The sequence below is a fragment of the Helicoverpa zea genome, chromosome 4 (assembly GCF_022581195.2).
Source record: "Helicoverpa zea isolate HzStark_Cry1AcR chromosome 4, ilHelZeax1.1, whole genome shotgun sequence".
Classification (NCBI taxonomy): domain Eukaryota; kingdom Metazoa; phylum Arthropoda; class Insecta; order Lepidoptera; family Noctuidae; genus Helicoverpa; species Helicoverpa zea.
Genome location: NC_061455.1, coordinates 7,500,182 through 7,730,590, shown reverse-complemented (window position 1 = coordinate 7,730,590; position 230,409 = coordinate 7,500,182). Strand labels below are relative to the sequence as shown.

Here is a 230,409-nt window from a genome sequence, read left to right as displayed (position 1 = left end):
ATTATGTACTGGATTTATTAAGCTTGCTGTATCACTAAATATTTTGGAAATTTATATATATTATACCCAAAATCAACGTTTTGTGGTCCCCTGATTTCTTCTCCAAAACGAACAAATATCCTTCAATAATTTTACAGTTCCATAGGCTAATTACAGATCTTTTTCGAAAATCTATCCTCACACATAAAGAAACTTAATAATAACTATGATAACAAAAAATAAAAACATTTCCAGTTTGCCTTCGGATTTAGAATTGAAGAAAAAATGGTTTGAGGTGATACCTGGGAACTAATAATAAATGTACTATTTCTATACTTATAATAATCTGTAGAGAGGTAAATAATGTACATTGAATATATATTCAAAAAAACTATGAGGGGGTGATTAGTGATCGATACTAATGCTAAAAATGCAATCAGTAAAATTTTTGTCTGTCGGTCTGTCTGTCTGCATGTTCGTTATGAAAACAAAAACTAATTGACGGATTTTAACGAAACTTGGTACAATTATTCTTCATACTCCTGGGCAGGTTATAGAATACTTTGCATCATGATACGATCAATAGGAGCGGGGCAGTGAAGGGAAATGTTGGGAAAACTGGCGAAGTTACTCCATTTTTTAAGCTTCAGTCGCGTGTGCAGCCTTAATGGTTAAAGCTACACAGAAACCATGTATGACGGAAATGTTTTCCTTAAAATTATGTAAAAAACATCTCATGACAGCATATGTCTATCTTTTATGGTTGACTCACAATAACACGTGTATCTCTCGATAGCTTAGCAGTTCTTAGTTTTCTGATTGTATATGTCTACTATTACCTACGTTTGTAACACTCACAATCACACTAAATAAAAAACGTTAACATTCTTACTTATTCAATAAAAAAGACTCATATAAATCGGTAAAGAAACACCAAAGTTGTTCATAAGAGACGGTAATAAGACATCGCGCGTGAATACTAAATCATGCTATAAGGTCGCCGCGCTCGACGCGGCTCGCGGCGCGGTGGCTTCGCGAGCTTCATACAATATTTGGCTGTTGATGCGATTGATGCGAATAGACGTTCAGAGTGTTCAACCTTATTGACCGACAATAATTGATAGTAACAAACCTTGCAGCTAGACTTTAAACAATTTATTTTTAACTTTCTTTTGTTCTTATTTTATAAAATAGGCAAGTATTAGTTATTTTGGTAGTGTTTAAATAGTAGTTCAATTACAAATTATTATTAGTTTACATTTTATTTCTTTTTTAGGTGAAGTAGTAATTAAAAAAGGTACGCATAGATTAAGATAATTGGATAGGCTGGTGTTTATTATTTCTTCCTCTCTTTACACAAAGTCCGAATCTAATGCGGACGAAGTCGCTGGCAGAAGCTAGTACTATAATAATTGTGTTTTATTTAAATCTATATTTAGCTATGAAATTGCCGTTTTCCATAGATTTTTTTTATTGTTGTAGAGGTGAGGTTCAATTTAAATTATATTTATCTGTTTCATGTTAAAATATGATTTAATTTCAATGATCTATAACTGGCTAATTTGCCTTACCTATCTATGCCATTTATTATTATTAAATTTATTCATAGGCATTGGCTATATTCTTTGTCCAATGTAAACAGATTAGAATGGTTACACTAGTCAGAAAGAGACGAACCAAGATTTATGACCTTTCGCTCGGCTCGTGCTGAGTCGCACAGTAAGCCTTCCAGTTGTACGTAATACTTACTAATTCCATGGTTGTGAATTTGAATGAATGAAAAACATTTGAATGAGTGATGGGAACCCATAGATGTAATATACTAAACAAGATTGCGCACGCTCAAAATATATATTTACGAAAGTGAACTCTATTCCAACGCAATAAGGTACTAAATTGGTTGCATAATACACAGAGGCAAATCCGAGCCGAGGGGGACAGTTAGAACGGAGGACTTTGTCTCTTTCTAACACCTTGCCACCATAAAAAAATGTTATGATCGACAGTTTTTTTTGTCTACCCAAAAAAACAATTGAATCACTTATATTTTTATCTTATTTTAACAATTGTAAGTCAACAAATTAATAACAATCGCATTAATTTATTCGCATTTATTCTTAAAACATAGAAAACATAAATTTGTATTTTGTTTTTTTTTTTTTTTTTAATTTTCTAGTGTCAATAATGTTCAGGGTTACTGAACATTTTGTATTAAATCAATTTAAACTATTAAAATGGTGAAAAAGTGTTGCGTTTATACTTGTAAAAGTGAATCCTATGGTGGTTGCAATTTATCGTTCCACAGATTAGCTAATAATAACATTTTCGTAAATCAAACAACTAGGGTGCCCATGAATTCTTGTAATGAGTCAAAATATGTGTGATGGATTCTAAAACTGTTGTACTATTGTTATAGCTTCCCAAAAATACAGAGAGGCGACATAAATGGCTCAGCAGTCTATATGTGAAGCAAAAATACAAGAACATCAGTCTTCACTTCGAATCTTAATGCTTTTATACTGCTTATTCCCGCTAATTATTAAAAGCCTACATTGGTATCTTAAGGTAACAAGCTGCGTAAGTTAAAACTTCAATACCAATCTGTGTTTAATAATCTTAGCAAATTCGGATTTATCTCACATAGCATAATCTCATAGTCACCCTATTAGAAAGGGACAGACGGCCTCCGTACTGACTGTTTCACTCGGCTCGTTTTTTGGGTATAGGTGCGCAGTCCTGTTTACTATATTATGTCTGTGGATCTCACAAAACTGGAGACCAAGGTAGGTTTTGCCACAGATGTAATATACAACCAAGATTAAGCATTATCAATATATATATTTACGAAAATGAACTCTATTCCAACGCAATGAGGTACTAAATTGGCTGCATAATACACCGAGGCAAATCCGAGCCGAGAGGGATGGAAATGTGTTACGGGGTATTGGTGTATGTTGGCGGACAAATGTCAATGTTGGCGTGCATTCGGCGAGTTGTCGGTATTTTGGGCACACATGAAAGGAATTGTGGCCCAGCGTGGCCTGTGGTGTTTACACAATGGGCCAATGTTTAGTTCGTCACCGGCCGATGAGGATAGTACACTTTTGCTTCGCTTTTTTTTATTTTCTTGTGGTAACCCTGAATATGCTTGGCGCGTAGGTATTCAGCATTTAAAATTGTGTTTATAATTTTTTGTATTAAATCAATTTAAACTAATAAAATGGTGAAAAAGTGTTGCGTTTATACTTGTAAAAGTGAATCCTATAGTGGTTGCAACATATCGTTCCACAGGTTAGCTAATAATAACATTTTCGTAAATCAAACAACTCAAACACAAAATATGAGTAATGGATTCTAAAACTGTTGTACTATTGTTATAGCTTCCCAAACAATGAAGAAAGGCTACATAAATGGCTCAGCAGTCTATATGTGAAGCAAAAAATTACATAAAAATCAGTCGTATGCAGTCTTCACTTCGAATCTTCCTGCTTTTATAGTACAAATTCCCGCCAATTATTGAAAGACGACGCTATACCAATGATTTCTCCTCCTGTATGATGATGTTATTATTATAAACACTCGTATATAGTTACAGATTTTTTTATATATATATTTGTGTTTACACACATACATGTTTTTAACCGACTTCAGAAATGGAGGTTCTCAATTCGGCCGTATATTTTTTTGTAAGTTTGATATGTGATTTCTCCGCCATTTATTAATCGATGTTGATGATTCTTGTTCTGTTTGATAGGGTCCGAGATGGAGCCATAGTCATCAGGTCAGGATTTGATGATGGAAACCCTGAGAAATCAAGGGCAACTTTCGAAAGTTGTAGGCATATATGGGGTAATAACTTGACACGCTGGTGTAGGTAGGCCTGATATCACTTTTCAACAGTGAAAGGTTTGGAGCTGACCTGATGATGGAGACCGAACAAGGTCGAGGGAATTCGACAACTGCAGTTTCATTTACACACTTTAAGTTGGTGTCCCGTGTTATCATAAGACAGACTTTGCAGATAATCACAAACACTTTTTCTGCATTAAAAGTAGTTTAGGTTATAAATACTTAGTTCACTATTTAGTTTATTGAACAGAAATGAGCCCAGAAATCTAAAGAATCTATTCGTATACACATATTTTGAGGTGGAGTTTATCTTTTACTGCAAACTATATCACTACGCCAGGCGTGCGAAACTACCTCGTGTTTGGGCTTACATAATTCGTATTGACGAGACATACAACAGTGAAGGTTTGGAGCTGACCTGATGATAGAGACCAGAAAAGGTCGAGGGAACTCGACAACTGAATGTGTAAACTACCTCATGTTTGGGCTTATACAATTCGTTTCGTCGAGGCATTTACAACAGTTCGCCTTCCGAATCACGGAGAAACTTAAGATATTTTTTTGTTACCTTAGGATACCCAGGGTGGATATGGGATAGATACCCAGGATGCGTATCTTAACGTAACAAACTGCGTAAGTTAAAACTTCAATACCAATCTGTGTTTAATAATCTTAAAGGCGCGTACGCACGTACGAACACGAACATAGCGAACACAAACACCAGACCCGAACATTTGGTTCGTACGTATGGACGGCATATTCGAGCACGAACGCAAACCTAGTTCGAGTCGAGTTCGCGAACAACAGTCGTGAACTCTATCTTAGTAGCCATGACGGCGCCGTTGGAAGTGGTCGATTGTGAAGTTATTAAAGCGCTTCGAACACCGTCCATACAGAACACACTACAAGGATCGCCGCGAACATGTTTGACGAACAGAGTGTTCGATGTTCGATAGTGGTACGCACGTGCGAACCAAGTTGTTGCATATCATGTAACGCAACAAATTTGTTCGTACGTGCGAACGCGGCTTTAGCAAATTCGGATTTGTCTCACATAGCTTGATCTTATAGTTAGCCTATTCGAAAGGGACAGACGGCCTCCGTGCTATCTGCTTCACTCGGCTCGTTTTTTGGCTGTAATTGCTCAGTCCTGTTTGTCAATTTTGTCAAAGCTTCAGGTTGGATGTGTACATAGTGACATAATTAATTTGATAACTCGAATCACAATGTAAATCTAGACAATTCAGTAGTAATCTAATTTGTTTATGAAATATTAAATGTAGTTCAAGCGATTGAATAGCAAGTAATGTCACTATAAATAAATATTAAGAATAGTAATTTATTTGTAGATACGACTCGCCATCTTTTTTTTTGGGACACGTGTTCACACACGGTCGGTTAGCCCCATGCTAAGTTATTAATTGACTTGTGTTATGGGTGCTAACACAACTGATAAACGACATGTAGCTACATATACATATTTATAAATATAAATACATACTATAACACCAAGACCACGGCCAACAAACATGCTCACCACACACATGACAACCGAACCGGGAATCGAACCCGGGACCTCAGGTTCGGCAGTCCGGCATGGTGACCATTGCGCCATCGAGGTCGTTATCTTAAAATCATAGACCAAAAAAAACATGCAGTGCAGATGTGCCAATAGGTAAAATGTTACTGAACTTAAGTACTACTGAACAGCTAGGAAAAGAATGAACGGCGACCTTTTTACGGCAGTAACACATAGCAAAATCAAGAGAGAGTTCCAAATATAATAGAAGTTCGATAATTTATGTTGCATTGTTGTATTTATGTTGTACCTAAGACTCTAGCAGTAGTTTGGACCTGACCGTCTACGAAGTGCTGCCTGGCAGTAAGTTTCGAATTCGTGCCCAATGTGTTTGATAATCTATTATGTTTACTTGTTTGTTTGTATAAAGGCTCCGAAATAACTGAACATTTGAAAAATTCTTTGGGTGAAACCGCAAGAAAACTTCTAGGTAGAAATAAAAAAACCGGCCAAGTGCGAGTCGGACCCCCGCATGAAGGGTTCCGTACCATCCAAAGTAATATTCTATATATACAAGGTGTTGATTTGCATTTGTGCCATACTTCAGGAGGAGGACATAAAATACGTAAATAATCGATTGGAATTACAGAAGACGGGAAATAGCTAATACGCACTGTTTTTTTTGTCATTGTAATGTCGTAGTATTTCAGAAGTAATCCAATTTTATGAATGAAATTAATGAATAATCGTTGCGTATGCTTTGTGTTCGCGTTTGTGTGAGGGAGCAGCACGGTTTTGAGGCCAGTAACATACGCGCCGAGTTTGAAAACGGGTAAGTGACATTGACGAATTTCCGAAAAAAAATTAAAATCAAAAATTTTCGTACCAATTTTTTTGTTGATTTGGGTTGAGAATCATTAGTATAATCACGTCCTTGACTATGGCACGCATGCAAATCAACAGCTTGTATTTATGGATATCGAGCAAAAATGAGCAAAAAATCACGTTTGTTGTATGGGAGCCCCCAACTATTTATTTTTTTCTAGTTTTCAGTATTTGTTGTTATAGCGGCAACAGAAATACATCATCTGTGAAAATTTCAACTCTCTAGCTATCACGATTCATGAGATACAGCCTGGTGACAGACGGACCGACGGACGGACGGACGGACAGAGGAGCGAAAACAATAGGGTTCCGTTTTACCCTTTGGGTACGGAACGGTAAGTTTTAAATGGTAGGTAAGTTTCCTTGATCGCATTCCTGGTACTTATTTTAGGTGAACGGGAAAGTAACATTAAAAACGACTCTAATGTGGTTTTGATGTTATCGAAAGAGCTGTAAAAGCTCCAGTGTATTTTCTATAGAAATTAATGGTGGTGTGACCGCGTGACGAATCGCCTGGGTCGACTTTGCCATCTAGAGGGTGGTCGCAGGCAAGCTGTCGTTGATATTGATTAGCAAGCTGTTTTTTACGAAACTGGTTGAACACGTCTTACTAAAATACTTGGTTGGTCCATAATAAATTCTTGAATCCCACGCAAAAATATTGCAAATGAAGAAAACTCAAAACAAAATAAAATATTAAGCCTGGACGCACACATTCGGTTTCCGAATTCGGATTTCGGCAATGCTACCAGCCTTTTGGGGTACATTACCGAGTGACAGCGATAAGGAGCAATATTAATGTATATATTTGTTAATTGTTAAATAAACCGGATTTCTTATCTTAAAAAAAATATTACATACAAAAATAAAAACAAATATAAAAAAGCAAGTGACTAACGGACTCTGAAACACGCCCATTCGGAACCGGGCTACCTTGATTCTATTCTCTATTCTAAAATTTCCGTTTGTGTTCGGGCGGCGGCCGAACCAAATTGTTCGCGAGCGCTGCGTTCGGACTACCCGAACTTACGGAGAAAATTGCGAAACGAATGTCAGGTCCGAAGGTCAGGAAGAACGTGTGCGCTTTTGTGAAACCAAAATGCTTTTTTTTACATTTTGTACGAAAAAAAGGCATTTCGGTTTCCGAATCTGAATTCCTGATCCGGAAACCGAATGTGTGCGGCCAGGCTAAGATGCAGAATCTTATTTATGTGAAGGTAAAACAAAGGATCGATATTGCCAAGATAAGAAAGTGAAGAGAGCTTTCAAGTGTTGTTTGCTTACGTCTAATGGGAGGGGGCCGATATTGCACTAAAGTCAGAGACCGGCTATTTTAGCAGTTTATTAAGAATCTACTTTAAATATAGTAGTCATTATTAGGTGGGGATTTATTTATGTCTTTAATTTGGTTGCGAAAGTTATATCTTCCTAATTTAAATTGCGGCGATGTATTTTATAATATATCTTTTTATAGTAATACATGTACCTATGTACCTACGTATCTATTGATTATCCACCTCACACATCTCTGATGGAAGCAATAGGTACAAACTGGAATTATTCGTAGTTAATAAGTACCTACCTAAGTATTTTCATTAGGTTGCCTACCGTGCAAAGGTCCATAAAGTTTATCGATTTGCAGATTATCTAGCCAGCTTCTGACTACAGAAATGAAAATAACGGATCTTGTTTATTTGTCACTGCTTTGATATTGTAGGTAGATACGTTTTTTCCGGCACTTTTATTAGCACTCGTTTTCCTTTTTGTAACGAGAGCTGGCTCTTTCCCTCTTTACTGGAAATTTATTTAAATTCCTAAAAGAATATTCTATTTTATTTATCTGCCTTCTTCCCATTCCTTCAGTTTAAAATGTATTTTGAAACTCGTATAGTTTGTTTGCAACTTACTGGGGCCCGATTCTGCTAAGTTAATCATGTCAAAATTTAATAGATTTTTTTATTATTTTATAATATAATAAATTGAATCGATAATCAATCAATATCAATAGCAGCTTTTAATTTTCTCTACGATCATATTGCAATCGTAAATAATTTGTAGACAATATGATCCAGTATTGAATTTATTTAAAAGAAAAAATAGCGGAATGCTACATACGCTTCAATCGTAGGTAGGAATTGAGTCGTGATTGGATCTCGGTCGGATGTGAATCGTATGTCGCTTAAGTCAAAATTAGTAGAATCGCGCCCCTGGTTATCTAATAGGTAAAATGTTGAGCGGGAATTTGAACGTACGTGTAAACAGTTTGACTTTTTAAAGAAAACCTACTGAATTTGGTCACTTTTTCGATTATTATCGTTTAATCTTTTCGTTATAAGTTTTCAGAAACCACCCACAGGTTCTTTAAACATTAGCAAATTTATTTGTAACAAAATCTATTTATTATAACCATGCATCAATAGAACTTTTCAATCTGGACTAAACAATAAGGACGTGAAGCGAATCGCCGCGTAATATTAATTAAAGTCCATTCCCTACGAAGCTACCCCTTAATTAAGTGCTAGTAGAGTTTTGTACGTACCCTTCCCCCGGGAGCCGGGTGACACCGAGCCGCATAAAACATTCATACCCTAAAACCAGTTAATAGCCGCAGTTTAGAACGATGTACTTGCGATGCTCTCACTAGCGGATGTTAATGTTGCGAGGTTATTATGCGAAGTTACTACACAATACTACACAAAAAATCTTTTAAATATTCAATTTTGGAAACTCATAATTTAAAGAGAAGAATTGTTTTTAAACATTACAATAGAAGGGATGATGGACGAAACTTTAGCTTACCTATTTGACATCTTTTCACTATTTTAGTTAGTACATTGGATTTCGGAAGCTATAAAAAATGTTACTTATTTGTCAACTTAATCCACCGAAACAACCCAACCTACATGTCTAGGTACTTTTGCAACACTGTTACTTTAATTATTATGCAAAAAAGTTAAGGGTAGAAATATTACGAGTAATACTTTGAAACTCGACGACATCATTGTAAACAATATATCTGCAAATTAATCAAAGTTTGAAATTATTTAAATATTGATTTAACTCCGTAAGTAGCGGGGCGGGAGGCCGGTCGTCCAAATATTTGTCGACGGCAAACAGCAATATCGCTGCGCCTCCCGGCTATGCCCGTCTCTCGCTTCCGCAGTTCGAATGTTCGTTCAATATGATAATGATGGATACGCGTTACGAATGCCGATGTGTGTGAACTTCGGCTTAGTGGGGGATTTTATTCAAATTGCAGATAAACTGTTTCAATACCAACCAACATTGCTAAGCAGGTCCCTGCCCACCCCAGCAGAATAGCTTTAGCTACATTATAATAAGAACCAATTAGATGTCCTATTCCTATATCACTTAACTAGTCTTCACATAATGAGATTTTGTACTTGCGATAATTATTTTGTATTTTTTATATGTAATTAGGGTAATTTAAGCTGTAGTTAGGCACACTGTTACATAGGTACTATATGTCTGTACATGATTTTTTTGAGAAAGTCACTAACTAATTTAATGTTAGGTATCATAATTTCCTAGTTATCCTGCAACAATACAGCACTGTTCGTATTGAACCAGTAATTATACCGGGTAACATTATCCTATTGTCACGGCGTCCCTAATGATTCGTCACTTTTAATGAGACTTCCCGGAATTTGTTATGATGTATTAAGTTTTAACTTTGCTTTTAGAACAAACAAGTGTCATTATGATAACGATCTTTGTATAATCATCGCAATTTTTCTACTTAAGGAAATTGAATACTTCGTTGTTCCTTCAAAAGAAGAGTGGACATTTTTAGGAAACTAGTTAGGGTCCAAATATTATTTTTGGTTAGATCACATCTCAACTTAGTAGGTACTTAGTGTCTACTACTTTTAATTGGATACTTTTTATTATAAGATTTTCACTGATTATATTAGGCAAAAACAAAAAAGCTTTTCTTACAAAAGTAAACTTAAATGCAATCAGTACAATGAGCTGCAGATTTTAATGTATCATAAGCGTAAAGTATAAACTGTTAAGGGGAGGGTGGACATTGTTAGAGGATCATCTTTAAGCTCAGTGGCGATGCGTCAAAGTTTCGTTGAGCCAGCAACTCCGTCTCGGGGTAAGTAATGAAGACTTATGAGTCTGCTGTCGGCTGATGTCTTGACACTTCGTCTCCAACTCCATAATTGTCAGTCTCTGCTATTATGGAACACCCCTCATTATCAATTAGTGAGCTAGTAACTTGAGTGATATTGGAACATTTAACTTTTTTTCTCCTAAGCTTTATTATCAATCCATCTATCGTGTTTTATAGCAAAACTGCCCTTAATTTTATCAGCAACCTTTGATACTTTAATCTACCTTTCAGGAAAATATCAGTCACTTTTTACGAAACCATTGCAAGGAAAAAAGTTCTTTTTTGCAGGTTTTAGTCCCCTCTGTAGTGGTTTGTGTAATATCGGGGCTCTAATGTGCGATACGTCGTTCCGTGTGAACGGGCATGATTCATCAGAGCCCTTTCACTACGATTTCATGATTCAGCTGCGGTTTAGCTAGAGATGAGGACATCAAGGGAAATGGAAGACAACTTTATTTTAAAACGATAGGCAAGACTGAAAAAAGTGAGGGAGTGTAGCTAATTATGTTACGTGTGACCAAGTGCCTATATTCTTGGATGCATTTACAAGGCCCCTCTTTTCTATAAATATATAAAATTGTAGTTCTGAAAAATGATTTTTCAAAACCAGTTACATGAATAAATTGCTTTGAAATAAAAGCAGATTAATCTATATTTTATCATAAAACTGCTTGGGCAAACAACTGGTTTATTTATTAACGCTACGGCATAAGGAAATGAAAAATAATCGATCCGAGAATCAATTTTAATAATTTCAATTGTAAGTTGTCTCAACATCGTCACATCACTATGTTCGACAGAGATTTAGCCGCCGTTGGCATCGCGGATTACCGTGATTTCCCGGGGGGCTTGGACCGAAAAGACACCTCGGTTGCATCCACATTATTACTTTCCTATACCGTGGACAGCTGGTGACGCGTTGAGCACTCGTAATTATTTTGTGATGTAATCATTATTTGGTGCTTCGGGATAAACGTCGAGACGTTAGCCTTAATTACTGCTGGGACTTTGTAAGAGTACAGGTTATAGGTATGTTGCTTTGCTTCAGGGTTTTTTTGACAATTCATATTATATTAATTAGAATATTTCTAAAAAGGTGATTATTAATTTTATGAAAAAAAAAAGCTTAGGTAGGTATAGTGCGCTTACTGCTCAACGATTAATTTTGACGCTATCAATACAACAATGCAGAAAATAAATAAATCATATGTCATCAAGCAATTTGTTGTGCTCAACGTATTGTAATAAATAAAGTATAGCCGAACGAACGTATTAATGTTTGTGATGAAAATAAAAACATCGCTGTCCACCCTCCAAGGCGTCGACAATGCATCACGAGTCGACATCCGGCGGAACTGACGTAACGAGCCTGTTGTTCCGTACCCCGCGAGCCTTGCCACCCCGCAAGTATTTTCTCGAACCCCAGCGAGATTATTCGGGATAGCATTCAGCAGATATCAATGGCACCATGGTGATGAATACCGGTTCATATTAATGATTTGTCCGCGGGCTGTCTGCCGACGGTCTCAATAAGCATCCATTCACCGCTCGTTATGAACGTAATAGCTCTTAATAAGCTCGGTTTCACTTATCATTATTTTAATCAGTTTATTGTGTTTAGTAACAAAGCTGTTATGTTATAAAAGTATACTTAACTATGTATTTTTTAGATTCTGAGTGTTTAGTAAACAAATATTAAAGAAAACGTATTGCAAAATATTCACTGGTTGAAGGCTAGTTATAGGTATATTTAGGAAAATAGGTAGGGATACAACAGAAGAAATCTACCGTGAAACACAAAAGCATGTTCCAGAAACATATTTTCCAAACCTAATATTAAACATATTTAATAACATATCCGTTTCATATAACAAGCATTTCCTTCAAAGCAAGTTCTCAGAACTGTTGATATAGATAATAATATGAAGTAACAAGGCAACGCTACATAACATCAGTGAGCACCAATTAGACCAGCTTACGTTATAAGAGGCTTTGCAGAAACTGTCGGTAAGCAGCGTGGGTCGGCATTACCAGCTCGTTATACCTCTCAAAAGCTGAAGTTTGCCCATTTCTGGGCCCCCGCAAACCAGGTACCTAATTACAGAGGAATCAATACAAGGTATTTACCTTCGTTAACGATACTCGATAATTTTCTTTCTGTAATTTATTCCGATAAGTATAAAAGTCCGGGATACATTTTTTTGTTACGTATTTGTAAGGTTTGATGTTCATGGTAATATTGCCTTTTTTAGATTTTTAAGTGATTCACAAAATAAGAATGGTTTTGTTTCTACCTAATTAGAATTCGTCACAAAATGAGTATATATTTGAGGATCAATCGGAAATCAGCAGAAATATAATAAGTACTTATTTGAAACTAGCTGTTTTTCCGCGGTCAATAGTGCAATATTTTTTCAGATCGGTTCAGTAATTTCGGAGCGGGTACAAACAAAAATGTTTCCTGTTTATTATATTAGAATAGATTAAATATTAATGAGAGTAAGCCCTTCATTTGTTTTGCTTAAAAAAATACTAAAACGAAACAAAACATGATATCTACCAGATTATAATATTTTACAGCGCAGCGTGATGCAAAAAAGGGTTGCGGATGGGGTTTTGAATTTAATCAAATAGATCGAAGTAACCTACTGCGATTCCATGGCAGAAATAATTACGGACTTTCTGTTGATCTTACTGTCACTAGGCTGTTAGGATAACTACTAGTTTATCATTGACTTTTCGGGGACCTAAATGTCATGCCTAATGCCTATGTTAATTTTTGATTATGCTTTAATACAGTAGGTTCGATAATGATTAAATCGATGGCGTGACAGACACACCGACAGTGTCGCTGTTCGCTAATGGAGGAAAGCCATTAGTCACATAATTGTACTGCAGCTATCGCTTATTACTGATCTTTCCTTTTTAAAACATCATAAACACAGTTACATCCACAAACAATAGTTACCTGATTGTAGACTTTGATACTTGTATGTATACACAGACATGAAACATCCATATGAAACCTTCTTTTGTTCCTAAAGCTGCAGTACCTATTGACTGTGATATTTGTATTAGAGGTTAATAGGTTAGGTTAATTAAATTAATTTGTTTCAGCATGTTGCATCAATTGGTTCAGATGGTTTACATAGTATTCCATAGAATAAATTCTCTGTTCAATTCTCATAGTGCCCCTTGGGTGTGAATAGAAAAGAAATGTTACCTATGTGATTTTACTCAGGTCCCGAGACAATTCTAATAACATTCAAATAAAATTTTCACAAATAACCATCTCAACGGTACACCTTATTTTAATTTATTTCAATAAGAAATAAGTTTATTGTGATAATGTAGCAAACAAACATACCTACATAATATGTTCATGTCTCCAGTAGCTTAACTGTCATCTTTAGAATAAAGCGCGGAAAAGAAAAACAAACATTAATTTATGTACTTACCTACCTTTAGTTTTACAGATCCTTTAGTTTATCCTTGGCAGTAGTTACGGGTAGTCGGAAGCCAGTAAGTCTGACACCAGTCTAAACCAAGGGGTATCGGGTTGCCCGGGTAACTGGGTTGAGGAGGTCAGATCGTCAGCAGTCGCTTCTTATAAAGCACTGGTACCTACTCAGCTGAGTCCGGTTAGACTGGAAGCCGACCCCAACATAGTGGGAAAAGGCTCGGAGGATGATGATGACCTTTAGTTTTACAAAAGTTTCTCGACTAGTATTTATCGATTACTATCTGATGTTGTGTCTAAGATTGTGATATTTATTAATTTATACACACAATTTTGGCGCGTATTCATAAGCTAAAAATGCCTTTGTTTTTCATTTACTGCACCATACACCACTGCAAGAAATGTGTATGTGTACACATAAATTACAATCATTATTTTGCTTCTCGATACTACTTTTTTTTTGTAATTTAAGCTGATCTGTTTTTTTTATTCTTCTCATCCCATGTTTTAAAAAAATAATGCACAGACCAATAGTTTTACTAATTTCTTATGAGTGCCATAGTACCAAGATACTTATCGTATGGCAATACATTTCCCCCAAACTATAATTGACACGTTACCACGTGAAATAACTGCTACAATAAATAATTTTCCTCTCGCAGTCTACTCGGCGTGAAGGTAATTCTGTTTTTATGGCGTCAATCCCCTTATCTCAGTTTCCAGTCGAGAAAATATCCCGTCGCCTCATTTTCACTTACCTTCGGACCATTATTTCACTGGTGTTTGAGTAGATAGTTTCATAAAATTGATAACAGTTTTTAAAATATATATTTACGTTGAATAAAAGCATATAATAAAGTCGTTATTTACCACCGAAGAAAAAGGAATATTTAATGAAGAGTTGTTTCATTTGGTTTTCAGTATCCTGTTGGTAATATCTTTTTCGTAAATTATTTTTTTACAATTTTATTTTATTTTTTGTTAAAATAATTAAAAATATTGTTTAATTTCATCGAGGGGCACGATATTATGAATAGTTTCATCTGTGGAAAATTTTCCTGAACAGATTTCCTGTTTAACGGTTAAATTGCGAACAATATGACGAGTGGGGATGGGTTGGTGGCGGGGGTGGGTGGCGTGGGAGGGGAAGGGGATGTAAACACAAAGCTTCAGCAACGCCGGCAGTCACGTGGCGCGCCCGCCGGGGGCGCATCACTCTTAAGGGTGGAATCGGTAAAAACACTGTCTTACAACAACAACTCGAAACTACTCTGACTAAACAAACTGGAGTTTATTACAAAAGTGTTTTTTTTTTTTTTTCAAATAAGTAATCTGGAACCCCGTAAGAGTGATGGCCCCCGGTGTGACAGATAGCTTACAGCTGTATATATTTAAATAATAAAAACATATCTAATATTACATTTCAATCAATGTTTACGTATTGAATTAGAGTAAATTGTATATAATACAACAACCACTCTAAAGAATATCAATACAAAACATATCAAAACTAATTTTAACATATCTTTAAAATTCATATTTCAAATAGTTAAAATCTAAATTAATTAGAATAGGCAACTTTAGTAAAGTATAGCAATATGTAGCTTAATTGTAGATTGTGTAAACTAAGGTGTTCTGGAGGATAATATTTGCAGGTAAGAAAACTAAACATTTGTATACTTATCTCTTCGTAAAGTGTGGCTAAAAGACCAATGAAAATATCGTTATTATTACATGTTAATTTAACGAGAGTGTACGGATGAACTTCATATGTCTTATATTCGGTGTATAACTTAATTAAACTGAGTTTTGCAACTAACACAATAGTTTACAACTCTAGCAAATAAAGCTAAGATTTATAGGAAAACAAAGTTCTACTAACTAAACTAATTCATATTTATGAAAGTTGTGTTTATTAAGTACAATTTTTTTTTTTGGATATAGGTTTATGACATATTCAAAACTTATCAGCTGTAGGTAAAAACTTTTCCAAAAGTTTAAACGATTTATACTATAAAAACGATTTTCCAAGTGATGAAAAATTCAGTATAATATTTTATTTTTTATGCATGTAAGTTAAATGAAAGCGTAGAGAGAAAGAAAATGTTGTTTAAGTTAAATTCGGTTCCCGAATTCTTTTGACTTCGGAACCCTTAATCCTAAAGACGTAAAAACACTTACTGGCAACTGGTTATATGGTTGGAGACGTACTCAGTGGCGTAGAGTGGTTGTCTGCTGCCCGGGACAGAAAATAATTTAGTCGCCCTTGAATTTAGGTGTTATGTTAATAGTTTTCAGTTTCCTTCCCTTCTCCTTGAAGATTGACAAAGTAAACGCAAAAAGAAAAGAATATATATATTGTAAAAAATGAATAATAAACGTAGATTTAATATTGTCAAAAGTGGCACGATTTACCACATGGGAATCTTGAATTTTCGCGGAACTCCTGAGGGCTTGTCACGGAACCTCAGGGTTCCGCGGAACACCTTTGGGAACCGCTGATCTAATGAATAGCTATGTGTATTGTCGTTGTTAATAGTTTTAAAAGGTATGCTCAGCATAGCAATCTTTTCAGATTAAATGACAGATAAACATTTAAAAGTAACTTTATAGGCACACTAGCTGTTAGTATTTTATAAGTAATGGTGTTTCGTGTTCGGTACCAAGCTTTAGACAATCTTAACCAATACTTATGAGTAGTATTTATATACATTTTCCGGTTCATTGTAAAATCTTGAAAGAAAAACAAAACAAGGCTCACTAAACAGCTCATAGGCTCTAAGTTGGTTAATACTTCCTTTTTTAGAAATGGAAAAAAGAATTAAATATTATTAAAATTAAGTGACGAGCAGTGCGAAAGACTATTTTATGTTCTCTTTTAAAATGGCAGAAACCATTTACTCTTTTGTATAATGTATAATAATAATGTTCAATAATTTTGTTCAAACAATGTCAATTTGAATTTTATATCAGCTTTCGCAAAACATAGCAAATGACAACAAAAGGGGACAGTAGGCCTTTAGATCAGATAAAAATAATGTTGTTTTGTATACCATTTTATATGGATCATGTTATTAATCAGTATGGAAAGCTCTACCGTCCCCCTCAACAGTGAACGTATCTAATCTAATAACGAACCCGCCCCTGAAAACGTTTCAACTATTATACGTCAGGAGTTGTTTGCGTCGACAAAACGTTAATAGAGTTATTAAATTTAACGTTAATTTATTCAATTTCGGGTGGGTTTGAGGAAGACAATGGCTGGCAGGGGCGGGGCCACGGCGGGCGCCGCCCGTTCGTCCTCACCTGAAATCTCATTAACATATAGCTATTTATTACAATGGTTGCTATGTATCATCGGTCGATATTATTCGTATTGGAAAAGAGGAAATGAGATGCAAAACCGATTGGTCTCCTTCCTTTGCGTAGATGGGACAATGGTCGCTTTCAGGTTATTACTTTTCTGTATACATGTATCGATTTTGCTACTGTGCGGACTTAATATAAATTCATGTAGGTATTATTAAAAACTCATTGTACACTTTTTAATATTTGCTATTTTGAAGCTAATCACAACCATAGTTCATTGAATACATTAACCAGTAGCATTCATTTGGCAACTGAGATTATCATTTTGAAAACAGTCTCCCATGTAAACTCTCCCTCTACTAAAGTGCATTCGGTCATACAGTAAGTCAACCCTAATGGGACAAGTCTAGGCAGGTGATGACAAATGAATTAATTTGACTAACAGCTCGTCCACAATAGCGCAGTCACTTATATGTAACAGAAACATATTGACTGTTGGTTTTCGAAATATTCAAAGTGATCACGGGCACAAATCCACGACCCGGACTGATTTTGAAAATGAGACAAACTTGCAACTCTCCTATAATAATAAAACCTACAACAATTTGCTGATTCGTCAGATTTTCAATGACGGAGTGCTAACTATAGCACCTAATTTTCATTAAAAGAACTATCAATGCATTGTTTTCCTTCAGATTTTGAAAAGTATGTCGTATGTTTAAATAACTAAATTACCAAAAATAATAAAATTTATTCTTTTAATATGATTCGATGTTCAAACAACTAAAAATATTTATAGGTACTATGGAAAACTAAAAATAACCATTAATATGTTATGTTATACTAACAAGTTTATTGAGAATTTATTACTTTTGTAAATCGGGGTAATGAGCAGCTTGAAAGCGCTTTCAATTTTATTTCACCTTTATTTTTTCAATAAAATATAATTAAAACTGGAATAAAAGTTCCTAGAAACATTTTTTTTTCATCAAAAACCAGATTGCACTAATACGACATTCCCACACAAAAGTTTAATAATTCAGCAACTTGATATTTTCTATCAGCGAGTGCCCAATAAATATTGGAGGGTTTAGGGGTATTTTATTGCTTCGTGAGCGAAAACTGGTTGAGTCGCGTCCCCAAGGAGCGATCGGTTGGCAAACATCGCAATCTGGCACTGGAGGATACGGATTGTAGTCCCGTGTCGCTTTTCACTGTTCAAATTCAATACCAAAATAAAATTAACATAAACGGTTTCTTTTTTCCTTTGTGATACAGTTTCTACAGGTTTCAATAGGTAAATGTTTATTTTATGTGCTTATTTGTGTTCTGTGGCTATAGAAAATTTGGAATGTGTCTATCTTTATTGTTTTTTATATGCCTGATAAATAACATCAAACGTATTTCTTCTTGGGTCTTGTCTCTTGTCGTTCGTAGTTTGTGTTAAAATATTTTTTTTTTATAAAGGACAATGCTAATCTTTGTATGGAAGTTGGGCTCAAGTGTTGCCCACAGTAACTGCATAGTGTATTATGTTCCATAGGCTTATATTAGGTCCCAGACCAAAGCATTTCGAAATCTATCCCGGGAGTCCTGAGAAAAACTGGTTTGACTCTTATTCAATATTACATAAAAATAAGCTTACGAACTCTTAACTATTCCACTTTTATTACCTTAATTGAAATGAATTATATTCATTGACAAATACGAGGTATTGTACACGACTACTTTTTGTTAACCGACTTCCAAAAATGGAGGAGGTTCTTAATTCATTTGTATTCTTTTTACGTTTGTACGTGCATAACTCCGTCGTTTACCAATCGATTTCAACAATTATTTTATTGTTTGTAAGGGCTTACTTCCTCAATGGTTCATTTGTCATCCGGCCCAGGGTCTGGTGATGGAACCTCTAAAAAAATCGGGAGCGACTCTCGAAAAATTGTAGACACATATCGAGTAAAACCTTGTCATTCGGGTATATGTGTCAGACACCACAAAACTGTAAAGGTTAAGATCTGACCTGACAATGGAGACGACAGAGAGACGAGGGAACTCCTCAACGGTATCTACTAACTACCTCATGTTCGAGCTTATTTTATTCCTCTTGATAAGATTTTTCTAGAAGATAGCTTATTGCGCAGGCACCTTGTAGATTTAAACCGTAAATTCAAAAATATTGCGGTAATTGCCTTTTTTTTCAGAAAATCATTGTCAGTTCTTATTAGAATCCAACGCTTTTAGAATTTATTTGAAAATCACAGTAAAAAAAACCCATTCCAACATTTTCCAGCACTGGATCCTGACAGCGAGATCCTAAGACTTATTTGGCAGAAAAGTCTTATCAGATTAATCTCTCGGGACCCCTGGGACCGATTTCAAAAATATTTTGATTTCATGTTTAGAGTGAAGTAAAGAATCTATTTCAATCACTCCCACTACTGGGCAAATGGCACAGGCTTTGTGAAGCGATTGTTCATGTGGAATATAAGAACCGGTTTTTCACCCGGACCCCAGGGACCGATTTCAAAAATATTTTAATTTCATGTTAAAAGTGAAGTAAAGAATTTACTTTAACCACTCCCACTACTGGGCAAATGCCAAAGACTTTGTTAAGTGACTATCTAAGGAGAACATTTGAACCGGTTTTTCTCGGGACCCCTGGGACCGATTATAAAAATATTTTAATTTCATGTTAAGAGTGAAGTAAGGAACCTATTTCAATCACTCCCACTACTGGGCAAATGCCAAAGACTTTGTTAAGTGACTATCTAAGGAGAACATTTGAACCGGTTTTTCTCGGGACCCCTGGGACCGATTATAAAAATATTTTAATTTCATGTTAAGAGTGAAGTAAGGAACCTATTTCAATCACTCCCACTACTGGGCAAATGCCAAAGACTTTGTTAAGTGACTATCTAAGGAGAACATTTGAACCGGTTTTTCTCAGGACCCCTGGGACCGATTTTAAAAATATTTTAATTTCATGTTAAGAGTGAAGTAAGGAACCTATTTCAATCACTCCCACTACTGGGCAAATGACATAGGCGTTGTAAAGCGACAGTTCATGTGGAATATTAGAACCGGTTTTTCTCCGGACCCCAGGGACCGATTTCAAAAATATTTGGATTTCATGTTAAGAGTGTAGTAAAGAACCTATTTTGACCACTCCCACTACTGGGCAAATGCCAAAGACTTTGTTAAGTGAATATCTAAGGAGAACATTTGAACCGGTTTTTCTCGGGACCCCTGGGACCGATTTCAAAAATATTTTAATTTCGTGTTAAGAGTGAAGTAAAGAACCAATTCCAAACACTCCTACTACTGGGCAAATGGCTCAGGCCTTGTCAAGTGACTCTTCATGGAGAATATTTGAACTGGTTTTCCTCGGGACCCCAGGGAGCGATTTCAAAAATATTTGCATTACGTGTTCAGAGTGCACTAAGGAACCCTCTGGAACTACTCCCACTGCTGGGCAAACTATGAGCCCAGACCCTGGCATTGTCCTTTGTTAGAATAAACAAATACATAGATGCAATTGAAATGCAGTTAGAAGTCACAGGCGGCTTGGCTTATTTTTTTTATGTTCTCAGCACTCTACCGTTTGTAACGTAGTGTTTTTGAGTATGATGATGTCCTCCTAGCCGATTATCGGCTACGGCGGCTGTTCTCATGTAAGGAGATCAGCCAACTACGCAGGACATATTATAGTGCACGAGCATTTTGCGCAGACACAGGTGCACTCCCTATTCCTTAACTCTCATAGCCCGATGGGACGGCAATCCGACACGACCGGAGAGAGATCAGGCGCAGGACCGACATTTACGTGCTCTCCGATGCACGGGTGTATCAATCACCAGCTTCCAGGCTCCGGGCTGCTTTGTGAAAGTCTTCTAAAACCCACAAAGCGATTTCGGCCCGACTCGGGAATCGAACCCGAGACCTCGTGCTCAGCAGCCGCACTTACGACAGCTAGACCAACGAGGCAGTTTTTGAGTATACCGCGCTCACAAATCAGAATAGATCATGCTCTATATAGAGATGTGATTAAATTACCGTTGCACTCCTATAGTTAATCAAATTAATTAACTCGCATGATAAACTTCTAGAAATTAAATCAGCACGAGTCCAAAGAATTTAATAAACTGTGTCCTGAGTTATTCTCAGTTGACTTCACAATTTTCTATATTAAATCGTGGGCGGCGTGGGAGCGTTGCCATGATACCTTAGAGAAGTTAATAAGTCATAAATAGCGAGCCTGAGGGGGACAGAACGATACAATACGCGTAGGCGAGAAAGAGAGGGGAGCTCCACCCCAGGTAGTGGTGGTGACATGTAATCGTGTGGAAAAAGGTACGTTTGGAGGAGCTATGAGGTGTCACAAAATTGCGATTTTCGACAATATACTTAGTTATCAGTTATCAAATGAGTTTTGCATTATGTTACATACTGATGTTAAATAACTACTTATTAACCAATTTTGATAATACATGTAGTCTAGTCTCATAGCATTTGTAGCAACAGAGACTACCTGTCAGTTAATTTTAGGAGAGTCAACATCGTTTTGTGAAAAAGTGATCACTCATTAGCGGCAGTCAGCGTTAACCACTTATAAATAAACATTTGGGTTATTCATCACCTCGCCACACTAGACTCATCACGAATGTGTCCAGTTGGTGAAACTCAAATTTTGTACATTTATCATTTCGCCAACTGGACTAATTTTAGCATTTTACCCAAATTCAAGATAAAACTACAGTCGAGCACATTCATTTTTTGTGTCACAAACCTATTGGCCACTGAACGTCTTTTAGTCGTACTTTGAATTTCATTCTGCTACTAACTACAAGTACTAGGGCATTATAAGTGCATTGAAACCAGATAAATGCAATAAGCGACTTACTTATCTTAGCTAAATTATGTTCTGCAATAAAAATAATGGTATTGAAATTGAATCATTGTCATCACTTAGTTTCAATGCACTTATGATTCCCTAGTTTTTATTTGTTCAGCTACCAATATGCCCATTAGAAACCGAATCTCTCCATATGTAGGACAGGTTGAAAGTCGCATTGTTTCCATGAAGGGTCATCCAAATGCAGCGCTGTAAAGTGGTAAGCGACGGAGCCGATAAGAGCTGAGTGCGCTATATCGCCGAGTGGTCGATCACTGGCAAGTGGCTGCCACTTGCCACTCTTAATACTTGCCGATAAAATCACGTACGACTTTTTTAAGGACTAGCTGTATTCAAAGTAGTCTTACTTTATGATTTATTCTTATTTTCTTATTCATTTATATATTTAAAGAAATTCACGTTGCGCACGGTAATGAAATGAGTTGTCCTCGGCGGCACTTGACAGAAATATTTATTCGTAACAATGACATTATTGAAATTACTTCGAACTTTATGCATGGTAGCCGACCCCAACATAGGTAGTTAGGAAAAGGCTCGGGAGATGACTGACTTCGAACTTTGTGCCATAATATTTTGTAAGATTCAGAGTAAAAAAGATCTATAGCTCATTCAGACTAAGTACCTATTACTTAACCTTTACGCTAAAGATTTCCTTCAAGTTTTTTGCTACCCGTAACGTTTAGAAGATTTTATTTAATTTGCCTTGTTAGTTAGTGAAGTAGAAAGTTTGTAAGATTTATTTTAACCACTCCCTAAGACTAATACTTCCTATACTGCATTGATTTGCGTTCATTTCTGCCAGTAAAATAAAATAAAGCTTATCTTCATGCAGACTTTTAACAACAACCTTCTCACTGAAAGCTTTTCATTTAAATAATTTTCAATCACCGCAGTAATTAGTTATATTAGTTAAGTTTCAGTTAATTCAAAATTGAAAACATTCCTTGATCATTTCAATTATTTTATTCACAAATTCCATTTTAGCTGACGTCACATAGACTCGTTATGATCAAGTTGCACGCTTGACGGTTTTATAACTATTTAAATGGATTGTGTTCACCCCAATCTGACGTTTCACGGTATAAAAATATACATTAATCGTCTGCTAAGAGGGTGGTCTCGCCTCGTAAGCTAAATTTACAACATCGCTAAACTAAGTACACAGATTTTTTAATTTCTGTCGTCTTTTGTTTAACGAGTTTCTTTGTGAAACTCGATACTAAGCTCATAAATAAAAATGTCTTAAGTCCTTTACATGGACTGAGACAAAAATGATTTTCAAATGAAAATGTTTATTAAAATTTTCTGTTAAAACGTTAATGAGGAACAGATAGCCGATGGTAGCTCCCAAAAAATATTTCCTATTTCAAAAGGCTTACAGGAGCTCGTAATAAAAAAAGTTAAAACGCTCTGATGGGCAAATTTTGATTCAAACGCGTTATTCAGCGAGCGTAGCAATATGAATCATGGACCGGAGTTACGAACTGTTTAATGGATGGCTAGTTTTACTCCGACGGAATTTATAACAGTATGAATATATTACATGAATAATGGCTATGTCGTGCTCTTATTCCAATAGTGATCATAAAAGCTGGAGACACTATATTTACAGCTTTGATTGTTATGGATAACACTCACAAATCTCAAAAGCTTGGCAACCAGGTCACAAGTCAGAAAGGCAGTAATACTAGGTAATACTGGAATTTATCTGCATCGTTTTAATAATGCTTTCTTATTCTTTTAGTTCTTATTCCAAGATTTACACACATTTTTACACAAATGAAAAAAAATAATTTTGAAGTGTGGTTCTTAATTTTAACAGTATAATTTCTTACCGAGCAGACATCAATCCATAATATTTTACCGCATCCATTCGTGTATGAGTTCTGGTGGCTGAGACCCACGGCTTTGGGTTCGGTGGACCGGGGAAACTTCATTTGCGAGCTCCTCTGTCCGTGAAATGAAGTCGGCTCGATATAGCGATCATGTTATATTGGTATCGAATGCAGCAGCGTTTAATAACTGAAACGATTATTGAACTTGCTTTTATTATCTGTATGGAAAATAATATCATAGGTGAAGAAGGCAAATCGCGTTTGATACAATGCCTGGTAGGGCTTTTAGATTGAAAAGTGGTTTGGCCATAGGAGTCATTTTCGTTTTCATAATTTACAATATTATGTGTAAAGTATGGAGTATCGAATGTTTTGACCAGTTGACAGCAGTCACATTTCAAGGGAGTATTTCCATTGTTTGTACTGACTGACTCTTAAACGGTGTTCTAATTCTCGTACATTTTATTTTTTATCTTAATGTATTTTTTTGTGTTAATCGACATATTATATGAACCAGTACATTAACGCATTTAATTTAATGTGATTAGATATGATACAATTTGGGTTTTTTGTATAATCGGATTTAACTTGATTTTTATTTCATAAATAAATACATAGGAGATTACCTACTGTTGAAATAATTTAAGATTTGCCTTGAGAGATTCAAGCTTGAAGTGTAGTCAATACACAGGCGATAGTGAGAACAACTGATTGAGATAAACCAAATACGGTTGTCGTTAATCGTTTTGAAGTTGTTTTTGCCTTTTTATTAATAATTTCGATTTAATAAAGAGTGATAAGTGAGTGGAGATCAAAGGGGGAGGACTATGTTCAGCAGTGGACGTCCTATGGCTGAAATGATGATGACGATGATGAAAGAGTGATAAATAATTTACTTATCTACTGCATTTCACAAGCAGTAATGGTTAGTTGAAAAATACAGTTTTATTAACAAAATATTAGTTTATTTTTTAGTTCCATGTATACTGTAGGCGTAAAATTAATGGAAAGGGAATGAATATTATATTTTTATAACTAGGATTGTGTCTGGCAAGTCCTTTTTCTAAACGACTTCAAAACAATTTTCACAATTGAACTGGTTTTTCTCAATTTATTAAGGAAGCCTAGCCTTTTTTTAATCGTCCCACTGCTGGGTACAGGCCTCCTCTCACACGGAGAAGAATTGAGCGATAATCACCACGCTTGCTCAATGCCGGTTGGTGATTTCAGACTATATAGTCCAGGTTTCCTCAAGATGTTTTCCTTCACCTTTTTATCAGCCATTGGTATCCAAGTTATACTTAGAAACATAAGACACATAGAAGCCTAGACAGACTGGAACATCATTTGTGATTTGAAATAGTCACATACTTAGTCTCATGTCATCAGGTCAGGATCTGATGACGGAAACTATAAGGTATCTAGAGCAGCTCTGGATATTCGTGTGTTTATTCTACATAACAGCGTTTTCACACTGGTGGATCATTTTCATACTTGGAAAATTTCGCCATGGTAAAAATGCTGTTACTGTGAAAGATTTGACCTGATGATGGAGGTGATAGAATTTTAGAAGTGTTTAGGCTTATTTTGTTCGTTTTGAAGGGATCTTTTACTGAAATATAGATATAATGACTGCCTATTAGGCTTTACGATTCAGCTGTCTCGTGTTTTGGCATATTTTATTCATATAATTAAAGATTTAACGCCATTATTATATTATTAAAAAGATTTATGTTTTTAGACCCAGGCACTAAAAACATAAAATAAAAAGTATTTTTCCTTAAAAAAAGCTCTAGAAGGCGGTGACAAAATAAACACATCCAACAGACCTGCGGACACCGACTCTAGGAGTCATATCAGTCGGTTTATTTTCTTTTATTAGTCAATTTGTTATTACAATTATATAATGTAGCGCCTGAAATTTAAAAGGATTATAATCAGATTTTCTACAATAGAAGCAAAGAAAGAGAATACATTTATTTGTACAGCTCAGGCTAGGTACCATACATACATACAGTAAAACGAGAAACATACAATATGAAACGAAAACATTTACAATGTCCTTCTGTATAGAGAATTCTCTTTCTTTTTAATAAGCTCTTAAAAATAAGGACAGCAAAAGAATACTATTTTCATGTATATTCAAACATATGGAAACGCCTTTGGCCATTTTATTTTTTGGGAATTAGTTAAAACCAGTTTAATTTGGAAGCCGACCCCAACATGATTGGGAAAAAGGCTCGGAGGATGATGATAGTTAAAACCAGTTTAATTTTGTTAGATTCCAAAATATTATAAGAGTAATCTCTAACTGTAATAGAAGACATCTTGTATTTATTTAGGAGACCTTTGAACCTGAATATTCAAATTATTCGTAGACGCCTAGAATAGCATGTTCTAGTCTCTTAGTTCGTGGGTTCGTGTCTTAGTTTTTTGATAAAACATGTATTTAAAACAAGTTTCCTACATGTGGCAGTAAGAAAGAAAACATATAGTTTAAATTGTTGTCTGCGAAAGTAGTTATTCAAAATAGAAGTTCCCTGTATCGAATTTCATTAAACTTCTTGAAAATATTGTTTATAAATGTTAGTAAATATTGTGTTAATTTATTGCAAAATGATAGGTGCATAGGTATAATGTTGAAGCCTGTTAAATATGTTTTTGCGATGTCATAATAACGATATTTAATCAAAGCAAATGTATGAAAGGCATAGCTATAAAATGAGGCGCATATATATTCATACATGGATGTTTCTAGCATACAATTCGTATCGATTACCCGAGGCATCAATGTTGCAGCTAGTTCACTTGAATTCCTCATGTCTGTGGGCGTCGGGCTATATGCTAGGCACGGCTGCATGCACCAGTATAACATTGCTAGGGTTAACATCAATATGTACATATTTTGGGACTTACTGAAAATTTTCAGAAATCTAACAAACCCCGCCCCATTTACAGCACCGACTGTGATTCGTCGGAGTTCAGCTACGTCGGTACACGTAGCGGCCAATGGCGGTCGGGGCTACGCGCAGCCGTAGCGCTACAGCATAGAGGCGCGCGGGGAGCTACACGATCGACAGACGCTACGCCGGAGCTGCTACGCCAGGGAACTGAAAAATGTAAGTACTAATTATTATATTTGTAAAGAATCTTTTCAATGCAATACTCTGTGATATATTTCTGCATATACTTTGTTTTTAACGTGGTGTGCAAAGAACATGTATGTATATAGATACAGCTAGTATGTATATATGTACTCGCCTATGTATAGGTGTGTGCCCGGTCCACACTGGGCGATTATGTAATACGAAGGCGGTAGTCATGCTGAAACAATTTGTTGTTTCATTTATTTATTAACGAGAGTGCAACTGAGATGTGTAGCCCCAGTGATATTTAACAATTATCTCGAAGTACGTACGAGTAGATAAAAAAAACCCCAGTTATTGTAAAAAATGTTTAGGATCGAATGTGCGATCAGTGTCAGTAATAATTCTTGTGTAGCATTAAAAAGTTAAAGTCGGGGCGAACAAAGAAAGGTCATCATTGCACTCTGACGGGTCAAAGAAAATAAAGATATTCAAACGGGTACATGCCAGCTGTTCCTTCACAAAGACGATTTAAGTGTATCTGTGTATGCAATGATTATATTCTACATAATTTTTACGTTTTAGTACAGTCTAATGGCTCGAGAATGTGAGCCGAAGAACCATTTTGACTCAAAATTAATTCTCCATAGCAGCTCAAAAGAAACCTGTATAGTCTTTATCTGTCAAATACTTTTTTCACTAATCCGAGGACTGTCATTTCACTAATCCGCGCATTTTGTGTTGAAAGCACTTAGATCCGTGAGTGAGACGCTTTATTTATAGCATGAGGTAGCAGTCCTCAGGCTTGCATAAAATAGCATCATCACTATAATATTTACGATATAACTTCTAAACGCCATATAATATTTTGTAACACATTCTTGTCAAATATAAAAAAAAAAAAAACTATCAGATCTATGTAGCTGGGTACTGTTGCGGACACTCATACAAGACCAGTGAAGAACTTTTGGCTTTGCTCAGCTATTATTAGACAGCAATAATATAGGTCATGTTTAAGAGGGATTTCCATTAAGCTACAAAATTTGCGAGTATTCAGGCGAAAATATCCGAGATAGTATAGTAGTACATACATACATCAGCGGGGCCCAGCAGGGCCAAGGTCTGCCGGGGCTGCGGGATTGTTCGAAAGAGTTAACGCGGCCCTGGTACATAAAAGGCCCACGATGGAACACGACGGTTTTTAGTCAGTAAGAGTCTGACACTCTCTGACCGCTGCTACCTAAGCGGGAGGGGTCATTTGATGATTTTTGACATCGTTAAAAAAATACACACATAAATCTTTATCCAGACAAGAGTATGTTAATATAATTGTGAGACTTATGGTATAATTTGTTGTCAGGTGTTAGTGCAGAGTGTCATTTGATGTGGGACGTGCGACCGGCGTCATGCAGGGGCTCAATGCCGCGAAGGAGAAGGCCTCGGGGCTCTTCGCCAACAAACCCCTTCTGTTCAAGTAAGTCATTGTATTTATATGATATTTCTAGGCTTTTCGTATAAGGATTCTGCTGATTTGAATAGGAGGTCTAAACAGAACTGATAATCGACTATTAAGAAGACTGTTATAAATACTCACATTATATCTTTGTACAACCGTTGGTGGGAACACTCGAAGGATCGATAGGTGTGGAGACCAGGTGGGACAGTACTTTTCCCAGCAGTAGGACAGTTCAGGCCAGGATAAAAGGGTCCAGGCCTTAAACAAATTCATGCCAGTTCTCGCTGGGAAACTGGATGCAGCATCTTATTATCTACTAATACATCGTCCAATCAAATTGAAGACAATGTAATCTTTTAAGATTAGATACATAGACAAGACATATTTCTCAGATACAGTACCAGAAAGTAGCTTCAAAAGTGATTACAATAGATAGTTTTTTGGACGTACCTTACCACATAATGTTTACCATGGAATTATTGTATTAACTGCTCTTATGGAAGAATATTATTGAAATGATGGTGTAAGCATTCTGAGTAGGTTCTCAGTGACAAAGGCTGAAGATGAATAGAAACGAGAAAGTAAGATATTGTTAACAATTGCAGCATTGGATAGCTGGTTTAGTATGCTTTTTTGGAATGGGTAAATGTTCCTTTAAAACAACGAAACTTTGACCTAACCTTACAGCATATTGGGGTAATGCCAATTATGTCAACTAAGTCATAAGTGTATACTGCCAACTGGGTTTCGACCCACTTTATAATAAAACCTACACTACTCAAACTGAAATTTAGACTGTTTTCTACAAATGCTCGAGTTTAAAGAAGTTTAGGAGTATAGGTAATTACAATAATCTAATGCAATAACTGGTAGCAATTAAACATAACTTTTTGAGCTACGTAAAGATATAAGACAACTTGTCTTTACATCAGCAGTTAGCGGTAATGAGATCTTAGTAATACATTACAGATACTCGTTATATAATTAATAAGCATATGCAAAATCACGGACGCTTCTTTTACATATCAATTCTTCTTCGCATCGCGTGTTTGATGACCTTATCTAATATATGAATAATAAAATAAAAAATCTTCTTGACTTAAACAAAATATCTCCACTATTTGGAGAAAACGTACATTCAACAGTTCATATTGTTCTCTTACCGTCCCGTTTAGAAAATTATCATTGTCAGTAAGAACAAAATGTATGTTACAAATAGTACCTAACAGGCAAGTACTACCTTCAGCAATTGAAAGCAACCTGGACCTAATCCGAACTTAGGTATTATATGTATCATATTAACTTATTATATGTATATGTATTATTTTCACGATATTCACAAATTACTTTGAACGGAGTAAAAGTAACGAAAAATTGTGTATGAATGCGTCATACTCAAGTTTTCATTTCTTTTTGTCTATAAAACTACAATAGAATCTGAAGATATTTTAACTGCAACCGTGAGTTCAAATCAAGTTTGAGAAAACGTAGACGTTGCTAAAAATATGGAAGCAGGAGATAAACAAAAAGAAACAATTGACGGTTGGGCAAGGCGTGGGGAATCGAAGCAATTTAGTTGGAAGCCGCGATACGATCGCTGATAATATTGACAGGAGGATAATACTTGTTGCAATCCAAATAAAATATAAGGGCGGAGAAATCGGACGCTTCTCTAACAAGCATTTTGTACGTAGGGTCGCACTTGTAGAAATATTATTTCAAATGCATCAGTCTTCCTTTTTGGCACCGCCTTGTTCTTGTGTCCTTTAAAAAACACTGTGGATGTAACTTGTCCGAAAAAGGGGTTTTTTTTTTTTTTTTTAATATCCTTGACTTAAACACTTTATCATTTGATGCGCGTATTCATTTGAAATATTTTCTAAATATACATGTATTGTTTTCAATATTGGTAATCATAAAAAAGTTTGTCAGACAGTCAATAAACTATAAAGGAAATCACTGTAAAAAAAATCCTCCATTTTTTGTTTTTGTAAATATAGTAGGTAACTGAAAATATCATTGTAAAATACTAATAAAAATAATATTACTAGCAAGTGTAAATTTTATATCAATTTCCTCATGTATGTACGGGAAAAAAACTGGCCTGCTTCTCAAACTCTCAACCTGGCCTAATTTTGATTTATACGCACTTTTCCTTCTCTGTCTTCATTAGGTCTTCCCAACTAGCACACTAGTGGAAATAGCAGCCTATTTTGCAACTGTTAGCTGTACAGTAGTGCTTTAGGGGTTCCGAAAGTAACTCTAAGTTCTACTATTGCTTCCGTAGCTACTCATAGCTGTAAATATCACTTAAGGCAGCAGAAACTGAACCAAATGGCACTCTAGGTTTTACAAGAGATCATTCTACAACCCATTTGCAGCCTACATCTCTAAAAGAGAGTTCAAACAATTATGTTAAAGGTTAAAGCTGCTAAAGAGTTTCTATTGCCACTGATGTACGCGTTAGAACTGCATAAAGACTCTAATTGTAGACTTTTTAACGGAACTGTATAAAAGATATATTTAACACTTTTCTGCCACTAAAGGTTCCATTGCAGAAGTGATTTGTTCTTTTGTGCAGACTTAAGTAGGAATTTGATCCTCTGTTCTACTTATAACCACATTAAGGTTCCACAATAGAAGCAGGAGGTTAATAGACATTGCCTGCTCATTTGGATACATTCTGTTATTTTATTCATAAACACAAGCAAAGGTCCCGTAGATTTCGTTTTCTCAATTACTGATAACGAATCAGTTACAGAGGAAAAATAATGTTTGTCTTGAAGTAATAAAAAACTTATAACAAAAAATATGTATTTATTCAAGAATATAAAAAAAATCAGTAGCTCCATTTATTTACTCTTAAGTATAGTGAAACACTCCGTTTTTTCCATTTAAATGGACAGATGCAAAGTTCTTGTTTATTTTGTTGTGCATTAAAAGTTTGAATTATTTTGAACGGTATTTTGAAAACAAGGTAACACATGGTACTTAAGTGTTAAACAATTAACAATAATATATCATCGTATTATAGAGTTTCCAACGACTTCTACGGATCTCTAAACAAGTAGCCATTAATAGTGTGGTTTGATATCTGCAGTATCACAGTGCAGACTTGAACTGCAATAGAGGTACAGATATTACTTGGACCTTCAGAAGAGTGAAGCTTAGCGCTATGACGCGCAGAGAGGAGTTTTCAAGGTGGAAGTTGCAACTTAAAGCTGCTTTCAATGGACGCCATGTTTACAAGATAATTATTTATTAGTAGTCGAGAAATTTATAGGTTTTTATCGCATTTGTAGTAAAATATATCTAAATATCGAACAAGCAACTTACTAAAAACGAATGTAGTCCAGTATGTAATTTCAATATCGTGTAGGTATGTGATACAAAAATATTTATGTAATAATAATTTATATATTTTACGATATACTGAGGTAATTATTGAGGCGCGTTAAAAATACATCAACAATATCAACTATATTCACGATAAACTGATCTGCGTTTGTAGCTACTTACCATATAATACAAAATATAGCTCAAAAACACTTACCTTCACTTAATATTTATTTGTATTCAGTAATGTCTGACTCAGGAACAACAAATATATTTTATAAATGAGAGACAAGGTGAACGATCAGTGAAGTTTTCTTCATTCAGCTAAATTTGTCATTCATTCAATCATCGTCATAAGATCTTTAGTATGGTGTTAATTATTAGTTGCCACTCCTATATCGCTTTTATGCCTCTACTATGAAGTTCTAATGGAACTATAGACTGCAAAAAGTTGTGCCCCTTTGGCTGCAAAGCTGCTGCATCAGGTCTGTAGAGCACGCTCTGGCGCTTGATCTTGGCACCTTTGGTAATAATCGGATTGGCTCTAAAGCTCTTAAGCAACAGTTTTGTGCTACTTGGGTTTAGTGGTGATGTTTCTGTATTTATTTTTTTATGTATGAAAGTATTATAAAGTACCTAATTAAAATAACGTATCGTAAATGGTGAGTGTTAGGTTTACCAACTAGATTCGTATGGATTTTATTAATTTAATAGGGTAAAAATATTACGATTTCTTGAACCGTCGAAATAGAAGAACAAAGTTCCCTTCACGCGGATCATAATACCAAATGGTCCGGATTCGATAAATAATGCGATTACTGCGTTAGCTCGGGCAGCCCTAGAGGTACAGTCGAGTGCTCAGCGCTGATAACAAACAGACATCATCCGGATTTGTGTCGTCATGCGAACGCTCCGAATGCAAGGAACCAAGTACCTACGAGCACATAAGTACTTTGTAGCGGTGATTTGTGCACAAATCTCTACTTGTTACGATAGGACTTGGAATTATTATGATAAATGGTTACAGTTTTTGAGGATTACTTGATAACGTTTATAAGAACTTTTAACACCATTTTTTTTTAACATAGGGTTAGTGTCAGTACTTGATTCCTATATATGAATGAGTATATCAAAATGACTACCAAAAAAAACTTTTTACAAAAAAATAAAACTGACGCCCAAAACACTGAAAAGCAAAAAAAAAAACGCTATTCTTAAGTGCATCGGCCTAGAAGTCAGTGTCTAATGGATGTACCAAAGTTTATTTCGCCACCGACTTCTAGACCTCCTCCTTTTTGGGAAGTTGGTTAAAGATAGCTTTTTAACTTATTGCAAAAAGACACCAGATTAAAAATGACCATTCGCTTTAGATGCAACAAATCACCATACATCTGTATCCTGTGAGGTATCCCTAAGGTTTTAAGCTCATAAATTGCATAGCGAGAACGGAGAGGAAGGGTAGACGGTTCATTATTTAGTCCGTTTAAATCACTAAGTCCTTAAAAGACATTAGCAGGCTTTGTAGCGTTATCGCGAAACACAAAAGAGATTTAGAGTGAGCTGACAAGGGGAGGAACCCGTCAGTTTTTATTCAATAATATTCAACTATACAGTACTCTGTACGGCTTGATAGTACAGGATCTTTTAATAGCAGGATTAATATTTTAATTGGACGCTTTATGTCTTCGAGAAGCTTATACTGTAGGCACCCATTATCAATGGCTTTTGTTTTGATGAAGAATTTTAGGCACGGAATATTTATTTTACTGAAGCAAATTAATTTAGATTCAAACAATTTACTTCAATTGGCCAATTAATTGATTACAATTGATAGTACGTTATATTACTATTAATTAATAATATCAACATAGAGGTGTTATTAATCAAAAGGTACGCTCGCCGTTATTAAGAGTTATTTTTCAACTATTTTATATTTTTTGTTTAAACTGACTTTTCGGCTTCAAATTGTAGATACTTTTCCAATGTTTTTGCAATAAATGATTGTTTTGCAATCAGTACGAGACAATAAAAGGTTTAGACAACTAAATACGTGTAGAGCACTCACGCTAATTGTTTCCGCCATTTGAATATTGCTCGCGACAATTACTCGATTGGTCCGTCGCCGGAGGCCGCTGCTGCACAACGGACCCCTAAATTAATTGCTCTCTGCTCACTTTGTTTTATTTTGATAAAGACAAAACTGACTGCTGAAATACAATAAAAAGTTAGAAGGCTTTTAAAAAGCAACGATGAGTGTAGAATTAATTTAGATGTACTTTGGCTTGATGACTTTATTTATTTCACTACGCAAACGATAATATAATAGATATTAAAACATAGCTGTAGGTGACATTGAAAGAAATGGGTAATTTCCTTCTTTTTTAACATTGTGGTGTAAGAAAAATAATTCAACTCAATAGCTGCAGAATAATAAATGCAAATGTCTATTAGAAGCTACGATCATACATTCATATCGATATGACTTATGGGAAGGCTACGTAAATAAGGAAACTCAAACTAACAAACTATATTTCCTCAATTTGTGCCTTCTCTCGGATAATTTCGCTATCCGGGAAAGGCGCACCCTGAACTTCCTGCATCAAGATTTCACGATGTTATGAAATATTTCCTATATCAAATATATTGCCAATATGGACTAGCACAGTGACATCAAAGTTATAAAACGGCAAATGTTAAATAAAAAATGCAAATCTGACGCTTTTTATGTCAATTAATTTATTTCGTTCCTAAGTTCCCGTTTCTTAGAAAAAAACATTTCTTTCGAAAGTTCGTCCTTGAATTTGCAGAAAAAAATGTTTTTAAGACGTATGTTTTTAACCAATAGGCTTATTAAAAAGCCACGTTAAGCGTTGTGTATAAATTGTAAAAAATGAGCTCTTTCATCCTTCGACATCCTTCCTTCTTTATTGAAACGAGATACCTAATTTGAATAGCGCTTAACTGTTATTACCTATGTCTGCCTTTTAACAAATACCAGTCTTGTATGAGTAAATCGTCTTCGTATCCAAGGTCAAGGATGAGTTGAAAAGCAGTCACATGGGATCGTCCCTACTCACAAGTTTGCAAACCATCATGAACTTTATTTTGTGCAATACTTACATTTCATCGGCAATATCACATCATGTTAGTCTGATATTATAAACGTGAACCGTGTAAGTAGATGTTTCTGTCGTTACACAAAAAAAATATGTAAAGGCTACTCTTTATGTCGGCGTAGAAAGTAGTTACATCTAGGGAATATTCTTACCTATGTGAAATAAATGGTAGGTGACTATAAAAATCTATTCACAACTGTTTGGTTGATTTGCCATTGTCTATGCATAAAATATTTGATTAGACTGTTAGCGCTTCAATAATGATGTGATAATAATGATGTCTTAGATAAACAGCTTAGTACCTATTTTCCGTTTCACTAGTCCAAAAACCCACAGTGAAGTTAGAAGGTCTATTGTAGTCAAAGTCAAAAACGTTTATTAAAAATAGACTAGTTTTTAGCACTTTTTCACATCAAATAATACAAAAGGACAGCACCCCCAAAACATGACAACCCTTTCACCACTTCCTAGTGTTATGGCTGGGAAGAAGAAGTGGTGAAGAACAAACTTCCCAGCAACACAGCTGTCTATTACAATTTAATTATAAATTCAATTACAATTATACAATTCAATATAGTTTCAAATGATAGTCACAAAAAAAAAAATATATAAAAAACACTTGTTGTCCACTTCAGAGCTGCCATCTGCGTGTATCTGTGAAATAATCATTAATGTTATAATAAGGATATAGTGGAAGAGGAAGACCAAAAAAACGAGGGATGGATTGTGTGAAAGTAGATATGGTAAGAAAGAATGTTACTTGTGAGATGACGGCAGATAGAAGAGTATGGAAGAAGAAAACATGCTGCGCCGACCCCAAATGAAATTGGGATAAGGGCAGGAAGATGATGATGATGATGATGTTATAATAAGCCTTTTTAATCAGAATATCCTTAATTTTGATTTTAAAAGAACTGTCCTGTGTATTGGAGTATCTCGACAAACGTTTTCATTTCATTGACAGTTTATATAGTTTTTGACAATCGTTACTGGCCCTAAAAACATCGAATACTTAATAAATGAAACTTTTGCAGCTTTACCCGTTGAAGTTGTAGTTTCTAACATAAGTTACTTCCCAATATAGGTACAGTTTCACTGGAAAGTGATATCTGATAGCATAATTTATAGACAACACAATTTTTCATGTATTTCTACACAATAGACAAGTAATATAACGCGAATAATAATCTGCACACACCGAAGTTACTCGGAGTTAGACGTCAAAGTGTTATGTTACTTAACTAATTGGCGAATAGTCGTCAAACCATTTGCCTGAGGGCTTGTGGGTGAAATTTTAATGAGGATTTGCCTTTCTGGGCTTGATGCGGGTGGACATGGCCAATTAATGATAAATATTTTGTGTGTAGAGCACATGAATAGATTTATTTTGGGATTTTATTGATGGGAATAAGGAGATGTGCTATAGTGTTAAAGTACATGAAATATCGATGGTTCTTATGGTCAGTCTTCATTATATTTTAACATTGATATAGTGTCAGGTTAAACATAATCTAACATTCAAAGTTTTTTCAGTATTTTCATAGAATTACTTGAAACCAAAAATCTGGCTTCTTGTTTTCTAGTATTATTCCCGTAGCTCGAATAACAAACAAGAGAATAGAATGAGTTCCTTCCCGGTGATAAAGTAAACTATGGCTAATCGTGTCGTCATCTCGCGAGATCGATAGATTGGGTGCCGCCGCTATGTCTGTCCGTCGGGACGGCGCGGCGCCTCGGCCGCCGGCTCGGCGCGGCGCCAGGGGGACGAGAGATCCGCAAATAAATCTTATAAGCCGCCACTTCCGTAAATTATTTATATTTGTTATGATTTCTATCTGTCTCATATCGATTAGCTTATTTGGGTTAATTTTCCGGCTTCAATCAGAGGTATTTTCACCAAATAACATGTGAAGGTTTATGAAATTATATTTATAAATTATATAGATATCGGTTATTAAACTTTATACGGACAAATGCTGATCTTTTACGAATTTTTCGAACAAATTATTCTTTATTAAATTATTAGAATCTAGTTCATAACTTAAATTCTTAATATTTTGAAATCATACAAATAAGCCTTTTCCAGCAGTCGACGTCCTACAGCTGTAACGACTACTATAACAAATTACAATAAATAAGTAATATACCAACTTCGATACTATTTCACGCATCAATATCAAACATCCCTTTTCATAAAATAAATTAGAAAACTCCAATCAACCAGCTCCCATAACGAGAGGCGGATTAAAAAAGTATTTTATCATCCCTCTGACTTACACTCATTACGGGAACTATATTGTCATAATGAGAATCCGCTGTGAAAGGACACAGATTTAATTTGCTGCGTGGACGCGACCACACAGGCGGTGGGGCGGTACCTACCTCCGGTATTAATCCCACTTCAAAGGACACACTGGAATTACAGACTCCTATTATAGGTATAGCGGTATTATATTTAAATGAACGTAGTTTGACTTGCACGGAGTTAATTATTTCGGTCTCTTTCTGGCTTCATGCTGGAATAGGAAAAAGTTGATTATGGTTGCTAAAGGACTCGGTCTCGTTTTCTTTATTCAGTATTTTTGACGTCATGGACAGCTTGTACGATGGTAGTTATTATAACTTTAATAGGTATTATTAAGATAGTATTGATACAACTTATCTTTTCATCATAATAATTAAAGTTCAAATTACTTAGCCAATAAGTACCAAAGAAGCGCAGATTTCAGCACTTTATCTATGTGGTTGCAGTGACATATAAACCGCTTTTCTACCATAGAGATTGAGTGTAAAATCTGGCGTGTATTTAAAACAAAGCCGGATGTCTGGCGCCAACCGAGGGTAGACGTAGAGGCGCCCACTCATTCCACTCTCACGCGTCTTCACAAACTACTATGTTCCAAATCGCACAGAGCTTTCAAACCGGAGTTTATATGTCATCTAGGTATGCGTGAGTTTTCCCTACGTGTTTTTCACCACGTACTTTTCAACAACATATTTTTTGTTAAACTTAGGTAAGTTTAACAAAAAATATGTGTATACTTGGAGAAATTTTGGCAAAGATACAAGAGTTTCAGCTTACGTGTGCGCTTAACCTTGTTTTTTATTATCCATTGGTTAACTTTTAAAGTTTTTAAATGAGACCAAAAATCTTGCACGAAATGGTAACAAAAACACTGTCGCCTCTACTCGTCGCCTACTCTGTGATCGGGCGATCGACATTCGTCGTTTTGTCTGCGCCTCCACGTCACTAATGTACGCGGTGTGCAAATATTTGAGTTCGCCAAGACTTATTGATCAGCAGTGAGATCATGACGGCTTGCACTCCAAGCTTCCGTCACGTTTGGAGTGCTTGTAAGCTGGTGTGCGTGCAATTTTGCGCTTTGTCCGACCCTCGCACACTGGAGAACAATGTTTGACATCAATCGATGCGCTTATTTTCCTAAGCTTGTGGTCGATTTGGATAAACGGTTTGTGTTTCCAATGTGTAAGAAGTAAGAAACAAGTTTGGGGATTGAGTCATAGTTTTCCCGGTTTACAACTTTGTGTTCAATATTTTTGGAGTTTATGGCTTCCCCGCTGAGTAACACATTTTTGGCAACGTTCGCTATAACTTACAACTTTAGAAGAATAACTGTTTGTATTTCAAGGTAAACAAGTTAATGATTAAGAAACCCATTAAAACTTGTGAAGTATATTTCTAAATCCATAATGTTTGTAGCAAGTTAATATAAGCTGAACGTTTCAGCACTCGATTGAATTTCCGGGTGGTAACGACGTTGCGGCCCAACGCCAGCGGAAATACCGTTAATGCATGTCAATTGTTGTACCCCTAACTTTGTTGAGCACCACTCTACGGGGTACAATACTTGCCTCATTTTAAAATATTTAAGTAAACGATTTACTAGCACATTGTACAAAACAAAAATAAGAGTAAAACCATAGGTATGCCTCCAGCTTCAAGAAAATGATAACTGTTTACCGGCGACGACGATCGATACGACTATGAACCTATGAACATAGTCTTACATCGGTTTATGACATTATGTCCCAGAACGAGATGAACATGTTTAAAGCAAGCAATAATATATTATGATGCAATTGGCTATTAATATACCATCAAAAATTAAGATACTTAGGTATCTTTAAAAACCATAATTATTATTCTTTGAAGATGAAGTTTGAACGTGATCTTTTAAGTCCAAAATCAGCCTGCTCCGTCCACATTCACTCACGCAGATTGTGAGTCAAAACATGCGATGCACACCGCAGTCACCGCGCATTGTACCGCGCTAGTGTAGTGAGAGACAGCTTCCCCGTATGTACACAACAAAGGGTTGCACTCGATATTGCTTAATGGACAGTGAAGGCTGAGATAGCGACGTGATAAATCACCGACGTGATTACCGAGCCATTATCTAAAATACAATCTCGGGGGCGACAACTCGGAGAAAGTAAAGTTGTTGATGTAATTGACGGTGACGCCGTGCCGTTGTCTTTATTAGATCAAAATTACTGAGAGATTTTTCGTTGCGGAAAAATATTTATATTTAGCTTTGCTAAGTTATTAAAGCTTTCATAATCTTTGTTAGGGATAAGAAGATATATTTCTGCCAGTAATGTATAAAGGTTATAGAAAAACACTAGTCTGATAGAAACCGCGAAATTACATTTCTACATGTCGCTCCCTCGGTAGTCGATCAACAGCAAACAAATAAGCGTATTGGTACAATCGAGTCTATTTCATGCAAGCCCCTCAAGTGACGCGCTCAAAGAGAAGCCAGAGCGATCCGTCCGCCGGCTTGCGCCACTCCTTTGAACAACGCTCACAAAGTTACAAAGGCAGAGCTTTCTACGTGTGGATATTACCAACTCGATTTAATGAACCAATTAAAAATGTCGATTGAAAAATCTTTCTCTAAATGCAAATTAAAAAGAAAACCAATATGTTTTTTAATCCTAGCATAATCTCAAAATTTATTTTTAAAAAAATTATTGTTATTTTATCTATAAAAGTCCTAAGTATAAATACAGAAAAAAAGAAATGACTTGTTCCACATTAGTTCCTAAAATATGCGCATAATAATGTCTAAACGACAAAGACAAATTAATAAAGACGTCGTCCGGGCAATATTCATCAATCTTACAATAAACACTTACATCGCGTTGTATTGAAATGTAGGCTTAGTATTTAAATGGGTTCCCATTTGTAGTCCCGAAACATGAAAATAGCGTGGCTCTCAAACAGAGAGGGGTTGCGTAGACTTAATAAAATGCGCAAAGCGTCTGCTGACAAGGATGTATGCAAATCAGACGGTACGCTTGTACGCAGATACTTACCGTTGATACGTACTAGTAGCAAACATAGCATTATTAATGTAGTCTAGTTGGGGGTATATTCATGTAGGTATTTGAAGTCTTGAAATTATTCATTAACCTAACCAGATTTAATTATTAATTATTTTAAAAAAATATTTAGTCAACTTCCACTATTGACGTTGTGAAATGAGATATATTTCGGTTCTTAAAAAAATAATTTACGTTAGTAATATTGTATAAGAGGCAGAGTGCCGTCTCTGTAGCTTCGTAAGTCTGTGGTGGGCGTACTTTTAAAGTATATTGCGTATCCTCATACATACGTATGGTGAGGGTTATTGTTGTTTTTCAAAGCTAGCGTTTCGCCCATCTGAAAGGGGTTTTACCGCGGTTTCACTTCGCCTTTAACAGATTTGTAGCTACGCATTGCACATTTAATACACGGTGGATGCTTTTATATCCCGCGGTCGGATTTATTGAGTGTTTAGGATTCATAAAAACGTTATGACGAATTCATTAAATAATTTTATGGGTTCTTTCGTGAATCACAATGCAAAATTTGTCTTTGGGTGGTTGTTTATTAAAGATTTATGTTCATAATTTATCGATGAGTTAAGTCTACAATAGTTCGTTCCATAATACTTTAGCATGAACTTTAGAATAATTTGATCGCCAATGGATTATCCACTTCCAGTGTCTAGACAACAGAGTTTAGGAGTGTTAAGGAGCTCCCAAGAACGATTGCGAAACTTTATAATTTAATGCGGCTATAAAATTTAAACTATCTGCTAGTCTCTTAGCTGGCTATCAACGCTGAGATAAATCCAGGAGAAAAGGGTCTCAATTCAGCTTACCGTCTCAGAAAAGCGATACGATCAAATGGATGCAACTTAAATAAGCATTAAGAAACATTTTTGCGACCTCCTCAGAGATAAGTTTCTCTTGATCCCCGGCCATTGTGATAGTCATCTGTAGAAAACTCCGTGAAAAGCCCCGGACTCATTCGCCATTCATGGGGCGATTTGATTTACTTAAGATCTTTGCCCTGATACTGTCTATTAAGCGAGTGCTTCACGAAAGAGGACGGTCGTTTTTATAAAAGTATAATGTGATACGTTGACCAAAATATCTCCTGTATTCAGTAACGTATTTTTAAGTAATGGTCTTAGAAAAAATTTGCCGAATAGAGATTTGGGAAGTATTGTTGTAACTTACGAAGATTTCATTGTAGTTTATGATGAACTGAAAGTGATATCGATATATTAAGTATATCCATAGATATTTACAAGATCACTTAACTCTATTGATGACTACGTTGGACGTACATTTGTATGTTAGACTCCAGATCTACAAATTCAACTCGATCAGATTCACAAAATAAAAAAGTAATTTCGATGGTGTTTTTTATATGGTTGGTTTACAAAAGAGGTGCATTAGAAGGGTGGGTTAACGCGTGGTTCCGGGCGAACGGACGGACGATTTATAAAATGAGTTTGCGGTGCAACCAAGCCGTCATACCCCATTGGTTACGTCTCACTTCTTTATTAGTGATGCTCCGGTTAGGGAGTTGCGTGTTATCGATAAAAATATACTTATAGAACTATTACAGTTTCTGATATTGTTTAAATTAAAGCCGGAAAAATATTTATCGTAATTTATTATGTAACATAGAATCGGATACATACTTACTTTATTTCTTGTAGGTACTTGTCGAGATTTTTAAGGTCAATTTTTATTCTAATACTATAACATTTTTATCGAACAAGCAGTGATAATATGCTAGCATTTTGTTGTTAGATCTATTATTTTGTTAATTACAATATAGGAACAAATGCCAGAAGAACAATCACCAAATTACTAACAAGAAAAAGATAAAGTAGTATTTACCAAAAAGAAACACTGTTGTTGAATGAGTACAAACTCCTTTTACTTATAATAGTAATAAGTAAAATTAATAGGTTGGCTACCAACTATAATAAGCAATTCACCAAATGAGCCTATAACACAAATTACAAAAAAAAAAAACACTATTTGGTTAATAAAAACATAAATAAAAAGCAGTTTCACATCCCTATTTCACGGACATTTGTCGCGCACGTCACCATTTTTCCCTCGGTGCGCCGCCATCAGTGGAAAGTTAAAAGCATTGAAAGACATATCGCGGGTTCCTTCCAGGCTCCATTGTTCTCTCGCCCTTTGTCCCGCGCCGAATGTTTTAATGTAATTGGCTTTGTGAGACGATTTTTTTACCCCACTTTCCCCGTCGTGTGTTCGTAACATACGAAAAGTTTCGGTTTTATCCACTCGGCTGGGCGTATTGTAAGTTGGCCTTAATTATTAGTAGTAGCTATGACAAGTTCAATAATGTACATTGGTAGATATGTGGCATGACGTATGATAAAATAAAAGTGTTGTGCGTGGTATATGATTATTTCAAACAATTCCATTTTTAATAAAATCCAATGATTTTGACTTTAAAGCTTTAAATTAAAAATGGCTTAACATAAAGTAAAGTAGGCCGATTGCAGTAACACAGTTTGATCACAGAAAGACTACTGTGTCATGCATATTACTACAACATCCTTCCTATTTTAACCACCCCATCTCCTCTGACTCCAGTAAGTGAGTTGGATATAAATTGGGGCATTGTCTGTGAATCTGGAGCATTCGCGAGACTTTTAGGACCATTCTGCAATACGAAGAAAAATACTAAACTCCAATACTGTGCCCCTCTCCTTCACGTTTAATGAATTTCCTTAAGGACAGACAAGGAGAGATAAGGATTGATTATTATTATCGGCATAGAATATTTGCAGAATAAGATAGCTGATCTTGAATGAATTCCCTTTTGTTTTCTCGCTCTGATGCTGTTTCGTTTCGCTCTGGCGCACAGGACTTAGCACTATATACACTCCTGTCACCAGAATACAGGATCAATCCGCAGTGTGATTCGGTACTTTTTTACAAAATTGTATTAGTACTTATTTATTACAGAAAGTTTTATGATATATGTAGATGCTACACGATGTTTGAATGAATTGATTAAAGTTTTCAGTAATTGGATGTAATTGATTTCCGGAAATATACATTAGTTTTCTGTTTTGATGCTAACTGATGAATTTACATTAGTAGTTCCGCACAAGAGAGGACAGATTGATAACCTAAGTGTTTTGCATTTATCTCAAACTAACTTGTTGCTATCGGATATGAACTGTTGCACTTAGGCACCTATATACTTCAACAAGGCCAAAATCTAGTTGTCACTGCCGATCGTCTTACAATGTAATTGTTTATTTACTTTATGAAGCATCGTTGTAAAACAACATAGTTTACATACAAAAAAAAAAATCACAAATAAACGCGGTGTTTCATGTAATCATCATTAACAGTAAAACAGAAAAATGGCGCCTCAAATAGTAATTAATAAAATAAATGAGCAACAGGTCAAACATCTTTGCAGAATATCTCTGTGAGTGAGGACAGAGGGAGCGTGGCACGCATTTCTGGCTAGTTTGATATCAGCTCCCGTCACATCACAACCGTTCCTTCGTTCCGTTAAAATATACGATAAATTACTCTTGATCAATCGTTCTCTTATACACGAGCGAAGTTTGAACACAATGACCGCGTTTTACTGTGAAATATAAAAGTGCTATTCAGCTTTCCTCTAAAACTGAACTTCAGTGCCGTATTTCACCGTTTCTAGGCAGTGTTTAGAAAAAACCTTCTCACGTTCTCCTAAGTTTATTTATGTGTTAAAAGAAATCCACAGGTTGTTGTTTCATAGTGTTGCATATCCTGAGGGAATACTGTTGAAATTCGGACTTTATCTCTCAAGTATAAGGTAGTAAGTTGTTTAAGAGACAAGGGGGTGTGATTCTGATTCTGATATCACCTGTTGATTTCACCAAGTAAATCCTCCGAGACCATGTTTTGGAGGATACTGTGAGTATTAACTTAAGTTACGAAATCTTGTGGTTGCAGAGAAAATGTAATTTTTAGAACGGGGCTTTATTCTATTATTTTTTTTTTCAGTGTATTCAGAAAACTTGATTCTGTACTTTGATGTATTTGGATGAAATAAGCATGTTAAATGTTGATTTAAAAAATAGTCCCATTAATTGCAAAACTGTAGAAGGATTACTTTCGTTATCCTTAATTTGGCCTTCAAATCAATTGAAAACTCTCATCAAATTACACTTGTGATAAATTGAAATCTTATCACAGAATGCTATGAAAAAGTGGGGAACAATGAAGAAATACTGAGCTACATTTTTATGATCTTCGTTACTACATTTTTATATGACAGGTTAAATCCGAAAGGCATTTTTTCGGAATCACTAGTCCCTCGTCAGGGCACAATAAGCCACTGTTATATTTATGTGTCCATACGTCATCGTTCCCCTCTGAAACGGTCTCAGGAGACAGCATTATGATGTCACAGGTAGACCAATTTATTTTTATTATTGAACTTTATCGACTGATGTATCAATACTTACGTACTCGTATTTTGTCTTTTTTGTTGTACCTAGATGGTATTTTCTTACATTAACGAGCCTATATATCTTCACTACTAGAAGGTATTAATCCATTAACCATACCTCAATATGTTTGTGATTGAAGCGAGTAATTCTAGGAAACCAACTAAGCTTGTAGTAGTTACTCGTTTTTAAATCAGTTTTGTTATGTAACTCCGTTTATGTGTAAGGTTCATTTAACTTCAAACAGCATTTAAAGAGCGTGAGTATAGACTCTAAGCAGAAATGATTCTACTTATTACCTGTGTATGTGTATGTTTTGTTAAGGGATTTAACTAAATGTGTATTACCTAGCCAAACTATTCAAATTGAATCGCCCACATAAATATACCTAACCTACACCACGTAACGCTTATTTATAAAAGAACCATAAAAATGATTACCTTCGAAATCGCCCTATCAGACGGTAAAAATATTATAATGTTATCAATCATAGTAGGACAGAACATAAAAATACATAATTATCCAAAAAAACTTGTCTGTGGTTGAAGTTAGAAATATAATAGCTACGACACTTTTATTCTAGGTACCTTTTTTATTTCTCAAAAGTAGGACACATATTTTTCTACACATTATGCTAAAATCTTTCCCAAACAACTACCACTTTTGTCACCTTAAATCGTGGTTCAAAAGAGTTAGCTTCTAAATAGAACAATAAGACATATTGCGACCTAATAACAAGGCTATCAGGTTGACGTGAGATCGATACAAGACTCCCGGGGCCTGCGACACGAATATTAAAATTATCTACAAGTCTTCAACGACTGTCCCCGGCCTCCGCTCTATTAGATTTGAGGGAAAAAATCGCCCTCGGGACTCTCATTCAATTGCCTGATACAGTACGTTTTATTAGTCAGTTACGTTACTGCGTTATACTGCTCATTATTACCTTGGTAATTTATTGAATGCAGATAAATGTGTTATTGGGAATCGATAAAATATTAATTGATTTATTTCAACATTGTAATATAAATCTGTTGTTTATATTTATCAATCTTCTATAAATAAACGATTCCATTTAATTATCTATGTCATCATCATCTCAGAAGTAAGACTTTCACTGATGGACAGTTTCACTATCTCAGTACTTCATAAACTGTAAAAACGCGTGAAGTGCAAATTCACCCCTTTGCATTGGAACACGATACCCGCGCGAACCATTATACTTCCTAATCCGGGGTATTTGCGTAATTGATATTTACAACTAACCTGGATTTGGGAACGCTTTACCCAGGATTAGACGGGGATTTGTTTGGATTTTCCTTCTTCGCGAATTCACTTCAATTTATTTACAGCCTTGTATCTCGTGAGCGCGAATAACGTTTACTGTTGATACCATTGTGAGCGTTACAGCTAGACCTTTTCTTGTTTTGCATATTTTATTTGAAAAGGTTGTGCTGCTATTGTTTTGATTGGAAGTGATATTTAAGGCGTTAAAAGAGTGAAAATCGTTCTTGTTTCACCCAATTGTCTGTTTGTTTATTTTGAGACAAAATAAATACAGCAAGGTACGACTGCATTAGGAAAATGAAAAAATGTACAAATGGACGAGAAAATCAAGAAACAACAGAGGCGTATCCCGGACGTGAGGTACGCGCCGCCCGACAGATTAGGGCCCAGCAAAGAGAGTAAGAATCTACCAGCCAAATACGAATATCACAGCAAATACAACGAGCAGTCTTGTTTGCCTTCCATTTTTATGATATTTGTTGTGTGCTGCGAGCTGCGACAAAATAAAATTTGTGTTTGAAATAGAAAATATCATCGACAGCACGTTCATCAGACTGGCTTATGTCGACGCGATTTTATTACTCTCATGTCAGCTGGTTTTATGGCATCAAACATTGCAACGAATTATGACTGCATGAAGTCTTCCTACTAAGCTCTATTGGTGACAGAATAACTTCATTTACAGAGTTTCAGAAGCTATACAAATAAGTACTCGTAGGCAGTACACTAAGTAAAAACTTGAGATCAAAGAAATACCAGTGGTTGAACTTCTCAACAAAGTTAGTCTCCTTTACATTGCGCTTGGCGTAGCAAATCGATGAAATTATTGTTTTATTTGCTGCTATCTCTTTTCATTCGATTTCCCCGACATCCATGAACGGCCATAAAATAAATCTGGCCATAAATAAAAGCAAGGAGACGCTAACAAGCGTCTCGGGTTCACCAAGTGATATTTCTTAGCGCGCGTCGCCATTTTTGTCATAACTCTATTATGTTCGCGAGTGTCGAAATGCGAGATCATTCAGTTGATTTATTTATAGACTTGAGCGGTAGAAATATGCTGAGATGAACTCGTTCACTTATTGTAAACACGTGCATCATTTACAAAGTGCAACTGCATTATTAGATGCGTTCTTAATGCGTACATTATATTAAAATAAGTTTCGAGTTACCGGATACCTAAAAAGCAAACAACGTTCATTTAGCTTAAAGTCAATCTCAGAATAAAGTGGACTTTCTAAGAATATGAAGCATAAGAACCACTGTTTGGTAAAGCCCACTCAATAAATGCGTAGAGGCTAGCGTAGTGCGCGTAGCTGTAATAGGTCGTTACGTTACATTGGTTACATTTATTTATTACATGTTTTATTCACCACCCGCCGGTTTCGGATCGTTGACAGACCTACTTACAAACTAGTCTCCCGATGTACTCAAATATTACATTATTTTTACTTCTAACATGGCACTCATATTATTTTATAATACTGTCAATCGCCGTAGCACTGCTACGAGACAGCGTAGCACGACTTTTTCTGAAAACACATGAATTGATCGTACAGTGGAAGCGTCAAAGTGACGTAGTTATAATATTCATTAGGAGTAAATATTTTATGATGGAAAATACATATTTTTTACAATTTTATTTATATAGTTATGTTTAAAAACTGTGTCACGTTTAAAACGTTTTGCATATCTTACTGTTTATCAATAGTATCCCAAAATGCATTTGCGATCGGTGATCTCAGAGGGTGGTCGGGAAACAAATTTAACCGACAATTGTAAATCAATTAGAGAGGGTGGCTTTACGGGGTGTAATAGCTACCCCCTCCAGCGCACGCCAGCAGGGCCGGAATCAAACCTGTTATACTTATTTTGTTGTATTTAGTATCACGAAAATATTGCGGTGATAATCTATGGAGGACGCTAAGCTTTCATTTTAAAAGTTCTCATTTTGTAATTCTTGAAGAGGTTTGGTTTAATATGAAGTCAGTTTAATTGTTAAGCAGTTTATGGCAAATTACCGAAAATAACTTGAAAGGCATCGTAATAGGGAACGATATTTTGCGTTAATTAAACAGGCACTCGTATCTCGAGTCTTAATTAATTAAGAAGTCTCCGCGTCCCGCCCTGGCCTCTGTAGGTATTCATAGTGGGGAACGTTGAAGTACATATTGTGATCTACGCAAAAACCTCCCTCTCACCCTGTAGTCTTGTGCCTCCCTACTCTTCACGTCTGATCCAGGAGTTCTGTCTTCGAGAACTCGAGAAACCTATACGCATCGCTAATGTTAAGAGTGCAATTTATTATCACCTACATTTCAAACGCGAGATTTTGAAGAGCTTTCGCCAGTTTTCAATACATATATTGTTGTCAGCAAAAATATAGATCAATAAATTTTCCTGCGCACCAAAAAGCTTTTCATTGGACAGGACACAAAAGGTTAACCCTTTCTAGTAATAATTCAGGATTTCCAACAGCAAGAACATAGCGACGGAGTGCCAAATGACAAAGTTGGCTTAGAAGTTTAAGTGTGAAGTGAATCGCTGACCGAGTTCCATGCTCGGTCAGCGATTCAATTTGCACTCCGAAATTGTATGTCACTTATGTGTCGGGAATGTCTGCTAACTGAACTCATTTTCTCAACCAAGATGTTTACTCAAATATGTTTAAGTATGGATGAATCCTATGTAAAATATATCAACTGTAGCAATCTGTATTTGCTCTTTGAACTTGAGTGCTTTTATTGAAATCCATATTTAAATCTGAAAATGACTGTATCCATTAAGTTGGTAGACAAACGGGGACAAAACAGTAATTACAGCATTTAGCGTTGCGTCACATAATTATAGACATAGTGTATGGGGTGCATTAGCGGTACAATGAAGCCACCGACGCGCCGCGCTAGAGGGGCTGATGTAAAGGGGGCTACCGTAACAAAAATGATAATAATATGTTTTTACGACTGTAAAGTATACATATCATAACTTAAAAGTAATGTTAATATAACTTGACATTACTAATTTATAAAAATAATTCATTAACTCAATATAGGTTCTCTCTATAGTCACTGAATTATTATAACTTATATTCTATACAAGAAGACTTTATTTTTAAAAGAACATTATTGTTTCTCTCCCACTCAAAGTTTTTTTATCTCGTATTTTACATATTCTCATTGTTTCCAAAACAACGGTGTCAAAAATCCAATTGTCGAAAAAGCTTTTAAAAACTTGCACTAAAACCATTATTCACCCTTCGTTTAATCGCGTAATTGTGTAATTAGCACAACATCCCTGCAGATGTGTCGGCGTAACGTAACTGTTGACGTCGGTATCGTCCAGTCACAGCTAAACGCATTAGTGCGGGAGCCGGTGCGTCGGTGCTGGGGCGTCGGCCGGCGGCGTCGGGTGCGCGGCATCGCGCCTCGTTTCCACTTGGTTATGCCTTTTATGCGACGATTCATTACCAACAACGTTAAGCGAGGGACGGGGACAGATAGCCACATTTATTACTTTTGTCAGCGGAAAAATGAATTTACACGCCGATGACTTCCCTACGTACAGTCGTTACCCATAAGTCGTTATATTCATCGCTAGATTTAATGGCTTTTGAATTTTGTTGGTTTGTGCTCGGTTTTACTTCTGTGTTTTTAATTCCGTGTTTATATAACATGGAAATGCAATTCACTGATAACAATGAACAATATTTTCAAGCGCAGAAGTAATCTTTTACGAATATCAAAGTTTATTTAAACGATAACAAAATATCAAATGAAGTTACAGATTTTTCGATAAAATCCGTGTAGCCGAGCCGTCAGAAGTAGAGCCTATCAGTTTGCAAACAATGAGCCGCGACACGACGTCAATGGCGCGTAATTCGATTTGCCCACTAATGGGCAAGCCGAGCTCGCTTGAGGGCCCGCAGCTCAACGTGCACTCATAACATGCTTGCAAAAAAAATGGTTCATACTTAAAATTCATAAAATATTTTGGTATTGTATTGAAATAAAACCTGTAAACATTTCACAAGTTTTTCGTAATAGTTCGAATCTTGGCACTTTGCTTTTGAATCGTGGCCAGCAAAAGTATTTAAAACAATTTCAATAGAGGTATAAAAGTTGAGCTCTCTTCCGATTCACTATGAACTCCACTCATTGCTAAGGTGCTATAGTGCACTGTCAATGGATAACTGAAGAATTTTCAACAAGAAACGAAGTCGGATAAGTTTCGCAGAAGTTGCATACTTTCCTATTGTGAATGATTTCAATAAAATCTCATGGGCGTTTAAAATCTTGTTCTTAATTAAAATGTAAATGACTGTCCTACTGATTCGTTTGAATTTATATGAAGATTTGTTTATATGAAGAATATCAAAAGTAAGACAGAGAGCAGAACTTACCTATACAACTGTTAAGCTGAAATTCATTATTATAAAGATAGGTGACCCAGATTGTCAGCATCGAAGTGTAACAAAAAGTAACAATTTATTTTCACTTTCCACTATCAGAGCGGAGCAGGTGCTCTCTCGTATGTTGGCAGCCCTATTAGCAGGCAGACGTTTTTAATTTTATTTCCACGGCGAGGTGTGTCGCGCTTCATCCGTTTCAATTACAAGGAAAATAGCGCGAAATAACGCGGAATAAACTAATTGAAAGTCTATAAGTCTGTGTTTGATGTTCGGATATTGTTCCAGAGTAAGTAGGGAGTTTGCGTTTGATTAAGCAGACTTGTAGGCTGTACAGTGTTAGTGATTTGTTTTTGTCTCATACAATTTGTTCTGGTTCTCATGTACTAAATCAACAACAGGGCTTGAAAAAATGTTCTCTGTAGTAATGTAATTTGATTTGTGCTTCTCTAAATACGTTTCTGCTAAAGTAGCGATTATGATGGATGAGGAGTAATTAGGTATTCGTATCCCTTAATCATTCTAGTAACTACGATATTAGGTATTCCCTTCTTATATCTCGCAGGAAAAGGTTCTAAATCATGCTTATTTTGTTGCAGAAATACTCAATATGAGAACTTCCACGTTGATCAGAAGGGTTACGATCAGATGTACGATGGCGAAGACTTGGAAACACCACCATCACCTGACCGACCCCCACCACGGCCAATAGGTATGACTTAAATAATAATAAAATACTTTTTTTAGCCAAGTAAGAAGCTTAAGGAAAAAATTGTTAATATTTATATATTTTTTATTTAAGTATTTTTCATTATAATTAAAATATAATACTTAAATTGGGCATGTAGTTACATATCCAATTATGGTACTGTACCTGTGCTTCAGTTAGTTTCCATTACATTTTCCAGATTTTTAATTGCTCATGTTTGTTCAACACTGTTGACCCAGATATCCGTATCTAATTGTACTAACCCCCGCACTCAGAGATTCATGATTACTTAAGTCACTCCTTAGTGACGGATTATCAAAGACATCCTTGTATTAAATGTCTATGAATGCCGGGGTTAGTTTTTAAAGATCGGTTAGTAAATAATATTTCCCTGTACCAGACAAGTACGTGCGCGCAGAATGCCCGTGCCTGAGCGCGCGCTACACGGTGGCGCTGCTGGCCTGCTTCGGCTTCAGCATCATGTTCGGCATGCGATGCAACATGAGCATGGCCAAGCTCAAGATGACGGAGAAACAATCTGTAAGATATCTGTGTCCTATACGTTATGTGTCACCCTAAACCATCATTAATATTTAAAGAAATAGTCCATGTAGAGATAAAAAGTCAAATTTCGTTAAGGTTCATATGAAAATTTTTAGTGTCTTCTTGCAAGACTGTTTCTATCTTAGACGAAGATCACCTGTGAGCAGAGCTATAGATGATAAACGAGTTCACCTTTCCATATTGTTTGCTACAAACACCGTCATGATGGCCACAAATCTACAACATTTGCACCTTTCTGTTTTGTTACACAGCAAAACTCAACAGACAAAGCTCCATTCGAATGGACTGTCAGCGTCGAGTCGTCAATAGACTCGTCATACTTCGCCGGGTACCTCATCACCCAAGTCCCGGGCGGTTTCCTGGCCTCCATGTACCCGGCCAACAAGATCTTTGGCGTGGCTATTGCGATGTCAGCTATATTCAACATGGCGATACCCGGAGCTATGTCTGTGGGGCCGGCTGCCGTCGTCATCTTGAAAGTTGCGCAGGGATTTGTTGAGGTGAGTGTTACTGGTATGTACACATGATTGGAATAAAACAGGTTTAGTATGAAAGTCTAGATTTATTGGAGGTATTGCAGATGTTGCTACTACATGACTTCCTTCACAGTAAATCGTAATATGTCTAAAAAATTCTTCACCAAAAATACACTATGTTACAACTCAGTCCAAAAACATTTTAAACAGCACGAAACACAAGTAATGAAGCGTTAGGGAAACATGTAACGAGTGAAATGTCACACGTTAAAATTTTAGGACATTTGACATTCGGAACGTGCCGGTGCATGATCAAGCTTATTACTAATGCTCAAATTTACAAGCCTCGGGATCGTTTTCAATGTCCCACTTGTCACGTTTGGATTTTAACACTCCCCTCATTTTGTACTTTTGGCAAAGTTCGATGCATGTTTGTGTGTTACCCTTCTTGTTTGAAATTATTATGTTGTTTTATATATGATGCACGTGTTCTAGACTTTAGTTTTTAATATTCTTTAAATCAGGTAATCAAAAAGATTTATTTGATGTGTTTGACAAGTCGGACTTCCATTGACCATGGTAAAAATAAAGTAAAAAGTAAACATTCCCCCGTAGAATTAGGCAGCTGTTGTTAAATACTGATAAGCATGGTGAAAAAGGAAGCAAGGAAAGCCGACACTGAAAAAAATAAATTTAATTTAAAATTCTCCAAGTTGAAATGAATCTAAAATTACTTTGATGCTTGCACCTCCTATTTCGGTTTCAAAGGAGCGATTTCAATGATTGCCTACAGAACGATCATCGGTATCTATCGTGAATCGCACTTGAGTATAGTCGACATCGCTTACCCAAGTACAAAGCCTCTTCAGGATTACCGGGCCCTCCGTTGCCATAGCGACGTATTTGCTCGTCTCCGCACATCCCGGATTAGCTGATTCTTCAATGCTAATGCTATCCTATTAAATCTTTAAGATTGGGACCATTGATATAATATAATATAGAACTCTTTAATACACTTTACTATTTCATTCGATTATTATGTATCTTTATAATATGGGGCAGAGTTCTTTGAAATATGTATTTTGTCGTTATGATTTCGTTGTTGAATAGTTTTGTTTGGATGCAGGGTGTGACGTACCCCTCGTGCCACGGTATCTGGCGCATGTGGGCACCTCCCCTGGAGCGCTCGCGGCTGGCAACACTAGCATTCTGCGGCACGTACGCTGGCATCGTCGTTGGCATGCCACTGTCCGGTTTGCTCACGGATTACATCAGTTGGCAGGCGCCATTCTACTTCTACGGAGTGTCTGGCGTCATCTGGTAAACAAAAACATTTTATCATAACTAATATTTACTTCGAAACCAAATATGTCAATCTAGAGCTTTTTTTTGCTTGACTGAATAATGTATTGTTTTCTTGGAAGAAGGATACTCAAGTTTATCTTTTATTCAGGTACGTACTGTGGCTGTGGTTGGTGTTTGAGAGGCCCAGCAAGCACCCCACTATCGCCTCCAAGGAATTGACATACATTGAGCAATCCCTCGGCACAGCTACTCAGGCTGCCATGCCTGGATTCTGGGCGACGCCCTGGAAAGCATTCGCTACTTCACCACCAGTAAGTGGACATACCAAACGAATCTCTAAGACAATTGAGAATTTAAAAACTCTTTATTAAATGACTGAATCATTTTTAGGTGTACGCTATCATCGTAGCGAATTTCTGCAGAACATGGAACTTCTGTCTGCTAGTCATATTCCAGTCGTCCTACTTTAACACAAGATTTAACATGCAAATCACAGAGGTAACAGATCTATTTAGTCAATCTGTATTCGTCGTGTTCGTTGTTCCAAAACTAGTGTAAGTTTGAGTGGCTCTTCCTTTATTGTATTTTGTCGTTTCAGTCTGGGTTTGTTGGCGCCATTCCACATTTAATAATGACGTCACTGGTGCCTATTGGCGGCATGATGGCAGATTACTTGCGTAAAAACAACATCATGACAACTACGACTGTAAGGAAACTGTTCAATTGCGGAGGATTTGGACTGGAGGCGTTCTTCTTTGTACTCGTCGCTTATGCTAATAACAAGGTAAGAACATTATTACATATGTTGAGGGAAATTATTATGGAGGAAGGAAATGAGTCATGTGGAGATCACTTAGTAAGATTAATAACGCCTTAAAAGTTTTCTGATAAAAGACTTTCAAGTTACAATACACAAAGTTTTCAAGATGTAAGTTACACATAAGGTTACATTGAGCTCACTAATGTTCCTTTTTATCAGTACGTGGCGACAATAGAGCTGACGTTAGGAGTGGCGTGCAGCGGCTTCGCCATCTCGGGCTACAATGTGAACCACCTGGACATAGCGCCGCGGTACGCTTCCATCCTCATGGGGCTCTCTAACGGCATCGGCACCATCGCTGGCTTCGTAGTACCCATCGTTATTGACTATATGACGCAGGAGAAGGTAACAATCTTTCTTGTACTAAAAAATATTCTTCCGCAGCCTCAAATAATTGTTATTATTCTGTTGAACTCTTTTGTTGAATAAGTTTTCTTTTTCTGAAAACAATATTCAATTCAAAGGACTGTTTTATTAACTCCAATCAGTTTTCAAAGGGAAAATGTTTTTCAATAAATATGTACTTGAATTTTTATTAGACTGCATCCCCTAATGCAGTGGAGCGGTATCGCTTTCAGGAGCGAACTAGCGAAACAAAAAGGACATTCGCCCGTGGCTAATTTAAAAAAGGAAATCGAGCTCCATGGAATTCGCGCGCTGAATACGCAATGAGCATTGTGGGTGCGCGACGATGCGTCACGCGGACTCTCGAGCACTTTATTATCGGCCGTCACCGCGCAACATCGCGCACGGCTGCCCGCATTGTACACAACTTACTAGATATTTGTTACAGATATGCTTATCTCAAACTTTGAATATCTCGTCAGCTTTTCGGCTGTGAATAATGTTGTTATTGTGTTGCGCTTTTGGAAGTTTTAACACGATTTAGACAGCCAGATGTAAGCTTTTCTTTCAAGTGTAGATGGTTTTCCGACTTGAAAGTTTTTACATATATTGTTGGCAAAATATTTTTTATTTCATGAACATCTTTCTTATCAAATATCGTTGAGATATCAACAGAAATTAAATAAATCTAGACAAAGCTTTCTTGACGCTTCATTATTGTTAAAAGAATCAACTGGAGAAAGCCATAACGGAGTGGCGCGCTGTGTTCCTGATGGGGGCCACAGTGCACTTCGTGGGCATCACCATATACGCGATCTTCGCGTCAGGAGAGTTGCAGCCGTGGGCCGAGACGGCGGTCGAAGAACCTCATGTCATGAAATCTTTAGACCATGAAACTACTTTTGTAAGTACCTTCAAGATAAACACGCTACTTTCTATCATTTGTTTTTTTTAGGGAGGTTATAGGTCTAACCATTACTGTTTCATAATGAATTTGCATTTTGTCAGTTTTCATAAAAAAATCATTACCTTTCTTTTCGTACCCAAGACGGAGAAGCCATCAGCGCCACTAAAGGGCAGTGAGCAGGCCGGGTACGGTGCCATAGCGCCCCCGCGGCCGCCGGCGCCCGGCGCGCACGTGCCCAATAATCCCTTCGTGTCGGGCGCGCTGTACCAGGCCGAACCCGTGCAGCCACCCGCGCACGACTACTACGAGGGACCCGACGCGCAACAACACTACGACTAGATACGTCACTGAGACGTCAAGACTTGCTTCCTGCGTTCACATTACGACATAACGTCTCATAGCGCCAACTTCAGTCTTCGGGCTTGTCGAACTATTTGTTTTGTATAGATAGACCATCAATCAGCTACTGTTTGCGTATCAACCTTAGCATATGAAGAGTTAACAGCATATTCCAGTTCATAAAATAATGTCGAAGGCTGTATGAAACAAAAGCTCTCGATGTTTTGTGGTAATGTAAATGTCACTTGAAACAGGCGTGAGAAGTATTGTCAACATTATCTCTATCTTTAATGGTAATAGATGAATATTAAAACTTTTACAAATAACTCTGACACCAGTTCCCGGAACAGCGGTTCGCCGTGTGGCTCATATTTTTATAGGAAAAGTATATTGTTCTCATGGTTAGCTTGTATGTTAAATCGTTTAGCGTTTAGGCGTAAATTGATTTATTTATCAAAAACTAATTTCTCGTCGTTTCTGTTACTCATAACATTAAGATTACCAAATCTGAGCTTTATACTTACATGTCACGCTTGAGTTAATCTAATCGGCATCAACTTACGTACCTGTTTTATTAACATTTGTACATGTACAGGTGTATATAAATTATATTGGCATATCACAGTAGAACATATTTAAATTGGTCCCTGGATGGTTTAGCTTAGTAATCAAATTTATAGATGGTTTTGCGTCATAATATCGTACTTAATAAAATTAATGGTTACTGTAACATTTCTAGTCCTTGTTACTAAGTTTCATAAAACTGTTGTAAAATGTTTATAAATATTTACGAAATAATTGAATTGTTCAAATTTAGAATTGTATTTAATTGGATGCGTAAATGTATATGTATCATAGGAGTAGACATTGAAATAAAATGTTATTACTATAAAGGGAAGTAATGTAATCATTCTTGTTGATATTTTTATTGTTGTTTTTTTTGCATTATTTCTGTTGAATTTGCAAAGTAGATGTTGAAATATTGTTATATAATTTTACTATTATATTTTAGTCACGTGTAAATATTAAATAGTGATAAAATAGAATGGAAAATATTTTGATTAAGATTTAATTTGTGATTGTACCTAATGGATATATGAGTGTTTGGCTGGTTGTAAAGAACACATTTCTCTTCCTTTAGCAACTCTTTCTACACTTTGATAATTTGAACTTCTTGTAATCTTCAGCTTAGTCTTGACAATGAATTTCTACGTGAAAATAATGAAAGCTACTTTAAATGGCTATATTCAATATTTAAATAAAAAAATAACAATTACAGTTTGCGTAATTATTTGGCTTATAAATCGAAATTAAATAAAAAACATATAAAAAAAAAACAAAAAGAAAATTTCGGTGTAGTAATTTTCAGAAAGATTTCCTTTTAAATTTTTTTGCAATGAAATAAGTATAGTTTATAAGAGTGTACCCACATAATAATAATGTGATAATATAGTAGATTGGATATTATAACTTGCATCATAGTAGCAGTGCATGCAGCTAACCCTTTATAAATTAATTTATTGAGTAGGATAACTTCTTACACCTATACCAACATTATTTTTATTGCACTTTACGACGTAGTATGCACCGACTTGTAGATAGCTAGTGCTAAATATTTGAATGTTAAAGAAAAAGTTCAAATACTTAAATGTACATAAATAAAAAATACCTTAATAATTGCACATTAATATTCCATTGCTTCGTAGGATTCAATACTTATATATACTTAAATTAGTTACAATAATTATGAATGAATAACCTGCTATAGATATAATGACATAGCTTCCCATTCTTCATTCCCGATTAATAATTTCAAATAGCAGGAAGCTCATAATAAAAAATAAATTAGTGATAAAGTAGCTAGTATTATTATTATATCGTGCAAGTAAATAAAACGCAAATACATCGCGTTATAGGGTTAAGGCGTATTGACAATAAAATGACCGACTGACAGACCGACGATACATAGTTCTAGTCATTTTAGGGTTAATCACTCATGCTGCTCACTGCACAATCCCTTTTAGTTTCATAGTTTTAATTTTAGTGATCGTAAGACAATAATTTACGATTTTATATGAAAATAATGAGCTCAAAAGCGAAGGTAAATAAAGGACAATAATATCTGACTGGTGGTGTTTGAGACCAACGATCACTCGTTACAATGCGCACTTAGGTAATGGTTAAGGAATGGAAGAGGCGTAGATACTCTTACCTTATTGCCTTGCTTATTTACTTATTTCCTCAAAAATATTCCCAAACACCTGTAACAAGTAAAGTAATTGAACAAATGGACGTGCAAATAATTTCTTTTAAATATTCCATGAGACGCAAGAATTTATTAACTAAAACCAAAATAGATAGCCGAGAGTTTTTGAAACGCATGAAATTAAAACTCAACAGAAAAATGTAAATAATATCGGTGATTCAATTGAACATTTGAAAAAAAGAAACAAATGAAACAAACAAAATCTTGTAATAGATTTGCTTGTTCTAAAGTCAGAAGTAAAAAACCAGCAATCATGAGTAGGAACGTTTGACCTAATAATAAACCTTGTACATAAAATATATATTATATTTAAATATAAAATAAACAGTACTTATAGTATCTGCGACAGTGACGAAGGACATAATAATGTAGCTACTTAGATATATTCGTGTAGGAGTAACAGTTTGTTGGACATGGGTGAGAATTATCATCTCGGATCCGTTTTCATTTCAGTTATATATTACTAAGTGAACACAAATAGTCACAGATTAAGATAATTATTTAGTTTTGACAAAATAAAACCGCTTTTCCTCGGGAATAATCACTGCTTCTTATTTGCCAAACATCATCTTAATTGTAGAATCTTTAATCATTCACTCTTATGTAAATCGCCGTGTGAAAACGGTTCATTTTATTTTTAGACTCACATAAAATACATTGCTTAACAAAAAATAACGACGTAACATATAACATCTTTTATATATTTTCATATCAAATAACCGAATTTAATTTTAAAATATTTTTTATATAACATTAAATTATAGACTTAATTAATTATATAGTATAAAGCAAAGTCGTTGTTTTAAATAATCTCTACGCCGTCAATTCTGTGATGTAAAAATACTTTGACTAACTTTGAAAGGAATTAATTGAGTGTGTAGTGATTTGTATCTATTTATATCTAAATAAAATCTCCTATTCTTATGTTAGCGATATTAAATCAGTTAAAATGGTTAATAGCCGAAGAGAAAGTAAAAATCAGGGAAGACATAATCGCTAGAAGGTTGACTTTCAAAAATTTTAGTCTTTGGTTTAAGTACGTCGAACTTAGATATTGATTGATAAATAAGTGTAATCGCATATCACTGAAACTTACATTTAATATCTTACCTCATAATTAGAAACATGATCTTAACAGTTTTAATAAACTAGTAGTATCAATTTTAAAGCTGACAGGCAAACTGGTATTTTCGTGTTAATTTAAAGTATGTTGGCCGGGGAATGTGCATAGAATAATATAAGGACTGTTTGAAGACAAGTTGTATAATATAATTAAATATAATATGTATAATATTTCTAATGATAATTTTCACAATGTCCAAAGCTATGGCGGAAAGGGTACGGATCCCCCACGCACTTGTTGACGCGCGCACATTATACTCTGTGAACGAGTTATATATGTAAAATTAATTATAATAAGTAACATTGTATACAGTTTTTTTATGCTACGTTTTTAACGTCTTGCAGTGATTAGCAAAAGTAAAAAAATAATTTATTAATACAATACTAAATACACGATTTTAGTAAAAAACGTAATTTAGTAAAAAGTTACTTACAATTTTGTTTCGTGAATACTTTTCTTGTATTAAATACTCAAAAATCGCTGCGAAGAAGTACAATAATATAAAATTAAGATATACAATAGGCTTATGATAAGACAATAATATTAAACGGGGTGATCTCACTCCATAAGGCTGTGGTGACAATAAAGCTTGATAAAGCGACCCTTAGCTGTAAATATAACAATAAATAAGACAATACTTTATAATTAGGTATACTCGTATTAATACAAATAAATAATTTTAAGTTTAATTAATATACATATTCATAAAAATAATTTACATTTGCAATATTTTTATTACATTAATTTGTGGCGTAGAAATAGACAGTTCATTGTTTATTTTTTTTTTTCTACTTTTATAGTATGTTTTTAAATTAAAAAATATATTTTTTTATTAAAAAAAAATATATATTAATATATTTGTGTCAGAACTGCTAATTTCAACAACTTCATATTCATTTTTTTCATTAGTATTAGAAAAGAAAAAGGCGGTGTAGAAAAATAAATAAATATAAACTAGTTTAAATTAGGTTAGGTATTACTTGCACGGAAGCACTGTCACAAGTCAATTATTGATTAGGCTCATGTTTAAGGATTTGCTTTCAAAGTCCTGATAGTATCGACGCTAAATGATTTTGTAAATATTTTGTGTCGCTTCTTTCACAGTTTGTAGAAATGCTACGCGTAAACTTTTAGTTGACAGCTGATTTTTGTTAAGCTAGATATGGAAATATTATTTGATAGAGTTTACTACATGGTTTTAGAATCCATAAAATATGGTTCAAAATATAGATCGCAAGAAGCGTATAAAAATAACTTAGACCACCTGCACTTATGAACTTTATCAATCACAATCTCATTCACATATGGATTTTAAAACCGTAGTTTACCATAGATTTGCTATTAGATATCGCAATATTCATTTCAGCTGAAACCTCATAATTTTGATCTATGTTAGGTTAAATAAGTATACGGAAGTAGTGCCGGTTACGGACGCATTAAAACGGTAAACTCACTGAATTTCATCAAATAATAAATCTTTCAAATACAAGCAGAACAAAAAAATATCAAATGTCGTATGGTTGTTTAAGTAATGTGTCAATGCTTTTGGAATACCTATTGAATAATAGTCTGTCAGAATTCCCAGTGTAGAACACTTCATTGTTTAACCGGCACTGCGGATTAGACTTCGCTTTTTGACAATAATATTTTATGCTAGAATAAAGTTGCAAGCAAAAGTTCAGTTTCAATCTGGCCTATTAAGATTTAGTGTGTACATAATGGCGTAGAATAACAACATTTATTACATAATAACACAGTATATAATAACGGTAAATCTTAAAGCACTCCTCTTAGGGGAAAAGTACTAGTGCCACGAAAATTTTAAGAAAATTTCGTCTCATACCAGCCAAGGGAATAACCGTTTAATTAGGACTTATAGATTCTTAATTAGACTAGAGCTGAGAAAAAATAAAGATAATGAGATTATGTAGCAGATTGGCAGGAGATTGTATGATAAGATAAAAATTGCTATATTAAACTTAGGTAAGTAATTCTAAGTAAGATAGAGTGAGATCCTTTGATAGCTTAGGATATTAAAAAACAAGTTAGTAGTAGTAAGACAGAAGCATAACTGGCGCATGTAGAGTACTTTCAAATTACCTTCAAATTGTATATCGTCATTAAAGTATACATATATTTTCACGTAAGTAAACGTACGTAAGTCTCTTTCAACATTCATTTTTTAGTATAAATTATTAATTTTACAAAGTTTAGTATGCATGTTTGTCCCTCAGAATACAAGTTTTAATTTGTACCAAGAGTAAGTACTTTGCGTAAATATTTAATTTAAAGGAAGGGTAATGTGTGCTTGGACAACTCCTACGATACAACGATTCTTACTTACTCTAATCTGACGTCATTAATTAAGATTTATTTATAGTTGTAATACTTTGTAGTTGATGATTTTAAGTGTTTTCGAAAATTTTGCTCCTTTTCCGTTCTATGTTCGATTTTTAGCACATGTTCCAAATTGAAAATTGCGGTTATTTGCTTAATATGAACGATTTGATCGTTTGTGTATCCCAGCACAATAAAGTTAAATAAAGATGTATATTTTTTATTTCTCTAGGTCGCTGATGATTTAAAATTTGATGGAGCTTTTTCATGTTTCGTTTTTAAATAGATATGTAAGATTATAATATTATAATAGGAAAATATAAATGTAAATACTTATTTATCCGCCTGTCATTCTTCATAAATGTTAATTAGAAAAATATTATTTAAAAAGAAAATCTAAAAATTGTCTAAAAGGAATTAATTCCTAGATAAATGCATTGATTTGAAACTTTCTAGAAGATTGGAACTATTCTGATAGTCCAATAAGTGGATTTTTACGTTTTTGATTAACGTATCTATAATTACTTAATAAATTAGGCTAAGATTTATCTCTTAACGGTTGTTCCTTTTTTACTTGTAATTGATCTCATCTGATCTCATAAATGCACCGTATGTAGTGTGTAAAATATTTGTTAATGATTAATTATAATTATCACTGTTCCGTAGAACATAATCCGTGTATTTCTATTAAATGTGCTTGCTGTTACAATTGTACCCTTTTGTCGTTTCAAAATGGTAACATTATCTTCCCTAATATATGTTTTAAATTTATTTACTGTTGTTTTAATGATTTATCGGACTAATTTCTTTTAGGTAAACAAAATAATCAGATGTTTTTGATAGGGTACATATTATGATATAATCAAGAAAGGGTTGGTCAAAAAAAAATGCTTCATTCCCGTTGAAATCCTCTTTAATCCTAAGTAAAAGTATTATCACAAATTTCTTAAATAAAGCAATAAATTAACACTCATTTTGAGTAACTACACAATCATATCCAAAGATATAATAACGGCGGTGATTTATTAGAAACATTTCTTTCCGAAAAATAAGTTGATTAATCACCATCATCCTCCGAGCCTTTTTCCCAATCATGTCGGGGTCGGCTTCCAGTCTAACCGGATTCAGCTGAGTACCAGTGCTTTACAAGAAGCGACTGCCTATCTGACCTCCTCAACCCAGTTACCCAGGCAACCCGATACCCCTTGGTTAGACTGGTGTCAGACTTACTGGCTTCTGACTACCCGTAACGACTGCCAAGGATGTTCAATGACAGCCGGGACCTACAGTTTAACGTGCCATCCGAAACACAGTCATTGGTGTCTAAGAAATACTTAGAAAGTACATACAAACTTAGAAAAGTTGCATCGGTACTTGCTTGACCTCAAGCGCGGATCCAGCCTTCAAAAAAGGTTGTGGTCACAGCTACTAGAAAATCGGAACTAGAAGCGGCTACTAGAAAAGTAAAAGTCGGAGCATGAACATGCTCATTAAAAATTATGCAAGTCGTTTATGAACTTTTGAATGAAATTATTTCCTTTTTTCTGAGCATCAGGACTTTGGCATTAGGAATGAAAATAAACTTAGGAGGAAGTTGGACCCGATAAAAAAAAATAGTTTCGATCCAAACCTATTTCAATCAATAATTTATAGTAGCCAGTAAGCCAATATAGGGAGGGTTTGACGCATTTGGTGCACTTCTCAACTACCAGTGGCGGCATAGCATCGGGCGGCACCCCGGGCTGCTACCTATTGAGCACCCCAAAAAAAAACCACAAAATAAAATTACGAACCAATCTAATAATGCTAAAAAAAACGTTTTTTTTTTAAATATATCTAAACTCATATTATGCCCACTATCAGTTCCGTCTCTAGCTTATGTACCGGGTGCAATCATTACTAAAGCACCCCTATGTATGGAAATATTGTGAGTAGTTTTGTTTTTTGCGCGAGCGTAGCAAGCCGGAACATTTTTTAGATTTCGTCGTAGTGACCAAGTTATAAAACCAAAAGCAAAGACGTGGTATAAAACCGTATAAATTTGCGCGAGCGTAGCGAGCGCAAAATTTTGGAGTCTTGGGACACGAAATCACAGAAACAAGTAAAAAAAAGCCACTGCTAAGTGAAAAAACCGCGAGCGTAGCGAGCGCGAGATTTTTTGAGTTTTGGTACTGTTTTGTACAAAAAAATGTAAAATAGTGACTATTGTAAATAATAATAATTTTATTGTAATAGACAGCTGTGTTGCTGGGAAGTTTGTTTTGTTCTTCACCGCTTCTTGTTAACCAGAAAGTCCTGAAAGAGGGCGTTATGGGGGTGCTATCCTTTTCTACTTTCAATTTTTACTTAAACTAATCTAACGTTTTCGACATTGGACTTAAACCACAGCAAAGTGAAAAAGCCGCGAGCGTAGCGAGCGCGAATTTTTTTGAGTTTTGGGACACAAAAGTACCTCAAAAACTAAAGCTGTAAGAAAAAAAATATGGTGATCTCGAATTAGTAAACAGCAGTCATAAAATTAAATGCAACAAAAAAAAGTATTATTTTGTTCCCTAGTGTTATCATCAGCCTATCGATTTAAAAAAAAACCGTAAAAGTGTGATGTCACAAGTCTAGGTAATAAGGTTGTGGGCATGCCCATCGTGCCCACAACGGTGGATCCGCCCTTGCTTGACCTGGGATCGAACCCGCGCCCTCATACTTGAGGTTGGTCCTTTACCCACTAGGCCACCACGACTTGATTAATCACCAATGGGTATTTTTTTTTACAATAATTTACGCACTCATTTCCAAACTTAGTTCAATAGTTTCAATGTCTATCTATGGATATTTATTCCTGTTTTCATTAGAAACATTTTTATTTCAAAGTAGTAGTCGCTAGGAACTGAAATTTAAGTATTCCTGCTATGGGTATGTATTATTCACCGCAAATAATTCAGCTATATTATTTGATTTAGACAATCTATTTCTTACTACGACCTACCAACACTCACAATAATTTTAATTACTCTTAATAAGTTAATCTACTTATATTTAAAACCCCGACAAAAATGGCTAGCTACTTAATTGAACACCTAAGTTTTGGTAAGTTTTATTTAACTAAGTTAAAGTAACGTTATCAACTGTAGGGGGTGATTGAACGGAGTCTTCGAGATTTGCCCGGGAAACCTCTCGCGTATGGCGGCTTAGCGTTTGTCGTCACGTAGTAGACACCTCTGGCACTGAAACAAAAGGTATTATTATAGACCAATAAGTCAATTCGGCTCAACAAGTAATGCAGGCAAAAAAATAGGCACTTTATTTGATAACTTATTAAAAGCATGAAAGGCCTCGTCTTAGTAAAAAACATCAATATCGAAAATAACGTATTGGTGGGTAAAAGATACTAATTTAATTCTGAACAAAGTCTAACATAAGTCTTCCTGATTTATTACTAAGACACCATTAATACGTAGTCAAAGCCCGGACTTGAATTGCTGAAACATCTACACAGTGACGTAATTGCCGAGCGATTTACCCCAATCTCGCAAAGCACTTACTTGTGACTGACGTGTTCGCCCATCAGCACATACTCCGTATCCTTAGGCTCACACCACCCGATGAGGTACGAGAACAAGCTTGAACAAGGCCCCGCCCAGAAACCAGCTCGGCTGTTGATCGACTCTATAAAGTACGGGGTCACCTTGGTGTGGTCGCATGAAAGGGTTTCTGGAAATTAAGAGTTTTTACTTAATTAATACAGGATAAAGTTATTGATGAGGTATATAGCGCCCTCTATGTAGAAAACTTTCAAGTAGTTTGCTAAAGTAGCGATAGGCGGCGTGACTGTCGATGTAATGCGACCTCTGTTGTGAATTAGGTGAACAATATTGAAAGAGATAACTTTGTGTAACTGTGGCCCTCAAGTGCTGAGGGCGGAGGGAGTATGGTTAGTTCCACAACTCAATAAGAGAGGGCCAGACCCCTATGCCAGACTATAAGTTCCCTTGTTAAGGAGGGCCAATTCATACTCCCCAATATATTTGTATACTTACATACTTTTGTGATATAACTTAGGAAAAAAGAAATATATTTAAATTCTTACGGAATATCGTGTCATGTGCACATCCAGGTTGGCTGGAACCACCGTTGACGTAGAAATCAGCGTGTCCATTGGGCCCCCACTGGCCGAGGATTCCGGCCCCCGTGTGTAGGATATCCACAAAATGCGCGTCTGTGTAGTCCAGGTCACGAGACCGGTTGGTGCCCATGTAAAACAATATGGTTGGGTCCAGACCTGGAAGATAATTATAAGAAATAGTTGATAAGCAAATGCGTAAAAATGTGTAAACAAGAATCAATAAGTTGAAGCTATGCTATCATATAGGTAAGGTATCTTTACACCCAACAGTTAAATGCACAATGAGTCAACACTGTGTGTTCTACCTACACTATTTTTCAATTTCAATGTCACCCAATCCCTTATGTGTTTACATAAACGAATGTTGCATAAAATCTTGTTTTCGCTCAAGTCAGGAAGTTATTGGAAACGAGTTTTGGTGATCACATTTGGTTTAAAGTGCAATGAGAATAACTTTGCTGAATAACATTCTCCGTCTGGTAAGTTAATAATAATTAAAAGAACTCCAACGATTCCAATACTTACTCGTTGGAAAACTTTTAAAAGCTACAACTGAAATCCTTTGTTACCCGTGTTTAACTTCGTATGTACGTTTCAATTGTACACTCTCAATTTTAAGTATTGTAAAATGCTACATAATAAAGGTTTTATGTTTATTGCCTAAATACAGCTAAAAGTACCAAATGCACCATGCGTGAGGATAATATTACATGTAGCCATGACTCCTAACAATTTAATGTAGCCTCAATGTAATATAAAATCTTCGGTTATTATTATAATCTCACATAGCCTCTAATTTACTAAGGACACTTGTGATTGACATTGTAGAGGTTAAAGTTCTTTGCCCATTATTTATTTGAGCACTGAGTGTTTTCTGAAGACTCATGCGTGACCTAGAGAAGTAATTTCAAGTAGATTGCTGAAAGCTCCTATCCTATAGTCTTGTCTGCCCTATGAATTTTTACATTAGCCGGATTACGACAAAAGAGTGGCAAAAAATCTGACATTTGTATTTATAATATTAATTAAGGTATAGATCTACATTAACTTATTCTTACCGGTGATTCTGCCAAGCTTTCCATTGCCCAAATAGTTCGCGACCAGGCCAAGTATATGGGCGCCCACGCTGTACCCGATGGTGTGTAGGTTGTCGGGTGCCACTGACTTCACAGGATGGTACTGTAGGTATTCCACCAGCTGAGCAATGCAGAGGCCAGCGAAGCGAGGCGCCCACTCAATCTGAAAAGTTGGGAACAGACAGTCAAAAATCTATGCTCTATCTATGTTGTGTATCTTTGTTTTTTTTTTGCGTTGCTTTACCAACAGCTACTAAACATTTGCGACATTTTTTCACTCTTCGTCAATGCTTTACCGAAAATAATGGAGTAAGGTATTTCAGTGTAAGTTTTGTACATTCTATACACTTAAACCTAACGACTTTTTGGAATTTGGACTTATTGCACAATACGGTGTACAAGTATTTGTATGAGAATCAGGCCTGCTAAAATAAATTAAGTGTAGACTTTTCCGGTTGTGATAATGAAAAAATTAAAAAGATATGTAGGTGACTTTGCAAAAAACGACGCAAAGAAGATCGCATTGGGGTCACAAAAAATGGCTAGTTACATAACATTACGGTAATATCTACAATATGTTATTGTATCTCTTGCTAACGGTTCAATGAGGATGACTGCGCGAGTTACTACTGAATACAGTTCAACTTCAAATGTTACGAAACTATATTTTGTAAGCTCACGGGGAAGTGTTAAATGGCAATGAAAAAGTCACATGTATCAACCTATTTGCCTACTTTTTAGTTGTCTACATAGGAGAAATAAAATAAAAAAGAAAGTTATCTTTTCATACAAAGTTATGAGGAATATGTATAGTTATATAGTCGGTATTGTATCATTGGCATACACGTAACCTCTTTTACGACCTATTTTCAAGATTCATATATTAACCTTCTTTTTAAAGCTTTAGAAATGTCAATGGCCGTATTTGTGCAAAAAATTCTGAGATGCCATTAGATAAACTTTTTTTTTACTTCTTTTTATTTTTATATAGCATCGCTATTTTTGTATACGTTTACCAGCTTGACATAATAAAGAAAAAGAAACTCCTTGTTTATAATTAATCTGTATGTACCATTTCATTTTATTTCGTTTTGATTTGGCGATAGCTACATAGTTTAAAAAGGAAATAACCTTGACGGAAAGATGAACGTGAAAATGTAAACTAGATGTGACTTAAAATTAATTTAATTCATTGCAAGTGTCTGTTTGACCATGACTCGTGCTTAAAAATTGTGTACTTTAGCCTCAATGAGTTTGTACGCACTTTTGTTTACTTGACTTTACACTTAACGGTTTAAGTAATCATTATGCTTACATAACGAACTCGGGCTAAGCTACAGCTGCATATTCATTTTACTTCATTCCTTCATGTATTATTATTTGAAGGTGGCACACAGTTCGCACTATTCTTCTCTATTAGATTTTATTATAATATTCACTCTGCTTCCCACGCATGAAACATCACCTATTATTAACCACAAATAAAATAATGTAAATATATATACCTGACTTAGGCACGGTTCCTTCACAAGAGATCCATAGTCCACTATAATGATATTATAGTTCCCTTTTGTAAAGTAGGCTTTTCTCATGTCAGTACTTGGTGAGAGGTTCCGACCTCCTCCGAAGCCGTGCACGACGATCTTCGTCGGATGTTTGGTGTTAAATCTCGAGTATGTCAAGGAATCATTGTCCAGCGTGTTTATTAGTTCACCCTTTTCTTGAGTAGTTCTGAAAATACAAGGAATTCCTGAGCATTTTCTTGAGGGTTTATTGATCTGCAGTAAAAAAATATTATGTAATCATATTATGAGTATAACATAATATAAGACCTCTTTTAATGATTAATGTATAAAACTCCTTAGTAACATTGTGACGTGTCACTGGCCATTTTAGTAGAAAAAATTGATAAGATGCCATTAGATAAAACATTTTTATTTTACTTTTTTGTTGGCTTATGGTGTTCTTATTTTCTTTTATAAAATATGAACCAGTTTTACTAAAATAATAAGAAACTCCTTGGAAAAAAATACGGTAGTTTTATTATGGTGGAGTCCACGGAGTCTATTAATATTTTTCTTAGTCATCAATTCATCATGGATCTTTGCTGTAAAGTTATCAAAATAGACATAGACTATTGTTAACGATGCCATTATTTTTTTAGTCGTCATCATCGTAGTAGTTATCATTGTTTATTATGATACATAACGTCGCTCTCTGGATTTCACCCGTGGGAATATTTATGTTAGTAAGTTAATAAGGAAATTGTTTCAACATACTTTTTCATAGTAGATAAACGAGATCGAATCATAAATAATGGTTGTGATTTTATCTTGTGAAGTTTTCATACTTTTATTATAATATTACTATTGTTCTGAACATTTTGTATACAATTTGTGCAGGTACCTGGTATATAGATAAAACTGCATTTTCGGGTGTGGACATCGATACGGCGGCGGTATACATGACGTAGTGTTGAGGAGATCTCTTACTGACTGCGGTTTCTTCTGCGGAGCTTCTTCTTGACCCTTTGTTCCTGTAATAAGAATTTTGTAAGATTTATTTTTGGGCTTGACAAGAGGTAGGAATAACGTTCGGTATAAAAACTCTTTTGTTACAACCTCCTTGCGTTTGTCTATTGATGGTTTAACTCGAAAAAAAGAACACAGATCTTTCACTACACTTGACCGATATTTTGTTATAATGACTAGCATGGGTAAATTGGTGAATAGATTTATAAAGACGATAGGTTCATGCTATTTACATTACAAAGAAAAATAAGAAGCTTTACATTTTACATCTATAGTCAAGTAAGTACTAAAACTATGATGTATCTTTGATTACCCGTTCCTCATAGTTAACTCTCAATAAAAAACGGATAACAATCAAACTTATTTATATACAATCACAATATTTTTACTTTAAATACAGTTCTGGAACATTACTTATTAAACTGAAGGTCGTTAGGAGGATATTTGCGAGCGAAGACGCGGCAAGTTTCATGCTCTGATTACGCCCTACAATTCTAATTCGAGAACGTTTTACATCTCTTATGATTGTTACGCGAATTCGTCATTATGTCAAAGAATATTTGTTGTCAATTTTCGCCTTTTATAAAGACAAAAGGTTTATGTAATACGTGAATGCTTTTTCATTGTTATTTCTGTAGGAACAAAGCTTTGTTGTCTGCGACGTTCGTTTACTAGCTATTTGTTTTGTGTGTTTTATATTGTAGTTGAGTGATGCAAGAACGTTTACGGATTTAAGTAGAGGTCAATATACTCAGAAATATTTTAAATTCATAATGTAACGTTTGTTTCAGTGCACGCATAAAAGACGTTAAAAATGTACTTATGATGGAAGCGGTAGTATTTTTTTCATTAAGAAGCCTTCTTTTCTACTTGTTAAATTAGGTTTGTGTACGAGTACTAATAATTATGATATTTGTAAATACGTTTAATACACATTTTACTAAGTCGGTAAAGTCGAATTAAAAAATAACTCCTACTGACAGATAAATCAACAAATAATAAAATCAATCTATTGTTGAAATAAATAGAACCTAGTAAGTACCTGTTATTCAATAAATATTTATGATCAGTTTGCAGTTCATGTTTATAAGTTTTGAATTATAATACCTCATAATTATTTTATGTACCTAGTCTGTTATCTAGTATTCAATATTATTTTATGAAAAACTAGCCGTTTTCCCGCGGTTTCACCCGCATCCCGTGGTAACTACTGCCCGTACCGGGATAAAATATAGCCTATGTTACTCGTGGATTATGTAGCTTTCGAATGGTGAAAGAATTTTTAAAAACGGTCCAGTAGTTTTTGAGCCTATTCATTACAACCATACAAACAAACAAAGTTTTCCTCTTTATAATATTAGTATAGACAAAAGACGCGAGTGGTCGTCATTGATACCGCAATAGTATCGAGTCGGTTCTTTCGTAAGTACCAATAAACGTTAAGTTTAGCATTCGTGTGACCTCCTTTTTAAGGCAAATTATTTAATTTTAATATTCGTTTCAACTTGTACATGATAGAGATTGATTTGTACTAGTAAGTTCCGTGGCTATTGAAAGGGAATGAATATTAATTTTGATGGCGTTATCAAGTATTGGGTCAGGTACCTACTTAGTTACCATTTACTGGCTTACCCAATTAATTGTAATTTTTTACATATAAATGTGTTACTAGTCTACACTACTATTGAAATATTTTATTGTTTGACATGAATGGGCTCCGAAACCACTGAACCGATTTCAATAAGTTTAAAGTTTTAATATGTTTGTCTCAATATAAGAGTATTATAACAGACGTGATTGTTCTATACTATTCTATCCTTTTAGTTTATTATGAAAAAAACACGCAATATAGCCAAATTAAGGGCGGTTTCATCATATATTTTGTCATTCATTGTGCTTGTATTGCATGCATGCCTACCCAACGCACAATTTCAAAATTCTATTATAATATTAGTTTAGCAAAGAGCGGCTATAATATCATACAGCTTAAAGTAGAACGATATTTCAGTGTTTACGGAAAGAATTTGCAACCCACACCAGTTTGATGCGTCGCATACGAAATTTTCCTCTCCTGCGCAATAATATATTGTGTAGTAAAATTACAAAATGGTGTACCTAACCAGTAAGTGTTGCGTTTCCAAGTTAATTACGTTCCGCCGACGAACGACACTGGAATGCAACTAAAATTACGTTAAAAGACATTTCGTAGTCAAATAGTGGTGTATGGGTAATGTAAAACGATACATAAATGTATATAATTCTGCTGGAAAGTCTCCCATGGCCTTGCTAGTAAATTATATGTATTTTCAAAATTGTTTATATTATATTAATAGATTTAAATTGAGGTAAGTAATAGTGAGGTTAGTGGACGAGGTTGGTAATACAGTGATGTTACATGCACCTATTTTCAAATCCCTGAAGTGATGTAGACATGGTTTTCAAATGACCAATATAAATAGTGCCAATTAAATTAAATGCTAATGAGGTTGTCACCTCAATGAAATGAAGCACAAACCATATATATACATGGAAAATTATAAATGTTGCAACAGATTTCAATATAGGTACTATTAATTTATTCATACGACGATCACGTGATATACAAGGCCAGAAATGCTCTCGATTATTTTAATTTTATTAATTACAACTGGAAAAAATCATAAGCACTCACAGTATACAGTTTCCCAAATATAAACACTTATTTCAATGTCACGTTCTCCGTCGAATTATTGATTACATTTAAATATTCTAAGTGCAATCTCTTGATTACGTGTCATCAAATAAATTCAATATTATACTATGTAAATGCATGCAATGCATCCACTCTATAATTACTTTTTACGCAATAAGCATGATGTGGTCTTTATGTTTTGTCAATCTCAAGTCTGTAGGACAATCCCATTTACTTGTTTTAAACCTTCTTATACTTCCTTTGCTGCCTTTTCCTTAAAATCGAGACCTAGTGGTCTTGTTTTCCGCATTTCTACGCGGCAATATTGATTATCAGTGGATATTAAGTTTCCTACGGAACTTGAATGGTAGGAAACGTGACAATCGTCGAAAGGCACACAGGTTGCATAATCATAATGAACTAGATTATGAGTTCACATCGAAGGCTCGGTGGAAAGTACAAGTGAAGCGATTGAACAGTGAAAGCGTTGCCATGCTTGTAACCTATCGCTCTGTGACTCACTCCTAACCAATTAAACTCTACCCTTAATTTCCTGCAATTAGTACGCGCCTGTAGATTATTTTACACTGGTCATACCTATGTGCGATGTTTTGTAAGGAATCGCGACAACAATGTTGATTTCTTGAACCCATTATGTGCGAATCTAAGTTATTTTTGCGACTTGTGATGTGTTTCTCAGATTGATAGATGAGATTTATCACTCATGAAATTCATACAATATTATTACCAACACTTAACACGGTTGGGTCTGTAATTAAACATTCCTATTGTTCTACTGTGAATAGCTTTTGTGAGCGTTTATTTCGAATTATATGTTTCATACGTCTTTATTACGTCCTTTATTAAATATTGATCCTTACACTCTGCGTCCTCATTGATACGCCTGGTCATGCACGAGCGCTGGTTACCTATGCATTCGACCATTTTGAAGGAGACAAGCAATGAAATCGAAATAATGTCCTTCTTTATTTCTAAACTTCTCAATGCTTAATTTATAATTTGCCTGAAATTAAGACTATTAAATTGCCCGAAATTATATTAATTGTGTTCGAGAATTTTCCTAAGCAGATTCTTAGACATTACTCGTAGTAACAGTTGATGAATAAGTTGCGTAAATGGAATGCACGCATGGTCGACCTGCGGGCTGCGGCTAATGTAATAAGACTGCTCATAACATCCACGATTTCTTTCGCAATATCCATCAGAGGTATTTGTCGTACGGCTATATCGGATATTGCGGAATCCCATACATATTTAATCTTAAGGTCATCACTTAATGAACGACCTCTAATATTTAACACACAGTTCTTAGTTTTAACCTAATTTATCTTTGTGGCATTTTGGTCGAGCCGATTAGATATTCCGAAGGTATTTCGCATTAATTAATGCGTTTTGAAAGGCGTATAACTTTATATTCTGATTGCGTTTTTGGTAAGCCTGCTAGCTTGGTACTTGGAATAAACACCTATCTGTAATTTCTTTAATAGCAGTGATTTAACAGACAAGACACATCAATTTTTATTATTCATTGGTAGAGGGTATTTTACAATGTTTATTTCTGACTAGAACATTTTTCTACACCTACAGCTATGGAATATCTAATTTGTGATCGACCTAAGTCTGGTACTTCACTAAAATGTGGTTAAAATGAACTCGAGTACTGACATTACCCGTGTGCTAGTTTTCAAACTACCACTTAGATAATTATATCAACGATCACTCCATTCAACTCCACTTTGTTGCTGCATTTGTAACCAGCTAAGATTTCGTACAATATACCATATATCACGATATCATATAGGTCATCTCTTGTTACGTGAAATACTAGTAGACTAGTCAATTGTAAAACAAATTTACCTTAAATTTACTCGAGGAAAACAAGCGTAAGTAATTACCGCGCAACGAAATGTTGTTTTAATCAATTAAGTCATTACAAGTCCACCCTTCTTCGTAATAGGTGCCCGAAGCGGGTTTAGCTAGTACCGAATAATGTTGCAACAAACTTGTAAGGTCATTTAATGTAAACATTGAAATTGTTTAGTTAACTACCATCAACAAATATTGCGAAATAACTAACAGTAGCTTTTCACGGTCAGATTGTCGATTATGCAATTTAAGGTCATCAAGTGTTTTAAAAAATAGGAATGCCAATTATATAATAACCATTTTAGACAGTAATTAATGGATTATAATCTAGTAGGAATATTTTTGTGATTGACCTTTTACAAATTGTAACTTCAATGTTCTTTCACGTACACATTGAAGTAGGTAAATGGAAAGATTGACCCCTTTACCAGGTACCTAAATAGGTAACGTAAATAGGCTATTAAGTTATATAACTCCTGTCTATAATTCTCAATCAGCTTTTGTGCAATGTTATCTACTCTAATCACAAGGTTGTTAAAGGAAATGTAGAGATTATGTTTAGATAGCAATTTTACACATTTCGTTATTTTTTCTCGTCGCGAACCTGTCCGAAAATTGCATTGTTCGTGTCTGTAATTTCCACCGTTGTAATCATATGTTATTTACGGCGGCCTTGACCCAAAGACTTCTGTGACCCAATGGAGGATAAGATTGTCATTACGTCTACAATTTATAGGTACAAGTTTAAAAGCTTCAGCTTGTAAAGGTGGGTCTGGGCAGAGAATTATGAAAGTAAAATGCTAACCTTTAGTTACATAATAATGTAGCAATTAATCAACTGTCCTTTTGAGATCCACTCAGATGTAATTGAGTATAATCAGTGAGTCATATATTGCATAGAATTACGTACATTAGTAAAAATTTAATAGATATTTTATTAATCGCTAATTACTCAGAAAACCAGAAGCTGTAACTTATTAGTGACTATAACAGGCTCTGCATTACAATTGACCAAAGTAAAATGAATTACCATTTAATTGCTTTACATTAACTGTTCAGCTCAAAATTTCCAACCACATAATTTAAAACACTTATTATACGTCTTATATCATCAGTTTTTATTTTAAATTAATAAATGGTTCATTAATTTTCATCTGAATTTTCTTGGGGAGAGAGGTAAAGATTGCATTCGCTAGCTTTTCATTTGATATTTACACTACATATTTAATTAACTTACAAATTCCAATTAAAAATAAATAATTCGAAATAAATAAAAAAGGGAGAAATTACAACAATCATCAGTTATTATATTTGGCGACAGTTCTCGAAACAATACGAGGTAAAAAGTAAAGTGGCACGTTTATCAGCCTAATGTGACAGAGACCGGATTGGGCAACTCGAGAGTGGGTGAACGATCTTATGCAACGAGAATGTCGGTCGAGCCACATTTCGGAAGTAGCCATTGTGCGAAGACACACCTGCGATTCAAGCGTGCTCCGCGGTTCACGATATGCGGAACTTGCAGATCATCTTTGTTTACTTTAGATGCTCTCACAGGATTTCTTCCAAACTAAACTTTTTTTTGTACAGAATGCATCTGTCTGATCTAAATTCGTCTATGACCTTGAGTAACCTTGAGTATTTTAAAGCAGCATATAAGTTCTATACCTACATGATTTTTCAGCTAAGCATCCTGGAACTTTTCAGTTTTGAGACACTTTGCGATAATATTTATGTGTAAATTCAGATGTAGAATTTTCTATATCAATGTTAAACAATAAAAGTGAATCCAAATATTTCCTTAAAGATAAAAATGTAGGTATCATCAATTTGCGTACCACGCAGCATCTCTACGCGATGAGGAAGGCGATCGAGCGGTTACAGCAAAACAAACTTAACGTTATTATGCAATGAGTACACTATCAGTTGTAGGTTACGTCGGTGCATAGCTGCGGTAACGTGGTGCAGTTCGCGAAACTTCTCAATAACTGGCATTTCAGAAATATATATAAAATATTTTACAACTTTATCCTTAAAGTATGTAAATTGAGCCCAAAATATATCGAAGGCAATTAAGTATCGTTCTATAATTCCTTAAGCCCTTTGAGATATTTTGGGCTGCCCAAAGGATTTTTATGACTTGCTAATGATAAGGAAAATGGAAGGATTCAAGGAAGGCCTTTGAACTGCACTAAAAATGCAACATACCTAATTATGGCAATATGCTCCTTTATTTATATCTAAGTAACAATAATGTCGGGACATTGGACCCGTTTACGATATTGGAAATGGAAATGAATATGAGCATGAATATGTATATGAGGGACCAAGAATATGCAAAGGACGTCTCCAGGACTTTGCGATCGAGGAGAGAGTGATCATTTTAGTGTTACTTTGTAAAAAACTGATATTTTTTTCTGTTATCTTATTTTCCTCTCAAAAGATGAAGATGAGAGATCACCTTGCCCGACAAAAGTGTGTATTATTAATAACAATTGATGATACTATGAACAAAGGACCTCTTGTAATTCTTAATTAAGCGATACTTAACGAATGTTATTTTAAGCTTTATTATTTTTTTTATTGGTAGTAAAATAATATCTTTACGCCTTTGGTGACGATGACTGACAGCCATGACCGCTTTATGCAGCAAAACGTAAACAAAGATTTGATTTGTGCAGAAAATTTAATATCCGTCCAATGTACATTAATATTCAAAGATTTGTTTTATTATTAAATAATTAAATGACCTTTATATTTTAATTTAGTACGCCAAAGATAATTACAATTAACTTACCGGATATTTGCAAGGCAGTTATTCCAACTAAAACCAACCACTGTGCACATGCTATCATTTTTGTTTACAAATTGATTTTATCAAAATATATATTTTTTTATAAATAACGTAGCTACTTTTTCAATTTTAATTTTCAAATCACAGAAAAAATATCACAACATGAATTTAAATTTTAATATTTTTTTCCGATGCACTGTTTACGTTATTTAAAATTAATTTATTTTGTGTTTGAATGCGTGTACCACGTGCGTACTCCGTGCGGGTACTGAACAAGCGAAAGTGTTTGCGTGATGTTGACCCTCGCCATGCGACTTCCCCCCTTTTGCATAACAACACTGCGAATTTGACTAGAATTCGGTACAAATTCGTGCTCATCTTTGATAATATAATTAATTTGTTAATTTAAATGTAAATATAAAATATTAAAATACCAGAAAAATATTTATTACTGTTCGCATATTTCTTGGATTACTAAAGTTATTTCGTTTAAGCCCGACATAAAATTATCCTAAGATAATGTTGGTGACAAACGTTAAAAAAAAGTTCCATTATTGCCATTCATGCAAACAGATAGAGGGAAAAAGGTCTACCAAATGCAAACATGAATAATTTATTGGTTCTCCACGTTAAAAGTAAATCAGTTACATAAACCGGAACGGCTTCTTAGAATTCCGAAAAAACGCTATTTTATTACATAAGATACGATATTAAAGTTTATTATAATTGGACTCCATTTTATAAGTACGTGCTGTGTAGTTGACTTCTCTTTATAATGAACATTTTATTACAAAGAAATGCCCCAGATTTTTCGCTAGTGTAGGATTATTTAGAATGACCAAACAATTTGATTGGGTTTTGATCCAAAATATCCGCGTCATGCATCCTTTGGGAATCCGGATAAAAATCTTATAGCCTTCCTTGATAGATGGGCTATCTCACACTGATTTTTTTTTTCAAATTGGCCCAGCAGTTCCTGAGAATAGGGCGTCCAAGCATACCAACAAACTCTTTAGCTCTATAATATAAATAAGTAAAGATTCGGCGAGCTTATACATTTTATAATTTAAGTTAAGTTCATTGTTTTCTAGTGTGTATTAGTTGTATAACTCTACATTGTCAAGTGTTGTTATTATTCATTGAACAATTAGGAAACGTTTATGCATATAAAGATGAGACGTATTAACCAACGTGCAGGCTTACAATAGGCATTATTCCAAGGCATGAACCGACATGGTAACCTGTGCACCTATTGCACGTTGCATCACTATGATATTACCGTGGGTTAGCGACATACTCGTCTATGAATATCGAGTATCGGATGTCAGCAAAGAGATTGAAATGTTGCATATCTATGGATGTCGGCAATCTGAGCGATACCTATTTTGTTTCATATCGATAATTGCAATCGAGTGCAATCGTGTCTTAAGATGCAGGTGTTTCGTGTTGATTTATTTCGTTTTACATTTGTATTAATTAAGTGCGGTTTTATTCATTAATTGTTGTAATGACTTGATACTAAGGTTCCATTCAGTGTAGCATAATGTAATTATTTCTCGGTCCTTAGAAGCACCTATGATTAAAATGTTTTGGATTTAAAGAAAAATATCATCTGAACCAAAACAGATACTATTCAGATCTTTTGTTATTAAATACTTAAAAGCGTGAGAACTTCTATTCATGTTTTCGATCCCTTTATCCGCAAATAATACAAACATTATGAGGAGCCACTTTGGAGACTTACCGTTAAATGCCATCCACCTCAACTATATCGTATCTTCGAAGTGGAGAGCTTTCGACATATCAAGTTTATACTTAAGGCAATAACTATAAGGCCCCGAGCACAGTCGCGCAACGTAACCCGGGCGTTGCCTAATTTGCGGATGGCGGACAAATAAGGCCATGGATGCAACATGAATGCTGCGCGGTTTCGCAACAGCCAACAATCGAGGATAGCCACGAGGATGTGGGGAAAGCCCGCATGAATGTCCGCCAGTGTGCTCCGTCATTATCAGTAACTGGCTTGTCCGGTACATCGGTTTGGAAATATTTAAATGCAGGTTGAAGTTTGACAGCATCCTGGTATCAAGTGTTTAGATACTCGATTCTACATAAATGCTTTGATAGTAACTTTGTTGCTTGATTATAGAGCTTGGTCATTGACGAGGTCGATTTCGAAAATATTTAAATGCTGTATTGCACCGTAATCGTAAATGTCACCAAAAATAACTTTTTTGCAATCCACAGTAAAACAAGTTTAACTGATAAATAATTCTATAAATACATTTCCAGTGAAGATCTTTCTAGAATACCTATTGAGTGAAAAAAAGATTACGACATAGATGCAAAGTAGGTACGGTCAATAATTTGGATATTCATAATTTGGTTCAAACTACTTTATATGCAATTCAAGGTAAGTTTGTACTGTATGGCATCTGTTATGCATCCGTTTTTATGTGGAGCACTACGGGTAGTACCGGTTGAGAGCTCATATTAGGCAATGCACAGACCGGCTTGTAATTACATACAGTTTAAATGAATTTTGATGTAAACTTACGTAAACAATGGATTGGATAAGTATAAGGTTATCAAGATCCATGAAATACGGAAGTCGGAACTGACGGCGCTCGTTACCTCGCTGTGAACAACCTAAGAAGTTTGCATTACACTTTCAAGTGCACGTTCTTGAATACTTGAAATTAGGCTGAATAAATTGTGCTTGACTTTTGGATAAATTAGAGAGTATTTCGGCTACAAGAAACTACATAAGTAACTTCATATTTAACTATTATTGTAAAAAAATATACCAATTTTATATAATTTAAGTAAAAACCTAATCGTATTATGTAGTATTAGCTAATATGAAACGAAAACACAGTGTTTATTTCTACAACCGTTTAATTCCTCGCTGGAAGTAATTCGAACTTCTTCGTCTTCTGCTCTTCTGGTTGGTACCTCGTGCATACGGCGGCTCCGAGTTTGTACTGAAGAAATATAACCCGTTTGCACTGAAACAGAGGTAAACATTACTTTGAAATGTGGTAAAAAATATTGAAATCAGTACCCATCATATGATAAATAACTACATATAATTTTCAAATGCACCTTCCAATAGAATCTAGGCTGATAAATAATTTTGATGATATTAAAATAGGTATGTTGAAAATACATTTATTTTCCAAGTCAAAATCAAAGACAAAAAGAGAGTGAAAAAGTTTTCAATGACTCTATGCAATAGGTAATTACTATGAGATCGGCACAAGAAGGAAGTTAGTCTGAAGCAAAGGTAAACTGTTCTCTAGTGAAAGTATGGAAGTGTTTCGGTGCCTGCACTAAACGTAGCAAATTGCTGGCAATACTATTGAATTGTGGACAAAAAGGAATTAGTGGGTTTTTTATTATTTTGTATCTAAAATGAATAACAGGAAGAATTTTATTGTATGAACAGACTTGGTTTATCTTTGCTCAAAAAATATATTGCTTCAATCGCTTTGAGTAAGCAGCTATGTACAGATATTGTGTGACTATCGTGTTTGTCATCCTCCTACCATTATTACAATTCTATTTGAGGTCGGCTCAACATGTTTTCTTTTGCTATATTCTTCTAATAATACTTACTTTTGAGGAACATATTCACCGAAAATGACTTCGTCCTTAGAGTTGAACATCTCGCACCAGCCGATCATGTAGATGATCCAGGAGTAGCACTTGGTTCCATAAAACCCTACGTCAGTGATTATGGACTCTGCGTAGTATTGCGGCGCCCTGGCGTGGTTACAGCCAGATTTTGCTGAGGAATAACAAATAAATTGCAACAATATATATTAAGTAGACAACTGAACTGAAAGTATAAATTCCAATAACATTTCCTATTATGTGATGTTACACACTGGCGGATTGCCCGTAACGTATACACATTGACAACAAACAATTGACAACTGCCGGTAAGAATATTATGTTAACCGAGCGCCCGTGTTTTCACATAGCAAAGAGTATCTTAAACAAAGTTGAATAGCAAAGAAGAACTTTTGATTACTGACACTTACGCGAGTTTAGACATTTAAATACAACTACTTTTACGGATTTTCGTCATCCTGTACTGCACTGTAAAGGATCCAAAACGTCGGGATTAAATAATAATAATATTATCGCGCTTAAATTCGTAAAAGTAGTTTAATCCAAAAAAAAAAATAACTTACTTTGATTTTTTGTAGCTTTGCAGCCAGGCTGTGTGATTCCCCCGTTAGCATAAAAGTCAATATGTCCGCTGGCTTCCAATTTTCCCTTCTCCAGAGCATTTGTATGAAGAACGTCTACAAATTTAGCGTCTCCTTTGTCTAATTTCTTGTTGTTGTCGGTGGTGACAAACAATGGCATTGCAGGATCTAATCCTGCAAAATTTTGTTCATAAACTTGTTAACCTTAACTCATTTAAAATGTTAACAAGCTGTAAATATTTAAAACGGTAAGCATAATCAAGCTCTGGCTACAACGCCTACCGAAAGAATCGGCAAACTGTCGCTTGATATTGGTTACTTGTAAATATTTTATCAGGGGTTAATAGGGCTTGCGATATTTCGCGAAATATGATTTATTAATAGTTAACAAACCAGTAATTCTATCCAACTTCCCAGTTTTGACATAATCGCCTATAAAGCCAGCCGTTTGTCCGCCAAGACTGAATCCTATGATATGGAACTGCGACAGGTTGAAGCCATGTTGCTGGACTAGTTGGTCGATCAGTTGGGCTGTGCACATGCCTACCAACTCAGTGTTACGAGCCGCTTCTATGTAGCAAGGTTCTCGAGCTATCGGGTTGTAGTCCACTGTTATTATGTTGTAGTCGCAGCATTTCATGTAAACTGAAAGAATGTGTAGCTATAAAAAATATATCCTACCAAGGGAAAAATTTACCAGGCTTACCATGAAATGTAGGGCTGACCAGGTAACTAGGTTAAGGAGGACAGATAGGCAGTCACACCATATAAAGTATTAGGTATATTCTGCGCCATCCATTTATACTCGAAAGTTTTTTTTCAAAAATTAGGTTTCACTACACTATGTACTGTGTTTTACACTTATCAAGCTACTATATAGCCATCATTTACATTGTCCAAATTTAAGTTGGTATAGAAATCTATGGTTGGTGTGTATCTAGCTTTTGTTAAAGTTAACCAGTTTCGCAAACAATTAATCAGGAACTAACTTTTAATTGACGACACTGCCGAGCTATCGTCCCTATTGCTCGTTCAGGCTCATCCCTAATTACGTGTCACTTACCATAGTTAGCGTTGCATGGGTTAATTATGTAATATCTCTTACGCTATGGTGTCTTACATACCTGGTCTTATTTCTGTGTTCGGTGAAAAATCCTTATGTCCTGTATATCCATGGATCAGAACCTTGATCGGGGCGTCAGGAACCCAGGGCGCTGACTTTATGGAATCCGTGTCCATAGCGAACATTTGGTGTGGTTTATCTTCATTTTCTCTACACAAAAATATGACACGATATTTATTATTTTACTGTTACTGTTACTGTTACAGCCTTTTTATCGTCCCACTGCTGGGCACAGGCCTCCTCTCACATGGAGAAGGATTTATTATTTTACACTGTTGTATTTCTGGATTTCTGAAGCGTTAGAATTATTTACTTATAAACTGTTTACTTAACGTTAACTTTAAAATACTCGAATATCACAAAATATTTTGTAATGAAAATCCTGTAAGTACTAAAAAAAAGAAAACTAATGACTAACCTTGTATACAGCCAGAACGTTATATTTTCATTTGGACATTCCATTGGTGGTGCTATACAGTCGAATAATGCTGTACTTGATCTTATTAAACCTATGTGAGAATAAGAATAATATTAATATTAATGTCTCTTTTCTAACCTCTCAGTTTTTAATGACTGTGTCCTTTTGATACATTCCTTTGTAGAAATATCAATACGTCCTATAATATTTAACTATAGCATTATTCGCGATTGGCAGTTCTGACTTTGCATATAATTTGAGCACTTTACAGTTATTTACAGTTGTATGCTTAATAGTTGGATATAATTCATTTTCAGGTAGGCGATGAATTTATTTAATTAAATATGTTTGTTAGTAGTACCTATATAACTAAAAATATGTTTTTGTAAAATGACTACTCCACTGATTTGAGAAATTGTTACACTATTGGGAGGCGACACTATCCTCGAGTGACGTAGGCTATATTTTGTCCATGTTTTGAGAGTAAACTAGTACTGAATTTATGTTCCCACTTTTAGCTTCCAAAATGTTTATTAATAACACTCATATTGTACGTAATATTTTTCGAACAATTAATTGAAGTACATATTATAAAATATAAAACTGAGTTTAAATTTCGCTTGATGGCCACTGAATAAGAGGTTTAAATCAATTCAATTTGAAAAGAGCTAAGAAGACTTTTCCCAAATGATTACATTACAACATTATTATGTACTTACATATGGAAATTAGGTAAAAAAGCCAAACTATGAAAACCATTTTAACGATAACAAGTCTCGAACTATGTTTAAGGGCTCACTGACACATATATATAGACCTTGTGCAGTAAACTGTACTGAAGCGCCAAACTTTACGCATAACCGACCAAACAGCTGATTAGGATAAAGAAAACTGTGGATAATTCCCATTGAAAATTAAGCTAATTTTGTACGCAAATGAAACTAGACTGTATACTTATAAACTAGCATAGGCTTATCACTTAATTGCTAGCACCCAAACCCAGCAATTTGATTGATAAATAATAATTTATAATGACTTAACCAGGTTATGCACTGTTACCAAGTATAAGAAGAAATGTTGAATTAATTCGTTTTCTACATAGACACGTCTTGAAATAAAATTTATTGTATGATAAGAATTTAAATTAAGTTTATCATAATATATTATGACAAGTTTCAGGTTTTCAGATACATATTCAATTGAGGTGAATGATCTCTACTAATATGTATGTCACGCTAAATGTTTTATGTGACATTACTCTTATTAGAGGTAACTTAGTCCTGTCTTTGAATATAGGTTTTTGTTTAGTTGTCTCATAAGGCTGGCTAATTTTAAATCAAGCTTCAAAAAACACCATATGACAAGAAAACGAAGTATGCCGCAGTCATCTGAATTATGAAAAAAATTATAACTGAAAAACAGCTCTACCGCTCTATTGTTCCAAATTATTATGTAAATGACATTGAAATTGTCGTAAGGGAACAAGCGTGCATTATCATGTTATCTGCGTTTGGTGTATTTTGCTGTGTTTTCTTTATACCTAATTACTGTGGAAAACTGCGCTGATAATAAATTAAGGGCATTCTTGTTTTGGGTTTAAGTGTTGTTTGTGTTCGCATCTACCTACATTAGTAAACATCCTCATTACTATTTATTTGAACATTTCCTACAACGGCGAAAATACAAGGTGTTGATTTGCATTTGTGCCATAGTTCAGGAGGAGGACATACAATACGTAAATAATCGATTGGAATTACACTAGATGGGAAATAACTAATATGCACTGCTTTTTTTGTCATTGTAATGTCGTGGTATTTCCGAAGTAATCCAATTTTATGAATGAAATTTATGAGTGATCGTTGCGTATGCTTTGTGTTTGCGTTTGTGTGAGGGTGCAGCACGGTTTTAACGCCAGTAACATACGCGCCAAGTTTAAATAAGGCTAGATGACATTTACGGAATTCCGAAAAAAAAAAATAAAGAAAAAAAATTACGTACCAATTTTTTTATTGATTTGGGTCGAGAATCATTAGCATAATTACCTCCTTGAATATGGCACGGATGCAAATCAACAGCTTGTATAACAATAAAGGCAGTAGAAAGTTATTTTGAGCTTATTATTTAAATAATTTATATTTCAATGGTATCCATCAATTTTGTGTGTGATTTCAGTTTGCGGATACATTTATTTTTATTTATTTAAAATTCACTTTTACCTTAGATATATTGAGCAAATGAGGAGCAAAACATTCACTTTTCTACTAACCTACAAAAGTACTTCAAGCCAACTTTAATACCTATTTTTTTTTTACATACTATTTATGATGGGATGTTTATCTCAGTATATATCGTTATTGTAAATTGTAAGCTGGTGGTTATTTGTTTTGTTTGATTAGGCACCGCGCCCTACCGTCCTTCATATCCTTCCGTGTAGGAAAATTCAAGCTACGTAATAATGATAACATTACTCATTATACATAATAATTATATTTCCTTATGATGCACCCTAGCTAGTGTACATGATGATTGTTACATAAATGATGATAGTAAAAGAAATAAATTCAAATTATGTCTTATTTTTAAAACCAGTCAGCTATTTAAATTAAAGACAACAATTTCAGTTTGTACACGTATGTACGTACTTATATATTTTTCGTTTGAAAAATATTTTGACTTTGAACATATTACCTACCTAATAAGGATTACATGTCTTTCCACCAATGTATTTACAGACATAAAACTGCCATCTGAAGTCGAACTGATCATTTAATTTTGTTGCAGAAATGTACACCTATTTTATAATATTAGTTAAAGAAAACCTAATAAGAACAACCTTGAGGAAAAAAAACCCCAGTGTTAATTCTACTACCGTTTAATTACTTGCTTGAAGTTATTTACTTGAACATTTTTTTTCACTCTTCTGATTGCATCCTTGCGCATAAGGCGACTCCGAGTTTGTACTAAAGAAATATAACCCGCGTGCACTGAAACAAAGATTAACATGACTTTAAAATGTGGTACAAAAATATTGAAACTAATCCTTGCATATTAACTAACATGAATATAATAATAATGGGTATTATTTGCATTACATTGGTCGAATGCAGCATTAAGGTTTGACTTCAAATATGTAAATCTTGTGAGTGTCTTACGCACCTGTAATAGGTCTATATGAACCTTTGACTTTGACGGGATCCTAGAACCGTTACTTACTTGAATGAATATCTACGCTTTGAGTAGGTAAACATACAGTTCGCGGTAATCAACTTTGCCTTCTTGAAGTTAGCCATTAGCCGCTAAGTGGCAAAATGCCCTAACAAAACACTATTGCGCATGTTCCAGGCGTTCAATGGCTAACAAGGGCAACAGAAATGCAAAGTTAATTTTCCTACGAGAACTACGCTGATTTTGTTTAATTATAAAAAAAAAAACAAAAACTAGTTGGGCATGTAAACAATAATTAATTCGATATAAATAGGTACTTACTTTTTAGGAACATATTCACCGTATATGACCTCGTCGGTAGACTTGAACAAACCGCACAAGCCGATCATGTAGCTGACCCAGGCGTGGCACTTGGTTGCATAGAACCCTACGTCAGAGGTTATGGACTCTGCATAGTACTGCGGCGCTCTGGCGTGGTTACAACTTGATTTGCCTGAGGAATATAAAAAAATAGAACATTTTTTTTGTTCAACACAGTAATGAAAAAAATACGGGAAAATGTTGTAAAAATGTATAGTATACAAAAGAAATGATAAGAAACCCTTTACAAAAAAAGTATTCTAAAAATACTAAAAATAACTAGTAAATACGTGAGTGATAGTGGAAGCACATCCTGATGAAATGCTATATTTCATGGTTTGTCTTAGAATAATCACTAAGTCTTGTGACTTTATCTATACCTACATATTTTTCTCTCATATTACTAAGAATACCTATCGAAAACATTTAAATAGCGAAGGTGAACTTACTTTGTTCGTCGGTATCTTTGCAGCCAGGCTGTGTGATTCCCCCATTGGCATAAAAGTCGACATGGCCACTCGTTTCCAATTTTCCCTTGTTCAGAGCATTCGTATGAAGAACATCCACAAAATTTGCGTCTCCTTTGTCTAGTTTCTTGTTCTTGTCAAAAGTGACAAATAATGGCTTTGCAGGATCTAGTGCTGCAAAATATTTAACTAATCCTTAGTATATTATTCCACTCCCAAAAAATCAGCGTTTGCGTATCCTTATCAAGACTTCGCTCACAGCGCCTATGGGAGGTTAGCGCACAGTCACAGGAAAAGAACTTGTAAACTTTAATATACATCAGGGCCTTATTGCTCAATATTGTTGTTAAATATTACCGCACATTACCACATTTAAATTAAATCAATTTCTGATAATTTACCAGTGAGTCTGTTCAACTTTCCAGATGTGACATATCCGCCTAAGAAGCCAGCCGCTTGTCCGCCGAGACTGAATCCTATAATGTGGAACCGCGAAAGGTCGAAGCCATGTCTCTGGACTAGTTGGTCGATCAGTTGGGCGGTGCATATGCCTACCAACTCAGTGTTACGAGCCGCTTCTATGTAGCATTCTTCTCGGGCTAGTGGGCTGTAGTCCACTGATATTATATTAAAGTTGCAGCATTTCATGTAGGCTGAAAGGATGATTTAAGTGTAAAGATATAAAGTAAGTTTTAAGAAGTACTAATAGACTATGTTTTTCGCTAATCTAGTGTTGCATTCTGCAATATCTCTTACGCTATATGAATTAAGTTATAAATTACCTGGTCTTATTTCTGTGTTGGGTGAAAAATCCTTATGACCTGTATAGCCATGGATCAGAACCTTGATCGGTGCGTCAGGAACCCAAGGAGCTGATTTAATGGAATTCGTGTCCACAGCCTGTAGTTGGTGTGGTTTATCTTCATTTTCTCTGGACATAAAGGTGACACAATAACTGTTAGTTCGTTGATCATTTATCACATCGTCTAGACATAGACGGATTACCATTTCTGTACCTACTGTTAAAAAAAAGTTAAATCCTACAAAATATTTTGCTGATAATAATGAAACTATACTGAACGAAATATCTTAAATGAAATATCTTAAATGACTTACCTTGTATACAGCCAGAACGTTATATTTACATTTGGAGACACCATCGGCGGTGTAATGCAGTTAAAACCTAGTATAGTTGATCTTATTGAACCTATAACAATAACATTAATATCTTTTCTTGCCCTTATAATGTCTCGATAACAATCTGAAGGCTGATCATTAAACAAAATTATTATGTACTTACATATGGAAATTAAGTTAAAAAACAAAACTTTGAAAACCATTCCAACGATAACATAGATAGTCTGTGATAAGTTTAAGGGCTCAGTGACACATTAATATAGATCTTGTGCAGTGCACCGTACACGAAAAACTTTACACTTAACCGACCAAACACCTGACTACGATAAAGAAAACTGTGGATAATTCCTTTGTTTTTCTAACTTTTTGCACAAATGAAACCAGTCTGTATAATTAAGAACTCGCATAGGCTTATCACTAAAGGTATACCGCTGGTATTAAAGCAGTAGTGCAAAATCTGCAGGTTTTATTTTATTTTATTTATTTGGCTCACCAACACTCGTTTATAAATACCATACAATTATTAAATACAAACATCATAATACAATACTTGTGTAACAATCTCTTAAAGGTAAGCACAGCATGCATTACAGCCAGTTTCTTCATCAAAAGTTAAAGCCAAAGTAAAAGTCAAAGTAATGTCTAAAGTAAAAGTAACGGTCAAATTCAATTTACTATTAGTTTTGCTGTCACTTTAGCCTTGAAAAAACGAATTTGCCCGTTACTTTTACTTTAGACATTACTTTAACTTTAACTTTTGATGAAGAAACTGGCCGTTAGACTACTAAGTTAAAGTTAAGATTATGACAAAATAATAATACATATAAATTCGACAATGTGAAAATTGAAATTAAATTAAACATTACCAATTAAATTAAAATTTACTAATTACAAAATTAATTATTTAATACAGTGCTAAAATTAAAATTCAAAATTGAGATCAATTAAATAATAAAAAAGGAGTAACCAATATTTTTTTTAAATCGAGTTCTCTTCTGAGTTTAATAAGTGAGTCAGCGTGTAGGTCAACCAGATCACTGCAGCTATTAAGTAATTTACGCAAGCGAGGGATTGGAGAGTTGGACCAAGCACGGTTCTACGACGTGGAGGATACAACGGAGTTATTGGGGCACGTGGTATCCTAGCGGGGACTCGGAGTTTTACTCGACTCAGCAACTCAGCAACAACGGTTTACCGAGGTTGTATTTATATAATTGTAATAAATTCGTTTTTTTATGCAAAAAAGAATTCTTTGTTCTGACTGACTGGCGGATCAACGCACAGCCTGCATGGATACTTGAAATTTGAAAGAAATAATCCTTTTGTGATCTAGTTTCTAGAGGAAGGATTTTTGGAACAGTCTCTAAGATGGTCAAAATAAGATGGTAAAAGTGTGGAAATAAGTGTTACCGCCTTCCGCCAGTGTATATGCCAAGTTGGCAATACTCGTGAATCAGTAAGGCCATGGCTTGAATATGGCTGACAGATGAACTACAAACAACATCCTTGAAGTATGATCGGAGCATGATCAGAGTGACAAAATAGAAGAAATGTTTTACCACAATCCTTCATATTGCTAACAATTTTGCAAGCAATTGCAAGCAAATTTGATATACAGAAATCCATCATGTTTTTGTTGAGTACATTTAAATCAATTTTACGGGTTTGTCAAATACCTATGTAATATTGGTATACATGCTAGCTTACGATAAACTATGTTATATAAATCACTACATATGTAGACTCATATGCAGGAAGTGTTTTTTGGCAGCACTAATGGATTTTATGTACCTGTGGTTAAATACCTGTTATTATGTACTTCATAATGATCCATGAATGATCCTACTTCTAATCTTCAACTGTTTTTTAGACAACGTAGTAATATGCCCACGATTTGGCACGAGTCCAGAATATATGTTCTCCGTGTACCCGAAAAAAAGTAGCCTTCTTGATAAAATTTAAAACTGAAAGAATTTTTCATATCGGGTTTGTAGTTCCTGATGTAATGAAAGGAAAAACACCCAAAATCTTGACATTTATCATTTGACCGCAGATATGAAGATATTTCCGAAGCTCACTCTGGATCGGGGACATTTAATGTTTTACTAGCGATCGCCCGCAACTTGTCCGCGTACAATTTTTTTTTTGATTTTTTTTTCTACAATTTTTAAGACTCTCACTTCTAAAGCAGGATTTCCATGCGAACTATCAACCTTCTTTTAACCCTTTGTGGAATAGATTTTTAGAAAATCCCTCCTTAATGCATGTCTTCCCTCGATAAGGAACCTACCTCCCTTCAAGTTTGTAGGAGTTTATAGTTTTTGAGATTTCGTAATTGATCACTGCTTAGTATTTCGTTGCCGCTCCGCTTATATGCCGATCCACCAGTACCATTGCCAGTGGGATCACGTACCTCTTTTCCCAGCTCTGCTCCTCTTAGCTCCGCTCGTTTCCACCTCAGTGGATCAGCCGCAGCCTTACTCGCGTCCCGAGAAAACGACTTCCCGTACCCGCCTAAAATATAGCTGATGTTACACGGGGATAGTGAGAGAATTTCATCAATGAACTATCCTATGTATTTCCTTATGTACACTCGATTTACTCCTCTATGTTTTCCTTATGTACACTCTATGAACTCCCCTATATATTTCCTCATGTACACTTTATGAACTCACCTATGTACAGTCTATGTACTCCCCTATGTATTTCCTTGTGTAAACTCTATGTATTCACCTATGTATTTCCTTATGTACACTTTATGACTGATACTAAGTCAGATCACACGATGAGTGTAGATGCTCTCATGTAAGGCAGAAGAAATAAAAGAAATAAATTTAAATTATATTTTATTTATGAAATCAGTCAGTTATTTAAAATTATTTAAAGTCATTTGGCACTCTACTAAATAATATGGCGATACAATCAATAACGGGAACGAAGGCTCTGACTTACATTCATTTTCCGTCTTAAAGTAAAACTGACACTGAACAATTAAACAAAGAAATGAGTACAAACATTATTATCACATGGATTCGGTGATACCATTAAATAAGCGTATTTATATTATGTACACGAGACGGATACACAATGATTTACCAATTCAGTCAGAGCTTCAACAATTTTGCTTTAAAGTTTGACCTTAAAATAATTCACTGTTACACAATATTTACATACACATTGTTTATTAAAGATATTTATATGTATTCTATTTACAAACTTTATTTACACCGAGGTTTAACACGTTGAAGCTGTAATTTATAGGTAATATGATACAGGTGTCCAAGGCCCGATTGTCAAAACTTTGTGGATACTGAATATCCCAATGTTAGATTAAGATTACCAGCTTCAATTGACGATGAACAACACCGCCTGTTATAAACCACACATGTATGTTGTGAATACATTTTGTATAAAACCTTCAAAATAGTTCGTACCGAGTTATGTTTATTATTCACGATATTGTTTTTTTTTATTATTATTTAACTTATACACAATGTATCCACCACATAGGCATTTAATATGAAAACATATAAACAATATATGGCAAGAAGTATAGAGACCTTGATACAAGATCACAACAATTATTTTACAAAATATAAAACTATATTTATTACTATTTACATTCTAAATATCCTAACACATTAAACGTATTCTTCTGACGGCTTTGGAGTGCCGTTCTGCAGTCTTAGCGAGGAAGACATTCTCCCATTCACAGAGTCGGGTAATTCAGCTATGTCCTTAAATACATCAATCATACTTTCAAAATTTGGTCCCCAGTTGAACAGATCGAGTGCAGCCGGGCCCCAGCCGAGTGCGGCTGAAGCGGGGGAACCATTTGCCTGTCGGTACAGTGCTGAGCTAACGTGCGGGGCCAGATCATCATCAGATGCGACTAGAGTGCTTAGTGACCCTCGGAACGATGAATCAAAACTTTCATACGGTGGTGGCAGAATAGGCTTTTTAGGATTGCTTCCACTACTAACATTTTGTCTTCTAACATCTTCTAGCTTATCGGCATTTATACTATTGTTGTCATATTCTATTTCTGAGCAAGTAAAACTATCGTTCCCACTTTCATCATCTGAACCTGTGGAACTTCTGTTATCGTCTGGCGGTGAGTGATGTCTGTGTGACATATGGTGACCGACTCCTCCACCCCGAGGGGCTTCACTTGAACTTGAAACTGCATCTAATGTGGACACTAAACTAGAAGTCCGTTGCCTTGCATTCATTCTTTCTATTTCCTCAGCTGTGAGCCCTACTGCACCTGAGCCAACAGACACTACTTGCGGAACTTGTGGAGGGGCGCTGGGGGTTTTTCTGCCTGCTGATGAGCTTTGCCCACTCAGTTGTGACATGACAGGGCTATTCAAACTTCTTTCGCTGTTACTATGCAAGGCATCTTTGCCCACGCCCCCAGAACTTGATGTTGTTGCTAATAAAGCACTCTGCAGCGGTTTACCAGAAATATCATGAAGAGTTAAGATTCGAGGCTGCTGACTCAATTCGCTGCTTGGAGATAAACGTGCTAATGGTGTTGTTTGATGTTGTCTTGGCTGCGGCGGCGGCTGGGCTGCCTGCGGTACGCGTGATGGATAACCACTGGGATGATGCGGTGAGTGACGATGCTGAGGAGTTTGATGTTTATGGTGGTAGCCTGCAATCGGTGGTGGAGTAGCTTTGTATTTTCTAACACCTGCTGCCTCTCGGAATCCTTTGTAATGATAAACAATGTCTATGTCAGAAGGCGCTATTGAGCTAGCGTTTTCTAGATCGTAGTGTTCGGGAACTTCAGAATTTAAATCCATACCACTTGGGTGGTCATGAGTATGGTGGGAGGTATTTGTTGATGGCGGTGGAGGTGGGTGGTGGTCTTCACGGAGAGCCGGACTTTTCCCAACAACTTCGCGCTCTATGATGTCAGGTCGCTGTGGTCTTGGTGGATCAATGTTCATTATTTCTCTATCTTTGTATTTCTTTGAAAGTAGTTCGGGACCAACGATGTGGCCTACATTGCGCGTTATATCTGCATTCTCTGACATATAGCTATTGAGACTGGTATCATTATTGTGAAGATTTCTGTTCATTAGGCTGTCATTTGTGCCAGCTATAAGATTTGGTGCGTTTAACATAGCAGGGCCTCCGTTCTGCTTGGAGTGTACAATATTACCTTTTGTTGCAGATCCATTACCTTTTTCTTTTTTCTGCTTACGAAGTCTATAAAAGATGATCGAAACCGAGATTGCGACTAATAAAATGACGAAGAACACAATTACAAGTGTTATGCCAATGCGTAGTGGATGATTTTGAGCTGCACCAACACCAAAGGCACTGTGACATCCGTTTAATATTTTGCCTCTGTGGACTGTCTCTTTGAATATGCTGCCATTGCCACTGAATGGTTGAATTTCATTGTTTATTGAGAAATTAGCCAAGCATCCCTCAAATTTGTTTTGGCTTGATGTAGTTACCCATTCATGTTTAACTCCTCCAATCGATATGACAGTCAAATATGGATCTAAAAAGTCGTGTACTCCAGCGGCATCAAGTTCTTCTCCGACATTTTTGTCATCAACAAGCAGGCGAATACTTCTTCCAACTGACACCAAAGTAATGTTATGCCAGTTTCCATCCGACACGTCATTTTGCTCTGATTGACTCATATTTACAACAGTATTCTGTTTTGATGTGTAACAGACCTTTCCTTCCAGAAGTTCGATAACAGTGTAATATTTATCAGTTGCTGAATAAAATAGGACACCATCTTTTCTGTGTGTCCTAAAAAAGAATGACAAACTTTTTGCTGGGCTGTTGACTTTAGGTATTACTTTGCCTGATGTTTTGCTATTTTTCTTCGCCCACCCGGTGTTCCCTCCATAAAAAGTCTCTAATAATTGCATTCTTCTGTGTTTTTCTGATATCGTGTAAGTTACAAATCCATTTTCAGCAACTGAAATCGATTGCAGTGAAAGTCCACAATCAGAAGATATTAACCCACCTTTGCACTTGCACAAATTAGCCTTCCACCTATCCAAACATTCTCCTGATCCACAGACATCTTTCTTGAAACAGGCGCCTTTCTCTGATCGTTCGCACTTTGGTTCCACGCCTCGTGCCTTTATGGGGTTAGTTAGGTTCAGCAATCGGCCGTTGATGGTGATACTGTGCATACATCCCACGAAATCATCAGAATGTATTTGTCCGGGGCGTTCCAGTACTGGGTCTGCTTTGTGTAGGCCACCGATGAGTAAAGGTTCGTTGTTAAAGTTCAAGGTTCTGAAAATACAAAGATTTAGAATGTTTAGTGTCATTTTTTTACCCTAATGTTTTATCATAATGAAAATTGGGACAAAGAAAGATTATTATAACTTAAGGAGAAGACTAATAAAAAAAATGTACAAATAATAACAATTATATACATACCCAGCCTGTCCAGTATCATCATCGTAACATGAATCGTCACCAGGGTCGCATTCAGTACAGACATCTCCATGATCAGTACAAGACGCTATACTCAGTGAAATCACTCGCCCATTTCTGGTCGCAGTGAGTTTGTACCAGCTACCATCAGCTAAGTTGGTTTTAGGATTCATTATGGCGACTGAAGTAATGGATGTTCTAGCGCCACCAAATGAAAACACTGGCTTTCCTCCCAACAGCTCGATGGCTATAAAATCTGATCTTCCACCAGTCTGCCCACCGTAATTGTACAGCAGTAAAGCATCGGGTTTCGTAGTAGCGAATATTACTGTTATATCGTTGGTAGACGCATCAAGAGATGGGAATTGCATGTAAGATAGTTCACCAAATCCGAATGTTGTACTTTCACAGTGTGTTCCATAGCGTCCATTTGTACAACTACATTTATATCCAGGCTTCAAACTTATGCATATTCCTCCGTGCATACAGGGATTTGGACGACACGAATCAACTAAGGCTTCACAGTGATTACCACGATATCCAGGGCGACATAGGCAAAAGAATGAGTTTCTGTCAGCGCTTTCTTTACATGAACCACCATTCTTACATGGATTACTGCTACACACATCGTCTCTTTCCATCTCACAAGTTTTACCATCTCTGCGAGCTGGACAAGTGCATGTGAAATCGTGACCTTGTTTTCGACATATTCCACCAAAACGACAAGGATTTGGTGAACACGGATCTTGACGCTTTTCACAATTGCCTCCTATGAAACCGTCCGTACAGTGACAAGTGTATTCGTGTCTAACAAAAGGTGATGATAATATAAGAGATGGGCTCTCTATAATTTTGGTATCATCTAATACTCGTATCGAATCTGTACAAAGGCCATCATTTTTGCATTGTTGAGAAGCGCACGGGAAGTAGGCTATAATTATTTGGCTTTTTAATAATTTTGTTATTTGAAACTCTTTAGCTTTTAAATATTTTTCGGTCATTTCTCTTTTCCAAATTGAGTGATTACCTTTAGTGGCTATCGTCAAATCTAAGTTTCCGTCGACTTCATTGATGCTGTACAAGTAAATACTTTCTTTGCTTTTCAGCCCTTCTTTTAGAATTTCCAGTAAACTCCGGTAGTAATGAGTTAAAAAGTTTGATGCTGTCATATTCAATATTCTCAATGTGTTGGATTGTTCAACAGTATTATTATCAAATGAAAAATATTCCACGCTTATTGAAGATATGACATCTCTATGCACGCCATCATTTCCTGATACCGAAAACGAATATCCTTGCCCTGGTTTAACAGCGTTGGTGTATAGGTTGCAACCAGATCTAATACTAAGAAGTGAGAGAGTGTTTTCCGATGTAGACTCCTTGATAATCTTACATCTGTAATCTCCTGTGATGTCTGGGTCGTTTGGTTTCACGTCAGCAATCTTACCACGAGGCACTTTGTTATTAAAAGCAAAGACTATAACGTGAGCTGATCTCGGAGTTGGTGGATTATCGTTCCTGTCTAATACCTTAATAAATATTGTATAATTTGATTTCATAACCGGATTGCCGCTATCTTCTATTTGTATCACAACTTCAAGGGTGGGTGTCAATTCTCTATCTATTTTCTTTGTCGTCACTAGTACGCCCGTATGCTTGTGAACCCTTACATAACTTTGATGTCTTCCTCCGACAACAGCATATGAGAAAGGAGCTCCATTCGGAGGTAAATCAGGATCTTTAGCAGAAAGCGTTGCAATGCTAGTATTTGGTGGTTCGTTCTCGTAAACAGATCCCTCGAAACTTGCAGTATCAAATATGGGTCCATTGTCATTTATATCTGACAAAGTTATTTTCACAGTAGCTGTACCAGTTTGTGGTGGCACTCCAGTATCAATGGCACCAACTATAAGTGTGTACATAGGTAAAGTTTCTCTATCTAACTGCCGTACAACCTCAATTTCTCCAGTTTGAGGATCTATTTTGAAATCCTGATTAGTATTTCCTCCTATTATGGAGAAGCTAAATTGGTTATTTTGCGGGCGTACATCTTTGTCTACTGCTTTAACTTGAATTACTTCCTGTCCAATGCTTGCACCTTCGGAAACTGTAGCCTCGTAATAGTGGCGTAAAAATTCAGGTGGATCATTGCCATCTTGAATAGATATGATAACTTGTGCCTCATCAGTATCATTTCCGCGTATTCCACCAGAATTTTTCGCTAGAACTGTTAATACGACTCGGTTTTGAGTTTCTCTGTCTAAATACCGTGCTACTCGAATCACGCCTGTTTGGGAATTAATACTGAAGCCCTTGTCATTGCTTGAGCCCACGAATAAGTAGTATATTATTCCATCATCTCCACTATCTTGGTCCGTAGCTTGAATAACACCAACATTAGCACCGACTTCTGCAGATTCTGATACATCAAAATGAAATACGGGTTGTTTAAATTTGGGATAATATTCATTTACACCTGTTATGTAAACTATTACTTCAGTAGTATTACGCATAATTGAGTCAGGATTTTCAGCTCTAATCTCTAAAGTGTAAACTCGTTTTTCTTCATAATCGAATACTTCTTTAGAAAATATTTCTCCAGTGTTGACATCTATGTGGAATAACGAAGCCATGTCATTGTTGATAAAGTATTTGATGATTGCGTTTTTCGGAGAATCAATATCAACAGCTGTTACTTTGTATATAAAACTGTTGACAGGAGAGTTTTCTGGTAAATACGCAGTATATCTTGTTTGGTTGAATTGAGGAGAGTTGTCATTGATGTCGGTCAATATTATTGTAAGTGTGGCAATAGCTTCTTTTGACTTGAAGCCAAGATCCTTTGCTGTAATATTTAGTCTGTACTCTTGGATAGTATCGAAATCAAGTGGACGCAATATACTGATGGCTCCGGATATCGGATGAATTTGGAATTCTTCTCCAGCATTTCCAGATGAGATGGAATATCGGACAATCCCATTAGGGCCTTCATCTTCGTCACTTGCTCTTACAGTAAGAATTGATGCGCCTACTGGTTCGTTTTCAGGTACAATTACCTGATAGCTTAGAGCTGTGAATTTAGGGCTGTGCATATTTTCGCCTGTCACAACGAATATCACAGTGGTTTCATCAGATTGTGGAGGAACACCACGATCTACAGCTTTTATTTTTAGTTCGTAGTATTGGCCAAGGTAGTAGAATTGTTTGCTCACGATAATCCAGCCACTTCTTTTGTCTATGGTCAAGTATGCAGTGCCGTTACCACCTGATACATAATATTCTACTTCTGCATTTATACCAAAGTCCATATTATCTTCAGCAGTTAGTTTTATGATTCTTTCTCCTGACGTGGCATCTTTGGGTACAGGTACAAACTTTTCATGATCTTTGAACTTCGGTGCATTATTGTTAGCGTCAACTACATTTATTGTCACTAAGCACTCAGATGACATAGGAGGTTTTCCGTTGTCAGTAGCTACAACGACAACAGAATAAGTGTTTTCAGGTGATGAATTGATCGAGGTTCTTTTATAATTCATCTTGAATTTACTAAGAATTTCTCCGGTAGCAGGATCAATAGAAAATAAGTCAGATGGTTGTTGTAATGAGTAAGATATTATTGAATTAGGACCTTGTTTGTCTCTATCAGTAGCAATGACTTGTCCAACAAAACTATTTTTCTGTTGCAACTCCGGAAAGTTGAAGCTGTAATATGAATATTCGAATTCAGGGGCATTATCATTTTGATCTTGTATTGTGATTGTCAACGGTGTTTCAGAACGCCAAGCTCCATCAGTTGCAGCTACTTTCAGAATGTACTCATCTTGTAATTCTCTATCAAGAGGCCTCGCAACTGTAACGTTTCCACTTACAGGGTCGATAATAAACTTTTGACCTGGATTTTCGACAAAAGTGTACGTTGCGTTCGCGTTTGGGCCAGTGTCCAGATCAGAACTTGTGACCCTTATGACGAATGATCCGATTTCCGCATTTTCTGTTACATTGACACTAAACAACCGCGTAAATCGTGGTGGGTTATCATTTTTATCTAACACGGTTACAATAACTGTCGATGTCCCTGTGAGTTGAGGTACTCCATGATCCACAGCCTCTACAATCAGTTCATAAAACGGAATCGACTCTCTATCCAAAGCTATGTTGGTATAAATTTCTCCGATTTCAGGGTCTATTCTAAATGTTTCATCGCAGTCATTGAGCAATTTAAAAGATATTCTGCCGTTTTCATTAGAATCATCATCATGTGCGTCTATTTTAATGACCAGTTGTGGTGGGTATTCTTCTTCTAATACAGTTGCATTGTATAAAGCATTTTCAATAACTGGCGGATTGTCATTTGCATCTGTTACTTTAATTTCGATTTCAATAAATGATTTTAGTGGAGGGTTATCAGAATCTCTTACTTCAAACCAAACTTCATACAAAGGCATTGTTTCATAGTCAAGCCCTTTTCCAGTTATAAAGACTTCACCGCTCATAGGTTCTACTCTCAAAGCGTCTCCAACATTTCCACCGGCAATGCCATATTGCAGTAAGCCAGTTGGACCCTTTTTTGGAGATGTAGCTGACAATCTTGTTACCAAAACTCCCTCCGGTGTATCTTCGGAGAATGTAAAAGTTAATTTATTTGTTACTGTAAATTTCGGGAAATTCTTGACTGATTTGGGTATTAGAATCAACTCAGCTGTACTTTGTTTTGGAATTTCCCCGCTGTCCGTCGCTATTATTAGCAAGTTAAAAGTAGATCCACTTTTATCCTTAAACTTCATAAGGTTTTCATTGGCTTTGATAACTCCGGTTTCTCTATTAATTGTGAACAAATTTTGATGTTCGCCTTTTAAATCATAAACAATCTTTTTGTTTAGTCCAATATCGTTATCGCTGGCTTTAACTCCAAAAACGAAATCACCTTTGACGGTTCGATCGGATATATGAGCTTCGTATACTGGATGTGCAAATGTCGGTGTATTATCGTTTTCGTCTTCTACTATTATTGTGAGATTAGCTGTAGCAGTTCTTGGATCAGTAGTTGACGAATCTTGCGCCATTATAATCAGGTAATAAACATCCCAGTCTTCCCGGTCTAACGTGGCATTTGTTGAAATAACACCTGTCGCAGAGTCGATTTGAAATCTTTCAGATTTATCTCCTAGAAGGCTGTATCTTATTTTCGCATTGTTCCCAACATCTTTGTCGGTAGCTTTAGGACTAAGAATCACAGTTCCAGCTGGTAAATTTTCTTTCACGTTTGTTCTATAACTTTGTCTTTCAAAATCAGGGCTATTGTCATTTACATCCTGAACCACGATTTTTACTGTCCCGGATCCAGTTAGTGGAGGTGAACCTGCAATTTAATAAAAGTAATTAAAACATATCTTAGCATTAAGTAATTAATAACGTATTATTGTAGCTGTTGTTTTCCATGTTTGGTTCAAATAATTCCCTATATTATTAATTGTATATAGTTTTAAAAATATATGTTGCCAATAAAGCTTATTTGAATTTAAAGTATATAATCACTCAGTTACTTACCAGTATCCATTGCTACGAGTGCTAAGGTATATTCATCCTGTGCTTCACGATCTAATGTTCTTAACAAGGAAATTTGCCCAGACGAAGCATTTATTTTGAAAAGATCTGCATCGCCTTCCTTTATGAAATAGCGGACTTGATTATTAAATGGAGGTGAATCAGCGTCATAAGCATGAATTGTTATTATGTACCCGCCGTTGGGAGGAATTACATTTTCCATTACGTACGCTAAGTACGGTGAATCAAGGAACGTGGGTGGGTTATCGTTTATGTCTTGAATTGAAATAGATAATTCAGCCGTATCGAATCTGACATCGTCTTTAGCACAGTCTTCAGCTCTTATTGTGAGCATGTAACGGCATTTTCTCTCAAAATTAAGATTTTTGGCAACTCTGACGATCCCAGTGTCTTCACTTATACTGAAATCTCTATTTTCATCGCCCGATGCAATCGAATATCTCACTCTACCATTTGCACCTTCATCGATATCTGTAGCAGAGACCTGTAAAACACAATTACCACAGTTAATTCCTGTAATCAAATAGTTGGTCAACTATTTTACTTATAAGTTTTTAAAAATTTTGCATTGTAAATTGTTAGTGTACTTACTTGTAAGACGCTTGCTCCAATACTTGCATTTTCTGGTACAGAGGCACTGTATTGCTTTGGATCAAAAACTGGACTGTTATCATTCTCGTCCAAAATATTTATTTTAATTTTTGATTTTGTTACATTAGGTGGATCGCCTCTGTCCTTAGCCGTGACAGTTATCGTATAACTTGCCTTTAATTCTCTGTCAAGTTTTCCCGTTGCTCTTAAAATACCATCAACATTGCCCAAAGAGAAATAACCATTGATTTCTGGATCTGGGGTCATAAAATATTCCACATATCCATTTCTACCTTCATCTTTGTCGACAGCTTTTATGGTCATTACGACTGTATTCAATGGAATATTTTCGGAAACTGTTGTTATATTGGGTGTAACAAACTCAGGTGCCATGTCATTGACATCCTTTAGTTGTATGGTTACCTGTAACAATAAAACAATGTCATAAAAATGTGTGAAAACGAAGCATACAAACATAATAAAAGTAAGTTAAATGAAACAAAAATCATCTCAGTTGGGATACATTTACGGATCAATGGAATATTAAAGTGGCCGGATGTAGTATCAATTGAATTTTATTATGTTTTTCGTAAATAGCATCTTGCATTTCTTAGAAAGTTAATACAAGTAAAATAATAAAGCAAAACGCATCCTATGCTTCCGTCTGCGCTCATCAGAGGCATATTGTGGAATCCAACAATAGACACACTTAACAATAGCTCGTAATGAACGTGATTTTTAAGGGTTCGGAATTTAATATTTAACGTTAACTAAATTGCTAATAGTTTTCTATAATGTATACATTAAATCATCACTACACTTTTACTTTAGTAATATGTTTTTTTTACATAGCAAATGTGATATATATTTTTAATAATATATAATGTAATCTGGTACAGTCATCTAGTAAGAGCTTTCTAAAAGTGACACGACCCTGTTAAGGTAAATATGTCGTCCCGTGTAAACACGTTGTAAGCTGTTCGAAAGTAAATGTTAGAACATTACTTAAAAAATATGGTAATACGAATGTGCGAGACAACTTGTTTGTAAATTGTTCGTACCTATCTAGTCGATCGATGGACGGCAAACATTTCACGAGAATGCCATTATAAAAGTGTATTTTGATGACTAGGTTTAACAGCTAATTGATATTTGAATAAGAAATAGCAATTTCAATACATTTGAAAGACTAATGTGGGTCTGTTTTTTTATTTACCCCCTCCAAAAAAATAATAACTAAAGTTAGTGGTCTTACTTGGTCCTATGAAGGGAAATGTAAATAATATTTTATCTGTGGACTTGTTCACTGTTCTCAAATACAACCAAACATGATTAATAAAAAAAATCATACCTGTACAGTAGATGATAGTTGAGGTTCCGGCGGCTTCGCCATGTCTTTGGCAGTAACAACGAGGTTGTATATCGGAAGAGTTTCTCTATCCAGTAGCTTTGCGGTGTATATTGTGCCGTTTTCAGCTATACTGAAGTCCTGGCCTTCATCCCCGGAGCTGATGCTGTACGTCACTTTACCATTCATACCTGTAAGTTACAACGTAAGGTTAAAAATGAACCTTAAAATTTTAGGATAGAGACGGTAATTGCATGGTTTGGTTTTTTTTTTGGCTTTGATTTTCTTCTTTAATGATACGAATAGATTGCTACTTTACCTGTTTTGATTCCTCTGACAGCATAAAAATAAGATTTCTGTTTAAAAATAGCATATTGAACAAACTTATAAAATAAGTGTTACGTAATAAGTATTAATATTTTATTCTATAGGAATGCTGAATTACCTGAATCCAAGTCAGTGGCGCTTATGGTGACAACTGAGGAACCAATAGGGACGTCCTCTAAGATTTCGTTAGAAAAGCTCATGGGGTCGAATATTGGCGCGTTGTCGTTCAGATCAATCACGTTGACGTAAACAGTAACAGTGCCAGAGAGAGATGGATGGCCACTGTCTTGCGCTTGCGCCACCAATATGTAGTGTTGTGTCTGAAACAATTGACAATAATGGTTTGATTTTCTGTTTCTACGAGTACATGTAATGTAAAGACTGATACAATATTTCTGCTGCCGTAATAGAGTTCCGAGCTTATCGAACGACATGTATTATCAGCATTCTTAGCACCGAAGTTAATTGTAACGTTAAGTAATAAAGTCTTACAATCTTCATGAACAAAGAAAGTTAACGAAATAATATCAGAAGTAACATCAAGGAAAGCTGTCCCCGAAAACAAAGCATTGCAAATGTGGCGAGATACGACGGTAACATTTTACGAATGACGGCGGCATTCAGATTTTCCATATAATAGGACACCGAAGCTTCCCAGCTATGACAAGCTCCCTCATTCGCGGATGGTGAAGCGAGATGGCGATTTAAAAAACAAGTAGTGGTCGCGGAATCCGGCTCGGGGATGTTTTGCGGACGGCCGCTTTGTCAGACATTGTTCGAGCCTTAATTTCGATGGCGGATCGAGCGGGCAAATGCCGAATATGATGCGCGACGCGAAAAAACTGTACCGGGATGAAATTAGCAGCTCTCTAGCGGGGTACGCGGAATTGGCGGGCGGTCGAGAACGAATGTACCCAGCGAATTGTTTTTACTAATTAGCGGGGCCGGCCGACTTGATGAGTCCAGTGCGGCGCGGATGGCTCGCGAACCCCGCTCTTATGTACCGCGCAGGAGACACGTATCCGGGCTCACTGGCCCAGCCACATACGCACGGCGCACCTAACGAGAAGATCATTTTTAAAAACAATGGAACGAGTTTCTTTTAGCCCCGGACTGAAAAAGTGTCTGCTACATTGTTGATGGTACGGGGACGCCACGGGAGCTAAGTAGGCTACCTAGTGACTGACATCCTGAACCCGTTGAAGTGAATCGCATTTTGGATATCAATAAAGACAGGAAAGAATGTTATTTATTTATTTATTTATTATTATCTCAAACACTTGGAGGCCGTGACCTGAAATTTATCCGGATAATACCGGCGAAGCACTCAAAATAAACTGTATACTAATCGGCCAAGAGTTTGAGTTTACCTATGTAAAGCCAAATAGATTTTTAAGATCAATTTGCAAGTTTTTGAATTACGTGCCTACGTCGATAACATTCATCTTCTTAGTAAGTATTTGTTTGAAATGTTTTAGAAAGATTGCGCATAAATGTAGAATCCCCTCCTACCTAATACCGAAAATTACAAAACGACCTTTGATTTATGTCCATAGAAAATTTAACGACTTGTTTGTCATTTTACTACAGCATTGATGAGTACAATAAGGCGGGTGTGACGAGTTGCCGCAAAAACATGTTAAATAGCCTTTATGCTGGGCTTGTGAAAATAAAAAAAAGCTTTAGTGCACATAGCATACTTGAAGTTTAAGGCGCACTTGGCTTTGTTCAATCACGGCGTTTTTTATGATTGTTCAGTTAACATGCAAATGTTAAGGAATGCGATAGCTGCCGTCTACAGAGTTAAACGTACACTTTGCAAACAGCTTTTCAGATTTGTTTTACAACGGTACAACGAACATTATGTCATTTTATTTATTTGAACAATGGTTCTTGTAATTGAATTGTAGTTCCTTCAAAACAAAGTAACACAAACACTTAGGTAGGTAAGTACTTAACAATATCTTTAGCTAGAGTCTAAAGAATCAGTTGCGACAATAAACACGTCTTTTTCGTGTATTCTCTTGATGCAAAGCTATGTTTAATTCGCTTCATGAAATTATTTCACTTAACTGAAGATGTTTAACATGAACACGTATTGTGTGACTGTAGTTGAGTAATATGACATAAAAACCATTTCTTAATATGTATAGCCATCTCAGATCGTAATCACTGTGAAAACTCGAGCGAGCGTCCTTTAATAACTTATTTAATTAGCATTCTAGTATATTCAAGTTACACTGAATAAGTAAGTAATGGTAGTTTCAATAAGAATTATTTATACAAAGTAAGCTTACATTATGATTCGGCACGCTAGCCGGACTTCATATTAAATACCTACCCTAGTAGCCTGAAGGCAATATTGTCCTTCGTTCTTAAATTGCGTATATTATCTACAACATGCAATATTTTTCATGGACCATAATAAATTTTACTCAGTTCTGTTATTTTTGCGAAAAAAGTTAATGTCTTGTGTCCGAACACTATTGGTATGAAGATTATCATGCAGATAAACTGATAAATGTGAAATAGCTGATCATAAATTAAGGTTAAACAAAAAAGTGCTTTATTTATTTGTAATTAGCCTCCAGCAGCTATTTATGTGAATATTCTCTTTTATAACGTAAAGGCCACGAAAATTGCGAATGAACTAAATTATCTTATCTTGGTTAGTAAATAGAACGCACATTTGTAAAAGCTTTATATGGTATCTACACGTTTCACGTAGGTACATATATACTTGTCCTAGGTGGGAGATAATTTTATGCTACTGAATTTGTGTTTTTTAAAACAATAAGATTTTTTATTACTTCAATAATATTTTAAGTAGGTAACTAATCTGACCATAAACCGCTGAGCATTTTACGGCCATCCAAGAAGTTTAATCACATTTTTACGTGAGATGTAAACCTTGGTTTAAGGTATCTTCTATTAACAATAACTAAACTGATAATCTTATTTAGGAGTACTTAAAAAAGTGACGTCGCGGTGAGGCTGGCCGGTCATTGCCCCCATCAAGATCTATGTTACGATAATTCTTTTAACCGCAATGTATGGCCGCGAGCTGTAAGGGGCTGGCACATGTAAATCGGTACAAAACACTATAAATAGTTATCCACTTAAAAATTGCAAGGTTCATAAAATTATTATGAAATGCAACCGACGCCGACGCGGTGAGCGATGCATGTCAGAGATATTTATTGAAAGGCATCTATGGCCATCAACATAAATCGACGTAAAAATAGATTACTACTCAAAAAGAAAAGTAAATACGTTAGAATAATTTGATACATTGATGATACAATAAACGTGATTGACATGAATTTCTTTTACTGTCTTAACAATCAAATGCAGTTCAAATATCTTTTGTTTCAAGACATTACCAACGGAACTCCATTCATGAATTTTAACGTACCTCAAATCAGTTAAGTTAAGCTATTTAAGGATTATCGCTCATACCTCATACCTACATAAATTACTCGTAAGATTCATATCAATTAGTTAAGCTGATGTTAAGTCTGGTAAAAATAACTTAGATACCATCTAAGTTAATAGCCATATTTAGAAAACTTCCGGAAAATAATTACCAGCGCTATGTACTATAAGTGCCATGGACGGACTCATCACCGTGCCACAAAGTAATCCTTCTAAAGCCATACAACAAGAGAGGGCTCATCAACGATGCGCCAATTTTCAATATTGTTGTATGGAATATCCAGATGAATATATAAATATTTTATGACTTCGGCTTCGGCGCAACTCATTTGCACCCATACAAAGCCTTCAACAATGTTACGTGCGGACAACGTTTATGAATTTAAAATCTTTACTAGCAGTGTGTTGCAGTCGTAAATTATCCTAAAGTAGACGAGCAAAGATACCATCGTCATTATTCGTAGTAATTTGATAAAAAAAAAACTGCGATGAAACTTCGAATAGGTATTATGTTGAAAGCTTGAGTCGGCTACGACTTGGAATACTATCCACGAAACTATCAAGTCAAATCAAAGCGCAGTTTTTTAACAACAAAGTATAATGTTGTATTTAATTTGAATCTAGCATGGTTTCATTCAACCAAATTATACCAACAACATTTTGGATAGCAAGCATTTTAATCAAAGTTCTCGTACTTCTTCTACATTAATAACTCTTAAAGGTAAACCTGTGAATTATTCATCATTTTTTATCAGTCGAGTAAGTATTATCTTGTACCAACATACAAATGTTTTTAAATAAGAACAGATTAAATTGATTGTACCTTAACTTCAAGAGTGTAGGTCGCATGCCTTCGTTACAGCACATTTACAATTTACCGACACGATTAATTAAGCTTTAATTAATTCCGTATTTACACAAGCAAATGTTTCAAAATAAAAATCTTGAAATGAAATAACAACTACCTGATACAATTGTTATTTATTGCCGACGAGCAATCAACGATTGGATTGGAATCAATCAGACTATTTTAGTACATGGAAGGGCAACTTCATACGTGTAACTGGGTGCTGGGGTCCAGCCGATGAATATGTACTTTAACACTTCTCATTACAGCTCAAACTTCGAACGAGGGTTCCTCAAATCATTATTCGCAAAAATTGCAAATGTACTATTTAAAATAGGTTTTTGTCCGCCCCTGTATGCCAAGGTCTAGGAGCCCGTTCAATCAGCTTCGTTTTTTGATCCTGCGCAAACGTTCTCCACGGTAATCACTTAATCTATTTTAAGTGTTTTTAATTGCACATTTCGTTCGTTTTTACGAGGATGTCGCGCCACTTTACGAGTGTTTATAAACTTATGCCTGAGTATCTCGGTGCAGCGGCGTGCCCGCTGTGAGGTTATTGTCAATGTACATTTACTACTCAATCGTTTTAAAGCCCAATTAACATTTGCTGTCATTTTATTTTCGGTTCGGTTCGTCGAGACTTGAGCAATAAGCATGCGTAACGTATTTTATATACGTGACCTTAATCTCTGTCTTATCTTTGAGGTTTTTTCTTTTGCTATCTTATGGTGTGCTGGTGTATGAAGGTTTCTAATAAAGAAACCGTTATTCTACTAATGAATGCCCACAAAACCGACTTTGTGTCTAATCGACTCATGTCATTAATTTCTATTTCAGTACGTTTTAAGTGCACTCAAAATTTATAAGTAAGTCTTACCTCTTCGTAATCCAGTCTTGCTGTCAAAGTGAACACCCCTGTCTGAGGGTTGAGCGAGAACACGTCATTAGCCCAGTCCGAGATGACGGTGTAGGTGAGCTGAGCGTTTGGTCCTGAATCGGGGTCAATGGCCGCAACTGTGCCAACCATAGCCCCTCTCGCAGCGTTTTCGGCAATGTCGAAAGAGTAAGCACTCTCCTTGAACACGGGCGGGTTGTCATTCGTGTCCGTTACCTGAAAATTACATGGACACATGGAGGTACGAAAATAAACATGGCAACGATGAATTATGTTAATAGGGTTGTGTCAGAACATAGCTTATGATAACTTAATTAAATCGTAAATAAGATGCAGAAAAGTGCTTAGATATGGTAAACAGAATGTAAAAGGCTCAATGATTAGTTAATCGGTGGTCATCCGTCGCCCGGACAACTGGATGTAGACACCACGATAAGAACTCTACTGATTTGAGCCGACGACGAGGCAATGGACTGACATGCAGATGTTTGAATTCATGTACAGTCGCCAACAAAAAGCTCCAAGAAAATAAAAGTATCAGTTCAAATTCAAGCGAAGCCTTATAAAATATTTTCTGTTTTATATCTACCAAAACAAAACCAACAATTTTTAATGTTTACTAATTAAATATAGTGTGATATAAAAAGTTCAGGCATATTTACAATAAAAGGTCTGTATCCAATACTAGTTTTGACTCAGTCAGCTTTCAGCTCTAGGCTCTAACAAAATAAATAAGTAGTAACGAATAATTGTGCTAGCAAATAACCGTAAAATATTATGAGAAACATAATTTTAAAGCTACTTATTTTTTATAACATTTTTACTAGTTTTTAAGTGTCCGTACAACACTATAATGTCGGAGTAAACCGCCGAAGTGCTTCTGTTAACGGGTGTACTCCTTATGTTACAAGATCTAAGTGTGTTTATTACGGGCGTACGTAATGCGAGTTTCCTCATATAAAATACAACAAACCTGAACAACAACTGTTACATCCGTGAACTGGATGCCGTCGTCGGCTCTCACGATTATCTGGTACTCAGAAGTCGTTTCCCTGTCTAGAGGGTCTTTGAGCGTGAGGAGGCCGGAGTGGGGGTCGAGAGAGAAGGGCGTGGGCTCGTCGTTCTGTATGCTGTACGTGATGCTGCCGATGGAGTCCGGGTCCTCGGCAGCGACGGTAGCGATGCGCTGTCCCGGGGCCATGTCCTCCGATGCCAAATAAGCAGGCGGTATGTTCTTGAACTCCGGAGGGCTGTCGTTCTTGTCCAATATTACGACCTCCACCTGAAATAGATTTAAAACTATCAAAATGCGAATCAATTCTTTATGTATGTGATTACTATTGTGCTAAATAAATTATAGTTAGGTACTTTGGTAGAATATTAAAATAATTAAGTTAATTATGTAAATCATGACGTCCTTAATTTGGCGTGTCGCAAAAACAATGCCTTTTAAAGTAAAACAATGCAACTTAATAATAACGTATTTAAGCAACCGTCGACTCCTATAAAACAGTCGCAAGAGAAGTCTGGTGATGTTTTATTTATGAGGTTGGCACAAAATCGGCCACTTTAACACAGTATAAGAACACGAACCAAATTAATAATTCTAAAAATGCAGCCAGCGAGCGACTTGCTCGACAAATGTGTGACTGGGCTGACCGCCGCCGTCCGAGCGACGCGCCCAGCGACCGACGGGATGACAAAATACGCCTGTGGCCCTTTTATTTGATACGCTCCTACATCGATAATCGGCTAATTTATTTATTTTTCAAACTAAACTGCAGCATGTTTCAAAGCTATGCGAAAATTGTTAAACAGAATCGCTTATGTCGGATTCAAAGAAGAAATTACAATGCAGCATGTTTTCCTAACATTAGCAATTAACCTGTTCAACAAAAATATTCAACACAAGTAAAAATGAATGATCGTCATGTGTTAATTAAACAGCCACCTAATCACGCTGATTCGAAACATCATTACGTGAAGCTTCATTTCCAAATCGTAGCGGGCACATGAAGCATTATTAAAATATTTCGGACAACTTAAAAGGGTTGAATTGAAAGAAAATCAAAAATAATGTTCCGAGTAGGATGCATCGCCTTCGATGTTAGTGTCTGTGATACTAAGTGCATTCATCAATATGATTAATGGAGCAGTTTTTTTCCTTTTTTGTAATTTAAACTTTTTTTACTTATTCGGTGGGTCCCATTTTTTCATTCTTCATTTTTAAGGAGTATTTTGATGAGTTTTTGTTTGAATATTTCGCAAAGATTGATTGCATCAGAATATAATTATGTATTTATTGATCAATTTTAATGAATAACTGATAGATATTTTATTGACTTGTTTCTTATACGTTTGTACAATTACTATTTTTTACTTATTAAATGCCAAGATGGACGTAGGTACGAGGTGTTTAATTCTCGCCTGATGCAATGAGTGAGATAAGATTTATGAAGTCAGAGCAAGCTTTAGAAGCGTGGCGGTTGAACATTTACAAAAAACCATTCGAAAAGAACTCGACAAGTCAACAAAGACAGAGAAAAGTAAAAGACTAAAACGCAGCAGTATTTCGTCATTGGTACTGTGAAGCACGAAGTATTCGGGACACAATGATCGGAGCCGTCACAGATAAGAAGAGGCCGATTGTGGTGAGTTCCCTGCCCTCGGCCGGCGTGCCGCGCCGCGCCGAGCCGCGCCGCGCCGCAGCCGCGCGTGTGACGACAGCCTGCGCATTTGTTATGATGACTCAATCTTTTCTTTGTATCTGGACGAGGGTGCCGTCTAAGAAGCCTCCATTGAAAAACTATCCTGACGCCTACGATACTGAACCACGTAAGAGAAGCAGCAATTAACGTTGATTGTGTGATCTTACATCTCGAGGGAATAAATTGAAATGTGTTAATAAAATTTATTGTTCACAAAATGAGAATGCATGAGAACCGCAGGGTTCGATTGTAAACATTTGCTTTATAGTTGTGACCGTACGGGCTCCCAGCAGCTTTATGAATTTTGAATGAAGGCAATATAATACGGAAATGACAACGTTTGTACATTTAATTGTCTTATTGACGAGTGCATTCCGTCAGCGGTCCGACATACTCGACAGCTTGCGACTCGCACATAAACTCTGTAAAGTGTTATAAAATCAAACAGTATATTAAATTGTATGAGATAGCAAAATATGACTGTTGACCGCTGTCGGTAGTGGCGTGTAGCGAGCATAAACAACGAACGGTTGAACAGGCAAGCGCTACATACTTCACAACAAAAAGACTGAAAAGATTTATTATGGACAAAAAGGTTAGGTACGCGATGGGTACGCGTACGGCGGGGCTCTCAGAGCGCTAGTGGACCCCCTAGAGTTCATGTTTGAAGTAATCGATTAAGGGAAGAGAAATGACAGTACGTCGGTTTATTGGGATCGACGATTAGTCAAGTTTCGATAATTGATTGCGGTTCGCTACTAGATTAATAAGAAATATTGAATGTTTCCTTGTAGCGTGCGTGTTGAATAATGACCTGTACTTAATAGACGTAAAAAATTTACAATATCGAAACATGAACATCTTATCGGTAAAATCTATTAGGAATATAAATTGTAATATCATTTACATAATACTCAGTTGAAAAACGATTAAGTTTCTTGTGTAGTGACACCTACGAGTTCTGTAATCACTGGAATGAACAAGAACCTATGCAATTATCATAATTTACGAAAACGAATGCCGCCATTGAATGTAAGTGCTAAGGACTGAATGTTTCCGTTGTTGATAAAAATGCAGTTGCCATTAGGTGGCGGACTCATGAGGAGTATTAGGAGACGCTATCGGACAGGTACAGTTAGAACAGGTTGAGCTCAACGTAACAATGGCGCATCAGTAGCGACAGCGCCAGGATGCTCACACACCCCCCGTGCCATCATGGCAGGCGATCAACTCTCGAGGCTCTCTTTACGAAACCTTTCATAAAGGAAAATAATTCTCTTTATTGTACCTTATAGGCCAGTCCAATAGGTGCTCTGTGTAGTATTCAAATCTTGTGCCATTTATTTATTAAATCCAGTCAAATGATTATTATGCGTTTCATGCAGTTTTGGTACAGCGTGCGATGCATACTCGCTCAATGGCACTTATGAACTTGATTTATCTGCGCTATAACTTACACAGATTATTATTGAAATGGAAATTACGTGTAGAAAACGATAAATGTCCGCTATTTGTCTAATTCAAGCCTTGTACGTGAGTACAGAGAAAAACTACAGCCAGTTTACATTCCTACGATTTCCCTATTTAGTTTGAAACTTGCAAGAGAACTCACTGACTGCGGACTTGGGACGATCTTACTACATCAATTCTTTTGTGCAAATATTTTCGATTCAAAAATGTGTAAAGAACAACGAATCCATCACGTACAATAATTAATGTAAGCTCATTTTCTATATTAATATATATGATTAAAATTTTCATGTAATTATGAAAGGGATCCAGGCCAACTTGAACCGTAAGGGCTGAAGGATGACCACACAACTCTGTCGTTTTTGAAACAGTGTAATTTTACGAACATCAATCATTCAAGTCGTTTACCTCCAAATTTTACGTCACTCCCTTTATTACCTCATTCCATTTTTTAATGCAATCTCGTCTTGTGTGCAATAAAACTGTTTAAACTAAATAGAATTTGATTAACGGGACAAAAACGAACGAAGTATAAGATATCGAGATACGGATCGATTTAAAATTGAACAGAACTAGATCATAATGCTGTACAAGTATAATAAGCGAGTAAAAATATTAACATATTCTGCAGGCTTATCTTGCGGTAAAAAAGCTATTGGCTCTTATTATCGTCGCCAACTGAAATGTCAGGCGGCCATCTTACCAGCATGCTTACTATTCATTACCGACCAACTGACTTTTATTGACATTCTGCCACATACATACACATGGATTATATTAATTTCTCCAAACAAGTTTACATTTTCAGGAATAAAGCTTAAAGACCTAAAAAAACTTTGAAAACGTGTTTGTTGGTACCATCCTAGGTAGCTTTAGTAAATGATTATCATATAGTGTCAACATAACGCCAAGGACGTTCATGTATAACAAGTTCACCATGAACAAAATTAATTTCCTACCAAATATAAAATAATAAACATGTACTTAGATTGGCTATTGTTGCGCATGAGTCTAAACATTGTAAGACGTTGTAAACCGTACATAGCGCTGTAAAACATTGGACAAATCTTCAATACCGTTGGAAAATACAGTGTGTAGAGTAGATATGTAGGTAGGTATGTAGTACTAGCCGTGAGCCCGAGAGACTGAGGCTACACGAACTTATGAGTGGATGTTGTCCGCCGACGGATATGGTGGCATCGTTTAGGGCTAGACTCTATGTTTAGAGCACTTCGTGACCGCAGCGAGGCCGCTATCCCCCCGGGACTTTGCACAATTATGTTATGGTGTCAGAGATTAGTGGCCGAGAGACGCGATACTGATCTTTATTGCCTCTATTTATTTTGTGCCTATGTATTACGAGTTTGATCTATGTCTTTTTGAACGATATTCAGATATGAAAATGAGTTGGCAACGCGTAATCTTTGCTGTAAGCTAAACTTATTTTTTGTTATACCTGCTAAGTGTAGTACTATTAAAAGCAATATGTTAATATAGTTTGATAAGTTAAAAGTGAGTACGGTGCGATAATGTTTAATTTACCTAAGTCCGAGTCTGCGCTCGCGCCGTTTACCGCGTGCATTAGCATGCGGCCGCTGGGTCCGCCCACACTGGCTATCGGCCGCATCCCCACAAATATATGTAAAATATGCACAAAAGTACCCCGGATAAAGTGCACCGATAACAGGCGACGCAATTTGCATCGCCCTGAGCACATCGATCGGAACTGTTTCGGACCTATGTTTACCGAAAATAATGTCCACTACGGACCCGATTGGTCGATATACTAAATAATATATGTCTAATAATGAGCAGTAATACGTACCTCTTTACTTATACTTAATATACACAATCAAGTTCTTTATTATAAAGACAATTATTGTTAATTGGAATGACTCATCAAAACTACGTTCCTATAGAAATATTTGCAGTGTAATAAAAGTTTTTCAAACAAACCATGCACCGTTAGGTATCGATAGTTGGGTAAATATATCTGTAAATATCTTAAGTTGTTGATCTGTTTCAATGGTACCGTTGTGTTATAGCACAGATATCATGTTTAAGACAAGTAATCATGACGAATCAAATGCCTGCGCCTGCAGTTTTAAAAGTATTTTGATTGGGTAAATCGTTTCCCTCGTGCTATATGATCTTGGTGAATAACATTTATTATTATGCATGCATGCAAGGATTATACAGCTCGCGGGAAGGCACGCAGGCACCCTCAATTTCTCCTAAATTCGCCACCCGAGGGCACTATCCTCGTATTATTGCCTGATCGATAGTATAATTTCGTAATAACTACGCGAGTCTCAAATATTTTCCGAAAAACTTGTATAACAAAATGGTTCATATAATACTTGCAGTTAAAGTTCATATTGTGATGTATTTTAAATATCATATCGTATAGAAAAGCAGGACTGCAAATTCCGACAGATTTTAATGGGTTGCAGATAAGATTCAGTAAATAAAGCACTGCAAGTGGAAACGGTATTCGATATGTTAATAGGTACATACTACGGTTTTAGAATGTGCCAAACTATTTTAGATGGCAGTTTTGATATATCCCATTAAAATCTAGATAGGTACGAAATAATAGTATAACGTTATTTTGTATTTGAATGCAGTCAAAGTGAAAGCCGGAAAGTTCTGAGAGTGGTGCAGTAAACAATATTCGCCGTCTCCGAGCAAATAAATGAAGTACACGAACGAAAATCACGAGCTCTGAATTTTTCAACGTCGCTCGCGGATCGAGATCGGCGCAAGCGCAGCGGCGAACACAAAGCACTTAACGATTAACGAACTGAAACCAAATGAGAGCATATCATTTATATTTTGGGTAGATATGATTTTTACTTTTTTTCTCACTTAAATTGGTTACAAATTGCAAGTAGTATTTTATTTTCATTTCCTAGCTATTCTATTAAAAATCAGAGGATCTATCCTAGATGTTTCCACGCTTTATAGTTGATTTGCTATAACCATTTGATTCAAAATAATCTTTTGTTTCAAATCAAATCCTTTTAAAATCATCTGATATTATCTCCAATCTTCGAATGTATTAAATCGTCGACTCATCGCGATGAAAATAATAGCAATAGCAACAAAAGAATTATAATGTCTGCTGCCAAAACCGTACAATAACACCGGTCGTGGTCGCAGGTGGCTCTAGCGATTTATCGGTGGGCGATACACCGTTCGATAATGACGGGGCACTTCGCCCGACAGCGGGACGATGTCGCAACCACCTCGCCGATTTCGGTCTGCCCGTCGGTCATCTCTAACGATGGAGCGATAATTAAGATCGGACGTCGGCATTATTTACGCCCGCAGCATCCTGCCTGACCCGGGCCCGAGCCGGTCACGACTTTTTCCATGTCGGGCGAGACTATTGTTGCTTTTACTGGTGTTTAGTTTAGCTAGATCTGCTGGCTGCACGGCCGATTTGTACGTCGCGGGTTTAGCGATCGAGCGGCGACTCCGCCGTGTACTCGATGAAGTTTATGACTCCGCAGTTGAGATAAACTTATCTCTATTATATCGTGTGCTTGATGCTACTCGTTTGTAAGACTCAGTTTGGCCAATAGTGTGGAATGTTGGCATTTGCTGTGCTGTTAGCTAACAACAAACAAGTATTTGGCTAAGAACTACTCGGTGGTATCTTCATAATTTACATTGTTTGTAAGTTCATACTAATGTGGCATTGTTAGTGCGTTTATCAAGCATCTGCCGCGACACTGCTCGCCGTACTGCTTTATGATAATCTCGCTTTCAAGCTAGTGCCGTGATCTGCGCGCAGATACAACTCATCTCGACCCTTTACGTTTGCTATTAACTAATAATATTTCATTTTATGTTTTACAGTTTCTAGTTACATCTATTATGGTAGTATTTATTTACCCATATAAAATATTAGCGAGTTATTTTAGTGTTAAAGTTGGCTTTTATTGTTGTGGTTACGGAGGAAATTAAAGACCATGTTTAGGTTTATGACTCACAATTCAATTAAATGATTTGTTTAAATCTTCAATAAAAAGTACCTACATGTATACCTATGTATTTTGTGATAACTGGAAATAAATTCCTACGAAATAAATAAATATTTTTAAACCGGCCTTGCATAACTGAACTGCTACGGGATCACCACAAAATAATAACCGACGCAAAGTCTATCAATTAAAATAATTTAAACGAAGCGTCTCTAATGTGTGTATTCTTTAAGGTACCAGTAAACATTGAAAGTGGCTTGTAATACGAGCCAAGTAATCTATAGAGCTGTGATGTGCAACCGGTGGGCTCTGCGAACCGCCTGTTGCGACATTCAAGCGACACAAAATGCATTGCTCATCTGCAATTTTGTACTAAACCTGACGTTTCACTTTTAATTAGTTCTTGACAAAATTAGCACCAGTGTTTTACGTCAATATGCGTAGAAACAATATACTATAAAATAATATTATTGAGCTGGTCATGATCATGATATGCTGATGTATTAATGGAATAACCATTAGAAATAATTCCGCGTAGCTGTCAGTCGCGTCATCTTGCTGACTATAGTTCGGCCATTCAGAGAATGCGTTCCTGACACGTCGCGATTGAACTGACGACGTAACTTTGCAATGGCGTTGCAGTTACGATAAAAATATTTTTGCTGGTTGTTTACCGTTTTAACAATTGAGGAGCATTAAAACAACATTATTATATCAATAATCAATGAATGTAGTTACGTCGTCAGTTCAATCGCGACGTGTCAGGAACGCATTCTCTGAATGGCCGAACTATAGTCAATGGATTTAATATGGCATGCATTTGATTGACTGAGTCAGAAAAATGTAATGTCCAGAAACCTAGATATATCAATATTTTTGGATAAATAATAAAGAAAATTGATTATTTTTCGTTGAAAATTAAAAATGTTGTGCTTCTTTAAAGCAGCTTAAAAGCATAGACTCGTAAATATATAACAATATTTATTCCATATTTTTATTTCCCAGGTTAATAACAAAAGCAAGACTTAAAAGCGGCTTTATTAAAACAGTGCTCGTTCAACTTTGGAGCTATATAATAATAGTGGATAGGGTTTTATCCCTTACGATTTATAACTCGAATAACTAGTGACTTTACTGTGATAACTTCATTTGGTAAATATAATTGGTTGTAAATTTTAAAACATTTATGATGGCCATATATTATGAACAATGTTTAATTGAGAAACTAATATATAGTGTGTGTTGTTATCTCATTAAATGCACGCGAAATAAAACATGTGTGATTGTCATGTCACCTCAAATGTGTTTTGAATAATTCATATTATATACTGGTCGTTAGCTTTATGAGTAGAGCGCATCGTCGCCGTTGTCTCTCATTAGTCCTCAACTGTCATTTATAAATACTATGCTTATTACGTTATTATATGAGAATATAGTCGAAACCATTTTTAAGACCCGACCAAAAAATACTTCTAGAATAATATAATAACACGGATGAATACGTTCTACACGTATTTTTTAATTAAGTTTATTAATCAGGACTAAAGTCCGATAGCTTTATAGTTGAACATAAAATAACAATATTATTTCAAACTATCATGTTTAGGTACTGGTCTTCAGCTAAATGTTATCTATTTAATTGAACAATCGCCCTTAAAATTCCAATTAAAAGTATGGTTAGATGTTCATTTGTACAAATTGGAAAGAGATAGTTACTTCCATTATCGTTACTCGACTACTTATTGGCAGTCCCGTTTAGCACTTGGAAAACAATAAACACGTAAATAGTCATTGATTAAATTACTGAACGGTACTGTTTATTGCCAATGCGAAATGTCTAACATTCTTGACAGCTCAAAATTTTCTGAATTCATTATCCGGCTTCAAGGAACAGATAGGCTCTGATAACAATATACAATTGGTACGTGAACTTGAATAGTTATTTCTTTCTAGCTTTTTATATCGGCTTCTCACGTGAAGTCACGTATTTAATATACTGTATTATAAAAATTAATCTTAAATCACTCACTCTTTAATTGAAAAACACATTAAAATCCCTCGTACCTTTAATTAAAAATAAGACACAGTATAACGAAAACTTTTAATATCATATTACATATATATACCTACATATTACATATGTTTGCTCAAAATCCCATGGAATCATAATTACATAATAGAAAATAAAGTTGACAATATAAGTTACTACGAGATTTAATTGGTACATACAAAGTTTTTTGTACATTTTCAATGGAAAATTCCCAATACCTGAGACCAAAGTCGCGATCAAATGTTCGTATAAAAAGATGCTTCGTTTAGTTTTTTGTGAATTGAAATCCATGTGAGTACGTACCTATACTTAACAATAAACTTAGTAATTAATAATAATGACTCTCAAGCTTCAATCATTGAGCGGCCAAACTTTCTAACGAGCCACATCACTCTGAGCAAAATATTTGTACAACTTGATGTGAATAACTGTGGATTCCTTTATGTTAAATAACAATGATTGCCACCTTTCTTATGTACTTACCTACATATATGTAGCTCTCTTCGTGCCGGGGATCGATGACTTTGAAATAAAATCCCGTTTTAAACACTTATTACAACTTTTATTTCAACAACTTTGGCTCGTTCGTTACACTCAGTACCGCGTGGTTGCCTCTAACACCGTTCATTCAGTCCCTCTCTCTCACTCCTTCGCTCACTCGCTCACGCCTCCCTCATATTCTGTCACGTTCCATTCCACTCGACATTCATTCCCACATTCGGCCGTCCTGCACTCATGTCTGTCCTCAGACATACACCAAATCTTATGTACTAACTAGACTAAAACATCATAATAACCACTACATAATTGAGTTAAATAAAATAAACTGGAACCATACTCTACAACAACCTAATACACATAACTACTTCCTACAAGACAATCTTGTTTCTGAATTTAAAACATACAACTCTACATTGGCAAAAACATTTAAATGTTACTTCGAACTTAATACAATTTATAGGTTTAGAAAACAAAATGTTTAGTTTTACATAGAAAAATAACATAGTAAATACTCTGGTACAGATAGCCCTACGCCATGGCACTGTGATAATGAACGAAAGTTAACCCCTCCTGAAATAAGAACTGCAATAATAACCTGCGGAGTAAGGTGACTGCTACTCCTCCAGCATCTCGGCGTCACCGTGTTGAGGCCATCTCTTCATTTGGTCAGCTGAACTGGATGAACGCTGGGGACCCTCTACAGAACTATCAAGTTTCTCTACGTCATAGCGATCCTTACGCTTGCATTTCACCACTCTATAAGGGCCTAGGTATTTAGGTTTCAGCTTCAACCCTGGACCGAACTGTGTTCTTTTAATCGCCACTAAATCACCTTCCTTATACTTTGAACTTTCCTTTCTCTTTCTATCATATTGTTTTTTATTTTCCTCTTGTATCTTTAGAATCTGTTCTTTGGCTTGCTGCCTTATCTTCTCTCTATTTTCATCATATTGTAGTGTATTTTCTTCCTGTAATAGTTGTAGAATTTCCAAATCTTCCTTACCCTTCATTTTTACTCCCATCAGTAGTTCAAATGGTGTTGTGTTTATGCTTCTCTGGAAAGTAGAGTTGAGTGCCCTCTGCACTTTGCTTACATGCTTGTACCATACTGCAGGATTCTCCAAACATAGTTTTGTTAAAACTGGAATAAGTATTCGATGTACTCTCTCCACTTGGCCATTACCACGTGGCACACCAGTAGTAATCTTTACATGAGATATCTTTTCTTCTTCACAATAACTCTTAAACTCATTACTTGTAAATGCCGTTCCCCGGTCTGTTATGAACCGCCGGGGGTTCCCAAATATTTGCTGATGAATCTGAATTTTCCTTAATGTCTCTGATGATGAAGTAGTTTTCGTGGGAAACAGCCATACGAACTTCGTAAACCCATCTATCACCGTGAGTATGTAGTTGTATTGCTTTCTTGTCTCTGTAAGTGGACCAATATGGTCTAAATGCAGGGTATCAAATGGAACACCTTCTTTCTCTATCGGATTCAAGAATCCTTCCTGTTTTCCTTCCTTCCTTGTTGCTAGTAGGCAAGGAATGCAACTCAATAAAAAATCCTGCATCTTCTTGTCCACATCTCTAATGTAATATTCCTTATTCAGTAACTCTTTCATCTTAGACTTTCCAAAGTGACCTTTGCTGTGTACTCTGTTAATAATTTCTTTCTCCAAACTTCTTGGCACTACAAACAGCTTCTGCTCAGTCTTATACAACACACCATTTTCTAACCAATAATCGTCGTATGGACTTCCTCCTCTCAAAATTTCCTTTATGGCTTTTATGCCATCATCTTGATCTTGTGCTTGGCGTAAACTCTCCTGCAGAGTAGTAACCACTGCCACTGTTGGTATGCGGCTCAAAGCATCTGCATGCTGCATCCTGGAGCCCGCTCTGTGCTCCACTTCGAAATCATATTCACTGAGCATGAGGACCCACCTGGCTACCTTGGCTGACAAGTCTTTCTTCTTAAGTGTTAATTCAAAAGCCTTACAGTCTGTGACTATTTTAAATGGAATACCATAAAGGTAGTGCCTGAACTTCCTGATACCTTCTATGATGGCTAGTGCTTCCAATTCGTAGCTTGAGTACCGGCTCTGAATGTCAGTTGTCTTCTTACTCATGTAATGTACTGGGTGTAAGCCTGACCCTGGATGGTGTTGCATGAGTATTGCAGCCAATGCTACACCTGAGGCATCGGTGTGCAATTCAGTCTTCAACTTCGGATTGAAAATCTTCAGAACAGGTCCGCTAGCTAATTTATTCTTCAGTGTCTCAAAAGCTTTTCTTTCCTTATCCTCAAATATGAACTCTGTATTCTTCTTTAATAAATCAGTCAATGGCTTCGCCACAGAAGCATAATTTTCAATGTACTTCCTGAAATAGCTTGTCAATCCAACAAAACTGTGCAAGTGCTTGAGGGTTCTTGGCTCAGGGTACCTTATGACTGCATCCACCTTATCTGTACTCGGCCGTACTTCTCCATCCTTCACCCTGTGGCCCAAGTACTCAACTTCACGCTGCAGTAGGTTCGCCTTTTTCCAATTAATCTCCAAGCCATAATGTGCTGCGACTTCTAGCACTTGCTTCAACCTCGATACAGCCTGAACTTCATCCAAGGCTGGAATTATAATGTCATCGATAAATATGATTAACACTCCTTGGGAAATCAAATTTCTAAAGATTATACTCACAAATCTCATAAAAGTTTTGGGACAGGTGGACAAACCAAACGGGGCACGGAGAAATTCAAACTGCCCGTGGTGAGTGACAAATGATGTGTACTTAATAGACTCCTCGCTGACCTTCAAATGAAAGAACCCACTTTTCAAATCAAGTACACTGAATACCTTAGCTTCCTGCAATTTGTCAATCAGATCATGGATTACGGGAAGTGGAAATTCATCCTTAACTATTTTCTTGTTGACCTGCCTATAGTCCACACAGACCCTAGTCGAACCATCTTTCTTCTTTACCAGCACTAAAGGACTGGAGTAATCTGAGAAACTCACCCTCACGATGCCTTTATCAAGCCATTCCTCGATTTGATCTTCCACTACCTGTTGCTCCATAAGTGACAGTCGTCTGGGTCGCTGTCGCACTGGGATGTCATCCTTCAATACAATTTGAAGTTGGATCGGGGCCTCTTCCTTATACAATGGCTTATACTCCTCAACACATTGCATAACCTCACTCCTTACTGCTGGATCTTGAATGTGATCAACATTGACTGCTACACACCCTGGAAAACAATCAATTTGACCAACCCATTCACAACAACCAATGGGAAAAAACCTAATACCCCCTTCATTCATTACCACAGTAACACGACCCAGGAACTCTTGACCTATTATTACGTCGTAGGGCATCACCTCTGGTGGAACTAAATGAAAAACTACACCATTAAAACACTGATTATCAATCTCAAGTCCAACAGAGACGCTGCCCCTTGATTGTATTTCACTACGGCCTAATCCAGACATCGTTAACGTTTCACTCGCCACTTCGGCGTTCAACATAGGTAAATACAACAAAGATAATAGGTTCACATCACTACCTGAATCTACGAGAGCATTTAAAACTGTATTATTAATTTTAATGTCTTTTACCGGCTTCCGAACACATTTGTTTACATGCGTGATGTTAACGTTTCGATCTTCGTAACTCGTAGCTGTCACATTTACAGTGTTGACATCTGTCAATGTCAGTGACGTTTCATTGTCTATGACCGCGCGGACAGCCTCGTTTCCGCTTACTTCGTTCACCGTTCCGAACATAGCCGCGGGTCGCTTGGGTCCCAACTTTCCGGCCTCCCCGGAACCGGAAGCCCCGCCTCCTCGGCCGCCGTGAGCGCCGCTGCCGCCTGCGCCCGCCATCTTGGCGCCTGAATGACCCGATGCCGATGCTGTAGCCGTAGATCTCATCGGATTTACGGGACACTGGTTACGAATGTGACCGAACTGATTACACCCAAAACACTTCAATCCGTTTTTACACACACCCGCTTCATGTCCCATGTCACCACAGCTATAGCACCGCCTCGCCGATCCCGATGCTGCCGAGGACGCCTCCGCCGACCTCGCATGACCTTTTAACCTCTCGGTTCTCTTTTCTCGCTCCCTGGTTTTGGACTTCATTTTCTCATAGAAAGCCAGCTTTTCCTTCAATGCTGGAAACGTGGTCACGCCGTACAGAATCACCTTATTGCTCTCGTAATCGTCGATGCCATCCACGATGTACTGTATCGCGATGTAGTCGGGAAATTTCGCACGCCGCGCTAGCTCTTTCATATGCAACATGTACTGATAATACGTCTCGCCTTTTAATTTCTTGCGTGCCGCCATTAGCTCGTGCATTTCCTTGACGTTCGCGGTGTCTGGAAATTCCTTCACAAGCGCAGCCTTGAGATCGCCGTAGGTTTTGAATGCCTTCTCGGATTTTAACCATAGCTCAGCCGTCCCGGTGAGTGACCGGCGAGCTACGATCAAAGTTTGTTGCGGCGTCCACTGAAATATCTCAGCGTTATCCTCGATGTCTTGAGCCCACTTACTCGACGAGTAAGATTTGTCGTCTCCGCTGAACTTCTCGATGAGCCCCTCTGTGAGCCCGAACGCCACCGGCGCCGCTGCAGTCGTAATCGTCGTTGATTTCGATTCCATCGTGCTCCGTAACTTCGTAATTCAAATTTAATGGCCGCCGCGTCGCGCCGGCCGGTGCGTCGTAGAAAACTTCGTGGAAATTCGTCGTTGATCGATCCCGGACGAGCCCCCAAAATCTGTAGCTCTCTTCGTGCCGGGGATCGATGACTTTGAAATAAAATCCCGTTTTAAACACTTATTACAACTTTTATTTCAACAACTTTGGCTCGTTCGTTACACTCAGTACCGCGTGCCCGTTCATTCAGCCCCTCTCTCTCACTCCTTCGCTCACTCGCTCACGCCTCCCTCATATTCTGTCACGTTCCATTCCACTCGACATTCATTCCCACATATATTCAATTTAATTGATAGCCCAAATTATAGGTACATACAAAATTGTGTTAGTTATATTATTTTTAAAGAGAATATGCTGCGACATTGAGACAGGGCGAGGCTGTTTTTTCGCAAAATAAAGTGTTTTGTTGGAGACAAATTTAAATTGAAATAAAATAATGTTGTCGCCGTAATAAAATCATAAATCTATAAAGTCCGTATAATTGTAAAAATCTGTGAAGGTGTCAAGACATTATGGCGATGTTTTTACACGCTTTTTTTACATTTTCTTTTGATGGTGATGTGTGATATTTTATTAGCGGACACACCTAGAGGCATTGACTTTTGTTTGGACAGTCGCTAATGGACCGTCAAAGCATTATTGCAAAGAAAAAAACTTATCTATCGACAATGGACTGCCATTAGTGTAATGAATAGGTACCTATTCTGTCCGCATGCGGAATCAATTGGCTATCAGTATTTGTCGTTACTTGATGGATTGTTACTTAACAGAACAATCGTATCGTACTCTAGATATATATTTGCAGGATTTTCAATTTAAAAAGATAACATACGTATTACGCTCCGTAATTCTTTACAGTATTTTCTAATTAGGCAAATACATGTTAACAAAAACCGGCCAAGTGCGAGTCGGACTCGTGCACGAAGGGTTCCGTAAATTACAGTTAAATCAACCTATCTCAAAAACTATAAGAGATACTTTGATCAAACCAAAAATCGTTGAAAGAGTTAATTAGCATGCATCACCTCTATTTTTTTTAGAATTTTATACCCCGTAGTTATAAAAATAGAGGGGGGGGGGGACATACTTTTTACGACTTTGAGAGCTGATATCTCAAAAACCGTTCACTTTAAGAAAAATGTTTTTTAGAAAACTTTATATCATTTTAAAAGACCTTTCCATTGATACCCCACACGGGTATGTACATCGAAAAAAAAAATTTCATCCCTCAGTTACATGTATGGGGGGCCCCACCCCCAATTCTTTTTTTTACTATTTAGTGTCATATTTTTGTAGCGGTTCATACAACACATATTCCCATCAAATTTCATCACTGTAGTACTTATAGTTTCCGAGTAAATCGGCTGTGACAGACGGACAGACGGACAGACGGACAGACGGACATGACGAAACTATAAGGGTTCCGTTTTTGCCATTTTGGCTACGGAACCCTAAAAAAGGCGGCTTTACCAATAAGTTTGTCTATAATTGGATCCTTTTTAATCTTGTTATAAAAATGTTCGAAAATAGAACATAATAGCTAACGAGATAAGCAACACTTGAGAGATTTTTCTTTCACAATTTCATTAAAATTCTCCTTTTTAACAGTAAAGTAGAATGTTATCAAGTTCCAAAGCACACAATGGGAGCGAGATCGTTGTCTACGGCTGGCCATGACGGCCGCGGGCCCGGGTTCGATTCCCGTTCGACGAAATTCAGGCTAACGAACGGCCCTCCGATAGTCTTGTTACCTAAATACCGTTTTCTGCTATTCTTTTTTGCGTAAGCGACAAACTGTCGGAACAACCGTTATGAATCGGCTCTCAGTTCCTAAAAGCTTAACACAGCGAATTTAGTTTATCGAGAATCTTAATTAAAAAAGCAAAATCGTACTGTTTTGTAATGAATAGGTGCATTGTTTACCGGCGAGGTCTCGAGAGCCGTAAGCTTTCAATCGGCTTACAACAATTAGATTGACATTGACCGGTAGACCACCTAACGATATTATACTAAGATGCTTAAACTAATGATAGTTACCTGCTAAGACATGCACAACAAAGTCACGATATTTGTAAGTAGACAAAATCGAAGGTGAAGTCTATTAGCCTTTTAGAGTGTTCTTATTTGGCAAACTGAGATTTGATTGTTTAGTAGTTTACTTGAAAAAGAATCACTTCAGTAATTACATGTAAATAACTGCTAAAGCTAAATTATTAATGAAAGTAGTTGTTAAATACCCTGGAACTCGTCGTATTGCGTTAAGATTTAAGACCAGTTGATTATTTGACAAGACTGCACAATTAAGCGTATCACAATATTTTAACGTGAATTCCGATCGTTATTCAGTGCCCCGAATAATTTAATGACGTATAAAAAATGTGATAAGGCCTGCCTAATAAATTTGCCGTGTATATCCAAGCTTCATTATCGTGCCCTAAACTTAATCGAAAAGCTAAAAATTGATGAGACGTCACTGTGAAAATAATTCACACTCGTTTCAAACCGCCGAATCTTAAGATACGTGCACATTTATGCACAAACATGCAAAACTGAATCTGGAAATGAGATGATAATGAAAAAATAAATAGTTTTGTGACTCGTAATAGGTATTAGTAAAGTTATCTAAAACATACCTTTTATTTTATTGTGTACCTTATTAACTTTAATATTACCTAGATTTACATAAACTAGACGTTACACGCGAAAACAATTTTACCATCTTGCGTACTTCGAATAAATTCTTGTATCGTATTTCAAAGCTCAATTGTAGAGCCAGTGGAAGAAACAAGTTTCGCATAGTCTGCACGGTTCCTAATTCCACGTATTATATTACCTAAGGGCTTAGTCAGTTCATTAAGGATCGTTCAATCATTCTTTAAGGGGAGGTAGTGAAATTGAACCAATTTTTTCATTAATTATTGGTAAGGTAACACAAGGATAATGAAATCAAGCTGAAAGTCAACTCTGATACTACTTCATTCAGCAGGCAATAAAAAAATACCAAATGATTTTTATTAAGAGCTCTAATAATTATATTATTTACTTTTGTAAAAAAGAGTTTTCAAAAAACAATTGTATGGTATGTCTAGTGCATAGAGAATAAATAAAAAAAATATGAAAACGTTTATGACGACTTTATTTTCGAACATAAACGAGTTCTAACATAACCTTAAACAAGTGAATAAAAACAAAACAACACAAGTATAAACAGCTTATCGTTCCGTGTCAATAGTAAAAGTCAACTCAGGGAAACGAGTTCTGGCGTCGTATGATGTACTTAAAATATATTTATTATCCTGGGAGGACAAGGGCTTTTAAGTTTCTACTCTATGGACTGTAACTTGGGACTAAAAGGTTGGAATGCTGCACCTTTCCAGATACCCCTTACAGGGATTTATCTAGTATTTATATAAAGTAATTCTCAATCGAAGTATGAACATGATACAAATCAAGTCTATATGACAACTTTTTTAAAAATTAATCTAGTAACAGAAATGACTTTAAAGCTCAAAGCTAAAAAATTGGCATTTCAAAAGACTTGGAATACCGATACCCTAATTGTAGTGAAGCAAACATGTATAAAACATAATTATATTAGGCTGCTTATTAAAAAGTTTCAAGAGCGGTGTTTCTCACGCTCGTCACGTAAAGCGAAGTGGAGCAAGCGAGGGCGCCCGGCGCAGGCGCACTCATAATGAACTGTGACGCGTGCGCCCCACTTGCGCTCAGATACCATCGGCTAATCACTGCGAATTAATGTGATAGCCATCCACTGATTAACGACATGTTTTCTAGAGAAATTTCGTTGAGGTCAATCTGTTTAATTAGGGTAAGGAAACTGATTAGTGCGCTTATGTTCATGAACTAATGTAAATTGAAGCGCGAACACGGCCACCCAGGTGATCGCAAATTCTGTGAAGTTAGGTCCTTGTAAATTAATCAAGAAAACGTGAGTGACGCAGACTCTAACGAATCAAGATATAGTTAAGCCAAATTAACATTAAGTTGATAACACTAAAATAATATAGAATAACATTCTACGGGTATAAAGCGTAGACAGGCTCACACAAATCAAGCTAGCTACTTACGAACCTAATTTAAAATCAATACGTAGCATGTAATCATAAAAAATCGTTTTGTAATAAAGTTAATGGGACTATAAATACATGTCTGTCAATCAAACGTCTACTTAATTTGGTGCGCCAAATATTATCTATTGGCAACTGTCACAGTACTGAGTGGCAGTTGAGATATTGATACAGTGAGCAGACCAATACTGACAGACAGACCGAATATTCGCCCACTTTACTATATATTGTATGTATGTGTATATCCTGCTCCCACGAGAATGCTTAACATGAATTGATCACTGTTTCATGCTGACTCTAATCGTGACTTACTACTGCGTGTCAAAGTAACATTAAACATGAATATTTAGTTAGTAAGTATGTACAACTCTTTTCTTTTTTAAATATTTAGTTACATGGCCTTTGACCACCAAATGATGCTATAAAGTTATAGAACCCGACGGAAATTTCGTCATATTTAGGCTTTATCCAATAGCTTAGATCATTTATTATAAAATCTTTTCACGAAGACTGAATAACTTAAAGACGTTACGTATACAACATCAACAGCATTATGTCTGCAGATGTGTCATTAAACTACATAAATTCAATTAATCAATATGTCTAATGTACTGAGAGCCCTACATAGTACCGTAGTACGTAGGCACCCTTTCTCTAAGATGTATCAATGTAGCGGTCCGTCCTGCCATGCTACAAGACTCAATCAAAGTTATCGTCATGCATCAAGATCGTCGTAAATGTGTTACGAGCATTTATATCGGAGTGCTGTATAGCGGCGCATAAAGTACTTACACCAGTAATTTACAACAGGATCGAACGCCATATCAATATAATACAGTAAGTACATGTAAGCCAGAAAAGCGCCTAACTTTACTATATACCTATAAACTGACACAATATTTGATTGAAAGAAAATGACATTCATGAGATTTATAGACTGCTCATTACATAATACGTTTTGTCATTAAAATACCATGTCTGGTTTTGTAATGAAGAACTGCGGAAAATGCTGCAGAACCTCATACCGACATAAATTATAATCGGAAGGAATTTTCATCGAAATAATGTGATCACGTTAACTTTATTGTTAGTCGGGATAAGATCTTCATATTCTTGATGTTGAGTTGTAACTAATCCATTCCACACATTAATTTAAATAAGGAAGTGAGAGGAAAACTATTAAATCGGTATAATAGTAGATAATAAATATTTTATAATCCTCAGCTTTGGTACACCTGCATTTATCGTCTGATAGATGATTAAAATGTATATTTACAGCTATTTATAGCTTTTTTCATTTATAGCTTAACTCAAAAATGTATTGAATAACCATAGTTTTTAGTATCAATTTGATTGCACAGTATGTCCAACATGGAAGTAAGTTTTGTTCGTAGATTTGCAGAGTGAAGCTCATTTATCGGCTGAATGCAGAGAAGCCGTCGCCGGTGAAGTGTTGCAGCGGGCGATATATCCGCCTTTCGATTTAGTTTGTTTTAGATAATTACGGCTAGCTGTCCGCCCTCGGCTGGCCTTGAGTTTCCCACTAATGGGCGTGCCATCGTTCAAACCGTGCCACTTGTGTGACGGCAACATGGGTTCATTAGCGCTATCACTCGCGCTCACCCGAGATTGTGGGGATGTGAGCGCGTGTTATCTTTCAATGCTTTTAGCGAACAGATTACTGTTTCAGATTCTTTCAACTTGAAGCGCTACTATACTCCCCCAATGCCTAGATTTTCTTATCATTTTTCTGTTGTAGAATCAACATAATTGACTACAATTGCGCTAATAATATTTAAGAGCCACGCCTATTAGTGAACGGATTATGTCACTCTAAGTAACACAATATTATCTTGTTAATTAATTTACTAACACGGGTTAATATAATTTACATAATCGTGAATAGATTATTAATAGTTTACTGATAAAAGAAGCAATTAAATCAATTGCAACTTAATATTGTCATTCAAACAGCATAATATCGCATGGCGTCGCTGGCGTTCGCCAGATGACTTCGGGCGACCGATTTGTTATTCAAATGTAAGTTTCGACGAGCCAAAACACGAGCAGCTTTGGCAACTCGTTGACAAGATACGAAGTATGACAAAAGGTGTAACTATACATTATACATACATCATACTACTTTGCTGCACAAAACATAGGAGCTGCAGCCTAGAAGCCAACCTTCATCAATCTTCGCTTGACATTTTAAACAGTACAAAAAGTGGGTAGTTTTGTAAAATGTCGTGTGTTATTGGTTATTAAGTTGAGATGACGAGGGCTCAGTGAAGTGTTGTGCATGGCTTGTAGTGGAAGTGAGATCGCGACGCGACGCGTAAAACTGTCACGATAAGAATCGATCGCGAAGATACGGATCGACTCTCTCGATCGGAACTCGGTCCGCGATTCGTACGACAGTTGCCCGACATTCCAGAGAAAGCACCCCGTCTAGCCCCTACCCGGAACATCAACCTTAATAGACGTGACATAGAGCGGATATTTATTGAACTCGGCCTCGATACACTTCATTTGGAATAGAATAATTATACCGATGTTCTGTTGGTAATAACATTATTGGAAATGTTATAATAAGAAGTTGTGTTTTAATTAATATAATTGCTTATTGGTTAAGCCTAGCTCGACTATATTTATCTAGAAGAAATGTGAAGCAACAAATAATAAAGCAACAGAGTGAGTAGTCTGTCGTCACACTGTAATTACGATTAGATCTTAGTCATTAGGACCTAAAGATGACAAAACATCAACGGGGACTTATATGTACAATATGATACCTACTAATCGACGTTGGGGCATAGAAAAACCTTTATTGAATGTTGTAATATATCTTTAATGGACTGCACCTCATTATATATGGATTATATCACAATAAACACGAATATATTCCTCAAAGCTTTGGAGTATATATGAAAATCACATGTTCCATAAAATGACGTCTTCGTTGAATTTTTCTTCAAAAAAGAAAATGTGACTTTTAACTTAGTAAAATGTAGATTTTGATATACCTATGCAGCACAGAGTTATTTCATGACAGTGTAATTAATTCAGTTCAAATAAATATTCTTATCAATTTTCATTTACAGTCAATTAATTATAGTTCATCGTACGGACTGGATGTAGGCGCATTCAGCCAGCAATACGAGAGGCTGCCATTCTATTACCCGCTAAATGAATCTTGATTAATTTACACGTTACCTGGAAACCTTCTCAGCTACTTAATGTATTTATTTAAAACAAGTTGGATGTTCAGCGTTTAATACGGCTTCTATTTTAATTACTTTCCTGTTAACGACTTTGTCATTTTAAATGACAAACTTTCTCTGCAAGTCTAGCTATAAGGCGAGGAGGAAGTGAAACGTAGGTATTTGACAGTAGATAATATTCCCGTGACGGCGTTTCAGGGAGTAGTCGTTAGCGGGTCGGGCGCGGGTCGTTCACTCGATCTCGTCCAATTTATTTACTTTTTTCCCAGGTGTAGTGTTACGGCTATAAAATTCAGTTTTTGTTGGTCGGGCGCATGCTCGGCTAGATCTCCCGTCGCGAGATATGTTGATTTACGTTTAACGCGCGTGACCCCTCGACGGAGCCGATCATAGACTCGATAGACGATTCGAACTGGCGCGCACCTAAGATATCGCCACATCGCACTCGTGCCGATGTATCTTGGGAAATATTTCGCGGTGTATAGCCTCCCGCCGGCCACTCGGACAAACATTAGTAGATTTCTTTGTGTTTCACACGATTCATTCTGTTTTGCTACAGAAATACGTTTTCAAAGAACATTTTCTCGTTCCTACTGCTTTGTATGATTTATCTCGCTTAAATGGAATAACAGTGTAGATTCACCTTAACCGAAGCGAAGCTATGTTGAGCTGGCATAATCTTTAACAGCTACTAAAACCTTGGTTTCCATTTCCGGGAGATTTATGCCACGCTACCAGATTGTAAGGGTTAAAATACGACTTTCGCGAAGATTTAACTGCGTACTTAATTAATGTACCTACATCATGTGACAGGACCTTTAAATTGGATATTATTTCAATTAACTTGAGACGTAACAATGTATTATTGTATGGAAATATTGGACTCATTACATTAAAAGTGGTACTTGCGTTCTGTTTGAAAGCAGCGACAATGTTTGACCTTTTCCCTTCAGGAAACAACAATAGTATCTATTGCTGTATACCTAGATACAATTCAATTGAAAGACCTACAAATGTTTTACCTATTAAATAATTATGTTCCCGGAACTCTTTCAGTTCAATCAGCTCTTTTACAAAGTAGATATTACATTCTGATCGCATAAAAAGTGTTTTTCATTGCATTGAGTAACTGTCTCTAAATGAGACAATTTACATGTATTATTAATGAAGTCTAATTAAGAATTTGCAAGCAGGTATGGGAATGGTTGAAAAACAGTGCATATCGTATCATCCTGCGAGTACTGAGACGCGGGGAGGGGGGGGGGGGGGTATTGTGGAGCAACCGTTACTATTTGTGTCGCATCTAGCAATACCTAGGTATGGAATGTGAACTTCAAATTTTATATAATAAACTAATGAATACGAATAAATAATTTGTATTAATACGTAACTAACCTAACGCTGTTAAGTCACTCCAAAATTTAAGGTATCACAACTTGGTAACAGAGTTTATTTTCAGTTTTCCGTATACATATTTTTACCTTTCTTGCCATGACAGGTTGTCAGAATCCTTTAGTTCTCACTTATACCTTCCTAGGCCTTAATGATAAACACGATATAATGCAGTGTTTCTTCCTGAAAGCTGCGAGTCATGCTGCATAACTAAAAGATACGCGTTAAAGTGTTGCAGTACAAGAACGGCGCGCATTACGTGCATTTAAGAGCAGGACAAAAAAACCACGAGACAACATCAAAACTTGAAGGTGAACATATCTTTAAAACACATTACGGGTTATCCGACAAATAAAAAGCCTCGCCTCAGATAACCACACTTCATTAGCATTTCGCTTTCTGCTTAGTTAGCGTCCAGTGTGATATAAGCAAGAAATATATGCAAATATATCGTAAATGTACACATTTTTTACATTGTAGAAACTGATATGTATTCAATAGATCTACCTGTTTATACAAATTAGGTGGTGCCTAAACTATCAGACCTCTTTGGAGCGCTCGTTAAAATTAAAACGGATAGACTCAGGTGTATAAAAAATAAATCGATGACTTTGTTAAAACCAATATTTATACGCTTTTAGTCAATAGGTTTTTGTAAATTATTGAGATAAAGTAGTTTTATAAGGATTGTCTTATATTATTCCACATTATTATGTCTAACGTATTCCTTTATTTTGAATAACACAAAGTAAATTTATGGATTAAAAAACGATTTTAGATTTTATGCAAATGTACGAGAAGCCACGAAAATTGCAAATACATACCCTGCTGTGATTATACGAGACATATTTATGGCACTGCTAATATTTTCCTTTTACTGCATAAAAAACTGAATTATATGAAATTATTAATGTTTGATTTATACCGGAATGTTGTAAATATTTACTTTAATAATTTTAGAATGCGTTTAATAAAGTGGACTGGACACCTGTAGGCATTTACTAAGTAGCTGCTAATATTTTATATTGGAACTCTTATAAAAGTTTTATTTAAATCTCTGAATAAATTTCAATAGAATCGTTCCCGATAATCAAAATGTTGTGAGATGCGACTCGCAACTATTTACCACCGTCCAATCGCAATAAAGCACAATAAAGTTGGACGTCTTCCGGCATCCGTCAAGCGGACTGCAGTGTCCACTGGTTGCACAACCCGCCACCCAACTAGTCGGCTCGACAAACCACCAAGTTGGGACAATTGAGCGATTTGTCAACTATTGCATTAGGTAACCGGTCACCGCGGCCGACTCGAACTCCTCAAAGCGAAGCAAACATTTTCCGTTCCTCAGCCTCTTCTTACATTACATCGATTCGGATAAAAGTGGGTTCGATGTGGTAATGGATACTTTGTCAATCAATAGTGACGAGCAGCGCAGAGCGTGGGCAGGGGAGAAAGCAAAGCTCGCAAGAATCGCATGCTCCTTACGCAAGATATATCTGCAAGGAACACAATGGACGCGGAATGCTTGCAGAACAAGCTTTTTGGATATTTATTGGATAGATTTTGTGTGGGATGGATTTACTTTGGTGAGTTACACGCAGACACTAACGCGTTTATAGCAATAATAGTTTAGTTGATATCTTGCTGAATAAAGTGCCAACGGACAATCGGATAACCTCGCACTGTCTGACATCTGAAACGCCGGATTGATTGTATCAAAGAAGCCAACAATTTCAAGTAATCGATACAAATTATTAAAAAGTTTATATAAATCTTGCGTTTACAGTTATTACAGCAGTTCAAATCACGATAAATTCGTTTAGAACACAGTCGGTAGACAATTATATAAATAGGCTTGGAGATCTAGCGAGTTAAATAAAATACATAATACATAACATAGATGGCGGTATCGAGCGCGGTACAATGTTACAACACTATCGGGTCATGACGATCGACGCCGGGTGTCACTATCGGCACAGTCTTCGCCGTAAACGCATAAACGGTGGACTGGTTATACTATTGGGAGAGAATGCCTGATACTTAAACTATGAAGTATGCGCCGCAGTTATCGGCTTAGACACTTTAACGGCCCTTTATTTATTAATACTTGGAATTAAGATGTTCTCACACTGACCTAAGAATTAAAAAAGAGTGACAACGGAAATGAGTCAGTATGATTCTTGTCGGATAGAATTCTCACAACTGTCCGCATTAAATACTATTTCTTCATTTCGGCAAAATGTTTTTGTGTTTCTTTAAAGCTGTCTTATGCACGCGATACGTATCTAAATCAAATTAATGTCAGCCTACCACATACATTCTCAAAATTTGGTGTAAGACTATCTTTCACGAACGACCTCATTTTCAGAACATTTTATTTGCAATGGATAAATTTTACATGGCCATAATATATATTCAAATAACTCTAGATATCCGATAACCTATTCCGTTGCTTTTTATGGTGTTAACAGAACTCTTAGAGCTAGACAATATTTCAGACAAGGCGATCGTAATAGCCTTGAAATGTGTTTATATTAATTTATGTCTTATTTAAAATTTATTAGCAGCCTAATGACTACTAAAAAATATATTAATGAAGCTAATTTTTTGGTGTTGATTTATTGTGCAAGCCTGTATTTAAGTCAGTGAAAATGAATGCCTATTTAAAATAAAATTAACAACGAAACGAAATGATGCTTCTGAAAGAGACACAACGTCCTTTTGAAACATCAAAGGCAAAGTGTCGTGCATGTAAATCAGTTGCTAGCAACTATAACTATTAAATCACAAGCACAGCACACACACACACACACACACACACACACATTACACACATACATTAGCACAGTAATGTATGTATATCTTTGTAAGTAGGCACATATTTATTGGTTTGCTCTGAGAGTCTAATTTATACATATTATTAATTTGTCCAGCGACAGTCGAGATGGGAGTACCCGATCAGCTTTAAAGCAAATCCGACTCGAGTTGCTGATCGAACAATCTCATGGTGCTAAGATTACCTTATACTGAAAATGACACTTAAAGTAAAATTATTACGACACCAACAATTTTAATTGATCAAAGGCAACTTTATAGTTTTTATATGGGAGTGTTGGTATATAATATCAATTTTGTTCATTAGTTGTCTGGCGACCTCGCGAACCGAGCGCGCTACCCGACACCCGGCTGTTACTAGGTCGACATAGATGCTTGGCTCGCGGTGCGAACTATTTGTACCGTTCAGGCCCACAGTTAGGGTTACACGCGTGCTAATCCAATACCAGATAAATGATACTCCGCTATGTAGGACGGCGACATTTCGCCTCTAGGACAAACAAATGACGCGGTACGCCGAACACTTTACGCATAGTTTCGCTTCATGTAACATTTTGTACTGTTACACTAGCTATGTGATTTTAACATATTGGCATTTAACAATAAGAAATAGTAGATCGCATCTCGTCTGCGATATTTAGTGCTAGAAGGTCTAATGTCAAGTCGCGCGTGAACATGTAAGCTTTTTTAGAACATCTCTGATGTTGGTAATGTGCTTTGTTCCTTAGTACTACACTGTCATTATTCTTCGTGCAATAAGATCGGTATTTAGGGCACAGATAAGTCATAAAACTGGAAGGTTACAAGTAATTCTGAGAACCGATTCGATCTGCACTTATACCAAATTGGATATCTTGTTTGAAATGCATTTGTTGTTTATCGTACAAAAACAAAATCTGGCGTGAAACAAAGGCTTGAGCTGAGAATAAATAGGAGGGTGTAGGTAAGTGAAGGCTTGTGATTCCGGGAGGTTCGTATGCCGCGGGCCGAGTCTAACGGTGATGCGCCCACTCTGTAGGTGTCGCCTGGCTGCGCCGACCATCCGTCCCGATGTGCCCACGATTTACGAGACATCTCCTACTTTATTGGCTAAAGCGATTCACATAAATCGACTAAGTACATCTCAGGGTATAATTTTTAATGCAAAGACCAATTTATATAAGTATCTTTACTACATATTTATAAACATCGTTCTAATTATAATTTGACGATAATTCTTCACGTTTATAAACATTTGTTCGTGTTGGTATTATAGATATTCAAAGTGATTACAAAATGAGTGAGATCGTCGTAGTATTACGAGTAAATCCGCTACTTCTTTTTGTAATTACATCCAGATATGTCGGGTGGTTTACAGACCAGCGCTCACAAGTAAGATGTTAAAAGTTTTTTTACAATTATTTTCATTGACTACAGTAGTCTTTGTTTTATTCATATCCAGTTTGATTGTTGAGGTTCTCAGAAAGGGTTATAAGAAACTAATTAAATTACGCGTATTGAATAGAGATGTTAAGTAAGCATGGTGCATGAGCATCACGCGATGGGAGCGTATTTGTTAAACGTCTGGTATCAGTACAGTTATTTGTTAACGTGGCTTATAATCGCCTGAAGGATTGAGTGACAGGACAGACCCGGGCCGGGCCGTCACGACGCACTACCAAGTCTAGACGCAGACGCGTCCGTTAGGCATTCAGGCTCACACAACGTTCCCGGAATCTGACTAGATATCATCTGCTCGCCGTTCGTTATTTGTTGACTAGAGAATGGATGGCCTGAACTCAACTGAAATTTGTTAGTCCCACTTAATGTGCTTCTAAGAAGTACAGCCATTAACTCAGAAGTAATAAAGTTTCTAATGTTAAACTGTAAACCGGTTTAAACAATTTAACTGAAACCTGACAGGCAAAGGAGGTTGTTAAGTGAAAGAATTAAGTACTTATCTGCATAGACTAAAAAGGCAAAAATGTATATTAAACGTAGGTACAAATTTTAATCTAAATCATCATTTTTGTTTTACTTAATTCTCAGGAAGTGATGCACGTGACGTTTACTAAGTTTAAAAGTAAGAAGAAGAATGGAAAGTATTCCCGTTTCCGTCAATTGAGGAAGTGACTCGTAAACATGTTATTACGTTGTAGGTTGCGTTACCTCTTGCTAGTACATTTATGACTGTTTAATATCTTAATTCGGAGCTGGCTACAAAGTGGAGCAAATGTCATTAAGTGCGTGCGAATTATTACGTACTATTTATCGAGTCTAGAAAGCAATAAAAGTAATAGAATTTGAAACTTATTATAGATAAACTTTCTCTCCAAATAAATAAATACGGTGCACTCACACTAATCATATTGTTCAGATGACCCTGATTTCTCTAAAGGTTGCGGATGTCATATTAACATCGACTCGCGGTAAATTGCAATAAAAAACCTACTCTATCATTATCACCATGATTGTGTTGACTGCGTGAGTTCTCCATTGACTCAACAAATTAAAAGTAATAAACCAATTATTCATATTAATTATATAAGCTTTTAAACACTGAGTTTCAAACATCAAAAGTAAGCAACAGCCGACCAGCGCGTTGATGTCTTTTGTTAGAGATTTTCTTATTTCACAAAAGAGTTGAACAAATGCCAAGAATTGATTCGAATATGGGTGACAATACCATCTATTACGTGATTACACGTTTATCTTCCCACCCTGTACGTGAAAAGAACAACAAAACATTTAGCGGAACCATTTTATAGCTTTATTTAGCAGTCATAAAATTAGGCCCCACCGGATACCATTCATAAAAACTACAATCGAATCTAATACTACGAATAGAATTTTATTTTGAACCTTTATTTGTGAGATTGGTTTATAATTCTCTAATAAGTTTGAGAGTAAGTATAGTTGTCTGTGTACGAATAGTATGGTTTTAATGCGTCCATAAATTGGTGGTTCGCGAGACATCATGATAACGCCACAAATCAAGAGGAACGTTAATTACTGGAGCTGGTTCAGACGTCTGTGTGATAGGGATGCGACACCGACCGACTATCGACTTGCACTACAGCATTTGTGTTTATCGACAATTGTTTGAATGTGAAACTGTGATTGTAGTTTTATGTTTTATTTTATTAGTATTATAAAACAATGAATGTTTCTATTGTAATTTATTCTCTGTATTATATTAGATACACATGATATTATTAGGATGTTGTGTGTTGTCTATACCCACAAATTAAATCCACTAATATTTCAGCACACTATCTTAGTTGTCAATGATAATTTAGTCGTTTCAGTCGATACATACTTGTTCGTTGTTTGTATAAGTCAGCTACGTGGCGCATCTCTAGTGCACTAAATGAATAGAGATGTGATGTTCGTTTGTGCAGGATAGAGTTATAGAGGAACAATTAAACTAGTATCAACATAAACTAGTTACAAATTGAGCAGTAACCTCTCGTGCCCGGTTCCTATAAAAAAGAAACTGTTCGTTATGCTTTCTGATAGTAGTTTTTTTAACATACTTCAAAAAAGGAGGATGTTCTTAATTCGACTAGATCTTTTTAAATATTTTTGGCAGAAATATCATAGAACAAGCATGAAGAGTTACCGTATGTAGGCAAAACTTACGTTTCATATTTGTAGGATCTGGGTAAAATTCAATATTCAATACTTGATTCTTTATGAGCGTGCTATATGTTATACAAGTAGTACATTTCAAGTCTACAACCAATATGGACCCTACAGGGTACAGCTTAAAGAAGTTGGAGGGTTTTGCGTATTGCTTGCTACAAAATTATTACAATATACAACAAAATTTTAGTGTAGCTACATATGAGTGTTTATTTGTTCTAATTCTTCATATCCCATGCCTCATGACGTTTGCACTTCAACCATCAGATAAACAATAATTACCTTTGTTACGACCAAAAAGTGACGTCACAAGACACTGCTAGTACCGTGTGAAATAGTCTCAAAGTCAGGCAATACGTTAGAGGTCTTCCAAGAAAACACGTATTCCGGTAGTCGTGTCGTTTTAGTTGGAAACTAGAGCGTTTTCTCAACTGGATTACTATTAAAATAACTCGTTACTTAATGTAATAAATTGAGTTGTATTAAAGATAAGACCTCCTTTAAAAAGTAGTCCTTTAGAAGGTGGATGAATGGATTTTGTAAAAGTTGATATGGCTGGAAAGTTGTTGATGTCACAAGAGAGATGACGTCAGATAGAAAAGTATGAAAGAAAACATGATTCGCTTACCCCAAATAATAATCGGGATAAAGGCAGGAGAATGGTGATTGGAAAAGTATAACTATCGTAAAATCACGATTATTTGTCAGAATTTATTACCACTCTTCAAACCCAGAGTATGATGAACTCAAAAATTATGACATCAAGACTATTCTAAAGTACGAGTATATTTAAACTATATGGGTATGGTGTATCATAACGATTTGATTTTCTGCCTAAATACTGAAAATTGCTTAACTATGTAAGAAAGCATTTTAAGAACGAATACGAAATATGTATATGTAGTAGTCGGCTTTTCAACCGATAGTTCCAGTCTTCTCTTCATTAGAGGTCTTTGCCCAGCAGTGGGAGTATTACAAGGCGTGTTGTCAGCAAAACATTTCCAAAGTTCTTCTAATGAGTCGTCTGTTCTCATGACGATTATAATTGAGTATATAAGAAGTTAAAAGTCGCACGGTATCTTCATCTCGATCATAGATAAGCGACTTTCTAATCGGGTCAACTAACGTTTATGTTTACAAACTAGTTAAGCCGCGGATGTTACTAGTTAACTGTAGTGACAAATCTTGTCAATTGTTGCAGCCAAAATCTTTGTATCTCTTGAATTATATTGTACTTTAAACTGTCGTTGATCTTTTTATCTTTGCTGTTTGTTTGTTATGTAATAATTATGAGTGTAATTAAATATGAGATTACTTATAATTTATCTTTCCTACAAAAGTTAGATAAGAAACTCACGAAATGAGGGCGATAGATAAAATAAACACTTTCCATACTATAGCGTACGGTATTTACATCTGAATGCCATAGTTAAAATTCTACGATCTGCTAATAAAGTTGTCAACATATTCAAATAAAACCGATACAATTTCGTTTGCCCCAGTTTTCACCCATAAGCCGTCCGGACGAACTTTTACTAAAACACTTTTACCAAACTTCCCGTATATATCAATTACGGACACGATTGCTTATCTGTGACTCGGAATTATTGTATTAAATGGTATTTTTACACGACGCACCACAATTTATGGTGTCTTTCAATGTTCCCAATAAGTGCGCACACGCAATGGCGCTGTCACTTCGCAAAAAGAATCAAAAGACGCCACGCAACAAGGCCTGCGGTTAGCGATTTTATATTTATAATCATCGTCGGTCGTAAAATAGTAAAAACTAAACATGCAGATATCGCTTATTTACATGTACGATGAATAAATTGTTGCGGAATAAATAGACGCTATCGAGGGCTTTTATTGAAACTTTTTGTCGAAATTCCTGACAAACGTTTAGTAGAAAGGGTTTTATATAAAAACTTACAACACATTCAGTATGAAGAGCACTTCAGTCATACATATAAATAAAATGACTTAGGTAAAATTATACAGCATAAGAAATCGACTAATTCTAGTCTTATAAACACAGTAATCATTAAAATCAGTGGAGATGCCATCACGAAAATTAAAATCAATAAATTTGTATGCAGCATCCACATTATTCATGAGATATATCTTAATATGATTCACATATAAGGAAGCTTTGCTAATAAAGCGTGATTAATTTCCGTGTTTAGCCTGGAGGCTCGGCTCGGACAGCGCGCGTTAGGTGCTGCCCCGGGCCAGCGTGGCTAAGCGTACCCATAGATAACAGTTTTATAAATGGAATAGTTTATTTCGAATTTAGTCGCATGAAGAATTTAATCGTGTAACAGTCAGCGGCAATTTCATTTGAAGACTACAGCGCATATGACGTTGCCTTTTTTTCATAACATACCTTGATACATATTTTTTCAACATGCAAGTATGTACATCCATTCCACAGGCTGCTGGGTAGATTAATCCTATGTAACATGGTGCCACAAAATTTGCAGGTGGAAAATACTTTATTTGGTACTTTCTTCAATCAACTTGAGTGTAAATTAGGAACGACTAACACATAAACACTAAAGAGGTCCCTAAACATTATAAAGAGGAATGTCAAATAAAGGTACGATACAGCGTGATGTTCTAAGAGATGGCATAATAACTCATAGAGTTCACTAGCTGTTTATTATCTACACAGATGGACAGAAGTGTGTCGGTAGTAAATAGCTTTTCGTGATAGCAGAGAGCGCGTGTGAACCCGGCACGAAGTCTTTAAGCATTGTTTATAATATCGAGATGTATGATCGGAAAAACGTACCGTACTGAACATGTTAGGTTTGAAATCGTTTACTTAAAAGAAAATTTAATTGATTGAGGGCGTTTTTTCAATCGCTAGATCACTTTTATCGGAAGAATATGTTTAACCTTTTGACAGGTTTTGTGTAGAAAATACTTCAAAAGACCATGTTATGTAGTTCATCACATGGAAGTTAACTGATGATTGTAAAATTCGCGCTAAGTAAATGATGGAGCATGTGTTCTTTAATATGTAGTTTTGATTTCAATAATGTCACAATATTTTTTAAGGACTGCAAAAATAAAACACGCTCAATTATTTTTATATCTTCTTCAATAATATTCGCATTTATGAAGGCCCTATCTATCGATATAACGGACTGAACTTAGTACCTACACTGACCATTATTATCAATCAATAGATTCCTACCTTACAAGGTGAAATAGTACTATCAGCTTACTGCTGTACAAATCCGTTTTATTTATACACATCCTGCTTCAGAAAGATAAGTCATAGAAAATATAAAGTACAATATTACATTAGCCGTTACAGAGAACATAACTTTCAGGGAGATAAGCCTCATTACGACAATTCTCAGTTTAACATCGAGATTGCGAATGTCGCCGATAAATGTGATATATTTACTCTTATCATATTGAAAACTAATGCTTTTATGGAAGATTTGTGTATAGAAAAGTATTATTATATCTTAGGTTTTAGAGATTGAGATAGAAATTGGATCATAGCTAGCTCCTGCTGGTATTTTTCTGAACAACACATGCGATATAATATGGATGTTAGTAAGGACCACTTCGGGAAATGAAACTTTTAAATATTGGTTGGTAGCCTGGTCAAAAATATTGTTGAAGATTTTACTTACTGAACTAATAGTGTCAGTAATTACAAATAAACTATTTCAATCATGCTACACGAACGCATTCCTCGTTCCTCTTTACCTTCATAAATTCAGAAAAACTGCTGAGGAACAGCATATAAGATAAAGTTATTATTTTACCTTACTATCTTGTTTCAAGTTTAATTGCGATAAATCTGGTCAATTAGCAACGATTCTTTATGACAAATAAACAACGACAATACTTGCTTATCTATAGCTTGATGGCGAGAGATATCATATAACTTTATCGTCAATCGGAATATAGCGAGAAAATAAACACTCAGTCTACAATGTATTGTAGTTTATTTACTCTCAATGTATGTAAGAAGTGCTAAAATACACTTAACGTAAGTGAGTCATTTTTAATTGCAAGCAAATACCGGTTCCACACAATATTCATTTAACGTCAAGCCTTGTTTCATATCTGTGAATATCGCTAATTAAACGATAACAGTTAATTTTCTGGTAATAAAATTTTTCTTGAAAATAAGAGTAAACAATGAAAACAAAATGAAATAACGCTCATAAATGTAACAAGAGCTTTAAGTTGTAACTATTTATCAATGCAACTGCACGCAGGTGTTATTTCAATCTGCATAAGTTGGAGAACGCTATCGTCTGTCTCGACACTTGTTCTTCATTTCGTCACAGACATACGACATGTGTCACCAATTTTATGTAGATGATTTGACATAAGTGGCAAGTGTCTTGTCTTGTCGTGCGTGCCAGTCGTCGCTAAGTGAAAGCTAAGCAGAACCCAGTTCTAAGTACTGGAACCTTATACCTAGCGTTTACCGTTAAAAATGGTTGGCAGGCTCTGAGCCTAGTGTTTTGCATTGTTTTATGTACCCAGCTAAAATTTCACACCACAATGGCTAGTTACATATATGTATTGAGCATCCAACGTGATGTAAACATAAAGATATCGACTTTAATAATGCCACTTTTTGTCGTAATTCTAATTAATGTGATTGGCTATGGCAAATTTAATTTCAGTTCTACATACCAGCAAGATAGCATCATTAAATCTACAACACTCAGAATAAATTAGTATCTCAAAGTATGACTGACATGCAAATAGACAATGAAAACATGAGAAACCAGTGTTGCAAGTCACAAGAACACTATCTCGAGGAAAATCTCAAAATGGTGGCGGACCAACCAAAATTGATGAATCACATCGAGCCGGGCTCGGCACTCGCCTGAACTCGGCCCAACCATTACCAATAACAATTTCCCGGACGCCATCTTTGTTCACGATTCAGTAAGCCACAGAATCATAAAGCTACAAGTTCTCTCACAGTGAATTTGTCACACTATTACTATATAATATTTCCCCCCTAAGTACTTTCTAATTACAGTGAAATATTATATAAGTATTCAAGCTTACATGAACAATAAAACATTTATAGTTCATTAGTAACATCAGTCCGAACAAACAAAAATGTCCGAACATATCGAAATGATTCAATCATAAATTGAAGCTATGACCAAGTACGATACTTGGGTAATAATATAACTGATAGACATTAACATAATGTGTATGAATGGATAATATAATATTTTTCCAGTCACGATTTCGAAATAAGGTAATGTGCGAGCGTATTCGTAACTCTCTGAGTAGATATTCCTGTGCTCAACGAGCGATATGATCGGACTCCCCGTCGCCTTATTGATAAGGTTTCCATACTTCCCGTGTGTATCGGAATGCTTCTGAGTTTATTTAATGTAATTCCTATCTGCATGGCATTCATATACGATACTTAATTTATACATAGACGTTTAGGATATTGGAATTATCTTTAAATATATTCCTCATTACGCCTTATTGTTCTTGTAATAGTCTAGCGTATTAAACATTACATTACACTTGAAGGGTTAAAACGATATCAGACAATAACCAACATTGGAAATCGAGCGGTGCTATATATCAAGCGATAGAATAGCCACCGTAAATTGAAAGCAGCGATTATGATGGGCAAAATAGATTCGCCCGGGGTCGAGGCGACATCACGAAGCGAGCCGGGGGTTAAAGAGCGATCCTTCTAAGCTGCTTCGAGTTATGGGCTCAGCCGACACAATGGCCAATTTCATAGAATTTCCTTTGATGGATACCAGTTAACCTGGAGCAGTTTACGGTGTTTTGCAATCATTTTAAATTAAACACACATTTAAACCGTTAAAACTCTGCCACTAGCTACATTAAATTTCATTGAACTATTTGTCGGAGAATTTAAGATATTGATCTTTTGTTTAGATCAAAACTTCATTATTTAAAAGTAATAAAAGTGAACTAAAGTTTAAGAATTAAAAATTTATTACAGTTTCAGGGACGTGGAATCTGAAAAAGAAACTTAACTGCCGTGATCACATGGCGCTTTGACCCACGAATACCAACGTACTTAATAATTACGGTGGCATGTGACCACGGCAGTGTCCTGGCTGTTATCTAAGCACTTTTATGTATACTGTAATTAATTATGCATTCTCTGGTTTTCAGTTGTGTTTCATCAATAGAAGAACTCCTACCAAATATACATGAGATGATTGTGAGATAGAATAATGCTACTTAATCACTCTTTATAAAATGCATAATTGTTTACCACTACCGTACATGTACACACACGTATAAATATTTTGCCCACATACCTCGGCTTATCTTTTACAGGCTGAACAAAATTGCACGCATTACTAGAACCAGGTGCTTCTGTAGCAACACGCAGCAGTGTGACTGGTTTCTCTGGCTATTGCAATAAAATTATTGTGCAATTGCAATGTAAATCGTAAAGGCCTGGAGGCTGTAAAATAGGCTGCGAGCCCTTAAAATATTGGGTGAGGATTGACCCATTCTGTTGTAGGTGACTAATATTATTTTGTTTGCCTTATTGGTTTTTGTGCAGTTTTTAGCTGTATGAAATACTAACTAAGCTTTAAAGCTCTTGATGTGCATTATGTGCAAAGCCATATAGATTGTATTACAGCGTTGGAAATCCATAACGAGCGTGGTCCAGGGTATGGTCATCGAGGAGGATTCGTCACGGGCGCGACACGACACCAACACGCGGCGCCGCGTCGCGCACCGTCACGAACCACCCTCCCTCCGCACACCATACCCGCTATAAATTTAATGAATTTCAATATTCACTGCAACACATTTCCTTTTTTTTTTGTATCGACGAATATTCCTCGTAAATTATCGGCTCCAAAGAATATCTTACATCAATCACGATACCGTTACAAAAGAATAATTTGGACAGTTTACATAATTATATCGAATTAACTTGCAAATCCTTCGGCGCAGTCGTTTTTTCCATAAAAGGCACAAGAATTCTAGTACTTGGAAGGATCAAAAGTTCATGTCGTAAAGACTTGACGGATTACATGGGCATCGGTCGCGATCCTTGTAAAATAAAACTTGAAGAACGACACAACGACAATTCGACACAGAGTCGACTTGCTCAGCGATCACAAAGCTTTCTCATTAAACCGTCACCGGTCGAAGCCGTGACACTAAAAGTCATTCCGACTAAAAAAATTCTTCTTTTTTGTTACATTTCTCAACGCTCGGAAAAAGAGCACAAAAGATTTTCTTAGTTGAAGCGTGACTGTCGTAATTAGGTGGCGAGAGTAGTGGTCGTGTTAAACGTTCGGCCGATACATAATGCAGGAATCATCAGCAGTTTGTCACTGCATTATGCTCGCATGTGAGTGTCACTCGCGGGGATGCATCACGCGAGATTATCTTCGTTATTAAATAGCTGCAAGTACTATGCGCAATTAACCAACATACTTTATGTCTTCTTGTATGCGATGCTGTCTGCGGAACATATTTCATGTAAAGTCCCAGTAAATATGTGTGTACCGATCGACCTTTTTTCTGAATTACCGAGAACTGTAACTACTATGCAGAAATGCGGTTTATTAATTTATGTAATTTATTAATTGATATCAAGATTACATTTTTTGTAATATAATATTATGTCGCCATAATTGGTAACACAGAAGTTATAGCTCGCCATACAGGTACACTGCACATATCTTTTGCCTATTACATATCTATCGATACATACATTTGACAAAGATTATCAAAAGATACTTCTGTTACTAAAACACTTACGGAAATGGTTACTTTGAATTATTATTATACTAGCTTTCCGCCCGCGGCTTCGCCCGCGTGGAATTCGGTTATATTGCGGTATAAATCACAACTATAAGAAAACTTCTCATTCCCACGGAAAAATCTAAGAAGCGCGATGTAACGCTGGATACGATGAGCTACAGGTTAAAGCGCGAGATATCATTGCACTTCTTACGTATCTTAAAAAAAACAACGTCACCACGTTTTAAAAAGCTATCATTCCACTTCTTACGTATTTAAAAACACATCGTTACCACGTTTTAAAAACACCCAGCGCCATCTATCGCATACCTCAAGAACTAAATAACTTAACTAATACTTATACCAATTAGTAATTCGTTGAATTATAGTTATTTCAGGATAAGTAGATGTAAAAAAAACAGTTAAGACGATAAAACAAATTGTACGTCATCCCTCGGGAATTCCTCATTTTCGAGGATTAATTATCGTATCATTTAGCTTCTAAATTTATATGTTCATATTCGTTTGCAATATATAAGTAGATGTAAAAAAAACAGTTTAGACGATTAAACAAATTGTACATCATCCCTCGGGAATTCCTCATTTTCGGGGATTCATTATCGTATCATTTAGCTTCTAAATTTACATGTTTATATTCGTTTGCAATATATTACCTTGTTTTAAACGACACACAGCGCCATCTACAATCCATCCATCAAGCAAACAATATTTTTGTTTTCCCTCGGGAATATCTATTTTTTTCGGGATAAAAAGTACCCTATTATTTAATCCGGACTTCTAACTTTACGTCTGCAAAATTTCAAAGCAATCGGTTCAGTAGTTACGGCGTGAAAGCGGAACAAACAAACAAACAAACAAACAAACTCACTTTCCGATTTATAATATTAGTAAGGATTTTAGTTTATGTGACTGTTTCGCCGATACATCGCCAATCACTTACAATGTCCCATCACATAAAACCCCAGTTTAATAAGTTGCTTCCAATTTAAAATCAAAATTATTTTTAAGTCCGCTGTCTCTGAGAAGAGGGGACCCGACGGGGGCCGGATTATAAATCATAAATGCCACGTTAGGCCTGCCAGACGGCCGGCCGAGTATCGAAATTATCGCCCGCGAGCCCGCGTAAAATATACAAAACAGTTTCAGGTTACTGCGTCAAATATTTCTTTTGGACAACTAAAATAAAATGCGCTGACTCATTAGCACACAACTTTATCGTCCTAAGATCTTTTCCTAAATAGATGACTCGTATAATGAAAACAAGTGAATTTATAAAACTGGTTTTTATGATAATAGTGCTTTTATATATAGAAAATCCATCATGCCTAAAACAAGTATGTCGATTAACAATCCGCAAGTTATTGAATAATTAACTGCGTTAAACGAAAGTTTCGCTATTATGGAACCGTCGATTGATTCATTACATTACAGATAAAGATGATTAAATTGAACAGTGTCATTAATCTAAGAATAGACCTCCCGTACTCGCATGCAAAGTGTAATGAATACATATTCTCACAGTGGTCGGACACACGCCACGCTCAAACTAGCGCACTGCTTCCGCAGCCGACCAGCTCAAATAGAAATTGAGACATTTATACAAACAAAATCGACTTACATGCGGACTTGAATGACAAACTCACTCCAGTTACTGTGATCTAAATAAAACAACTCACTTCCTTCAGTCTCAGTCAAAATGTCGCGTGTCACCGTTGACTAATTAAACCAAATCTAAAAGCCTTTTAATTTAGACAAATGTATGCATATCGGCCTGTGAATAAGTAAAAGCAGTTTAGGAAAAAGCTAATGACTCAAATTTACATAGAGGTGCAGTTAGTTCAAATTAAACAAGTAATTAGATATGTATTGATTTGCATAAAGCTTGAATTTGTAGTCTCTGATTGTGTTACATTGAATTCTCGCTATATGTTAAAGGTGACGAAATAAGTAGGTATTTTGCAAAATTCATGTAGCTAAGTATAAGTAAAAATAAATAATAGTTTAAAAAAAACTAAAAAACACGCTTTTTATAGAAAACCGAACTAAAAAATAGCAAATAAATTTTAATGAATTTAAATTAAGAAAATAGTGTTCAAAATTTCAATGAATATAAATTAATAATAGTGTGAATACAAAAAAATATTTAAAAAAGCGTGGGGTGCATGGTGTCAATAGTTATAAATATTTTATTGACAGATATGAGTAGAGTGATTTTCATTTCGATATGACCTTAAAAAGCACCCCACGCTTTTTTAAATATTTTTTTGTATTCACACTATTATTAATTTATATTCATTGAAATTTTGAACACTATTTTCTTAATTTAAATTCATTAAAATTTATTTGCTATTTTTTAGTTCGGTTTTCTATAAAAAGCGTGTTTTTTAGTTTTTTTTAAACTATTATTTATTTTCTACTTTTTAGTTTGGATTATTTATAATAGCTTTTTAATTTTAAACTATTGCACGACTCGTGATGCGAAGCATCAGAGAGTGCTTTACGATCGAAAAAAATTTTTCGCCTTATTTTGGCAACTATTACTTCGGCCGTTCAGAGAATGCGTTCCTGACACCTATCAGTTAGTCACGACTAGTGATGGGCACAACATAACACTGAGTTCGTTACCGTTCCTTCAAAATGAACCGCCGCATTATTTTAAGATTATTTTCGTTTTAAATTGGCGGAATCATTTGTTTTATATTTTAGTTATTTAAGTGGAAACCAAAAAAAGGTAATATTCATATAATAAAATTGTTTTATTTATTCTTTGTTACAAGTACATTGAATTGAATGTGCGAACAGAATATTAATCAGACTCCGATTTGCTTGAGGAGGTGGTGTCTTCATCATCATCTTCGCCTACATGTATAATTATATTATTATCAATAACAGAATCAATCCTGATATCTCGGTCTAACAAAAGCCGGGTAATCAAATAAAAACAGATCGAAAACACTTGAAAAACGTGGTCTATGCGCACGAAACGACAACGGACGACTGTTTTAGCGTCACAAAATGGCGGCCCATAACGCCATTTGGGGTTACCATTTTTAATCTAAGTATAAAAATGCGGTTTGGTCATAGTTTTATTTTTATATTTCATAAAAGTTATAATTAAGTCTTATAGTCCATTATTTTCCAATTCTTAAAAAGAAAATCAAAACGTATTATTTTATATTATAACTGTATAAGAACAGATTACGATACTTGCCTGTTATTTTTAGCACAGCACTACAAAATATAAACCGCTGACATAACCTTGTAATAGCGCAGTATAGATTTAGAAAAATATTGTTTACCAAGTTATTTGACACTCAGTTTGGCACAAAATTATAACATTCATTGATTATTGATATAATAATGTTGTTTTAATGCTCCTCAATTGTTAAAACGGTAAACAACCAGCAAAAATATTTTTATCGTAACTGCAACGCCATTGCAAAGTTACGTCGTCAGTTCAATCGCGACGTGTCAGGAACGCATTCTCTGAATGGCCGAACTATAGTTAAAGGAATCAAGATATTTTGCATTTTCTGTTTTTTAGTTTGTTTTTTTTTTTTAAAGTAGATTTAGTTTTTTTTAAAACTATTATTTGTTTTGTAGAATTAAAATTCTCTTTGGTATACAAAAATTTGACAATATTAGAGAAAACGGCTAAAGATAAAAACGGCTAAAGATAATTATTGGAAATAAAAATTAACAACGAGTCCTGCCTTATCGACTGTTGTTTCCTAGCTAAGCTACTAGGTGATCTGCTGACCTACTAGTACACAAGATGGGGTGATGATAAATAAAACCTCCTCTGTGCACTGTTCTAAGCTGGTATATTAAAGTCTTACATTTTTTTTTTTTTTTGTGAATGGCATCTCGCAGTTCAGCCTAGGAGGCTGTTGACTGCTTAACCGGTCAAATCCCTGTGGATGCCTAGAGTTTAAGGCCTCCAGCCAGGGGCAAAAAAGCTTACAAACTAAGCGACTGCGCTAAGGGCACCCCCTGTGGGGTACGAGCCTCGGCTTAGGGCGTCGCTGACTAACAGCAAAGGGACAGGCTGGATCCTGGATCATGGTTTAAAGGGCGTTTTAACTTTAACGCTCAGCTACGCGGGCTGGCTAAGCAAGGGTCGGGGGGGGAGACATTTTTTTTTTTTTTTTTGGTATGGCATCTCGCAGTTCAGCCTAGGAGGCCGTGTACTGCTTAACCGGACTTGGGGGGGAGACAAAAAAAAAAAAAAATATTTTGTCTTAGAGTATCGCTTGTAACGAAACCATAGCGCGCATTTAAACGCGACAACGCCATCTATCGAGCGAGTAGGAAGCATTCAAATGTTAGTCGCAAACATACCGCCCACCAAGGACGTTACTGAAGGAACGTCCTTGGTGGGCGAAAATGAACTAAGGATGAACTATACAAAACATTTGAACTACATAATTTGCACTTGTACTGTATACATTAAATTCGAACAAAATTTACACATTATGACTCATATACAATGAATATATACATAATAAATATAACAATTTGACCTTATACTAACAAAGTTTAAATATGAATAACAATATTATCTTAAAATAATTAACCTAGATATGGAAAGACAATTTAACAATATTGTGATTTTGTACATTTGATCTAAAAGTAAAGTAGTAAATATTTGTTGTATACTTACTTGATTTTAAACATATGTAAAGTGTAAATTTCTTCTGAAATAACATGCGTAAAACATAAAACTTATTCAACTACGGGTAAAATACATATTTTGGATGTTGGTCTCTTGATGGTTGAGGATTTGGTGCGTAACGTGACGACACGGGTGATATTACGAATAGTTGTCACTATCCATACAAGTGGGAAGTTCTCATCAATACAAAGAATATAAGTCCAAACGAGGTATTTTACATATTCAGTTTATTTGTTTATTTACTCAGTTGTCGAGTTCCCTCGACTTTCTCTGGTCTCCATCATCAGGTCAGCTCCCAACCTTCACTGTTGCATAGGTTTTGTCAATACAAATAATTTAAGCCCAAACACGAGGTTTACATATTCAGTTGTCGAGTTCCCTCGACTTTCTCTGGTCTCCATCATCAGGTCAGCTCCAAACCTTCACTGGTGCAAAGGTCTTGTCAATACAAATAATTTAAGCCCAAACACGAGGTAGTTTACATATTCAGTTGTCGAGTTCCCTGGACCCTCTCTGGTCTCCATCATCAGGTCAGCTCCAAATCTTCACAGTTGAATAGTGCTTTTAGGCGTACACCTGAGTGTCAAGTTTTTACCCTATGTATGCCTACAACTTTCGAAGGTTGCCCTCGATTTCTCAGGGTTTCCATCATCAGATCCTGACCTGATGACTATGGGACCAACTGGCAGCTATTCCGAGTCGAACAAAAAAAGAATCACGTAGATCGGTCTATAAACCTCGGAGTAATCGATGTGTATGTGTAACCTCCTCCTTTTTGGGAAGTCGGTTAAAAATGGAATAATTTTATCAAATTAGTGTATTGTCATCGGTCCTCAATAAATCTACAAAGTTTGAACGAAATCTGGCCGTTTAAAGTGGGTCAAAATCGCGCCCAAAGAAGTCGGTTACAAACCTACAAACATACAGGTGAAGCTAATAAAAAGCGTGTAATATAAAGTCTATGTCTATTTTTGTCTTCGGCAAAATAAATTTCGATTCCGATGCACAAATAATGTCATCACAAAGCAATATAAGTCAGGAAAAACAAAGCAATAAATAAATAACAATGTGTGCAGAATAAAGACGTAGAGGACAGACGTATGTAGCCACAATCTACAAATGTCAAAGATTCAAAATCTATGTCGTGCATTATAACGAACACGGCACTCGTGTGGGCTAGAAAAGCACTACATAAATTATTCTCATTGTTCCGAAAGGCGAATGATAAATGTATTTGTGTTCTTAATTTAAGTTATGCTATTGGTAAAAGTGGCCTGTACCGGTCCACTCGGGAAATCTCGAACGTTACGTTATACCGCCGAGTTTGGTCACCGAGACCTGAGCCCAGATTGGAATTAGGCGCGTTAATTGATCAATGTTTATCATGCTGCAGAAATAACGGCGACATTTCTGCAATTGTTAGATTACAAACAACTACTGTTTGGAATTGCCAATCCTTAACAGTAATTGCTTGGTGTGGGGTATACAGCTGTGTCTCTACATGTTACGATCAAAGCTCCGACCCACGGTATTGTATATCTTGCTGTGAACTTCTAAATAAAAAGTGGTATTATAAAAAAAAAAAAAAACTAGTGCTACGAATTTATTTATGACGTTTGTAGGATTATTTCTGCGCTCGTTCAAATAAAATAAAAGTTGATCTTATTGAATTCAGAACGTAATTTTCTTTGAAAGCGAAGGCGCATTTTATTTGTTCACGCTGGCCAGTATCTGGCGCACCGTTCACGTCTAAGCCTACAATATATCATTCGGAAGTAGCAAAAACCTGGTGTCGGATCGTTGCGACAGTAATCACAGGTACAAAAACTAATACACAACTACCTACAATTACAGACCATTTAAGGCCGACTACGTGCCTTACATAATAGTTAAAATCTTAGCGTTTTCTCTAAAGAAATACTATCTAAAGTTTCTATCGGCTGTTAGTCTACAAACAGGGACGTTAATGTATTGACGCCCTTTTCAACACCTTGTCCTGAAATAGCTCTGAGCAAGTTCACAGTGGTTAATACGAGTGTCACTGGGGACTGCTTATGATAATTATACTTACAGACACCCAGCCTACAAGATAACTTACAACTTATTGCCAGTAATTTAACAAAACATTAATGTTTAGTGATTTTACAAAAATACATCGTGGACTTTAAATAAGTAAGTTAAGAATGAAGTAAAAATGTAGTGTCGTGTGTATTGGCAGTGTCGCATGCTCGGGACACACGACCGTATCAAGCACAGTTTGCAGGATTACTATTCTAGAAAAACGGCTGGGGGCGAATAGCGTTGCAATTACAGTCGGAGCGTCTTCTCGTCCGTCCGTCTGTCCGCGGATCCAAGATGGCCGCCGCATGCCTGCCCAAGATTGACTAGTAGCTGAATGCTTCTTTGCCAACGGCGATCTAGGTTGAGTCGATCTATCTGAGGGCATGCTGGCATGCAGGAATGAAGCTCTTGCCCCTCGGTAAATTAAAATACTTTTTGTTTGATAAGTGTTCTGTGATTATCTCGTGTGTTGGCTATAATGCAGCCGTGCGAGACATGTCATTAAAACGCGAATTGTTTATTAAACTCACCGCTCAATACTTGAGAACTTCTAAGTACTGCAGCTATACATACCTGGAACATAAAAGTTTCATATATTAGCGCCGCGTACATTTATTAAAGGTGTTATAAAACCTCTTACAAAACCAGATATAAAATTAAATTTATATTATGTAATGCCGCAGAATACATTTATATATTATAGCATATTTATAAGGTATTGAAAATAATTAACAGCCTATTTTAACGAACATAAGTACGAATAGTTATGTCCATTTACGCACTCTATTCATTATTACTGATGTATTAATTACCGAAAGAGATTATAAATTAGTGAATGAAGCGGTGAAGGCGACGTGTGATTCACGTAGCCACTCAGTAGTACGTTACCAGATCCCTAATAACAACGTTAACACATTAAAGTTTAAACGTTCCCCGCCCGTTGTGCACAAACCCATCATTACACAAATGCATTCGCTGTTAACCCAAAACCACATAAGTCACATTTATCGCCACATCAAAAAGCAATCAAGCGACAAAAGTTGGAGCGAGTCATCGAATGGAACTCCGTCGAAAATATGTTCGAAACGCACCTAATCGATTCCACGGCATGGCCACAGGTAAGCTCTGCCCTAACGTAATTTACAAAGGTGCCCTATAAAAAGATGGGGCGTCAGGAGCCGCATATAGAATTTTATTAACAACAATAAACTGCATTTATTTATGCGACTATCTGCAAGTGTATTTACTAGAGAGCTGTGTAAATAAATACCTATTGTAATGATCCTTGTTATTTCTATATGATATATTGTTAGCTAAGAGATTAAATGTATTGAATACAGTAGTCTTTTTTGTTTTTATGTGTTTTCTATAAATTGGTTTCGTTTTACCGTACAAATAATTGCCTTGGTGCATTTTCGAACAAAATATTCTATTTGCGTAGCAATTAGAGGGAAAAACGGTCAACTACATAGCTCCATGCTAATTGTTAACTTATCACGGAGTCATTAAGGTGTCACAGGTGTGCGAGACATCCTGACTGCAGCCAGAGAATATTAATCGAGATTGACGGTAGGACCCTTTTTGCATTTTTAATTTATCTTCTAACTAACGTAATTATTATTTAATTTCAAAACGTTTTCGGATTATGCGTGGAGCTCACATAATTTAATTTCAATATGTCGTCAAAGAAACTTGTTATAAATTTAATTGATAATTTTACACTATTCAATGTTTTTTTTTTCAGTAGCTCAGCGGATAGTATTTAATAAAGTTAATTATGAAAGCTCGTATGTGGTAACGCAGTAACATAACTTCTAACCATGTCTATTGTTTTATAGCTCTTGGAGGAATAAATTCGATATGGTATATATAAGTAAGCCGCCTCCGCGCAGGGGCACTCCTGCGCATCCTTTAACTTTGCCCCAGACACCCCCCGCTGTCTCGAGAGATATGTTACCTGCCCGACGATGGAGGAAACAAACACTAACGTATAGACGACGCTATAAATTACTAAAATGACCGTGGCATTCTGATTAAGAAACTAATTTCGGTGCCCAAGCTTAGACCTTGTTTGTACCTCTACGTTTTTTAACAAGGCATTCCGTGTTTATTTAATTTAAATAAATGTTCTTTTAAACTTATGATTGTCGTTATAGTAATTACATGAGTACCGTGCGTACAGTACGGTACAGTGACTAAATGTTTTGACGCTTTTACTTTCTCAACAAAGGTTCGTAAAATAGCTTTGCAAGAAACATTTGCTCAATGTTTTGTTGCGTTTATTAAACAAAACAAAGACATTGGTACACGGGCAAGAAACAAAGATAATTTCTGTTATTAATAAATATAATTACTGATGTCAAATAATTTAATAATAAAATAACGTGATGAGAAATTTACAAGATCGCATAAAAGGCGGTTGGCTGTGAGGTCTGGTGCTCGTGAAAGCGCACGCGCACGCCGGAAGCCTCTCTCCGCTGTACCCGCTGTGAATCTGCGACTTACTGCGCTAAACCGACTTTAACTACTGGTTCACTCGACTTCAATAAATTAATGCCTTACTTTTGATTAGACCGTCATTATGTCGTTGATTGGTAGGTAAAGGCGTCGGCTTGTATTGGGGCTAAACGCCGCCGTGGTGCTCTCAACGCGGAAAGTTTCTAACGTAAGCCGACAGCGTATGACTCTGTCGTGTTGCCATACTATCGCATTCTCTGCCAGATTATAGACAGTTTTATTACATTTATGCTAAAACGCAGCGTGCGTGGCAAGCGGCGGCACGTTTTATTTACAAGGCGTTAGTGAAGCCTATCGCCGAAATAGTCGGACATAAACAAACAACTTTATAAATACCATAATCAACAGTCGACGGCTTGACATTAGTTACGCAATAGTAAGAAAAAATCGTAAACTAAATCCGTAGGAATAGGCTGGTTGGACTATAAAAATGTTTATTACTTTTCTTCCCACTTGTCCAAGAGGTCATCGACATTATGTATTTTAGATTAAATTTACAATACAGCTAAATATGTGCATATGATTAACGTCAATTAATCAAAGTAACAAACAGAAATATTTGTGACCCCCAATTGTTCTTGTTGACGCGCTACGGACGGCTACGACAAATCTTTAATGCTACGCAATTTTCCAAAGAATAAAAGACTCCTTTCACGTAATAAATTGTGCCATTCTGTTTCATGTCAAAATAAATGTTATAGTTACCATAAATAAAATTGTGTTAATACAGTATCAAAAATGAAACATTATAAGAATAAATTCCTAAATCAATCTCATCGTTTCACAGAACAACGTCGTTATAAGGAACTCTCGGTTCATGAACTAATTTCACACTTACTTTTCTCAGTTTATTCAGTAAGTGTAGGCGATCTGCTTGACACTAGATATTTGACAAGCGACGTGATAATTATTATTTGGTGTCAAATTGTGAGAAAAGTCGTGAGAATAACATCAAGTGAGCGTAGGCTCGTGACTGTGGACACTTGGACTGTTCGACAGTTGGACGGGACCCGCGCGCGCCACTCGCTTTCCGTTCAACTACATACTACTTGGAACCTTCATTAGAGCATTACAACTACGTCTTCTACTATTAACTAACTCATTATTTTTTTAACAAGGAAGAAAACAATTAGGTTTATCTAGACAAACATCAATATTATGATACGTTACGGTTCGCGGGTAACGGTCCCAGTGTTTAGTACTGTAGCACATTAAAGTCGAAGCGCAGCTTGAGGGTTTGCTGAAAACTATTAATTTTAATGACCTATGACTCATGTGCGCTCACAGACGTTAGCGGTATACACAGCTTGTAAAAGTAACCGTCCGCAATGAAATATTCATTATAAGCTATCGCATGGCCACTCTGTGATTGTTACTGCGCTAGTAACATGACTGGGCTCGCTATTGACCTCACTCGTGGCGAAACTTATAGGTTAATAATAAATTGTATGGGAAATACGGGATCCCATTAAATCACATAGCTCAAAACATGCTACTGGCGCCGGCGACTAATTGAAAATAGCGAATACGCTGTGCCTAGATTCAGCGTATTAATTAAAACTAAAGATTCTCGCCTCTCCTCGCTTACGCTCAAATACCTACTTACTCGCTACTATTTGTACATGCTCATCCCCACCCATGTCACTACAAACTGAACATTAATGCCGTGTCGTAAGGGTTAAGTTCCAAAGTCTCCGTTCAAATGTTTCGTACACAATTTTGGACTATAAACAAAGGCCCTAAAGTCTACTTTAAGGTAAATAATAATAAGTATGAATGTAAAATCAAACAAGGAGCGTAGTTAATAATTTATTGATATAAGACATGCGAAGCCCATAAAGTTACCTTTGGCACACGTCTCGGTCTCTTTTAATTTGTAACTCGTTAGCATTAAGCAGCGCCGGCCGCTCAGCCCGCATGCTTAGATTAAGATTTGAGACGCGGTCAAAGAACATTTTCAATATTGTCGTATTTTATTGCTCCAATGTTATCAGCAATGATTTAATTTATGTTGATCAGAGGAATTATCGGCTCCTAATTATTGAACACATTAACTTTCGTAGCGACTTCAGACAACAAAGCAAAGAATACAAAAGCTCAGCGCTGGCAGTTCCGTCGCCATTTCGTAACGTAACACTGAAGGTGACTAAGACTAATGTGTATTTGAAATAAATAAAGAGTCATTAGAAGGATGAGGTAACAGAGCTTCATTAAGTGAGCAAACACTCGAAGCGAGCGTAACAAGCATCGGTGTGTCAAACAATAGTGATAACTGTTGAACAAACAAAAGTTATCGCTTATAAGACGGCCGTTTGGCCGAAATAGAGGGGGCGGTGCAAGCGGAGAATGTTAGAAAAACTTATAGAAAATGACAAGCGCTCGACAAGGACGGAAATAGCCATAACGTAGAAACGAGCAGGACGGATACAAAACTCGTTCTCCGGCATTCCGCCGCATGGTAGATTTAGGAACGGGGGCAGAACGATACGAATAGAAGGTTGTGTTGTATTATTTTTAAGGATAGTTTAAATAATTAGATATCAATAAATAAATGAAAAATTATAGCCCAAAGCTTGGAGCAAGTTCATGGGCTATTATTAAAATTTATTTACGAGGCGAGGGAGCGGTTCGCAAATGCTCACAGTTCTGCCAGGTCAGGATACAATCGATTTGTTACGTTGACAACTAAATTGATACAATGACTGGTCGTTGATCTCACGTGATTGAATCATGCGTACTCGGAATCTCCGCGTTCAGCTTACAATAAGTCAATCAATACTAGGTGTTTTTCTATAATCAAGATATTTTTTCGTAAGATGGGTTTTCTGTTTTATTTAATTACACAAAGTTTAGCTATGAACATTTACTGTGAATGTTTTATGATTCGGGAGCTAAAATCAATTAATAAATATATAATAGAAATATTTTATGGCTTTTTACTTTAGCTTTATGAATATGCAAGACAAGAAAATCTTCGTTTCTTAATAAGCAGGTAAATAATATTTATGAACAACTTTATACCTAAATGTCGCCGTTTTCTTTCCAATAAAAAGATTTTTAGTGGAAAACTGTAATACAATATTTATGGGTGTTTGACAGTTTAAAAATGTATACATATATCCCAATTAATCCCGATATATTGCCGTATTATGCAAATCATGTAACAGATTATGATAGTTTAGGTCTACTAATATAAACAAAATGAGCCGTTTCTATGCGGCTTAATATCCTGTTTTGGATTTGAGTATCAATAGTAAAAATTGTCGCGATTCCGAAAACCGATAGCATCAACGATTTAGTTAACACTCGATCAGCTACATCGGCAACAGCATTGACGTCTGCGTGGCACGGAATGTAGTCTGTAAGTGATACGCGCGGCGAGGGCGCAGCCTCGTGACCTCTGTTATTTACACAGATTATTCCGCTATTCCCGGTGAACAGATCGGTGCTAATATTGTATATAAGGTAGCATTATTGGTTTGTTATTGTTGTATTTTGTAGGAGCCCGGGGATACCGCCCACCACACGCATGCAACACGCAACGAGGTGTCCGGTTGCTTGTCGTGTAACGTTACCGGCGTGTAACGAACCTCGCCGCGACAAGTTATGACACGACAACAAACGCCGACACTACCCGCGATAAAGCTTTTTTATTTGTTTTTGATACCGACTCCTGTAAAAATGATTTTTGCCAATACCTCGATCTTAATCCCGTGTTTCTAAGTTAACGCGTGAGTACAGCATCAGTTGTAAAACAAAGAAACATGTGCTTACACATGGGTCCTGACGATAAAAATATTATTTTAATACTTATTTTTTGACAAAGTAATAAATGTGTGGTACTTATACATGCCCAGTAAAACATATTTTGAAATAGAGTCTTTTAGATTTTAAGACACATTTTTCAGATCCGTTCTGATTTTTTCTTATTGAAAAGTGTATGCCGATGATAGGCAGTCACCAGATCTGCTTATGACACACTACATTATCATAATTGATGCCTATGTGAGTATATTCCCATAAAGCTACTTTAACAAAATGCTAGCCTGAATGGAAGATACCCCAGATGGCGGATACCCCGTTCATGATAATACTTTCATACATGCAATCATAACCGTGTAACTACATATTTAGTGAATTAACATAATATAATAAAAAATACCCATCATAAACTCAATCGATCGTACCCTCAACCCTCGAGCTACAAACACGGTATTTTTTAAAATTTAAAAGCGATACGTCATATAAATTCCGAACATGGGCGCGACAATCGCCAACCAGAAAAGTGTCGTAATAATATGGCTATAAGTCATAAAATTCCATGAAATAATTCCATTCTCTGATACTCATTATGAATAATTCGTCTGCGAAACTTTTTCGAAAACTGTGTACACAACAGGAATTCATAAGCGGCATCTCCATTTTATATGCTCATTAACCGACCGCACCGTGAAATAGTCAGTGCTTGTATTAGTTTTAACGATTATGTATGCACATGTAGATAATCTTTACAACTTCTTCAGCACACACGGCCTATTGGCTCGGGATGCCTAAACAAATAGTATAAAGGTAAGAAAACTGTCACAGTTCTGTCCGTATTTACCTAGCATAAACTCGGCCGCTCTGCGTTTGAGAAAAAAAAAGGAGAAAAACGCAGCGACTTGAAACTTTTTTCTCGGAAGTGTCTGTGGCGACGCGCGAAGTGATAAAATACATGGCTGTATACGGTAACAAGTCTAGAGACAATGCGAGTGTTTTTGTGGGCAGTAGCAGCTCCTAGATCATTACAATAGCATAAAGTAGCCAGTTATGAAGCGGCCGTACGTTGTGAGAACGCGGTTTGCAACCGGTTATATGGCTTAACGCTTTTTATAGGAAAAAGGATCCATCGTAACCCGAGCGATTTCTGAAACACTTGAGAACATTGAAATAGTGCCAAAGCTGCTCTCTTATTAGTACCCCACAAATCAATGTTACAATGTTGTATTTTAGAAGCCACCGGGAGCGATGCAGAGCGAGCGTCGCTACCTGTATAGAAATTATAACATAAAAGACCGATCTCGAATTATCGATACACCGCGAACAACCGATCCATAAAAGTCAGAAAAAGAAAAATCGAATATCGTATAAAATCGTATCGGCAGAGATAAGGGCGGCGACGCGTTCGTGCCGCGTAGCCCACGGCTGCGACTCGATATTTCATGAAACACCCGATTTATATTCGCTGCCGTGCTCCAGCAAAACTTTAATGTTCACCGTTCGTAATTACTGGCGAAAAAGGTAATATAAAAACATACGAACATTATGTTCTCATGTTGATGCTAAACGTTAAGTTGTGATTGTGCGCTGTGATTACTTAGGATATTCATCAAACTGCCTTGAGAAGCTCGTAACCAAAGAGGCAATTTTAATCGCTCATGGAATGTTTTCAATCGGCATTCTTTCTTGATTAAAGAAAATCATCATGGTTTACGTGAACTATGAAACTCCTGGATTTCCATAAGTTAGGCATTAAATACCAACAATGCGAGATCACCATAATAAAACTAATGTCGATTGGGAAATAGCCGCGGGTGACCACTACTTTCATAATAATTTATAATTATAAAAATCTCACAAATGACAAGACTTGTATAGTTGCCATTAAACTTAATCCCGTGTTATTCATTAGGCAATTTCAAGTTTACGACCATGGATACCGAACAGTCCCCAGTCATAGTAAAACTCGGATTGTAAAACTATTATTACTCGTATTATTTTGATGGCAATAATAAATTTAAGTCTCCTTATGGTAATTCACGTCATAAGCACTGATTTCCTTCTAATTATTTTAAATCATATTTCGCATTGAACTCTTGAACGTTATAACTGTAAAAGATAACGAATGCATGCGTTGTGCACAGTCGTAGCAATATCTCAATGAAAGACTACATGAAACAGGATTCTCTCACCTTAACGCTTCTAGGCATATCGTAAGTTTATACAAATACTTTATTTTCAGTTTATTAAGTATTGCACGCCTCAAGGACTCCTTCTTAGTACTAATTAATGCTATTGTCTCATTACTGTGTTCTGTACATCTGTAACGATAATATTTAGATTTTCATCAGTAAAAGCATGTTCGTAAGTTTCTGGACGCCTCTGCATTTAGAAATGACATATTTTACTCTGGATTAGATGATTACTTTAAAGCCGAGACTTTAAGTTTATAGCCGAGATCTTTAAAATGGCAAAAACGTTTTTACCAGAGTTTTCATTTACGGAAGAGTGGATAATGGAGTTGTTTCAAGAATTAGTTTGAGCAAAGCCTAATGAGACTTAGCTGCGATTCCCAACTGAAGTTACAGTGTCTTACATGGAACATTTGGTCGCCCTCAGCAGTAGCGGTAACCATTTAACTGTTCAATAACATAAACTAACGAAAACATAGTACAGATCTTATACATGACACAGTTTCCCTGCATATTCTTGAAAATTGCTGCTATTAAATTGTTAAATACAAGCTACTATATTATACTTATACATAAGTAAAACTAGAACTTAACCAGCGGTTACACAATATTTAACTTAAGATGTCCGACCAATATATTAACAAGAGTAATTGGAGCGCTTCATTCAGGTAGTGGCCCCAGTTGTCAGTTACAACATTTATCAAGCAACGAGTATCAACAACATACATTAGTTGCCGCTACAGCTTTTTACTTAAGATGCGTATCTTGCCACATACGGATTTTGAGACAGTTACTTTCAAATGTCGACAAAAAATGTTCAGGTTTAGTGATTCAGCGGTTGGCAATTTGTCGCTATCCTTAATGAATAACTGTACCTTCTGAAGATTTAAAGCTTAATGTAAAACACGCAGATGAAATGATTTGCCAGAAATTCGGATGCCTCGTCTTGATTTTCCACAGCAACCTTAACTTTTTCTCAAATTGTTTAACCAACCCTAACAGTTTCAGTAGATATAATTATAAAGTAAAACAACAAAAACAAACCCCAATAAAACAACATGTTCTAGATGTAGAATCAAGACATTATAGTTCGGCCATTCAGAGAATGCGTTCCTGACACGTCGCGATTGAACTGACGACGTAATAACATTCATTGATTATTGATATAATAATGTTGTTTTAATGCTCCTCAATTGTTAAAACGGTAAACAACCAGCAAAAATATTTTTATCGTAACTGCAACGCCATTGCAAAGTTACGTCGTCAGTTCAATCGCGACGTGTCAGGAACGCATTCTCTGAATGGCCGAACTATAACAGCAGTCTACGATCACACCATTTTGAGGAAAAACAAGTTGAAGTTAACGATAAGTAAAGAATTTACGAAGAAATGTAACGAACATACCGCGGGAATCTACTCAGGTGCATTGAAAAGGTGCCAGGAACCGGTCCCTTATGATGACAGTTAATAGAAACACAATAATATAAATGTAAGCGTATGTGGCTCTTTAACTAGCTAATAACTAACATGTTTTTGTGAGATAGTTTTAGGTAATGGATTTGCTTTTTTGGATTTTGATTTTGTTGTACTGTGATATTTTTTTAAATGCGCATTTAAAACTAAAAAATGCAAAAGTAACAAATATATAATAACGATCATTTCAAACTTATAATAAAAATATTGTTTAGTAATTGTACGTATTAATCAATCGAGAGCTTTGGCCGCGGAACCCGGACCATTAATATGTTTTTATTTTTTTGTATGATTCAATCTTTAATACTTATTACTGTGACAGGTATATGCCCTTATCTGTGGCCATGCTCTGATGGATCGATGTTAAAAAGCCTCTCTTATTGCCGAGCCTCTAATCGAGTGCCCTTTAATGGCCGCCGCGAAGCTTTTTTAGAATTTTTATTTAAATGTTTGTACAACAGTTCTGTTCTCGTTATCTTAGCACCTGTTAGTACACCGTTTTCTAGCTTCGGACCAATAAAATGGTTGAATTAATAATTAAATAAATATGTTATCGTTCAGATAGCGGGATTAATTAAATGTTATTTATTTTACTCTTCCTCTTAGAGAGGTTTCATTTGTGGACGGCTTCACAGCAACTTTCATGTGGTATTGTGAGTTTGAGTAAGAGTTATTACACATATTAAAGTTGGATAATTAATTATAATTAATACTTCCATTAATAGACTTTACTCAACAATAATAATAAGTCCTAACCTATTTCAAATGTTGATATCACAAATTCTAACAATCTAAATTTAAAAGCGTCAAGGTAAATGATCAGTTTAATACAGATATACCGTCCATATGTTGTACAACAATAAATATTCGTAGTAACAGAGCGCGGCCTCCCACTAAACCCATGCCAGCGCCGACCACAATAGAACACGTCAGATTAAAAGATGAATGATTCCAATTTTGGCGTCCCACAACCACATGCCCCGGCTCTACCTGAGATAAAGGCCTTTATTCACTTCTCCCACCTTCACAAACCAAACCAACGATTTTTAACATCTATCGAAATCGGAATGCGCTTTAATAAACACAATTTTTAATTAAGCTGTGTTCAGAATTTTTAATGGCGGTTCGTGAATTCATCAGTTCCATAGCTAATTATGGCGGGATTGCGTTTATTTAGGATTGAATTGTGCAATGCTCGGGCGAACCAGGGCTGCATATTAAAGCTACGAGTGTCGGATATCCGACGTCGAACTAGAAGTACAGTCGCAAGCATTCAAACTCAATCCAACGTTTTATCTTAATCAATTAGAAGTTGGACGCGAAACGAAAGTTAAGCCTTTGTTCGATTAATTGGTAAACTTGCTCTTAAATGATTCGTAGTGATTTGTATGATGTAGTTCATATCTATTACTTATTTAAGCCATATAGTGTTTTGTTGTCAACTAAAAACGAGCATGAATTATGAAAATAAATTACATGGCATGTTTTAAAAGTCCAAAAGCAACAGGGTTCATGTGACAAGCTGGCTGGGACCACGGCCGCTGCCGACTGTACCCGAGCAATCCCGAACAATGGCTGCTAATAATAAGGGACGTCGTATTTACGAGCATACGTGCCCTCCGAGCTGAGACGAGCTAGCCCTATTGTGCTCAGACCTCCTATGATTATTTCAGTCCCTTGCACTTTTCCAGAAATCCCCTTTTTAAGTTTAGATTTTATAGCCTTTAGATGGAATGAATCAGGCGTCCGCCGCGTAAATCTAATTTACGCTTTACCGAAACATTCATTGAATAGGAATTTTAAGCTGTAGCCGGTCGTAAGTCATTTTTAAAGCTGGCTCTTTACAAGGCGAAACACTCAAGGATTGTTTTGTTTAAATAACTATTTAGAGCCTGAATAACTGCTGATATTTTATAAGTATATTTAACGACTTTACATGTGACTCACAATACCTGTAGTACCTAAGTACGCACCTTTAATAAGTAAAGATACTTATTAAGTTTACTTAAATAATCTGCATCTAAATTAGTTATGCAAAACAAAAAAAGAAGATTTTATATCAAAATTTCTACCGCAGTTATGACTACAGATACATGAACGAGATAAACGAAGCTTGACGAACCTTAAGGGATTGTTCACACCAAACGTATTGTCCGCCGCTGACTGTGAGTATACTCACTGTCTGCCCCAGTGTGAACGTCGACTCAATCTGCAGTACCCGTACTCACCAAGCCGACAATAAGCTATAGCGTACGATGCGCTACATGTGTGAACAAAAGAATAGGCTCGTGTAGGTTCACACTAGATGCGTACGCTGAGCGGCTGACTATTCTACACATAAAAGAGCTCAGTATTTGAACCCCCCAATCTTCATACATAACAGATGCTATGTCTTCTCAAGCGCATCTTCGTAAGTTTCTATCACTAAATTCTTCTGAATTCGCATTCCAAATACATTCTCTAGAATGTACTTCTGCAATAAACTTTTCGGTGTCGAACATCGCGAGGTGTCACGTGTCACGTCTGTCCTCATTGAAGTTTGTTTCTCGAGTGTATTGCGGCCGAGGCGCGCGGCAGTGCGGGCGCGGCGGAGCGGCGCTATTCGGCAACTGCGTCCGCGTAGCCAATCCGCATCCGCCGTACATAGTCGCGTAGTAAAATAATCGGCCACTGAGAGTCAGCGACAACAGACGACGTAATAGCGTATAGTCGGTTCGGTGTGAACGACAATTTCAATATATATGGAAAAGCAATAAACTGCGTAACGCGCGCTCACAGTCAGCGGCCGACAATACGTTTGGTCTGAACGATGCCTAACCTCTATAATGGCGTATACATATAAATCAATCATTCCACACACGCATAATTACGTTATTTATATAATTGTAGCCATTTACATAATTACTGACATAAGGTTAGTAATCGTTCTATGCTAGCCCTGTTATAAAAGCTGTTGCTAGTCTAGACCCACGCGGCGCTGTGACCTAAATACATGCGCCTGAGTTGCACCCGGCGTCCGCCAATCACACGCCGCCATTCAAATCGCCGGCGCCGATCCTAGTGTCTATAAATCTACAAAGATACATAACGCAAATTATAGGTAACTGAGCTATTAAATAATATTAGCAAATACCCTTTGTGCTAATGTATCTGGTTCCTATTAATTCTGTTTATCATAAGTCTTACAGGGGTGTATATCATTTTAATAGCAATGTTCTCAGCTCTCAACCTGCATACAGTACCGCATCATATACCCAGCATTTTTCCAACTGTGTTAGGGTCCAGTTTCAGCTACCAAATATGTTCAATTGATACCCGAGATCTGGTCTAATGGAATAATTGTATATTCACACAAGGTCATACAGTTTTATAAGATATTAAACATCACAATTAAATTGTGCAACAATAAAAAATTACACACCATTTTTTCAGGAGTTTTATTTATTAGTTCTCATTTAAAACACGTCTTGTAAAACTTTAACATTAAACTTTATAATTATTTCATTCATTAAATAAAAAATCAAATAATAGAGAAAGTAGTCAAGGTATGAATCATTCACAATATAATAATGTTAGATGGTAGCAACCCTAGTTAGTGCAACCGCATAGTGCATAACCAGTAACCTTGCATGGCGCCTATCTCATTTGAAAACACCACTGTCTCTCTATAGGACCTGATTAAGCTCAAAAATACTAAACCGGTTCAATAAATTATGCAAAAAACATAATGAACGGATCAAAACGTGCCTTGAAATTAAATATCATAATCAAATAAAATTGAATTTGTTTCTGAAATCATATAATTACGTGATAAAACGGTTACAAGTTATGATAACTCTTTTTGCATATGTTGTGAGATAAGTATCTTACATATTGCGTAAAGGCATTTAAGTCATTTGAATTAATTAGATCAAATCTCTCCCGGGGCTCTAAAATATGTCCTTGTGTTTAATTTATGCACATTATATGTAGATAACAGCGTGCCTAGGCAACCTAGGTAACGGTTTTATGCATATTATTTTTTATGTTTCTAAATAAAGCACCAAAGACAAACTGTATGGATATACCTCAAAATTGACACATGAGGCCACATTATTCGTCGATCATCCTGTCTTATCGCACCTTATAAATCTCGAAGCTGAGATGAAATAACAACCGCCATCGTTATCTAAGCAGTTATTTCCGGTTTAATATTTGGCTCAATAAATCTGAGTGAGAAAAAAGTAAAGTTTGGTACACGGCATAGTTAGGATCAGGAGAAGCGCCCGTGGTGGACGTCCGACAAAGCGACCCGAGCGAATTGTTACATCTTGACCGACGACGGCTTAAACCCATCGTAAAATGCGCAAGCGAGACACCTACTAGCACCATATTAAACAGCCTTTAAAGTACACACTAAATGGCCAAGGAAAAAAACTAGTTTTGAAAGCTAAGTGGTTAAGAATTTGTGGGTTTTAAAAGCGCTTTGTTCGGATTTACTTAAGTATTCTTGAGGATTTATTTTTGCTGTAAGTAGGTATAAAGACAAGAAAATTGATAACCGCATCATCGTCAATTAACCTTGGTCCTTCCAACGAACATTTTGGTGGTATTTGAAATAAAATCTCCAACATTATGTCCCAATGGAGGAAAAAAATAGCAAACACTCAAAAAGATTTTATATACATTTTTATGGCCATTTTTTACATTATTCATAGTGTATAATTATCTTCACGCTTCTTAAAATAAGTATGCTATAAAATATATAGATTATTTAGCATATAAAGCTTCGTTCGGATCTGCCGTAGGTATACGGAATAATCCTAGTGGTTGACAAGCAAGATTAAGCAAGGACCAGATTACCGAGAGCGTTTACAATGTTAAGTGAGAGATTAAGCTTTATGGAGCGACGGTGCTCGTGTGAACTTAAAATATTTGAGTTATGATCCACTTTGTAAAACGTTTTATGGTGAAATATTAAGATGACGCCAATAAAATGATTTGGAAGTGTTCTTTTGTACCCATAAAAGGATTTGTATAGATGATCTTGTATTGTTGATTTGACTTACATGCAGATATCACATAAGGTTTTAACATATACGTTTTGCACCAAATTTGTTGCTAGACAAAAACGTATTTCAATAAGTTATTTCGAACAAAGTCCAAACTGAGTAACTCAGTATAAAAATAGCTAAATGTCTCAATACAATTTATTCAAATTAAGTACGTTGTAGTGTACTTTAAATCTCCTCAGTCATCCTTAATGCGGGAATTATTCCTTGCTCATCTACATTTAAATATGGCTACTTATAGAACAGCGGTGCGATACTTCGAGACGATCATGATGCCGAGCTGCTAACCATTCACTTATAGGAATGCAAGCATTCACAGCGAGGTAAAGTTTAAAAGAAAAAAAACTATAACACGTGAAGACTTGTATCACAATATGAGCTTTCGTCGCTCGAGGGATGAGCGAACCTTTTAAAAGCTTTTCCGAGGCCGTTCAGGGCATTAAGCCCAAGTGAAGATAAACCCGGTAACAACCTCCGGACGATATGTTGCCAGCACCATAAATATATTTATCTACTTTGCTTTTGTTGCCAAGATAAATCGGCTCGTTTGACTAGTGCATCGTTTCCAGATTGAAATATACAAAGTGTTACCACTTTGTCTGCCAGTTGTACGGCCGTTGTTCAGTTTCTAGTCCGCTTATTTACGCTTTCTTGCTATTAGTTAAATACTGAACGTAAAGTGCTAAGTTCATTACCTCAGTAAATGTGTAAAGTAATTGAAACGCGCTCGTAATTTGAAAATGGTCCTTACTTTAATTTGTTACTCACTGAAGGAGACTTACGTTACACATTTAGGTACACATTAAAGTGATGTGAACACAAAACAACGTGTCAAAATACATCAGTTTAGCTGTTTGTGAGCGAAACTTTTTGTACAAAAACTAAATGTTTTAAAAGGTTTTTTCTTTAATATAACATAATTTGGGTGCATGTTTTAATGTTGTTTCACAAAGCATTTAAAAGTATTCCCGACCCTTGTCAGGCGTGTTCCTACACATTTGTCCGAATGCTACTTTACAAGCGCCATTATATGAAATCACCATATTTTTTGTAGACCGCATTCAATTTATTAACATTCGCACTGTTCAACTTCCAGGACTTCAGAATGACGACGTGAATATTTTATGCACACTTCAAGCAATATTTTATCCAGTTTGGTTTATTTAAACAGTTCGCTGCTACTTACATTGCTTGGAATCATTAATTGATTCATCAACTTAATAGTTTCAACAACATTAAGTCATATGTTATAAGACGTGTAATCATCAAAACAACAAAGTTACAAAAAATCTATCTCCAATGTAGGTAAATAGCGTAGCCATAAATAAATAATTGTATACATTACAATTGACGCTTTCAAAATAAAATAATCCCGCTTGAGAACCAATGACAAAACCCCGCTCGATCCGGAAACATATTCTTAGTTCAGATAATATATGAGTGTCGCTTAAGCAAAAGTAACTTCGATATTTCAAGCGGCAGTTAAGTTATTGGCCGTTATTAATAATGCGCCTTTCCTAACTTAATCTGACTTGAAAGGCATTGAGTCGCGCGTCGTGCAGCCGACGCATTGTTCAGACAATACTTTAGGCGTATGTGCATATAATCGCGTCCCTATATCCTTTTACAGTCGTAGGCATTTTTACATTCAGTCTATTAAGCCGTGGTTAATCCTCTTCAATGTTATCCGGGCTTAAATAACATTCTTAGATGAGTATGATAAAATGGAACATGTCATTTTAAGGTCAAACTTGATGTCTTCATTATGTAGAGGGTTACAGGTGACGGTTACTCCTGCTAGCAAACTAAAAGAAAATATTCACAACAGCAATTGTTGAACCATTTTGGGCAATATTAAAATAAAACATACCTACTGACATACCAGAGCGTTTCTAATAAGTTTTAACTATCCACTTGAAATATCATTATTTTCAATAAAATTACGTCATTGATAGAAAACTTAATTAGTATCGTATTTAATCGTTTGATAAAGTATATAATCGTGACACATCGGATTATATGCATTTGTATGTTTGCATATGCATAAAACGCCATTTTACGGCATTATTGCATAAGATAGTTCATAATTCAGTGGCTAAGTGCATTAGGAGTAGGACTGATGTACCTATTTCGCGGAAAATGGCTTAATGCTGTAGACTGAAGCACTTTGCTAACGGACGAAACGTGATTACATAATAATTATTTATTTTTCAATGGCTGTTTGATAGTGACTTCGAAAAAGTTTTACTACGAATTATTTATGAACACATGAAAACAGTAACACAGGAAAGAAACAATAACGTAAATATATTTCTCATACCTACGTATTCTTTATTAACAAATTATAGCAAGTCTTTAACTTTATCATTTACCTACTTTTCATTTTCTTTTTGAGAGTGTATAGTTGCAGTATTATAGAAATTCGGCTCATAATAGTGCATTAATCTATACAATTAATATGTATTATGAGCATGTTGACTTGGCTCATGAATCTCTCATAAAAGTAAACCTGTACGGTGAACATACCGATACTATTTTTATTTCTTTAGACGTAGCCACAAAGCGGTCATGTTGGACCTTATTTGAATTGAATGTGGAAAAACATTGCGTTCATGATGCGTGGGTGTGTCCCTCGCCTGTTCCAAATTTGAATGTTTGTATTTGATGAACACTAACTCGGAATAATTAGAAACAGAACGAACATGACTTTCAAACGATCATTGGAGACAATTCAACTTATTTAAATGAGTTCCTACCTGTCTTGTCGACCTTATGTGAATGGATAAAGACTGATTGGATTATTTTAGGTCAGTACCTTTTCCTCAGAAACTCGACTCACGAAGTAACACTATGTACTTCAAAAACATTTGTACTGGAGAAGTATAGTGCTTCCTTACGAGAGCGGCGAGTCGGGCATAAAAATATACCAGAGCGTACATTGTTTATTGTTTCTACATCAAAATCATTATAAATCATTAAGGCGTCGGGTATGTACTTGAAAATACTCACGTCAATCGTTACTCGTTAGCTAGGCTGGCTCAAAGTTAACTCCTAAAGAATCCAAGTATCTCTTGAGAGTAAGCGCTGTGTCATTGCTTGAGTCCAACGGAACACAAAGTGTTGTAAGGTAGCTATTATATATTTTATTTCAATAATTAAAGCGAAGAGCAATTAAACTTTATGACATTTTTATCTTAGATTACAGTTAAAATTTGTCATTCATAATTAACATTTCTTTTTAAATTCTGTGTGATTCTTCGGCCGTGGGCTATAAAATTATGATGTTTAAAAAAAATGTTTTCGGGTTTTTTGTTACCATTAACTGGCAAATTTTTGGGGATCCTAAAATACGCAATTTAATTTAATACTATTTAGACTATTTTTATGTTTGCGGTAAAATGGTAATACATTTAAAAAATATGTTAAAATGTATCTCCACTGGTTTCCCTGTTCCGCTAGAGGAATACGAACGATTGAGTGGCCATAGGTTGGCGTGTGGGCCGTGGAGGACTATTGAGGATTTTCTCTTTTTTTCTGCGTACGCGCGTCGCGCCGCTGGCCGCCGCCGCCCGCGCCGCGCCGCAATGCCGGCATTGTCCACCATACACTAAAATAGCCCGCATTTTAGTGCCACAGTGAAATGTTGGAAATACATAACCCATGAGTTATGGAATTTGTGTGAGTAAACTTAAATGATTTATTGGGACTCTATTGCGTACTTAACAATAATTGAGCTTGCCAATGCGAACGTCTCGTATAATTAGTTTTCGTTTTATTGAGCGGAGTCTATAAAAGAGTGCATTATCCTTGGCCGCTGCAGTGGTAACTACGAATATATTGCGTTAATCATTATTAATGAAAGTACGGGCAATTGATTAGGTACACCTTGCATTTCAAATTACTTTAGTAATTTACCTGAGCGGAGGTGCCATATAAATATAATATGTACAAAATAAATCCTTAACAATAAAGTCATTACATTACATAGACATGTCAGGGAAACACAGCGCAGCTAATAGTGGACAATTCATATTACAATCAATATAATAAATACATGTGTCGCGTTTCCAAGCATTGTCTGCTATAAACTGGCACGCTAATGCCTCGTGCAGACTGTAAAAATCACGAAGACTTCACAACGCAGATAGCAACTATCAGAACGATTATTCAAGGGGACATGGTACGTATAAAGCGCACCCTTATCTTATGTTTAGCCGTTGTCGTAAACCTGGCCATAGTGTACTTTATGTCAAGCTATCCTGAAGGCTAATTTACAATTTAATAATATTAGCTGCATTTGAATACGTTGGACAGAAAACAAGTTCCAATGAAAGTAACAGTTGAATGAACTTAAAATTCTAATCATTATAAAGTCACAAGTTATTGATATGAATAAACTAGCGTAACAAGTAAACGGGACATAGGGCTTCATGTTAATTTTGTTCTTTATATCGAAATGTATAAGTCTATGGGTAACATTATTTGTGTGTATTTACAAATAAAAAAATATATTTAATAAAAAATAATTAAATTATCGAATAATTAATTGCAGCTTCCTTTTCAATATAAAAAAGGCATAAATCATCACTAAAACATTTGGTGATAACTACATGAAATATAATAATTAATCACTTAACGAAATATTGTGTAAACAGTAAGTTTTTGTGCGATTTTCAATGGAAGAGACCTAGGTATACACAACTAGGTATGCTGTAGGATGTAGTTGCAAAGTGCAATGAGTCTGTCACAACATGAGCGCGGCGAGGAGCAGCCGCGAGTCGTGTTTAATGCGCTGCCACGGCTGCACACCGCCATATATTACATCCTACAATATCGTTATTCAAATACGGTTACCTAAATTAAATTTTAATTAATAGCATGGAAGTAATTACCCTACTACACCGTAGTTTAACAGACCTGTAGAGAAATTTAAACTATGCATGTTGGTAAGCCTCGATAAAATCAATTTTGTACTTTACTGTCGGATGTCATAATAAATACTGCTATATAGCTTTTCATTTCCAGAATTATTTCGTTCTAACTACCGTTCTCCCGGTTAACCGAAAACAAGTCTTACCAACTTTTATTTTGGACCAAAATTGAGTTAGCAAACGTTTTAATATGACGATATTACCTTTCTCATGTTTCGTGGACAGTATTTATTTTTGTACGAGTCCAAATTCTTGTTAGAATCGAGTGGCGAGAACAAACTGGTTTTGAATTGTATCTGGTATAAATATGTAGATAGTAACGCCCCCGAGGTGATCACTAGTTGTTATGAAGCATTTTAAATATTGCCTCGCATTTCAAATAATATGATATTTTGTATCTCTATCAGGGTTGGGAATGTTTATTTCGATTTGCTGTTTTAATTTATTGCGTATCAAGTTAACGAAACGATTGTACGACCAGTAGATTAGTCAAACGAACACTCGCACAAGATGGTGGGCCGATAACGCTTCAAGTTTGTAACTACTTGTTACAAATAGGCCCGGCCATGTTACTACTGCCAGCCTTATATTTTTAAAGACTATATCTTTTTATTGAATGTAAGAATATTAACGTAAATGTGGTCATGTTAATCTAACACAAATGTATTTAGCACTAATGTTATTTTATTTGTTAGAATATTAACTGAACAGCATTATAATAAAACAGGGCAGGATATCGTGAATCCGACCGAACTCTGCGTGTAGATCAATACCCAATACGATTAACATACATTATTTACCTCACTAGACAACTTCAATAAAGACGTTATTTGCCCCCTTACATATCCAGTGTACAAAAAAAAAAGTATGTGTGTGTGTTATGTGTGTGTAAAAAGTCGTGGTGGCCTAGTGGGCAAAGAACCAACCTCTCGAGTATAAGGGCGCGGGTTCGATTCCAGGTCAGGCAAGTACCAATGCAACTTTTCTAAGTTCGTATGTACTTTCTAAGTATATCTTAGACACCAATGACTGTGTTTCGGATGGCACGTTAAACTGTAGGTCCCGGCTGTCATTGAACATCGTTGGCAGTCGTTACGGGTAGTCAGAAGCCAGTAAGTCTGACACCAGTCTAACCAAGGGGTATCGGGTTGCCCGGGTAACTGGGTTGAGGAGGTCAGATAGGCAGTCGCTTCTTGTAAAACACTGGTACTCAGCTGAATCCGGTTAGACTGGAAGCCGACCCCAACATAGTTTGGGAAAAAGGCTCGGAGGATGATGATGACATATCCAGTGTACATATAAAATCTGCTATACTAACCTCTAGATAATTATGCCAAGTTTGTGCGTAATAACATCAATTTAATTTCTTTTAAGCTCAATTAATACGATCAAAACAAGGACAAGTATTTTTTCCATTGAAAAGCGACCGTCTGGAAGATTATTGTAGTTATAAATACGTGGTGTATATGTGACTGTTCAATCAGTATTCAGAGCTCATGAGGCAGTGAGAAGGAATTAAGAGCGACATCATGTGATCCGACAGAGAACAATAGAGTCAGTGCGGAACAAAAAGCAGCTCGCGAGCTCAACTCAGCGCAGCGTACCTGCCCTACCGACTGCGGGGTATTAATTAGTAGCCATAGGGTGACAACGCCACCGAAAAAATCGGGAAGCGAACGCTTTACGGCCTCTGCGCAAGAATTTCTCATTCGAAAAATACTTTTAAGCGGAGGCCAAGTATCCTTTTTATGAAGCTTTCACAACTTACGTTTTGGATAGGTATTGTTTTAATTGAATACCGCTTTTTGCCGCTGAGTTCGTTGTCCGGAAAATTAGTCGTAATCATGGTTCTCCTAATTAACGAAAAAGTGTCGCCATATCGAGGCGCCAGAAAAGGATGCCCGAATTACTCGTGCATTGGCCGTCGCGAAACTCAAAAAACCGTTTAAAAATCACTCGCTCCGCCCATCGTCCGCCCAGCGACTCCTGCGCACTTATGATTTATCGTTACGAGGACAACCCGCCCCTCGCACTAACTACCCGGCTTCCGCGCCGCTAATTATACGTACACATAGCCCTCTCAAAATCTTAAATCGCATTCTCGATTCTGTCATCGGGAGCTCGCAGAGAGCGCGCCTCGCCATAATCGAATTCGATACGGCTTATTCGTCTTAATCGTTTAGCTTCGATTCACGTGCTATATCCGTTTGTTCCTTCGACTTCACTTCGGTTATTTATTCTAATTCCTCACAATGTTATAAATAAACCAACCTTTCATTAGGCTTGATAGATTCTATCATAGTTTCTTTGTGTAAACTAAGTAGCAAAGGTCAATGGACTGGTAATTGATTAAGTTTCATCAAAACTTCTTGCCTAGTGAATGATGCAAGAACCTCACTTAATACTCTGACAGACAAACTGAAACGCTGTCACTGCTAAACTAGTTTTCGAAAGCTTCATAAAACACGACGAGCAACACTGGTGCGATATGTTATCGCACAATCCAGGTATGATCGCGAATTCACGATACGACATTTTTATAGGCAAAAGGTAGTCTGGGGCAGGTAAGAACGTGCAAAGTAAAATAATACACACGTTGTGGTGTATTGTTCGCTCACCCGCTCATTTAGTAACCGGTCACGCATCAAGGACGTGGATCGAACGTATTCAGAATAATTTGGAAGTGGACACGGGCAGTTCTCACGCTATTGGCATTCTTACGCGGTAGATAAGCTATTCATATGCCTGCGCCTGCGCATAATGTCGCTATATATTTCTCTTTAATTCCATTCGGTAATCGAGATACCTTCAAACTTCACGGTGCCAACCCTGACCTTCGGATGCTTTCGTTACGTCTATTAGAATCAAAAGAACTGGTATTAGTATAATAACATCATCCGAACATCGAATCGTTTGAGTTATGATTAAATTGTTATCTGCTTTTAGGCGAAACGATTACTTGGACCTGCTGAATCATTTTCATTTTAATATTTCCACTCTCTAATCAAATAGGTAGTTATTCGGTATATTACACAGTATATGGAGAGTTGATAGGGGTCATGATCCAGCTTATTTCACGTGGAAAATGAGTGTGACCCCGACCAACAGGTGCAAGTTTTGATAAATCCTTCATTCATGAAAGCAATTACGTCTAAATATCAAAATGATTGAGTATTGCATGTTGAGGTAAGTGTTCATCCAATGTAAGTAAATGTAACAATTATTCAAGAACACACAAACACAGCGGGCTGTGCTCGTGCTACGTGGAACTAACACACAGAATTTGTCCATGACAAATTGGCCGCTTAACCGACGAACGATGTTCTGAATAAATTATTTACAAGTTTAAAAAAGCGTCCTTTTTATATGTCTACAATGATCTAAAAAGTCCCCTGTGTTCTTAATTCGATCCCATAATTATAACCAAGTAATAAATTTTCCGATTTACTTAAAACGTCTGGTGATGTTTTGCATGCAAATCTAATACGAAATTGTTATTGATTCAAATTATCGTAATGACAGATACAGATATGGCAACAATAGAATAACAGTGATCCTCGATTAGTTCGCGAGGTCGAAGTCCATCCTGATGAACTTTTTTTGCACACCAGCACCATCGGGTATTCCCATAATTAAATCATAAATCATATTTTGGCAAATCTTAATTACAAAGTACAAAACATCTTTTTGCATGTACAGGAAAATCTCTAAATATTTCTATAAAGAAAACTTTAAAAGTCTACAAAATAACGATAACGCAAAACAAAGTGGGTCTCCATATAAAAAAGACATATTTAATCGCAGTAGGTATTGTTTTTAATGTATTCAAACATAATCTCTGACTTAAACTAATAGGCTTCATCAGCTGAGATTAATGTACTTCCTAATTTTTTTCTCGTTTGGAGAATTCTTCTTTAATTTAGTAAAACGGTCTACGAATAGGTACCGACTAGATATACCTTCTCGGTTTGGTTATCTATCTTTCTCAATGTCATGACCTTTTTTCTTTAGTGACGTCAGCAGCTGTTCGAAACAGTTATAAAACTATTTTGTCTCTGTTTACGGAATGCCCTCCGAATTTGTAATCCCATTATTAGAAACACTTAATTGGTGTTTTTTTAAAGAATTATACAGCCTCTTTTTAAGTTACACGCTAGATAATTAACCGAAGATATAATTTAATATATCAGTCCAAGTTTTAGTGGCAATATATAAAGTACTCATGAGCTATCTACAGACAGATAGGGATTGGTATAGGAATCAATATAAATAAATTGCCCAATAGAATTGCCGGAGGAACACGCCTAGCTTGAGATCAGATACTATAAGTCAGCACGCAACATATCAATTAAAGGGTGTATTAAACATCCTCATCTCCATACACAGAGTGTGATTTAAATGCGAATACTGCATACTATTTTATTTATTGACTTGTTACTTGCCGCGACGTTGCAATTGTGTCAAGTGTGAGTTAGTGTTAGCTATTATTTCAAACCTGTAATATCAATTCTTAATTATAGACATAATGGCGCTTTGAACATTATCATTGTTGTCATCAACGCCTCAGTCATAAATACACGTTATTTTTTATCACTGGGTCTTAAAATTGTAAGTTCTATTTGAACTTCATTCTGATATGAAAATAATAGCGTGTACAGTTATGTCTGCATGTAAGTGAACAGGCAACATTATTATGCGTTTATTTACTTGAAAGCTGACATTTCCATCAGACGGAGGAGCAAAGGCTATCTGCATGTATACGTACTACCTTACACGAGCCACTAACGCCGCAAGATATCTCTGTTTTGTCATAAATCGCAACTTTATTTACGATCAATATCTCCACGTGATTTATAACGACAATGCTATTACGTCCTCTCGATACTTATGCATGACCAACCTTTGTCTTATTATGAGATACAATACTTAAAAATATCATGGCAACTGTAAGCTCGCGTATATCGTATTGGTTCTAAGAGCTTTTTAAAGGACGTATGCCGGTTTTCTTTTTGTGAACACCCTATTCATGCTCATTTCTTAGTAGTGGTTAGAGAGTGTTTATTTTTCTTATTATACACTCATAATGAGTATAGGACAAATTAATGAGCATGCTTTAATGTTATATCTTTTAAATTAATAGCTTAGAAATATTTACAACTTCCATCTAGTAGGTAATTAGAGTTCGAGAGTGAATATTTGCTCTATATGCATATGAGCAATGGAGGTAGATGATATTGTTAATAATAAGTATTGTTCAAGATTTTCTAACCTTACTGCACAGGCTGACAGAACTTATATTCAGAACTAATTAAATGATTTTCAATTCCAAATAAAATATATCCTTAAACGTTATAGCTACATGAAACAGGCTTCGAAATAGAAATGAAGGAACGTCATGCCATGTATGTATGTATTGTATGTCTGATTCGGTTAATAACCATAGTCTGAACCATGAAAGCGAACTCTTGGAAAGTCTGCTGCAGTAAATAAAGTGAAAATAAAAGTCGATAAAAGTTGATGTGTATTTTCTCATAGAAATAGAGAAGAAGATAAGGTCTGCCAATATATGGTTACCGCTGCATAGTAATAACTTCACAATAGCTTGTAAATGCACATCTTGATGGATCCGTCAAGAATTAATTTATTGTATCGTTTTAATACTCCCCGCGATCAGTGCGTGTACACTCGCTAATTAAAAATGGCTGGTCTGTTCTGGAAACCGATCGTTCTAGTACATAGACAAGTTTTTTTTTATTCCTTGATGGGCACGGATACCGTTGACCCCTGTGGACATAAACTATGCGAGGAATTAATGGAATCTATCTGAATCCGCACTGACTCGTATTCCATTAACGCATTCTGAACTTTTTCTAATTTCAAAAATTCGTCACGTGGGGAATAACGGTCAATTGCTCATAAAATGCGAATATATTCGGTGTATTTGGAAGTTGTTATCGTGTGCAATCGGAGAATTCTCACTAACTTCTTTTTACCCAAAAATAGATGTGTATTTTACATTTAAGGCAAATAGTGTTACACGCTGAATATAAATTGCTTAATCAAAGAGCAGATTTGTGTTGCAGGAATAATGCATGATAAGAACACTCATATTAGTCCCAACCACCGAATTAAAATTTGCCAAATTTTTATAAATTTTGATAAATGATTCGGTAAAAGGGAACAAAATCGAAATCTCAAGCGAAACAAAGTACAACATCATTATTTATCTGCAGTTTTTCTAATGTTCAACCCATCAAATTGTACTTCAGAGATACGACCACAGATAAAACAACACAAAACATTGTCCAGTAACCAAATTCCTAATTTCACAGTCTACCCGCGACACATTGTTTCAAAACGAATTTCCCAGCAGTCCATCATTGTCAAAGAGCGAACCGCGACTTAGATAATAAGATAGTGTAATTATTTAATAATACTGTTATTGCGTCGGAGATACCTTTGGCCATATAATATGGCTTACATTTTCATTACGAGCTGTTGTATGGGGTTGGAAGGTTATCTTTAAGTTACGCCCTGATCGTTGTCGCGGTCCTCATAAGTACTGCTTGTCTAAAACGGTCAACAGTACAACGTTTCTCACTGTTTCGAAGGGGATTGAGCAATGCTTGTGACGTCATTGTGGAAATTCTCGTGACTTGTTGGTCTATTAAACATGCTATTCGATAAAATTTTAGATTATAGCTTGAGAATAAGAAAAGCTTAACCTCTTATCATACAAGCATGACACAAAAAACATGTAAGGAGTTAAGATAAGAAATAGTGCAAAAAATTGTATTAAAACTAGACAATAGTGTGTACCTAAAAAATTACATTAACGTTCATAACAATTAGTCTATATATCTTCTAACTGTTCCTATTTTCATTTGAATTTCAGGAAAATGCTTATCAATCCCAAGCGGCTAAGTCAGGCAATCCTCGTTCAAGCCTTTACCTTTCCCTAAAAAAAGCAAGACAAGCCCGTAAGTTAACAACACAGACACAGTCTATTCTTAGACAAAAGCACAAAGCATGCAGCCTCCGAGACTGCCTAAATATTGCGTGTTAGTCAAACACTATAGTGGACTATCGCCATCTCGATGTACCGAGATAGCCCCAATTAGCCGACTTCTGAGTTATTTACTATAAAATTTATTGGAAAATTTACTTTTATTGTACGTGATTAATTCTCGAATAACTGATTAATTCAATAAATAAAATTAATTTAGAATTAGCCTTTCCTAACCACGTGACGTTACACGGTCACACGCACTTATGAGATTTGTTTATAACTTTAATATCTCTATCAAGTTTAATATATGCGTTTAGGATTTGTAAAGGGAAGCGTTCTTTTATTTGTACTCTGGAGCGTCGTATTTTCCAATTTATTTTATTTTAGTGGTCATTAAACATAATTTATTACCAAGAGGCCGCTATTAAAAGGTTTACTGGGAGTTATCTGTAGTTTCGCTTCCACTTGTCATTTTTATTGATCTAAACACACTTACGAACTGCCATGAATGGAAATAGAAATAGTTTTTCTTGAGCACTGGAGTGTCAGCATTATAAAGTAAAAGAATAATTTGCTTACATAAAGTCTAAACAAAGCGTAGTTATTTGTACCGCGATGTTACCTGGAACAAGGGAAGGAAGTGTTAGTTATTTCCTAGAGTACCTTCACGATTATTTTAAATCCATTGTACAAAGTACCTATATATGCAACTCCTTTAAACATACTGCGTTGACAATAGTCCCGAGACAAAGGCAAGGAAGGAGACAAGTTAAAATTATGATTTGTCTGAGTTTAACGAATCGGTCCAGTAGGTCTACGAATGATTCATTACAATAAATTCCTTTCTCTTTATAATATAAGTTCAGATATATTGAGTATTGTGTCGGATGCTCAGACAGGTTCAATCGTCTGCATTATTGTTCCGGGTTTAGCATGACTGAAGTCGTGAAAACTCACGCCGAGTCCAGATTTCACTAATATTATTTAAGACATTGTTGAGTATCCTATAAATAGAAGAACAAATAACTTATAAATAAACAAGGAAAACTATGCTCGTGTCTATTTTAGTCATTTATTCTACGAATAATATGCCATAGCATATAACGAATAAGTTATGCTCAAAATAACATTTACTCTTATTTACTGAGGTGAGGTGACTTGTAACTAGAGCATAATATTTTACTAGGTTCTAATATAGGTTATTTGCAATATTATTATGTGTATTAAGTGTCATATCCGTTTACCATTATTGAAGTATTTGAATTTTAGTGTCCCTTCTCTGTAACATAGCCGACGTAGAACTGGTAACGAGCCAGCTAATTAGTGACACGAGTAGACAAGCCCGTTCAGTCGTTACACATCAAATTCCGCCAACATATACTACATATTCAGTTCGCATCTAACCACTGCCTGATATAGAGATCTTTACACAAGTTTTTGTATCCCTGATAAAGGCAGAGAAACTTCGGATTTAGAACTGTATCGGTCATAATTAAAAATTAATGAGGACGAGTTTTCAAATGAGTGTTAAAACAACTACATACTATACGTAACGTCTTACTCTGGTGAACTGTTTGGAATTCAGCACCAGTATATATTTTTTTTGAAATTGTTCAGCCCTCTTAAAAATTGTTAACATCGTAAAGAAGAATCAAAAGCTTTTTCAAACGTGTACTTCGATTTTGTTAGTCCTCGTCGTTATTAAATAGCCTTTTCAAATAAAATATCAAAGAAAACACAAACGCATTATTTATTTATTAGAAGAAAAAATAGGATAACATTACTAAAAGATTGAGAAATAAAAATGATAGAGTTACAGTTTAAACCTTTGGAAAATACTTTTTCTTTAATAATTAGAATACTTTTATTGTTTTTAGGCCGCGAAAATGTCCTAGGACGCGGCTGAAACCGCAGGAATCAGCTTGTAACAAATATTTTTATTAACTGACAGATTTATTGCTCCCAAGTGTATTTCTTAGATAAATAATTCAAGAAAGTAAAGCTAGAAATTTACTGGTTTAACTTCAAGTTCGCACTTATCCGGTCTTTCTATTAAAATCGTTTCATGAAACAGCTTCCATCATCAGATACCAACCATGCACAAATCGAATGGAGCGTGCACAATTACTAATTGTTGTAATTGTCAATACCAAGACAATCAATATTTTGTTCTCTTTAATTGACTGTTACAGATTTAATTGACTTAATGGACAATACAACTAGCTATATCTATGTAATAGAGGTAAACAATACACGTTTTATTGTTACGCAATCTAAAAATGTTTGTTGAATACCTTTTACAGATTTACATTCTAGAGCAAAATTAGACTTCTACAATGTAGTGCAAACTATAAAACATGCATCTATACATATTAACATACATGATTATCGTGACTGGCCCTATATCGCGTGGTCATTTAGATCATAAAACAATAGAACAGTTGCAACCGAGAGAATGCATTGCGCAGTTATGCAAATAGTAGGGGTCGCGACCGTAAGCATGAATATTGATACAGCATTGTCGAGATTGCAGATTTCCTTCGCGATAGCCCGGGCCCCTCTCTGCCGGCACGATTCCTAAACGAATTAACCTAAACTGATTATCTGACAATGGTATTAGATCTTTAAATAATATCCGTAAATCTCCGAGAAATTTGAGCTAAAAATCCTTCGCAATAGCATCAGACTTTAGAATAATAAGAATTGCACGGAGACGGCGCGGAGTGGTCACGCAGCCACAATGGTCGGCCCGACTAAGAAATGGCTTCAAAAACGTATATAACTTCGTCAAATGGTCATAAAGTGAGACCCGTTTTATGGTGCACCTTTATAGCCGCGAGCTACGTAAGGATGAGCGGCGGATGCCACGCCGAGTTGGCCCCACTCTTGGACCAAACATTGTTCACCACTAGCCTATACCTGCATTTCTCAAAGCTGAGTAAGATGCGAACATAATAGAATTCTGACCGTATACAATCCGCACGATACTATTGACACCGTGCAATTCATCAATGAATGAACACAATTCAGCGTTCAACAAAGCATGTCGTCACGAAATCAAAGTCAACTACTTCCTCTTAGCAGGTATCCAGTACAAGTAAAGCGAAACATTCATAAAATCATTACTATGATCATCCTCTTTTGATATGTTAACATTAAGTATCGAAAAGCAATCAAACCTTAATTACAAAACACAGACGCCGGACAATTCCGAATGTTATTGTTTAATAGCGATGTTATTTAGTGACATTCTAATACATAAATTGTTTTGATTTAACGCTAAGGCACTTGAACTCGTAATTATTTATAGTTTAAATGAAGCTATATCGTAAACGTCCTCAGTGATTTATTTCCGACCTAAAGTCATTATAGCAGTCTCAAATCGTACAGTCTACTTTTCCCGCATATATGTAGACACATATTATGTTTTTTTGCTGAATATTTATTTATTTACGAGCGTTTTAAAATTGATATCCTCGCGACCCAGGTATTAAACCTGTTTGCTTGGTTTATGTACAAACATCATTGATATTTATTAGATTCAGGGCTTGTTTCACTGCCACTATGAGATAAAGATAACAGATATCTCAAAGATAAGAGGATAATATAACAGATTTTTATGTTTTTTTGTGATTACTGTCAAATAAAAATGTTATGGAATTACTTAATAACTCTTAATATTTTTGGAGTTTTATTTCATAAAATCTTTTATATAAATATCAAAAGCTTAGAGACGCTGTGGTCACTCGAATTCAAAGAACCAGCAAATACAGCATTGTATAAAAAATGCGGACAATATTTCCAAGAAACTACCTGACTCACTTAACGGTCTACACAAGCGGGAGCTTAATATTAAAAAAAAAACTACTTTCAAACTGTCCAAAATTTCTGACAGCTCTTGCAGGTATATTAATCTTATCTCTCAATTTTTTTACATAGCGGTCTATTCACAAATTCAAAAGTGCGAATTCTTGTTTCTTAGTCATGAAACATCACTACTCAAAGACACCGATGACAGAACTTTTCTATTTAAAAAAAGCCGTAAAAGTAAATAACTTGATCCTTGCGGAATGATGTTATCTAATTAGGAAATTCTTGAAGAGACAATGATAACCATCTAACACAATTGCTATACTAAATCATCGTTTACTACAAACGGCCGTGTCATCGACCTTTACAACTCCACAAGGTCATTCTTTAATAATTAAGCTCTTTTCATCTTCGCCAGAATTAAAGCACTCAAACTGAACAAAACCTCGGACCCCTTTGCTTAACTGAATTATATTATTGAATAGGCTTATTACTAAAAAAAGTAGAGGGCTCATGTTATACGCCGTACAATGATTCAAGTTCTCACACTTGTTGTAGAACCTGCGAACTGGTTTCAGAATTTCTAATTGGTTTTAGTAAGCCATCAATACTAATGAAATGTGAAGTTATATGAAACAATTTTTTAAAATATGTGCATTAAATAAAACAACAAGAATTCAATCATGTGGAATTGATAACTGAAAAAAATTGCACAATAATTGTGCAAATGCTACTATAGTTTACTTGCAGATATAAATTCATAGAAGTTCTCTATAAAGCTCTGTTCTTGCCACAGTACCGAGATACTGAATTTTAAATCATATTTAGTACTATTGATTGTTTGAAATTAATTTAATTGACCGAGTGGCCGTAATTCTCAAACAAACCAACAAGCGGGTACATTTCTGTAAACATTTCAAGTCCACTTGAGCAGTGGATTTACTCACCGGCCGTGGATCGTGAATAACTATGTAACAGGTAATTACGGGTTACGCGCCAACCAAATTAAATATTTTTAACGGCCCGTTTCCTCAGAATAGTGATGTGTCAGTGCATGCCGCGTTTATTTTTTTGTTATCTATAAATAAGGTTTCATTGATCTCATTTGATTAAATATTTTAACAACATTTTTTATTAATGAACAAATAGTTTTAAATATTTTAACATAATTAACGTGGTTCGAATTTGTGCTAATAAATATTTATTTATTCTGCAATTAGCTGTCATGTCCTAATACTCCACGCCAATATTTGTCGCATGATTCTAGGTAAGGAATTTGAGTAGGCATTCATAAATAACTCCGCTCTGACAAAAGACATACCTACTTGTCTAGATTGCATAAATTATTATCTGCGCTGAAACAGATAAATCTACCCTATTTGACAATTGAGAGATAAATATAACCGTTTAGATTTTCGTGTGTGCCTTATTAGCAGAAGAATGTTGATAATGTATTTCATAGTTCTTCAACTATCAATAACGTATCGATATAATAAATAATATTGAACATTATCGATGAATCGCATCCCTAATAACAAAATGGCGTTTAGCTGCCGTTCGGGGCGCTTGCTCATCGACGATCGACTCACGCGCCCTCTACAATTATCGGATGAAATGTAGTCACTGCTATAGTCTATTGTCTTGCCCGTCTAGATATATGGACTCCACACTCGACTCTCCCATCACATTCAAATTGCTACGTAGGATTATTATTTAGATATATTTTTATGGATTCAATATAAATATTTTATGTTATGAAACTTTCGATAAGTAAAAGCTCAAAGACTTACTTAAATGGTTTAAATTTGAATTCCATTGTTTTAATGCATAAAGTATCAAGATTCGCAATCAACGTATTGAAATATAGTACAAGAGAGTTGAAAAGGTAAACAGTCTTGTTTTCCTCATATCCACAAAACAACAGATAATCCTGAATACATAAGAATTTTAACTTAAATAGGTTTCGCTGGGGAACACGGATGCTTCAATGGCTACAAAGTGTTTGAAAGTCGGAATGTCACAGAAGGTAAAGAATGTCACTTAGGGGAATGATGGATTGGCAAGTTCAATTAGAAAAAGAAGTAAATTCTTTAAAATATGTCGTACCTAAGTGTCGTCGTCGGTCGTGACAGGGCAAAACATTGTTAATGCAAACTTCCCGAGTAGAACTAAAGGCCTAATCACCATACGTTTCGTGGAAAGTTCGTAAACCTTACATTTCCGAAATGAGCAAACTAAATCCTACCAGCTTGTATGTCAACGCAGACGACTATAAATAGCTGATATTTAAACCAAAAGCAGTATCTTAGATAACATTTACCGTTCAACTAAACGGTTTGGCCGATAAATTGATACGATACCATGGGAAGTCTGAAATATATGTAAACTCTTTACATAAAAAGTACCATTATCTATATTTATTAGTGAATACGAAAACTTAACGTTATGTGTGAAAATATATGTATGTATGTATATGTGAATGAAGTAACGGTTCTGAAGGCGTGGGCGTAAGATTCTTAACATTTCACTAGCCCCATTTGCATTTTACAACTTTTATCGATGTACTAAACGAGATTCTGCCGCGGATGGCGAGAATCAGTGCGTCTTCCATATTGCTTACATTTTATCTTAAGTCCCAAGGCTTTTAAAAGGATTAGTGTCTATATTCATACCTGAGGTTTTAATTAGAACATTTATTTACATTTCTCAATCCAGCTTTTTTATCTACGTAGTAATTTCAGTTTAATGATACTTAAGTACTGCTAATGAGTTCTCGGTAACAGCAGTAAAACTTACGATATCATTCAAAGTACAGAGAATACAAAGTACCATCTTTAACAAGAAAGCAACAACAATCAATAATCAGCTGTACTAAAAAACGATAGATAAAACATGCCAAAACACTCTTACCAAAGCAAAATAATAACCAAAGAACCCTCTTAAATATAGCGCGATATGTCAAAACGGCGACCTTAATTGTAATTTAGTAGGTAATACATGCGCGAGATATCGAGATCAGCCAGCTACGCTCATTTCAAACTTTCCAAAATTTATTTGACTTATGCGATACGAGGGTTGCGCATCGTGGCACGTACAATAACGCACTAAATCATATCAAATCGTAATGCGACGGAGGTGTGTCGGGAACGGAATTAAAATGCAGTAATATCCCGGCCTTGCTGTAATTCTGGCCTGTCTCAGATCTCCGAAGATTATCGTAAAGTATTTATTTATCCAACGTTCCCTCGGGAGGTTAGATACCATCAGGAAATCAATTTTGCAATGAAACGTCGTGGAGGCGTAAGGTTTGCAGCCTTTAAGTTACAGGTGGCGGTATTATGTCGATTTAAAAGTTATTTCGCTTCCAAATTATATAGAAGTGAAACGAGGCGTTTTCCTCCAAATGCATGTGTATTAAGAGGAAACGGTCACTTGAATGTAATATCAGAACAATATGATTTTTGTGCTTAATAATTTTGAAGGTGAAATGATACGGGAACAAGTTAGTTAACTTTGAATTACGTAAAATGTTATAGCCACTCTATCTCTACTCACATGGTCGAAATATTTAGTTGTGTAGTCCACAATACACCTGCAGGCAGGAAGGCAACTATAATTCTACAATAAATCTTTCGAATCTTTCTTGAATCTCGTTATTGGTACATTATAATAAAAAGGTTGTGTAATGTGCCACGTACGTTCATAAACACAGTAGGTATAATTTTTTGAACATTCAGATTAAAATTCCATGCATTCGGTTTAGCTAATTTGAATAATCAATACACATAAATTACAGTGTAAGGGTTATTTTAGTGGTTTTATTTCTTTGGACAGCTTTACATTTTGAAGTTTGTTCAACGACATTTCAGAGTTGTTCATATGACAGGTTTGATAAAACACTTTAATGTAATTAGATGTTAGATAAATATGACTGGTCTTCCGTACAGGCGAGCAGATGTTGCTCATGGCGGAAAAGTTATGGCCGTGCTGTATAATATTGTATCGAACTACAACTCTCGAGGAGAAGATATGAACATAATAAAGACGACAGGGACTAGCTCGCTTCAGCTAAACTCCCATCACGCCTCCGCCAATGATACACAAATCATAATAAACTTCACACAAGTTCAAACTTGTGAACTACATACACACAGCGATCTCATAAGTATCCCTACATAAACACCGATGTATGACGTAGAAAGCAACAGAACCACTAGGAACCGGTCCAACTTCACATGAATGCACACACATAAACTGTCCAATTAAGCAAGGCCTATGACAGGCCGATCAGTGTCCCCCAGCAGGTCTCTGCATAGGAATGCTGGGGCGGGCAGGGTAGCTCATGCTTCACTGGTCGTTATAGTCAACAACGACAAGAAAGCGGACTCGGCCGAGGGACTGTCAAGAAACAATCTATATTGTGATTATGGACAGATATTGAAAAATTGTTGCGAAAATAAACAGATGCCATTAGATATACCTACACAAATTATTACCAACATACCACATTGCTTCCATAGATGCAGCCAATTTGATGGAATGCTAAACAATTTTCGCCGCGTCTTTTTTTCCAATAATTTACAAATAGTACTCACATACTCATACAGGTTTGGAAGTACCTACCATCAATGAAAATTCCAATTAAATATTTTCAATAACGAGTACCTATTCAACTAGAATGTAGGTACTGTAGAGATGTAGTACTTAGTTAGATACTCTTTGGTGTTTTATATTTGATACCTGGCCGGACAATAATGTAAATAAGTATATTCGATTTGAAATAGAATAGTTTTTATATTGAAGTGTGTCACTTCACCCCCGAGTCATAAAATAAACGCAAAGTTAAAGTTCCTTTTAATTGAATATCCTGAAGATCCCCGGTCCCTAGCGCGCCACGCGCTACAGTACCTACAATATATCCACTTGTTTTTTGAAATTATGTTTTCGCCTCTAATTTTAAACTGATTCATTTCAAAACGAGTATCGGACCATAAAGTTTGACAAATTAAACACCTAAATGAGAAATGAGATATTTTATTATTTTACATATCTAGCTATTTATCAATGTGTAGTCTTAATAAAAATAATTTAAGGAAAATACCTGCTTAGGTCTGAATAATGTACTGTAATAGCACTAGCGAAGCAGAATGTTATTTACAAAATAATTGTAAATGGCGCCCATAATTAAAAAATATTATTTAGTAATTAATATAATTAATGTTAATAAACTAAACGTTCCGGTTATTACATCAACTACCTACACATAAATAATTTCTATCATCATTTTATGGGGAGGTGGATTTTCATATAGGTATTTAAAGTATCTGGGTATGATTTTATTGCCTCCACGATTAAAAATGCAATGATAATTGAGACTGAGTCAACTGAGCACGAACAGTTACAAAAACTGTGCATTCTGCGAATTTTGAGGCTACGAATGTGAGTACGAAAATGTTTTATATTCTAGGTGACTTGATGCACGGAGTAGATAAGCCGCAGATACATAAATTCTTTGGTGCTGGATAAGGTCAAGCATGCTGCATATCATATGAGATCGGTAACGCATGACTGATCCATCTGATGGTATTTTTTAACAAAACACTACGCAACTTTGTCTAAGACAAAAGATACAGTAATCGTTGGTTCACATCGTTACGCGATATAGCTTAATTAATTCAAATTTGTTGTCAACTGACCCGTAACGGTTTTGTAGACATGTTCGCATGTGAGCGCGACCGCACCTGACCGCCGCTGACCACTTTCCAGATTATAATCATAAAAATAATTAGGGTCGTTTTCTTAAACTTGACACGTTCAAGTTGATGCTTACGCAACGACAAAGTTTAAGCTCATTCATTTGAATGGATAATTACGATGTGCACACTTCAGGATTTTTGTATTTTATTGCAGTTGCAATATTATACCTGTACCTGTATTTTAGCGAATTATGTAAAAAGGAGGATGGGGGATTCTGAGATGGTTTCTGATAAAAATAGTTTGATATCCGGAAAGTGACAAATGGATACATTATTACGGAACATGTTATTGGGGTTGTCGGTAAAACCGCAAGTTTGCGAGAAATAAATGGTCGTAAACTATGCATATTTCTGATCTATCCTGCAATCAAGGGTTTTGATGGTATTCTTATTCTCAATGTCAATACCATTATGTACCCGAGAATATCAGATATCAATAATATTTTTATATCCAGATATGTAATGCCTAATAAAGGCTCCAAGTCCTAATTGTATGTAAATCAGCAAGTTGCAATAACGAGATTCCACATAATAAAATAAAATGCTGTTAAAAAGTACTGTTTTATGACAATATATTGAGTAGTAAATGCGACACTTCTCACTCGGCGACCAATCGCTTGCCGTCGATTAAGTAAGATATTCGATTCGTATATTCAAATAAGCAAGACTCGAGTTTTAATACGCTTTTATTATTTCTCCGATTCTTAAAGATTTTTCTGTACGAGGACATTTTGGACACCCGTTAAAGATAACGGCTCATGCACGCATAAAATAATTCCTCCAATTTAATGTGTGACTTGATGCCAAAATTATGTAATTATTTTTTAAATCTTCGTAAATAGAATAATTCGCATGCTGTGACATTTACGACGCCATGACAGGATTTTAGCATTGAATCACCCTGGAGTCACTGTTTTATTAGTCGTAAGAAACAACTTTATGACAACGCTATTACGTTCGCCGCCTGATAATATCTACTGAAGTGACTGCTAACCATATTATTCAGCCTTCAATCTAGTCATACTACATTTTTTAAACGCCTTGTGTACTAAAATACACGTTTGTGTTTTATAAGTCTGAATGAATTTATTCAAATAAAATACTAACTATTATCTGTAACGAAGCTTTTATGCTTTTTTCAATCATGCAAGCAGTTTACATGCACTGATTTCATTATAATAAAAATAATGGTTTATATCATGATGGTATTATATGGTCTTATTGGAGGACTTTATTTAAATAGAGTTCTATGTGTAGGAGATTCTGTGAAGGTACATATATAAAGTGTGGGATTGTAAACGGATGGTGTAAACTGGCCACACCCGCATGTCACAGGTTCAACGTTTTATTCGTCAAAAGGTGAGGAACGAAATCGTAATCGTAATGTGACGAGACCTTTTACGAGCACACGACCTGTTTTAGGTACTTTTTATTTCACTCGCAAATAACTTGCAGTTTGGTCTTAAACTTCTGAGTCAAATGGTGTTTTTGGATTGAATTTTAAATTATTATTGAGTTGGATTATGTTTAAAGAAACACACATTTTATAAAATGTATGTAAAATATAAAAAAGTCAACGTGCACAAAAAGTATTTACCAAATATACCTAAAACCTCAATATAACAAGGCGTAGGTATATTGAAAAATATAATAACTGATTATGAAATCAATAGAAATACAATTTGGATGATATTAATGAAATGATACGCGTAACAAACAAAACTCATGTTTCACGTATAGTTAATCTTTGGAAGGTTTCAGAACGAGTGTTCTGATATTATTTCTATCATCATTTTATGGGGAGGTGGATTTTCATATAGGTATTTAAAGTATCTGGGTCTCATAATTATCTATTAAATGCAAATTTTTTATTCAGTAACTACATGGAGCTAGTTAGATCTCTCTCCCGCGATTCCGCTTGCAGCGTTGACACACACCGATTTTCTATTTCTATCGCAATAAAAACTTACCCAACATGTGAACCATACTTGATAGCTTTATAATTTACTGCGCTACGTTTTATAAATAAACGCCTTAGCTGATAGCACTGAGAAATACCCAATGCTTGACATTCCTCGCGCAGAACTACGGTCCAAGAAAACTATAGTGCCTCTTCAACATAACTGATGAATAATACAATTTTTTATCATATTAGTCTCAAACATTTTTAAATGTCCAACACTAAGTGGCAATTAATCTTATTGAAATGTACATGACAAATCAATAATTACATCCGACAAAAAGTTTGAAACAATAAGTACATTAATTTCTTAGAATTCTAGTTATCCTTGAGAGTATCAATGACTGTATTTTATGTATGCAGTGAACAATAAATCAATGATGAAAGAATGTCTAGACGAGAATCGGGTTTAGAGCATATCTTCAATTTAAAAATATTTCAAGTCACTTTAATAACGAAGCTATCGAAAGCAATCAATACTAACTAAAAGGCTTGTAAATATAAAATGATGATTCAATTTGTCGGTTCACAACCTTTTATCTCATCTCGGGGAATATATTTTACATCTCCTTTTTAGTGGTTGTTTTCATCAGATTGATAATACTGATATAATGTTTCTTTACATAAAGTAAAATATTGTGATATTTCAATTAGTATAAACAAAAAATTAGCACTGACGAGGTGTCAGTGTTAACAGGAAACCGTTACGATAAAGTAATCATTTGTGTCAGAACACGTCCATAACTCTTGTATTTTATTGTTTGAACTAAAAACCTGTCGAACTTCTTATTCGTTACTAAATTTGATGATAATATACAACTATTTGGAGATTGCCTACGAATGTCTCATTTTATTTGCTCGTTCGTGGGTTGATGTTGGAAATGTTAAGAGTAAATGCGAACAAGCAACTTTAAACCCAACGCAAGATTTAAGAGCGTGATTCTGTTTTGTTTTGTATTTTAAGTAGGTACACTGTAATCAAATAAAATAATATTGTTTACCTACAAAACTCTTGATGTATATTCCATTCAAAACGGAGTCTTCTATTTAAAACCACGATGCGATGTATCGAATTTATCATTTTGAGTTAAGATTGCAGAATTAAGCAACTAGGGCTGTGTAAGTAATTTGATACCGAACTAAAGTTAAACCTCGCACGATTTCTCTGATTTACGCAACTTACTCAAATGGTACAGCGTAGGATTTCACTTAGGATACTGCGATTCCAGTCACGACTGACGACGTCTTTCGGCAACTTGTCAGTCAACGGTTATCTATCCGATTATACCAATATAATGGCAAATGCAGTCGTGTGACACGAGCTTTATAATTGGTTGATTATTGTCACTGCTAACTCATTAGTGTTTGGAGCTCTGAGCTTGTTAAAGACATGTAAATCAGTGACTATATCACGGATGGGAAATCGTTGTTACGCTTGTTTTATTGTAACTATATTTTATTTTATTTAAAAGATAACTCATTCTATCAAAAAAAAGGAATAATTACTATATCTTGAACAAAAAAACAGAAGCAAGTATTTTTTAATACCAGTCAATAGTCAGAAGTAAAGACAAGCACGCGTGACGCGCATTTCTCGTGCAAAGTTTGCAAATATTTGGCTACTGTGCACCTAAAAGGGTGCAACCATCAGTCATGTACATTTGTTAAAGAAACCCAAAGAACGGAAATCACTCAATGCGTTTTAAAGATAAACAATACGTCTTGTTTATTTACCTTTGAAAAAGCAAGGTGAGTGATTTTTTCCCCAATGATAACGCTTTTAGGAGACGTGCCACCCAAACTCGTTATCAATTGCGCCTCGGAACGCATTTAGGCGGGGTAACAGGTTAAAATAAACGTTGATTTAACATTTAAAGTTTTCGTCCAATCGGCACGTTTGGCTGGCCACCAATAAATTCATTGATAAAAACCGAAACGCTAATAAGTTAAAAATGGTCGGACGCTAAATCGGCGACTCTGAGCAGCGCGCTGTCGAACGGAGTCATCGATTTTTGTGTCTTTACGGTTGAATGTCATTTCCGTTCTTAAGTGGAAATTCACGAGAAACTTTTTGACATCACACGATAATCTGCTGATTGTAAAGACAGAGCCTTGCAGCAAAGTTCGTAGAGCGTAGAACTACGTGAATCAACATACAATCACCGTTACGTATCATCAGCATTTCCTTGTAGATGCACTCCTCACATTAATTTGGAAACAGCTTGCAGCATATATTCCCACGAAGTCTTGTTCATGTATACAATTTACAACGCAAATGTTTAACTCTACTATCTGCTTCACATTTAGCATTCATATCTTCAATATTTATTAACTTCAGCCAGTAAAAAGAAGAATAAAGAAAGCATTACGCGAATGGGGGTTAAACGCACCGCGTAGACACAGGACTATTAGTATTGGCGTGAAATAATGAAAGCCATTTCACAGTATAACGTAACGTTGTACGTTCATTAAGGCGGGTGTCGATGGCCGAGCCGCCGGGTGCAAGTTGCATAAATCAGTCCCGGGAATGCAGCCCGGCGCCCTAATGCGCTTTCGGTGTCGGTTGATAGTCACCCCCCTCCCCTTCTTACCTGAAATCGCTCCTTTTCACACAATCATACCCCCCAATGATTTTATTGCCTCCACGATTAAAAATGCAATGATAATTGAGACTGAGTCAACTGAGCACGAACAGTTACAAAAACTGTGCATTCTGCGAATTTTGAGGCTACGAATGTGAGTACGAAAATGTTTTATATTCTAGGTGACTTGATGCACGGAGTAGATAAGCCGCAGATACATAAATTCTTTGGTGCTGGATAAGGTCAAGCATGCTGCATATCATATGAGATCGGTAACGCATGACTGATCCATCTGATGGTATTTTTTAACAAAACACTACGCAACTTTGTCTAAGACAAAAGATACAGTAATCGTTGGTTCACATCGTTACGCGATATAGCTTAATTAATTCAAATTTGTTGTCAACTGACCCGTAACGGTTTTGTAGACATGTTCGCATGTGAGCGCGACCGCACCTGACCGCCGCTGACCACTTTCCAGATTATAATCATAAAAATAATTAGGGTCGTTTTCTTAAACTTGACACGTTCAAGTTGATGCTTACGCAACGACAAAGTTTAAGCTCATTCATTTGAATGGATAATTACGATGTGCACACTTCAGGATTTTTGTATTTTATTGCAGTTGCAATATTATACCTGTACCTGTATTTTAGCGAATTATGTAAAAAGGAGGATGGGGGATTCTGAGATGGTTTCTGATAAAAATAGTTTGATATCCGGAAAGTGACAAATGGATACATTATTACGGAACATGTTATTGGGGTTGTCGGTAAAACCGCAAGTTTGCGAGAAATAAATGGTCGTAAACTATGCATATTTCTGATCTATCCTGCAATCAAGGGTTTTGATGGTATTCTTATTCTCAATGTCAATACCATTATGTACCCGAGAATATCAGATATCAATAATATTTTTATATCCAGATATGTAATGCCTAATAAAGGCTCCAAGTCCTAATTGTATGTAAATCAGCAAGTTGCAATAACGAGATTCCACATAATAAAATAAAATGCTGTTAAAAAGTACTGTTTTATGACAATATATTGAGTAGTAAATGCGACACTTCTCACTCGGCGACCAATCGCTTGCCGTCGATTAAGTAAGATATTCGATTCGTATATTCAAATAAGCAAGACTCGAGTTTTAATACGCTTTTATTATTTCTCCGATTCTTAAAGATTTTTCTGTACGAGGACATTTTGGACACCCGTTAAAGATAACGGCTCATGCACGCATAAAATAATTCCTCCAATTTAATGTGTGACTTGATGCCAAAATTATGTAATTATTTTTTAAATCTTCGTAAATAGAATAATTCGCATGCTGTGACATTTACGACGCCATGACAGGATTTTAGCATTGAATCACCCTGGAGTCACTGTTTTATTAGTCGTAAGAAACAACTTTATGACAACGCTATTACGTTCGCCGCCTGATAATATCTACTGAAGTGACTGCTAACCATATTATTCAGCCTTCAATCTAGTCATACTACATTTTTTAAACGCCTTGTGTACTAAAATACACGTTTGTGTTTTATAAGTCTGAATGAATTTATTCAAATAAAATACTAACTATTATCTGTAACGAAGCTTTTATGCTTTTTTCAATCATGCAAGCAGTTTACATGCACTGATTTCATTATAATAAAAATAATGGTTTATATCATGATGGTATTATATGGTCTTATTGGAGGACTTTATTTAAATAGAGTTCTATGTGTAGGAGATTCTGTGAAGGTACATATATAAAGTGTGGGATTGTAAACGGATGGTGTAAACTGGCCACACCCGCATGTCACAGGTTCAACGTTTTATTCGTCAAAAGGTGAGGAACGAAATCGTAATCGTAATGTGACGAGACCTTTTACGAGCACACGACCTGTTTTAGGTACTTTTTATTTCACTCGCAAATAACTTGCAGTTTGGTCTTAAACTTCTGAGTCAAATGGTGTTTTTGGATTGAATTTTAAATTATTATTGAGTTGGATTATGTTTAAAGAAACACACATTTTATAAAATGTATGTAAAATATAAAAAAGTCAACGTGCACAAAAAGTATTTACCAAATATACCTAAAACCTCAATATAACAAGGCGTAGGTATATTGAAAAATATAATAACTGATTATGAAATCAATAGAAATACAATTTGGATGATATTAATGAAATGATACGCGTAACAAACAAAACTCATGTTTCACGTATAGTTAATCTTTGGAAGGTTTCAGAACGAGTGTTCTGATATCGTTTGCGAGACGCGACTTATCGTAATTTAGAGCCCCCGATTAGACTGCGCCGGCCGACATACGCTAACGAGCATACATTTTTATTTATTTTCGTTTTAACAACAGTACGGTGCCGATGTTTTGTCTCTACCGGCGATTGTGCCAAGTTAATTGGATTGTTCGCTTTGAATTGTTAACTGTACAACAACGCTCAAAATCACTCGATACGACCATACAATCTGTCCAATTAATTATATTATTTTATTTATTTTCAACTTACCTTAGTCGTTGTTGTTTTTAGCGGCGTCCCAGATGAGACGGCGCATATCTCCACTTCGTAGCGGTCCACACCAGCTTCTCGATCCAGAGACACTGCCGTCGATAGTATTCCCAACGAAGAATCTATATCGAACAGCCTGTCCACTTGTCTACCATCGCCAGTCACGTTCACTATGTAATATTCTAAACCGGATTTATAGTTATTAGTCAAGTTTAACACTGCCGTCCCCGCGGGTTCGTTTTCAGCCACGGATACCGACCCTACGTTTGTCCACATAACACCTTGCAGCTCTGTTCCACCCATGATGACGTTGAGGTAAGCTTCAGTACTTTTCTGTTCACTCAACACAGCCTCGTCCGTAGCTTTTATGACCAAATTCCAACGCGCCTCCGGTGTCGCAGGAGGATAACGTAAAGTCAATGCACCGTTACTTCGATGCAGATCGAATCCCTCGTTGCTACCGTGAATAAGCTTGTAAGTAACCAATCCATTTGTTCCTGAATCCAAGTCACGCGCTAATACGTTCATTATAAATATTCCACGACCAGCACTTCTTCCTAGCCTCTCTGTGTTGATCACGGCAGCGTTCATAGATACGAAAACTGGAGCATTGTCGTTAATATCTTCGACGATTACAGTAACTAATTTCTCAGCAGATAGTCGCGCCGATGGTGGTTCAGCTCTGTCATAAGCGACGACAGTTATTCTGAACGTGTCAATACTTTCTCTATCAATAGGCAATAAAGTATGTATGACCCCAGTGATGTTATTTATGGCAAAGTGCCGCTTGCTGTCATTAGGGTCTTGGTGCGTGATCGAATAATAAACTTTGCCGTTTAAGCCAGAATCTGGGTCTTCTGCGGTAACTGTCACTATTGGAGTATGCTTCGGAATACCTTCTCTTATCTGTCGCACAATAGCTGTATTGGTAAAGATGGGTGCGTTGTCATTTGCGTCGATTACGTTTACAGTAAATAATATGCTCGATGATAAGCTCGGATTGCCGTTATCCGTGGCAGTTATATTCAAAACATATGATGTTAAATCCTCATAATCTAACTGTTTGTGTAAGAACAATTCGCCTGAATAGCTGTCGATAAAAAAGGCGTCTTTTCTATTACCCGACGTAATAGAGTACTGAAGTTCCTGATTGATGCCTAAGTCTGCATCCGTCGCATGAAATTGAATTATTTTCTTATTCACGGGTTCCGTTTCTAACACTGACACCTTCATTTGTGTTTGGGTAAATACGGGTGCATTGTCATTTTCATCCAACACGTCAACTGTGATTGTCGCTGTCGCAGATAACCGAATTGTCTGACCGGAATCATGGGCCATTATCGTAAGCTTATAGTGGTCTTTGGTTTCACGATCCAAAGGCTTGTTTATAAGTAATTGACCCGTAGCTTCATCTAACGAAAACTTTCCTGAATCATCACCTCCAATCAGTTTATAGTAAATGTCACCATTCAGTCCTTCGTCAGCATCTGTCGAGTACACTCGCATAATAGAAGCTCCCACAGCGGCACCTTCAGATACCTCAACCTTATAGGGAGTTCGCGTAAAGACGGGCGGGTTGTCATTGACATCTGTTATGTAAATCGTTACTCTTACGGAATCAGACAATTTAACTTTACCGTTATCACTAACAGTGACAGTCAATGTAATGTAGTTTTGCCCCGTATTTTGTGCCAAGCTCTCCCTGTCGAATGATTTTAACGTTTTAATGAAACCGTTTCTGGAATCAATACGGAAATCGTTTTGCGCGATTGGTAATGAAAACGTTAATTCAGCGTTGCGGCCAATATCCCTGTCTGTGGCTGTTAATTTTCCAACAAATGTATCTGGTGGTTCGTTCTCCTTTATTTTGAATATAAACGTGGTATTAGTAAATTGAGGGCTATTATCATTTTCATCCAGAACGTGAATAACGACTGGCACTTGAGATGATCTTACTGGTTTCCCGTGATCTGTTGCGATTATCGTTAATGAGTAGTAATCGCGTTCTTCCCTGTCCAATAAGCTTTTTACATATAAATAACCATCTGGGAATACTCCGAACTTCCCATCAGTGTTTCCTTCTGCGATATAGTAAGAAATTCTTCCACTGGGACCCAGATCGGCATCAGATGCAGATATAGCGAAAAATCGTGTGTTTACCAACGTGGATTCCAGCAGTGAAGTTTCGTAGGAAGTGTGGTCGAATACGGGGGTATGATCATTGACGTCATCGATAACTACTGATATGGAATGCTTTGCCGCTAGTGCTGGACTTCCATTATCTGTTGCCGTTACCTCGATAAAAATTACGGTGCCTGGCTCACTAGATATCGGTTTATTTAAATAAATTACTCCTGTTGTTTCAGATATCCTAAAGTTGTTTTCAGGATTGTAGCTCAGGGTGTAAAATATCGTTCTATTAGAGCCAGAATCACGATCAGTAGCTCTGGCAAAGTATACCTCTTGCCCAACTGCCATGTTTTCAGGAATGTGAATTTCGTCTTTATCTTCTATAAATATAGGATAGTTGTCATTAACATCTAGCACTGAAATGTTAACTGTAGTAAATCCGAACGCTACTCCGGTCTTTGCCATAACTTTTAAATGATATGTCATCTTATCTTCACGGTCAACATTAGAATCAGTGATTATGACGCCTGTTTTTTCATCCATTTTGAAAACATGTTTTGGATCACCTTCCAAGATGTAATATGATATTGTGTCACTGGATATTCTAGCATTTACTTTTCCTACAAAACGCCCAATTTCTGCTTTTGAGGTACCTTCATCTTCGAGAATCTTGAAAGTGTAACCGTTGTAACCATCAAATTGAAGATTTTTGCGTTGAGATGTCTTAACAATTTCTACTATAGCGTCTTCGAATGCTCGTCTATTTCCTTTATCTTTACAGGATATTTTCAAGGTATAAACCGTCTCTGGAGCTTTCCTAAAATCTTTCTGCAAAACAATATTTCCTGTCCATGGCTCTATATCGAAATACCCGTCTCCACCACTTTCAAGTCTGTACATGATTCGGGCATTTTCGCCTTCATCTAAATCCATTGCTTTTACTTGTAAAACATTTGTTCCAACTGGCATTTCCTCGTTGATACTTTCAATGTATCTTTGTGGATAAAACATGGGATCATTATCGTTTACATCTAGAACTTTTAGTAATATTGTTGCCGTGGAAGATTGAGGAGGAAACCCTTGATCTTTTGCAAGCACTTGAATTTCATACAATGGTATTCTTTCTCTGTCTAATTCGATGGTTGTGCTAAGTTGCCCTGTTATAGGATCCAATGTAAAAGTGTTAGGATATTTTCTCTCAATACTTGATGGCAAATAATAAGATACAGAACCATTAGTTCCCTGGTCGTAATCAGATGCAGTGAGAATTAATATTTCCTTTTGTGGCTTTATATTTTCATGCAAAGTGGCATTGATTTGTGGCTGTGAAAAGGTCGGTGCTTCATCATTTTCATCTAATATGGTAATTTTTAGTCTAGTGTATGCCCATTTAGGATTAGGACCGCCATCTCTGGCTGAAACGTTCAGTTCAACAGTTCCTTGAATCTCACGGTCTAACATTGATTTTGTTGTAACTAAGCCGGTCAAGTGATCGATGGTAAACCACTGCTGTTGATTTCCATCATAGAAATCATAAAATATCTCAGCATTCACCCCTGTATCTTCATCAGTAGCTGTTATACTGGCCACATAAGATCCTGAAGGTGCAAGTTCCGTCAGTACAGTAGAATATTCAGATTTTTCAAATACGGGCTCGTGGTCATTAACATCATTAACGTGAATAACTAAAAATGAGGTAGCTGTACGTGGAGGAGATCCTCTATCAGTAGCAACAACAGTCAAATTATACTTGCTAATTTCTTCCCTGTCTAAAACACCATTTACATGTACTATATACACATTGGATGAATTTTCCAAACGAAAATGGTTAAGCTCGTTACCTGCAACTATGCTTATACTAGTAATACCATTCAAACCTGCATCTAAATCAGTCACAGTAATAGCTGCTACAAGAGAACCGTTTTTGGCATTTTCATCTACAGTAGCGAAGTTGGCTGTCGAAGGAACATACGTGAACGTTATTACAGGATCATGGTCATTGGCATCTATGAGATTGACAGTAACGTAGGTCCGTGCATCTTGACGAGGCACGCCATGATCTTTAGCAATAACAGTAAGAACGCAAGTCATATTGCAAGTAGTGTTACTACAATACTTAGGACAATTTAGCTTCTTCGTAGTCGTGATTACCCCGGACTCCGGATCCACTGCAAATTGTCTCTCGGTATCGGTCACTTCGTAAGTTATTTTACTATTATCACCTAAGTCACTATCCGTGGCTGTCACTTTTAGAACTGTAGTTCCCGGTGGTACACTCTCATTCAAAGACACTGAAAAGTCACTTTGATCGAATATTGGAGGATTATCGTTAACGTCTAAAATAGATACATTCACTTGTAGATACCCGTATTTCGGTGGCTTACCACCATCACGTGCTGATATGTTCAGGATATAAAAGTCGGTGGTTTCCCGATCCAACTTTCCCGTTGTCTCTAGGTGTAAATAAGATGTTTGACCGCTTGGATTTACGGTGACATTCAACCTAAACTTCCCTTCGGTATCACCATCTACTATTCTATAATCATTCGTGATACCATTTTCTCCTAAATCCATATCGGTGGCAGCATCGAGCAATAACTTTGTCCCGGCCGCGGCACTCTCGGAAAACGCAACCGCTATACTCGGTTCGGGGAATTCTGGATAATTGTCATTCACATCGGTCACCCGCAATCGCACTTCTATCGGATAAGTTGGTTGACTCGACAACACAACAAACGCATAACGGTCTACCGCTTCCCTATCGAGAACCAAGTTGGTTTTGATCTCACCAGACACCGGGTCTAGGACGAATTCCTTGGGAGGTTCATTGAAGCGGTAAGTAAACCCAGGTTTAATGGGAATCCTGCCAACGATAGTGCCGACGGGCTGGTCTTCGGGCACGCGAAGGTCGACGCCGGTGTCGACGGCGCGGGACTGCATCTGCTCTGCGGCGGCGCTGACGCCCGCGCCCAGGAGCGCCGCCAGCGCGACCAGCGCCACGTGCCATCGCCCCATCCTCGTCATGACACCGACAAAAACATCGCAGGGTTGTTCTTCGTCAGGGAAAGTTGACGCGCGCCGGGAGCGCTCTCTGTGTCCCGTTCGCGCAGACTCGCGCGCTCGCTCTCGTCAGGTATGCAGCATGGCCGCGACGACCTGCGCGCGCACGAATATCTCACGGAGAGTGCGACCCGCCGCCTACGCCGTCACATTCATTCGTAAACACGTGACAAAACACTATCTACGGCCGTCTCACACTTCAGTCCCGATGTGCACTAAACAAGACTTCAACTACGATTGTCACCCGAAAACACGCAACACAATTTGAAAGCACTTTTCAGTTATGTTTTTGTTATGTTTGACAAGTGTAGAACGCGAAGTATGCGGCATACGGGCGGCGTCGCAGTCGGCGCGGCACTGGCAGGCGGAGGCCTCGCTGCCGGCCCGCGCCCCTCCCCCGGTCGCAGCGAACCTCCCCCGCAGCTTTGAAAGCTCTCGGCTGTAGCTGCGTGATGATGATGCCGAGATAATGGACGTCGAAGGATTCTACTATTTATTGTTCGATACGAGTCACTTTACCATTCCAAGAAAGCTTACTTGTGCATAGGTAGGCATGAATATAGTTATTTAATACTAAAACTGGTTTGAAATATTCTTAATCCGTACTTATTTATTATAAACAACTGCATTAGGTCCAAACCCTTTCCAAACACACTTAAAATAATCTTAATGGATCAGTTGGAAACCTAACTACATTAAAATACCTAACAATTTATGTGAAAAGCACAAAGTCGCCTAATGCTTATGCAGGCCCCAATTTGTGTTTATTATCAAAAGATTGTGACCCAAATAAATCTGTGATGGAATACATAAAAGTTGTAGAAATATGTATTGGCACGGTTTGTCGCAACAATTAACGTGCGTTGATGTCTATTATATGAGGCTGCGGGGCGCGTGCGCTCGCGCGTCTAACAGCTGTGCATGTAACAGTTAGTTCCGTGTCAAGTTGACACAATGCTTGTTTAATTGCTACCATGTTTATTTAATTGTCGCGTTTACTATTCACTGCAGTGCAAACAGAATAGAAAATTATTAAGATCTACTCTGCCTGTGTGTTATCCAAGAACAATAAATATAAATTAGGTGCAAAATCTGCAGAATAATCTCTAGATTTATTTCATTCAAAATAAATACTGTTATAAACTGTCACAGTTATGCTATTCTGAGATATAATATGTAATTCTGCTGGATACTAATCTAAGCGGTATATTATTTTTATACATCTAATGTTTACCTCTATTTTTCTTATAATACCGTTTGTTTTAAGTTTTTTTACATAAGTTTACCAAAATGATATAAATTAATGCTGATAATGAATCAGTGAGAGCAACTGTAGAAAACAGATGATCTGTCACAGGCATTAATTAAAGGTATCTAATATTATTAATTTTATTAATTGTTTCCTTCAGATCATAATCTTTCTGATGGTAAGTAAAATTTGTTACTTTTTAGTCTCTCGCCTTTTTGCCATTTTCTATGCTATTTTTTTTTTTAATTCAGGCTCAAGCACAATTCGTATAATTTAATTTAATTCATAATTAAATAAGAATTCTACGTAACATGAGAATATTATATGTAATCCTGCCAAAAAAAGCTTAAATTATTAAAGAAGTTCTTACTTCTATAATATTAGTATATAATATTAGTGCATATTAGTTTGAAATCATACGTACATTCTGTTCAAAAGCTCTTTCAAAGTTTTGGAACAACTACATGCATCCATCTATCGGTTGCTACAGGAATCTCTCGCCACAGACTAGCATCGTTTGTAAAGCTCGTTTGTAAACAAATGAGAGCGAGCTTTTACATTAAGCTTTAGCTTTTGGCTAAAGATGGCGCTAGTTGCATTAGTTGGTTTTCTCTTGTAATTTTGGTTATATTTTTAAAATATAGTCAGTCATATTATTTGGAGTGTAATAGAGGAGGCGACTAAATCCTAGAAAGACGCTGTGTTCCAATAATATACTTGTCGATTAGTGATTGTTATAGTCAATTGTTTTTGAATTAGAGTATTTTTGTTCTAGAAGATAATAAAATCATTTAAATTCAAAATTGCTAGAAGTAGGATTAATATGGATTTAGCTATTTACGTTAGATTTAATATTGAATCTTTAACATTTTAAACATGTTTAAAACCGAGTTTAAGATAAAACCATCTAGCTTCGGCACAAAAGTTATAATCTGAATGTGCGAATGAGCTTTCAAAGCTAAAACATTTCAACCTTGCCAAGGACCGGAGCTTTCACACTATTGGATGGTGTCTAACATAGATGGCAGCACTAGATCACTCCTTCATGAAAATTACTGTAAAAACAAATAATTTTCCCATAATGTACCACCATCATATTTCATTAATCACCTATTTTCATACTAACAAAACATAGGTACGTATGAATAGATATTTCTATACGATTATTATAAGACGCTAATATTTCTTCCTCCTTGTAATTTCTATATGAAGGAAGTTTTTCCAGCCAGTTCGATACGATGTGGGGTGGCTGGGTACAATTGAGGGATGGGATCCCCGCCTCCACGGAATGACAATAATTGCGTCTACGTCTAACGATCGACGGCATTCTATTTATAAATTGCATTTTATCGTACTTATACTTTAGGCTACGTCTGGCTGAAACTGTTTAGTCGATAGTGCTTAAATTAAGAGCTACTTCTGAAACGTTTTAGGAGTCGTTTTATAGAAATCACTTTTATATTCATCTAAACTTATATATGCTTAGTTTACGTATAGAAATCTGGCCTAGTTTAAGCTGTCCGAGCGCAATAGTGTTGTACCTATGTTTTCATATCGGTTTTGCATATCGATATTCCATTTAATTTTACTAAGCTCCTACGTAGGGTATGCATCGATATAATAGTTTCATGGCTGTAATGTAATTAGGTCAGAAAGGTCAAGCGCAGCAGTTGTGTGCTTTATATTATTTTTTGTATATTGAAAACATAGTCAGAGAATAAAATAGTCATTGTCAATGTCACCTCTGTTAATATTTAGTGATAAAATAATTGTATGAAATGGAATATAAATGTCGACGAATTATAGACATTAATTTAGTTTTTACTCTGCCTTTTTGTCGACCTAATTTTATTGTATACTTTTTTATGATATCGCCGACAAAATACCAAAGTTATTTCTAAAAATAAACCTTTTTCACAAAGAAGACGCAATTTCATAAAGACATTCCAGTTTATCAAAGACATGAAAATGAAAACAGATACACACATTGCTTCTCAAAAGACTCCTTAGTTTGTTACTCTTCATTCAAAGAACGAGATCACGCATTCATGTAACTATACCATTCAACATTGCAGAGATATGTAATCAGAATACACTAACAGCTACAAAGGTAGCAAGGTTTTCGGCAGTCTAAAAATAGCAGTGTCCTATACCTAGGTACTTTTCTGTAGGCACTTGTTGCATGAAAGTTTGACGTCACACCCCCCCCCCTCCCTTTTGTGCGCTAGTGCCGGGGGGGGACCGCGCCTCCTAGGGAGGAGCTGCTGACGTAAGCACTTACATTCATGAATGGATTGAAGCCCAAGCCCGCTATGGCTTGATTAGTACCCATACGTGAGTTGTATTGATTATACTACATGTTCATAACAAAGTGAGCTTTCAACTGCTTTATTTGTGGGTAGAATGTTAATGATCTTTTTTTATGTAGGTCATAAAATGCTTAGATATTTATAGACAAATTAACTTCAATTGGTCTACAATAATTCAGATTTCGCTATAACAGTCCTTTGGAAATTGGTATACTATTTAATTTGTAGGTAATTAAAAATCAAATAACTTTTTACAATAACTTAATAATAAATATATATACAACATACAACTAACTTATTACCTAATATATACACTTACTATAAATAAAAATATTTAAAAAATTGCAATTTTACTATTGTCTACAATTGTATCATAACAGTTAATGTGTGTGAAACAACAGCAAACCTGAGTAATTTTCGCAGTTATGTAATGCCATACAAATGTTTCATAATATACCTAGTAATACCCAATTCATCAAGTTCAAATGTACTATTATACATAGATAGCTTCGCCGAGCAATTTCCACGAAACAACATATTCCTACTTAAGTATTGTACAATACCAATGTTGCTACGGACGAACTAATTAGAAACTTAGGCAAACCCACGTTCCGCCCACAGCCGATCAAAAGCAACTTGCGGTAATCTTCCAAGCTATATAACTTTTAATCTTTCAGTAAAAGTTCGTATTGAAAATGAATCTCTTGATATCAAATTAATATTATTAATATAATTTCATTATCGGTCTTACCTTAAACAGTGATGATCACTTTATTTATTTAATGCTTCTTGCACATAATGTACAATGGCGGACTTAACACCTCTGGCGTTCTCTTCCAGTCTACTTTAGGTGGTGGAGAGAAAGCATTGCTAGGTGCAAAAAAAGGAAAATATAGTATGAAGATACATTATGATTTAATCTTATCTTTATTCTCAGGATTTAAGTCTCGCCTGCATATTTGGTTGACGTCAAAACAATGACAGTTTATTAATCTAGGACAATGAAAAAAACAGGCCGTACGCAGCTACTTCCATCCTGTGCTAGTTTGAAACTGGATCAAGGAAACAGCCCGGCTGCACTGTAGAAGTCTAGATAAACTATAGGCTGAATACCTACCTATCAGTATGTAGTGCAGCTTTATCGATTTATGACCTACTTTAGTACTTTGCTCTGGTTACCTTTAGGACAAACCTATGCATTGTATATGAATGAATAATTTACGTAGTTAGGTCGGGAATAATGTAATTTGCAGCCGCACTCGGCAATTTTAGGCTCATTATAGAGCCTTTTTGGAGAGAAAGTTTGTATTTTTTTCTCCTTTGTAGAAACACTTCAAGTAGTGCGTGAACCTAATGTACCTTTGTTAACTAGAAATCCCATAGATAGGCCGTAAGTACGATGCTGATGCTTTTCGAAAAGAATGAACTGTAATGAAATGTAATTTTTTTAGCTAGAGAGACCATAGAAATACCATACCTGATACTTTTGACGAACTTCCAAAGACGTACTGCGTGCTATTTCACCCCTATAAACGATCTATAAATAGATGCATATTATGACCTTTGCTTGTTGACACGGCGTGGGCGTCACGGCTCTGCAGAGGCATCGCGTGGGAAGCAGCATCCCCCTAGCTTGCAATACGACTGAAGGTAATGCTGCAAAATTTTGTAGTACCTACATAAATACTCATTCAGAAAATTTTTGTACCTTATGAGTCGTTAGAAGGTGACGCACATATGGAACTTTCGCGGATATTTATGCAGATGGACGAATAGTTTGTTTTATTTTTTTAATGGGATGAAGCATATTTTGTACAAGACTCAAGTCAGTACAGATCAGAGTAGTTTTAGGATATTTCATTTTAATAAATATATCAAGGTTCATGATGAGGGAGATAAAAAATGCGAAATCTGTTCATGGGAAAACCAAGTCACTCCAAAAGTTTATTGTTCTATTAAAGCAATAAAATTACAATTAATATTAATACTACAATTTATTTAACAACATATACAATTGTCTGCGCAAACAGACTGACGTACAGTTTTCAGGCAGCGAGCCAACATTTCCCGACGGTCATTTGTTTGTGGGCCAAACGCCATGTCTACTACGCTTACCATTCATATAAAACGCCAAATACTACATTTATTGTAAACAGGCGTATATATTGATTATAAAAGTCACTTCATTTTAAAGGTTTTATAACGCCTCAGAAGTTATGGGAATAGGAAAGCAGTTTTCAGGGGAAAAAGTAAGTTTTTGACAATTCCCTATAAAATTTTTGTTAACATTTAATTGTGTTCCAATATAACATCTACAATACTGAAAAACACTACTTAGAAACAACAGGGCTTTGTATGACGCAACAATGTTTTCGTCGAATTGCATAATTCCATTTTATGTGATCAATTAATTGGATAGAACCTTAATTTGTTTTTCGTTTCACTAACCACGTTGTGTGTTCACTTCCAAGAAACGGCAGACCGCCTTTATATATACAAGTATATGTATATTATAGATGATCACTTATCGACTTAAAAGCTAGGAGTTTTCAGCTACACCTTCTATAACGTATTTCTATTTTAAACCTAACTGACTAGAATTGTGAATAAAGTCGAAGTCCGATAATATTTCATTGGTATTCTTTATGTACCAGCCGTTTCTATAAATAGCAGCAGCTACCCCGATTTGTAGAAAAGGATGGCCTTATTGGTAGTACTCGTGCTGAAAAGGGATGGGTGTCTACCTGAGAAACTCCACTTCATGTCTTTCATGGAATTTTATTTCGCGAGTATTACTTTCCTTTATGACAAATATTTTCCTATAAGCGCGAGTATGTCATGTAATGTTGGAAATTATTCCGACTTATTTTTATTACGGTACAAAATTCAATCAATTGTAGTAGATTTTTATGAAAGAATTTTTATGGAATAAGATGTTGTACTGAAATTGTCTCTGATTGATTACAAATGTTATATGACTGAAGAATAATCATATTTATTTTCTTACGTCGAAATACTCGAATGTTACTTAACTTAAAGGCTTTCTGTTAGTGTGGAAGAGATAAAATGCAGGTATTTAAAGTTGAGTGCCGTTTCAGTATTCAGCACATAAAGATGTGCAATAACAAACCTATTCTCAATAATGGATCTAAATAGTTTAATGGAAACTATGTATATTAATTGAATTCGAAGAAACGCGTTATTAATGAAACAAACATAACTCTAATTATTTTATTACGATGCACTATTAATCACAAAATACGTAATTCTACGAAATAATTTACCGTGGGACACATACATTGAAATCTGTGGGCGATTGAAGCCTATATTTCCAAGAAAAGGTTCGAATACTTTTACTAAACAGATTTTGGATTTTGCTTTATTAACACTTCAAAGTGAACACAAAAACGTATCTATATGTAATAGTAAAATAAACTACAAATAAAAATAGTTTTCGAGTTTTAGAATATATTCGTACAAGTCGAGATATTAAATTCATATTTGTACCTATTGTACATATACACGTTCATCCTCCTCCACGTGTGACCTTTCACAAATATAAGATTTTCTTTCAAACTCGTACTTCCCATATGTAACTTTACTGTAAGGTGACTTATTAAGGAAAGTGGGCAGTCATGGTGTATGTAAACCTTAACATATTTACGGCGAGTATTTCTAAGTGTAAGTATAACCGGACATCATCAGTTGTCAAATCACCGAATCGACCTGTATAATGAACGTGTGAGTCACTCTTTGTTAAACCTTAACATATTTACGGTGAGTTGCACAATTTCTAAGTAAAACGATAACCGAAGAATTTCACTGTCAAATCACCGATTTGACCAGTGGACGGCAAGTACCTAGACGGTCCCATAATGACCTGGCCTGATATAGTTCTAGGCGACATATCGCTACATGTTATGTGTCATTAAAAAGTACGTTTATCGTGTACTTAATATAAAAAACACGCATCGACATGAAATGCTTAGTTTTAGTTTAGCAGGCATTTGAATGACGAGAGTCGCGTATTTTTTCCAAATGTCTAAAACTGAGTATCGAAGTCTGATAAAGTTTCTGTTTAAAGCAGGTTTATCCCCTGCGCGAATAAAAGAATGAACGGATGGCATGTATAACGAGTCTATCCCCTCCTATAACACAGTGAAAAATTTGGGTAAAAAGTATCGCCTCGGTAGAGAAACCGTCGAAGACATTGGGTATGACGGTTGGCCTGTGGAAGTGTTCACTTCCGAAACAATTACTCCTATTGAAGAGGAGGTTCGGAGTGACCGCCATTTGAAGATTAGATAAATTGCAGCTAGCCTTGGGCTCCCTAAAAGCATTTTTATCATGCGCTCCATGAACATCTTCACATGAAAAAAGTGAGTGCAAGATGGGTACCGAAACTTCTTTCAGCAGTACAGAGACGTGCGTTGCGTTTCAGAGTTTTTGGATCTTTGTGGAGGAAAATTCAAAGATGTGATCAAGCGGCTAGTGACTGGTGATGAAACTATGATTTTGTATAATGATCCACAAAGCAAGCGCGAGTCAATGGAATGGCGTTATAAGGATGAAAAGCCCCCTAGAAAGGCAATAGGCTGCCTTTTTTGGGGTAAAATTGTGATTACTTTTATAAAGGTGAAGAGATGTTAATTCGCAGATGTCAGAAGTGTATTGGTAATCATTTTGAATATATAGAAAAATAAAATCGGTTTCGTTTAATTTCCTCCATTACAATTCATTATGGGACCGCCCACGTATACGGCTGGTTATGGTTTGGTTATCATTATACTTAGTTAAATCAACAACCCTCCCCCAATAACTTTGATTAATTGTCTACTTTCTGTTCTACATTTACGTCTGGTTGAAATGTAAAAAATTACAAACTATAATTTCAATAAAATGCTATAAATGTGTAAAATATAAAAAATACACTGGCAGCTGAATATTTGTTCCAAAATGATGTAAAAAAAATACAATCCACCTCATTGAGATGAACCAGGACATGGAGATTATTATATTCTGTGTGAATAAATCGAATGATGAAAGAGTTGAACAAAAATAACTTTGCATCTAATATACGAACAAAATAGTTTTCTGGTAGAACGCTGTAGGTTTAAGCTACTTCACTGCTGGATATAAGCTACTCCCACTACCAGCTATTAAGCTCAATCGTTACCGTCTTTCAAATCCCTGCAGTGGCTATACATAATAAATATTCCCTAAAGATATTATGTAAACTAATCGTCTCCTCAAAGTAACCTTTGAATTCAAAGTTGTGAAACTGTAAGATCACTACATTATACAATTTCAAATGTCACAGGTCAACTTAATAGTTCAAGTATTTCACTTCAATCTAGGGTCAATTGTAGGTTTAGTGGTACGAAGATTCTCTTTAATGTCCACTAACGTTTATTTGCGTATAAGGCTTGGACGTAACCCTAATCAATAATCTTTCAAAAATGAGACAGAGAAAGTACAGTCATTAAAAAAACCTGATAGAAAGAAAATTTATTTCATTAGAGTTACATTTATTTCAGCGTCCAATTTATTCAGGTCACATCGAGTGGGTGAATAAAAAGTTGCTAAAATAACAATCACAATAAAATACTGATAATATAATAACCCTGCGATCACATAGGATTTTTGAATAAATACCATCTGCTTAAAGGGCTGAGGCCCCGGGCAGATTAGCCTACAATAACTGAAGACAGACGAACGTAGGCGTCAAACAGAGCTGATTTAACAAAAAAGAGAATTTACATTAAATATCCAGGCGAGCCTTTTCAGACAGAAAGTTAATTATTTTGTATAAGTCGGTGTACATTTTGGGCACCTACGCACTACTCTTACATAATACATTAAGACCATGTTCAAACACGACGACCCTTAGAATGTATGTTACCGACAATATATGAGATTATTGTGGGAATTATAATAATGGTATGCAGTGTAATCAACGGCTTTGCGCTAAGCGTCTAGCTTACCGAATTAAGTATATAAATCTGTGTCGTAACCACTCGTTATGCGTTCTGAATAACTTATAGTAAAACAATAACGTATAAATGGTAATAATTCTTTGGCGCACTAATTTACTGCTTATAGGATAGTTCAACTAAGTGCTGTTAGGGAACTTTGAGCAGGTAAATATAACAGTGTTCTGTCGTCAAACTCAGAACTATAAAATTCGTTGATTCGTCACCATGTCAGTAAGTAATGTTTCCAAGTAAATGCCCGCAAAGTCGAGGGTGTTGCTGTAGTCTCCCACATTCAATGATTCATGTGGAGTTAGGCGTTTCCATATAAAACTCAATTATTTTATATAAACTTTAGCAAAGTAATGCTTTTCCGAAAATATATGTACTTACCTAAAGATGTGAATAATAAATAAGAAACAGTGGGCGGAAGTCACAACATACAATTAAGTTAGACCACCCTTGAAAATATGAAAAGACTAGCTTCTGCCAACGGTATCACCTGCTTCAAGAGGTAACTATGTACTTCTCACACCGGATAAACAGTAATATGTCTGTTATTCTGGTGTTTAAGGTGTATTACTGCCAAGTTTCATCCAAATCCATGCAGAAGTTTTTGCGTGAGAGGACCAATTCCAACATACATAGACAACCCTTCACATTTACAGCTTACATTTTATATAATTACTAGCTTTTGCCCGCAACTTCGTTCGCGTGGGATAGTGACTACCAGCAGATTTTTGATTTGACCAATAGATGGCGCTATATGTCCGGAATAATTTTATTTTTATTTTTTTTGTAATAAAAACTATCCTATGTCCTTTCTCAAGTTTGAAACTATGTCTGTACCAAATTTCACACAAATCGGTTCAGTAGTTTAGGCGTGAAGAAAAGACAGACAGACAGACAGACAGATAGAGTTACTTTCGCATTTATAATATTAGTTTGGATATTATTCTGTCTTTCAAAAAGTATTTACTTTATAAACAATTAAGACATTCTTATGAATCATTTAATTATCCTTTGCTCTTGGCAAGGCTTCTAGACTGTTTCCGGTGGTTAGTTTAGCGATCAATTTTCTCTCGTCTTAACCAATTAACGTCCGTTTTACTCACCATGTGGCAATTTACTAATGCTTATAAAACTAAAAAAAAAAAACATTTAAATATCAGACGAGTTTTCATTTTTCTTTCAGCTTAATTTAATTAGAGTAACTTATGATTTTACTTGCAGTAAATTATTATTACTGGTATTTGAGGACTTGCAGGCTATGAAAACTTGAATCAATGCTACCAAAAGCCCTTACATATCAACTAAATTATATAACCTTTTTCTTACTCCAAGAAAACTGTAAGACAGTTATCGGATTGCATATCTAACGCATACCAAGTATAGGAGTTGTGAAGCAGGCTTGAGCTCAAGCTGGACCCGTGAGGCTACGACCCAGTTTGCCGACCTGACACAGTTTGCTGACCCATAGGACACCTGGAACCCTACCCAGTTCCAGGTCACTAACCACTTTAATATAAGTGTTGGAACGCGAATATATTTGTGAAGATTTCTTTGAATTATTTTAAATGGTGATGAAACGATATAAAACGAACGATTATTTTTCTGGTTATTAAAATTGAGTGCTATAATAGGTAAAACATAGTTACAATTTCTTTAAGAATTATGTTGTTTCGATTTTTGCTAAATTAAACCAAGAACCGTTCAGTAATTTTCTTTCTGCGTTATATTATGCCTTCATGACACATTTTCGTGGTATGGTCATTTTCGGACATGACTCCTATTAACTGATAATTAAAATAAGAGTAATAAATGAATAATAATATAATTTAATGCATAATAATAAGTTCTTGCCATTTAAAATAAATAATGGCGTTCGCTGTTCACTGTTTTAGCAGCGAACACTTAAGTCCAATTAAGTATAGAGTTCACATTGTTTTCCGTAAAATGTTAAAACTTTTCACGCTTACCTTCAGAGCCCCAAGCACCTCCACTTTTGATTCAATTTTAATGAACTATAAAATGTGGTGAGTTACAATAGGCAGGTACATTATAATAGCGTTGTGCCAAACAAAACCACTTACACAACTAGTGTGTGGTACTTGCAGTGATACATTTTCTGCATTATTTATGACATAAAAAATTTCTGAATTAACTACAAAAGTGTATATGAACCTCAAGCTAATATTAACTATAGCATTTTGGACACGTACGTTTTGGAAAAATCTTCAACATCAGTTTTTTTCTTAATCAAGTGGGACCATTTCGACTGTCACTTTAAGTTTTTCTTTCTGCCTTTCATTCAATTCGAACAAAAGATGCTTGTATAAAAATTCGAAGTTATCGAAAGGTAAACTAACAACGTTTCCACTTAATGATCCGCAAAGCCAGTAGTGGTTGTTTTTCCACTGAAGTTTTCCATTGGCCTCGAATGATTCATTGCTTCAGCGAGCTTGCGTACTATACCTGGTACTTAATAGTTATCCACCACTAAACCCACTCATTCGTATGACTTTAACATATACAAGTACCTACAGTCCACATCACATCAGACAAAACACATCAGTCAAATGTTTATACAAACTGAATACATTTTATGAAACTGTAACAATTGCTGTTTGTCTTATATCTACATACGAAAAATGCCTTTAAACAAGAATGAGTAAAACTTCATCAGAATACTTGTTTTCACTTATCTTACACCCATATCACAATCTGATGAAAACGATAACTCATAAGTGAACTGATGCATGATCTATGACATGAAACGTTATTAATATTTAAACGTTATTTATTGAGTATACCAAAAGTCTCTTTTTTTTAACAAAATTACTACTCACCATCCGACCACCAATCAAACTCAGTAGTAATAACCTGCATTTAACATTGTAGTTTAGTGGAACGAGACTTTTTAAATACTGACTTACCTTATAATTCCTGAAGTCATATGCATTATTATTGGTTACTATACGTGACCTCATTGCATGAATCAACGTTTTGGCTTACTCGCCAATATTTTGCCCTTTAAATAGTTAAGTGTACATTAATTACTACTAAAAGGCAGTGAAAAGCGCTATAATAAAAAAATATACAATCTATTTTTAATAAAGAAATATTTTCCTAAACAAGAAAATATACGACAGCTCATTAGTTATAACATACGTAAGTACTGAACAAACCTGTAAGCCGGGTCGAGATAACGAAAACATTATTAATATTTGAGTGACGTACAACCCTTGAAGTGATGGCCGGTAATACTGACAATGCTGACGTCATACGTCCCTTATCTGCCACTAACAATGCAAAACAAAGCATCTTTCATATAAATGCTAACTTCCACCCGCGGTTTCTCCCGCGAGTTAACTTCCTGTAACCGGATGATGACAAAAACTATGTCCTTCTCCTGGGTGTAAGACATTCCCTCTAACTTTCAGCTTAAACGATTCAGCCATTCCTGAGTTGTAACTAGTGTAACTATAGTTCGGCCATTCAGAGAATGCGTTCCTGACACGTCGCGATTGAACTGACGACGTAACTTTGCAATGGCGTTGCAGTTACGATAAAAATATTTTTGCTGGTTGTTTACCGTTTTAACAATTGAGGAGCATTAAAACAACATTATTATATCAATAATCAATGAATGTTATTACGTCGTCAGTTCAATCGCGACGTGTCAGGAACGCATTCTCTGAATGGCCGAACTATAACGAGACTTTCTTTTCTATATAGATGAAAATAAGTCTGTTTGTCCAGCTTTCACGCCAAAGCTACAGAACCGATTTCTTAATAAGACTAAGACTAAGACTGGCAGGTAGGCTACCTAAAAATGATATCCATGAACTGTATATTTCTCATCAGTACTTGCGTGCAACAGATCACCTAACAGATATGTTAAGTAAATGCAAAGAAAAATTAGAAGATATCTGATAGGTATAAAAAATCAGGGTCGTGATTAAAATTTTCCAATCGTTGATCGCCAAATACTGTTTCCACCCACGTTTATTTGCAGTACAGGTATCGTGACCGAAACTCGCATAAAAACTCGTTGTTCTGAAGACTTATTCGTTTACAAATGAAGTTGCCTGAAAAGCTACATTTTATGCGAAGTTTGAAAGTTTCGTAAGGTTTTTCACTGCCAGGGCGGTATTGCGAGACCCGGGAGTTTGACAGGCTTCCCATAAGTTAAAGTACGCTGAAGGTATTTTCGCAGTATATCGACTGTACCACGACTGCAAGGCGCCAGGCGGGCGTCGACCTCTTGTTTGTGACGACTTCCGCTCCCAAACCTGACGATGCACTTCGAATGCACCGAATTTCACCCGATACTTCCCCCTCTCCCGACCTACCCCATGGAGGCTAGGAGTGCCGCCCGCGAGAACTTTCTGCGATCTATAATGGTTACGAAACCAAATAGCACCTAGGTATCCATATATAGGTAATGATCATTGCACTAGCAATATCTTTACGTTACAAAAGTTATTTTAAATCTCCCGAGCTACTTTGGGCTTTTCAATTTAAATAAGTTAGAAAAGCTTTTGATGCTGTAATGCTCCATTTCCTATCTTTGCAGTTCCTCATATTTTTGAATATGACCCAGATTCTTAGCTCACTAACTTAAACAAGTTCAAAATAGAGCGTCAAACCTTTGAACTTTCGACGTGTCACCAAAAATAACTAATATGGGTTAACCTCGGTTATTTACGTGGGAAAAACATCATGTGGCTATAAAGTTCAAGCTACTATTTATATAAGAGTATTTTTAGAAGTTATAGATCTGAAAAAGACGGTAGTTTGATTTTATGGTACCAATTTGTAGAGATAATTTTAGTGAAAATACATATCCTATTTGCACGCACGGTATAATATCATATATCATATAACATATACTCTTACTTGAAAGAGCTAGCGTATAAAGTTACTATGTTAGTTGAATTTATTGACGAATGTCGCCATGAGATACATTCCATTAATAAAATGTTCAAATTGTAAACTTCTAATGTCAGAGTTATCATAAAGTATGAAAACAAAACACATTACATTTTCTCGTTGATTGGCGGACACTATTGTTTTTTCATATTTACAAAAAATGCCTTGCGGACCACGAAAAGTCCAATTATGTCTGAATACAAGCTGTTGATTTGCATCCGTGCTATATTCAAGGAGGTAATTATGCTAATGATTCTCAACCCAAATCAATAAAAAAATTGGTACGTAATTTTTTTTTCTTTAATTTTTTTTCGGAATTCCGTAAATGTCATCTAGCCTTATTTAAACTTGGCGCGTATGTTACTGGCGTTAAAACCGTGCTGCACCCTCACACAAACGCAAACACAAAGCAAACGCAACGATCACTCATAAATTTCATTCATAAAATTGGATTACTTCGGAAATACCACGACATTACAATGACAAAAAAAGCAGTGCATTTAGTTATTTCCCATTTACTGTAATTCCAATCGTTTATTTACGTATTGTATGTCCTCCTCCTGAACTATGGCACAAATGCAAATCAACACCTTGTATATTTATGATGCGTGTCTACCATAAAAATCACAGCGAGATAATCACTGCAGTCTTTGTGTTACTATCATGATTGTTGTAATAAAACTGCACAATTGACAAGTTGTGTTGGGCTTAGGAATTATGACTGTTTGACTGTTTCATAGTCCAATCTATTAACCTATAAATCTTATAAGATTCCTCCTTAGGTACTCACCTGAGTGTCTAGAGCTTACACAAATTAACAATAAAAGTCCTGCCATTGTCCTGAAACGACTTTATATTAACAATTAAACAAAATGTTTGATCTCTTTCGAAGTAAAAATCTTTTATAACGAAGGCGTAGGTCGAGGAACGTTAACTACACCCACGCGGTGTTTCTTTTGCCCTTAAAAATGTAGCACTTTATCTTATGAATTTCCACTGAAGTCTGAAGCGATTAAATGGTAGGTATCATGTTTTTCTGCTTAAGCGCTTTAGGTAATCGTACGTTCGGAAATCTGAAATTCTACGAAGTCGATTAACGGTTATATCGCCTTAAACGAGAAATCATTTCATTCAAAGTGAATGTTATCACTAGTTACAGTAATATCATGTTCTAAAGTCATGATATACTGTTTTCTATAAAATCAAAAGAAAATGCGTAAAATAACCGTACTGTAAACTTTTTTCCGAATTGACAGTTTTATAATGACAATAATGTACTCAACCTAAAACCTTTATCCGAGGCAGCTGGTACACCATATAGCTTCGAACCAATATATTTTCAACTTTGACCTTTAATGATGATTCCATGGCATATAAAAAAACAGATTAATTCAATTTGATTCTATATTTCCATTCGAAATATTCAATTATGTATTTCTAGAAAAACTTTCGTTAACAAATGTTGGACGCCCACATTCAGCCTACGTTGCATACAAAACCATGTTGCCCATTAGTTCGGCTTTATAGCTATCTACCAATTATTATATTCAGTTACTAAGAAGCCAGTAAGTCTGACACCAGTCTAACCAAGGGGTTAGGGGCTTGAGGAGGTCAGATAGGGCAGTCGCTCCTTGTAAAACACTGGTACTCAGCTTCATCAGACTAGACTGGAAGCCGACCCCAACATAGTTGGGAAAAGGCTCGGGAGATGATGAATTACTAGCTGTATCCTGCTATTTCCTCTGTCTCGAGGGAAGTTATCTTGTATATAAGTATCGTAACTTTAATGAGTAAAATCGTAATTCAGCCAATTTACCGCCATATTGCAAGCAAAATACATAAACATAAATATACAATTTGCGTATGATACATGAACCCGATAAGTATTTATATGCAACTGCTTTTAAACCTACCTATCTACAAAGCGGCGACCAAAACAATAGTTATATATCGTACTTACACACATACGTAGTTAGAGTCCGCCAGCCGCAGACAAAGTAGTCGGCGCTCGTGTCGTCGCGAAGCTCCTTCCTCATGACGCAGTACGGTCATTACGTCCCACACGAGTTCTCCACTGGAGAACACTTACACTCGAGCACGGCTATTACTGAAGCTCTTCCACTTAATTGTCTGGCTTGCGTCATACGCATGAATGCCACCAGCCTGAAAAGAAAATGAATGAAGCTTTCAATGCGTACGAGAATAGCAATAAATGAAATAAGATATTTCATCCAAATAATTTTCCGAACACAAAATTAATAACTTTCCGAAGCTTTGTACAAAACTTTCGACATCATTAAATGTTTCAATCTTAAATGAGGAGAAAACTGAAAGTTATGTTATGTAGAGCACAAACTTTGATTATTCAAATTCCTAGAAACCAGCGAAGATATATGTTTCAGAGCTTTCAGTTGTAAAATTAGGCTAGTGTTTTATGCGTGATTTCGTTTCATACACATACAGACCCTTACAGAGCTAAATTTAAACCACAGTTTCAGTATACTGTGTCTACACATCTACAAATATAATGCGTCCAATATCTATCTATAGGTAATTGTCGCGCCTCCCAGAACAGAAGGCATGCCACCCCACTGCCACATTTGCTCAATCCAATGTCTCATGTGGAAGCTTTAATCGAGTTTCCTTAGAAAAAATGCATTAAAATATTATGAAGTAACCGCTTGTCAATCGTCGTCAAAGGTTCGCTGGGAGTAAAAACAGTGTCATAGCAAGATGAATAATCTGTGGGCGCGATCGATAGCAGAATGCCGCGGGTTGAGGCTAGATGGGGGGTGTTGGGTCGCCAGGCTGCCGTTGAGTTGGGGGCAAATGGGGGTGTAGGTGGGGTGCACAGGGGGTGCTCGGGGGACGCTGTTTCATTGAGAACGTGTGGGCGGCGCGCGTGGGCGACCTGCTTATAAAGCCGGCGGGCCCTCCCCTCCTACTTGTAGTCGTGTTCAGATCGCGCCTTGACTAACATCTCACTGTGAATTATGTGCAACATGCGGCTGTCGAGCTTAAGGTAAGCTTCATTATTTATTTTATTTTTCTTAATAACGAATTAAATTAAGCAATATCACAACAAATATTTTGGATATTTACTAGTGTTTTCCTGCAGAATTCTTTTTATGCCTGAAAAATTATCTTGAAAAATAAATAACCTTTCATCTAATTGTTTCTAATATCAAAGAAGTTTCATGAAATTAACAGTGCAAATTTTTATTTTAGGCTACTCTCAGTCTTACTTGGCTACTTAGTAGCTCAAGCAAAGGCTTACCCTATGCAGGGATGGCCAATGTACCCGCAAACCTCTAGGGAGTACCCCGATGATGAATATTACTATGCTCCCAAAGTGCAATACTTTTACGATGCACCGGCGATCAGTGTGCCTGACATGCACGCTCAGGTCCCATACCCCTACTTTTACGACCCCTATGGTCACTTCATTGCAAATGAAGCACCAAAGCGACAAGAAGAAAGACTAGCAGCGCTACCTATCGGACAAGAAACTTGGTTCGAGAGTGACACCACGCCCCGCTGGCAATCCAACGACGTTGATGACGTCAGTGCAGCCTTCCTCGACAATTTGATTCTTACACAAATGGCTCAAGACGCACAGAGGCGGCGCGAGAATGCCCGCGCAGCCTTCCCGCCTGTTGATTACGAGGAGCACGATGCCGAGGATGAAGATGTTCGAGAACTGAAGGCTTTAGCAGGAAAACCTCTGTATCATGTGCCCAAAACTGTGCCCAGGATTGACGACGATGACTACGCTTCAGACGACGGCTTTATCAACTGGAACGGAAACAAAAGAAGCGTCACTACAGCTGCCCCTGAGATTACCACCGTATCGCCGAAAGCTGGAGACAAGGAAGTCGTGATGCCCCGGCCTGCCAACAACCCGTTCAGCCACGGACACCAGAACAGTCAGAACAAAAGAAGCAACGCCTTCTACGATACTATTGTTCAGTACTTCGCGGACAAGTCAGCAAACAAAAAAATACAAGTAAGTCGACTAAATTGACGTAACAATGTACTTTTTTCTAAGCATCTAAAATTGTATGATTCCATAAAAAAAGAAAAAAACTTTAGTAGACTTCATAAAAACCCTAACCCAAGTCGATAAATATAAATGTTTCATTGTTTGGAAACGCACTAAGACTGTGGAAGCTCCGAAGTCTAAAAATAGCGTGGCCGGGCCGGGGGTGGCGGCCTGGCGGGTGACACAGTGGGCCCGAGGCCGGGTCAGTCGGCGCCGGGGGGAACACTACTATAGTGTATTCACGGAGACGAGTTAGTAGAGCGCTATCTCACTCACACAATTTTTTAACTGCGATTGGTCAGTGATAAATGCTAAGGCGGTGTACACAGTACGAGTACTTTTTAGTCTACTCATACTTCCCGTATTGTGCAGACGTGCTCTTCTTTGTGACTGTGCGCTCAACTTGTGAACCGGCTGGTGTATTGGATTATATGATTGATTGCTTTGATTGAGATAATGGCGGATATCGAACAATCTGCTGTTAAAAGAAAACGGCGGGCTTTTTTGTCTACCGAGAAGACTATGATTTTAAATATGTACCACGCAATGAGAAATGCAGACTCTTCGGCCTCCAAGGGTGACATTCTGAAAGCAGTTGCATCTTCTTTAGGTGTTCACTGGGCTTCTGTTCATAGAATTGTAAAAGAGAAGAATGATAGTGGCGAGCTAAAATCTCCGAAGAAATTGAAGCAACGTTTGTCAATTGTTGATACGATTGATAACTTTACAAAATGTGCCATCAGAAATATAGTCCACAATTTCTTCGCGCAGAATGAAATACCTACTCTTGATAAGATTTTAAAGAAAATCAGTGATGATGGCACTTTGGGCGTTATAAAGAGAACGACGCTACATAAAATATTGAAAAAAATTGGTTTTAAATTTTGTAAGAGAAGCAGAAACAGCTTATTGCTGGATCGCGATGACATATTCTTTTGGAGAAGAAATTATCTGCGAGCTATCAAAAATGCACGAAATAATCATCAAAAAATCTACTATTTAGATGAAACTTGGGTGAATGAAGGTCACACTACCTCAAAAGCTTGGGTCGATACCACAGTGAAAAGCAGGCGAGACGCTTTTATTAATGGACTAACAACTGGCTTGAAAACACCTTCAGGTGTGTATTTTTTATTTATGTAATGGTCAATATTAATTTTTAAGCGGCGCATGTGTGCTAATGACCGGTTTATTGTTCTTTTGTCATAAATGAGCATTATCATAATAAAATACTTTTTCCCAATTTTTGCATAGAAAACTGGCCCAGGTGCGCTACATCCATTGTTATTATTATCATTAAGTTATAGTTATGTTCTCAGTGTTGAAACACGTGTTTTATAACATGTTTTATATTCTCTTTACAGGAAAAGGCAAAAGACTACTTATTACTCATATTGGGAGTGAGGATGGATTCGTCGAAGGTGGTCTAAATATGTTTGAGTCGAAGAAACAAGGCGATTATCACAAGGAGATGAATGCCGAAGAATTTGAAAATTGGTTTAGAGAAGTTTTAAATATGCTGGACGATAATTCTGTGATAGTCATGGATAACGCTTCCTATCACTCTAGGAAAATAGAGCGAATCCCAACGGCCAAATCTAAAAAACAGGATATATGTAATTGGTTACGCGAAAAAAATATTAGCTGTAACGCTGAAATGTTGAAACGTGAATTATTAAACATTGTTAAAAACCATAGACAGCGATACGACGCTTGTATTATAGACGAAATGGCAAAGTTACAAAACAAAACTGTACTGAGACTGCCACCGTATCATTGCGAATTAAATCCAATTGAGCTAGTGTGGGCTCAAGTTAAAGGAAATGTAGCTTCACACATGAAAACACACAAAATGGCAGAATTAAAAATTGTATTAAAGGAATCCATTCAATATATTGACGCAGAGAAATGGAAAAAATGTATAAAGCATGTCAAAGAAATAGTTGAGCCCAAAATGGATGCCATGGACAGAAATGTGGAAGCAATGACTGAAAGATTCATAATAAATGTAGGAAACGACAGTAGCGATAGTACGGAGAGTGATGATGATGATGATATGTTATGAAAATGTATACTAGGTAGATATTATAATATAATAAAGAAAATATAATCATTAACTCTCGATTTTATTTCTTTCCTTCATATCCATCAGTTAAATAAAAAAGTAGGTAACAATAAATAAATTCTATCAAAATGTCTCTCAATTAATACGATAGACGAAGCCGCAAGAAAAAACTAAGCGTACTTTTAAGAAGCGCAGTGTGAACGCACGTTTACATTTCTAAGGTATTGTTAACGCCCACTGATCCTAAAAAAGTTTTTTTTGTCTTTGTCATTTGTATGAAAATGTGCAATAGAGAAGGCGCTATACTAACTCGTCTCCGTGAATACACTATAGTGCTGAAACACCTCGCGCATCGCTATTAGCGACTCAATATTCTTTCAATTAATTAATGAATTGACAATTGAGATAATGTTTCTTTGTCAACAGGATCCAGCAAAAGGACGAAGAATTGAAAAACGTTTCATTGCAGACGACTCGGATCTAGTTGGGGAACTTCGAGGCCTAAAACACCGCATCGCCACTTAAACTAACACTTCAGAATTATCGCCAACAAATATGAGACTGAGTAATAAGTAGACTAAATAGTTACGCAGCGGCGACATCATGGGTTCGCGTTACGGGCAAACAAAACAACAAAAAAATATATTAACATTTGTCACGCGTATAATGTATCCATTTCATAAAGTTTTGTCGTCCACTTCGAATAATAAGTAAATTTGTGTCAATGACGATTATATTACAAAAAAAAAGTTTAGAAGATCCTTTTCTATCTCTATGAACACTTCTTCCGGTAAAGAACTAGTGGTAGTTACGTTAAGCGTGAGTACGGGTGTAAATGATGGTACAAAATGTGACTATAATCTCCATTAGAACAAATGAGTCGTTGACTGAAAAATGCATGATATAATTATAATAAAAGTTGCTCCTTCAATTGGCAGCTATGTCGCACAATGAGTGCAATTTGTAAATATGGGTAGGTACTGATCGTCTAAGACTTATAATTATTTAGATAGAAGTCAATACATCAAAACACTTAACGATAAGAAACATTTAAATCTATTTTTTATTTTGTATAAAAATGCAGGGGTATCTTACTGCTTTTTCGATTGCGAACGATAATGTCAAAGAAATTTTGTAAAACGAATTCTTCAAAATCTTATGTACTATTTTTATTTTTAGAAAATTAGGTAATCACGAAAAAATACCTAATATTACCTATTTCTTTTCATCATGTTATTGCATAATTTGGCCTATCTGGAAAACATTGTATTTTCTCTCGGGTGCTAACTCATTATTTTAAGTTAAACTTACTAACGGTCTATGCAGACAATACCACGAAACAAACTTTTTGCAAAGCAAAAACGTACACAAACTTAATATACGAATATATCTATTTATCTGTTAGGGTTAAGATTCTCTCGGAAAGCAGAGGATTACGTGATATTTTAGCTTTACTGCTTCTTATCCGAAGTTATTGAATATGGCATTTGGTCTATGAGACCGAAAAAAAAAATACAAAAAAAAATCTTTGTTACCCCTTTTCTATTTGCTATTTTAAAACAAAACATTTGCTTTTGTTCGTAAAACAATCATTTTTGTACACACATTTTCAAACATTCCTAAATTGTCCTAATTAAGAATCACCATTTATAAGATTTGATAAGTAATTGTATCTTTCAAAAGTACATATCTGTTTAAAAGTAAAGTCAAATTACTTTCCTATGTTGAAACTACACGATCCTTTAACTTAGAATAATGTTATATAATACGGCCTGTAAAGTATTACTAGTTGATGTTAAACATTAAAATTAAATTGTAAAATACAGTTAGGGTTCTGTACACATTTCGGTTTAATCTCAGTAATTACTTTTACAGTCTGCAAACTCGTAAAATAGTCGTTGAAGCCTAAACATTTATGATGTAGATAAACTTAATTTTGTATACTAACTTGTCCAAGCAGGTGTTTAGATACCGTTTTGCAAAGTATTGCTCAGAATATTGTCTATCTGTAGATACATAAATTGCTATCTGTGTATTTGTATTTTGTATAGGCATTACTGTATTTTAATAGATAGGTATTTTTTTAATTATTGCCTACTTGTAACTGAAAATGAAACTATGGATATGAATCCAGACTTTAGCGAGCTATGAAATTGTATCAATATAAACGACAAAACATTATTAAAATCATTACGTAAATTGTACGAGCATCTTTTACTGCATTTTATTTTAATGATACGTTCCCTACTTCCTTGATCACTTCCGTAATTTATTCTCCTTTCTCTCGGTAAAAGAGTAATAAAACAAATGCGTAAACCTCACCCTGATCTGGACGTAAGTATAAATATACTTCACTTAGCGAGGGTCTAATAAATTAACTAACAAAGCTTTTAAGAGCCGGGGTACTCAACCTGTTAGCCCGCTGTCATCATCGAATAAAAAACATTTTGAATTCTCGACATGATAACCCAAATAGAGAGACCTGTAGACTTATTACCAAGTAGTCTTCCCAAATAGGTCTTTCACAGCTAGTTTAGATAGTTCTTGTTAAGATAGCGACTACAGTACTTATATAAAACGTTTTCTTCCTGATCAGTTTGAGAGGAATTTATCAGCACATTCATGATTAAGTACATTTCTGGTACATTCGAATACAGAATCCTCCATTAGGTTTAAACTAATACGGAAAGTCTTATGAGTGATAAATAAACCTCATTACACACCCTAGGTTCTAGGAATAGATTTAGGATTCGGAAGTCAACGACATACTATAATTTTAATGTAAAAGCCAGGTGATTTCCCTTAATGAACTGTCTATCTACCAAAATTATATGGCTTTGACAATGAATGATCCCGCATTTGCTTACTCGTGCGTCTTCAGTTATGATTCTGAAAACGGAAAGTTGATAAATTTACATTGCCTTGTATTAGGTTGCCAGACCTACTCGCGTAGGTAGATAAATATGAAGCTTAAATATACAAGAATAAATAATTCAACACTTTGGAAGCACTTAACATATCAGAAGATGGAGAGTTCAACATTGTTTCAGAAAAGGGTGAAAGCTGATACCCTAAACAGGATAATCTCGAAGAAACTTCTAGAAACTGTTATATAGTACCTGATCAAGTATCTATTCCACGTTCCATGCGTTCATATGATTTTAGAACACCGTTATAAGGATTCATAATGTACAAATAAAAATAGCAAAACTCAACAAATACTCGGTATTGTACAGCAGAATCATTATATATTTCTTTTCTAAGATAAATAAAGAAAATGAAATAAAATAGGCTAATACCCAGCAAAACCTACGCGTTTTACCTTTGACCTTTTCCCAGAACGCCCACCAGCGTCCTTTATTTTCATACTGCGGAATTTCTCGACTAAATTGAATAACCGACGAACGTGAGTCAGGCTGAGGGCTTCTCATTCTACTCAGAAAAGAGGTTGAAGGTCCGTTACCATAATTAAGAATGTAAAATTTGCGCTTCCTGCAATAGGCCTTAAAGCTAATCAAATAAATTGTTCCACTTATCTGTCTACCATAAGACATACATATTTTATCATCATAGTAGTTTTGTTTCTATTATAATAACCTGAATGTTTTATGAAGCCTTCGAGAGAAGGTTAAGATAAGGATTGTCTAATTAAAACCAAATAATCTTTGGCATCTTTTGTAATTTCCGTCGTAATGAAACACGAAACAGGCGTTCATAATTTGCTTGTTGCGAACCATAAAACACCATTACATTTTCAGGCTTTATATTTTTTTTAATTCAAGAGGATTATATTTTATTTACGGACTTATTTTTGGAGGTTTACGAAAATGCAGTCCAATTTATCCAATAAATATTAAACAGCGTGTTCTAAGTGGAAGCTGTCGCGCACACAGCTATTTTCGAAGTGAAAAGCATAATACCATCTCGCGATTTCCTACGACACGTATTTTGTAGTCGCCTTCCAGTTTGACCGTATGCAGCTGATTACCAGGGTTTGCATAAAACGACTGCCTACCTGACCTCCTCAGCCCGGACAATCCGATACCCATAGGTAAGACTGATTGTCAGACGTTATGACAACCGGGACCCACCAAATTACCGTGACTTTTGATACATGGAGTTACTCAGCATGACCATCACCATTAACCACGGCAAGCATTTTTAACCAATTGATACTAAGCCACGAAGTACGAGCTCATATTTATATTAAAAATAAAAATAACTAAAGTTCGGCCATTCAGAGAATGCGTTCCTGACACGTCGCGATTGAACTGACGACGTAATAACATTCATTGATTATTGATATAATAATGTTGTTTTAATGCTCCTCAATTGTTAAAACGGTAAACAACCAGCAAAAATATTTTTATCGTAACTGCAACGCCATTGCAAAGTTACGTCGTCAGTTCAATCGCGACGTGTCAGGAACGCATTCTCTGAATGGCCGAACTATAATGAACCACAATCATACTTAAATTAAACTTCACATCGATGTTTTTTTTTCAAGGAATATACTGTTAGGTACTGAATTTGCAAAGATGCATCAATTCTATGGTCATCATCATCATTTGATTGATGTTTGTTACTTCTTATCCCAAAAAAATATCTTATCCCACTTACAGAATAGACTGTCCATTATCCGTGTCTGGAAAATTCCGTGGTTCGCGGGTAAAACGGAAAACTGATAATTGGCAAAGGAGATGGCCAAATTTTCATAGTAAAAAAACCCAGAATCGACAGCAACGAAATGAGTACCAATGGGTTCATTATGATAGACCTTTGATGGTGCCAAAAAATCCAGTCTGAAATCCATGGGGTATAGGAGCTATATCATATTTCACAAATATAGGTTATGTTGAATTTATGTGGATTTTAAAGATTATTTACATAAAGGACCATAAACAACAAGGTATACTAACATTATACTTATATATTAAACATTATACTTATATATTTAATTTTTATAGTAATTAATTTTTAAGTTACCTATTTGTAGTAATCGTAATGGATAGTATTTCAATATTTTATCAGAATGTGAGGGGTATGAAAACGAAGTCGCATGAAATTCTTATGTCAGTTTTAAATTCAGACTATGATATTATTTGCTTGACTGAAACCTGGTTAGACGACTCGTTATCATCCTCAGAATATTTTGATCAGAGATATACTGTTGTGAGGCGAGATCGCAGTTCTCAGTTTATGGATTTGTACTCAAAAAATTATGGTGGTGGTATTCTTATAGCTATAAGTAATAAATTTAAATTTGTTCATAAAACGAATTGGCAAACTACTGTTGAAGATGTGTGGTTGTGTATAAGCTTGGGAAGTGTCTGTATGAACTTGTGCGTAGTTTATTTACCGTCCTATATACCTAGCCATATCTTTGAGCAATTTTTCATACGAGCTGAAGAAATTTGTTTAAATGATTTAAATAAAAGTACATTGATTATTGGTGATTTTAATCTTTCTAATGTCCGATGGACGACACACCTTGACGATCCCTTTCTAGGAGCCAGTGACCCTAAATCGCTAGCATTGAGCAATTTTCTAAGTATTACTGGATATACTCAAAAGAATTTTATAAATAATACGAATAACAATATCCTGGACCTCGTGTTAGTGGATGAGAATACTGGCATCTCTGTCACCTCTGCGCCCCCCATTAGTAAACCCGATTCACATCATCCACCCCTTGAGTTAACTCTTGATAAGTCATATCATTCTAATTTAAGTCATAATACATCACAAACCAAATATATGTTTATGAAAACAGATTATGAAGCGTGTGTTCGTGATCTACGTCTGGTTAATTGGCAGGAGTACTTTCATTTGAGCTGTAATGAGTTTGTTCAGAAATTCTATAATATTTTATGGGAAATTATTGATAAATATACTCCAAAGGGCAAACCTAAAAACAACTGCTATCCCGCTTGGTTTACAACTTCTTTGATTAAAATTATTAAAGAAAAACATAAATATAGAATTAGATTCAAAAAGTTCAAAAACCCTCGAGACAATGACGCTTTTGTTTGCTTACGCATGCGAGTTAAGAAAGCATTAGAGATCTGTTTCAAAGAATATATAGAAAGAATTGAAAATGATTTGAAGACAAATGTTAAAGCATTCTGGCGGTATACTAAGACTAAAAAATCATATCGGGGTATCCCTGACCAAGTTCACTGGGGTGACCGTGTTGGCGAGGGTGGAAGCGGGGTGGTAGATCTATTCGCAGCGTATTTTGCTTCCGTGTATGCGGATGTTCAACCTTCTCATAACTTGTCTCCAGGAGTATCCTGGTCTAATTTCAGTGTTTCTTCTGTTAACATTACCGAGGACGACGTTAGGAATAGTATAAAAAAATTGGATTTGAATAAAGGAGCAGGCCCCGATGGACTACCTCCTGTATTTATCCGTCTCTGTATTGATGCCCTTACTAAGCCACTACAACTAATATATAATAAATCCCTTAAAGAAGGCACCTTTCCAGATTTATGGAAGATTGCACATATCATCCCCATACACAAATCTGGTAATTTGAATGACGTGACTAATTATAGACCAATATCTATTATATCACAGTTTGCGAAGATATTTGAGGGTCTCATATATACTGCACTTTACTCCCACCTACGTCATGTGCTTAGTGATAGACAACATGGTTTCATGTCCAACCGTTCCACTATAACTAATTTACTTATCTATACTTCTTTTATTGCCGACACTTTTGAGGCCAGGGGTCGTGTGGATGCTATTTACACAGATTTTGCAAAGGCATTTGATCGCGTTGATCATTCAATTCTTAGTTTAAAATTGGAACATGCTGGTATTCATGGTTCTTTGTTGCGATGGTTCGATAGCTATTTAGTTAATCGTTCTCAGCTTGTGGCATTAGCGGGTTATGACTCTGTACCATTTATTCCTAGTTCTGGTGTGCCTCAGGGTTCAAAACTGGGCCCCCTACTCTTTTTAGTGTTTATAAATGACCTATTAGATAAAATGCAATGTAATTGTCTAGCTTATGCCGATGACTTAAAATTATATTACAGAATATCGGACCTTAATGATTGTCTGAAACTTCAGAATGATTTAAATGTCCTTCAAAATTGGTGTTTGAACAATAGAATGACGCTAAATGTTAACAAATGTCAGACAATAACATTCACCAATAAGTCAAGTTATGATAAATTTGATTACCATATAGAGGGAACTGTTCTTAACCGAGTATCTGTCATACGTGACCTAGGAGTACTTTTCGATACTGCATTAACTTTCCGCCATCATATAGACAACCTAGTGACCAAGGCTAAGAAGATGCTTGGATTTATTTTCCGAATGTCCAAACCATTCCGTAAAAGCACCAGTATTATTTTACTGTTTAATGCACTAGTAAGAAGCTCACTGGAATACTGTTCCACAATCTGGTCTCCATATTACTCTACTTATGCTGACAAGGTTGAATCTATTCAGGCTCGTTTTGTTAGGTATTTGTGTTCAAAGAAAGGCATTCGAAGATCTATTCCTGATTATGGTGACAGAATAAGACACTTTGGGTTGTTAAGCTTAAAAGAAAGGCGAATTCATTCTGATTTACTGACTCTTTACAAAATTGTTAATGGCCTTCTTGATGCCCAGTTGATAGAAGGTTTAAAGTTCCGGTTTGACCGACGTAGTAAGCGACATCATCGAGTTTTTGAAATTCCTATATCTACTCTAAATACCACATTTAATAGCCCTCTAACACGTATGGCAAGGTTATATAATGAGAGGACCATTGTGACAGATTATCCCATCGATATATTTTTTATGAAGTTCGCATCATACAAACGCTCCCTTCTTAAACAGTGTGAATAGTGCCCATTCGTTATTACTTTAATGTGTGTCTTAATTTTATTAGCTTAGTTATTTTTGTGTAAGTCTCAAATGAGTTTCATGTTTAATGTCATGCACTCCTGTAATTTGTACAATTGCTTGTGCTTTCAATTGTTTGATTTTTGTTGTTTTGTATAACATTGAGTGATTGTATTGTTGGTGTGCTTATTTTTAATAAATAAATAAATAAATAAATAAATACATGCGAATAGTAACATCACCATAGTTACAGAGTTTGCCTGGTAATTAAAAGGTCTTGAGTTTGACCCCCACCCATTGCACTATTGACATGAACCACTCCAGATACCTACGACTAAGTACCGACCTTACCTACATGAAGAGGTTTCCCTGTTATGTGTAAACTTCTGAACTGGCAAAGGTTAATTTAAAAATAAAATTAAAAGTAAAAAAAAGTTATTTTTAGTTGTTTAGTCATTATATTTGCATTAGTGAATAGTTCTCGTCAATGCGAATAATATAAGCCCAAACATGAGGTAGTTAATACTTACCATTGCCGAGTTCCCTTGATCTTCTCTATTCTCCATCATCTGGTCAGCTCTAACCCTTCACTCGTGTACAGTGCTAACAGACATACACCTGAGTGTAAAGTTTTTACCCTATGCACAATTTCTAATGAACAGCAAACAGAAAAGTTAAGCTTTTTTAGTACTAAAATCTTCATCGAAAAAACCTTGTAAAAAGAGAACCCCATGGTTTTTAGATGATATGAAATACTTTTTGTAATCTACACATTATACTGAATCCAACCATACATATGAAGTTTCTGTCGACTCTGGGTTTTTTTTTGGCCATCTCCTTTAAATGGAGTTTACCTTCACTGTTGCAGCAATAAGTCCCATTCATGGTTGTAGCCACAGATTGTAGCCGTAACATAAACGACTACCTACTACGGCGTAGCAGTCGTAGCAGCTTCATTGTAGTGATTTCATATACAACCAAGTTTTAATGATAAATTATGCCCAATTATTTAATTCCACAGGAGAGAAATATGAGCAAAAGTACCTACCAGACGGAAAATGGAAATTCCTTTTCCGAAAACAAAATATTTTTTGATTTTCAAAGATAATTCTTAATTTTAAAAAGTTACAAAAACCGGCCATATGCGAGTCGGCGAAGTGTTATAC

At 36.0% G+C, this 230,409-nt stretch overlaps 6 protein-coding genes across 6 annotated transcripts; 2 read left to right on the top strand and 4 right to left on the bottom strand.

Annotated features, from left to right (window-relative positions):
* Positions 1 to 28,341: 28,341 nt before the first annotated feature.
* On the top strand, positions 28,342 to 62,334 carry LOC124630097 (vesicular glutamate transporter 1). The gene is made up of 11 exons (XM_047163825.1): positions 28,342 to 28,449; positions 50,972 to 51,084; positions 51,482 to 51,621; positions 51,897 to 52,145; positions 53,248 to 53,441; positions 53,575 to 53,737; positions 53,817 to 53,924; positions 54,025 to 54,210; positions 54,406 to 54,591; positions 55,319 to 55,495; positions 55,640 to 62,334. Exons 1-11 carry the CDS (start codon positions 28,382 to 28,384, stop codon positions 55,835 to 55,837), a joined length of 1,782 nt encoding a protein of 593 aa, XP_047019781.1. The 5' UTR covers positions 28,342 to 28,381; the 3' UTR covers positions 55,838 to 62,334.
* A 2,308-nt stretch (positions 62,335 to 64,642) lies between these two features.
* Positions 64,643 to 76,762, bottom strand: LOC124629846 (pancreatic lipase-related protein 2-like). The gene is made up of 7 exons (XM_047163449.1): positions 76,646 to 76,762; positions 69,166 to 69,295; positions 68,265 to 68,490; positions 66,742 to 66,922; positions 65,648 to 65,839; positions 65,103 to 65,271; positions 64,643 to 64,784 (listed from the first exon to the last, which is right to left on the bottom strand). The coding sequence occupies exons 1-7, from the start codon at positions 76,701 to 76,703 to the stop codon at positions 64,682 to 64,684; spliced, it is 1,059 nt and encodes a 352-aa protein (XP_047019405.1). The 5' UTR covers positions 76,704 to 76,762; the 3' UTR covers positions 64,643 to 64,681.
* A 2,760-nt stretch (positions 76,763 to 79,522) lies between these two features.
* LOC124629978 (pancreatic lipase-related protein 3-like) lies at positions 79,523 to 82,482 on the bottom strand. The gene is made up of 6 exons (XM_047163663.1): positions 82,401 to 82,482; positions 81,984 to 82,132; positions 81,253 to 81,504; positions 80,842 to 81,033; positions 80,261 to 80,432; positions 79,523 to 79,650 (listed from the first exon to the last, which is right to left on the bottom strand). Exons 1-6 carry the CDS (start codon positions 82,442 to 82,444, stop codon positions 79,530 to 79,532), a joined length of 930 nt encoding a protein of 309 aa, XP_047019619.1. The 5' UTR covers positions 82,445 to 82,482; the 3' UTR covers positions 79,523 to 79,529.
* A 2,808-nt stretch (positions 82,483 to 85,290) lies between these two features.
* Positions 85,291 to 89,101, bottom strand: LOC124629680 (pancreatic lipase-related protein 3-like). The gene is made up of 7 exons (XM_047163193.1): positions 89,089 to 89,101; positions 87,509 to 87,599; positions 87,175 to 87,323; positions 86,794 to 87,045; positions 86,375 to 86,566; positions 85,887 to 86,058; positions 85,291 to 85,384 (listed from the first exon to the last, which is right to left on the bottom strand). The coding sequence occupies exons 1-7, from the start codon at positions 89,099 to 89,101 to the stop codon at positions 85,291 to 85,293; spliced, it is 963 nt and encodes a 320-aa protein (XP_047019149.1).
* Positions 89,102 to 90,362: 1,261 nt separating this feature from the next.
* On the bottom strand, positions 90,363 to 201,124 carry LOC124629501 (cadherin-related tumor suppressor). Its single transcript, XM_047162889.1, has 9 exons — positions 195,634 to 201,124; positions 107,934 to 108,242; positions 106,943 to 107,176; positions 101,902 to 102,103; positions 101,460 to 101,647; positions 100,109 to 100,531; positions 99,500 to 100,001; positions 93,953 to 99,311; positions 90,363 to 93,805 (listed from the first exon to the last, which is right to left on the bottom strand). The coding sequence occupies exons 1-9, from the start codon at positions 200,785 to 200,787 to the stop codon at positions 91,171 to 91,173; spliced, it is 15,006 nt and encodes a 5,001-aa protein (XP_047018845.1). The 5' UTR covers positions 200,788 to 201,124; the 3' UTR covers positions 90,363 to 91,170.
* Positions 201,125 to 218,242: 17,118 nt separating this feature from the next.
* Positions 218,243 to 223,599, top strand: LOC124630024. Its single transcript, XM_047163725.1, has 3 exons — positions 218,243 to 218,310; positions 218,517 to 219,294; positions 221,822 to 223,599. The coding sequence occupies exons 1-3, from the start codon at positions 218,282 to 218,284 to the stop codon at positions 221,918 to 221,920; spliced, it is 906 nt and encodes a 301-aa protein (XP_047019681.1). The 5' UTR covers positions 218,243 to 218,281; the 3' UTR covers positions 221,921 to 223,599.
* The last annotated feature ends 6,810 nt before the right edge of the window (positions 223,600 to 230,409 follow it).

Bases quoted from the DNA above. Each gene is read 5' to 3' on its own strand.
- LOC124630097 (XM_047163825.1), top strand. From the start codon at position 28,382: ATGCAGGGGCTCAATGCCGCGAAGGAGAAGGCCTCGGGGCTCTTCGCC. The intron at 53,925-54,024 runs GTAACAGATCTA...TTGTCGTTTCAG, and splicing joins TTAACATGCAAATCACAGAG to TCTGGGTTTGTTGGCGCCAT. The intron at 54,592-55,318 runs GTAACAATCTTT...TATTGTTAAAAG, and splicing joins ACTATATGACGCAGGAGAAG to AATCAACTGGAGAAAGCCAT.
- LOC124629680 (XM_047163193.1), bottom strand. The intron at 87,324-87,508 runs GTAAGTCATTTA...CTTTATGTCCAG, and splicing joins ACGTTCTGGCTGTATACAAG to AGAAAATGAAGATAAACCAC. The intron at 86,059-86,374 runs GTAAGTTCACCT...TATATTCCTCAG, and splicing joins CAAAGATACCGACGAACAAA to GCAAATCAAGTTGTAACCAC.
- LOC124629846 (XM_047163449.1), bottom strand. From the start codon at position 76,703: ATGATAGCATGTGCACAGTGGTTGGTTTTAGTTGGAATAACTGCCTTG. The intron at 65,272-65,647 runs GTAAGAATTTAA...CTTAATTTCCAG, and splicing joins TGCACATGACACGATATTCC to AAACCCTTTCATGCGACCAC. The intron at 64,785-65,102 runs GTAAGTGCTTTG...CTTTTGTTTCAG, and splicing joins GGCGAACACGTCAGTCACAA to TGCCAGAGGTGTCTACTACG.
- LOC124629978 (XM_047163663.1), bottom strand. From the start codon at position 82,444: ATGGAATGTCCAAATGAAAATATAACGTTCTGGCTGTATACAAG. The intron at 82,133-82,400 runs GTTAGTCATTAG...ATTTTTGTGTAG, and splicing joins ACGTTCTGGCTGTATACAAG to AGAAAATGAAGATAAACCAC. The intron at 80,433-80,841 runs GTAAGTTATTTT...GTTATTCCTCAG, and splicing joins CAAAGCTACAAAAAATCAAA to CAAAATCTGGCTGTAACCAC.
- LOC124629501 (XM_047162889.1), bottom strand. From the start codon at position 200,787: ATGACGAGGATGGGGCGATGGCACGTGGCGCTGGTCGCGCTGGCGGCG. The intron at 108,243-195,633 runs GTAAGTTGAAAA...AATCTATTTCAG, and splicing joins TAAAAACAACAACGACTAAG to GTGGAGGTCGTAATATTGGA. The intron at 100,532-101,459 runs GTATGATTTTTT...TTATTGTTACAG, and splicing joins AACTATCATCTACTGTACAG to GTAACCATACAACTAAAGGA.
- LOC124630024 (XM_047163725.1), top strand. From the start codon at position 218,282: ATGTGCAACATGCGGCTGTCGAGCTTAAG. The intron at 218,311-218,516 runs GTAAGCTTCATT...TTTTTATTTTAG, and splicing joins ATGCGGCTGTCGAGCTTAAG to GCTACTCTCAGTCTTACTTG. The intron at 219,295-221,821 runs GTAAGTCGACTA...CTTTGTCAACAG, and splicing joins CAGCAAACAAAAAAATACAA to GATCCAGCAAAAGGACGAAG.